The sequence below is a fragment of the Anolis carolinensis genome, chromosome 4 (genome assembly GCF_035594765.1).
Source record: "Anolis carolinensis isolate JA03-04 chromosome 4, rAnoCar3.1.pri, whole genome shotgun sequence".
Taxonomy (NCBI): Eukaryota; Metazoa; Chordata; class Lepidosauria; order Squamata; family Dactyloidae; genus Anolis; species Anolis carolinensis.
In genome coordinates, this window is record NC_085844.1 from 199,496,596 (window position 1) to 199,771,108 (window position 274,513).

The following is a 274,513-nucleotide window of genomic DNA, read 5'->3' on the forward strand; positions in this document are numbered from 1 at the left end:
CTGAAGGTAATTGGATAGCACCTTTACCTTTCAAGCCGGAAAGACCATCTCTACCCAACAACAGAGATGTTGCCCTTCATCGTCTCCTGTCCTTAAGAAGAAGGATGCTAAAGGATCCGAAGGTAAAGACCCAGATCACCCAGTTTGTGGAAGACCTCTTCAGAAGCAACTACACTGAACCAGCCAGCATGTATGCGGAGGGAGAAGAGCAGTGGCATTACATATCCACTTCAGAAAATCCGGCAGATGTGACATCCCGAGGAACATCAGCCGCAAAGTTGTCCAAGTCATCCTGGATCACTGGACCCAAATGTCTTCAAAATCCTTCCTTTCCAGAAAGCATTTCCGTGCTCAAAGACACTGAGTTGCCAGAAATTCAGTCCTGCAAATCTACCATCGATGGCCAAGACTTATCAAGGCAAGGTTTAAATCCAGCCAAGTTTGAAAGATTTTCAAAATGGACTAGACTTCAGGCAGCCATTGCCAGGCTCATACATTACATCACTACAAAAAACAGTGGTGCAATTCAGCCCCAAGATCTTTCGAAAGCCTCAACAGTCATCCTGAGATCCACTCAAAGACAGTGTTTTTCAGAAGAAATAGCTTGTCTAGAAAGAAAAGCATCCTTGTCCAAAAATAGTTGTTTAAAGGACTTGAACCCCTTCCTGGACAATGAGGGTCTCCTTAGGGTTGGAGGTAGACTAAAAAGAGCAAAGATTAGATCCTGTGTTAAAAATCCTTTTATTTTGCCACACCATAGCCACATAGCTCTGCTGTTGACACAGCATTTTCACACAAAAGTCAAACACCAAGGAAGGTCAATTACTCAGTCTGCCCTAAGAAACTATGGGTTTTGGTTTGTTAATGCTCGTAAAGGTTGGGGATTTGGTGTTACTTAAACAAAAAGATGCTCCTAGACACCAATGGGCTAAGGGTATTGTGTCAAAATTATATCCTAGTCCTGACAATAGAGTGCGCAAGGCCCAGGTTAAGGTCGTCTCTAATGAAAAGGTTTCTTTGTTTGACAGGCCTATTAGCGACATGGTTATGTTATTTTCACAAGACATACAGTCTTAGAGTTATTAGAGTTAAAGGTATTTAACTCCATTTTGTTTAGATTTCCGAAAGTCCGGAAATCTAGGCCGGGAGTGTGACGGCGCGAGTGGCGCCATCTATATGTCAAACTATAAGTTTCAAGATTTGAATTGTTGTATCATGCCTGATTTTGCCCTTACCCTGTAAATGTAGTTGGATTGGTTATTTATATCTGTCAATCAATGTTGTTTGTACCTGTTACATTGCTCACTCAGCAAAACTGTTTGGCTCCACCTCTTCCTGAAGTAGGACAGTGTTTCCTCTTTTCATTCCATCAGCAAGTTCTCTTATCGGATGGACGTGAAAGAGAGGCATGGCTCAAAAAGCCCTTCAAAAGTTACCTCTCAGCACCAATTCTGAGGTTCTTACCCTTGGGACTCACACTTCATGTTCAGGGCCAACCTGAACAACGTTGAGGAGTCTCAAGCGCCTTCACATCAGTCCTTTGGCAACAGAGGAAGACTCTTGTCTTCAGATATAGGTCATTGGACTGAGGCTGAGTTTGCTCCGGCATTCACAGCCAGAGAAAGAGGGATCTGGACAAGCTTCATGGACTTAAACAATCAAAGACTGTAATGTATATTTTCTTTTACCCCCTTTGTGAAGAATAAACCCAGTTTTTGAGTTAACTACAGTGTTTTGGTCCTTGGGAGTTCCAGTTTCCCTAAAGGAGGGCAAGAAGCAATCCCCTGGGGAAAGATGTCACGTCCATGCCTCTTTCACTAAGAGTACAGCCCCAGGCGCGACGGCACAGTGGACATTGAATAATAGGCAAGATTCATTGTGCAGCTTATATGCTTGCTGTTCTGTCTGCTGTCTAGGTACCAAGTGTTGGTGGGACAAATCAATTGCCCCCCCCCAATTTTGTATGGCTTTTCTGTAATGTGAGCTTACATTCAAACAAGCAATACTTTCAAATACAGTACTACTTTCTGAGAGCTCTTCCAAGCAGAGAACTGTCCTTGGTAGGACTTATGGTTGACCTAACTCTCAAGGAGGTGATTTACATCACCGAGTAATCTGTACTCACATTTATTCTGACAGTGAAGGAACACACGGCATACAACCATTTTAATAGGCTGTGTTAAAGCTACTTTTAATATTAAAGCTTCTTTTATACTTTAACATAATTTTTAAAAATTCATATCTAGAAAAAAAAGGTATTTCTCTCCATATGTCCATCTGGCATGAGGAAGGGGGGGGGATAGCATGACAGACAGATTGGTGGGTAGCAAAAAATGTTCAGTGCTACTTGCTGGCGTATATGTGTATGTTTAACATCAACACAGCTGATCCCATTTGTTGTGTTATTATTGATGAAGAGTACTGAAGCTTCCACCCACTCCCCAGCTGAGCACATGGGATCAATTGTGAGGAGATAGAGCTGTTGAAAAGGAGGAAAATGTTTCTTTCTTCTTTCTTCTGCTTGGCGGGAAGGCAGCAGCATGGCCCCTAAGAAGAAAGAAACATTTCCTCCTTTTCAACAGCTCTATCTAAGCATCTCCTTGATAGGGCTCTGCTGGTCAAGTTGCTTGCTCTGAAATAATATGGGATACCTGATGGAGCCCCGGTGATAAACTAAGAACTAAGGCCCTTTTGGTGTGAAGAAAGAAACTGGGAGGTCCTTATCCAAAGGTCCTTATCCATTGGACGTATCAACTTAGACAAAATCCCTTCCTTTACTTATGCAGAGAAAAAGGCAATGTTAATGGCTGTCTCCTTTAGTCTCCCCTTTTCCAGATAAGAGAACTGAGGCTGACAAGCTTGATTTATCTGTGGCCACCCACACAGTGCAAGGAAATATGAACCCTGTCAAACACACTGTCTGCTTGACTTACACTTACGGACTGTCAGATTTACAGATATGAGATCAAAGAGGTCTTGTTGATGTTTTTCACTTTGAAGTTCCCTGTGGCTCACTCTGCTGAACAGTTTATAGAAAATATTTCACTGAAAGGATATAGTTGCAGAGTTTACAATAAATAAATAAATGAAATAATTCTGTAGAAGCATTTCAAGGATCACTTAGGCACTTAAGTCAAAGTGATTGGTCGTATTCAGTGAGGATATGTAGTGTTGGGATGGTCCTTCTGTGTGAATCTTCTATGCAGTTAGAATGTCCACATACTCTACTCATTTCCATTACTGTCAGTCCTTTTTTAATTACAATAGATAAAGAAGCAGTTCTCATAGCTGTCCTGTTACAACTAATGTAATGTGTAATGTAGCTATTCAAGACAAAGGAATATGACTGGACCTACAATTAGTGAGTTTGGTCTTTAGCACTACAGAGGACAAAAATAAGAATATTTAGCAGATGGTTCTTGGGTAGTCCTTTTTGGCATCAAGGCTGCCTTGAGGGATAACAAGATTTAATTTGTATTAGTGACTATAGGCAAGTCAACACTGGCCATTGAAGTCAGAGGTGGCCAGGTGCACCCAGCTGAACCTGTGGCAATGTCATGTTGGCATCCAGCTAGTCCAGTAGGCCATGCTGTCCCATCATCTCACCCTCCATGTCACCATCACCACTCTTGGCTGGCCACAGAGCTCCATTCACATGTTTTGCTGTATCCTGTCACATCTGTGGTATCATGATGCCTATATGATCAGCAAAAAGGAATATTGACCTTCTGTTTCTTACTGGTTACCTTATTCTAACATCACAGACATGATGGCAGTGGCCAAATGCTCAACTAGAGCTTTGTGAGTGATAGGGAGCAGTGATAGTGGGATAAGCCATCCTCTTTCTCTGCTGTAATTGGCACAGGGAAAGGGCTGATGGTGTGAAGTCTCAACAGTGGATTGGGCAGAATCAAACCAAATCCAGCTGTTCAGATTACCATGGAGTCCTGAGATACCTCTGAGATTCCAGCAAGCTCTGGATTATCTCCTGACTTTGCCAAAAGTAGAGAGAAGTCAGGAAGTAGAAAGTTGCATTTTTGGGGATAAAACAATTCCGTTGTATACCCTCATTTACACTGTCAAGCATGCTGAAATCCCATCACTTTGAAAGGAAAAAATATGGCTCTGCTCAAATTTCTTAACATATTTTATGGGCATATTTCATGAAGGTGGGGTTTGAATAGTGTCTAAAAATACAAGTGCTATTAAAATTCATTAATTTAATTATAGAAGAAGAATCAAAGCAAAGCAGTGTTTTCCTTAAAGAATTCTTCAAACACCACTTTGAAAAGGAAATACACACACACACACACACACATATACACACACCTAATTATGTTTTATTATTTTTTAAAAATCGCCATTAAATTCTGACATTTTGTCAAAAGTGTGAGTCAAAAGTGGAGACATAGTTTAACCCTCTAAGAAATCACTGCCTGACCAGACTCCATGGGGACCATTCTTTCTCTCCGGGCCCTCCCTCAACTTTATCAACAACGGTTGCACTCTTCTCATGCGTATCTTTATTTAATTTGTGAAACCTTTGCCTTCCTGATTTGGAGCCACAGAGGTGATTTTTCCTGACAAATATGATGGATAATTTAATGGGACCAAAAAGATAAAGAGCAACAGAAGTTACCAGTGTGGGAGAGTGCAGAAAAGTGGCTCCCCACCACCAGCACTCTTGTTTTTACAATGAATTATGTTATTTTCTTCATGACATATATTATTTGCTGGCCCTTCACATGGCTAATTGAGGGAAACCGTCTAATGCATTCCATGTCCCAGGAGCATTCTTGTGGCTTTGCAGTTTCTAATCCATGCTTTATTCTAGTCCTCTTTCATTATCTAATTTCCAGGCCAGAACTCTGGTGCCACCCATGATGTCTGCTGAACTCAGGACTACAAATGACTTTAGTCAAGCACACCAGGTATGACGCCCCTTGCATGGTCCATTTCCCCTGGGTAATCATTCAGTCTTGTCTGACTTTATTTTTCCCCTTCACTTCATAATTCAAAGTTCAGCAACTGGTTGTCAACAGTCAACTTTCCTACCTGCCAGTTTAGCATTTTGTGGTACTATGTAGGACTGACAGTAATTCAATAGTTGACATCAATTCTTCCTAAAGTATTACAGTACAATCAAAATTAGCTTTGTGACTAGCCTGTCTATCTGTTTGCATTTTCCCTGTTGATGCAAACTAGCCTTCCTCAACCTGGCACCTTCCAGATGTATTGATTTATATACCTTCCATCATCATCTACATTGGTGGTGAGAGTACTAGTGTAGCACATATAAAGAATGTAAAGTTAGGGAAGATTGCTGTTGGACATATCTAGGATGTCTTTTGAAACAGCAGAAACAGCAGCAAACCAGAGGCATAAGTTCTATTTAAGTTGCATTCAACAAGTAAACAAGCTCAAAGAAGCTCAAATTGGTGCAAAATGCAGCTGCCCGGCTCCTTGCGGGAGTCCCAATAAGATGCCACATAACACCAATCTTACGGCAGCTGCACTGGTTACCAATTGAGCACCGGATCACTTTCAAAGTGATGGTGCTTATCTTCAAGGCCTTACATGGTCTAGGGCCGATGTACCTGAGGGACCGCCTCACTCCCTACAAACCCCAGAGATCCCTCCGTTCTGAGGACCAAGACCTGTTGGAAGTCCCCAGTTTTAAGACCTTGCGTCTAACAACAAGCAGATGCAGAGCCTTTTCAGTACTGGCGCCATCTCTTTGGAACACCTTGCCACCTGAAGTTCGTGTCTTGCGGGACTTGTCGGCCTTCCGCAGGGCATGTAAGACACACCTGTTTCGGCAGGCCTTTGAGTTCTGTTGTTGATGTTTTAAAAGGTGCTTTTAGGATGTTTTTAAGATGTTTTTTAAAGATGTTTTAAAGATGTTTTTTAAAATTGTTGATTTTAGCCGGTTCTTGTAAGCCGCTCCGAGCCCTAGGGGAGTGGCGGCATATAAGTTTGAAAAATAAATAAATAAATAAAAGCTTTTCTTGTCTTGAAAATGCAGGATACCACAAACCTTCATTTATGTATCATGGTTTTACTGTGCAGCACTTAAAAGCTCTACTTTATCATTTCTGTCAAAGTCACTTTAAGGTGGTTAATCTAATTTACATCCCCAATTCAAATGTCAAAGGATACTATCAGGATTATTATTAATTATGACAATGAAAACCTCAAATGGTATTAGTAAAGTTGTAATCGTAGTCAAGGCCATTGGAGATTTTGGGGGGGGGGGCAACAAAATTATGCCATTAATAGAAAATATTAGGAATACTTCATTTCCTAGAATTGCTTTAGCCAGCACAACCATCACTCTTGTTGGTTGGTAGAATTCTGGACTTGCAATTCAAAAAACAAATTTTGCACATCTTGCTTATCCTTTAGTTTTTGAGAGAGCATATTTCCAAATTTTTCAAAACTCAGATTATTGAACTAGCTTTGGTTGTGTCTATGTGTGTGGGGGTGGGGGGCAATTATAGCCAGCATTCCTTCTGCTGGATTGTCCCCCAGATAACTTGTATAAACTTCTCCCTCACATACACACCCAAACAGAAAGACATACAATTGTTGAACATGACAGATTTATGGAGTAACGGAGATGATAACATATTTTGAAAACACTGAATAAGAGCACATTTTTTAAAAAATGCAGCTTAGTGGTGGTGTTAGGGTGGTCAGATACAAGGAAGACTTCTGAACCTTTTGTTTCATAGGATGAAATTTCAGCTTGTGAAATCCTCCTCCCTTCTATGTAATTGGAAAAGTGCTTTGCTCATATGTCATTCAATGAAACGAGCAATAGCCTGAACTAGATGCAAAGAGTTGTGTTACTAAGAATTGCTGTCACAATATAAGTCACTGTTGACTCTTTCTGTGGCATGTCTCTTGTTCTATACATTGATTAATGAACAGAAGATTTTTCTTGAGCTGGCTTAAATTGATTCCTGGAATGTTTCCTGAGAATAAATTGAAGATTTTTACAGTAGATACACTTGTTTCCCCATAACAAATGTATGTGTCCATGTATTTGACTTCAACCTTGCAGATAAAAAGCATTTTATCTCTTCTTGCTCTGCAAGAAATCAAAAGTGTAATTTAAGAAGCTTTCCTGGCTGGAGAATTGTAGGAAATGTAATTCATCATTTGTGGAGGCCATGGCATAGGGGAAGGCTGTTATAGAGCAGTAGCTCTTAAACTTTGCTTCTCTGGGTGTTTTGGATTTCCTAGAACCTCCAGGCATCTTTTGGCTGAGGTCCAAACTATCAAGGAACAAAGTTTGGGAGTTAGTGGCTTGGACAAAAACAACAACAGCAACAACAACAACAACAGCAGCAGCAGCAGCACTTTATTTCTAGACCACCCTCTCTCCCTGAAGGGACTCGGGGTGGTTTACAGACACAAAACAAAAAGGCAAACATTGAGTGCCTCAAATGAGTACAAACACATCAAGATAATGCAAGAATGCACACTAACAACAGTAAACTTACAACAACAAAAAGCATTGAGATGAAAATAATCAAAAGCAATTTAATAAGACACAGTAAACTAAAACATGAGTAAAACATTGCAACATATACCCTAAAAGCAATTAACTATCCCATAAATGTAGTAATCTTTATTGCAAAGGTTAGTAGGCTGCTTAAACCAATGCCAAAGGGCAGTCCTCTTTTTGAATGGCTCCTCAGTTCAAGTCCATTGAATAAGAATAGGATCTTTATTTACTCATCAGCCTTCAGCATCTGGATAGTGGGCTGAGTTGGCACACCTGCTAACTAATCTTGATTATTATTTGTGTACTGTCATATGTACATATTAATTAGTACATGCAGATATTAAATATGTGTCTATCTTTATTTTCACTTCCAGTGACGTGTTTCATTTTCTTTGCGCTGTGGGGACAAGACACAAATTGCTACCTTAACAGAGGCAACGAATTCAATTTCTCCCAGGAAAACTAAATAGTTCCAAACATACATACTGCCTGTATGTTTCCCAACATCTTGTCCCATTAACTATGACTTTTCTCTTCACAATCTTCATGCCACTAATATTTACAACAAAATAAAGCTGAGCAATAGTGATCTTTTATGACATTTTCCTATAATTACACATGAAAAAAAATCTCAGCATAGAATCCAAACACATAATTAAAATGACACCTAGCTTGCCACTAAATATGGCAGGATTTGTGGGCACTGAAAACTAAATATAATCCACATCAAGAAAAACTGAGTCTTACAACTTGCTACATCTTTACACCCCCTCTCCCTTATGTTTAGGAGATGAATCTGGAGAATGGGAGAGATTTTGATTCACCCCAACAAATCTCCAAAAAGGTGGGGGGGGGGGCATGGGGAGGAGATATGTACACAAATCTGTATTGTCTTTCAGAAGAGACAAATACTGAAGATAAGGAAATGTCTTTTTAAAAAGTGGACAAAAAAGGGAATGTTTCCCATAGCTCTTGCCCTGGTAGCATAGCACAAATAAAAGTGCATTTTTTCTTGCCTTGTTTAATACTTAGAAATTCACTGTAGTTTTTTACTTACTTATTTGAAAGTAAAGCTGTATGTCCATACCTAATTTCTAATCCCCACCCCCATGATTCCTCAGAATTTTGTAGACACACTACTTGATTTGTACTCTGTTGTGCAATCCAGAATAGCGTAGTATTTCCACATGCACTACACTGCTATTTATCACAACTCTCTTGAGTTGCTGGAACTCCCCTCTGGGGCTGGTTTTGCCTGGAGGAAAAGGAAGATTGCAGAAACATCTGCCTGCCAGATACAAGCAATTATATCATCTGCTAAGGTCAACCAGGATCCTCTGGTGGTCTTAGCAGCTGACATAATCATTTCATATCTGGCGACAGGGACATAGCCAGATTCTATTATGATTGCTCTCTCCCCCCCCCTTTCCTCCAGGCAAGAATGACTGTTGGTGAGGAGTTTCAACAGCTTTACACCCAGGGTGAGGGGATTTGGTCACTGTGGAAGAAGGAAGGGAATGTCAATCTCTACAGCAACCAAAAACTGACATATGAAATTGTACGGTTAATTTACACCTGTGTGTGCAATTAGCAAGATCTCCCTCACTCCCTCACTCTCACTCTCACATAAGGAAGGCCTGAAGAGGACAAGATAAGGCTGCATTCCAGAAAGATACAATCAATTGCACCAATCTACAAGTACCATGAATTCCATGCTTAGATCCCAGGAATTATACAACTACCACTGGATACTCTTCAGTGTTTGGAGAGGTCATCTGGAATTTTGCTGTCAGGTGTCACCAGTATATTGATGACACCCAGCTCTACTACTCCTTTTCATCTAATTCCAAGGAAACTATTCCTATGCTAAGCCAGTGCCTGGCATCTTAATGGGCTGAATGAGGACAAACAAATTGATGCCTAATTCAGACAAGACAGAAACATTCTTAGTCAGTAAAAAACAGCTGGGAATAGAGATTCACCTCGTGTTCGATAGGGTTAAATTCCCCCTGAAAACACTGCTTCACAACTTGGGGGTACTTCTGAATTTGACTCTGCATCTGAAGATTCAGAGCCAAATTTGGCTCTTGGTCAAATCTTCTATGGGTAGAAAATATCTTTGTCTTGGTTGCCTGGGAAGCTAATGTCAGGCTTCTGGTGTGTTTTTGCGTCAGCGAGCTTTGACTTGGTGACCTGATTGGACCTTCTCTCGGCTACTTCTCAATGCTGTAACATAGATAAACTGCAAATCTTCCTCTGGCTACCAAGAAGTGAACTGCAGGTTTATTATACACTTTGGAAGTAGATGTTAGCCATAAATCACCTGTGCACTCAGAATTATATGGTGAGTATCTCCCACACAAGCAGTACAATTTACACAGGAGCTCCTGCAGCACATTTGTATGGCCAGTAACATTTGCCACACTCAAGGTGTATATGTTTCATTAAATATGCCATTCTTTGAACATGTCTTTCTTCAAGGATGCAATGAGTAATTATAGCTATTTTCTTATCAGTGCAATAAAGTCTTTAAAACTGCAGTTTTTGAAGATTGTCCATAGTCTATTCTGCACAAAATTGTGTGTACGTTTAAATGAGTGAACAGTAGAGGATTGTATTTTCTGTGTAGGGAAGAGTGGTTTCTGCACAGAAAATACTGTTTCCTATGCAGAAAACACATAGCATCCTCCTAAATACATTAAAAAGCCAAACTAAGATAATCCTCATGCTGTAAACATTTAGTTTTGATTGTATTATTATCTCCAATTTTGAAGTTACGTTGCTGGTTCTCAAAAAATAATTGCTGATATGTTTATTTTGGTTGTGATTGTATACACATTTCTGTTTTTCGTGTTTGGGAACCATTCCAAAGGCATTTGCAGAATGTGGGCAGAAATGGATTCTTGCCGATGTCTATCGCTTTGCTACAAATCGTATGAACAAAGCTTCGTATCATACATTGATGCAAAATCACTCCCCAAAGCAGAAAACTACTCATCGACAATTTACAGGTGAAATTGTGTGGTGTGTTTTTCCTTTCAAAGAGTGGGAGACATAACTCAATTATTTTCAGAATGAATGGCACTTTAAAAACATGGATGTACAGGCAGTCCCCAAGACAGATTCTGTATGTTTGTTCTGAGATGATAAAACTTCAGTCGAGACACCTTTCCCCCATGATAATTCTTTCAGGAGTGAATTTCCCTTTCAAGGGATAGATTTCTCTCACTTCTTGTTGTCTTGTCCCAGTTCTTAACATCAAATATTTGTAACTCAGAGACTGCCTGTTTATGATTTTAACATTAAAAATACACTGAGTATAATGTATGTAAAATGCAACATTTCTGAAAAAGGGAGACAGCAAAAATGTGAACTTAATCCAGCACACCTGTTACTTCCATTTCCAAGAAGGAAGGAACTAGGGGAGAATGTCCTCCTGATGGTTTTTGGGTTGAGGGTATACTGTACTTCTTATTGTACCTTTCGTTTTCCACTAAGAGAGGAATCTCGCCTGCATTCTCCAAAGCTGGCGCCCCACCAGGAGACCTGGGCTCTCCTCTCTTGGCTGCCTGTTGTGCAGCATTGATGATGCTGGAGAGCACACATTGATGCGAGGAAAACAACGAGAATGGAGCTCATCGGCTTCTTGCCAGCAGACAGCCTCATTCTCATAAACAGAGTTTGGTACTAATGAGAAGAGTCATTGGCGCCGAGGGCATGTCCTCCTGGGGACAAGGTGCTTTCAGGACAAAAGGAAGTGTTTCATTAGGGGTAGATAAATGGCAGTGATAGAGAAGGGAAATATGAAGTCTGACATGAGAAGGAAGATAAAATGATGCTGATTTCGGGGGGCGAAGGGATGACAGGATTGTCATTAATAAGACACTTTTATGTCACATCAGCCTATCATATATGTTAATTATTTCTAAGGGTGCATTTACACTGTAGAATCAGTACCATTTGACTCCACTTTAACTGCAATTGCTCAATGCTATGGAATCATGGGAATTGTAGTTTTACAATCTTTAGCCTTGTCTGCCAAAGAATGCTGGTACCACACTAAACTACAACTCCCAGGATTCCACAGCATTGAGCAATGGCAGTCAAAGTGGTGTCAAACTGCATTCATTCTACATTGTAGACACCATCAAATATTGGCTAACTCTGGACTCCACAGAGGATGGTCCTCTTTTCTCCCCTGCCTGATCCCATTACAATAAACCGCAATTATGGTAGAGTTTTGATACCATCATTGCTAAACAGAATGCCAGATGGGCTCCTCTGCATGTAAGCAGGTGAGTAGTCACAGTTACACCTGTAAAAGGGTGCACCTGCACTATAGAATTAATGCAGTTTGATCCTATTTTAACTGTCATGTCTCAATACTATGGGATCATAGGAGTTCTAGTTTTACAAGGTTTTCAGTCTTCTCCTCCAAAGAATGCTGGTGCTTCACCAAACTACAAATACCAGGATTTCATATCAATCATTCATATCAAACTATTATTTCTACAGTGTAAAATGCACTCTCAGTAATACCATAGGCCAGCAAATACCGTAATGTGTTTTCAAAGAGGGCAGTATGGCTAATACAACCATTAAGTGACCTCTGTTCAGACTCACCTCAGCACCCCCAAGTGAGACTAAGGTTGGATCTACACTGCCATATATCCCAGGATCTGATCCCAAATTATCTGCTTTGATTATATGAGTCTACACTGCCAGATAATCTGGAATAAGAAGATAGTCTGGAATCAAATCTTGAGATATAGGACACTATAGATCCAGCCTTAGGGTCTGGGATATCGGGAGTGGGGACAGGAAAGCTTCCCCTGATGAACGAAGGGATCGGGTAGGCTTGTGATAGGAGATACGGTCACGAAGGTAAACGGTTTGGGACCCACCTACCTTCGTGACCGTATCTCCTATCACAAGCCTACCCGATCCCTTCGTTCATCAGGGGAAGCTTTCCTGTCCCAGACCCGCCTTGTGGGAACAAGGGAGAGGGCCTTTTCTGCTGTGGCCCCCCGATTGTGGAATTCTCTGCCCGCTGAGATTAGGCAAGCCCCCACACTAGCAGCCTTCAAGAAAGACTTGAAAACATGGCTCTTTCGCTCTGCTTTTGGAGAGTAACCATTTTATATTTCTTTTCCGTTGCTCCCTCTAATATCTATCCTCCAGAATACCCCCCTCCCTTATGACCCTGTTCGCTGTGGTTTTTATTTTTATGTCTTTCTCACCCCGAGTTTTAACTTAATGTTCATGTGGTCTGCCCTTGTTTTCATTGTCTCCTTGTTTTATTTTGTAATGGATATTATTTATTGCATTGCTTATTGTATTGTGATGTGCTGTTCTTTTATATGCTGTTTACATTGTATTGTTCTGGGCATGGCCCCATGTAAGCCGCCCCGAGTCCCCGTTGGGGAGATGATGGCGGGGTATAAATAAAGTTTTATAATAATAATAATAATAATAATTATTATTATTATTATTATTATTATTATTATTAGTAGTAGTAGTAGTAGTATTCTAAGCCAGCAAATAATGTTTCCAAAGCAGTATATTCCATATTTAGTACAAGCATCAAGTAGGGATCAAGAGGCCACTTTTCAAACATATCCCACCCCTATCCCTCATGTGAGGCTTAATATTATCATAGAACAGGGAATAATGGTTTCAGTTAAAGGACAGTTTGCTCAGTGGTTGGTGCAAGCAGCAAGCACAAAGAGCGGGATCAAGTGACCCCTCTTTCAACACAGGCAAACACCCCCACGTGGGATTTAGTAGTACCATGGGCCAGGAAATAATGGTTTTACATAGTATCCAGTTTCTCATCTGGTAAACCTGCAGGAGACCTTTGCATATTGTGGAGATAGGTCTGGTGTGCCATAATTGTTCTATCCATTCTTATATACCCTAAAAATCCTCAATGTTGATTCTTTTAAGGATTGTTATGTTGAATACTTTTAAGGTCAAAACTGATAAAGAGAGTATGGCCCTAGAATGCAAGAAGATACCCTAATCAATAAAGTTGCTTGCTGTCCACTGTAAGTCTCCCATAACCCATAACCCAACACAGGTAATGTTTCTGTGCTGGCTGGAAAATCCAAAGTCCAGAACAGATCAATGCTTCAAGTCTGTCTGTCATGCTTAATAGCAAACAACTTTCCCATAATGTTTTGGATTGTAATTTAGAGAAAACACAAACCTCATATGCAGCTTCCCTTAGAGCCTTTATAAGGAAAACACTTTCCCCCACAGCTAACATCCTGGTGCCAGCCATCATTATTCAATATTTGCCCATACATATTAACCAAAACCTAATATACATTTAAATTAGTCCAGTCACAAAATGCCATGGAAACAAGCCGGCTGTGCTTCCTGTCAGCAAGCGGTTGTCAACCTGGGATAATCAATCCCCAGAGCTTCCCAGGATGGGTTTGGAGAAGGCATCCGATTCGTTCCACATCTTGCTTAGTAAGTCAGAAGCATTAGAATCTAGCCCAAGCCATAATCCTCTGTCCCTTTGCAAACACCCCTATCATTTCCTTCTTGACACCTCACTGCCTAGTCCCTCTTTTAACCTGATATTTTGTTGACTTTTCTCTTTGATATTGTTTGCACCTAGCACAGCTTGAGAATGCATCACTTCTCTGGGGCCAAGCAAGAGGTGTTCGCTCAGAACATGCTACCAGATCCTACGGATGTTTCTGCAGAAGTGAAATCCAACCAAGCCCAATGACACTTGGCTCGTCCAAGTGAGCATATGCACTAATTTATCAAATGAATACCTAACTTTTCTGCCAAAGAATGGTAGAAAGGTGGGGTATTCATCCAATAAATTAATGTATATATTAATTTGGAAAAGGACTGGAGGCACCTAACAATAATGAAATCAGATAAAACAAATGTAATTGAAATATAAAACAACTTTTAATGGATTAAAAACATTTAGATTAACAACACTGTAAAGTCCTTCACGTGGTAACCCATCTAAAAATCCAAAGGCCTGCCAGAAAAAGATACATTAGTATTGGGGTGGGCAAAAAAGAACTGCCTGCAATCCCTGGGCTGTTTGGAAAGGAAGGAAGGGTAAAACCACCCCCAGAATTGCTTTAAAAATGAATGGGAAGGAGTGTTTTTTTCTAAATCCCAGCTGCTCATTGAGTACCATAAAGTATGAAATTGGTGATATTCTTTCATCTCTGAGCTCTCTATGATTGGAGGGGAAAAAACTACCAAAAAGCTTAAGGCAGACCAATTAAATGGTTTTATATTCTATTTATTTAGAATTGACTCAATTATTAATGGATGGTCCTGTTCTTTTCAAGGCCCATAACACAATGTTATGCTTGCAATGCCCCCAACAGAGTAATTTGTCACCTGTGGAAGCGTGTCTTGTAATCAATAAATGAGCAAGCCAAAGGTAAAGCAGTCTTCTTCCATTTTTATTAATCCCCACTCTAAACTTATTCCACCTTCCAATGCTACACATTCTTCCAGTGGAGGAGTGTCCCTAATATGTGGGTTGAATGGCTTCTCAGTGGAAGCAATAACCCATTTGTTTTCTGCCACAATTCCCTCTTTAAAGATGGGCTTCACCCTCCCCCGCACCTCCCCATTGAGTCCAGCTTGAAAGGAAGTGAGGCAACAAGCCGAGGTGGGCTGGAAAGGGCATTGATGTCCCAGAAGGGAAAGTCCTTCTGCTCCGTTACCTGGAGGTCTACTCAGCTGAAATCCCTCTACGTATCTTATACTAAAGGTAAAGGTAAAGGTTTTACCCTGACATTAAATCTAGTCATGTCCAACTCTGGGGGTTGGTGCTCATCTCCATTCCTAAGCCAAAGAGCCAGCATTGTCCGTAGACACCTCCTAAGTCATTTGGCCAGCATGACTGCATGGAGCGCTGTTACCTTCCCACAGAAGCAGTACCTATTGATCTATTTACATTTGCATGTTTTCAAACTGCTAGGTTGGCAGAAGCTGGGGCTAATAGCGAGAGCTCACTCCACTCCCCAGATTCGAACTACCGACATTTCGGTCAGCATGTTCAGCAGCTTAGCAGTTTAACCTGCTGCACCACCATGGGCTCCTATACTATGGAGACCTATTTACATTTTGAGAATCCAAGACAAAGCTTGGGAAGTCTCTTTCATATAGGACAAACATTTGGGGGGCAAATTCCAGGAATTGAATGGATAGAGCTACATCTAGAGGACCAAAAATATTAGGCATATTTTAGTTTAAAACTGTTAATGCAGTTTGACATCACTTTAACTATGATGGATCAATGCTATGGGATCATGAGAGTTGTAGTTGTAGTTTTATACGGTCTTCTGCCTTCTCTGACAAAGAGTGCTGGTTCCTCCCAAACTACAACCCCCATGATCCATGGCAGATAGAGTGGCATGACTGATTTTAGCAGCAGTTAACATTTCACGCCTTGCAAAATACTGGCACCCACTGGACAAATATTAAATTAAAAGGGTTTTTAAAAATTCTTTAGGAACCGAGTGTGTTTAAGTTGATGGAATGCTACCATCTAATGGCCGTAAATATAACTGCAGTTAAAATTACATGTCTGGGAAATACTGTCACCCAGTGGATAACTACATTTGGAATTACTGTATAAGGTGTTGGGGGTTTTTTTGGTTTTTTTTTAAATGACAGTGGACGTCTCCAGAGTCACAGAGAGTGCTCAAAGCCACCTTGACTCCTGTATCAGAAGAAAGGCAGGATAAATGTAAAGGAAAATAAATCACAATTGAATATATCAGATGAAAAGGTAACTTCAATATTAATGGCTAAAAAGAAGCATGAACTGAAACACAAAGGACTTGAAAAAATTTGACAAGCAAGAAGAAAATCAAGAACTAAATCAAGAACTGACATTGGAAATAAGAAGGAACCCTTTTAATCAGCTGGACCAATATTAGTAACCCAGAAACGCCTGCTTGGAAGGCGATTCTCTGACTTACCCAGGAGTGGCATTTACAGATTGGCAGAAGCAGAATGAAGCAGGCACCTCTTTCTCTGACTTCAGAAATTTTCCTTAGAGCATGTATAGTTTACCATCATATCATAGGCTATCACTCATGGCCAAGTATGATTATTTTCCAGGGGTATACAAGCTCTGGGAAAGGATGTGTAAACTAACTAATGAGATCCCAGGTGTTTGGCTGACAGGGTGAACCATCAAAAATAGAGGTTTCTCATCTGAACCCTCCTTCGATGCCAGGCTTTGAGTCACCAGTTAGTTTGGTAGTTGCATCACCTTCCCTCCTTTGCCCATCTCCGGGGTTAGTTGCTTTGTTGCATCTTGCATTTACCACTGCATCTTGCATTTTTCTCACAATTTAAATTCAGTTGGAGGGAGACAGGGACTGGGCATCCATTAGACCCAACTGGAGGTCCCCTTATGGCTCTGGCCCATACTCAGGTAGCAGGAGAACCACATAACGGAATACAAATAAATTATTATTATTATTATTATTATTATTATTATTATTATTATTATTATTATTATTATTATTATTATTATTCACATCTGAAATTCCACATATGTCATTCTGGAAGTATACCCAGCATGTGGACTAGGTGTTTTGTTTCATTGGTCAGCAGGCAGGTCAAATGATGCCTACATCCAAGTCTCTTCAACCATAAGCAATACAGTGTGGATTGTTTTATCCTAACAAATGTTTTTCTGTCTTTATTGCTAAGTAGAGATGCATTCTGAATGAGCTGAACACACAGAAACCTCCCTAAATTGTTCACATATCTTTTTTGTCATTGTATTGTGGAATAAGCCATTTTTGCAGGGTTTGTTGTTTCCTGAGATAGCCTTTAGGATGTGGCCTCAGTCCAAAGATTCGTTTTTGCACATATTCACAATAGATGTATGATACTATGAGGGAACCCAACCTTGAGAGGAAAGGACATAAATAAGGTGGATGAATGAACAAATGACCTCATTTGCTCTCTCCTAAAAGTAAATTAAAATGGGGCAACCAGAAAAGCACTGATTCTGGGTGAGAAGGGGAATGTGCTGTAATTTTTTTAAAAGTTTACATATCTTGTTTTAAGAATTTTTATTGAAAGATCAAAGGGGAACCTACTTTTACTTAACTTTAAATAAACAAAGAAAGAAAAATATTTTTTCTTACCAAGAAAAAGTGGATTCTATGTAATTCAAAAGATTAAATAAGTAACTGTTAGATATTAAAACATTGCTGAAGAATTCTTCATGAACGTAGTGTGTTTAAGTTCGTGAAATGCTACCATTTAGTGACCAATGTATAACATTAGTTGAAATTACATGACTGGGAAATGCTGCCATCCTGATGATATAAAAATTAAATTATGTTGTGTATATTTTTAAATGACAGCTAAAGTCTCCAGTCACAGATTATCCCAAAGCCATCTTGAGTCCTATCTCTGCAGAAAGACAGGATTCAGGTCACTAAACAGATACATCCATGACACTCTTTCTGTCTTCCTCTCCTGTTTGCTTCTTTCCAGTCCTTCACCTTTTGAAGAGTTTAATCAGTTATCCACTGGTTTTCCTTTCTTTTTAGCTACATTATCTTTTTGCCTTCTTCTTTAACGAAGTCCATGACATCATCCTAGGATTCTTTCAAACACAGTGCCACTGATTAGAAATAGTGAAAAGCCTTTCTTGGCTGGTTCCTAATGCTTTCAAGAATGAACATCTTAATGCTCCTGACTCACACACCCATCAAAACACATATCCAATTATCTTACCTCATTATCTACTCTGCTGATAACATTTGCTTTTAGCTACCCAGCACTGTTACATGCTCTGCTTTCTCACTTTCCCTAGGCAACCCATTTCCCTGTCCAAATACCTATCCATTTATTTTCTTGTAATATCCTACCTAAACCTCTTCCCACTAACATCCATCGTGCTTTTACTATTATGCTATAAAGTCAATAAACATACATATGTGGAAATGAAATAAAATAAAAACATGAGAAACAAGTTATTCGCCAGACCTGTAATGTCTTGTTTTAAAAAAGAAATGTCCATTTTGTATCATATACTTATACTTTCCCCTTCGATGGATTGTCACCTTGTCATGGTGAGGGGCTTGTGTGTTCCAATGAACTTGCAGGTCTAACCTCCGGAATCATGCACTCCCAGGGAGCGGAGCAGGGGAGGTTCCAGACTGAACACAATCCAAAGACTTCAACAGTGGATCAGGCGGAAGATAACACGGTGCATATTACAATAGCTGTGAAGGTGGAAAAAGGCTGCAACAGATTGAGAAGCCACTGTCATCATGTTAACCAAACCGTTGGTTGGGACCCTCACTCTGTGAAGACTATGTGCACCACCCTCCACACATTAAAAAAAAAACCTCATGCACAGGTGTCTTCTAAGAACTTGGAGGGCCATCATATTCAGACAATGAGGGATCGCCTAAATAAGTATAAACATTTGACTAGTCAGACTTCAATCACCATCTCATCTCAATGGAACTGTATTATTCTCAAATAGCCAGTTCCATATGAGATTGAGGGAATGTCTAAGACCTGATCCTGTTTTGAGCTTCCCTTGAACTAATTCCAGATAGATAAAGGTAAAGGTTTTCCCCTGATGTTAAGTCCAGTCATGTCTGACTCTGGGGGTTGGTGCTCATCTCCATTTCTAAGCCAAAGAGCTGGCGTTGTCCGTAGACACCTCCAAGGTAATGTGGCCGGCATGACTGCATGGAGCACCGTTACCTTCCCGCCGGAGTGGTACCTATTGATCTACTCACATTGGCATGTTTTCGAACTGCTAGGTTGGCAGGAGCTTGAGCTAACAGCGGGTGCTCACGCCGCTCCCAGGGATTGAACCTGGGACCTTTCGGTCTCCAGCTCAGTGCTTTAATGCACTTTGCCACCGGGGCTCCTGTAATTCCAGATAGGAACACATTAAAAACCTTGTGCAGCTAGTCAAGACATTCTAGTCAAGATTTGTCTCTCCTTTACCATATGAAAAATGACTGAATTTTCCACAGCTTTCCACAATGTACCTGAAGGCAGCAAGAAAGCTCCTGGGGTTCAAGAGAGTATACAGGGCACTCACGGTTCTGCCCTCCAACACATTCCTATCATTTAACACATCCTTCCCTGTAAGGTCTCAAAACCAGTTGCTTCATTCTGTTTAAAATCAGTGGTAGCTAATTCTTTCCATATCAATGGTACATTGATCCATGTTAAGTTTTAGTCCAAACGTTAAAGGAACAATTTGGGCAAGAGGTTGGATGTCTCCTTTAAAGTTCAGGTTGAAACCAGGAGAAGATTCACACCCCAATAAGGTATCCACCAGGTACTATTGCCTAATGGTAGGGCCAGTCCTGAAAACCCTACTTGCCTGAGAGAGAATAACTGCTCACAATTTCCATGCTGTTGTTTCCTATTGCTAATAGTCAACACGGATTTACCAAAAACAAGTCATGCCAGACTAATCTGATCTCTTTTTTCAATAGAGTTACGAGTTGGGTCGATACAGGAAATGCTGTGGATGTAGCCTACCTAGATTTCAGTAAGGCCTTTGACAAAGTCCCCCACGACCTTCTGGCAAACAAACTAGTAAAATGTGGGCTAGACAAAACTACCGTTAGATGGATCTGTAATTGGCTAAGCGAACGAACCCAAAGAGTGCTCACCAATGCGTCATCTTCATCATGGAAAGAAGTGACAAGTGGAGTGCCGCAGGGCTCCGTCCTGGGCCCAGTTCTGTTCAACATCTTTATTAACGACTTAGACGAAGGGTTAGAAGGCACAATCATCAAGTTTGCAGACGACACAAAACTGGGAGGGATAGCCAACACTCCAGAAGAAAGGAGCAGAATTCAAAACGATCTTGACAGACTAGAGAGATGGGCAAAACTAACAAAATGAAGTTCAACGGGGATAAATGCAAGATACTTCACTTCAGCAGAAAAAATGGAATGCAAAGATACAGAATGGGGGACGCCTGGCTTGACAGCAGTACGTGTGAAAAAGACCTTGGAGTCCTCGTGGACAACAAGTTAAACATGAGCCAACAATGTGATGCGGCAGCTAAAAAAGCCAACGGGATTCCGGCCTGCATAAATAGGGGTATAGCATCTAGATCCAGGGAAGTCATGCTACCCCTCTATTCTGCCTTGGTCAGACCACACCTGGAATGCTGCGTCCAATTTTGGGCACCGCAGTTGAAGGGAGATGTTGACAATCTGGAAAGCGTCCAGAGGAGGGCGACTAAAATAATTAAGGGTCTGGAGAACAAGCCCTATGAGGAGCGGCTTAAAGAGCTGGGCATGTTTAGCCTGCAAAAGAGAAGGCTGAGAGGAGACATGATAGCCATGTATAAATATGTGAGGGGAAGTCATAGGGAGGAGGGAGCAAGCTTGTTTTCTGCTGCCCTGCAGACTAGGACACGGAACAATGGCTTCAAACTACAGGAAAGGAGATTCCACCTGAACATCAGGAAGAACTTCCTCACTGTGAGGGCTGTTCGGCAGTGGAACTCTCTCCCCCGGGCTGTGGTGGAGGCTCCTTCTTCGGAGGCTTTTAAGCAGAGGCTGGATGGCCATATGTCGGGGGTGCTTTGAATGTGATTTCCTGCTTCTTAGCGGGGGGTTGGACTAGATGGCCCATGAGGTCTCTTCCAACTCTACTATTCTATGATTCTATGATTCTAAATTGTGTAAAGAAACCTGTGACATTTCCCTCTTGTAGCCACTCTGCTCTGAATATTTTGACCACACAGCCATTGCGGTGGGCTCATTGCATCTAATGATATTTATTTCACTAAAAAGAAGCTGCTCCACTGAGAAAGTACTCAAATATGTATAGGAAAACATAATATTTGCTTGTAGATTTTGTTACCCCTTCCAGCATTATTGCTATATTCAAAGCTACTCTTGATCTTGATTCTCTAGCCTGAATACATCCCATTTGTCTCCCTCCCTCTTGATATAGGTTTCAGCATGCTCTATCAACTTGCAGCAGGAAAGCCGAGGGATGTTTTGCCTATTGGGTAGTTATGTACGACAGAAACCGATTTTTTCAGAGGCACTCCCTGCCAACATGTGCGTCACTCAGTGATTCTGCCAGTCCTGTATGGGCAGAGGATTAGCACAGATGGCTCTATCTGCCTGCCAGGGGGAAAGCCAGCCTTTTATATACTGCCTGAGAAACTCTTGCTATGACAGCTCCTGCCATGTGAGAACCATGGAAGAAAAGTAACAGCATCTGAAAGAAGGCAAGAGGCTTAGGCCATTTACACTTGAGATCAGTGCTTGCTAAGCTGCCACACAGCTTTCTCCTCCCCTTCACGCTGTACAACTATAGGCTGTGATTATAATACGCTAAATCCCATTTTTCCTCCTCTAGGCAAAGTGACTTTATTAATGCGTGTATGACATGATAAGATTTGCAGTTGGTGCCTGAGAAAGCATGAAGGTTATCTCTCAGCCAATATTGCAGTCACAAGAATCATGTTACCTTTTCTGTCTGCTATGCTTCGACTCTGTGCTACCTAGATGTCCAATGCATGTTATTAAACCCTGACTACATTCTGAAGTAAACTAAAGATTTTCCATTATTCCAAGAGGATAGATTTATGACCCCTTAGTATCTGCAAGAGATATGTTCCCAGACCACAAATTAAAGTAAACCCTAATAAAATGAAGGCCTTTTGATTCGTAATACTATAAAGCTGCACTGGAAGACCTAAAAAATGCCTACAGATGGCATATTTTGTTGGATATGGATAAATGAAATTGTGACTACCAGTCTCACAGATACAATGGCTATACTATATGGGCTTAATTTTTCATGTGAAATCAGTAGGTATGCAGTTTTGGCATAAACCCCATGCAATTTAGTACATACTTTCTACTGTCTTTTCTGCTGTGGGCGAGAATAGGGCATGTCCACAAAACAACTGAGAAAACACATAGTACTAATGCCTTCCTTGTTCTGCAGCCAACTGGCAAAGCTGGGTAAGATGTCCTACTTTGGAACATAGTCTCACCTGCAAAGTTCTAGATCCATCCCCATCTCCCTCAGGAAAAGCAGTCCCTTTATTGGAAGGAGTAGATAAGTGATTCAGACCGTGAAGTAGCAGCTGGGCTCAACTTGTTGCAGGAAGAGGGGGAGAAATGAGGATGCATTCACAGATGGAGCTCACTCTCTTTTTCTTTCCCATGGGTGTCCAGAGCAGCTGTATTCTCATGATCTGAGTCTCTTCCCTCTTTTCTTTCTCACCAGTAAGAAACAGCAGCAACAGCTGCTCCCAGGACTTGATATTATTAGGAATTGATTTGGTTGGAGAACAGCTTCCATCACCCATTCAAAAGGGGACATATGCATACATAACCCTAGAATGACCACCTCACCCATATATTTCCCGGAAACTCCTGATTTCAGTTATTTGGGGGAATTCTTCCAGCTCCCAAATTACTCTTCTAGTGGCTGCGTCCCCCCCCCCCCTTGATATGCCATGAAAACTTCTCCTTCACCAGGAAGGCCATGATAGCTCCCAGACCCAGAGGCCACTGACATCATATGCTGGTACTCAGGGTCCTTGTGGGAGCGTCCATTTCTGGTGGGTCTGATGTGGGAGTGGGGGTGTCTGGCTGTCCCCCCATGGTGGGAGTGGGGATGTCCAGCTGTGTCATCCTCCAAGGCATGGAGAATGAGGAAGGTGTCCCCAGGAGGCCCCTCAAGGCAAGGCTCAGCAGCAGCTTGGCAGGGCCTAGTGCTGGGAGGAGTTGTATTCCACCGGAATCAGGAAGAGGATGAAGTAGGGCACCGTGCTGATCAGGAGTGTGGCCCTGACAGTGTAGGCCCACAGCCTCATCATGTCCAGCTTCTCTCTCCTGGGAGGGGCCCTCTCATGGTCAGGGAAGGCCTGGCTCTGGCTGGGAACACCAATGCGGTTCTTGTGTGAATAGTCATGAAGGTGGTCGTGGGATTTTTCCTGCCCATGGTAGTGGCTGTGCCCATGCCAGGGGCCCTCGCGCAAATGGCTGTGGCCATGAAGGAAATCCTTGTAGGCATCATGATGGTGGTGATGTCTCCAGGATTGTGCCAGAGGTGCTCATGCGTGTTGCCATGGCCAGCATGGCTGTGGCTGTGGTGCAAGTCCTCATGGTTGTTGCTGTGATGAAGGTTCTTGTGACTGTGACCATGATGTAGGTCCTCATGTGCATGGCTGTGGAAGCCTTCTGGCTGTGCAGATGATATCCCCAGCAGCAGAAACATAGAACAGGTCATCAGGAAAGTTACCACATTCCCCAGCTGCTGGCAAGCCGCCATCTTGACCATTGCTTCTTCTTTTGTGGTTCCAGTCCTCCTTGGCAGAGAGTTTTTTTGGGGGGGAGAAGAGTGGGGGCAGAGAGTCCTTCTGGGCCTCCTCTTTGCAGAACCCTAAGACTGCTCTCCCGGATCCATTAGCAGCATCTCTTATGTACACAATCACTCTCTCTGTGTGTATATATGTGTATGCACATTGTTAGGAAATGTTCGGGAGACTCTTTGTGGGGAGGCAATTCTTGTTACAGAGAGGTGAAGCCATGGATTACCTCTGCTTCTGTATACTTGGAAATTTCTTGACCTGCCTCACAGGAAACAAAAAGGCAATAATATGCTTTTTTCCATATCAGGCAATTGGCTGAGAAGCACAAGGAGGAGGAGGAAGAGGAAGAGAAGGCTAGTCAGAGGCAACAGCAATAGGTACTGAATGAGCAACTGGTACCTATAGCCTACCAGTACTGGTAGGAACTCTGTAGAGGAATAATTATAGCAATATGAGCCTCGTTGGAAAGTATATTTTTCTTTTGGCCTATCCTCAAAGAAACAAGCACTCAGGTTAATTTGAGAACATAACTTTTAATTGTGCTACTTGTTAACAATTCACAAAAACTGAAACTGATGCACCGTACTTAATTAGAATAACAGTGACAATTTCAACCTACAGGTTGAAGTAAGGAAGGACAGAGTGTGCTGCACATTTAGTCGTGTGAATGCACACACATGTTCATCCAAAACAATTAAAACAGAAGACAACACTGTACCTAAGCTTTGTTGTTTGATGAGCTCAGAGGAACTGTTATGAGCTGAATCCAGAATGTCTATGTCACAAACATTATGCTACATTTTGCTCAGTCCAGGTTTGGCAAATGTCCCCCAGAGTGCAAAGGAGTGGACTAAAATAATGAATATGACTAACACTGAAATTGTGTGTGTTGTGTGTATGTATGCTTGTTCACACTTGTCTATGTGTATGTGTGTGTATGTGCACACATTTCAGACTAAAATCTAAAACCCTTACTTTAAGGCGTTCCTCTTGACAAACACTGTTTTCTTTCTCTGCAGCTTTTAACCTTCCAGACAAGCAATATCCAACTCTAATTGCAGGAACTGTCAATCAAGACATCAGATTTGTTGCTCTCCCACCGACAGAGATGGTTCTCCATCCAACTAGCTGCATGATTAGGAAGCTTCTTGGAAATCCATTCCATATGCTTTGAATCTAACGTCACAGCAGGCAACGTCTGGGGTAATGCACTGCTGCAGAGCTTCTACAAAATGAAATTAAGAGTCCATCACTATCAGGACAGCGTTTTAAAGTGCACTGGAGGCACAAGCTCTAACTCTGTGTGATTCGCTTTCTTCTTTGTTTTCATGGTTAACTTGTGAAGAACCCAACAGAGGCCCTTATGCTTCACTCAACGGGTGTGTTTCAAACACAGTATTTCGGTGGAAGACAAAATGGCTTCACACTATTCATAGCTTGGGCTACTACTAATCCTTGGCTGAAATACCCTGACTTGTGTGGCAAACCTCTGCTGCTTTGTGAGAAAGTTGGCAGGTTCCTCAGCCATTTAGAGTTGGCAGGAGGGAGTGACTCTAGATTCATCAAGTGGTGCAGCTCAGTGATGCTGGCAGAGATGACACTCCCACAACTGTCTGAACTTCTGTTAGCTGACAGAGTCACAAAACTACAGCTACATAAGGCAAGAAGGGACCTTCTCCAAAATACAGAGTGAAGGGAGCTACAGGAAAGCTGCAGAGTGGGATGAATGAAGGTGTCAACTCTTCCTGTGTTAAGCAGGAGTGACCCAACACTCAGAACGGCAGAGTAATGACTTTTTCAGGTGGTTTGTGTAAGCCCCTTGTACAAGGAGCATCTGGAGATGGAGCAGCTAGGAGTCAGAGACACACAGAGCTTCCACTGCGTCACTCAGGCCCTGGTTCACTCCTCCTACAGCCAGAAGGCAGTTTTTGACCACAATGTTGGAACAGGCACATCGCGGGGTGAGCATAGGAGGTAGGCTTTCCCATTTGTTCTTCTCAGGATGAAAGGCCTCAGCTGATTCCAGAACAGTTGGTTGGTTTCCTGAAAGCAGGAGATGTAGATAGAGGGACAAGGAATAAAGCTATGTTCTCAAAGTGAAGGCATAGAACTTATTGCTAGTTAACACGGGAAAAAAAACCCCAAACCCCTTATGTTACATAATATCCACTAAATCAATGGCTCTGTCCTAATGGGGACTAACCACTAGATTTAGGTCAAAATGTCCAGACTACAGTAACCTGCTTCTAGTATAGTAAAGCATTTTGCCTTTTTTCTACCTAGAAAATAATTAGGACACTATTTCAGGGGTATGAAACCTATGCACTTTCTGATCTTGTTGGAATGCATCTCCCCTAATCTCTCACCCCTGGCTATTTTGGCTAGATCTTATGGGCAATGCAGTCTGATAACATCTGGGGAGCTATACATTGCCCAGCCTTTTTATGGACTCCAAGTTGGCACTTTGCTTTGCCTGACCAATTGTGCATAGAGTGGGGATCGAGGAAGAAAATAAGGTCACATGTGACAAAGCAACATCACAGTATAGTGAAGAGCGCAAAAGATAATACTGAGGAAACAAACATAAGAGAAGTTGCAGCACTTTGGTTTGTCCTGAGAAAGCCACTGAGAAAGGTGAGATACCAAGAAAGTTGAGATTCCACCCACTTCTCTCTTCCCCTATCTATTTCTGCTAGGGGGGTGCAATTTTTTCATTAGTAGTAATAATAATAATAATAATAATAATAATAATAATAATAATAATAATAAACTTTATTTATACCCCGCCACCATCTCCCCAATGGGGACTTGGGGCGGCTTACATGGGGCCATGCCCAGAACAATACAATATATCAAAATATAATAGAACAACAAATCATAGCACATTAAACAACACAATAAAAGAAAATATACACTACATTAAACAAGATCAAAAGAACAATAAAACCAAGGGCGGGCCACATGAACACTAGATTAAATCTCGAGGTGAGAAAGGAAGTAGGAGTAAATCGTAAGTCATATCAAATTTGTTAAATTTGTTCTTATAATATGCTATCTGAAAATCAAAACTTACCCAACAATTTTTATTTGATTTTTGTCAACCTCAGAAGCCTCCCAAAGTCAGTTTCATTTTCAGTGCAAGGAAGCAAAGCAAAGCCAAAAAGGCTGCCTTTCCTCTTTAAATTAATGGCCTCTCACCATTAGGAGAGAGAAGAAGTAGGGAAAAAGCAGAGTTTGCTGGGAAAGGGACTGAGAAAGCACAGAATTCTGGGAAATGTAGTTTGGGAATGCGAGGAGCCCTATGCCAGAGCATTCAAAAGGCTCTGCCCTAAATTACATTTCTCAGAATTTTGCTCAGCATCAGAAAGACTCAATCAGGATAGGGAGAGATTTGTCCCTCCGTGGCAGCAGCCAGCCAGAGTTCCAATAAATTGTGGAATTTGCAAAGAGGAGAACTGACTGATACAATTTGATGTAGTCCTTTTACCTCCACCTATACTCAGCCACTGCACTTTATTACTGGCCCATCTTATTAATGATCTTGAAATATATTGCACATGTATAATTTATTGCCTTGCCTCCAATTTTTGAACATGCCCACTGCACCCAGCTATTGGTTATCAGTTATTGGTTGTGGTTGTGTTTATGCTTATGATATTTTATATGTTTTATGTATTAATTCATCATAATTTAAATGTATTTTATATTATTGTATTTTATTGTTATATTCCTGGGCTTGGTCCCCATGTAGGCCGCCCAGAGTCCCTTCGGGGAAATGGGGTGGGATGTAAGAATAAAGTTGTTGTTGATGTTGTTGTTGTTGTTGTTGTTGTTGTTATACTTCTAGTAAGTAAATCTCTGTGCTGGGTTAGGAAGAAATCCCTAAATTTTATTAACCAAAAGTTCTATTGGTTAATATGAAAGACATTTAATGATACAGATGTTGTGGCTGGTTTTTTTAAAAATGTTTTTGTCCAAACTTTTAAAAATTTCCTAAAATCAGTAGATGTATGAATATTTCTGAAAGTTGGGGAGAATGATCCCCTATTACTTTGTGTCATTGTATAGAAAATTCAAGGAGATAGCACTTTTTTTGAAAAAAAAATGGTTTATAAAAACTTTGAAAATTCCCCATAAATTTGTGAATAAGTGAAACATTCTGTAAGTTGATGGGCTAACATTGATAAATATGTTCTACCACTGTAGAAAGTTCACCCCAATAGCTGTAGAAATGAGGGAGAAAGGAGCCCCTGGAGTTTCCCCACTTGAACAATTACTTTAACAAGAAAGTAACAAAATTTCGAGACTCTCATTATAGTAACTAAATTTTTGCTAATGACACTTTAGAAACACTTTAGAAATGAAATGCCTGCACCCCCTAATTTGGAATGAGTTTTGAAATCAGACAGTCCTACTTAATTGAGTGCAAACTATTTTTGCATTTCGAACTCAGTTTGAAGCAGATGAAGTAAACTGAGAGCAAAGGAGAAACGGAGAAAACAACTGGGACATTTTAAAAGCAGATGAAAAAGTGGGACGGCAGAGAAATAATTAGGACTATGCCCAATTGGAGGATATGGTATAGAAGGACACAGTTCATTCTCACCTAACCCTCCAGCTACAACAATTCTTCCTTTCAAGTAACCAGATACAAAATCAGCCCGCCGTTTCTTCAGAAATAATGAATGCTCAGTCTTCATCCAGCCTCCTGAAAATTAACCAGATTGCATGTTACATAAATGTGACTTCTCCTCACTCATTTGAGCAGGCTCTATCACCCTTATAGTGTATCAAAATAATAGTAAATGAAAGCTTCGGTATGTGTCTCATTGCAACAGTATAATGCTTTTTAGTACACATATTTTTGTCACACACATTTGATCAGTGGCAGGCCTCGTAATGACAATGAGTACATCTAGGCAAAGGCTAAGCTCCAGGACTTCAGGACGACCCACCACTGTTGATGCTGGGTTTGGTCAGCTCCTTGGTGCAGATAGGAGGACTATGTGGCTGAATTCAACCCACTGCTGTTCTCATTCTGCCAACATGTAATAGCATGTGAGTAATTAATATGGTGACAGGGTAGTCAGGCTACCTGGCATCAATTATTGAATGGCTTGGCCACACACTTTTAAACTAGTAAGCCCTTGAAAGGTTATATTTTGCTGGAAGAAGTATTTAAGGTCCCCACTGAGATGGACATCAGTGGAAAAGATCCCCAAGGCAACTTTAGATCTGAAGTCAGGTTCTGAATGATGGGTAGCCAGATCTAAAAAGTGTAATCTAACACTGGGTGTATATACAGTAGGCCTGCACAACGTGGCAATAGTAATGGTCCGAAATTAAATAGGCTAAACCTCTCTGGGTTGCAAATAGGTTTTTAGCACCTCACTCTGGGTTTACCTTTCCCTCAAAGCAAGCAGCAAAGTGGTTTTGCCTCCCCTCAGTGTGGTGGCAGGTTGCAGTTCTTTTCTGAGGGACAGAAGAAGTGCCCCAACTCTTGCCTCTGCTCCTCTTCCTTTTTCTTTGCCTCTGTTGTTTGCTTCTTCTTTACACTGTTTATCTCCCTTATTTGTGAGGAAGAAACTTGAATTCTCGATGAAGACACAACAACACCATCTTTATGGTGAAGCTACACTTCTCTCTTACAAGTGAGGGATATGAATGGTGGGGAATGGGTGTTTTTTTTCCACTGGAGGAGGAGAAGGAGATGACAGAGGCAACTCAGTGGCAAAGAAAAAGGAAGAGAGGCATTAGCCAAGTTTCTCCCTCATATGCAAACAGTGAAGAGTTGGAAGTTTTGCCGCTGAATGAGAAGAAGATAACAGAGGCAAAGAGAAAGGAAGAGCGGCAGAGGAAAGGAGGTCCTTCTTTATGGCCTCCCTCTAAAATAACCAATCTAATGGAGCCCAAGATTCCAACCTCCCTGAATAAAGGTCTGATACCCTTTAAAGCTTCACCCCCACTCCCCACTATTCCAGCTAGAATCCAACAACTCACTCAGGCCACTTTTCAACTGAGACAAGCACCTCCAGCATCTGACTGGATCTGTCAGTGGTACCCCCTTTCCACGTTAGTTTGCTAACATTGGTGCACAGGGAAAGGAAACGCGTAGATGTAAGACACTTGGAGGGTGGAATGGTGGGTTCTGGTGGCTATTCTGCTGTAACACTGCATATGACCTCCTTGACCTCCTTCTCTAAAGCTTAGGCTCAGAGCCTCTGTGGGCTGCACCAAAGCCTTGTGAGGGTTGCATTTGGCCCCCAGACCACATGTTGTGTAGACCTACAATGTAGAATGAATGTAGTTTGAAACTGTTTTAACTAACATGGCTCAATGCTCTGGAGCCATGGGAACTGCAGTCTCATAAGGTCTTTAGCCTACTCTTCCAAAAAGTGCTGGAGTCTCACCAAACTCACCAAACCCCAGGATTCCAAAGCATTGAACCATGGTACCTAGTTAAAGTGGCATCATACAGCTTCTGTCTCATCAGTACTGCTCCATACTACCTGCATCACTGTATTTGATGCTAATGAAAAGGTTTACTAGATTTATCTTCCAAACCATCAGCAGACTGGACTGCTACTCCCATCAATCCCCAATTGCTGGAGAAAATAGGATATGTGGGCTGAAATCTTTTGAAACATACTGGGTAGGAAAGAGCATCCTAGGAGAAGGTAAGAGATCTCCTTTCTAGCTTTCATTTCTTTTACACAGAAGACATGCCTTCCCTTACATGCTTTGTTTCTATGTAAAGGGAGGTCTTTCACTGGGTTAAATCTGACTCCTGCACTCATTATTTTCACAAAAGGTCTGTTCTGTTTCCCTGTTATAGTGGATCCTTATTTATATGTAGATGAGTTCATTACAAAGCCCTAGAGAAGTTGACAGTACAGTAAGAACAGAAGGTTTGCCTGGCACAGATACAGGGCCCATAGATTTTGCTACTATTCTTTTTGCTTCTGTAGTCCTTGAGATGACATCCACTGTCCTGAAATAAAGTAGAAACGCTTTATGATGGCATAAATTGACTGATGGATTTCATTAATATTTAGCAGTCAGTGTGTAGCCTGGTAAAATATATCCAACTCTGTAAAAACAGAAACTGCAATGGATAGGAATAAAATTTTCACATTTCCTTTCTTTTATTTGCATATATTTAAACTTCAAAGTTTTTTCTATACTGAATATGAAGAACTTTATAGATTTTGGTAGATAATTATAAAGAAATTGTTGTAGTAGAGCCTGTGAGTAATGTTACAAACAGTAGTATGGGTGCCAGAAGGGGAAAAGGGTTACTCGGGAGCAGGAATCTGATGATGAGCAGCAGGGAAAGAGGATCCGGGACATACTTACAGCACCTACAGATGAGGAATCATTTGAGGGATTCTCTGGGGACGATGGGTCAATGAGTGAAGGAGAAGAAGGAGACACCATGGACTGGACTAAGATAAGAGAAGTGCAAGCAATTTGTGAGGTGCCAACAACTAGTAATACCTTTATGGGGTTCTGTGGGGGTGAAGACTGGCAATCAGGGGATCCAACTGATTCTTGGGGGATCTAAGTCTTGACAGGAGATGGAGGAATTGGAGGGAAGGACAAGGGTATTCACGTGAAGAGCTGGGAGCAGCTGCGGGGGATAGTGATGGGGTGGTGGTCAGTTCATCTTCTGATGATGGTCTGTAGATAAAAGTGGGTTCAGGGGTGAGGGGTCTTTACAGAAGGCAAGGTGTTGATGTGCATTCGTGTGCTGGGTGCTGTGTATTGGTTAAGATTCTTGTAGACTTGCTGCTGCCTGTTTCATGTTCTGCGCTGGATTTGGATTTGCAGTTTGGACCTGGACCGGTTTGGCTAAAGATGCTGCTTCTGCGGACTCTGGAGCAACACTGTTTTGGATTTCTCCCGTTTTGACCTTGGACTTCGGCTGACGATGCTTCTCTTCCTGTGACTCCCTTTTGTTAACCATTTGTGTACTGTGCCTTTTTGTTTTGCCTCAGAGCGCTTTGTTTGACTTGTTGCTCTTTGCATCTAGTTAATCTGGATTATATTTCTGTTTACCTTTTGGACCAGGTCTGGTTTGGTTTTTTGAGTTTTGACCAGTGGAACTGCATTTTAGTTTCTCTGCATCCCTTTTCTTTTGTTTAAATAAACTCTGTTTTGAAGCCACTTTTATGTCTGGCCCTTTAAGGCATCTGTGATTCCAACAGGAATCATCATCATCATCATCATCATCATCATCATCATCATCTCTTCCCTATATAGCAGATAGTGGCAATAATGAATAGGTACAATTAAGCTCAGCATGAGGAGCACCATGTTGTACCAACATGACATTTAGGGATAGCACTAATATGGTTGAGTATACCAGGATTTAATCCTAAACATTTAAGTTCTAAGTACCCAAAGCCCTGAGCATTTTTTTCTCCCAATTTCATTTTTAAATAAGTCTATTTTGGAAATGAACAAATTGGCAAAGGTTTTGGAAATGTCTGGGAAAGGCCTTCACACAGGTGTGGCTATTTATTACCATTACATGTTGTCCCATGCTGTCTTTTTAAAGTATTATAATAGTACCAACATTTTGAGTTCAGTGAGTTTTTGTTATCCACTGAGATTGGTTCCAGGACCCCCTTTGGATACAAAAATCCACAAATACTCCATTTCCATTATATACATATGGAGTAATAAAATGGTGAAATAAAATGGTGTAATAAAATAGTGCTGCTTATATAGAATAGTAAAATTAAGGCTTGCCTTTGGAATTAAAAATATTTTCAAGTCATGGATGATTAAATTGGTGATTACAGAGCTCGTGGATACAGAAGGCTGATTGTATTGGACTAGGATTCTGACAGGTCAAGGTATGAATCCCTGCTCTGCCATGGAAACTGACTCGGTGATTTTGGGCAAGTCACATTCTCTCAATCTGAAAGGAAGGCAATGTGAAACACATGAACAAATTTTGCCAAGAAAATCTGTGACAGGTTTTCTTTAAGGTCACCATAAATCACAATCATTTGAAGATACAAAACAGTAGGAATAATTGTGGAAAACAGAGGGAGACCTCATAAGTACTCACCTTGCTCAATGTCGAACACATCCACATTCTTCATGAATTTAGGTTGTCGGTATAACCTGCCTTGCCGTAATCCCCCAACACTAAAGATCTTATTCTCTGCACAGACAAAGCTGGAGAAAGCCCTTTTGCTGGGAATGTTGGGAAATTTTGTCCAAGATCTTGTTTCAGTATCAAAGACTTCAAAGGCATTCACGGCATATTTGGATTGTCTTCCACCTAGGAGGATGGAAGAAATTCAGTTACTACCTTGCACAACCAGAAAAATGCTGCCACGTCCAACATCTTTGCTGGAATCCAGCAAGCATCAGATGCAAGGTGGTCCATCAGAAAATGTCCATGGGTCATTGCCTAATCTTTTTTAGGTTAAATTTAGATTAGAGTCCCTTCTTATCTATGAATTTACTTTCTACTCACCTCTAATATAAAAGCAATCAGATACTTCACTCTTGCTTGTGACAACAACTTTCCAAGTACAATGCAAAGTACATAGCAGAGTATCAATGCCTCTAAGAGATTTATGGAAACTAAATGGGCTGTTGATCGATCTATCAATAACTGCCAATACACAAAAAGCAGTCTTGTATGACAAGGCTCACAATTTTTCTCTCATTTGATTGGCAAAAGTTCTTAATGATAAAGGAACCGGATAATCCTCCGTGCAGAGTGTTTGTGGGTTAGAATGGAATGAAGTGAAGTGGGGACCACTTGCATACGGACAGCAAGGTGATGCGTGGTAGAAAGTGCCACTTTAGCATTGTGTCATCATCTTCCTTCCAGGGGCCTATATGCTCTGATGCAGCCACCGATGGAGTGGAGGTGGGGAAATGGGAATTATCAGTCAATGAATTTGAACTCAATTTTAGATCATGGTTGGTGAGCCTAACTGGAATGGCCCAGATGGTGGCTTCACTCATATCAACTGGAAGGAGATATATTGACACCTGCCTGCAAGTTCACCAGACAGTTGTTTTCTGTATCAGAAAGCATTGGCTCCCCCATGACTATGGAATGTCGTGTTGGAAGCTAAATAAGCAGTTAGAATTTAAAACAGTATTAAACACTATATTTTTCAACAGGCCTATTAAGTCAACTCTGAATCATGAGTTTTCAAATGTATTCTATTACCATTATATGTTGATTTTGTTCCCTGTGTTTGGTGTATGTTTTTATTATTATGTGTTTTTATCTATGTATTAGCTATGCCTGGCCATGCGTTGCTGTGGCGAAGTATGGTGGTATGGGAAATAAAGTATTGAGGAATTGGTGGTAGCTAAGGTAAAGGGTAAAGGTTTGCCCCTGACATTGAGTCCAGTCGTGTCTGTCTCTGAGGGTTGGTGCTCAACTCCATTTCTAAGCCGAAGAGGTGGCGTTGTCCGTAGACTCCTCCAAAGTCATGTGGGATGACTGCATGGAGCGCCGTTACCTTCCCGCCGGAGCAGTACTTATTCATCTCCCCTCATTTGCATGTTTTTGAACTTTAGGGTTGGCTGAGCCATCAGGGGATATTATTTCCTAAAGGTTGCAAATATACAATATTTTTGGGTTTTTTTGTCTGTGATAGCTGGCCCTGATTGTTTCCTTTGTGGAATTTCCAATTTCCCTGCTTTCAGAGTGTTGCTCTTTATTTACTGTCCTGGTTTTAGAGGTTATATTGTTCTGTATTATTCTATCATAGTAATTATTTCATATTAAAGTAGAATCTCACTTATCCAACATTCGCTTCATTCAATGTTCTGGATTATCCAACGCAGTCTGCCTTTTAGCAGTCAATGTTTTTGTAGTCAGTGTTTTAAATTCATTGTGATATTTTGGTGGTAAATTTGTAAATACAGTAATTACTACATAGCATTACTGCGCATGGAACTACTTTTTCTGTAAAATTTGTTGTATAACATGATGTTTTGGTGCTTAATTTGTATAATGATTACCTAATTTGATGTTTAACCGGCTTTTCCTGAATCCCTTCTTATTATGCAACATATTTACTTATCCAATGTTCTGCCAGCCTGTTTATGTTGGATAAGTGAGACTCTACTGTATATTGATAATTTTATATTCTCTGCTTAGAACTGGATTATATGAGTCCCCTTCTTCACAGCTGTATAAAATGCACACTGAAGTGGATTATATGGCAGTGTGGAGTCAAGATAATCCAGTGCAAAGCAGATAATATAAGATTATAAATGGGTTATATAGCTGTGTGGAAGGGCTTTGAGTCTACACTGCCATATAATCCAGTGCAAATTAGATAATCTGTGGAAGAGGCCTAAGTGAGGCCTAACTCTGCCTGTCCCCTGGGCTGAGTAGGTTGCTAGGAGACTAAGTGGGCAGAGCTTAGCCTTCTAACTGGCAGCAATTGGATAAAAACGATTATTCCTCTCCCTCTAATTAGGACTTTATTTTTCTTTTCTTTTTGTTGTATCAACCTAGAGGCGTGGATGATGGGTTGTGTTGTCAAATTTTGAGGTTGGGGGGCCTGTAGTTTTGTTGTTTTGTCAGTCACCGGGATTCCATCACTCTTTTATATATATAGATTTTATTGTATGTATTTTATGTTCATATATTTTGACTATGTTGTACTCCACCTCAAGCCATTAGGAGAAGCAGGAAACAAATTATCATCATCATCATCATCATTATGGCTGGAGTTTAATATTTTATGTGCTATGGAGATACTAAAAAACATTTACACCAAGTTCTATTTCTCTCTTCCTCTTTCTGTCTCTCTCTCATAACATGGAGGATTCTGTGGTAAAAATATTCTAATCTTGGACATTGTCCAATCTTTCACAGTGTTAACCATTGCCAATGATGAGGGCAAAGGTGGGACCTACTTACCATTACACAGAGTGAGACAGCTGAAGTGGAATGCCCTGATAAAGAAACAAATTAAACTGTTTTTTTTTAATTATTGGATGGGATTCAGAGTAAATTAACTGAACCTGGGTGCTGTTGATAACAGTGGGTCATGACTTTGTTCCCACTGAAATCAATAGGGTTTATGTGCAAACATTTATTTCTGGATCCAGCCCAAAGATGGGAAGAGGTGATTGTGGCATTTTAAGACACAAATGCCAAACTAAGGAGTGACCTAGAGTAGTGTCACCTGAAAGGAAATATGTATGTCTATGTGGTGGTGCAGAGGGGCAAACAGCTGAGCTGCAGAACGTGCTATCCGAAAGGTCAATGGTTCGATTCCGCGGAGCGGGGTTAGCTCCTGTTGTTATTCCCAGCTTCTGCCAACCTAGCAGTTCAAAAATATGCAAATGTGATATAATTAATAGGTACCACTCCGGGGGGAAGGTAATGGCACTCCATGCAGTCATGTTGGCCAAATGACCTACGAGATGCCTACAGACAATGCTGGCTGTTTGGCTTAGAAATGGAGTTGAACCCGACTAGACTTAATGTCAAGGAGAAACCTTTACCTTTACCTATGCTCTATCTCAGGTTGCAAAATACTTTGACCTAGGCCCCATTCACATTGGTATAAAATTTACATTTAACTGGATTATATGATAGTGTGGCCTCAGATAATCCAATTCAAAGCACATATTGTGGATTATCTGCCTTGATATTCTGGGTTATATGCCTGTGTGAAAGGGCCCCTAGTCTTGGAAACTTTTTCTTACAGACAGCAAGCGATTTGAGTACTGTCTGGTGGAGTAACATATCTGCTATGTACAAGATCATGTTTAATAGCACCTGATACCCCAAAATTCACCTGTAAAAGCCTTTTGTGGTTGCCTAAATGAATTCCTAGTTGTTCCCATGATTGCTTTTAAAATCATCAAGCAGTGGCATAAGGCTGAATAGAAATCTAACTGAATGGAGAGGTTTATACAGCCAGAAGGTAGAATTAAACTGAACAGCCTTCCAGAAACTATAAAGCATAAACAGCAGAGAAATCTTCTGGCACTTTAAAGACTAACTGATTTATTACATCATAAACATTTGTGTTTATGCGGCAATAGATCTGTTAGTCATAGGGGTTTCACAAGCTTCTTTTTGTTTCTGCTGTAATGCAACTACTCCTCTTCTGCAGTCATCTGGGATAAACTTTGTCAGGCTAAAAATAAAAGCCATTGGAACTGTGGCACCAAAGTGTTTGTTTTACCTCTTAACAGCTTCTAGAAAAGTGTGAGAATCACTCTCTGTTTCTCAAAATAAGTATACATCAGTGGGCAGTGCTATGTGCAGTAAGAAACATTTCATCTCAAAATAATAAGATTTCATTTCTTTTTTCATTTTAAAACTCTTTTTAAAATGACTGGTTATTCCTTTTTAAAAAGAAAAGAAAACGATAAATCTCAGTAAATCAGTCTTCCACAAACACTGGAGTTAGGGGCACAAGACCCCCATGAAAGTGGAAAAAATGTGAATGAAAAAAACACGATTATTATTTTTACCTGAGAAGACATCTCTCAAGGAATTTCTAGGTCCTTCCCACTGAAGTTGACCACAGAGCCATACTAAAGGGCCTAGAGATTTCTAGAGAGAACATTTAAATTAGATCTGCAAAAGTCAAACCTACAAATGTGAAGGGCTTGATTGTATTATGGATGCTACACAACTTCAAGGCAATCTATACTTATATTTAGAATTTTACACCTATCTTAATTTGCTTCAGGTATAATACTAGCAGACTTATGAAGCAAAACACAAGGAATTTGTACAGGAATCTGAAAACGTAAGGGATTATAATCTGTCAAAGGACATGGAACTGGAGGGGCTTAAAACTACAAAATAAAGTGTGGAGGGCCCCTTGTAGCAGCATTTTGGACTTGGTTTTGGACCTCTTTAAAGACAGAAGAGTTTGTAAGATCATCCATTTTTCTTGGGAGTTTTCTGCCATAGGAGTGGCTATTCATCTTGAATAACTAATGGACCTGCATGACTAGTGGTTTGAGTGTCAGACTAGGACTCCAGGAGTCCAAGATTTCAATCTCTTCGCCTCCAAGTGAGGAAATGACAAACCTTCACTGAACAAATCTTGGCCAAAAATGCAGTTATAGGATTAGGGAACCTCAGGGTCATTATAAATCAGAAATTACTTGAAGGTAAACATCATACATATATGTTTTTTTTCTGAAGGAAAGCTGATTATCAGGACCAGCTTCCGTCAATCTGGCATTACCAATCCTAGGCAATTCCTGACAGTGTGCTGTGTATTAGACAGGCAGTGCCATAGGCAAGGAAGTGAAGATTGCTGAACTTCCTTGAGAAGAACAGAAAGAGTTAAAAACAGATTAATGCCCACTAGTCAGTCACATGCATAACAGCAGATCACTCCAATGCCAAAAAGTATTTTAAATACATAAACAAAATAACATATCAGTATTTAGCCCTATTTTAACTTCTAAAATTATTTAACATTTTAGTCTGCTTGGATTTTTTTGCTTTAAATTGTTTTAACTTGTTAGTACTGGTTTTATCTGTATGTGTCCCCTGAGATCTTTTGATAGACAGCAGGATATTAGCCATTAAAAATAGGATAAATTTAACAATAGAAGAAAAAGGCCTTAGACTGATTCTTACCCAGCACATAGATCTTTGTGCCTCGCAGGAAGGATGTAGCAGCATATCTCGGTGTTGGCATGGTGGCCAATGATACCCAAATGTCCTTTAGCATGTCATAATGCTGCATATAATTGTGTGGGCGCAGATCTGCTCCCATTCCACCTGCTGCATAGATCCTGTAATCTGGAAAAGACAGGAAGAGAGAGGTAACCAAACTTCAAATACAAAATTAACTTCTGGTCTATCTCTGCTATATCTTAGTAGTCTAAGAAGAGGTCCCTTCAAATGTTACTCCAATGGGAAATTGGGTACTGAGGCCCTTTTATCTGAGGCCCCAGATAAAAAGTAAAATACAGGGTCAATATCAACTTGAAAATAAGAGAATCTGACTGCATCCTTCCTCAAAGCAGAGGTGGGAAATATATATGGTCTTCTGGCCATATATGACTATCCTAGGTGGCCTCCTACCTCCTCCCCATCCCTGGCAATTGATGGCAACAATGGAGCTGAAATGGGCAATTGTAGCCCCAGAAGCCTATGTAGGAACTGTCCATTTTAATGCTGTTACCTTCACCAGTTGTCTTGAAGTGGAACAGATAAGAGCTCAGAATCTCTCCAGATGTCCACCCTCATCCTATACATAACTGCATTTTTAATCATGAAAAGCAGAGTATATGTCCTTGCTAAAGACAAATACTGAACAATATACACATCTGCTTTAGATAATATGATGATGTACAGTGAAAAATGGGAATCTTGTGGCTATAAAAATACCCTTGGACTATAGCTCCCATCATTCCTCAATGTTAGCTATGTTGACTGACAATCACACCAATTGCAGTTCAACATCATTTCAACTGCAGGGACATTGTTAACACAACTTTGCATCCATTTTTTTCTGAAAGATGCTCACATTCATTTTGGCTATATTAATAGTATATGGAATTTATCTGTCGTGCAAGAATAATGGTTTCTTTGGGCATGGAGAATAGTCAAGAGAATAATAGGAGTGTACCATTCCAACACAGCCTTCAAAAGATCCATCGATTCTATTTGAAGTGGAAGAGGCTCAGGGTTTCAAAAGCAGCTCTACAAGAAAGAGCTGCAGTTAAGGAGGTGGAGTGCTTTACAAGAGATATACAGCTTTTTGGACAATGACCTTCACTTTCTCCGTTCTTGTGTCCTGCTCTAGCTAAGCCTTTCAATTTGTCTCATGCACTAGAAAGCACTGGTTCTTTTGTCCTTCAACAATGAGTAAAGCCATTCTGCAAACAAAACACAACAATCAAGCTGTCCTATATATTTGGCAGGAATACAGAACATGTCTGCCTTTTCTTGCTTTTAAAAAAAAAGTAAGCAGAGAGAGGTCAGTGAAACAGATGGTGCACAGCAATTATGAGACAGATTTCACAGCTAGTCCTAGACTAGACTGTTTAAAATTGCCTGACCTCACCTCTAGCAATTCAGAGATGGTCATTCCAACACCTCGGGCACAAGGGTCAAAGCCAGGCCATAATCACAGTGTAGGAGAAATTGGCTGATAGCTGTCTCTGAAGGAGCAATGTACTTGACCCCATCAATCAAATTGCTTAGAAAGAATACACAGGGGTTGTAAATACTTCACTAAAAGCCAATATCATGTTGTCACGGGCTTTTTTGTAAAATAATCTCTCTTGCCTTTCACTGTCACGGAGATCCCCATCGAAGCTTCCCTCAAGGAGTTGCGTTTCTTCCACTTGCCCTCATCTATGTTGTACATCTCCACAATCTTCAAGGGCATCTGGTTAGCGCCAACTCCTCCAATCACCATGATTCTCTTGCCCAATGTAGCTATAGCTACTCCAGCCCTGGCTGTGGGCATTGGGGGAAGAGAATTCCACTGGTTGGCTTCAGGAGAGTATACTTCAAAACAGTCCATGGGGGTGCCATTGTCATTACAGCCCCCAATGGCAAAAACTTGGCCCCCAGCTTCAACCAGGGAGCAATAGACTCTTGGGCTAGACAAGGGTGCAAGAGTTTTCCACTGAAAATCCTTGATGCTTGGCACTTCCATCTCAGGGACAAGATGACATCTGCAAGGCAGTCTATTTATACTGCAACAAAGCAAAACAAAAGACAGAACAAAGTCATTCCAAAAAAAGAAAAAGAAACTAGAAACAAAGAGTTTGAGTATTCAGAAAACCAAACAAGCAATGCATCTTTGTTCTCATGGCCTTCAACAAGAATATATTATTTAAGCCTTTCCCAACCCAATGCCTTCCAGATGTGTGAGGGTGTAATATCCATTATTCCTATTCAAGATAGCCAATGGCACACACAATCAGGATAATGGGAACGACAGTACTAAATTATGGAAGATGCTAGGTTAAGGACAGGCTGGTCTGTCTGTTCCACATATTCACAAAGCGGTGTTCATACCTTTCCTTGTATCCTCCATTTCTGCATCTCCTGGATCTTGTTCCTAAATAAACAAATCAGGTTAGTCACACTCTACTTTCTGACATTCATACATATCAGATCCTTCCCTGCTCAAAAGATTATCCTTCTGAAAACTTTATTTCCTTTACAAATCCCACAGTCTGTCTATACCATGCTGCACAAGCAATAGCTACATCCTCCCCATTCCCTATAGCCTGCCTCTGTCTTATGCAGCAGAGTCTGAGCTGTAAGTGCGCTAGAGAACAGCCCATTAGTTAGGACACAGTCAGAGTCACAAGCACCTATCACAAGCCAAGGGATTATTTTTGCTCTCTTGCTCTGAACAGATGACAAGTATGTAGATGAGAGGAGTAGATGCAGGAAACTAGAGCACCGCGTTGTCCAGAGGGAAGCAGCTGCTGCACTCTCCCCCTCATAAATATAAGCAGATCCAGACAGAAAAGCTCACAGAGTCATTACAGAACCAAGGTATTGTTTTTCTGCTTCTCTTTTTCAGTAACTTATTCCTAATGTATATGTTGTCATGCAAATGGGCCAAATGAAAGATTTTACACATAATACTGGACAACAGTGTTGTACACTGTAAACATGTTTTGTTATAGTGGAGGACTCTGGTTCATTCCCATGGCTGCCACAAGGATAGTTCCAGCCCCACAAGCTGTTTAATGTTGATATGCAATTGTTAGGTAAGGACACCAAAAGTATCCTGATGGCACTTTGTTCCTCCTTGTCATTGGAGCAGTGCAGGTGCTGGACTAGTGTTGGCATGTCATACAGAGTAGATAAAGGCCAGTTAACTTAGGCTGTATCCTGATAAGTCAGAAGATCTGTGGAGTGGCAATTCTCAGGTCTTCAAATTGGGCAAGCAATGTGATATAGATTGACAAGAACTGTCAAGAAGAGGATATGAAATATAGTGTCAGTGCAGAGTTCTATGGATTCCATGGTTTGCCAAAATGACCAATGAGTGGGCCCTACAGTGAATAAAGCCAGAACACTCCCCAGAAAACAAAATAGCCAAACTAAGCCTACCACACCTTGGCCATATCATGAGACAACCGATCCTATCACATGGCCACCAGAGTTGCTCTACTCTGTTGGGCGACATGGGGAACCCAGTGGCCCACATCTCACTTAACCTGGCTCCAGCTGAGAGTGAAGCGTGAAGCATGCATGGAGTGCATGGCTTCCCTCTATGTCCAATGGCAACACAGGAAGCCCGGTTGCCATGGTGGCGGCATGCGCCGGCTCTGCCCTCCTTCACCCACGGAGCCACGCCAGCATCATTTGATGGGAGCCAGCAGGCTCTGTAGGTGACCTGGGCTAAACCAATGCATGCTGCTGATTTTAGCCTCTTGTGAAAAGGTCCAACATGACTCATTAGAAAAGGCAATAATGCTTTGTAAAGAGGGAGGTGGTAGGAAAAAACGAAGATCATATTACAGGTGAATAGACTCAATCACTTAAGCCACAGCTCTGAGTGTGTAGAACGTAAGCAGAACTGCTGATGACAAGAGTGTCTTGGAAGTCTCTCAATCACAGGGTCAGTATAAGTCAAAGCAGACACAATGACAATTTAACAAAAACAATACATTTGGCTGCCCTTGAAGGTGGTGGCACAAATGTACTACACTCTCAATAGATTGCTGACAGGAATATCCCACAGAAACCATACGTCAACTGTAAAGGTTTTATGCTGTTTGCCAGTATGCTTCTGGTCTGAATTCAAGGTGTTGGTGATGACATTTAAGCCTAGGACATAAATATGTGAAAGAATGCCTCTCCCTATATACATTTGCCAATGAATTAAAATATGTTGGAGGAGCAATATATTGTGATCATGTGTAAGAAGTTGCCCAACCTAGTTATGAAAAGAGATCACTTTAAAGGGCCAAAGTGGCAGTGATTCTTACTTTGTTCCAGCTCCACATTTAAATGTGTTTATAAAAAAAGGCATAAGGATCTTGATCAAATAGTAAAATGGTTTTAAGACAGTTCTCACTGTTTGAATGATTGTTTTAATTTTGTTTTTTTATGCTACTTGGAGGTCTTATAAGGTAGAATAGAAATGTTAAACAAACAAATTAATATTGCATGATCATTTCCACCTCAAGTAGCATCTGCTTGCCAACACTAGATAATTTCTGATTCACATACCAAACACACAGCATTACCCACAAACAATTCAGCAGGAGAAGGAAATAATGCCCCTCTGTCACATTAAATCATGGAGGCAAGTAGGAAAGCAGGTCGTCTTGGAATAAATTCAGGTTTACTTAAATCTTACAATTTGATTTTGTAATAATTCAATAGTATCCTGGCCTGCCTTGAATACCATTCTGGGGAGAAAAGTAAGGTCATGATGGCACAAACAAACCAGTATAAGTTTTCCCTCTCAACTTTTAAACTTACAGGTGTTGGCAGAAGTAATGGCAGAAGATAACTCTGAAATAAAAGTGATCCTTGAATGATTTAAAACAAGGTGTTGTTGCAAGGTCACTTAAGAGAATGCAGCATAGTAACTATCTTTTGTTCACACTGAAAACTGTGGTTGAAAAGAGAGGTCAGAAACATAAAGAATGTTAACTAACAGCTGGATGGATATAAGAAATCTTCCTGTAGCCCAGGCTTCTTGTTGGTTAAGTCTGTTTAGCTTTTTTCTGTCATTTGTAGCCAAGTTAAAAAAAAATGCTCAGCTTTCACTTAGCAAATTCAATCATTCAGCTACTTATGCTAAGTGTATCAAAAGTATGGAGAATTGAGCTTGGAAATAAGTATGTATTAATAATTACAAATGTGTAATTCACTTTCCTAATAACAAAGATTAAGGGTGCATATATGCTGTAGAAAGAGCCGTGGTGGTGCAGCGGGTTAAACTACTGAGCTGCTGAACTTGCTGACCAAATGGTTGGCGGTTAGAATCCAGGGAGCGGGGTGAGTTCCTGCTGTCAGCCCCAGCTTCTGCCAACCTAGCAGTTCGAAAACATGCAAATGTGAGTAGATCAATACCTTTCCAACTCTCCATTGGAAAGGTAACAGCGCTCCATGCAGTCATGCTGGCCACATGACCTTGGAGACGTCTATGGACAACGCCAGCTCTCCAGCTTAGAAATAGAGTTGAGCACCAACCCCCAGAGTCGGACACAACTAGACTTAATGTCAGGGGAAAACCTTTACTTTTACCTTATATGCTGTAGAACAAATATAGCTTGACACTAGTTTAACTGCCATAAGTAAATTGGAGCTGTAGTTTTTAAAGGCCCTCAGTCTTCTCTGACAAAATGTATTGGTGCTTCACTAAACTGGCAGGATATTATTTATTTTATTTTATTTTGCAGATGTCTGTTTCTGCTTTGTTGCTGCTTGGGAGGGAGTCTGGTACATTTACAGATGTAAATCCTAAATTATTTTGTCCTCATGTGAAGATCAAAAAAAAATCTCAAGTGTATTCTCCTATATTTGAATGTTCAAAAGTGTTGCTGAAGAATTATTGTGCATAACAAAACACATTTTGTGCAAAAAAAAGGTCTGTTTTCTTCTGCACAAAATAGTCTTCTTACTCATGAAACACTGTTTTTTGCAATTTTCTCCAAAAGATTACTCCTCTGCAATACCTTGAGATAGCCAATATCAGGAAAAATTGTACAAAATTCTAGCGGGTCTTCTATTTTAAACCTTGGAATGAATCATAATGAATATTATTTCCATCCAGATTACATTAGCCTTTTTATTGCATGTTAAATTACTTATACAATAACTAACCATTTACTATCCTGCAGTAGCCACTCAGCCTGTCTAAATACCCCGAAGGCACCAGATTCCGTCTGATCTTGAAAACTAATCAATGTTAAATAAGATACAGTGTTCCCTCACTTATCGCTGGGGTTAGGTTCCAGGATCACCCACAATAAGTGAAAATCCATGAAGTAGGGACACTATATTTTAATGTTTATACATTATTTTAGTAGTTATACACTATTTTAAGTCTTTCTTAACCAATCGTGTGTTGATAAATCGCCTCCTTCTCCTCTTGTTGCCACTTGGGCTCTTTTTCTCTCCCTTTGGCTTCTCCTTCCTCCCTTCCTTAGACTGTAAATTGTATTTTTTATGATTTATAATAGTCTTTTAGAGTTTATTGAAAAACCGCAAAACAGCAAATCCGTGAAAAGTGAACCATGAAGTAGTGAGGGAACACTGTACTACAGAGGAAGGAATTGGTAAACCCCTTCTGAGTTTTTCTTGCCTAAGAAAAACCCAATGAAATGTATGGGGTTGCCCATAAACTGACAATTGAAGCTATTAATTGAAGAGGCATAGAGAGAGAGAAAGCAGCCACTTGGAAAGCTGATGATATGTTCATGTAAGTGTTTGGAAAGATGATGTTTATGTTCTACCAGAGTAATGGTGAGAAATTTGCCTCAGGTTTGGTGCACATGCTTGTTGGTTTGAGGATGATAGCAATTGCTGGTAGTTTACCTACAAGAGTTGCATGAATACTGTCATAGCACATAACAAAACATACATCTGGATTAAGCTAGTGTAATTTATGAGCATGCCAAAAAAATCTCATTTCCCACTGAGGTTGCATTTGATATGGTACATTTCTGGCCTTTGCCATGATGGTGTGTTTTTTATGGCTTGTCACTTGTCAGGGGCTGAAAACATACCCAGGGACTTAAGAGTTTGCACAGCCGAGAGCTGTGATCGTATTTATTTGTTTCTGGATAACAGCAGCTGATGGAGCACCACAATTCATCTCACTGAGATGAAAAGAAAGAAAACATCCCATTTGTTTTACGATGGCCATGTAGGGGGCATATTTTATCTGCTTTTAATAGAGAAGTGATAAATCACAGACATAATTTTATAATGCAGAGCTGCCTTGTTTACTCTAAGATGGTAGTTGTTGTTGTGTGAGGGGAGGTTGCACAATCTTCTTCACAGAAATGTTATTTTCTGCAAAGGACATGCATTTTCTGTAGAAAAATTAACATCTCTACACATAAAATATTGTTTTCTTCACTACACCCAACATTTAATTTTTTTGCAGAACACCTCCACAACTGCAAATAGTTGTATACATATTTTCATTGCAGAATTACAGCTCTGCTGAATCAGGCCAATAGCCCATCTAGTTCAGCCTCTTATCTTTAACAAGTAGAACAACTGCTCACTTTACAGAGATAGTTTAAAGATGGAGATTTTTGGCTTTTATCCTGAGCCACTTTGTAGTGTGGGTTATCAATACAGAACTGGTGTAGAGGAAGCTCCCTGTAAAAACAATTCCTTCGTGAAAATGGATCTGCATCTCTCCAAAATTTGAGTTCTGGCATCAGTAGTATTTCTCTCTTGCACAAATCAGCCAGCCAATGCAGTTTAATTTAGTTTGTGTGTCTGACATTTTCTGACCTCACATCAAATTGAACAGTTCCCCTGCCATGACAACCACTACAAAAAGAAAGCTGACTACCTTCATTTTTCACACTTGGAAAATACCATGTGGGATAATATAAATGTTTCAAGTGTAGGGCAAGATTAAAATAGGTCTTCAGATGATCAGGAATGTCTTCATAGCTTGAAAGTAATCAGAGAAAAGTCTAACATATTTGTCCCTTTTCTTTCTAGGACATCTTGATTTCCTCAGAGCTTCTGAGAGCTCTTGCCTGTGCACTATGTTTCCATGTTTCTCTTTTAATGACTGTGTTTCCTGTCTAAGATATGACAAGATTTCTGCTTATTTCTTCCCGGCACCAGCTGCCCCTGTACCATTTATTTACAAAGCTGAGACATTTTACTTTTTTGAAATATGATGCTCAGAATTTTCCCATTAGCACAGTAGAAGTCCAAAAAGTAACTTTTCAAAGCTCTGGTCAGGTGTGAAGAAGCCCTTGGCAGAGTTTCTTTTGGAGGGCCTCCAAATACACAATATTCAAATGAATATCTAAGAACTACTTTGATTCACTGTTTTAAATGTCCATCATGACCTGGGTGCAACATCAATCCAGGGCTTTGTGGAATAGTAAACAACTGCAGAAATAATGCTTGTAAATATATGAATCTCAGAAGTAAAAGGTGAGACTCCCTGATGAGGGGCAAACTGCACAGTTTGAGGCAATTTTCTTCACATTAATGTTATTTTCTGTATAGGGTATACATTTCCAGTTACAGAATCATAGAGATGGAAAACACCACCTGAGCCATCTAGTCCAACCCCCTGCCATGCAGGAAAAGCACAATCAAAGCACCCCTGACAGATGATCATCCAGCATCTGTTTAAAAACCTCCACAGAAGGAGCTTCCACCACACTGCAAGGCAGAGAGTTCCACTACTGAGCAGCTCTTACAGTCAGGAAGTTTTTCCTAATGTTCAGTCAAAATCTCCTTTCCTGTCATTTGCAACCTTTGCTCTGCATCCTAGTTTCCAGGGCAGCAGAAAACAAGCTTGCACCTCTTCCTTTAAAATATTTAAACATTGTGGTCATGTCTCCTCTCAACCTTCTCTTCTGCAGGCTAAACATACCCAGTTCTTTAAGCTGCTCCTCATAGTATACAGACCCTTGATCATTTTAGTCATCCCCCTCTGGACACGTTCCAGCTTGTCAATATCCCTCTTGAAATGTGGAATTGGACACAGTATTCTAGGTGAGGTCTTACCAAAGCAGAATATTGTTTTCTTTGCAACACCCAACATTTAGATTTTGTGCAAAATAATTTCAGAATTGTGAATAGCTGTGAAAATTGTACAATTTCCTTTGCAGACAATGACTGCAGAATTACAACCCTACTAAATCAGACCAAAGAGCCCATCTAATTCAGCTCCTTATATTTAACAGCAGAACTCAGAAAAATTATCTTGTGGACTACAATTTCAAGAATCCTCTAGCGAGGACTGCCAACAGACCCAACCACTCAGTGCAAGGAATGAAGAGGAACAGAGCTACAGACTGAGTCTCCCTTGCCAGAAATGCTTGGGACCAGCCACTTTTTGGGTTTTTTTTTAGAATACCTGTATTTGTACATACTTATCTGAATGAGGAATGGGAGCAAAGAGTGGTAGTCATATATTCAGCATTTGCCAAACCCCCTTTAGGGAACCCCATTCTACCAATGTAGAAACATAATAGGGGAAAGTGAAGAAGGAACAAAATCACTTACATATAGACCCTGGCAAAAAAAAAAATATGCCTCAGATACTTTTCTGGCTGTCAGCACATTTTCTGCCCTTTAGCAAAACCCTGGAAAAGAAGAGGAAAATCAGCCCACTGTGAGTCTTTGTCATTCCCTCTGGGCTAGATACAGATGGTGGCTGATAGGGTCACTATATGCTTCCCTTACAGCCCATCCCCAGGGTGCTCACCCTGCCACATACCACTGTGGGTTGGGTGGAAGTCGAGTGTGAAAGTGTGTGTGGCATCTGCTTTTTACAGGGGCCTTGTCTGGATCCTAGGGTTCTGGCAGTTACCAGAGGTGAGAGATTCTGTTGCTGGATCTGGCTATATCCATATCTGCTAGCCATCATTATTGTAAAACATATTTAGAATCAGAGGATGTATGCTTTTTGAATGCAGATTATTAGAAATAGACAGAAAAATCATATTGACTGCATGTTCTCCATCTGGACTCTTCATAGGCAACTTGTTGGCCACTATAGGAAAGAGGAGGGTAGTCTATTCTTTTGTTAATTGTCTATGGAGAAACAGAATGATACAATGACCAGGAGTGGCCCCCACTAAAGCTGTTCACAGAATTTATACGAGCAGCCCTGACATAGTTGTTATCCACTTGCAACCCTCTTGAATTTTCCAATTGCTTGTCCTTCTTCTTTTTTCCTTGTTACCATAGAGAACATGTTGAAGGAGGGAAATCCTTCTGACTCATAGTGGTGATAGGATATGCCAAAAGGAAACCTCAGCCATTTTTCTTCCTGAAGCAAAGGACAAGATGCTGCACCAAACTTGATGTACAAAAGCAAAGTGGAATGCATCTCACTACAGCCCTGGTGATGTGACAGTGACTTCCACACCCCTTCAGAGAAATGGGCAAGATTAGGAGGTTCGTGGCATGCTTTAGGAAAGATGCTGCTCTATATTCCAATAGAATATCATGGTCCCCAGAGTTCAGGGTAAAGTTCACCACCATTGTTGCCCCCAACATTTGCTTCCAGATGCAATAGCCTCATTGTGTTTATGACACCATCCTAAATACTTTTGGGAAAATAAAATATAATCAATTCTGCTAGTGGCTGTACAATTCTGTGTCCGTGTTTTCATTTTGTCTTCTTTGCAGTAATCATTTGATTTTGTGCTCTTCTTAGCCTTCATTGGATTGGAAGGAAATCTGAAGGAAAGTGTTGCACAAATCCAATTAGTACAAATTAACTACTTTAAAGGAGAAGTGTAGTTGATTTCCAACTGTTTACCCTTCTAGCACAAGTTGATATCTGACACTGGGCATCTGTAAAGAAGTAGAAATAATTGGAAATGGCAATGCTAGAGATTCAAAGCAAGGCTGAGAGTCTTCCAGATAATAAGAAAGTGAGTAGTGGTGGTTGTCATTCAATTGTTATGGTTTTTTTTTAAACTCTATGTGGGAAAAGCATCTAGACCTCTAAAATGAAGAATAGGTGGGCACTTCTTCACCCTGGATAACATGTCTTTTCTGAATGAATGCCTGGAGGAGGTAATAGGCTGAATGAGGAAAAACAAATTGAAACTGAATCCAGACAAACCAGAGGTGTTTGCCATCAAGGTCTTAATTTGGGGGTGGAGGTGTGTCAACCAGTTTTAGATGGTGTTACTCTCCCCCTGACTGTGCCTGATTGGGAGCTTGGGAGCGCTCCTGGATCCGTTCCTCCAAATGGCAGCCTAGGTAGATGTGATGGTCAGGAATGCTTATTATCAGCTTTGGCTGATACGCCAGCTGCGCCCCTTCCTGGATGTGGAAGGTAGAAAGCGGCCAGGCTTGCAAGCAGCAAGGCTATTCAGTGCTACTCAACCTGGCCAACCAAGATTTCCCCTAGGTGAAAAATCCCCAGGCTTTGAAGCCATGAGGCTACTCCGTCCCATTCAACCTGGCCTAGCATGGATGCCCTATGTAGAAAGCAGCCAGGCTTTGAATCAGCGAGGCTATTCAGTGCAATTCAACCTGGCCAAACAATGATTCCCCTACAAAGGAATTAGCCAGGCTTCAAAGCAGCTCTTTGATTGAGGGTGCTACTCCAGCTACTCCAGAAAACAGCCAGGCTTTGAGGCTGCAAGGCTATTCACTGCTATTCCACCTGGCCAACAAATGATTCCCATAAGCCACAGCAACGTGTGGCCGGGCAAAGCTAGTTGTTGTTCTTGTTGTTGTTGTTGTTATTATTATTATTATTATTATTATTATTATTATTATTATTATTATTATTATTATTATGTGTCCAATCACTTTAATTTTACACTGTAGATACACCCTGTGTCATATATAATGTGGAAGAGGAAAATCATCTGGATGCAGACAATCATTCTCTTTCCAAGCTGCCCTTCATTGCTTGTTGATATATAACTTTGGAATTAACTAAACTGTATTACTGCAATCAAGAATTAAACACACAGTTTGAATCTCATAATCTAAGCCCTGTAATTCCCCAACCTTTGAGAGTTTAACAAATACAATAATTAATATTGAAAAATCCAAAGAACTAGGCTTTGGGTAAAAAAAAAAAAAGAAACAGCTGGGAAGTTAAAAATGTTAGCTCTTTATCACTGTCTTATATTTAATTAATTAACAACTTAATCACTTAATTCTGGGATTAAGTTAATACTAAAATTCCTATTTAGATCAATTGCTTTAGTTAAAATATGAATTTAATTAAATTACCCATTTAAGTTAGAAAATTTGCAACAGTTCAAAATGGCATTGATCTTGATTTTTAGTTCCTATCTCTGCTATCAGATTAAAGGATAAAAAGACATCTGCCTGAGGCCTACAATACCCTTTTCTTGCCAGTCAGGAAAACAACTCCTACCTAAATAGATTTACAATCTGACATAGTTTGGAAACTTTGCACATTGTCACATATGTAGTACAGTAGAGTCTCACTTATCCAACACTCGCTTATCCAACGTTCTGGATTATCCAACGCATTTTTGTAGTCAATGTTTTCAATACATAGTGATATTTTGGTGCTAAATTCGTAAATACAGTAATTACTACATAGCATTACTGTGTATTGAACTACTTTTTCTGTCAAATTTGTTGTATAACATGATGTTTTGGTGCTTAATTTGTAAAATCATAACCTAATTTGATGTTTAATAGGCTTTTCCTTAATCTCTCCTTATTATCCAACATATTCGCTTATCCAATGTTCTGCCGGCCCGTTTACGTTGGATAAGCGAGACTCTACTGTAATTTATCAAGACTATAGTGATCCAAATACTGAGCTCAAGCGTTTGGCTGTCAAGCAAGCGCCAGGTCTAACGAAGGAGTCCTGCCATTATACTTTCCACATTTCTTCATATCTCTATATTCTTTTCTTTTGGATGGGATGTGATCTGATTAATTGTGAAATAACTTCTAGAATTGGCTTGATAATCTCTAAAAATACAGTTCTCACGAAAGAGGGAAGACACTTCACGATAACAACAAATCCGCCTTGAGTCCTTTTAGGTGAGAAAGGCGGGATAGAAATGATGTAAATAAATAAATAAATTCTTATATTTTCAATTTCTTCTCTGAATCTTGATGTCACAAACACAAAAAGGATCAGCCACATTACAATTCATTTTGGGGACTATTCAGACATGTTTGTGAAACATGTTCCAGAATGTCATATCTTGTTCTTTGACATTTAGAAGCCATTTGGTATGCAATGAACAGTATTGTATTCTTCCCTTTATAAATACAGCCTCACTTGTTTAGATGATGTACCTTAAGCGATAGTGTGCAGATTTTAAAAATAAGCTTATATCTCATTCTAGTGTCCAGAAATGTGAAACTTTACCACAGTCTGCCTGCCAGTTTCTAATGCATCAAGACCTCAAGTTTTGACACTACCAAAAAATAATAATAACTCCCCAAACGGACCCACAACCTTCTTTTCACAGTAACATTGATGATGAATCTTACCCCATAATTTAGGCTCAGAGAGAAGCTATTCTCAAGGCAAAGCATAAATGCACAAACAGATACACACTGCAAGAGAATGTAACTTAATGACCTCTAAAGAACATATTTTTATCGAGCTGCCAAAAAAAATATTAAAAAAAATTCAAGATGGCTTTATATGTTCAATTTGAAGAAGGAACTATATATTCCGGCAAAAACAATGTACAGCAAGTTTCACCCAAGAAAGTCCAAATTTCTCCATACAGCCAGTCTCCGTTTCTCTCTTCTTCCCTACACACCCACTCTCCAAGTCTGCTGGTATATTACTCACATACATCTGTGATGGCTGTTCTCTGGAGGATGCCGTCCTTTCTAAGTGGGAAGTAAGCCCCAAGGAAATGCAGACTGTACGCTGGTAAAGGAAATGAATCACACCACTGCGCAAATCCAACTCTCCTAATATTCACTTTTCGTTATATAGGAGCTCAGCTACTATCGGAGGCGGAGGAATCCCCATCTGCTGGGGTGACCTGTATTTTCTCAGTGCTTAGACTAGAGGCAGCTAGAGGAGGAGGAGTGAGTGTGTGTGTGTGCATACATGCACTGGATTACAAGAGCTAGAAAAAGCCTTTTATGGTTCCCATGCTTACACAGGAAGTTTTCCAATAGACTCTCACTTGGCAAATTGCAGAAAACTGGCAGGAGGGGGCTCAGTTGGGAATGCAAGGCAGAGATGGGTGAAAATATCCAAAACACTGATGATGTAACTAGGAAGGGTTTCAAAATTCACAGTACTTTACGCACAGTGTCTCCAGATGACACTTGCATTGATATCAGCTTCTATCAACCACTTTGGTTCAATGTCCTCACTGCGAAAGAACATGCAGATCTAGAACAAGTCTCTACAGCCACCTACGAACCCACCGCCAAGACCCTACACTTGGAAGGCAATCATACTCGACCACGAGGGATTGCCTATGATGATGATCAGGTAAACCCATTTCTAACATCCAGCTGTGTCCTATTTCTTCTCCTGCCCCACACATGCAGCAGTAGTTCTGGCAGCTCTGCATTCAGATAGCACCAAAACTACTCACTTAAGCATCACAAGTGCTTTTGTACCCAATGGAGCCTCCATCACAAAGAAGCGCCGTGAATTACTGTTTCTTAATAGCAACAGAGTTATGAAGATAAGGATAAATGACAACTGGAAAAAATTAAGTTTTTGCTTCCTATTAACAATAAATAATTATACAGCCAGCATTAGGAAGACACAGTTAGATTGCAACTTCTATCATTACTCTCTATTGGCTGTATTTATTTATTTATTTATTAAATTTATATCCCACCCTTCTCACACCGAAGGGGACTCAGAGCGGACTGACTACTATTAGGTAGGACTCACAGAAGTTACAGTCCAATGTAAGGAGATTTGCACATTTCCTACTCCTACCATATATAACCATACTTGCTTACTTCTTTGGCTTCAGCACATAGACTGAGAATGACTAAAAATGACTTAGCTATAGGTCACCGACATGTTCTTTTCACACTGCCTTTTTGAGGGTCCTGTGAAATGCTCAGTTCATCTTGGGGCTGCTAAACTATGCTGGGCCATAATACTATGTAGAAACAGAAGGCAGGATCCAGAAACACTGTACCAGGATGCCAGGCTTTCCCTGAGGTTACAGGTAGGCTTACACATATACATATTACACATTCTTGACATCTGCAAAGAAAAGATGCACTAGTCATTCCACAATTTAGGTAACACAGAAATATGTGTATGTTAACTTTTCAGCTATTTTTGATAGCCTTTTTTTTTTTTAAAAAAAAGAGAGGTTTGAACATGCTATCTTGATATGAAGTATGTGGATGGCTGTCAATCAAAGTAACCTCTTTCAATTCAAGACCCAAATTTCAGAAGTGAGTGGTGTTGAAGGATAAAAAAGTGAAGCTCAAAATGCCAGCTTGTTTTTGCTGAAAAGCCTGATGTAGCAGAATCATTTCAACTTCTTTATAATGGAAGAAAGATCACACAAATATTAGGAAACCACACAACAATGTTATTGCAACAAAGAAGCCATGTGAGTTGGACAGATCTTCATGCAAGTATCTGCTTTGGTTATAGATGAAGCAAGTAATTGGTCACAACAAAACAATATCAATATAATGGTTTAAAGACTGAAAGGGGAAAGTAGTCATTTTAAATTTTTATTTATTCCTTTTTCCTCTTCTGTTTAAGGAATAATCCTGTACCTCATTAGTCCAGACAGCCAACTGCATAAAACCCTATTTTCTATGCCACAAAATGTGTTCAGTTGCATATTTAAACAACATCTGGATGCTGGAAGTCGCAATCCAAAAAGTCTGTTTTCCAGTACTCTGGAATGTAACCTCCATTCCTGTTGGTGGAGTCGTCTCTTCCTGAAAATTATGCAGAAACCTTTCCCTACTACCACAGTGTGGTTGTAATAGCCTTCTCCCCAATACTAGATAGCAGAAATAACTAAATAATCATAGGAAATGTGGGTACTTTCATTATCCGGGCAGAGGCCACAACGAGGCGCTAGAGAGAGAAGGATATTCCATTTTACGGGCATGAAGGGTGGGTTGAAAGAGGAAAATTATTTCCCCCTGTTTACCTGTTATTCTTCCCATCCATGTCCCTGTTGTGAAAACAACCTTAATTTATAACATGGAAAGTGAGGAGGGGGAATAACCAGCAAAAACAGGGGAAATGGTTTTCCTCCTTCGACTCCCCACCCCCATCCCCGCTGTAAAATGGACTCTCCCTCTCTCTCTACCACCCCCTTGTGGCCTCCACCTGGATAATGGAACAATAACAAAAAGTGTTTAAAAATTATTCATCATACGTGATTGATAGCAAAGACTTAATGGCAGTTGCTCAAATTATTCATACAGTTTGCATTTAGAGTTAATGGGAAAATGTTGAATCATATTTTATAAAAATATTAGCTCACATTTCTCATTAAGGGAATTATATGCAGCCAACTTTATTAAAACCTGTCAGCGTTTGTAGGTGGTTCTGAATGAATGCAAATAGATTTCATGGCAAGCTGAAATCTGAAGTTTGAGAGCAGGAACCCAAGAAGGGATGCTGTTTTTAAGTTGTTCACTGATGAAGCTGCCTCCTGCTAATCTATTCACTTTTCTAGTAGGCAAGCTGGGCAATTTTCTGCATGGCATTTATGTAGAAGAATCCACACAACGAGGGTTTGAAGAGTGTGGCAGAGAAAGGGCCGTGATCCAGAAAGCCCCTGCTTCAAATGTCAGCTCTGCTATAAACTTATCAGTGTAGATGGGATGGTAAAGCCATCCAGGCTTTAGTCTGAACTTTAGAAAATCTAGAATAAATTCAAAATGGGTTTATTGTTCCATTGGCACAGAAGACATCAGCCAAACTCCAACCTAGATCATGGCACATTGACATCCACAAGTACCCCTGTCTCTCACTCAATATAATAATAATAATAAATTAAATCAACAACAACTTGCTGTATTTTTATGACACCCAGAGTTACTCCCAGAGGACTCTTTGCCTCTGCCTAATACTGCCCTTGAAACTGACTTACTACCTTACATTACTTTTAGTTATTCATTGTTTACTTATTAAATGAATAAATCTCACCTTCTGCCTACCAGGAGCTCTGGTGATACACAATTAAAATATCATAAAATAATAACATCATAAAAACAGGAAACACAGCAGCAAAAGCATAGACCAACTTTGGCAAAAACCATAGAAAATAAATGTCTCATCATTTCATTATCCTGCATCTTAGTCACGTCAAAATGAAAAGATAGGGAGCTCTTCCAATCTTACCTTGAATGAACTTAGGACCTGTTTCATGCCTTCTGTAGTACAGTGGTTATAGTGTGGGACTAAAGCTAAGGAGGGTGATCACTTCACAGATGACTTCACTAATTTTCTCTTAGCCTTGTTGTTGTTGTTGTTGTTGTTGTTGTTGTTAACTGCCATTAAATCAACTCTGATTTATGGCAAACCTATGAATGAGAATTCCCCAGAGCCTAAATGCCTTAAAGCACCAGATCCCATCTGATCTTGGAAGCTAAGCAAGGTCAATGCTGGCTAGTATTTGCAAAGACGCCCATCAATGAATACCAGGTGTTATAGGGCAGATTTGAGAGGGAACTGGCAAAACCACCCTGAAGTATTCCTTTTCTAAGAAAAGCCTATGAAATTCATGGTGTCACTATGAATCAACAGGTGACTTGAAGCCACATACACAGGGTCATGAATGAATCAATGAATGAGAAACCTTCAGGTCATCGTTGAAGACATAAAATGCCTTCCTTGACTGAGTCTACCAACTACAATGTTGTCTTTTCCTTTTCCTCAATTGCCGAAATGTTATCTTGTCTACACTGGCCCCAGAACCCAGACTCACCACAAACAGACTACTGGCTGTCTTTATAACACGCCGCAGCTTCCAGAAAGTATCCTGGTTTTGGTACGTGGCTTGGGGTTGGGAACTTTGTCCCACGTTGAGCAAAGTCAGGCAATGTTCTGGAGTGTGCTTGAAGCTCTGGCATATCCTGGGACTTCAAGGGAGTTTTGGCAACTGCATTTGGTCTGATTCGGCCCAATTCACTGTCCAGACATCAGGCTAACCAAACATTCCCTTGGCCTCATCTGAAGCCATTCGCCAACCAAAGAAATGTAGAAAAAATACATTTCTATTCTCAGGAGTGATAGTTTTGCCTTACAGCAAGGTACAGCATCCCGCTGCATCTTGTTTCCCACCCAGAAAACAAGGCATGCATTTCCAGGCTCTACAGATTTGTTATTGTTTTTTGTGTATGTTTGCATACAATATTGGTAAACATCTGGCCAGAAAGTGCAACAAAACTCTACTGATGCAGTCCTGTACCTCAACTTGGCCCTTGTGGGAAACTGCTTTAATGGCCAAGACTTTATCATATGGAATCCTGGAATGTTTAGTTTGGTGAGGTACTTAGAATTTTGTGCCAGAAAAGATCTAGAGCTATATTTCCAGGGAGTTTACTAGAGCTCTCAAGGAGAAGGTTCTATGTATCTCACCAATCCCAGGATTCTGTAGGATATTAAAGTGTTAGCAAACAAATATAAGACTGTAGCATGAAATAAATATTAGAAAAATTAATAGCTATTTAGGTTTTTAAAACTCTGATATAAGAGATGTGTGTTCTAGAGTAGAAATAAAAATGACAATTTTGAAAGAGATACCGGAGGATGCCTGCCATAGATGTGGGCGAAACATCAGGAGAGAATGCTTCTGGAACATACAGCCTGGAAAACTTACAACACCACACTGGAAAATAATGTTTTTCAATAACAACAAGGCAGAGTTTAGGTTTAGCACAGCAAATGCACAGTAATCACTTCAAAGTGTAATTTATGCTAGCTTCCAGTGCAGAGTGACAGCCATCATCTGTGGTCACGTGTGTATTCATTCTGTAATTTCTTTCTTCCCACTCTGACATCCAAAGATTATTTCCCAAGTGGTTTAGGAGTGTGAAAAGAGGGACAGCCAGAATTTTATTGAAATGATTTTTGAAATGATTTTCAAAAATTTACAAATGAATATAATTTTTCTGTACTTAGAATGGGAAACATTAGAGATTGTTTCTGCAAATGTCAGACAAACCAAAACTAAGCAGACTGATCCACCCAGATTCAACACTTTAAAATCTGAACTTTATTTTTTGTGTATTCAGCCATGTAATGCCCACAGAGTTAATGTCGTCTCTTCCCTTTTGGGAAAATACTTGGCAGGCAGGTATAACATGCCCCTCTCCATAGCCTCACTGTTTAATTTACCTGATGGAGATGGGAGAGATTTCATTTCAATTTGGTTTCTGACAAATTCAACCAAACATGCAAATTCCTTTTTATGTATCACTGAACAAACATATTCTTGAAACTTCTCCATCTGTGAAGTTAATGATGGATTTACTAAGAGGTCAGAGGCGATAAACAATTGCCACCATGCAGTTACAAAGCTGTTGGAGGCAACTTTCATCTTCTTTTTTTTTTAGAGCTAGTGAGTCTTACATGGAAGAGGCTATGTAGGTTTAATGCAGCTTTGTTTGTAAGACTGAAGCAAAGCATCAGAAATGTGGAAGCTAATAAACAAGATGATTGTAGTTGTTCCATACCAGAGCAACCTGCAGTCCCCTATCAGCTATTTTAATCTGCTAACTATCCAAGGGGAGGATTTAATTTGCATATAAATCGAATGTTTTCAAATGGAATGAATGTAATGTTAAAATGCTAATTAAAGCTTCATTTATACACTAAAAAGAAATGAAAACAAACCTTCTGGCTCTATTTGAGCATAATAGACGAAATAGCTCCTGTCTTTCACTCCTGTTCATTACGAACTGTTGCAAAGATTTGAAGAGATCTGAAATCATGTACAGAACTTTTGAGCGAGTTTGTTATTCTGTACTTTCAAGTCATTTCCAATTTATGGTGACCCTAAGGGGTTTTATTTGCAAGATCCTTTACTTCCTTGCAGATGGCCAATTCTCTCACCCCAGAAGCGACCCAGGTTGCTCCTGACACGAATTTTTTTTTGCAAGATTTGTTCACAGGAGGTTTGCCATTGTTTTCCTCTGAAGTCCCGCAAAAGGTTTCCACAGCTGACCATATAATCCACATTAAAGGTAAAAGTTTCCTCTGCCGTTAAGTCCAGTCATGTCTGACTCTGGGGGTTGGTGCTCATCTCCATTTCTAAGGCAAAGAGCCGCCGTTGTCCGTAGACACCTCCAAGGTCATGTGGCCGGCATGACTGCATGGAGCGCCACTACCTTCCCAACAGAGCGGTACCTATTGATCTATTCACATTGGCATGTTTTCGAACTGCTAGGTTGGCAGAAGCTGGAGCTAACAGCGGTCGCTCCCGGAGTTTGAACCTGGGACCTTTTGGTCTGCAAGTTCAGCAGCTCAGCACTTTAACACACTTTGCAACCGGGGCTCCTATAATCCACATTATCAAAGCAAATAATGCAGACTGCTTTCAATTGGATTATATGATTCTACACTGCCACATAATCCAGTTCAAAGCAGATAATCTGGATGTTATTTGGCAGTGTTATTTGGGATTGTAGTCAAACACCTGAACCACTACACTAACTCTCCATGAGTATGTAGATTATCAAATTCACACTGAAATTGATGAGAAACATCTTGTAGGCACAATATGTACACAATAGAGTAGTGTATCTCAAACCATCTGATGTAGGAAGCTAGCCATTTTCTTTTCCTATGTGCCAGGAACAGGTTCTGTATTTGTGCCCACTGTTTACAAATATTTCTTTTTTTTCCCCTTGGGAACTCACCAGAGAAGAGCAGCCAATGGCTCACAGATAGATTATGGTCCATAGTCCACCACTTTGAGTAGAATTGCACTACAGCTCTCAGAACAGCTAACAAAACGTTAAATTAGAGTACTTATATTGAGAGTTTACTAGTTACATTTACATGCTTTTCTTCCAATAAGGTTAAGGTGGCACACAGGCCTCTCCTCCCCCCCCCCTCTCTCTTCACAAAAATCTTTTGAAATAGATCAGTCTGAGAGAGAATGACTGGCTCAGGGCCCTTCCAGGCAAGACCTATATACCAGGATCTGATCCCAGGTATTCTGTTTATCTGCGAACCCATATAATCCAGTTTAAAGCAGAAAATCTGGGATCAGATCCTCAGATATAGGGCCTATTTGGAAGAGCTCTTAGATCACCCAGCTCCACTGAAGACTTGAACCATCAGTTCTCAAGTTCTTATCCAACACTCTAACCACCATATTATGCTAACTTCAATTGAAACATGTGTAAATAGTGTTGAAGATTAATATCCTAATTTTCTATGTGAAAATCTTTTATTTATGCAAAATCTAAGTTGTTTTTCTATTTGAAATTCAAGACAGATTTGGTTCCAGTAAACAGGCCAAGTTAAAGGTAGTCTTTTTTGGATCATCCCATCCTTTAGAATCAATATTAATATTCCACCGGCCTGCTGCTTAAAATGAAAACATACCAAAAGTTAAGATTAAAACAAAGCCTAACTATAGAAGGATATAAGAATTAGATCAATAATAGTATAGCACTAAAACAGAAAACCAGTGATATAAAACAAGCAGTTCTGAAATGTCTGCAGGAATAGAAAAATCTTGACCGTAAAAGGGAGCCAGTTTTGGAAGGGAGTTCCAGAGTGTAGGACCAGCCACAGAGAAGGTCCTCTCCCATGTTTCCACAACATGCCTTCTCCACCCTTTTGAGATTTAAAACCCACTTTTAAGCCAAGCTTGAACAATAGTACTTTTAATTCTTTTTTAAAACTGTCTCTCCCATGTTCTCCTACGGAAAATAGTGGACATATCACAGTTGCAACCCATTCAGGCTTGGATAAATCTCAGAATTTCAAGCACCAGTGCACTTTACATTATCTGGACAACAACAATGAAAAAAAAATGTTGTAGAAAGGATTCAGGCCCAAGTTATTCAATTTTACAAATGTGGAGAGATTAATATGTTTTGTTATCGGTAAAATCTCCTCTCATATGAATAGATACAGACCTGTATTTTGTTGGTCATAAAAAGAATAGACTCATGCAGTCAATTGTTGGATTGTAGATTAATACAAAGATACACTCCAGCTGTGTAGTGGGTCAAGAAATTAAGAATAAGATTCAGACCACAGTATATGGTTGTTTCACCAAATTCCCATCACAGTACACAAACAAAATAGTTTTGAGTTCATCTTTATCCAGGATTTTTAAAGGACAGGGAGCAATTGAAGAACTGGGACTGTTACATCAGACTTAAACTTTTCTTCTGACAGATTTGTCAGGAAAACAAAAAACTAGTTTTTGGAACTTGGAAAGCAAAAGACAAAGCAGCACAACTTTTCCTTTCTGAATATAAGAAAAAAGCTCAATCACGAGAAAAATACCTAGAAATGTCATGTTACTTTGTTTACTTATTTATTATAATCTGCTTTTTTCTCTCAATATGGGAGTCTAGGCAAAACATAATACAAAGATAGCACCATTTGCACTAACATTAAATGCATGAGTCTACACCTGGTGCCACACTCTACCAGAGTTCAAGGTATATTTTCTGCAATCCTATTATCCTTTGTACTCAGTGTGTTAACGTAGTCTAACAACTTCATGCGTACGAAGATCTCCTTCATTGCATTGCATCTCAGAGATTCATAACCATGCAGTGGAGTGCTTTCTTAATCTGCTTCATGGGTTTGATGGTGTTGGTCACTGCCACAACAAATAGACTAGCTCCAGCAATTGCTGTCCCTGGGCAAAACATCCCACAATTTACAATCTGCAGACTTCACAGTGGGCAGTAGCTTTAGCTACATGTGCTGCTGAGAATGGAGAAAACTAACAGCAGCAGATAATAAAGAGATTCTCAATTAATGCCTCTCTATGACACACTCAAAACCCGACATCACTCTTGTACATTATTGGTAAAGCTAGAGATCCCCTCCACTACACCTTCTTAGAGCAAAAACACCTAGTTCTGCAGCATCTTCAACTGTAGGCCACACCACACATGTCTGGAAAACTTGCAGAAGCCCATGTTTGTAGGATCTAGTCAGGGCAAATGTTAAAAACCCTTCAAGTTCATGACTTCACAACAAACTAGCTCACCTTCCTTAAAACATATACCTATGTGTTACAGCCATGCCTGTCAAGGGCAACAGATGCTGAAAATATTCATAAATGAGCTTACCTTGTCAGGGAGAAGACACCGCCTCTGAATATCAGCTGTACAATAAAAAAGAAGGGGCATAACAATCCTGGGAAGAATCTAGTAAAGAAGGACTACGGCAAATAATAACCTGATTTGATGTGGAAAATACATTCAACTCAGGCACAATACAAAATCCAAGGTATTCAGAGCAGGACTCATGCTTTCCCTGTTGCCTGGCTTGTAGCTGACAAGAATGGATGCTTAAAAGCCATGCTTATATAATAGCAAGCTCCTGATAACAATAAGGTAGAAAGGCAGAAGTTGGCTTTCTCTAGCTGGTCCTTTTCATAAGGGAATAAACACACACAGAGAGAGACAGAAACAGAGAGAGGAGAAGAGAAGTGTAGAGAGAGAAAAGAGTCTCTAGAGCTTTTTCTTGCTTGCTGAGGTCTGAAGAAAGGGAATATCGTGTTGTGTAGAAAGAGGCTGCTAACAGTTAATGCCATGGAAACAACCCCATCCAAGAGATTGAAGGAGTCAGGCTGTTGAAGGAAAGGAAAAGAGGGGAGGGAAATGCACTTTGCATATCAGGGAGAGCTTGTGTAGTGGCTTGTTAAGCTGAAATATGATCAGAAGAGCCACGTATAGCTGAGAGGGCAGACTCCCAGCTGCTGCTTGGGTCTCACACAGATGGGTTTTGCTTTGTCGTGACATTGAGGCAGGGCTAAATTTGTTGCAAGATGCACAAGAGCAGCTCCTCCAGCCTTCTTGGTGACTAGCTCTTGTAAAACAGGCTGTGGGGAAGCTGTGAATTTATGAACATACAGTTAAATTATAGATGAATTAACATCTGTGGGTTAGAGGCCAACCACAGACGGTAAGGATTTTTTTTTTCCAAATCAGCATCGGTTTCCATGGGAACAAGGGCAGAAATGTTCTTTGGACTTGTAAATTAAACATAGGTAGAACACTCTTATGTTGTACACGATTTCCTCACTGAGCATGCCGCTTTTAATGGTCCAACTGGTTTCCAACTTAACAGTATTTAAAGAATAAAATGTATTTCTCCTCCAATTCTCGCTACCCAGTGGACAGAACATACTGTACGTGCATAAACCTTCTGTATCTACCAAAACGGGGTATTCTGACATAATTTCTGAGGCTCTTGTGAAGATAATATCTGCAACATGATAAGAGCACTCAAAATGCACCATGTGAATGTTATGTATTTATTCATTAATAACATGGCGCAAAAGTACTCAAGTTGCATAATTAATGCCAGTCAAAAAGGTGTTGAATCCCTGGCAGCAGACATTTAAAAATATATACAGTTCTTCTAAAAGTATTTCACTGTACACATTAGTGGTTTCACTGGAGTGAGGGATATTTACAGGACCAAGGCAGAAAATCTTTAACCATAAAGTTAAGGAGTGTCTGTATATGAGTGTGGAGAGAAATAAAGAGAGAGAGATAAAGAAAGATAGACAGGCAGACAGACAAGCAGACAGATAAGGTAGGGCAAGGCACCTGGCTCAAGAGGCTTACAAGACACAGTAGAGTCTCGCTTATCCAACCTTCACTTATCCAACGTTCTGTATTATCCAACACAGTTTGCCATTTAGTAGTCAATGTTTTTGTAGTCAGATTTTCAATAAATTGCGAAGTTTTGGTGCTAAATTTGTAAATACAGTAATTATTACATAACGTTATCATATATTGAACTGCTTTTTCTGTTGTAAAACATGATATTTTGGTGCTTAATTTGTAAAATCATAATGTAATTTGACATTTAATAGGCTTTTCCTTAATCCCTCCTTATTATCCGACATTTTCCCTTATCCAATATGCTGCCGGCCCGTTTATGTTGGATAAGTGAGACTCTACTGTACTCCCAAAGTGTAGCAAATGTCACAACTGGAAACAAGTGGCAAGAGGAACAATCTGTGTGTAGGTCTCCTCAAGTTCACAACTTGTGTAGAATTTGATTATTTTGGAAAGGGAAACTGAGTCCACCAGGCTCTCAATGAAAGGCAATGAAATGGCCATGGAAATGTTATTGTATCACAGGCAGAGGAAGGGATAGGAGCAGATGATGTTCTCTAACCTCTGGTGGGGAACCCATTGTGTCACTTCGGGCAATTCAAGTGTTGACAATCCAGGTTTTATATAGATCATGATATTTCTTCACAACCAGAGAAGTCATAGTTTAGGATCTGTTTTCTGGAATCAGAAGTATGTAAACTGCTCCAAGCCAATTTTTTCACAAACAGCAATTTATCATGATTCATGATAGAGGAACCATACTGAGATTGATTTTCTTTTATTTGTTTTCAAAATATATTTCCAGTTTTTCCAAAGAATTCCTTCAAGTCCATGTACTATGGAGCACCATGGCCCACAGCACAAGAAGCACTGAAGGATCCAGTAGAACTAACATACTTTCCAGAAGTATGTATTGTATATAAAGGCACTTGAGTTCCCACACAGATTTTGGGATCCAGCAGATGTAAGGGTTAGCTGTATTTTCAATGTCTCACTCTTCAGTGCTAAAATGTGGGGGATGAAGGAAAATGTTGTTTTGGGAAGAAGAATTATTCTTCAGCATGGCAATATTTTCCATCCAGATGGAAAATCACTATAGTCTGCACTTTCTTTTAAAACTGAATCTAAGGCTGTGTTGTGCAGAATTAATTAGGCAAGTGGTACTATGTTCAAAATGAATCCCTACAACACAAAGGCTGCAGACACAAAGAAACAATAGCTATTTTTTTTTGAATATATGGTGTGTTCAGATGTACAACAAGCCCCCTACGGGATAGAGCGCTGAACTAGAAACGTTAGGAAAAACTGGTGCATGTTGATAGATTCCCATGACTCAGAACACAATGTTACTCAAATAAATAAACAACAAATAAAAGTAGCTTCCATTGTTCAAAGAATAACTTGTCAAACTTAGTAAATAACAAAAAAAGAGAGACACAAATATAGTTGCAAATGTTTGGACCAAAAGTTCCCCTTTCCAAAATAATCAAATTCTACACAAAGTGAGAACTAGAGGAACTACCTATGTATAAACAAGGATTAAACTAAGAACATGGAATGAGCCAGATGCAACTGTTTGTTTAATGTTAACAACAGAGCTTACTTCTGAGTTGGTCAATGTATGTACAATTGCATTGGTAATGTAAGTAAAGTGCTGCCCCATAGAGAAAGCACTTTTGCCCCTTCCATACACACACTTTATTTGCATCACAAAAATAATTTCAGCCCCCACCCAAATACTCACAAATGCTCTCATACTCACATATGGGTAAACAAACATCCCCACATTTTCTTAAGTGGCTGGAAGAAAAACTTTGAATTGTTCCTAGTCCCCTGCTACTCTTTCTCACTTTCTCACAACAGAAAAAAGAGCGCTTGTCCATTTGTATCCACTTCTGATTGGTTGACAGGTGATTTCCATCTTCCCCAATCAACCTCCCATTCACTTTTTCTATTGATTGATGGGCTACCACAGGCAAAACATCCATGTTGTTGATTTAATGCTAGGGATTGGGACTGCTCATGATAAAGTTACAAATCCACTTTGTATACTAGAGCCTTTTTATGTTCCCAAGGGCATTTTCATGATTTTTGGGACAGGTCCACTCATAAACAATTAGAGGAAAATGTTCAGAATCACTTCTTAAAACTTCCAAAGAATGTGATGCCCTTCTGCCCCCCTTTCCAAGCCTGTTTCAAGCCAAGATGGGTATATATATATTAAATGTATGGAATGGTATAATTGGTATAAATTATCCTTTGCTTTATGTGTTTTTTTTGGGGGGGGGGGGGGGATTTGGATAGTGAGAGTACAGAGGATCAGAATGTAAATGAATCCCCAAATATTTCACATATGGCTGATGCAGTCTCACAACCTTTGGAAATTTCTCACTCCTGCCCTATATTCTATTCAGCTTATGCACAACTCCAGCACTGACTAATTTAGGAATCCAAATATATGTTTAAAACTGTGCCTGTATGGATGACCAATGGGCTTTGTTTGTTTTTTGGTTACTACAAAACAAAAGTCTAATGAGTAATGACTTAAATAAAAAGGAAGCAATGTTTTGTTCATGATCCTTTTCAAGGCAGACCATGAACAATTTGTGCAGTATAATCTTATCTACATCTATTCCAAAGGAAACTCCACTGAGTCCAGTGAGGTTTATTCTCCATAAATGGATATAGGATTGCCTGCTGATCTGTCTAGGCAGTGCTATGATTTCAAATTCAAAATAAGCAAGGATTTGAATTCTTTAGATATACAGCAGCAATGAATATTTCTGCAGTAATCCATCAGTCCTAATTGCTTGTGAAATGCTGGTTTTATCCCTTGCCTTGAAGAAGGGCCTTATTAATGCTTCCCTAATACTCTGGCAGTTACTGCCACTACTAGTCAGGTCAATATTTGAAGATTTGTATTGAGCTGAGAGATTCTAGCTGGTATGGAGCCTAAGGAAAGAAGTTCACCAGCTGGGCCTGATCAGTCCACAAAACCCAGGGAGGCATCATTTCAAAGCAGACAGCTGCTATGAAAAGGAGTCCAAACCTAAAAGATAAAAATAAAATGCATGTGCAACTTCACAGTTTAAAAATTTAGACAAAAAAGGTTTAAGCTGCTTTCAAACTACTTGGCACTAATGGGATAAAAAAGGAGCAAATGGCTTTCTAAAGAGCCTTTGTTAGCATTTTGATCCTACAAAGAGAGCCAAAATATCTTCCTGGTTTGCATATCTTTTTTCTGATAATTGGGAGAAGAAATAAAGCAGGCAGTTAGCCAAGATAATTCATTAGATGTTCAGAAGACCAAGAATTCACTCCTGCTCTATAGAAAAGGAGTGGCATTCATACTGTCCTCCAGGTATTTTTGGACTGGAACTTTCAGCATTCATTAGAACTAGTGGGACCTGTAGTTCGGGAAGACTGAAAAGTCTGATTCCCACTCCTATCCTGTACTTAAGTTCTCATGAACTTTTTCATATTAAGAGAATGTGTGCCACATATAGAAAAGGTTCTTTGTTTCTAATGCAGAGCCATTTGTGAACTGACCTTGCTTGAAAATAAATGCAAATAAAATATTTTTGCTGGAATTATTAAGTTCCAAATCTGTGACACAATATGGGTTACACAAGCAAGGCAAAACTGCTTTCTCATAATAACAGAATAAGCTGTGTGGTATCAGTTCAAAATTCACCTCAGTCATGAGCACATTTCATTTTATCTGTATTTCAAATCAGCCATAGCTTCCTTCTGAATGATCTTGGGCAAGTCACATTCCCTCTGCTTCAGAGGACAAAAAGGGCAAACCCTCTGACCAAATCAAAGGCAACTCCATAACTGGTCCACTATGTTAGAAATAATATGAAGGGTCACAAAACAAAAAAGCCACCTCAATCATGATTCGGTGCAAAGGCGTATCAAAATATAGCACACGACATAAGTGGACACACACAACCACTCTCCTACAATCAACCACTGGCACTATAAGAATATAGTTCGAACTTGAAGTAACATCCATTGTATGGATGACTTTAATGTATACAAAACTTGATTGACTACCTGATATGCTCCATAAGTACTTTGACTGGGAACATTAGGCTTACATATTTGTGTTTAGGGAGTCATCAAATGCCAAATCTGTAAACTGGAGTAAAATTAAGATTTCCATAGTTCCCTATGCAGTTCATATTAACCATTAACAAAACTAAACACAGTAAAGAAATATGCATACAAACATTGCTTCAATGTTTTCAAGAATATTTATTTTGTTTTATTTATATGCCACCTTTCTGTTGGATCGGGACCCAAGGCATCTCACAATAAGAACTAAATCTGACAATAAAAATTTAAAACAATTTATCATTATTACAAAAAAACATATAAAATTATTTTAAATGCATTTAAAGGTTTAAAACCGAAACATCTCTTTCAATAAGAAACCTATCTGTGAGAAACTATACATTAAAAGCCTGCTTAAACCAAAATATCTTTGCCTGCTGGTGAAAGGAGAACAGGAAGTTAGCAAGCTTATCCTCCATTGGAAAGAAATTCCAGTAGGTGGGAGACACCAATGGGTCTCCTGTCCTCACTAAGTAAGCCTTTCCCTTGGAGTTGAAACCTCTTGTCAAGGTTCGTATAAGAAGATATGATCTTTCAGAAAGCCTGAACCTACATTGCATAGGGCATAATAGTGACCAACACTTTGAATTACACCCAGAAACAAACCAATGAAGCTGTTTTACCAAGGGTGTTTGTTACATGCTGTAGGTTATGAACAGTTTCCAAGTGCATCTCCATATACAGTGCATTATAGTATTCCAAATAGAAAATAAAGGCAAAATATGATTGCAAAATATGTTGATTTGGAAAGGTCAGCATAACGCATAGAACTGAAAGTGTGTAAAAATATGTGTGGAATTCATTTTAAGTCAACAATTTTTTTTTTAAAAAATCAGAAATTGATGGTGAAACTGCACAGAATGAATGTTGGGGAAATGAGATAGTGAGTGAAATCAGACTTAATAAAGGCATCATTTTCTAAGAAGAATAATGAAAAAAAACTACTTTAGAATGTGTCTCTGGACAATTATTTTTTTTCTCCATCTTTAAATTCTGGCCCAACTCTTAGCACTTTGATCAAACAGAATACAATTTGTTAACATAAGATGAACAACTACTGCATATGCTTCCATGTGCTGTTGAGATTTCACTCTGATTTTACCTCCTTGGTCTAGCACAGACAAAAAAATGTTGAGTCATGACCAAACAAGCAAGTGCTCCACGCAGCCTGCCAAGAAATATGTGAGTAATTTCAGAATGACTCAAATGAGAAAATGAACTCGCTTTTTCTATGTGTTCCCAAGACTTCCAAAGTTTTCTAGAAGTGCATCAGCTGACCAGATGAAGGAACAAAACCAGAATGTATGGCATAAACATTGCAGTAAATAAAACAAAGATTACTAACAGTTAAGAAGAGGTGAAGAGGTAAACAGTTAAGAACAACATGGAAAAGTGAAAAACAATTATCAAGCTGCAAAAGGTAAGTCAATGTGATGATAGGGAGGGTGTATGGATACATCCTAAGGCCACAATGGGGCTTCTGATGGTCCAAATTAAATGTCCAAACAGGGGTTTCACTGTTCTAGATTCTTAGAAATCTATTCATGTACCAACAAAAAAGGGACAAACTTTGAATTTCAGTGTTCAAGTTTTCTTACTCTGGGCTTTTTGTACATTATTACAGGATTATTGTGCAGTATTATTTTTGAAGATATATTGGGGATATCGCACCATCTTTCATTCTCCTTTCTAAACCATATGCCAGGAAGTAATCACAGGAAACATTCACTGTAAAAGGTGAGTGACAGCTAGATTGTTGCTTGTGCCCCCTCACTGCCACAGAGCAAAATCACAAGCTGTACAGTTTAGCAGAATGGGAGTAAGGGTGTGCAATAAAGGTCTATATTGGAGGTTGTGAAATCTGAAGTCACAGGTAAACTAAAACACAAAATTTGTCACAGCGCAACTTTTAGGTTTACACCATTTGAAAGCTACTCATGCTTTAAACAAAAAACAATTAACAGCCACACCACTTCAACACAGTATTACATTCTGTTGCCAATTAGAAAGAACAAGTTGAGTTGGACTTTTTGTTAGTTTTTTCATGTTTTAAAAATGCCAGCACATGTGAAGAACTTGGCTCCAACACTTTAAAGATAGTAAAATAAGGCATGAAAAGGTATTGATGTTTATTTCTTTGTCTAGTAACCAGTCTATAGTTTTTGAACTACATATTCCAGGAAATTCCCCACAGGATGATCAATGGGAGTATTAAAGATTGCAAGTTCTCAAAAGCAAAATACTACACTGTCCATCAAAAGAAAACAGGTACATGGAAATGGACAAGCTGTAGCTATGCCTGTATGATCAGCCATCAAGGGCTCTGTCGTTTTACATTTGATTACCTAGCAGGTGCTTCTCCTTAGACTAGGATAGGCAGCCCAGCTCCACAGCTGATGTCTGTAATAGAACAAAGGCTTCTGGATGAATTAAAGCACCGGGCTATGATGGTGAGAGTGATGGGATCAACTTCCCATGCTATACTTTGGGAATGGATGGATTTTGGTGGGATCTACTTGGCTCTGAGAAGCTACCCTGCAACTTGTATTCTGTATGGGTATATAACAGCTGAATTACCCCACAATCATTTTTGCAATCTTTTCCTTCTAGGTTTATGCTTCTTACTAGTCAGTTCATTAGGATTTGACAAATTGTCTTCTAGCCATAGGGCCCACTTGCATAATATAAACAATGGTGGGAGGACTGGCTGCTAACAGAAAACTTCACCTTCTGAAATTAAGAAAGGAAGAAATTGGTTTTCATTAAACCAATTAAGAAAATCTCTACTCATGAGCTAAATCATGAACCACTGTCAAAAAACGTAGATGCTGCCAGATATTTTAAGATACAGACGCTGGGAGGCATTTTAAATTCTAAACAAAGAAAACACATACATGGTATATCCACTCTTGCTTTTTAATAAGCTACCCAAATTGCTTATTCCTAAGCAGCTGAACAGAACCACCACCTTTAGTCTTTTGATGTCATCTCTAAATGATGAGATGCTCTCATTTTCCCATGCTAAACCTTGGGAATGGATTCCCTACATTAGTTTCCATAGTGACATACACAAAAAGAAGGAAAACGAAGATAGCAAACACAGCAATCTTTACACGGGTTGGTATAAGTTCTTCTACTGGCTTCTCACACATCTGAGATTTTGCTACAGAAAGTTGCTTCACTGAAGGGGTCTTTGCTTGTACTGCCCTCTTTCTAGTACTAGAAGAATAAGAAACAACATGAGGATCTTTGTAAACATGCAGATTGAAACATTATCTGGTATTTCACAAACGTAGGCATGCAATCTCGACCCAGAGCAGCATTCTCATGAAGTGAGAATGTAGCACAGTGTCAAGCTGCTACAACCTAAAAAGATTATTTGTAAAAACAAAAAATGCTACTATCTCAATTCAAGACTAGCTGCAAGGTTAATTCCTGCATATGATCATATATTCTAGTAATTTTAGTTGAAACACTGATGCCAAAAAAACTAGGTTGAAATATCCACAGGTAAGTATTGTACCTTAACTTTATTTTAAATAGGAGCCATCCCCTTCTCTGAGTATAATGGGAAAAAGTGACAGCTTGGCTCATCCTGAGAGAACCTAAAAGAAGCACTGGCCCCCTCTACTCCCTCCACAGAAATGCCACTTCTGGTCTTTTTAAAAGGGATAGGGATAGCTGGCCCCTTGTAATAGCATAATTTTGCTGTCAGCCTGGGTCATATCAAAATCCGTAATTTTGGCCCCAAACCTTCCCTTGACTTATACTTGACGTTGACATACACACAAGTATATGCAATAAATTAATTTTAACAAGACACAAGGCCGTATAAGTATCTGGTATGTAAGCTATAATTTAGCGCAGTGGTTCTCAACCTTTGGTCCTCCAGGTGTTTTGGATGTCAACTCCCAGAAGTCTGAGCTAGCTTACCAGCTGTTAGGAATTATAGGAACACCTGGAGGACCAAAGTTTAAAAACCACTGGTTTAGAGGAATGAACTGGCAAAACCACCTGCCATTATGCTTTGCTTAAGAAAACTGTAGAAAATTCAAGGGGCCATCATAAATTGACAGGTGACTTGAAGGTACATGCACACACATAACACTGTGGTGCCCAAAATTGGACACAGTATTCCAGGTGTGGTCTGACCAAGGCAGAATAGAGGGGGAGCATAACTTCCCTGGATCTAGACGCTATTCCCCTATTGATGCAGGCCAGAATCCCATTGGCTTTTTTAGCAGCCGCATCACATTGTTGGCTCATGTTTAACTTGTTGTCCACAAGGACTCCAAGGTCTTTTTCGCACACACTGCCGCCTGGCTTGACAGCAGTGTGTGCGAAAAAGACCTTGGAGTCCTTGTGGACAACAAGTTAAACATGAGCCAACAATGTGATGCGGCTGCTAAAAAAGCCAATGGGATTCTGGCCTGCATCAATAGGGGAATAGCGTCTAGATCCAGGGAAGTTATGCTCCCCCTCTATTCTGCCTTGGTCAGACCACACCTGGAATACTGTGTCCAATTTTGGGCACCACAGTTGAAGGGAGATGTTGACAAGCTGGAAAGCATCCAGAGGAGGGCGACTAAAATGATTAAGGGTCTGGAGAACAAGCCCTATGAGGAGCGGCTTAAAGAGCTGGGCATGTTTAGCCTGCAGAAGAGAAGGCTGAGAGGAGACATGATAGCCATGTACAAATACGTGAAGGGAAGTCAAAGGGAGGAGGGAGCAAGCTTGTTTTCTGCTGCCCTGCAGACTAGGACACGGAACAATGGCTTCAAACTACAGGAAAGGAGATTCCACTTGAACATCAGGAAGAACTTCTTCACTGTGAGAGCTATTCGACAGTGGAACTCTCTCCCCGGGGCCGTGGTGGAGGCTCCTTCTTTGGAGGCTTTTAAGCAGAGGCTGGATGGCCATCTGTCGGGGGTACTTTGAATGCGATTTCCTGCTTCTTAGCAGGGGGTTGGACTGGATGGCCCATGTGGTCTCTTCCAACTCTACTATTCTATGATTCTATGATTCTATGAACACATAGATGGAATTTTAACACAATTTAATATCTGTATAAAATAAAATAAGTCATAGGGCTGTTGTTAGTTTTCCGGGCTATATGGCCATATTCCAGAAGCATTCTCTCCTGACGTTTCACTCACATTTATTGCAGGCATCCTCAGAGGTCTGTTGGAAACTAGGCAAGTGGGGTTTATATATCTGTGGAATGTCCAGGGTAGGAGAAAGAACTTTTTTCTGTTTGAGGCAAGTGTGAATGTTGCAATTGGCCACCTTGATTAGCATTGAATAGCTTCGCAGTTCTTTCTCCCACCCTGGACATTCCAGAGATATATAAACCACACTTGCCTTTATCACTGACAAAGTGGAGCTAGGAATTCCAAGATTCTGGACGCCAGTGGGGGAAAATGTATATACTGTTAGCAGCTTTTTAAAAATCTATTCTTTCCCTGAAAGCTTTCAAGGCAGGCCTTCTATAAATAGCTTTCTTCAGTCAACTGCTCAACCACTGCTACAAGTTAAACTCCATCCCAACCCCAAACATCCATGAGCTACATCCTTGGAATGTTAGTCCATTGGTACTATCTTCCTCTCTCAAAAGACAAGTTGATTAGGAGAGGCACTTCAGCCTAAATTAATCAATCCTCAACCTAGCATATTATTAACTTACTTCAGATCTACTTCATAATCAAATTATACCTTACACACACAAGCACAGAACAGTCTATAAGCACCCAACATAATTTTTAACATTTCATAGCATTTTTTGCATACAGTTTCTCATCAAATAAATATAAACAGTAGTCACATATGCTTTTGATTTACTCCAATTTGTATCAATCCTACTTAGCGTTGTTTTATCTATGACTATCACTGCTACCTAGTCTGATTTCTCTTCTGACTGGGAATATTCAGAAAGTTAATACCTTAAACAAGAGTTATTTCACAACACATTATAAGCCGTAAAGCAGCTTCTAGCACATTTCCAAGAGCAAGGGAAAGCCTACTGATTTATAGAGCATGCTTGTCAGACATTTTTAGGAAATCCTTAAGAGATTACCTTAGTCCTACACGGTTAGCATCAGGATAGCCATAATCTATGTGTGGAGGATGATTTATCTGCAAAAGGAAAGAAAGTTTATAAATAGGTGAACTTGCAAAAGCATCCTACCTATATATTATGTTTTTCATGCAAAGCAAAACAAGCACTTCTGAAATAGGGATATTAATGTGTTGTTTTATATAGTACACTTTAATGGCATCCTGCTTTTTTTCTTTTATCCCTGAAGATAGCTAAAGATGCTTTAAGAATGTCCTGCTTTTGTTCTTTTATCAGGTTAATTGCCATAATCTGCCATAGGCCTCTCTTACTCCTAATGGTTTCTAACATCAAAACATGACAAATAGTTTATCATAACACAACTGCAAATGTGTTAGTTCATCTTGAAGTGTCTGAACATGACTTGTTCCAAGATCTCTACAACTGTAGAATGGTACAGCCCTCAAAGGAGTCCTTTCAGAAGAAGAGGGTATTATTTGATGACTACAGCAGATGTAACTTCCAACAGGGGAAGCACCTTGTATTGTTTCAACTACTGGCATCTTACCCCCACTGCTTGCTACTCTCAATGGCATCTTTATCTGATCTGAAGCAGTTCACCAAAACTCACAGCTATAATATGACCTACATATGAGATAAACAGATCACATAAAGGAATAGCTTTCTAAGGTCATAAACATAACTATTCCAGATTTCTGAACTTCTTTGGAACCAAATAAGACAGAATTCATGCTTTTAAAGCTGCTCTATAAAGTTGCTAAACTAAAAATCAATATTATACAATACTTTTATTTTCTTGCTTTAATGGGCCATAATTTATAACCTCCTGTACATTACAACTAATGGTGCACAACTGCTTAAATCAGAAAAGCTGTTTTGATTTTACAGTTCTCAATATCTTGACCATTTGGTTCCGCTCCTAGAGGATTACTATATTCTTTGAAAGAGTAGGTCTGAGACAGATCACTAAACCAAGATAAAACTCCATAACTGAGTTTTAAATCTTAAGGCATACATACCTTAATTTATTGTCAGTAAACCATTAAAACAGCACATCACATATATTATAAACAGCAAATCAGGGCATTCAAATTAAAAAAATAAATACATTCAAAGCTCTGGAGCAGGATAGCTACAAAAGACTCAGATGAGCGCTCAAGGAAACCTTACATTATGGGATATAGTAGAGCTTCCTTAGCCTGTGTGTGTGTGTGTGTGTGTGTGTGTGTGTGAAAGTACATGTGCTATAGTTTTGATTTTGTAATTATCACAGGGGACAGCAATTCTGATTCACTAAAATTATATCTGCTTGTTAATAGGTTAGAGGGAAAGACATTAAATTTTGCCTTGGAAAAAGCTTTTCTGTATTTTGGGACAGCTAACCAACCCCCCCTCCTGATCCACTCTGGTGTTGCCAACTGTTTATGAACTTTGAATGTTCCATGGGTTCTCTTTGGCCCAGGGATTGACCCCCTCCCCAAAAATACCTTCTCCGGCATGCCTGCACAGGTACGCACCTTGATATGACATGATGGCTAAACTACCACTGCCACCAAGTCTGAGGACTTCCACACCTCTCACCACTAAGAGGGAGGGCTTCCCCTTGTCTCAACCTCTTCTACTAATGTAAAGATCTCATGCAGCTGTGGTCACCAAATGTAGGTACATCTTAGATGACAAGTTGTTAAAACGAATGTAGACAGGGTGTTAGAAAGCCCCTGTATGCCTCAAAAACCATGACTCCAAGCAGTCAGAGACAAATAGAATATTAAACAAAGTGAAAGAAGGGCGGAAATGGCATCAAATCGTGCCTCCAATGAAGACAAAGGTTTTTGAACACTAGTACTTTGTAGCTGGTATAAAAACAAGTCCGGATGTCCACTGTGAAAGCCAATAGAAGTACACTTAGACACAAAGCCAGCTGGCTGGACTTCATCCTATTTCAGAGGAACAGCTTTCCATTTCCTCCCCCACAGGAGACATCCTGTCAGGAGTATAGGCAAAATCATTCCAGTTTTCAACAGAAATATACTAACTTTCAGTTGCGCAAGAACAATACTATGGGAACAATAATACTCGTAATTCATTCATGCTGGAGGAACATCAGAGGAAGTAACAGAGGGAAGTTTGGATAAAAGACAGCTTGAGATGGAGAGGGTCAAGGATTTTATTCAACAGCACCTAGTTGCTTTGATGAAAGACCTTGGACAACCAGCTCCAACATTAAAACTTGCAGATCAACCCACACAGTATCTCTGAAAGAATAGCTATTAAAATTGTGAAGAAAATCTTTAGATTTGACAGAAGCATTAACAGGGTGATGGTGCTACTGAAGACAGAATTGTCTTCAAAAGTCAACATCTCAGGATTCCATCCATAGAATAAAATATTCAGTTGCATCACCATTCTTCCTGGCAATCTGAACAGCAGATTAACATAATCCAAAGAGGTGCTTTCAAATCTCTATAAAACACCTTATAAAACCACTGAAATATCTGATTATGTTCTTTGCCTGAATGAAATGAACAAAACTTCTGGGCTGCAGGATGTGAATCCTTCATATGCTCAGTTGCAAATGTGGGCACTTCTCCTGCAACTCCTACCTATTCCAATAACTTTTTAGTTCTTTTCAACTTAACAGATGAAGAAAGCAATCCTAACAAAAGCAAAGAAGCAGAGAACAGCTGCAAAATGAGTAATTCAGCAATAGAGAGTTGGGTGCAAATCCTCTCCAGTTATCAGATCAAGTTCTCAAAGATTTTCTCCACTTTCCTCCCATACCAAAGATCAGTTTGTACCTGAAGCTATCCAACAGATTATAGGGCATGACCTCATCTCAGAAGCCTGAAATCTTAATGGCTTGGGTCAACAAGCCCAAAAGCATCACTCCCCAGTGGAATATCCAGAAGGTGGACCATGATGCACCCCCCCCCCCCCCCATCAAAGGCTGCCATCCTCCTCTTCCTCAAGGGCAGCAAAAATACAGCAGAGTCATTTCACAGCAAACCATGTACTTCTTTCAGTCTATTAGCAGAGTCCAACTGCCAGCATTTGATCTTATCTACACATTGTATGTTAAACACAGACTTTCATTCAAAATACCTAGAGGCTTTGATTTTCACCATTGCAATATATACCAGACTGTGCTTCTTCAGATGTTTTGAACTTCAGTTCCCACATTTCCTAACAGCTGGTAAGCTGGCTTGGATTTCTGGGAGCTGAAGTCCAAAACACCTGGAGGAGCACAGTTTGAAAAACACTGATATATACAAATGTACAAACAGGACATGCAGATTCACCCTTCCTTGTACTTACAAACAATCAGAGTAATCAAACAGTCACATACAATTATTATTATTATTTATTTATTTATTTATTTATTTATTTATTTATTTATACTCTGCTCCATCTCCCGAAGAACTCAGGGTGGCTTACACTGGGACAAGCCCAAAACAGTATTACATCAATAAAAACAGTAACACAATAAAATCACCATATAATACTGTAACACATTCACAGTCATTATCCAGGTGCTATCAATATGCCACATGTTCATCAAACAGTATTTTCTTTTATTAGAAATGCGTTCTCATTTCCATCTAACAGAATATGATTTTGGAGAGGAAACAGTACAGATCCCTAGAAAACTACTTCTTTAGGGCTATAGCTCCTAGAAGTCTCCAGGTTCCAGGAGATTTAGAATTTGTAATCCAAAAAGGTAAATTTCCCAGACACACCAACATTGAGAGAGGTGAAAAGTCCATCTACAAATGCAGAAGGAATAATGCTTGATTTTGTGTTTTTAAAAATAAAATGCTTTTTATGTTGAGATTCCATGCACCTTCAAGTGAAATGACAAACACCAAAAAGAAAAGGGGCATGTGCTGTTGAAGGCTTTCATGGCCAGGATCACAGGGTTGTTGTGTGTTTTCCGGGCAGTATGGCCATGTTCCAGAAGTATTCTCTTCTGATGTTTCAGCCACATCTATGGCAGGCATCCTCAGAGATTGTGAGGTATATGGAGAAAATAAGCAAGGAAGATTTATATATCTGTGGAAGATCCTAGGTGGGGAAAAGAACTCTTGCCTGTTGGAGACCAGTGTGAATGTTGTAATTAATCAGCTCAATTGGCATTAAATGGCCTTCCCAGCTTCACCTCCTGGCCTGGGGGAATCCTTTGTTCAGAGTCATTAGCTGCCCCTGATTGAGTAATGTCTGGAATTCTTCTGTTTTTAGAGTGTTGCTCCTTATATACGGTTCTGATTTTTGAGTTTTTTAATACTGGTAGCCAGATTTTGTTCATTTTCATGGTTTCCTCCTTTCTGTTGAAATTGTCCACATGCTTGTGGATTTCAATGGCTTCTCTGTGTAGTCTAACATGATAGTTGTTAGAATGGTCAAGCATTTCTGTGTTCTCAAATAATATACTGTGTCCAGGTTGGTTCATCAAGTGCTCTGCTATGGCTGATTTCTCTGGTTGAGTTAGTCTGCAGTGCCTTTCATGTTCTTTGACTCATGTTTGGGCGCTGTGTTTTGTGGTCCCTATGTAGACGTGTCCACAGCTGCATGGTATACAGCTTGATTTGAAACTGATTAAATTGAGTAGCCTAGCTCTTTAAATTTCTGGCTCCTATTGATTTCTCATGTCATCATCATCATCATCATCATCATCATTTAATTACTTATTAATCGCCCTCCATCCACGATGCTCTAGGCGATTTACAAGATAAAAAAGGATAAAAATACATACATACAAATATTGATTAAAAATATTAAAATAGATTAAAAGCTCTAGTAAAGAGCCAGGTCTTGAGTGCGAGGGTAAAAGGCCCCAACTCACGCATGGCTCTCATATAGGGCGGCAAGGCATTCCATAAGGCAGGGGCAGAAACAGAAAAAGCTCGGCGCCTGGTCCTCTCCAAGTGCACTTCTCTAGGACCTCATGCTAAATGTTCTCTTAAGACATGATAGAAGTAATCACTCTGGTTGAAACTATTCTTTTAAAATAGTGGGATTCAATTATGAATAAAGAATTCAGAAAGTGGTGGAAGCTAGTGATCTACAGAGCATTTGAGGGTCAGTAGTGGAATCAAAGTGACTAATTCTCTTCCACTTTATATTAATAAAACACAAAAAAACTGATAGAGAAGCGGCTGACAAAGGATTCAGGCCAAGGACCCAATTTTGGGTTTTGATGAAAAGCCAAGCTGTTTGCACTAGGACACATGATTTGTTTTTGTGGCAGTCTATACTATCTACACTATCTATAGAATTGTCATTCGACCCACATTCAAAATTATATGACTCTCTTCCTATCAGCTTTCTCATTGGGCAGCTCTCACATCCATTCAAAAAATGAAAACTACTATGGTATGTGTTGTCTATGGTATGAATTTTTTTTCATGACAGGAGCGACTTGAGAAACCACAAGTCGCTTCTGGAGAGCCAACATGGTGTAGTGGTTTGATTATCAAACTACAACTTAAAGAGTCCAGGATTCAAATTCTTGCTCAACCTTAGAAACCCACTGGATGGCTTTAGACAAGTCACATTCTTTCAGTCACAGGGAAAGGCATAGGCAATCTCTCTCTGAATAAATCATAACAAAATCCCATGATAGAATCATATTAGGGTCATCATAAGTCAGAAATGACTTGAAGGCATGCAACCACAATGGCATGGATGATCCTGATTTGGTAATCAATTATGTATCTTCACATTTGATAAACTTGTTCCTTTACAACTGCCCTTCTATGTCTTAGTCTTCTTGAGATTTCTCCATTTTGATTACTGACTTACCCAAGGTTAAATATTTTTTTTAACAATTTCAATGTCATCGCCCACTCAAAATTATACAAATCTTCAGCAGTAGGTTTTTTTGGTTTCTTAATATCAAATTGTAACTCACTTTTTTCACACATATTCTAAGTCTATGCTATTTGCTAATAGTATCATAGCATCATCTACATACTTAAGTTACTGATGTTTCTTCCTCCTATTCTCACACCTTCATCTTATGTCTAACCCTGCTTTCAACAAGTTATAGTCTGCATGTAAATTAAACAAGGATAGTGATAAAATGCAGCCTTGTCCAACTTCTTTGTCAATCGAAAACCGTTCTCTTTCTCTATATTCTGTTCTGACAGTAGCATTATGTCCAGAACAGGACAAACAAATGCCTAGCCATCACGACACTTTTATCCAACCTATCTTGATAAAGGAAGGTACTTAACACAATAATTCTAAGTTACAATACTAGTATAGTATTCTACAAAATAACAGTTTTTAATGTCTTCTTGCCTGCATCCTAGCAGATAAAAAAGAAGGAATTCCAATTTTAAATGCAAAATAAATGTATAAATGTATAATTTTTCCAAGAACAGGACAAATTATAAAGAGCAGATATAAAATGTGCAATAATTTTGGTAAAGAAAACAAATATAATAAATTTCAGCTGTTAGGCAACTGACAAGAGACATATAAAATCTGATACGATAGCTACCAGCGATAGCTCTTTAGGAGAATACCTATGAAATGACTACATAGCACACTGTTGCAAGAGTACCTTTTGTTTGTAGCTCGTTTCAGGACTGCTACAACGTTTTCTTCTTGTGGTTGGTCCTTGTGACCGATTCAGTGCTACCTTGCTCTCTGGCAATATTTCCTGTAGCTATTAATAGACAATATTATTATGTAAAGTTATCTTGCAGTACCTTAGAGACAGAGAACAAAGTCAGTAGTATAAGCTTGGGTACACTATGTCTTCTTCCTTAGATGCAATATTATATTAATTCCTCGTGCATGCACTATTATATTAATGAAATAACAGGCAGAATGACAAAACAGCTACAAAACAACATTTAACTGCTGTTTCTGAATATCTGCTACACAATCTTTGCAGTGTATTAAAATATATCTGCTTGCAGGCAACAGTTATACCAGTTTTTTTGCATTATGAGCTACAAAAAGATATGCCTGATCTACTAATGTGAGTGGCTGTGGCAAACAGATCTGACCTTAACTGTCTAATTATATGCTTGCAAGCAATTCATTTTCAAGCAACCTGCCACTGGTTATAGCACAAAGAATTTGCACAATGTGTTTCTCTGCCATCATCTTTCACTGATGGTCCCCAATTAAGCTCTACTATAGGTATGTGTGCATCCATGTGTATAGCAGAAAAGCTCATAAAAAGGGAAGACTTCACTCCTTTTCTTCTATTTAATGGAAATGGAAAAACAGGCATGGTCCAGGACAGAATTCTGGATAAGTATGCCAACTTCACTTACAGATGCTTGGCAGGAGAGAGGGGAAGCTCTCCAGGTTTTGTCCACTTTAATGTTCCATACAGATGGTGGCTAGTGGATTAGGGAGCAGAGCTGTAGAGATCCATCATGAGTCCACCTTCTTCATCAGGTCTGTTGGGTGTGAGTGTATGTATTTGAAGGTGTGTGGCCAGGACAGAAGAGAGATTATGTTGGTTTATCACCCATTAAACTGCTCATCAGTCTCTTATCATGAGCTGACTGAGTCTTGCCATTGGTATCACAGTGTTGGAGATCTTCAACACCCACATGAAGACTGCTCTGTCATGAGCAGTTGAGGACTTCAGCCAAATATGTTTGACTGGGCTGGAATTTTTTACAGGAACAGATTGTATACTACACAGAGCCATAAATTTCACTGAATAATCTTGGGCCACTCCTTGGCTCTTATTCTTTCCAAATAGATGTAAATAAATTAGAAAGCTCCATGTACCATATTTACTTGAGTCTAATGCACACCTTTTTTGGCTAAATTACATTGCCAAAATTGAGGTGTGCATTAGATTTGATAGCAGATTAGAACTGCACAAGTAAAATCTACTGTGCCATTGGGTCTGGTGTCAGGCAGCAGCATAGCCAACAAGCAAGGGGAAGCCGCAGCCCTCTGTCAGGTCAAGGCTGGTAAACAACAACAACAAAAAGGAAAGGCAGGGCTCCAGCTTTGACCCCTCTTCTCCCTTCATCCTCAGCGGAAATGGTGCTTTAGCCTCTCCTTCCCTCAGTGCCAACTCCCATGGAGACAAGGAGGCTCCATCTGAAGAGAAGCGAGAGTGCCATGGAGGATGTCTGCCCAGTGAAAAGAGAGCCATGCACTCAACATGTGACAAGCTCCATCAGCACTAGGCCACCTTGGACTCAAGGAATGAGGAGAGGAAGAGCTGCTTCATGGCATCCCTCCATCAGGCTAAGGCTGGTGAACTTGTCTCCATGTGCACCACTGCTGAGGGAAGGAGAGAGGAGGCTGAGGCGCCATTTCCGGGCGGGAAGAAGGAAAAAAGGGGCCAAAGCCAGAGCTCCCCCACTGGAATCCATTTTTCCTTCTTTTTTTTGTAATGCACTTTCCAAACTGAGGTACATATTACATTTGATGGTGCAATACACTCAAGTAAATAAAGTGTATCACCTTGAACACACTGGAGGAAAGGTAAACTATACATGTAACTAATAACTTTTAAATAAATTTGGATACCCCAAACAATTCAAGATTTATAGATACATTAGTCTAACTGAATCAGAGTAACTACTTACTTCTGCCACTATTTTGGCCAAACTGTGTTCAATATCAGATGATAAGAGTTTCTTCTGGCGTTCTTCAGTATCTACAGTTGGTTTCTATGACAGAAGAGAAACAGTTAAAACATGACTGAAAGTTGAAAGATAGATGTAAAATGTGCTGCACTGAGATGACACGAGTTCTTATTCATGACTCATGTCCTTCAAGCGGTCATTAGTGCAGTCACATGGATGGGCTCCATATCAGCACCAATCCTTAATCAGAGCTCTTGCGATGCCTACAAACTGGTGTTTACCCATCTCTTGAAGATAAAAACATATGCATATGCTTCAAAGGGTAGTGAGAGACCTGCTGAAACCAAGAAGTAAACATTCCCATGCTGCTGCTATGATAAATAAGGAAAATTAAACAAAGATGGCACAGTGTTCTAATACAAAATGCATAAAAGGAAGATTTTTTTCCCTTAGAGAGAAGCTATAGGAACTGGTTTACAAGGTATTCATTCTTGACAGTTCTGAACCATTTATTGACAGATAAAGAATCAATGTGTACTTACCCAGAGTTCACAAAAAAGATCTTCCCAACACTGAAATTAAATAACACTCACAAGTAATTTGAAAGAGAAAATATATATTCCATCTGCAATGTATTGGCATGGGCCATATCAGTATCTCATGAACTCCCAAGTGACTTCAAGAGCAAAAAAATTGAAAGAATCATAGAATCACAGAGTTGGAAAAGACCTCAGGGGCCATCCAGTCCAACCCCCTGCCAAGAAGCAAGAAAATCACACTCAAAGCACCCCTGACAGATGGCCATCCAGCCTCTGCTTAAAAGCCTCCAAAGAAAGAGCCTCAACCACACTCCGGGGCAGAGAGTTCTAGTGCTGAACAGTTCTCACAGTGAGGAAGTTCTTTCTAATGTTCAGGTGGAATCTCCTTTCCTGTAGTTTGAAACCATTGTTTCACATCCTAGTCTCCAGGACGACAGAAATCAAGCTTGCTCCCTCCTCCCTATGACTTCCTCTCACATATTTATACATGGCTATCATGTATCCTCTCAGCCTTCTCTTCTGCAGGCTAAACATGCCCAGCTCCTTAAGCCGCTCCTCATAGGGCTTGTTCTCTAGACCTTTAATCATTTTAGTCTCCCTCCTCTGGGCACTTTCCAGGTTGTCAACATCTCCCTTCAATTGCGGTGCCCAGAATTGGACAAAGTATTCCAGGTGTGGCCTGACCAAGGCAGAATAGAGGGGTGGCATGACCTTCCTGGATCTAGACACTATACTCCTATTGATGCAGGCCAAACTCCCATTGGCTTTTTTTTGCTGCCGCATCACATTGTAGGCCCATGTTTAACTTGTTGTCCACAAGGACTCCAATATCTTTTTCACATGTACTGCTGTAGAACCAGGCATCCCCCATTCTGTATTGTTGCATTCCATTTTTTCTGCCTAAGTGGGGTATCTTACATTTGTCCCTGTTGAACTTCATTTTGTTAGTTTTGGCCCATCTCTCTAATCTGTCAAGATCGTTTTGAATTCTGCTCCTGTCTTCTGGAGTGTTGTCTGGTAGTGACGTGAGGCTGACCGGACGGTAATTGTTTGGTTCGTCCTTTTTTCCCTTTTTGAAGATAGGGTCCACATTTGCCCTCCTCCAATCTGCTGGGACTTCTCCCGTTCTCCAAGAACTCTCAAATATAATTGCCAGTGGTTCCGAAATAACTTCCGCTAGTTCCTTCGATACTCTTGAGTATAGTTGATCTGGCCCTGGAGACTTGAATTCGTTTAGAGCGGCCAGGTATTTGTTTAGACCGCATTGCAGTGTGTTTCAGGTGAGGTTAGATCCCTAACTGAAGCTGGCCTCAGAAGAAGCAGAGGAATGAAGAGTAGTTGGACACTGGAAAAGTTGCTGAAGAAATTGTGGGATCTAATATCCCAATTAAGAGACTTGTCGAGTACAGCTGGCCCTCCATATTCATGGGTTCTGTATCCAGAGTTTTGATTTTTTTTTTAATCCCCAAAGCAAACTTTGATTTTGCCATTTTATATAAGGGACACCATTTTACTATGCCACTGTATATAATGGGATGTGAACATTCATGGATTTTGACATTCATAGGTATTCCTGTATATTGAGGCCCTACTTAAGGATGATTCAAAAATATCACTATTATTGATACAAAATGGCTAGACCTGATCAATACTTAGATGTAAGGGTGGTCTCTCTGTGTAAATGTGACAGGTGACAAAAAGTTCAAGTTTATAATGGACCCCTTACTCAGAATATCATTTACTAGACCAGTGGTTCTCAACCTGTGGGCCCCCAGGTGTTTGCCTACAACTCCCAGAAATCCCAGTTTACCAGCTATTAGGATTTCTGGGAGTTGAAGGCCAAAACATCTGGGGATCCACAGGTTGAGAACCACTATACTAGACTAAGTATCAAAGCAGAAAATTGAATATTGAAGATTAATAAAATACCTCTACATGTATATGATGTTACTTGATTCCTTTTTTAAATTGTATAACACTTACATGATCCCAGCTATAATTCCCATTGACATGCAGTTTCCATCCATAAAATAAAGTTTGCTCATCCTTAAAAACCTGAGTAGGCTATTTTGCATCAGATTTCCTAGGGCTCTAATGCATTAACAGAAGCCATGGAATAAATACATTCTAATTATGTGATTGGTGTAATTGCCTCACTAGTCAAGAGACTGACACAAAGTACATCAGTTTATATTATTTTATAATTTCCTGCATTTAATTGCAGCCATAAAATATTCATACTTTGGGTTACTTACATTACCAAGCCCAGGGGCACATTCAGCTGTCACTCTGAGGTTGTTTGTTTGGAGGACTACTTCTGTGGTTTTCCCTGTGTTAAAATGGGAAAAAAAGAAATTGAGTAATTTCCACTGAATAATCTGAAATATGGGTATCCATTACCAATTAGGAACTACATGTTTCAGGAATCACATTTCCCAACATGTATCCTTGAGTGTATGTGTGAATAATACCCACAAGTGCAGTCTGAAAGCACATATAGCAGAGACTAAATCCTGATAATCAACTGCTCAAGAAGGAGAAGCAGGATGAGGATCACGATGAAGATGTGCATTCTGTCATGAGGCGGTACTGCATTCTGAGACCTCCATGGAAGCATTTAAAAAACAAAATAAAACCTAACTTTAAGTAGAAAGACATGTGTACCCTCAACAGCTACAATAGGGAAAAACGCACTCTGCTGCTATAGATCTAAGAAAAATATTTTAAAGGATTCTGATGTTACAATTTGAGATGTTTAAGCCTTTCTTCTATTATCACAATTGCCGAAAATATGTTTGTTCCCCCCCCCCAAATATTTACATATGTAGAGTCTGTCATCATAGCATCCATGAGAAAATTCTGATCCTTCTAGATCGTGGATAATTAAAATTATCTGTCTGGAAATCTCAAGTTTTAATTAATGTTTGCTCAGGCATTTGCCCAATGTAATCAATACCAATTGCAATACTAATTGTATTGAAGTTTGACCTCCTGGTGTGAACTTTCTGATATAAATGTGAGCTGTGGAAACAAAGGTATGCATTATGCAGGCACACTAAGGAAGTAAAAGAACATCTACAAATTGAGCAGGTACACACATCTCTGGACCCATGTATCAATATAAAATGCTTACACACGCAGTTCCCAAGTTACAAAGAAGATATGTTCTGCAGGTTTGTTCCTACCGTTTCCCCCCGAAAATAGGACAGGGTCTTATATTAATTTTTGCTCCCAAAGATGCGCTAGGTCTTATTTTCAGGGGATGTCTTATTTTTCCATGAAGAAGAATTCACATTTATTGTTGAACAAAAAAATGAACATTTATTATATACTGTACAGTAATTGTCATCACAAACCAGCAGAACTAGACAAACTGTGAATCCTATCAAGAATTTCTAGTTACTACCACTATTTCCATGTACAACAATCTATGGTACGTACAGTTACCGATCCTGCATGTTCTGGTGTTCTGTTCGATGGGCATGCTTCCAAACAAAAACTTTGCTAGGTCTTACTTTCAGGGGAGGTCTTATATTTAGCAATTCAGCAAAACCTCTACTAGGTCTTATTTTCTGGGGATGTCTTATTTTAGGGGAAACAGGGTAAGTTGAATTGTATATAAGTCAGAACTGATACATTTTAAAAGTGAAACTATAGCCATATATAGAGAGGGGGGGAGGGAGAGAGAGAGAGAGAGAAAGTGAAAGAGAGAAAGAGAAAGTCAGACTTTGTCCATCAATACCCCAGGCAGCTTTGTCGCAAAGAGCTGGTGGACCAGTAATGGAGATTACATGATGTTGTGCGATAGGGAAAGGTGGCAGACCTGTTACTGTGAAGGTCTGCCAACTCAGTGCAGTGAAGTCCCTAGTTTACTTTTTTCTCTCCAATATTTCCTATTTGTGTTATGCTTTTTACATTTAAAGCATGAGGGCGGGAATGGTTTTATTATTGGTCTTTAGAAACAGCTCCAGCTACCCTGCAGACCTGGCCCAGAAATCACATGTCTCAATCTACAGCAAGACACTGTTTGTCCCCTGCACCTGATGTTCAAAGCAATATAGGATCACACTGGGAAATTTCAGCTTCAGATGTCAGAGATATAAGCAAGCAGAAAAATTAAAAAGGACATAGTTTTTGGATTTACATGCATTGGCAGTAACAGTGGCTCTCGGTTCCTTTGCTAAAATGAAGAAAATACTTGTAAACATTTGATGAATACACAACTGCTGGTTCAGAATTTATCAGTACATTTTCAAGCTGCCCATTTTTCTGTTCTCAACCGTTGTAAGAATTGCCCCAGTCAACCTTCTATTCTGGTAAAGAAACCTGAAGGCTTCGCTTTCTCATCAGTAAGTTCAAAGGCAGTTTGAAAGCAGAAAATAGGTTTGCCTGATATCACTGAACAAAATTTGCAAGATTCTAGTTCAGATAAGAGAACAGACAATTATAGTATCTTCTCATTTTTAGTTCACTCATTTAACTATTGAGAAATCTGCTACACTAAAGACTGGATGAAATGCAGACATATTTTTAAACATTTTAGTAATCTTCAATGGGAAATAGAGTAACAAAAATTAGAATAATTCATAAACTTATTCTGGTTGTTCAATCACAGGCTCCCGCTATTGGATGTGGTGGTTGGGGTGGATGCTGTGTGAGGAGCTAGTAAACAGTTCCTTGTGAAACATCCAAGACATATATGCACATAAAGACAAATTGCATTTGCTTATGTAAGCAATAAGACCTATGTTAATAAAAATATCAGTCATCATATAATCCTCATGAAACTGAGTACCTAGAAGGGGGGGGTCTTGCATTCATATACTTTAAAATATGGGACATAACTGCTTTGTGAACACATTTTGCTATTCTAGAAACCAATTATTAAAACTCAAGGCCAGCAAAATAATATGTACTATTCTGCAAACAGACAAATGGATAAACCAAGACAACTTGCGTTCACCAATAAGGAATGTCTGGTTTGGTCATAGGAAAGGGTCTTAGTGAGACCACTGGTCAATCTAGCATCCATCTTTGACTGGAGGAGGAACTGAAGAGTGTCACTCCTAGCCCTACCTGGGCACACCTGGCCTTTGGTCCTCACTGAGGGTTTCCCATCCAAGTACTGAAGAGACTCAACCATATTCAGCTTCTAAACTCAAATAAAAGCACATGTACCCAGGATTGTGTAGTTCTTATATAAGGAATCCCTCTGAAATTAATTAAGTAGCTTTACCACTTTTGAATAAAAAGCTTTGCTATTTAAAAATAGCATTTGTATTAGAACAAGAAACCCTGTGTACAGTCACTATTCTTTTGCACAAATTCCTTACAGTATCAACGCTAAAGAAGCAAGGAATTTTTTAAACTAAATGACATTTTGGGATCACAGCTGCAGATGGCAAACAACAGTACAGAAAAAAGGAAGGTGGGTATGGTTTCCACTTGCAAATTCCTAATTATATGACAGAGTTTGGCAACTGAAGGTCGTATTAGCTCTCCAGGAAAACCCTGAAGGCCACACCCGCTACTACACACAGACACACATAGAAATCACCCCAACTGCCACCCAGAACCCTTCAGGAAGCATGTTTTTTTTGGGGTCTATATTGGACCTAGATAGCTTTCTGGATATAGGCCAAAAACATTTTTGAATTTTTTTTTTTGAAAATTCCAAAACCATACATCATTTTCCTTTTTTTCTGAAATAAGTGTTGGGAGTTTATGGAAAAGATGCACATGTACACATATATTAAGGTGCACATTTGAAGATGTCCGAAGGGGTCAAAAAGCTGGTCTGTGGTGACCCTGCCCAAAGTAAGGCTGATCAACATTGTGCAGTCTCACATTAGGTTGTTTTGTTGTTGTGAGAGGAATACTGCAATTTAGAAACACAGGATGCCACATGATGGTCAAAACTAATGTAATGTAGTCACACACTCCACTGTTGTGTCTGGATGTTTGAAAAGGTAGTGGGGTCTTGGCTAGGATATAAAAGATCTCATTTTCAGTCGCCTTCGAGTAGACATAGACAAATTTCTCTGAAATCCAGGAAAGCTACTGCAATTGTTGTAGAAATACAGGCTAGACAGAACCATGGTCTAAATCAACATAAGGTAAGCTTACAGAAAAAAGGACTGTTTTCATAGGGACTGCAGCATCCCGCATCTCTGCTATAATAATTAGAAATAAAGTTTCCTTGTATGTAATCCAGTTCAGTATTTTGACCCCAGTGAGGAGAGCTCCAGACATAGTAGAAATGCTGTCCATATGCCCAAATATAATTGTTGGGCATTCTAGAGTAAAAACAAATGTATTCTTAACCCCTGGGGAGTTCTAAGGGCCAGAAAAACACTCCTGTAGGGAACATGATGCCTATGGCCTAAACTTTGCCCTCTCCTGCTCTAATGCAATGAAATCCAAACAGACTACATTGAAATCTCTTTTCATTTTGCATGACTTTATTTTTGTTCCAGGTGGATTTGTTGAACAACTGAATTGCGTATTTTTACTGGTATAACCACTGAGGGAAATATAAAGTCATTATTGGTAATGTCAGTAATAATAATTGACAAGTAGTCATTCTTGATCTCTTATCTGCAATGTGGAGCCCTCGATGGTGCAGCGAGTTAAACCACTGAGCTGCTGAACTTGCTGACCGAAAGGTTGGCAATTCAAATGCGGGGAGCGGGGGGAGCTCCCGCTGTTAGCCCCAACTTCTGCCAACTTAGCAGTTCAAAAACATGCAAATGTGAGTAGATCAATAGGTACTGCTCTGGCGGGAAAGCAGCGGTGCTCTATGTAGTCATGCCAGCCACAGGACCTTGGAGGTATTTACGGACAACGCCGCTCTTCGGCTTAGAAATAGAGATGAGCACCAACCCCCAGAGTTGGACACAACTAGACTTCATGTCAAGAGAAAACCTTTACCTTTACCTTATCTGCAATGTACTACTCATTCGCAGAAATTCTTAAACCATTATTTGGTGAATCCATACCATGTTCTCCATTTTTCTTTTCAGAATCATCAAGCCTGTTATTTTCCCCAGCTGCTATGTTTGGGTATTGTTTCATCAATTGTAGCAGCTTGTTCTCATAGGTAGTCCTTGTGGAAGCTAAAAGAAGCAGGCCAGAAAACAAAAGCTTTAGTACAGGCTTGTTATACTGTACCCAATGAACTAAGATTTCAGGAGACTGTATGTGCTCAGAATGGTTGACAGCACTGGGGAATCTTACATACCACTAAGCCCCATTCTGTTCTCAAAGCATCAAATCCAGACACACAGTAATTCCAGCTAGACTAAAATTCTACTGCAGCAGCTTCAATAATTTATGTCTGTTTGGATCTTATAGTGTTACTTGGTGCATGAACACTGATATAATTTTTCCCATTCAATCTTTTCTTTTTCAGGCTATGCATACTTATTGCTTGAACTCACCTTTTCTTTCCTACCACTGACTCTCTTCGTTGTCTTCTAAGCCGGTTCCAATTTATCTACATGGATGGGATGGGGGTGGGGACACATGTTTTTCTGTAGACGCTGATGACCTAGACGTAAATCCCTAGCCAACCTTGCAAATGTTGAAGATGACAGGAGTTGCATTCCAACATCATTTGAATGACCATATAGTCTCCGGCCCTGCCCTGTATCATTCTTATTCTGTAGTGTCCAATATTGGACACAACACTCCAAAAATGTATCGGGTGTATTTCTGAAAACTTTAAAACTATGGTTCTGTCAATGCAGGCTAAATATTCATTGGTCTTATTGCAGCAACTTTACACAAATAAGTCAAGTTTAGCCATTCACTAGTTTTGCATATCCTTCAGTGCAGAATTTTGCATTTATCACTGAGCAATTTCAGTTTGTTAGTCTTGGATATCTATCTGCTAATTTCTTCTATAAATGTTTGTACTAATGGTAAAAAAGGAGATGTGGCCTCATAATAAGTTTCCAAATTTCTTCTCCAGACTACTGTATCAATAAAACTTGCAACTATTTGCCAGTGGCTAACCAGTGACAGCTAGGGTTTGTGACTGGCATCAGACAGTATTGTTCACTGTAATTTATACATTGAACGGGGGAAAGCAGAGTTACCCTAGCTACTACATTATTAGAGGAAAGCTGAGCTCTCTCCCCTTCAGCTAGTGATGGATTGAATGGTGGCAGTGGTAGCAAATATGGCTATAGAAATGATGGTGGGAAAGGAGTGTTAGAGGGAAAATAACGAGACTACAGTGCTAAGTAGTAGGATGTAGAAGAGGATGAAAGAAGGTGCTAGGGAAATATTTGCAACTGCTAATTTATAGACAAAAGAGAACAAGGCTTCAGCACTCTGAATGGTTTCTTTTCCTACCCCAAAGGACCATCAAAAATCAAGTAAATCTATTACCAAATGTGTACATTTGCAAATATAAAATGTACAGAATGTAATCTTTCTTGATGGCTACTGTGGGTTACTCAAATGATATCATGGTTTTTAGCATAGAAATTGTACAAGCTTGTTTACATTACCTAAACAAGATGTGTATTTTGGAACATATTCAAAATACCTGCAGGATAATACAAATTAGGAGTCTGAATAAATAAAAGCATATGTTCTACAGCAAGAGCTGAACATCCGGTCCTGCGGTACAGAGGCATCTCAAATCATTTATACCTACCTGGTTAAAAATAGCGTGACCCAGACTGGGATTGTTTTAAGAAGTAATTAATCACTTCTTTTTACCAGCAAGATTTAATTTCAGTCCCTACCTACATATTGGGTTCTGCTGACCTTTATCCCTTTCAACCAGTTTAAATCATCATTAAAGTGATGCATACGTAGTATCGGTCCAGCATTGATTCCATGTACAGAGAGCTGTTCCCGTAATTCGGTGTCATTCAGAGAGCGAACTTCAATCTCATCTTTGGAAGCTTGTTCTACAGAGTCTTTTTCTTTGCTTTCTATGCGCACATCTACGGTAACCGTCTCCATCTCCTAATGATACAACCTATAAAACAGGATACAAGATCAGTTAAGAATGTTGTTTTAATGAAGTTTTCCATCAACCCCTGTTATATCTGAGTGGTAAACATGATTTAACTAAATTATTGCATCTGGATTCCTACTAATCTTGGAAAGATTTGTACATGTATTTTCAGAACTATCAATTGAACAGTACCATGATTTGTAATATCAAAGCATTAGTAAAATCATTATTATTTTATAAAGTGACATATTCTTTCTGAAACAGAAGCAAAATGGTTCTATCTGTCAAATCAAATAATATAGTTTAAGAGAAAAACAATTATTTTTAGCTTGACAATGAAGACAGCTGACTGGAGGAAAATCAACTCATCTGGGATATGGTGCTGGACAACAGTGCTGCAAATATCATGGATGCCTTCAAAAGGCAAGTTAATAAATCTAATAGTAAATAAGACTCAACTCTGAAAGCCAAAATGATTAAACTGAAGCTCTTGTACTTTGACATATCAGGAAATGACATGACTCACTGAAAAAGCCAATGAAACTGATTGAAGTTGAAGGTAGAAGGAAAAGAGGAAGACTACATTACAGGTGAATTGACTAACTGAATAAAGGCACCCACAGCCCTGAGTTTGAAAGACTTGAAAAGGTCTGTTTATAGTAGGATCTCTTGGAGGTCATTCGTCCATAGGGTTGCCATAAATCAAAGGGGATTAGATGGCACATAACAACAAAGCTGTGTTAGTCTACTGCAGTGAATAAGTAAGCACCTTGCGGTAATTTTAAAATGATAAAATTTGAGCATTCACTTTTAAAGGTAATTTTTTAGAAATATGACTAATGGATATAGATTTATATGTTTTGGAGTAGACCCAAACTTCAAACTTAATGGGGTACAAATCTGACTTTAAGTGACCCTCAATCTCATGTGTCATCAGTATTATTAAATAGGAAAAAACAAATACAATGAAGACCCCAGCTAGGCAGCGTTTGTTACTGTTCTTCCCATTTCCCTTTTTTAAAATATCCAAATATTATTTTGTCAGCATTTACAGCTATATTTTTAAGAATTCTGCTCTTACCTAAAAGATTAATTTTGTTAAACTAATAATTCACTGATCACTTGAGTTGAAATAGCTAAAATGGCTGTGTCTGGTCTTTCACCTCTCTGCTGTTTCAGAGGGTTGCTGATTGGACTCTTTTCTCTTTCCCTCTTCCCTTCAGATGAGCAATTTTATTATTATTATTATTATTATTATTATTATTATTATTATTATTATTATTTTTGCAAAGGCTCTCTAAAGCAGTGGCCTGTTACTATGCTATTGTTGAGCTTGGAAATATCAACTTTCCCCTTCCTTCCACCCCTCAATTTAATCTGAGATTGATGGTGGCACTGACAAACAGAAGAACATAAGACCAGAAAAAGAGGAGGAGGCGTCACTAAAAGGTCTCTTCTATTGGAATTCAGAAGAAGAAATATAGCTTGTAAAATGCTTTTGATGTCTTCACACATAGTCTTAAACATGGAGGAGTTGGTAGTGCACTCATCTTGAAGAGGGAAGTAGGCAAACCCTGTCAGCAATAGTTGACATTTGATCTTTTCAGGCATAGGAATGTTATCACTGGAACTTACATTTAATACTAAGGCTGCAAAGAAGGTTAAAAAACATTTCAGAATTTATGCTAATGCAATAAGACTTGAGTGTTGTTTTTTAAATTTTAAATATTCAGATTTTCTGAGATATTAGAAAAAAGGATTATAGTGTACAAGAGGAGAGGTAATCTATTACTGTCCACAAAGACTTATTTCTCCTACACCCAACCTTCTACTTTCATCTGTGCCTTGTTAAACATAGTACTTGGGCAGGGAAGTAAGAGAAGCGACATTAAATAGTATGGGTAACACTGGTACAAACTTCTAGTGCAGTTAACCTCTTGTTAGCACCTAGAATAGTTGACTATCCGGCTTCAAGTCAATTCCAATGTAGGATTTTCTTGGCAAGGTTTAGTCAGATGAAGTTTGCCATTGCCTTCTTTTTAATAATAATAATAATAATAATAATAATAATAATAATAAACTTTATCTGTATCCTGCCCCTCTGCTCAAGGGGACTCGGAGCAGCTTACAGCAATGTAAAAATATATACAAGGTAAAGGAAAATAATGATAAGCTACAAAAGTGTGTTTAACCCAGTGGCGCAGTGGGTTAAACCGCTGAGCTGCTGAACTTGCTGACCAAAAGGTTGGTGGTTCTAATCCAGGGAGTGGCGTGAGCTCCCGCTGTTAGCCCCAGCTTCTGCCAAACTAGCAGTTTGAAAACATGCAAATGTGAATAGATCAATAGGTACTGCTCTGGCGGGAAGGTAACAGCGCTCCATGCAGTCATGCCAGCCACATGACCTTGGAGGTGTCTACGTACAACGCTGGCTCTTCGACTTAGAAATGGAGATGAGCACCAGCCCTCAAAGTTGGACACAACTAGACTTAATGTTAGTGGAAAACTCTTACCTATAAAAGTGTGATTTGCCCAGGTCATCTCTATGGCTGAGCTGTAGAACTTACTGTTAAATTCGAAACTCAAATCACCATGCTGGCTTATCCAGTTCATATGTTTTTTATTTCAATGTTATACACAAAATAAAACTATCAGCTATCCCAAATAGAAACTAATGCCTATTAAATATTAAATAATCATAAAGTAACAGGTAAGGTCCATACCAGGCCCGTAGCCAGGATTTTGTTTCAGGAGGGGCTGGGATTTTGGTTCGGGGGGGGGGGGGCTGAGTCTGAGCAGGAGAAGGTCTACCCTAGCAAACTTTTAGTATGGTTATCCCAAAACCCCCATGCATATGGGATATATTGAGCATGGTGATCAGATCATGATATGAATAAACATAATAGTTTACATAATAAATGTAAGGCTTTCTCACAGGCCATTCCCCCCCCCCCCCCCCGGCTACATGCCTGGTCCATACAGAGAAATGCAAACAGGTTGGATTAGAATTTAAGACACTACAAAATACATGGTATTGTATTTTCAGAATTTCAGATTATACAGTTCTTTAAACTGAAAATCAGTCAACTCTTAGCACTAAAGAGGGAAGAATGTCTCACAGTGGGCAGGAGGAATAGGGTTAGATAGTTTGAGTGACTTGAAGCATCCTCCCTCTATGTCTACCTACCTTGACCAATTTGCGATGTAAATGTCACTATCTCCTCCTCTTCTAGGAGTCCCCTCTCGACCTTCCAAGAGAGAGATAGCTTAGATCAGCACCCTGAGCAACTTTCCTGTCTTAGAATGGAGTTCCAACAATTAGGCTCAGTTTCTTTCTCCTAGCATTTGCTCCTTAAATCAAGATTTCTAACTGCTGAATACACTCCTAACACTTTAAACCACCTAGAGGTCACCAATTGGCAAGGATGCTTCTCCAAGAAGAGGGAACCTTCATCAATGTAGTGTCATATCCACTTCCAAAGTTCCCTTTCTTGGCCTCCAAATGCACCACACGTACAAACCAACAGTAGTGTTTGAGTCCCCCAAGTAGAGGGGCCTCCAGAGAAAAGTCTGGTCCAATTCCTTGCCGATTCCTTGAAATGGCATTGGATCAGACAGACGTATATAACACACACACACACACACACACACACACACACACACACAGAAAATGCGAGAAAGAGAAACCACCTCTCGTCCCTTTCTGTCCTTGTTATTGTCATGATTGAAACCAGCTGGGGCCAGAACATAGAGTTGTCAATGGAAAGAAATCCTGTATTTTATTTTATTTTTTATCGTGTCAGAAGCGACTTGAGAACATACCGCAAGTCGCTTCTGGTGTGAGAGAATTAGCAGTCTACAGAGATGTTGCCTGGATGTGTTAGTTGGGAGGCTTCTTTCATGTCCCCGCAAATTACAGCTGACAGATGGGAGCTCACCCCGTCTTGCAGATTTGAATCGGCAACCTTCAGGTCAGCAACTCAACATTTAGCTCAGCAGTTCAGCCAGCACAAGGGTTTGACCCATTGCGCCACTGTGGCTCCCTGTCTTTTTAATAGCGGTATAGAAAAGGGAATTCCAGCAGGTGTGCTTATCACATAACCAAATTACAAGCAATTCCTGTTAAAATTTCTACTGCTACACTATTATTAAAGGTAAAACAACTGTTATCAAACAATTCCCTAATCTCTTAAAAATTCATTTTAAAATTACTATTTATTTACACTATCTTTATCCCACCTTTCTCCCAATATGGGATTACCAGTTGCTAGCAATAAATATAAAACAATCCAAACTAAAATGCAAATGCACTAAAATATATAACAACTTAAAAAACCAAAACTAAACAGTAAAGGTATTGACTGCATACTTGGGTTGTTCAAGCCATTGAATATTAAAAGGCATTAAAAACTACACAGCCACCCCAAAATCCCAATCACACTATCCTCCATCAGTCCATATCTGTGTGATGGAATGCATCTATATAGAATTAATGCAATTTGACATCGCTTTAACTGCTATGACTCAATGCTATGGAATCCTGGGAGTTGTAGTTTGGTGAGGCAGAGAAAGCCAAAGACCTTGTAAAAGTACAACTCCCAGCATTTATTTATTTATTTATAGTATTTATATTCCGCATGTTCTCACCCGAAGGGGACTCAGGGCGGATCACATTACACATATAGGCAAACATTCAATGCCTTTTAACATAGAACAAAGACAAGACAAACATAGGCTCCGAGCGGGCCTCGAACTCATAACCTCCTGGTCAGAGTGATTCATTGCAGCTGATTGCAGCTGGCTTGCTCTCCCGCCTGCGCCACAGCTCGGGCCTTCCAGGCATTCCATAGCACTGAGCGACAGCAGTGAAAGTGGTGCCAAACTGCCTTAATTCTACAGCATCCTTGGTCTCTCTAGGGAGCGAGTCTGGGAGCAGTCACTCTTATAACACACATTAAAACCTATTTTGCTTACATGTAATACCCCTAAAGGCACTGGGTCCCATCTGATCTTGGAAGATAAGCAGAGTAAGCCCCCATTAGCACTTGGATGGGAGACAACCAACAAATATCAGGTGCTGTGGGCTGTATTTTAGAGTAAGGATCTGGTCAAACCACTTGCTTAAGGCCCCTTCTACACAGAAGAATCAAATCCCACATTTTCTGCTTTGAACTGGAATATATGGCAGTGTGGACTCAGATAACCCAATTCAAAGCAGATGTTGTGGGATTTTCTGCCTTGATATTCTGAGTTATATGACTGTGTGGAAGGGCCCTAAGAAAGCCATATTTTCAGGTACAGTAGAGTCTCACTTATCCAACACTCGCTTATCCAACGTTCTGGATTATCCAACGCATTTTTGTAGTCAATGTTTTCAATACATCGTGATATTTCGGTGCTAAATTCATAAATACAGCAATTACTACATAGCATTACTGCATATTAAACTACTTTTTCTGTCAAATTTGTTGTATAACATGATGTTTTGGTGCTTAATTTGTAAAATCATTACCTAATTTGATGTGTAATAGGCTTTTACTTAATCCCTCCTTATTATCCAACATATTCGCTTATCCAACATTCTGCCGGCCCGTTTATGTTGGATAAGTGAGACTCTACTGTAATTTGAAGACAGGAGGCCCTTCCACACAGCCATATAACTCAGAATATAATGTTTTGAATTGGAGTATATGCCTGTGTTGACTCGGATAACTCAGCCCTTTCCCACACAGATGAATTAAATCCCACATCATCTGCTTTGAACTGGAATATATGGCAGTGTGGACTCAGATATTCCAGTTCAAAGCAGATATTGTGGGATTTTCTGCCTTGATATTCTGGGTTATATGGCTGGGTGGAAGGGCCCTCACGCCCAAACAATTTAAGATAACCACCACAAAGCCTCAGAGTCCTTCCACACAGCCCTATAACCGAGACAATCAAGGCAGATAATCCACACTATCTGCTTTGAACTGCGTTATCTTGAGTCCACACTGCCATATACTCCTGTTCAATGTGGATTTTGTACAGCTGTATGGAAAGGACCTAAACTCCCAGTATTTTTTTCTAAATGCAAAGGATGTTTATGGTGACATTTGTTCTCTCTATCAGATCACCTCCCCAAATTACATTGTTCTTAATTAAAATGACTAGACCTGTCCCAATCATCTCTTTCTCGCCATTCTTTAAAGGGTTCTGGGGTGCCCAAGGAAATCCTCCTTTGATGGAAATAGGTTTTATAACCCTCCTCTGGGTGTCCCGCCTGGTCTTCCTTTCCAGGGACTCTGCACTTCGTGAGGTTAGAGGTTCAACCAGGTTACGCCCCATGCCTTTGTTACGTGTCATGAGTTGTGTTTTGACGCTCACGTGGGAAAACCCTTCATTCGCCCGGGCTTTCCATCCTTATCCCTTCTTATTGCCTGTGTTGTCTTTTGGCTGCCGGCTTTTAAAGTGAAGCCTCGGGCAAATAAAGACACCGAAACCTCCCATTTTCCTTGATTTACGGTGTAAAATAAATCCCCTCCCACGAGGGGCATTCTGTGACCCCGACGTGATTCGAACACGCAGCCTTCTGATCTGGAGTCAGACGCGCTACCGTTGCGCCACGAGGTCTCCGGCAAGCTGCTTGGAAGCGAAGCTTCAAGAGTCTCCGGAATGCCTTTTTACGCATGCGCACTAGATCTTCTTTTGTACTATACATAGACTCACCGTTTGGGGGCACGTTATTTCCTCAGCATTCTTATATTTGGCTACTCTTTGCTAAAGGTGAAAATAAACGACATAACTTCAGTGCTTCAACCTCGTTTTTCTCCGCAACCCTACATGAGGGAAAAGGCCCACATGAGGGGAAAAAACACTTGCGGGACCTCCCAGGTTGCTTTGAATGCTTCGTTTTGACGGACAGCTGCTTCATGCCCAGGCAGCCAATTACAAATGAGACCACGCCTCCTCGGGGAGGGGCCTACAGGGAGTGCGAAGCGTGCCAAGTTAAAAGGACCGTTAAGGCGGAATGTACCACCTGCACCTCCCGAAGAGGCGACGTCATCATTATTATTGTCATGCCTCGTCCTATTGAATCATGGGAGTTGTAGTTTCGCAAGGCCTTTGCCTTCTCTGCCAAACAGTGCTGGAACCTCACTGAACTATAGCTCCCATGATCCCATAACATGGCCCAAGTTTGCCCATGCCTGTTATAGATAGATAGATAAATAGACAGGGAAACATTCTGTACTTTCTGTAGACTCTTTAAGGCTACTTCCAAAATACAAGCAGAGATGACTTTTTCTTTCACTTGGCTCCAGTTTTCTAATGATTCTCATCTTGGCAGCTGAACCTCTAGATCCTCTTAGCGCTGATGCTGCTAAAAACATCTGCTTAGACTGAGGATGAGGAGCAGGAAGCTGTAGGTGTATAAAGACTTTGGAAAAAGATGCTGGAATGTCTGTAGTGATATGAGAACAAGCTTGCACCCTGAGCCTGCACATAATTAAAATGCTATTGATTTCAGTGCAATTAGTAATACAACCTTGTACCAACCTGAAGCTCAATTTATTATGACACTAGCTGTGCCCGGCCACGCGTTGCTGTGGCAATGGTGGGATGGGAAATAAAATATTGAGGAATTGGTGGTAGTTGAGGTAAAGGGTAAAGGTTTTCTCCTGACATTAAGTCCAGTCATGTCTGACTCAGGGGGTTGGTGGTCACCTCCATTTCTAAGCCAAAGAGCCGGCGTTGTCCGTAGACTCCTCCAAGGTCATGTGGGTCAAAGCAGATAATATAAGATTATAAATGGGTTATATAGATGTGGAAGGGCCTTGAGTCTACACTGCCATATAATCCAGGGCAAATTAGATAATCTGTGGAAGAGGCCTAAATGAGGCCTAAGTCTGCCTGTCCCCTAACTGAACCCTGGCTGTCCCTTGGCTGAGTTGGTTGCTAGGAGACCAAGTGGGCAGAGATTAGCCCTCTAAACTGGCAGCCATTGGATAAAAACAATTATTGTTCTCCCTCTAATTAGGACTTTATTTTTCTTTTCTTTTTTGTTGTATCAACCTAGAGACGTGGATGATGGGTTGTGTTGTCAAATTTCGAGGTTAGGGGGCCTGTAGTTTTGTTGTTTTGTGGGTTGCCGTGATGCCATCACTCTTTTATATATATAGATGAGATGACATAGGCTAGAGTTTAATTTATTCAGGTACACTGTACTCTTTTGTAAACATATACAGACCCACCCTGTCTGAAATCTTGTACATATGCGTAAACAGCCCAAAGTTAGGAACATCTTAGCCCATCATAATCAATATACATTTTACCATACTTAGCATAGCACAACGGCTTTACAGACACCATGAAACAAGGTGCATGTGCAGTAGAGTTTCACTTATCCAAAATAAACAGACCGGCAGAACGATGGATAAGAGAAAATGTTGGATAATGAGGGATTAAGGCAAAGCCTATTAAACGTCAAATTACGTTATGATTTTACAAATTAAGCACCAAAACATCACGTTTTACAACAAATTGACAGAAAAGGCAGTTCAGTACATGGTAACGTTATGTAGTAGTTACAGTATTTATGAATTTAGTACCAAAACATCAAAATGTATTGAAAACATTGACTAGAAAAACATTGGCTACTAACAAATTGACTACAAATAAAGACAGAATTGCATAAAATGAACTTTCAGTAACAAAATTGTCGGAAATTAAATGGGTAAAATGTTCAGTCCTTGCTGCCTAGAGAAACAACTGTGGATCCGGGCGGGAGGCAGACTGCGTTGGATAATCCAGAATGTTGGATAAGCAAATGTTGGATAAGTAAGACTCTACTGTATAAGTGGAATGAATGGAGTTTGACACTAGTTTAGCTGCCATGGCTCAATGGAATTGTGGGAATTGTAGTTTTACAAGGTATTTATTTATTTATTTTATATACCGCTCTTCTCCCCCGGGGACCCAGAGCAGTCTTACACAATGGCAGAATAATACAAAATGTAGTAAAATCAAACAATCATAAAACAAAATTAAAAGCCAGTATCCTAATCCAATTAAAACAATAAAAACCGTGTGACCATTACAACAGGGGCAGTAGAACTGAGCCAAAAGTCAGAGCCAGTCCATGTTCAACTTCATATTAATCCAAAGAATCCATTAGGTCATATCAGCCCATATCCTAGGATGGCTCAAAGGTTGAGGACCACTGGTCTACAGAGACATTGCCCAAGGGACGTCCAGATGTGTTACCATCCTGCTGGGAAGCTTCTCACATGCCCCTGCAAGCTAGAGTTGACAGATGGGAGCTCACCCCATCTCGCGGATTTGAACTGGCAACCTTCAAGTCAGAAAACCAGCCTTCAGGTTAGCAGACCAGACGGCACAAGGGAATAATCCATTGCACTATCGCGGCTCCTGTCAAGGCAGTTAAAGTGGAGTCAAACTGCATTCATTTGACAGTGTAGATGCACCCAATGTAAGACACAATGTATAAGTTTGCATTAGACAATGGTTTATAAAGGCAAGGCATACTTTCTTGGGTGCCTGTGTATATAGTATATTCCACAGACACCATTTGTTAAAAAAAATGGGTTCGTTTTGTGTGGGTGCAGGATGAACTACTCTTCAGACACAGTTTCCAAAGGACTTGTGTTTAAAGTATTGCAGTTAAAATGCTTCCTAATTAATGGGGTAGATTTTTAAGTCAATTAAAACGGATTGAAATTAATTGTTTGATCTTTCTTATAGAGAATTCCCTTTAATGTTGTGGTGTGACATTTCCTTTTACTGTTCGCCTAAGGCAGTACTCGAAGCAGTATGGTTCTGAATATTCTTTACAAGCAAATGTAAGTGGAAGGGCATGGTTGCGTTTATGTCCAGCCGATGGGCTTCTCATAGGCAGCTTGGGGATTTGCTCTGATACAACAAGGTTCTTGTGTATCCTATATATTCATGTATAAGTCTAGAAATTTTAGACAAGAATCCAAAAAACCTGGGTTGACTTATCCATAGCTCAAGGTGAGTATAGTAACTTAACTCTTATATACTGGAAGTTCCTGAGTTACAAGCATCCGATTTACAAAGAACTCATAGTTAAGAGCGGGTGTGTGTGTGTGTGTGTGAAACAATGGGAAGTGAAAAAAAAAAATCTGCCTCTAAGAAGGAAAATTCACTCCTGGAAGAGTTTTCATAGAAAAGGTGAAGCTTTATCACCAGTTCTTGTTTCCACAACCAGCCATTTTTTTCAAAACCCAATTCTCACAGGGACAGAAAGTGAGGTGAAATCTTCTGAACAGGGACACTGACAGCAATGCAAACACCACAGGGTTGTTAACCCTTCCCCATGGTATCCAAAGCCATCGCTTGGTCTGTCTGTCTGTCTGTCTGTCTGGTGGAATGACCCTCAATATATCCCCCTTTGTGGAATGATCCTCAATATATCCATGAGTCATATCAAAATCTTCAATTTTGGCACCCAAACCTACTCTTGACTTACACATTAGTATATACTGTACTTCTTGTATGCTTCTTGTAATATTTTGGAGGGCATATTCTGCCATGAAAAAGCGGGATATAAAATGATCTAAACCAATTAATCTACCTAATTAATGAAAAGTGCTAACCTTGATATTAAGGATCATTAATTATGTGCCTAAAATGAATTACTCTGCAGTCATTCTTTCTGACGTTTCCAGCTGAAGTTTCAGTAAATGGGTTTTTTTTTATTTCTCTCCTACACTTCTGTTATTTCCAGTGAAATCTAAACTTAAATCCCAATTTGCATTCTGGTTCATCTTCTATAGCAGTGATTCTCAGTCTGTGGGTCCCCAGATGTTTTGGCCTTTAACTCCCAGAAATCCCAACAGCTGGTAAACTGGCTGGGATTTCTGGGAGTTGTAGGTCAAAACACCTAGGGACCCACAGGCTGAGAAGTATTGATCTATAGTATGGAGTAAGGAATGCTATGGAGAACTGGAGTTAGGGAACAAATGAGGCTAGCCCTATACAGTTTTGCCAGCTGTTCTGTGAAAAGACATAAGAGAAAGCCCTGCAGATGGCACTAGCTGATCTTTTTTCTTCATTTGCTCCATCCTCCCGCTCATATAGCTCCAGGCAGTGCAGAATGCAAAAAGAAAAAGCATGTAATAATATATTTCGCATATTTGAACAAAACTGTCAAAATAGTTATTTTTAAATTGAGGACATCATCATGTTGCTGGCTGACTGCTTTAACATTAAAACACTTGAAACTCTTGACCAAAGAGTCATTGGTGTTCTAGAAAGAAGAAACGTATGAAAACACCTTTATATGTAAAGTGAGAAGTTAGATTAGACAACAGAAACACAGCCTTACAAATGTTGTCATAGAAATGTCATTGAAGTCATGAATTCCACATATTTTATTTGAGGGTGATCTCAGCCATCATCTATGAAGCTTTAGTTCCAATAATGTGGTATGTTAAGTTACATTTCTTAGCTATATTTCTAACCCACCATTCCCCAAGGAGATTCTTCACTCTATTTTACTCCTTACAATAAGCCTGTAAAGTTGGTTAGGCTGAGAAATCATGACACTTCTAAGGTTACCCACTTAATATCATGGAGATTTCAACCCCATTCCTTTGAGTCCTACTCTTTATAGACAGTACTGGTTTTCTCAGCTGTCCTTCTGACACAAAATAGGCAGTCATTAATATATGTTAGCAAAATTACGCTCCCAGGTGTGGTGTAGTGGTTTGAGTGATGAGCTAGGACTCTGGGAGAGCAGAGTTCAAATTCCTGATCAGCCATGAAAATTCAGTAGGTGGTCTTGGGACTATTATATTCTTGTGATCCGCAATGGGTTTCGCTCGCTTGCCAACCTGACCAGGCAGAACAACGTTCTTTTCCAGTTTTCCACCGAGGAAGGAAATGTCAAACCTCCATTGAACCAACTTTAGCAAGAAAAAATCCACATGTGTTTTATTTTAAGAGTTGCCATAAGGTGGAAATGATTTGAAGACACTTTTAAGGTAGGGAAAGGCTGCATATTGCAAAGAATCCTGAGGAAGCACAATATGTTTCTGTGTGGTCTTGCTGCACATAGTGACAATTTGGAAACTCCCCACCTCCTCATCTCGGCTGGATTACTCACAATTAGGTCTGTAGGGAAAAAAAAACCCTCTTTTATGCAGCAGCATCCCATCTACAACATTTCATTTTTTTCTGAAAGAAGTGTTCGGGAATCATCTGTTTACTCAAGATACATGCATGCACACAGATGTCAAGGTGCACATTTGGACACATCTGAAGGGGTGACAAAACTGGTCTCTGGTGACCCCTGCCCAAAATAAGGCTGATCCACATTGTGTAGCCTCACATTAGTTTGTTTTGTTGTTGTGAGAGGAATACAGCAATTTAGAAATACAGGATGCTGAACGATGGTCAAAACTAATATTAATGTAATTACACACCTCACAACTGTGTCTGTATCTCTGAAAAGACAGAAGGGTCTCAGCTGGAGTGTAAAAGATCTCATTTTCAAGTGCCTTTGGGGAGACTTAGGCTCCTTTAACAGAGTTGAATAAAATCCCACATTATCTGCTTTGAACTGGAATATGTGGCAGTGTGGACTCAGATAACCCAGTTCAAAGCAGATATTGTAGGATCTTCTGCCTTCATATTCTGGGTTATATGTCTGTGTGGAAGGGCGCTGGGTTATATGGCTGTGTCAAAGGGCCCATAGACATATTTCTCGGAAATCAAGGAAAGCTATTGCAATCTTTGTTGAAATAATGACTTGATAGACCCATGCCCTAAGTCAGTATAAGGTAATTTACAGAAAAAAGGGCTGTTTTCATAGAAACTACAGCGCCCCCTCCCAATCCCTGCTATTATCATTAGAAATGTTTGAATGTCATCTAGTTTAGTATTCTTCCATATTAGCAAGTGAGCTGCTTTAATTGGGTTTTAATTTTTTAAAGTTTTTTTAACTCATTGGACTGTCTTTCAGAGGTCTTGGTGGGTCAACTGCAATGAATCAATGCCATATATAAAAAATCAATATCATCTAAGTCAGTGGTTCTCAACCTAGGGTCCCCAGATGTTTTGGCCTTCAACTCCCAGGAATCCTAACAGCTGGTAAACTGGCTGGGATTTCTGGGAGTTGTAGGCCAAAAACATCAGGGGACCCCAGGTTGAGAACCACTGAGTAACAGCAGTCCTTCAGAATTTTGGACAAGAGTCTTTCTCACCCCTTCTTGGAGATGCAAAGTGTGTGAATGTCAATATATTTAGATGGCTCATTGTATACATCTACTGGGAAAGAAATATACAATTTCTTTCCGTTTATACCATTTTACACCAGTATGCACAGCCAGCTCACCATTAAACGGTATATTCGAGGATACTTCTAATGTACAGTAATCTATACTTTACATGATTTGTTCCCATGGAGAGCACTGATTTACCTACTACAGTCGTCCAAATATCATGAACAATTTTTGTTGTCAGGGTTGTGTAAATTGTGTAAATGAAGCTCCATTACACAGTGAAGCTGTGAAAGTGAGCTGCGCTGACTAGAAATAGAAATTTTACAGAATTAAAAAAAATCTCTATATTGTTTACATTGGATAAAATAACAAAAAGGAGATTGGACTACTGAGTTTCACTGCCATGACCTTATTCATTTTTCTCTCTCAACCATCCTTTTCACATTCTATTTTTGAGCATTAACAACAAATGTTATCTTTATGCTTCTTTTAATTGTTTAAATATGTGGTTGTTCAAGTTAGGGGTGTAGCAGAAATTTTAACTCACCGATTCCAATAAGTAAAGCAGCATGGTGGCAGATGCAAATTTTAGACGATGAAGAGATGGAATAATAAACTCTGTTTATTAATGCAATTAACATTTCTGCTCTCCTTAGCATGCTTTCACAGTTACAGCAAAAAAGTGCTTACTGCAAGTGCATAGATCTGAACAAACAAACATAAGAAACCGAAGTCAAGCAATTTAGCTGGTTCCAAACTTGGCATCAGGCAGAACAGGGAATTAATCAGCCAGGAGACCAATCAATAGGCAAGTATTTCAGTGAAAGATATAGACATGATAGGCATCTATAATTTATAATACAACCTTGTAAACCACCTTGTTACAGCAAAAGTCTTTTGGAGTCCATGTACTTACAACCAAAAGATATCTGTTAAATGCTGAAAGGAAGTCAGCAATGCCATAGGAGTTTTCCTGATTTGATTGTAAGATGCTGTGCTCCACTGGCATTGAAAAACACTGGAATATACCCAGCAGACTTCCTTATCAGTAATAAAGTCAATGGAGCTCTACTTTACCCCAACAAAGGTTTTCAAGCTGTATAGATCTATTGATTCAGTTTCACAAGGTGATCTTCATATTATCCAGCATGACACAGATGAATCTCCCTTTGTATCCATGTCCGTAATAATACCACATATAATTCAAGAAGATTAAGCTTGTTTAGCACCATTTTTTCCACAAATGTTTTGCATCCATCACAAGACTCCTATGATTATATGAGCATATAAAGTTTGGGAGCTTTTGTGATAACTGTTCATATATATACTATTCAATGCAGTACCAGTTTGTTGAAAAGGACACTGAGTTATTTAAAGCATTCAGATAATCAGGAGGCTCATATAAATGAAGTTACAGTTGGATACAATAAATATATAAATATCACAAATAGGTTTACAGTTGGATACAAAAGTTCTAGAGCCACAGTGGGTGGTACATAGTGAAATCAGCTAAAGATTTTAGGTACCAAAAAGAATCTGTTTATAGGATTTGAATATATAAGGTATCTGTTACATATACTTCAGTATCTTCAGCCCTACCCAAAAAAAAAAAAAAAACTTGGTGAAGAGTTGGCTACCAGATAGAGGAGACAGATTTATCAAAATCCTCACAATGCAGGATAGTGAACTGATGATTCCTGAAAAATAATACTGGCTTGAACAACCCAGCGGGGTGGGGATCCCAAATTACAATTGTTATTCTCCTTGTAAAGTGCACTTGATTATTGACCATATAAATTTGATTCTTTATCTTACTATATAAAAAGCCTTCCTTAGCAAAGGCTGGCAGCATTTCATAAAACAATAACCTTATTATTGGGTAGCTTTCTTTAATTTTACACTTGTGTTTTCAATAGCAAGAATTTGTTTAAAAACACAGTGGAGTATCCTTTTTTTTAAGGTATCAGTTGTCTTAGGAAACAAGATAGCTCATATATTAAAGAAAGATTGCCATCCTCACCTGGCTCTGAAGATATATTTTTTAAAAAATAATCAGTACTACAAAAGGGCCTGTTCTAAAAATTCTCACAAATATTTCTCTCTCTTAAAGGGTATTTCATGGCGTTCAAATAATCTATCTCACAGATTCAACTGCATGTGTACAAATAATCCCTTTTCTCTTTTCTTTGATATACAATATTATACAATCAATTTGCATGGCTTATAAAGAGCATCCAGTTCACATGAAGCTGGGTTGACCTGTCTATCCAGTATAGAAAGTCATTTATTGATATCATGCAAAATAGATAGAAATAGCTGGTTTCTATGGCTACTGAGGCTGGAAGACTCCGGGGGAAGATTTCTATTTATGCTTCTATATAATAGAATCTGGAGAGCAAAAAGGGATAAAGAAATAAGCACAGACTGCATCAGATGTATTTTGCCCTGTTGTTTGCCAGCTTTTAGATGAAAGGATGACTCCTGTTTCTTATTTACAGACATTGGAGACCCAGATTAAACCAACCATGTATGGCACTGGGAAGCAAGTGCTTTCTGCATGATAAGAACATTAATATTACAAGCTAAAAATAGGCATAACATCTATTTTCATTTGCCATTATGTCCAGGGGGTTTCCCATTAACTCAAGCCTGAAGCTTAAGATATATTTCAGAAATGCAGTTTGAGCAAAGAAAACATGCTATATGGAAGATTCACATTCTCCAAAATGGGTTCAAGATTTTTCTCAGCAGTCAGATCTGCACATATCTTCTGCATCATAGGGAGTAGCTATGTAAGTAAAATCAGCTTCTCTGCTCCCAGCTGCCAAGATGTGTCCTCATATGACCTGGCTGCTCATTCCTCATTAATTATGATTGCATTGGCTCTAAAAGTTGTCAAAATGTCATAGCGGAAAATAATGAACAGTCAGCTACCACTGATCCAAACAGGTAATGTTTTAATATCATGCTTGATCCCCATTGGTTATCACAGTGGAAGAAACTGGCTATCCTTTATACTGAGTTTTTGAGGGGCATACAATTGTTCCAGACAATTTATTTTGCAGAATATCAAAGTCTGTGCCAATTTACTTTTCGCCTGTTGCCCAAACTATCTCTCTTTTTTACTTTCCTTTTCAACAACAATGCTTTTGTGTTTTTTCAGCTTCTAAATGCCACATATCTTACCATTTTTGATAACTGGAACGCAGGTTTATATCTGGAAAACTTTCAGAGATTCTATTGCCCCCCCCCCCCCCCAAGAATGAGATATTCTTGCTGGATGGCTCCACCCCCAATCTAATAAGTGAATACAGATGTCTCTGGTCCTGAGTTGTGTGAATCACTAAAAACATATATTATGACAATGTATTTTGTCTTTTAATATAAGAGCTTTGAATATTAATAAAGGACCATTGGAGCTACAATAGCAATGAGTATGGACCATTATACTTAGGTTCTGATGATAGCACAGTGCTTAGAAAGAGGCTTAATTCCACCCCACCTTTTTAGCAATATATATAATTGATATAAGGCCTCTAGCGCAGGCATGGGCAAACTTTGGCCCTCCAGGTGTTAGGAGGCTGTTAGGAATTGTGGGCTGTTAGAAATTGTCCAAAACACCTGAAGGGCCGAAGTGTGCCCATGCCTGCTTTAGCCCTACACCCGCCCTTTCCTGTTCGTTGATTCAAAACATGGTTACTTCTTTGTAGCCATGCATAAAATCACATGGTCTCCAAAATGTCATAAATGAAAACTCAAACAGATGGCAAAAGTTAGTAAAATGAACATACAAAGCAGAAGAGTCTGCATGAGTTTTCTTTTGCCTACGTTTACTGGGAAGGGCAAAATGTTACCGTTCTCCCTCCCCCCCTTGTTGAGTTAAATGTGTAGAAAATATGTTTGCTCTTTCTGTTTACACCAATTGATGTAAGCTGAACACAAACAGGAAAGATGGAAGGAAGGAAGAGAAACTGGGATGTTTTAAAAACAACTTAAAAATGGGCTGGCGGGGATTAACTGGAAGTAGAGTCAAACTGTAAACCTCATTGGGTATAAGATAAAGGTTTTCCCCTAACATTTAGTCATGTCAGAATCTGGGGGTTGGTGCTCATCTCCATTTCTAAGCGGAAGAGCCGGCGTTGTCCATAGACACTTCCAAGGTATTGCATGGAGCGCCGTTACCTTCCTGCCAGAGCAGTACCTATTGATCTACTCACATTTGCAAGTTTTTGAACTAAGTTGACAGAAGCTGGGGCTAACAGGAAGAGCTCAACCTGCTCCCTATATTCAAACAGCCAACTTTTCAGTCAGCAAGTTCAGCAGCTCAGCGGTTTAACCCACTGCAACACCAGGGGCTATAGGGTATAGTCGGGCATAAATAGCTAACTGGAAAAAAAATACACCAAAGCTTGTGCTTACTGGCAACACCTAGCTTTTTAATAGCACCCTAAATATGTAAAATATAAAATTATTTGCAAAGCTGCCAGTGCTATGGAAGAGTTTTGTTATAACTTTACAGCAAGGTTTCAGCTTTCATGTGGCTAGCTAGAGCCCAGGTATCTCAAAGCCTTTTGGTTTGATTGAAACCCGTGTCTAGGTAGCATATACTGTATTTCTGAAAACATACAGTGTGAGGTTATAACCTGATGTGCTAGACTCCAGCATAATTAGCTCAGTGCAAACAAATGACTATACCCCCATGTGTGTACATGTCTATAGATATTAAACAGAATCTAGCTGAATCACTAATATTCTATATACACCACCGTGGTAGCCTTTAGTGACCCAGAGATGCAACTGTGCAAAATGAATGCAGGTACATTCAATAAACAGCATGTAACTGTTGTTCTCATAAATCAGAGATATAAAATCAATACAGCACACAATGCTGCATATCTAAATGAGCACAGAATTGTGATTTGTAACTGCCTAGAAGCAAAATGACTATTTTTTACAGTGGCAATTCCGGCAACATTTGACTCATGCAATATTTTCTATGGATAAAAAAATAACTAAAGCATGACTGTAGTAGATGCTTATTATTGGAGTGTGCAACTTGAGCAGCTTGAATTTGGGGGGAAGTCTTTAGTCAAACACCTAAAATTAGGATAGTCTCATAATTATAGTAATCACCCAAGCATTGCCCTTTGTCAGTCAAAGCATATGTCAAATGGCTAGAGGCAACCAAGGTGGAAAATAAGCAAGTAGGGCTTTTTTATTTCTTCCTCTCAGTGTGCATATATTTTTTTCTGAAATCCAGAAAAATATTTTGATGATGGTCTAGCTTATTCTTTTCAAAAATCCATATGTACTGACCCCGTAGAATAAAGTGCTTTATGATATCATCCTTATTGCAAAAAGTATACCTGTCACTATAATATTTTTAAAGAATTATTTCTATATAGGATAATACTGGAATGCAGCTATTGTATAATCCATATAATACTCATACAATTATTTTTAAATGTTGAAACCAGTGTCATCAGAATTGCTGGATTTACACTATACCCTATTTCACAGTTTTAGAATTTCTTCATTAATAGTGCAAATGAATATATTAAGCTATGTTGCTTCACACAAGTTGGTCTACTATTTTTTTTTTTTACAGTTTCATCTTGCACAGGAAGACATTACACAAGGAGCTGGTGTGATTTTCCTTGCGTTGCTTCTCATTCTTTGTCCATGTCCTTTACCATTCCAGCTTGCAATATAAATATGAGGGTTTTTTTTATTATCGTTAACTAGAACAGTGGCGATTTTCTTGGAAAATTGAATCTGTAAAAAGATAAAAACAGAACAGAACTTCAGAGAAAGTTTTATTACACATTTTAAAAACTTTTACTCTACTATTTTCATGCAAATTAAACAGCTGGAGACATTGAAAGAGTATTTGCATTTGTTCAAATAATGTACTGCTATCTTGAAAGCTATCCTGATACAAGGTTTCAGTGTTAAAGCTCTTCAACTGCTTGTGACTGACTCTTCCTACACACTTACACATTTCACTGATGCTCTTGCCTTTCACAGAATCTCCCTAGATTGAAAACCTTGAGTTATTGCTGTGATTTGTATTGATAGGACTATGAAACTGTACCCTTGCAAGACACACCTCTATCAATATAATACATAGAATATGATTAATATTTGAAAAAGTAGCAACACTTTTGAGGAACACTTCTAAAATGTATGGCGATTTCAGGTTTGTATCAAAACCTGCGGATGTAATTGTAGAAACATGATTGAGGAAAAGGTAAATGTCACCACTTCATTAGGAGCTCCTAGCACTGTGGTTCTCAACCTGTGAGTCCCCAGATGTTTTGGCCTTCAACTCCCAGAAATCCTAACAGCTGGTAAATTGACTGGGCTTTCAGGGAATTGTAGCCCAAAACACCTGGGGACCCACAGGTTGAAAATCACTGTCCTAGCAGATCCTTCAAGTACATATACATGGAATACTGTGACAGTGGGTATAAAGGATTCTTATATCATGTTTGGAAGCTCCCAGAACCCTTTGGGGGTGAAGATCTCCCACAAGAAATGCTCAAAAATGTCCATTATGGGATATGGGTTGCATTTCCACTATATTTTGCACACACACACACACACACACACAACCAATGCAGGACCAAGAGAAGCCTTTTTTGTAACCCGGAACAAAGTGAAAATGCCCCATACCTCTAGAAGTTTTGGGAATTCCTTGTTTGTTTCTGGACAAAACAGGTATGCATCCCCACCACCCACCACATCTTCCACAGTTGCCCAGCTCTGATCTAAGGTGAAGGGAAATCAGGTGATGGGTGCCCATTAGTTAGCATTCCTCAGTTTGTACAAGGCAGCATTTACAGCACTAACCTAAAAAGATTGGTGAAAATGGCTAATAACAGTATATTTATTTGTCTGCCAGTTATATAGGAATGTAGAGACTTCCACACATTTCAGTAGTTAAAATATGGTAAATGAAATCCTTGAGTGCTTTCTTGTGGAGCCTTACAATAGTCAATCAATTTAGTTATAAGTACATTGCTTGGCTCTCCTCTGAATCAAAATGAGGATGAACAACTAATAAAGCACACCACATAACAAAAGTTAAAAGAGTATATTAAAATCTATCAAAAATACTTTAAAAGCCACAACTTAAAAATAATCTGGATAGGCCTGATAGAAGAGACTGGTCTTTACTGCTGATTTAAACTTAGACAACAATTCAAACTGACAAATTTCTTCCAGAGTCATTCCAGAGTCTGGAGGTGGCCAAAGAAAATGTCCTCAGGGCAGCAGACCTCTTCACACTTACCTCCTTGTTACTTTGTTTTGCTGGCAATTACCGCCAAAACAGCAGGTGCACAAGACCCATCCACCCTCCCTCCTTCCCCCATTTTGGCTGATTGAAGTAGATGTCTCCTAGAGAACCTGGGTATACAGGGTGAATTATATGAAAGGGGGAAATCCTGTAGGTAACTTGGGCCATGTAGGGCTTTAAAGTAACAACCAACACTTTGTACTTTGCCTGAAAACTAACAGGCAGTCAACGCTGGTGTAATATGGTCACTCCTAAGAAGCACCAGTAACCAAACTGGCTGCCGTGTTTTGAACTAACTGAAGTTTCTGAACTTGGTATAGAGGTAGCCCAATGTACAGTTCATTGCAGAAGTTCAGCCTTGAGATTATCAGTGTTTGCAGGTAACATTATTTCCATAAGCCTGGCCAGGGACTCTTATATGCAGAAGGAGGGATAGTGCACTAATAATCCCCAATCTATCCCACGTTTTAGGCTCAGGCATACACACTCAATGGCGTTCAGCTCCCTAATACATGATCTGATCAGGTTAAGATGGTCTTTATTGATCACTTTCTCTCACCTGCTTATTAATACATTACTTGGGGGTAGAGAGCCGGGGCCCATGTTGGGCCACTACCATCTTCCAGCCAAGTTACTGTACAACATATCAGCTCAGCCTCCTCATACATAAAAACAGTATACTCTGCAGTTCGCACAATGTTAGAAGGATGTTCCACTTTTTTGAGTGAGGCTTAGCTGAAGTGAAAAACAGATAGTGTCCTGGTATCAAATGGGGCATGTCGGAGGGCATAGCCATTGTTTGATAAGTTACATTCTTTTCATAGCTTAGCTTTTGAACTAGACAGAATCTTGTATTAGTGTTTCCTTTCAGCTCCATGGCAATAGGATGAAAGAAAAGTCTTACCCTGTGAAGATTTCAGGGTGATACAGTGAGGTTAATGGCTGAATGCCAATTGAATCCCATTGTAGCTTCAGCCCATTATTTTCCTGCTCTTCAGAGTTACAGTTTTGAAGCAACTCAGTCATCTCCTACAGCAACATCATTTCTTTGTCTAGTGCTGACAAAGATGAATTAAAATCTCTTAAAATCTCCCCTTTCTTTTAAAAGAACCCAGCCCTCCCCTCAGATGACATCATATGTAGCCTATACTTGGATATCTTTGCTGGACAGATATTTCATGTAGCCTTGTGGAAACAAGAAAATGAAGTACGGGCAATCCCTGAGTTACAAACATCTGACTAACAAATGACTCATAGTTACAAATGGGGGTGAGACAAGAGAAAGTGAGACAAATCTACCCCTCAGAAGGTTAATTCACTCCTGAAAGAATTAACATAGGGAAAAGCTTTAGCACCAGTCCTTGTTTCCATAACAAGCCAATTTCTTCAAAATCCAGTCATCACAGGGACAGAGGTTAAGGTTTTTCCTTGACATTAAGTCTATTCATTTCCAACTCTGGGGGTTGGTGTTCATCTCAATTTCTAAGCTAAAGGTCCAGCATTGTCCGTAGACACTTCCAGGGTCATGACTGCATGGAGGACTCTTACCTTACCACCAGAGCAGTACCCATTGATCTACTCACATTTGCATGTTTTCACACTGTTAGGTTGAAAATCCACTCCCCGGATTTGAACCACTGATCTTTCGGTCAGCAGCTCAGCAGTTTAACCCGCTGCGCCACAGGGACAGAAAGCAAGGTGAAATCTTCTGAACAGGGGCACAGACAGTGAAACAAACACCACAGGGATGTTTAATCCTTCTCTATGCTACCCAAAGCATGTGTGTGTGTGTGTGTGTGTGTGTGTGTGTGTATTCCAACTTACATATAAATTCAACTACATAACCTGTGCTGTTCTTAACTTGGGGACTGCCTGCTTGTACTATACAATCCATGGCAAGAAGTCAAACCCATAAATGCTCCTGAAAATAGACCACTATGTATACTATATGTTGGTTTCCAGTATGTATACTATGTTATAAAGCTTTACTATTCTAGTATCAATTGGGTCTACTAGCAGAGATAAAAAACTAGAAAGGAGAGTTCATCAGTATACTTTTGCTGCAAAGCAATATCAAAATTACCAGATATCAGTACCAAGTATCACATTCTACGCTTGTAGTGTCTTGGTTTAGCTGGACATTGTTGTATGCTGCTATTTCTACCACTAGGCTGAGTAGGCACATATCTCACACAGCCGGTTTGATGGGAAAATGTTTAAAGGGGGAGGCACTGGACTGGCGTTTGAGAAGCTGAGGACTCAAGAATCTCTTTGCCTTTATAAAAAATGAAAGGAAAATTCAAGTTGCTGAGGAAGAGCTGATAATTATCAGGAGTATAGCATGTAGAGAGAGGTAAACAACTTTTTAAAAGATAGGCTTTTTTTTTTTTACAAAGTACGTTTTTAAGAAGTCTAAATTTGTACCTCAGCAAACAGAATCTTCTGAGTCATTAATATCTACAGTCTCTAAGGCTCAGTGTGATTAAAATTAGGAAGCTCCAGAATTGCCATTTTGCCCAGGTAGCTTCTAGATCTTCAGTAACATTGTTTTTTGCACAGAAAATAATGTTTTGAGGATCTCTAAAGTCTCTGGAGGGGAAGAAACAAAGAAATAAATGCAATAACAAGATTAACGTCTTCCGTATTCTCCTCTTCCCATTGCCAATGCTGATGAGAGAGGCTATCATTCACATAGCGGGTTCATCTCTTCCTGCCAGAGCACCTTCCTGTTCTAATCCATCAAGCTCCATGGGAGAGCTGAAAGGGTGAGGATAGCATCACAGTCAGGAACATACAGCTAGAATCTCTCCATACACACACACACACCAGACTCCATAGGACGGTGATAAACGCCAATATGCAAGCACAAAGTAAGAAAAAATAGGGTAACCAGGAATAGAGTTTTATAGACAATGACTATGGGCTGCAATTCAGTCTAAGTCCTCAAACTAAATGCCTTGGATCTATAATTTTTAATTTAAGAGGATGTGTTTTAGATCAGATTCCTGTTTGTAGAGCTCCAGATTCTCAAAATAAAAAGAACTCCCTCAAATCTGCTCTCTCTCACATTAAGATATGCATTATTCTTTCAACCCTGCCTTCTCTACATGTCTGAGATATTTTTAAGTAGATAGTCCTCACATCAATCCCACACCTTCTCATGAGAAGAGACACCTGTGGATTAGATAGAGGATGATCAGGACACCGAGAAGGGGGGGGGGGGAGTTGGCCATGAAAGGTAGCCTAAAGAAACAATAATATCATACCAAGTTACTGTAGCAACAATCTTCTTCCACTTCAGCACTGTTGAAAATAATGTGTGTTCTCTTCTTAGACGGCTGTCTCTTGTTGACCATCTGCTTCTTCCTTTTTCCTCTTCATCTTGCAGAAGCCATGGAGCCCACAAAAGCAAGCAAAAGTGAACTGGGGCATCCCCTAGGACAGGCAAGGACATCCAAAAGAAATCTACACAGAATAATATAATAAAAGACAGAACATTGTTTTTTGCTCCACCTTCAAAACAAAGCGTACCATGTAGGTATTTCAGAGAATGTTCCAAAAATGTGCATCCCTTACGTAGCACCTGTAAAATTGGTGAGACACTGCTCAGGAATAAGAGTGCATGCTTTGCACTTAGAAGGTCTAAGATACACTGGATTAGATACATATCAGACTAGGACACGGAACAATGGCTTCAAACTACAGGAAAGGAGATTCCACCTGAACATCAGGAAGAACTTCCTCACTGTGAGGGCTGTTCGACAGTGGAACTCTCTCCCCTGGGTCGTGGTGGAGGCTCCTTCTTTGGAGGCTTTTAAGCAGAGGCTGGATGGCCATCTGTCGGGGGTGCTTTGAATGCGATTTCCTGCTTCTTAGCAGGGGGTTGGACTGGATGGCCCATGTGGTCTCTTCCAACTCTACTATTCTATGATTCTATGATTCTATGACATTCTGCTCAAGACATTTTACTATTTAGGGCAAAACACAACAAAACCAACCAAACAAAACCTGGATCAAAACCCAGATGAGCTGCTAATTTAATCTTTTAACATGACCAATTAGGCAGCATCTTCCACTGCACCTGAAGGCAAGACACTAGCTACAGGAATGCAACACAGATCTTGTTGTTGTCTCTCAATACCTCCATCATGGAAGAGTCATCTCTATCTAAAAGTAGGACCAGCCCTGCTACCAGAGATGCTGAGGGAACCACGGCTACTACTATACCAGGTATACCAGATTGTCTTACCTGACAAAGAGCAGTTGTTGACTGTCTACACTCCAGAAAACATATCTTTGGGGATACTAATGTTTTTGTAAATAATTTTATATGAGGAGAACTTATTTCTCAAGTGTTTCAAAGTCAGGAATATATATTTTTGACAAAATAAAGTTTGAGTTCTTATATCTTAACTACTAGAAATTAAGCACTGGCTGACTTGCTTTCAACTCTGTCATTAAACCTTGCTGTATTCAGTTATGGTCCAATGCCTTGCACGTTCTCTTTCTGGTACAGTTGCAGCTGCAAGGCAACTCACTTATTTCTAGCTCCCTCTCTCCAGTAGTAATGTATGGGTGTTTTTATTGTTACAGTAAAGTCTCACTTATCCAACATTCACTTATCCAATGTTCTAGATTAACCAACGTAGTCTGCCTCCTGTCCGTATCCACTGCTTTTTCTCTAGGCAGCAAGGACTGAACTTTTTATGGATTTAATTTCCCACAATGTTGTTACTGTAAGTTTATTTTATGCAATTCTATCTTTATTTGTAGTCAATTTGTTAGTAGTTAAAGTTTTTGTAGTCAATGTTTTCAATACATTGCGATGTTTTGGTGCTAAATTCATAAATACAGTAATTATTACATAATGTTACTGTGTATTGAACTGCTTTTTCTGTTGTGTTGTAAAACATGATGTTTTGGTGCTTAATTTATAAAATCATAATGTAATTTGATGTTTAATAGGCTTTATCTTAATCCCTCCTTATTATCCAACATTATCGCTTATCCAATGTTCTGCCGGCCCATTTATGTTGGATAAGTGAGACTCTACTGTATTTCATACATTGGCCTGGCAAGCTGTTGTGGCAGAGGGTAAGACTCTTAACCTTAAGGGTGTAGATTTGACTCCCACATTCTTGAAGAATTAATTTCAGCGGGAAGGAGTGACATATTTTTAAAATTTTCATAAATATAGCTATGTAATATGTCTCATTATACATTTTGAAAATTGTTTGCACAAATGGCAGCGTAGCATATTAGATTCTTCCTTGAACTTTCCTCTGTTGTTCCAGTGATGCATGATTCCCAAAGCAACAGAGAAATGAACAGGAGCAGAAAAGCCTGTAGCTATTCATTGGACTTGGAGGAAGAGAGTCCAACCTCTGTATTTATGACTTAGGAACAAGACAGATTGTCACCTCCCGACTCCTTATCTAGTGACAGCAAGTAACCAAACACATTAGAGAGAAAAGATATGTGACGCAGTGATATCAAAGACATTGCTGCTCATTTAGTGAAAATGGAAAGAGATGGTGTTATCTCATACTTAGAGTCAATTTAAAACACTCTATCTTGTTTTGAGGGGCTAACCTTAGTATGAAGCAATGTTAAAACAACAGTTTCAAAGGTGACATTATGAAGAAATACTGACCACCATAGGTAGTCCTTGCTGGGGCTAGAGCTGCCAGCTGAAATAAAGGAACAGGGCTGTTGTTGCTTTAGTGGTTATATAAAGAAGAGACAATTTCAGGAGTTGAAGTCTATGTGATAAGAAACACCTTCTGAAATTCCCACTTCTACACACAAATTAAAGGGATAGCAGCCCTGTCCCTTATTGTGGTGCTTGACCATGGATTGGGATAACTGTCTATGTTTTAAGTTATTTTAACTTTTGTAAGATGTGTTATTATATTGTGATTTTATTGTGCTACTGTTTTTATTGATGTAATACTGTTTTGGGCTGGTCACAGTGTAGGCCGCCCCGAGTCCTTTGGGAGATGGAGCAGGGTATAAATAAAGTTTTATTACTGTTGTTGTTGTTGTTGTTGTTGTTGTTATTTTACCTACCAATCCTAGCTGGGACAGTGCCTGCTTTTCTATAGGACATACCTTCTGATATTCCCATTCCCAGTATCCTCATTCTTCAGACCTCGCGTGGCATGTGGGAACTATTGCTTCACTTAGCTACTGAGGGAGTGGGACAATGTCAGAAGAAGCCCCAACTGTTCCCCCTGACTTCCCTGTCCCCCTCACATTCCCATCTTCCAAAGCTTGTGCCCTGGTGGCAATGCTGCTTTGGACTGGCTGTCTCACATAGTCTTCCTCTCAGTATGTCACAGTAAGCATATTAAGTAAATCTCCTGACCTAAGGGAAGTGGGGAGGCAATTCATAGAATCACAACATTTGTTCTGGTAAGCACCAGACATGCACCAGTGGTTCTCAACCTGTAGGCCAAAAACATCTGGGGACCCCAACTCCTAGAAACCCCAGTGAGTTTACCAGCTGTTAGGATTTCTTGGAGTTGAAGGCCAAAAACATCTGCACTGAGTTAGAGCAATATTTGACTGACAGTGATGTCAAATAAGAAGTAGATTCCCAGGCTGTTGGCCCCCTTGTCTGGGAAAGATGAAGACTGGTTCAATTAAGACTCAGCCTCCTTTCATAGAATTCACAAGTAGAAACACCAGATTGCTTTGGGTCTCTCTAAGACTAGCTTTAGCTCAGAAAGGCAAATGAAGAGATTGTTCATTTCATAGCTAAAACATTTTAAATTACATTCAAAAGTACATTCAAACACATATGCCTAAGTCCTCACAAACGACAAGAAAGTTTCAAGATGGGAAATTGCTCAGCAGAGCACTCATCATATTGATGAAGAGAGAGAAGAGTCTTTTATGTACAGTAGAATCTCACTTATCCAACATAAACGGGCCAGCAGAACATTGGATAAGTGAATATGATGATAATAAGGAGAGATTAAGGAGAAGCCTATTAAACATCAAATTAGGTTATGATTTTACAAATTAAGAACCAAAACATTATGTTATACAACAAATTTGGCAGAAAAAGTAGTTCAATACGCAGTAATGCTACGTAGTAATTACTGTATTTACAAATTTAGCACCAAAATATCACGATGTATTGAAAACATTGACTACAAAAATGCATTGGATGATCCAGAACGTTGGATAAACGAATGTTGGATAAGTGAGACTCTACTGTACTTGAAAACACCCTTGGAAGGTTTTTTTTTGTTATATGTTGCCATTGCTTAGATCAGTGGTTCTCAACCTGTGGGTCCCCAGCTCCCAGAAATCCTAACAGCTGATAATCTGGCAGGGATTTCTGGGAGTTGTAGGCCAAAACACCTGGAGACACACAGGTTGAGAACCACTGGCTGCGATAAATCCCCACAATGGATGACTGAGCAAATGGGGAAAGATTTAGACAACATATATATAGAGTGGAGGTATGCAGGACACCCTTATTGTCTGAAGCAGTGGTTCTCAACCTGTGGGTCCCCAGATGTTTTGGCCTTTAAGTCCCAGAAATCCCAACAGCTGGTAAACTGGCTGACAATTTTGGGAGTTGCACGTTGGGACCTCCAGGTTGAGAAGCACTTGTCTAAAGCCCTCTTGCTCTGATTGCAAATGGATGAGGGGGTCAATGAGGATGGTTGGCTGGGAAACATTTCCCAACAGGTGTTATTGTGTTATGGTGGAAGACAGAAGTACGGATGTTGAGTCAGATCCCCCTGCTCTCAGGTATGCTATCCTCTTACCAGTATTGAAGTAGGATTCAGTGGCCAGCCCAGTCAGTTTCTTCACATGGAAAATGTGTGTCAGCAAAGTGACTTGGGATGGCCCTTGAACCAAGAACCAACTTACCATGTCAAAAGAGCATGGAAAATGTATGGATTTGGATTATAGCTTCCCAAATTCTCCAGTCAACATGCTGCTAATCAATCTGAATAGGGCATTTCAGGAGTTATAGTCTAAATAAGTAAGATTTCTAAGCTCTGATGACACCAAAGGATACCATTTTCATGAATATGTGTGTGTGTGTGTGTTCATGTAATAATGTGTGTGTGTAATGACCAATCACTTTCAGATGGAAAAAAGAATATCCAGGGTCAGTACTGGTTGTTGTGGTCATAGAGATTTTATTGAATGCCTAAAGATTCTTTGCCTTGAACAAAGGTTGTGAAGCAAAACCAAACACTGTGAGTCCAAATGACTCGTCTGTGAACTCCCCTCCCACCACAACTCCTGCTGAAATGAAGCATTCCAATCTATGGATTACTTCAGCCAGATGAAAAAGAAGAGACGAGAGCCAAAATCCCGTTTGAGATGGTTGCTTTTCAATAGCTTGGCTAGCACTCGGGGCATGATTAAACCCTCCAAGGTTACAGGGAATATTTGACTGACCTTCCAACTTCAAACACAGCCGCTCAGCATTCATTAAAGAGCCCTTCAGCACCTCAGAACAGTCAGTTCCACACAGCAATGAAAACTGCATCCCTCCCAGCCAGTAACCTGGGAACCGGAGGAGGCTAGCTTTGTCCTCTCTGCTTCAGCCTGACCTTGTCTTTCGCAATGACAGACCCTGACTTTAGAACAAAGCAGCTCCAACACAGATAAACCACAGAAATGCACAGCCTGTTTAATTCAGTTCTACAGCTGCACTTTCCCCCTGCCAGCCGTCCACCACTTTTTCTTGACAGATTCCTGTATACCTGTCTGCCAGAACCCTTCGTTTGAATAAGAGCCCTGATGCCTCCTGTGAGGCTCACAAAACAATGACTAGAGAGACGCCTTAATGAGCATTCCTGTCTGCAAGGTTTTTGAGCAGATTGCCATCTTTCACTCATCTCTAGGCTACTTTTATTCTAGGCATCCAAGGGACTTTTCTGCGGTAATGGCCAAGAGAGAGCAAAGTGCAATCAAATGAAGCTGTCAGATGGCTAACTATGTAGCCACAAAGTGAGCTCATTCCTCACCCTCTACCTGCATTTTTGCTGTCAATTGTTTTTCTGGGTAAACAACATCACCAGAAAGTGTTAGAATAATACCTTAATCAGCATCAAGCGGCACTGTAGGAAGACAAGAACAATAGAAATGAAGTCCTTCCATATACAATGTTTCCTCGGATTTTCAGCAGCAATGCTTTTGCTTTTTTTTCTTCAGGCTCTCAGTTTTTAATCGAGTAGGTGATTTTATGGTTTTAGAAAAACCAAAACACTTTAAAAAGAACAAAGCAGAGGAAGAAAAATAAATGTATGACAACAAGAAATAACAAAATAGCACAAATAACACCAATGTCTTCATTTTTCTAGATTTATGCTTATGTTTGAATGATTGTTTAAGTGCTTAATAATTTATGAAATTATCTTTGTCCACATATGCATAAACCAACATATATTAACTATGTTAAATACTTTTTATTATAATACGTATGTTCCCATATCTGGAAAAATATCAAAATTACATTTTATACAAGCTGTACAAAATTTATAATAAATATATGAAAATACCTGGATTGCATTCAATGTGTGCATGCCTATTAGTCGCCAGTCAACTTATGGAAACCCTATGAATTTCATAGGATTTTCTTACACAAGAAATATTAAGAGCAAGTTTTGATAGTTCCTTCCTCTGACATATAGCACTCAGACTGAAACCTAAATGATACTGTAGTATCAGACCAAATATTTTTGGGGGGGGGGGGGGGAGGACTAGCTCTGATTTGCTTTGACCTATTTAATAATATGATGACTTCTCAGTGGTAGTGTATACATAACAAGATATGTGCTAAGTATATGACATATATATAAAAATATATGGATTTATACTCAGTGGGATAGAGGATACTACTCATTAGAGATGGGTAATATATGTGTGTGGTGCAAGGAAACTGCTACCACAGGGTTCAATTGTTAGCATGTTTGAAGTATAATTTTTGGAGGATTTTGTTTCAAAAATAAATGCAGCTTTCCAACTAAGTCACCTGAACACATACTCTGCTTCACTTCTGTTTTCTATATTTCTCCATCTGTAAAATGACTTTTATAGGAAGATGGTAGAACAAATACCTATGAAATCTTTTTGCTATAAAAGAGTGAAAAACCTCCAGAGGCTTTTGGCAGCCTTTCTGACTCTCAAAGTCCGCCAAGTCACAACAGCATCGTCCAAAAAACGAATGGAAGAAAATAACTTAGAGTACATCAAAAAGCCATCCCTGGCTTCCAGGTGTGCCAGATACCATTGAAATATCACCACCTCCCAACAGCCTTCCCAACAATGAAAACTGGCTGTCAGTAGCCAAAAACAGAAACTGGAAATATCCTCTGATTTTGTTGATATTGCCTTGTTTTTCTGAGAGGCCCCATGGCCTAACTTTGCCTCTATGCCCTCAACAACTGCCCGCAATTGACATCTTGTGACTATTTCAGAAAGAAGTAACAAAGTAACAAACATTTTGCATCCAGAATCAGCCAGGTTCAGTCTCCATTACATTCAGGTCGGATTGGGGACGTTTCCTGTGAAAAAATTAGAATGCTATTGCCACTCAACATAGACAATAGTAAGTTAGAATCTAGCAGATGGATCTATTCCATTAATTTGTATGCTAATTTATTTCCAATATGGAACCAATAGTTCGACTTAGTGTAAGGCAGCATCCTATGTTCAAAAGCACCTGGATACTATAATTCAGTCATCTTATGCAAGAAAAGTGAAGGGAAGAGGATTATATTGGTCAAAGTCTTTCTGAGAAAGTTCAGAAAATCTGCAATATTTTCATGCTGATGAAATTTCTTGTTTGATACTTGATTTGTAAATATGGAAACGAGCAATGATGCAATGTATGTAGCGCACATATCAGTACGGTTCATTTGTGCTTATTCTTCCTCATGCTTTTTAAAATTTAGTGCCCATATGCAGTATCTGCTACCTGGACCTTGGAGATAATCTTCAAAAGCCCTTCTGTTGGTGCCCTTTGCAAGTGAAGTGCAAAAGGCAAAAAGGACCTTTTCTCTGATGGCAGCCTACTTATGATTTCTTTCTCTCCAGACAGCCTTAGTACTTGAGAAGTGGGTGGGATTAAATTAAATGTTTCTATATTAATTTCTATTTATAGTTGTGAAACATGGACAATGAAGAATGCTGACAAGAAGAAAATTAATTTGAAATGTGGTGATGGAAGGGAATTCTATGGATACCGGGACTGCTAAAAAGAATAAATAATGAGCAAAACAAGCCAGAACTCTCCCTAGAAGCCAAGATGACTAAATTGAGACTGTTGTGTTTTGGACATAGCATGTGGTGGCATGCCGCACTGGAAAAGACAATACAATACGTGATTCACTTTAATTGGGGTTAGGGACACAGGATCCCACCTCCCAAATAAAAAACTGCAAATTTAAAAACCACTTTCCCCCATGAGAGAACATTCTCTAACAATCTCTAGGTCCTCCAGCATGACTCTGTGGTCAGTATCTGGCAGACACTAATCATAGCATCACCTAGGAGAACCTAGAGAGAACATATTGAACATATCAGTGAATAATCAAACCAAAAAGGGAAAGCAATTGGAAAAAGGAAAGACCATACTACAAGTGGATTGATCAATCAAAGAATGACAATGTTGAGTTTGCAAGACCAGAGCAAAGCAGTTGATGACCAATGTTCTTGGAAGTTTCTCGTGATAGGGTTTTGGTGGCAAATAGCAACAATATTAATGAATTCCATTAGCTGGTGCTTGCATTGGTGTGGTTCATGATACTGTTTGTACAGTATATTGCCCTGAGAAATCTTGCATTGGATAGCACATAAATAAATGCCTATAAACCAGAAAACTACTCTAAGTGACAATCACTTTGGTTCATTTGTGCACGAGTGTGTGTGTACACATGTTCATCATGTGTATTCAAGTCTCCCATTGATATGTGGGAATCCCATGAATTTCATGGGGTTTTCTATGGCAAGGAACCCTCAGAAGTAATTTCCTATTGCATTTCTTTGAAATATAGCTTAAACCACTTGGAATTTCTGACTGAAGCCTCATACAAGTGCCAACAAAGCATGACCCGGCTTAGCTTCCAAAATCAACAGGATCTGGCTCTTTCAGCATATTGAGGGTTTCCTATCTATCTATCTATCTATCTATCTATCTATCTATCTATCTGACTATCATAAATACACCTGCTGTTTCTTGAAATGAATGTATTTAAGACAGAGTACACTAAAGTTAAACCAATCATATAGCAGGGAAAAGGCAATTAAAACAAACAACAGGTAACAGAATGTTAAAGAATTCATATGAGGGGAAGCCACATTAGTTCAACGTGTGCAGAAATTTTTTAGGCAGTGAAGGGGCCAAGTTAAACTTCTTTAAGCAAGCTATTCCACAATAAAATGGCATGCTTGTTGTATTGCAGATGGTAAGAGAACATAATAATAATAATAAAACTTTATTTATATACCACCCTATCTCCCAGATGGGACTCAGGGCGGTTTACAGTGATAAAAGCAACACAAACATTACATAACAACATAATACACATTATTAAACAAAGTAAAATAATACAATTATAACAATAAATCACACTTACATGACCAGATCAAGGGGACGGGAACCATAAAACCAATATATTAAAATGTATCATTTTAGGCTAGGGAAATCTTTTGCAATATATTCAGGCTCAGAAATCGGCGGAGAAGTGACCTTGTTCTTGGATAGGTTCATGCAAAAAGAGGCAATTTGAGAGGTGCCCTGACTCCAAGCCATATAGAGCTTTCAAGTTCAAAGCTAGCAGTTTGCACTGAACTTGAAAAAAAATGGTTTCCAATGTATTTGTATTTGTTTTAAATTGCAAGCCATCTTGACTCCCAATTTGGAGAGAAAGGGGAGGTGGGAATTAATAATAATAATAATAATAATAATAATAATAATAATAATAATAAAAACTCAGCCGCTATCAGGACCTCAAGATTGAACTTCAAAGACTCTGGCAGAAACCAGTACAGGTGGTCCCGGTGGTGATCGGCACATTGGGTGCCATGGCAAAAGATCTCAGCCGGCATTTGGAAACAATAGACATTGACAAAATCACAATCTGCCAACTGCAAAAGGCCACCCTACGCATCATCCGAAAATACATCACACAGTCTTAGACACTTTGGAAGTGTTCGACTTGTGATTTTGTGATACGAAATCCAGCATATCTATCTTGTTTGCTGTGTCATAATAAAATAATAATAATAACAACAAATTACTGTTGCAAAAGAAGCTGTGGTAGGGATGATAAGCAGCTTATATCATCATTGTATGGGGAAGGGGTTAAGGAGTATCCCATAGTATCTGAGGCACATTTTCTTTCCAAGAGACCTGGGTGGTCTGAGTGACAAGACTCCAGTTCCATTAGGGAGCTATTGATATATTTAGGCAAGCTTGTAGCATGGAGCCTTTTAAAACTGACCCTCCACTTTCCATTCAGGGGCCAGACAATGACGAACGAGTCAGGAAGAATAGAGGCGGCACAGCTGAGTCAAATGCTCCTGTTCTTCTGGAAAATGGAGAAAAAGGATCTTTTAAGGAGTGAGGAATAATTAAAAAATAAATGAACTAGCGCTAGCCAAGTGACAGAGGCCCTACTTGATTTGCAAAATCTAAGCATGTTTCATGGCCCAGCTTTGCCCTTTCTATTAAGGGATGAGGATCCTTTGAATAGAACCCTCCACAGCCCAGAAAATGTGGTGAACATTAAAAATGTAAAGCCAGAGAATTCTCTTTAGTCATTTGCTTAACCTCAGGCTGTGTTTGTCACTGTCAGAGTGATGAATTGGGAGCTGTCTGAAATCAGCATGCTCACTTTAATAATGTCACTTTCCCCAAGCCTTAATAAATGTCTTTCTGAACCAGCTGGACAGAACCAATTCCTTAGACCAACAATTACCGATTTCAGTGGGTTTTTGCTCTGCTTAATAGGGTCCTGTTGCTGAAATTGGAAATCTTTATCCCTTTTGCACATTCTCTCAGCAACGAGGAGAGATGTGATCCAGTTGTAAAAGCCTTCAACCAAAAACTGGGGCAAAAGACAACAGTTTCTCATGAGCAAAGCAAGAGGGTTGGCTGGTTTTTAAATTCTGTTGATTACTTTATCAAACCTAATAGCAGGTCCACTCATATCAATAGGTTTTAATTTTGATTAACAAATTCTGGTGATTTCAATGGCCTAATCTTAAATTACACATGACTAGCTTGGGTAACATTTTAGAGGTCTACTCTAATAAAACACTAAATCTAAATCCAGATCAGTACAATCTGATGAGTAGATTCTTCTGCTCTGTGGCTTCTTGGGACATGTCTATGTAGAAAAAGTGGAATTACAAACATTTAAATGAGCTTTTTCTGACAACAAGCATTGGTAATGACAATGTGGATAGGATAGGATGTGAGCTATTGTAGTAAAGTGGTATGGGTATTGGATTAAGACTCTGGAGACCAGAATTCAGATCTCTGCTCAGCCATGCAAACTCACTGAGCACGTTGCCTACTCTCAGCCTCAAAGAAAGGCAAAGGCAAACCTCCTCTCCACAAATCCTGCTAGGAAAACCACGTGTTAGGGTCACCATAGGGTTGTCATGATTTGGAAACCTGAAGTCACAGAACAAGAATTATGTCATATTCACAGCTTGCTTTTAGAAACTGTATTGATTATGATGGATATTAATTTTAAAATACCATATGGTGTAAAAACTCTGGCCACTTCTAGAATCATGACAGGTGATTCATGACAGCCTCAAAATACAACACTTACTTCCTTAGTTAGCTATTCATAATAAAGAGCTCATCAATTTAACATAATTAAACGTAAAGGCAGCTGTAACTTGTCATATATAGATGAGAAAAGCTGCATCTATAGAAAAGTCCTCTTCTATCTCTGCCTATGCAAGATGAAAGACTCCCACTCTTCTTTACATCTGGTCTCCTTTAATAGCTCATCACAGTTAGGGTGCTTTGATTTTGTTCAGTAACTGTGGAGCAGAAGCTAAAGAAGAGGTAGGCAACATGTGAACCTCCAGATATAAACACACAATTCCTTTCTATTGGCAACATTTCTAAAGTTGTTGGGAATAGCACTGCAACATCTGGAGGACTATGTACTCCTCTGCCCTGGAAAAAATGATCCAACATTCAAGCCAATCTGGGGGTGACCATTGCACTTTTCAACTTGACTTTGGTTCAGATCTACGCTCAGTGACAAATCAATCTAACTTTACTCACAGAGTTGTTTGTAAGGATAAAATGGGACAATCCTCACTATTCTGAGGTCCTCAAATGAAGGAATGCTCATCTTAGAAGTATTTTTTCCTTAAGCTTTCCTTGCTCCCTATTCCTCCCATTTTTACTTCATTGTTAATGCATTAATTCTTTATCAACAGCCAGCTAAAATACACATGCACACAGAAAAAACCAAACAGCTGCTTTAAAAAAATCTTAGAAGAGTTAAACTGAATTTGTAAAAAGGAAGCACTGTTACTTTAAAAAGAGATAATGATGCATATACAGCTGGTGTTTCAGGCTGCAGTGTTTGCAGAGAATTACTAATTAAAACATTGCTTCTGTAAAGTGTGCTGATCCCATTGATTCTACCCCCCCTCCCCCCCCCCCCCCGCAGCCCTCATATCCACACAGTTAATTTGCTGCAAGGAAAGCAACGTTGCAAGGGTCCTCATTATAAAAATTTCACTGGCTGTAGCTAATGGTTGTAATTAATAGGTGCAATAAATTTCAAATGGCCAGCCAGGGTGTTCATTAGTTTCAGCCTGAGTCAGCACCAGGGGGGGGGGGGTAGGCTGTTACTTAATAACCCATTTTCTAACCCAAAGAGAGACCTGAGTTTTTCTATTGTTCGACACAACCAGAGCAATCTTTGCAAAGAAGGAAAGGAAGGGGGTGAGTACCGTATATACTCGACTATAAGTCAAGAAATTTTGGTCTAAATCTTTAGTCTAAAATCTGGGTCAGTGTATTCATGTGTCAATGTTGGAAACAGATGGTGCAATTGGTGGCTCAATAAGCTCTGTGTATCCCAACATTTGGGGACTTGGGCTAGAGGAGAAGGTCCAGTTGGCCGCCTTCCTCTCCCTCCACTTCTCTATCTTAGTCCTGGACAAAGTGAATCCACCAAGTCCTCCATCCCATGGTCTAGGAAGGAGTAATAGAATAGGACCACCAAAGAGGGGACTCCTATCTCATTTCTCATCACTGCATTTCTTCTTACTGCATCACTGCTTCTTAGCAGGGGGTTGGACTAGATGGCCCATGTGGTCTCTTCCAACTCTACTATTCTATGATTCTATTTATGCTGGGTCTGTAATAAAAGCAGGTTGCTGTCCTTGTTCTTCTCCCGGTGCCTTTTTTCAGTCTACATTCTCTTTCTTTTTTGCATTTTCTTTCCCTAACAATATTTGTACAGATGTAAACATTTTAAGATCAGCAATACAATTTACACCTCGCCCCATTGCAACCCCTCAAAGAGAAGTCCTTCTCTTTAACTCTTCCTAAGCATTACTAAAAGAAAAGGAAGAGATTTGTTACACATCCCTAAAATGTACCTTCAACTTACCCGTGGGTGAAAATTCTATAGTTCTGGGCCCCAGCCTGCTGTTGACTAATCCATGAAATTGACTTATAGTCAAGTGTATACATTAATAATTTGTAGTGTATACTTCGCTTTGGACCTCCTGGTTTCCCAATTGTACAAGGAAGACACGGCATTCATCCAAACGAAGTAGACTACACAATGGAAACAATTTGAAATTGTTAGGCTGCCTTGGGACTTATGGATGAACAATTGGAAAAGAACAATGGAAAACTACTTTAATACATGACTGTAACATCAAGATTATTGTATATAAAAAGATGGAAGAATTCAACATCACCTATTGGAGAGGAATGGTTGCTGCAACTGACTGAATTAACAAGAATGGAAAAATTATCTTGTTTAATGAAAAATCATTGGTGCTATTTCTAAGTGATTTTACAAAAAGAAAATGGTTTGTAACTTTTGGTTTTGATAATTAATAGAATTTGTTTATTGAAAGAAGTGGCTTCCATAGTATTAGAATGAGCGGTATGATTATATTAGACATACTTGAAAAATCGAAAACTGGAAGCCACTTTTCTTTATATTACATTTTGTACTCTGGGCGTTTTTCTTTTTGCTTTCTTTTTCTTTTCTTGTTCTGAATGTTTGTACAGTAGGTTTTTTTTTTTACTGTATTTGGAAAAATCTTCAATAAAAGATACAGGAAAAAGAAATTGCTACATTGCCTAAAAACATCTCAAGAGTAACCATATCATTAATTAAAAATTGGAAACAGAACAGTTGCACGTTATTATCCTCAAAAAAAAAACCAAAGTTTTACAGATCTGAAGCACTAAATAAGAGGAAGTTAATTAATTTGCTTGTGTTTACTTGCCTTTCCAAATAAAAGAAAACTACATTAGTGTCTGGTATTCCCCATAGTAACCTATGGATGCGAGAGCTGGACCATAAGGAAGGCTGAGCGAAGGAAGATAGATTGTTTTGAACTTTGGTGCTGGAGGAAAATCCTGAGAGTGCCTTGGACCACAAGAAGATCCAACCAGTCCATCCTCCAGGAAATAATGCCCGGCTGCTCACTGGAGGGAAGGATATTAGAGGCAACGATGAAGTAATTTGGCCACATCATGAGAAGACAGGAAAGCTTGGAAAAGATCATGATGCTGGGGAAAATGGAAGGAAAAAGGAAGAGAGGCTGACCAAAGGCAAGATAGATGGATGGTATCCTTGAAGTGACTGGCATGAACTTGAAGGAACTGGGGGCGGCGATGGCCGACAGGGAGCTCTGGCGTGGGCTGGTCCATGAGGTCACGAAGAGTCAGAAATGACTATGTGATTGAGCAGCAGCAGCAGCATTACTGTCAACTTTATACTCCTTAGTGTTACTATTAGACATCAAGGGAAAACAGGACTATTCTACTAGTACAAATAAAAAAGATAGAGGACCAGCAAAATAATATCTGCAGTGTGTAAATGTGCTTCTTTATATAGTTCTAGTGTCAGTTGGCTATTCCAGAATATTCTGTTCCAGATGTTGGTAACCATCTCTGGGGCTGCACATAATCCATTTTCACATCCCTCAAAAAGTCACACTCAGCCCCTTTCCCAAACCCTGGAGAGGTTGGAAAGGGACATGGGTGGGAGTCTGCTTAGGTGATTAAACCGATTGAGAATGGAGTTAATTTTAAATGGCCAATCCCAGCCCTTGAAACCTTTTCAGGTTGAATTGGGCATTTCAAAATTGACTTTTTTTTTCAGAAGGGGAGGATTAGACTAGAGTTTTGTTTAGGGTCTGAAGGTTTTGGGAAATTCAAACAGGGCACTTGTTGAGCACCAAAGGCTTTTAACCCTGAAGAGTGCCATCTCTGCTCTGCTTTCTCTATCTCGATATCTCTCATATGCTCCCACCCCATTAGTTACTCCTCTTTGTGCTTCCAAGAAGGTTCTCAAACTCTGTCTTAGAAATATCTTGCCTCAAAATATATATTTGAACCCTTAATCGTGCTGACTCCGGTGTGCTACAGCACTTCTTGAATGTTTAGAGTAGCTCATATAATTATCTCATAATCCTTGAATGTGCTCTAGAAGTAGAGCTATTATTATCCCAGTATTGCAGACTGGATGTTCGGAAAGAGACTACAGACTACATACTAAAATAATAGCAGAGGTTTTCCACCTCTGAAACTTTAAATCTCTCCCAGTGCGAGAGACAATTCAGCATCGGCTCCACCCATTTATTCCATAGCCTTGTCACTCCCAAACACACACCTCTGCATTCTTTAATGGCCAGAAAGAAGTAGGATGGTCAAAAAAGGATGGACGTGATGGCAGGACCACAAAAGGAGCAAGCAGGACTCAACTACTGCCATCTTCCACAAAGCAGTGGTACAGTACGCTTATTCAGCCAACTCCAAAGCTCAAAATACATCATGCAAGCTTTCAAAGCTTCACCAACTTCTTCATTCAGCAAAGATGTTAAAAATCATATAGGAGCAGAAAAAATGTTATAGCCATAGGCTTGCATTTCATCTCAGTGACTCTGATATCAGTTCAGATATAATCTAGTTATCAGTGCAGGTATTGGCTATGTGAGAACTAGGGACAAAGGAAAATAAAAGACAGGGAGTAAAATTTCAACTCCATTAGCAACAGAGAAGTAACTTCCCTTGAGATCCAGAGACTTTTATGTTGTTAATGGAGTTGGAAATTAGTTCAGGTATAAGCTACCAAGTGGAAATTGTGCTTAACCTTCTGGCTGTTTTTAGCATTCATTTATTTATAAGATTTATGTACTGCCATTCATGGCCTAAAGGCCACATATACCCCTGATCTTGGAAGCAAACCAAAGTTAGCCATGGTGAGTTCTTAGATAGGAGACCACCAGCAAATACTAGGAGCTAAATACTAAATTGGCTATATTTCAGAGGAAGGAAGTGGCAAAACCACATCTGAATATCCCTTGCCTTAAAAAATCCTATGAAATTTATGGGGCTGCCATAAGTGAACAGATAACTTAAAGTAATGTGCACACACATTGATATATGAGTGCTTTCTACTAATGAAATACAAAAGAAGGGTTACTGATGAACGTTAAGGAAACAAAAATAATGACCACAGATGATTTACATAACTTTTAAGTGAGTAATTAAAACACTGAAATGCTTAAAGATTTTCTATACCTTGACTCGGTCATTAATTAAAATTGTGACTATAATCAAGTAATCAGAAGAAGACAAGCTTTGGGAAGGGCGTCTATGAAGAAACTAGATGAGACCCTCAAGCATAAAGATATAGAATCAAATGCCAAAGTCAGAATCATCCATATCACTCATGTAGTTCTGATTTCTATGTATTATTGTGAAAGCTGAAAGGAAGAAAATAATCCAATTTGAAATGGAAAGCAAGTTCCATGAACTGCTGAAAAGGCAAATGAATGGATCCTAGGGCATATTGAGCATAAACTTGCAAGATGACAAAATTGAGGCTGTCATACTTTGGACATATAATGAGACACCAGGACTGGAAAATACACTTAAGACCTGGTAAAGTGAAAGGTTGTAGAAGAAGAGGACGACAAGGTCATATTTGTAAGGTTTGAATGGAACAACAGACTAGAGCTTTGGGGTTCTTTACAGGGTCACTATAAGTCACTATTATAGGAAATAATAATAAATTATGTTTTATAATCCAATAGTCAAGTCAGTATTCTGTCTTTGTAAGCATATCTGATTCACTAAGAGCAATTAGGAGTCTGCAGCCAATTACTAAAAATGTTCCTTAGTCTACAACCACAGGACTGATTAAGACTGTAAGACTCATTACATTTACAACTGAAAGTGTTGCACTGCACACAATGGGATTTACCAAGTAAACATACATAAGATTGTGCTATGACAATCTGATTTTTCCCAGATAGCAAAGAAAGAAAGAAAACTAAGAAGACTAAACCAGTGGGATTGGGATAGAGGAGGTTTCTTCTTCTTTGGCTCCTTCTACACTGTCATATAAAATCCAGATTATCCTCTTTGAACTGGATTATATAATCTAGTTCAAAGCAGATAATCTGTATTATCAGTCTTGAAAATCTGGATTATATGGCAGTGTAGAAGAGGTCTAAGAGTTTATGGGGTGATCTGGCCAAAATTAAGTAGATTCAAGTGTAGGGTTTATGAAGTTTTGTAAGCCTGCCTTCTCACACTTTGCACCCATAATTTAAACTATGGATGAGTCACTCTATAACCCATTCATTCCAGCCTTTAACAAAACTACACGAACTTAGAAGTTTTCTATATTTCCTTCATTGTAGCCAAATGTAAGTTTGCAGAAAGACAGAGCATTCCTTTTGACATCTGCTTTGCTAAAGAAAAATCAATAGCACAAAGAATGGTGAAACACATCACAAGGGACAAGGCTCTAACCTACATTCCAAAAACTTGCTGATAAACTTGTTCAGAGCCCTCTGCTTAACACTCAAATATTTATTGCAGGGAAAGAATCTTGGTATTAGTTCCTGCATCTGTTGATATAAGAATATAGAAATTATCCTTACAAACAATGCTCCGGTCTCCTGTGTCCGGAACATAAATAAAGGATATTGGATGCTCAATATTTAATTAAACAAAGAGACAAATTATCCTTGTCTATTAGATTAGCTCGAGAAGAATTACAATTACACAGAATTGGAACATGCCACACAGACGTCTATTGCACATGACCTAGAGAAATGGAGCTGCCTAAGGTGGCATAACATCAAGTATGTAATGTTACCCCTTTGCTCCATTATTGCCTCATACTTGGCATGTTTTCTAAAATTAATTTCTAGTTTGAATAATAGAAGGACTGCCAGATCATCCTTTGTTCCTTATCTCTTTCACCAGGCGCATATATTCCCCATTTAGAACTAGATGCAATGCTATGAAATTCAGGGAGTTGTAGTTTTAGAAGACTTTTAGCATTCTCTGGCAGGAAGAACTATTGCCTCACCAAACTACAAATCCCAAGATTACACAGCAGTGCACCATGGCAATTAAAGTGGTATCAAACTGCATTAATTCTACAGTTTAGAGCAGTGGTTCTCAACCTGTGGGTCCCCAGATTTTTTGGCCTTCAACTCCCAGAAATCCTAACAGCTGGTAAACTAGCTGGGATTTCTGGGAGTTGTACGCCAAAACACCTGGGGACCCACAGGTTGAAAACCACTGGTTTAGAGCCAACCAGGGGCAGCTATCTGACAATGTTTGTATTTCCAAAGAGATCTTCAATTACGTCTCTTTACCAACTAGGATTGCCTTTTCCTGACCTGCTTCTAAACAGTTGATGATACAGTAGAGTCTCACTTATCCAACACAAACAGGCTGGCAGAATGTTGGATAAGCAAAAATGTTGGATAATGAGGGATTAAGGAAAAGCCTATTTAACATGGAATTACCTTATGATTTTACAAATTAAGCACCAAAACATCATGTTTTACAAGTCTGCAACTTGTTTGGAAGAGTGGCTGCACTTGTGTTGTTGTTGGGTACGTTGCCCCGCTGTATGTTGCTGCCTAGAGAAACACTACAGCTGTGGATCTGGGCGGGAAGCAGACTGCACTGGATATGCAGAACGTTGGATGAGCGAGACTCTACTGTACCGATTTCCATGCCATGAAAAAGGCTTACCTGCTCTTCAGTTGCACATCAGAGCCGTGTTAACGGTACAAGAGCAGGCAAGGCAGAAGTACCGTAGCTTTCCCCCCTTGATCAGTTGGTAGCATAGGTTATTTCTCTGATGGGTTACTGCCTTTTGTAGAATATTCACCTATGCACACCTGCACTTATTTATCCATACAGCTAGTTCTCTAAGGTGTTATTAAAAAGACAGAGAGTAGCAAATTCAAGTAAACCCTTATATAGGAAGGGTGAGCACTTCAGAAGAGCTGCTTCCCAATCCCTTTTCGTTTTGTTGATCGTTTAAAAGCCTGGCCTTCAAAAGCGCCTGGGCCCCCATTGCAGCTGCCCTGATCATTAAGGGCACAATTGGGGAGAAAAGAGCGAAAACAGAGCTGCACATTCCATAGGGGTTTTGTTCCAATTCAAGCTCAACTAAAGGCAAACGGGATTTTGCTCATTACTTTCCCAGCACAAGAAAACATTTTGGTTTGCAACAAAGAAGCTGGTTAAATGGGTTCTTTATCCCCTGCCATCCGTATTCCTATTATTGCTAGTTAATTAGGCCTTGGCCATCCTCGCCCCAATCATTCACTACTACAGGCAGGACAATCAGAAAAGCAGGTGTGTGGTATGACCTTTGCTGTTGGCACTGGAGCACACAAAGGCAGTGCCATAGTAGCTGAGAGACGTACTTTTGAGGGCAGCTGTGTTAGCAAGAAGTCTCAGATATCATACGCATAAAAATACTGTGTTTCTTAATGAAATACTCATCCTGGTGTAGCAGTTGGAGCATTGAATTATGATGCTGGAGAGCACGGTTCAAATCCCTCCTCAGGCATGCAATCCTACTGGGTGACCTTCGGCAAGTCACACTCTCTCAGCTTCAGAGAAAGGCAAAGGCCTTCACAACAACAGTGAAAGCGGTTGGAAGAGCGCTTTCACCCACAGAATCATTTTTAAATATTCTGTCTGGACACGCAAATATGTGCCTACTCAATCATGTATTTGTAGGACTGACATCTAGTCACAAAAAGTATAAGGCATTTCCTTTGGGGACAGACAAACATGTCCATTTCTGGTTTGCTGTTTCTCTTTTTTTCAGTTCATTGTTTTTCTACATCATTTTGCATTTTTCAATTGAGCATGGGAATTCATATTCATTTCTGTGTACATTCTTCCCAAAATAGCCATGTTTTGTATGTATGGAAACATAATATATACATTTTGGCAAGCATTTCCCTCTTAACTGAAAGTTTTTAAATGCTGCTTTCACTAACACGTGCAGTTTAATGGGTGTTTTGCCTAGACAACCATTTTGATTGACAAATTTTTAAAAATGTAAATATAAGTGTATAAGTATATTTCAGTCTGTCTATTGCATTGGGAATGCACTTTAGCTAGGTTTACCGGAAAATGTGAACAGAATTATATTTCTACCTATCCCTAAGCTCCTAACTCCAGCAACATATGCTTCATTTAGGGGAAATTTTACATTCTCATAGATCATATTAGAGTTGCCAGGTGATCTGAAGAAATCCAAACTGGTTTGCTTCTGTCTTTTTAACAGAAGCTTGGATTGCAAAGTCAGCAAGTGAAACTCTTTAACAGCACCAGCAGTGGAGCACTATCCGTTGCTCCTAGTTATGCTTTCTGCAAACCATGATGAACATTGTTCTCTGCTAGTTTCTGTACCTCAAGTTGCTGTCAAGGACAAAGCTAAAGAAGGCAGCTGAAAAATTGAGTCTCGGAGATGTGTCAGAATTTTGCAAGAATTTTTGCTTGTGTTAAGGTCTGTAAAAACATGTGTGGACTGGCTATCTGTAATAGTTGCTGTCAAAATTCTGGTGATTATTTTCTGGATGAAAATACTAAAGATTATAGTTTTACAATTTAAAGTTCTAAAACTATTAGATTCAATTGCACTTTATGGGCAGTATCCAACATTTAAGTGGTGACATTCCATGAGTGCATTCTCTAGAGCAGTGATTCCCAAACATTGCTTCTTTTGGATTTCATTTCCCAGAATTCTTGACAGTTGGACAAGACTCTAGAGATTCTGGGAGTTGAAGTCCAAAGCAGCTGGAAGATCAAAGTTTGGAAATTAATTGCTCTTTGAGGAACAATTAGAACAAGGAACGACTGGTATTATGACAAGGGTATAAAGCCCTAGAAATCCAAGAGACACACATCCCTAATTTCCACTCCTAAACACATACTGCTGGTTTTTGACTGAACTCAAAATAACTAGATATTAAAAGTAATGGCTTGTTTAGCTGACCATCATGTTCCTGAAGGCTTTTGAAAGCACAGAATCATTTTTTTAAAGTTGTCTCTGGAAGGTGCATAAAGGTTCCTACAGCTTGAATGTGGATTATAGCCTGCTTGAAACAGTTCCTCCAGCAATGAGTGCAATGGGTGATGCAACTATTCTGAAACTGCTTTTGGAGGAGAAAATAAACCCTAGCACAATGGCTTCTGGAATGGCTTGTGTACCTGGCTGTGGTAGGGTTTCTGCAAAAGCAACCAGTTTTCAGAGTGACTTCTGAAACAAGCCCATCTGCAAAAGGTCTTGTGCAAAGGGATGGTGCAAGTGGCACTAGAGAACAGCATCTTAACAAATTGTGCAAGGACAGCAATAGTTTCCCATAAGCAGAATGATACTTGTGTATGCAACCCTCCAAGACACTGAAAAGATTTTTAGGACTGTGCTGCTGAAGGATTATCAGTCCTTTGCAGGCTTAGGAGGTCACCTGAATACAAAGAATGAGTGCTTTTTGTGCTGTTAGCACACAGCATACACTTTTTATTTTTAAAAAGAGAACCATCTTTATTTGCAGACGTGCCAGTGAGAGCAAATTCATTTTGTTTTCCCGAGTGCCCTTCTGAAAGTTATTGCAATTGTGCATCTGACTGAAAATCCCAATTTCTCCGTCTTTTTCCGCCTTTGCCCTGCCCTTGGCTGGACACCTGCACAACCTGACTGTGAGAAAGTGCCTCTAATTACCTGTCACTGTTCTCAGCATGCCCAGTTAACGATGGCTCTGTCTACCTTTCATGGAAATGGTTTTGCATTCTGCACAGAGCATTCCTTACAATGGGCTGAGGGTGATGGAATCTTTGGCCCTTACGTTTGAATAGCAGCTCTCTTTTCTTTCTCCTTTTTCAGAAACATCTTACAAAACCTGAGCTGTAACCTGATCAGTGAAGCCATCTTCTTTTCAGCTGTGAATGGAGAGAAGAAGAGGCTCAGGAGAAGGAGAGATCAATCCCTCCACCTCTGTATGTCCTTTATCTAACAAGCCCTTGACACATTCATCCAATTCAACCTTGCGACACCCTGGTTTATCTCATTGGTCACTGGATACAAAATAAAGATGGGTGATATCTTTTGATGAGAGGAGGGATAGAGTTAAGGAATCTGTATTTCATGCCACTTTGCTGAGGTGGCCAAAGAAGAGGATTATTCCTCTGTGTAGCCCATGGCTTTTAGCCCTACATGAGTTATGAAAAGCAATCACATAGGAATAAAAAGCCATAGACCACAGCAGAGGGCTTAAAGAAGATAAGCCGAAGTCTTTAGAAAATACAAAAGAGCAGGATAAAAATAAGAACCTCCAAGCTGGGGCCACCTGGACTGAGTCTCCAAAGTTTCACATCACAGAGGTAGTCCTGGAAATTTTTACCTTGGCTAGTCATCTCCTGGGTAATTGATCCATTTCGATTGTTTCCAGTCTATTGAGGCTCATTCTTAATGAAATTTACTTTAGCTGTTTGCTCTCACCCCTGGAGTTTTGTTTTCAGAAGAGGTCTTTAAATAGGATGTGCATCCTTTGCAGGCCTGATGGCTCAAGCAAATTCTTCCCCCTTTTAGGCACACTGATCCAGGATCACTCAGGCATGGACAAACTTCAGCCCTCCAGGTGTTTTGGACTTCACAATTTCTAACAGCTGATACATTATTGGGAATTGTGTGAGTTGAAGTCCAAAACACCTGGAGAGCCCAAGTTTGCCCCTGCCTGATCTATCTCCTCCTGGCTCCTAGGAATCTAGATTCAGGTCTCTGGAATAGGGAACAGAATAAAGGGTTGGTCGCCCCTTACCCCAGATTGCTGGTAACGGAGGAGGGTGGCAAAAAGCTTTCACTTTCCCTACATCCCAGCAATGTTGAATGAATGGAGTCATAGGGATGGTTGGGTAGAGGTAGGTAGAATCCTCCTTCTCCAATGCCAGAGATACTGGCCATGATCACTAGAATGGAGATATAGTGAAAGCCTCCCACTGCACCTCTACATTGTTCATCTAAATGTTTGGATGCTAGGAAAGAGGGGGCACATAGGAAATGCTTTCCCCAAGACCTCTCTTTCCAGCAATCTCAGTTTTGCTAGGAACATGAGAAGAGTCATCCTCATCAACCTTCTTTCCCAGCACAATCAGACTATTGAAATAGCTAATTGGAAGACTGACAGAGATGATTCTCCTTACATGATACACAGCAATGTCACTCAGTAGCAGTGGCAACAAAACTGGTAGGAACTGGGACCAGCAACACCAATGATAACCCATCCTGGCTGCCTCTGAGAACTGCAAGTTGTCTACCCCATCAATGAAATACTGGGCATATATAGTTGATGTGCAAAACACCTGGAGGGTCAAAGTTTGCCCATGCCTAATTTAGATCCAAGAATCACACAATCAGTACACAATACAGCCCCCTTCTACACTGTCATATAAAATCCAGACTATCTGCTTTGAACTGGATTATGGCAGCATAGACTCATATAATCCAGTTCAATTAGATAATGTTTATTATCTGCTTTGATAATGTGGATTATATGGTAATGTAGAAGGGATCACAAAAGATGCCAGTGCTGAAAAGATTTTGCAAAAGGCTTAGCAGAAAAAACTGACCATTAGACACCAGGGAACTTAGTGTACTTTTGAGAACTTTAGAAAATAAAGATGAATGGCATGTCCTGCTGTATTGGAAGAACAAGCAATAAAACATACTTGCCCAAGATCATGCTGTACAAGTATCAGGGGCTGAATCTTTCGATCTTGGAAAATGCAAAGCTGATCATGTTTTTAATGCTAGCATAGAAACATCCTTATTTCCTAGATCAGATTATTTCATGAAGAAAACTATTATACTTACCCCAACTGTTTGTTTTTTTAAACTCCAAAACAAAATATGCTCCTGGAATTTATAAGTTTATCTTTACAAATATAAAAATCTATAACTTACTTGAAGATGTCCACTTCACAACCCATTAATCAGAGAGTGAATCTGTTTTATAACTATATTACAAAATGGACATAAATTACCAGGTACTTGAAAAAGCGCAGTACTAATGTATTATATGAAAAACTGCCAACTGCCCTCACCCAAAACCATCCACAACTGGCTCAATTTTGGCAGCACTGCAGTATGTCATGCACGGAAGCTGATGTATGTCTGAGCTAATGAAGATTCACTGTGACCTAGTTGTTCTGCATCTGCATTATTTCTCCTTCAATATATGATGAGATGGACTGTTTCATACATACACACACTATGTTTATAAACTCAAGTTTCCTTTGTATCATGCTCTGCATTTATAGGCCCACAAGAAAAGTGAGTTTCCATTAATTTCCTAAAAGATAGTGGGAGGAAATCTTACAAGGATCTGAAAGAGAATTACCTTACCCTTTCAATAGTGAATTAATTTCCAGATCTTTCCCAGAGGCATGCTTTTTTAAACATTTCTTTAAAAATGTGGCATTGTGGTCCATGTATGTTTTTTTAAACACACACAAATTGGAGTGGACCAAGTCCATGACTGGCAAATATGCCACAATGTGTTTTGCTCTTCTATTCTCCTTCCATGAATGTAATGAAAGTCAATAGGTGGGAGGAGGGTTGGGAAAGGGAAACACTTTTAAATCAACTGTACATTTCTAGTCAATGCAGGTTTTCGTTCCATTTTCAGACACAAGAAATGTGAGACCTGATTAAAGCATCTCTCATGGAAATAGCCTGAGATGAATGAATGGTGGCATGTGGGGCTCTGAAAGGTGTACAAAACAAAACTTTTTTGTAGCTCCCAGACAAAAAGGATAAAGAGAGTTGTACTGAGTGTACAATTTCCGCCTCCTGCGTTTCAGGTGGATGGTCTCTCTCCTCAGCTGCCTTTTCAAAGAAATTCCTCTTGGTGCTTAGGCAAGGGAAACGATAAAAAAGAGCTCTTGGAATAAGGAAAATGCTTTAATTAGTGAAGAACAAAATCTCCCCAGTGCTCCTTCCTACGGATGGGAACAGTTCCTGCTATTTAATGAATGTGTCTGCACCTTGTGCTCAAGATGGAATTTGTGGGCAAAATCTGCAGAGTGCCTATGTGGACACCAATGCTTTTATATCAGTTTGCCCAGCTGGAGAACTGGCCCTTTGCCTTTACTCTTCTCTCTGTGCAAATACTGGTCTGACTCATGTTTGCTCAACAACTGTGCATATTTATTAACATACTAACACCAGAGGATGATATTGGATGCATCCCCTCTTCCAGCATGTTTTTGCATTGCCTTCTGATGATTTTGTTTCAAAGTAACCCAAAGAGCTTGGGGTTTTTTCTTTCTTTCATCCAGGCAGTGAACTTTGCATACTTAGACATGGGCAATTTTATTTTTCTAAGAATGTGTTAAAAGACAAATTCCCCTATTCTGTTACTAAAACAAAAGGATTTGTAGAGGAAAGCATCTTACTCAAGATAGACCCATGACTCCACATGATCAAATGTGCTACATACGAGTAATCAATATGCACAAGATAGGGATATGTTTGATATGCTCTGGGGGAAGTGATACAATAAGCAATCTGCAAAAACTAACCAGATTTCATCTGAATTACACTGACCATCTGTAACATCCACATATATATGATAGTTAGCATGCTACAGTAGATAAAATGTTTGATTTAGCATTGGAAAGACACAGCTTCACAACTTTATTTGGCCAGTATGCTTAACCATCGCTCAGTCTGACCTACTTTATAGGGTTGTTGTGAGAGTGGCATGGACGGAACACAGGGGCACTGTATGTAATGCCTTGGGCTCTTGGGTACAATGGAGGGATACTGAAACAAACAAACAAATAGCCCATTGCTTTTAAAGCCATGCCCAGACCTTCCCACTATTAAATATTTGAATAGTAAAATGCTTAATCTTTCATAAATCAGTACAGCATAGCACAATATAATACATCATTTTTAAAAACTTTAATTTGTTTATTAGCATTAAGAGAGCATTAATTGGAGTGGTTTGCTTGTTCCCCCAGTTGGAAACATTGCCATGGATGTTCCATGAACTTTACCATGTGCGCTCATACAGTCATGCATTCCTTGTAGTCCTCACACTGGAAGCCAGCCTGGAGAAAACAGTAATCAATTGTGCATGCTCTGTGTTTCAAATGATATATCCAGCCGTAGTTCCAACAGCTGCCAAGTGGACATCTGTTCTATATACCCACCTTTTCTTTTGACTACAACAGACCTTGAGCATACACTCTGTATTCTCAACAACAGCAAATCTAAGTCACTGCTTCTGCATGGAAAAGAAGCTTATGAGGAATACTCTGTGTCTATATACTCTATTAGGTGGACTCGCCTAATGATTTACCAAAAGGATATACATCACCCCTCCTTGGAGATGCATTTTTGCATATGTAATATTAAATATACAGATATAAACTTGGAAATAATTAGTACTGTCAATCCAAGAGTCATACAATATGTCTTATCATAAAGGGGAAAGATGTACCTGGAAGACATATGCCTGTTTGCTCTATTTGCTAGGTATTGCTTTAAGGTCCCTACTCTCCCTTCTTTATCTTTGAATTAGATTGGCAATGGACACTCCTGCAACTAGTGGTTTCCTCCAACAAAAGAAGTGTTTTCTGTATAGCAGGCATATGAACGTTTGAAATACTTAATTTTGGCCATCAAAATGGTTAGAGGAAATGAACAATGGTTTGCATGGTCATTTGCATAATTTACTATTTTCTAGTGGAATCATATCTCTGAGATGTTTTTTGAATGACGTCTATAGATATTGCCCACTTCTACCAGCTATCAGTGTCATTTGGTGGTTTAGATTAAATTATCATGTGCATGTTCCCCACCTCCCTTAAAAAAAAAAAGGTCAGGTGTATTGCTTCATTTGGTTGAGAGTGTGAAAAGCCAACCAGTCATATAATATTTGGAGGGCATTTCTACAAACAATGCTGAGCAGAAGATCCCAGATCTCTGTCCCACAGACCTACTCTGTGGGCACCATAATGATCAACCAAGCAACTGAAAGGGAGCAAAAGTCGTCTGAGCAGATACCAACTCCATTTCAGTTTGAACTAATCCCACTTGTGTCCCACTTGTGTCTTTTTCAATGATTATCTCAGATAAAAAAGTTGTTCATCCAAAAGAGGGTATATGACAGGATTTCATATTTGATGCTCCTCACAATCACAAAACACATCATCTACATACAACTATGCCACAACCCACCCACCAAACCAGAGACAGGTGAATATCTTGGAAAAGATAGAATTTTTTGGACTACCAGATTCCTGTCAGTGAGGCATTTCCCCAGGTCACCCCACCTCTCCAACCACAGCTACCCAACATTTTCCCTCCAAATAATGCCTATTAAGGCTTCTTTGCTTAACATTTTAATAGTAGATTTTTACAAAAGAGGTCATTTTAATAACTGATACTTTGAAAGTTTTGCTTTCTCCACATTTGTAAATAAAAAAATCACAGGCTAAAAACACAACATGAAATGTTTTCTTTCAAGTTGTTAATTCATAAGTGATCCATCATGGACTAACTATGCAACCCTGTAGATGCTTATTCTCAAACAAGAGCAGACAATAGTCCTATGTCTATTTCCTTGTGAATAAGGATGAATGAAAAGAGCGAGACTTACTTTTGAGCATACCATTATGCTGTAAAAAGTCTTCTTACAATTCCTTGTGAAAACACCCCAAATCATCAGCTTTCATTCCAATTTACTTAAAAACAAAAGTAAAACAACCCCCCCCCCTTACATTTGGGTGGAAAGGGTGGCACATTTAGGTCGTTGCAGCAGTACCGGAATAAGAAATCAGAATAATTGCACATATACTCCCATTACCACATACCTACACTCCTTTCCCTGCCTTTCTGCCACTACTGACCCATTTTTAGCCATACTGCGTTTACATGCTCCCAGTCCTCCCATCTCCAAAAGACTGGAGTGAAGGCTCTGGCTATCAAACTGCAAATGATCTCACCTTCAGCAGACAACCTCCCCACTGGCAGCAGAGACAGTGCCAAGTCAGGCAGCTTTTTGGATGTAGGAACAGCAACAGTAGCGGCAAGAGCTATACAAGCTGGTGGTTGGAAGTCGGCAGGCTGGCTTTGTCCTGTTTTCCTAAACCCTTTCATAAAAGAGCACGTTTCAGGAAGAATTCTCTCGCTTGGCTGGTGAAGAGCACCGTAGGAATCCAGCAGGTGGCTGGCTGGCTCTGAGCAGGACACTGAAGATGTTGATGCCGGTGCACTTCCCTCTCTGCCACTCCTTGCTTGGAACCGGCCTCCGAGCAGAGTCCAACTAAACTTGACTCGCTTTGAAGCCCCTGACCTCCCCTCCCTTTTCTCGCCATTCCCTCTCTTGGGAGCCTTCAAGCAGGAGCAAAGTAGCTACTGCTGTGTTTCATACTTGAACTGATTCCGCATCAAGGCCCTTTAGATGCGGTGGACGAGCTGGGCAGTTGGGGGGGGGGGGGGCAGTGTTGAGGTAGGAGGAAATCAGGTATTTCTCCATTCCAGACTCTGGAGGGCCTTAATAACAAAGCCTCTATTTAACCAGATCCTGTGAAGCAGAAACCTCTTGTATCTACTTCAGTGCCTTTGATCTCACTCCCCCAGTGGGATGTGTATTAGTCATGTCCCTCCTGCTAAGCTCTTGCAGCCAAAGACCCGGGGAGAGGGAAAGCCCCCCTTTCCTGGCTTCCTTCCCTGCTCCTTCCTGCCCCCCCCCCCCTCCTGGTTTGGAAAACCTCTTCCTTAGGCAAAGGGATGGTAGAAAGGGCTCACCCATCCTTGTCTGGTCTCACAGCTGCTTCTCTTGCCATCTGATCCTCTGCTCTTTCCAGTCCACTCCCCCTTGTCCCCCCAAACACCATTGCCTTCCCAGCCTCAAAGTTTTCAAGGATAAGATGCAGACTCTTATCCCGGCCTTTTATCACTTACCCAGCCATTGAAGTGACAGCATCAATATTCCACTACGCCTTAGAGCCTTTCTTTTATTAGAACCTCCCCCCCCCCCCCAAACCCGGCCCCACTTGCTGTGACTAAGCACCTTGCAAAATCCATTCAGTCCTGGCTTAGCATCCTGAGAACATTAAAGTTGGTGGATGCTTTTCTTTTCTTTCTCTTTCCCCCCGCCCCCACCAAAAAGACCTTACTGGCAGCTGGACAAGGGATAAACAAAGGAAATATTTGACTGGATGCCTAGATCTTCTGGTACTGAATGTGCTTTTTTAACTCCTGTCTTGTGCCACTCCTTTGCCATGACTCCTTTATCTGCAGGCGGAAGGGCGGGTGGACAGACGCTCCGGAGATGAGGTCCTTGGGATCCAATTTGCCACCTGCAGAACTGGCTTCTAAAGCTATCAGGATTTCTTCCCGTTGATAATACACACCCGCCTTTGCCGCTTTGATCCACAGACCCCTTCAAACTTGCTTTCTTTCTCTTTGCCATTGACAGAGCATACACAAGCCCCACATAATTTAAGGGACACTTGACAATAAATCGTGGGTACAGATCTTTGCTATGAAACCAATTTGATTCCCTTGGGATCCTCCAGACAGAGTAAATATATCAGGACATTGTGGCATTGTTGCTTTAGTTCTTGTTTTTCTCCGGGACCTAAACTAAGGGCCCTTCTAGACAGGCCCTATATCTCAGGATCTGATCCCAAGTTTTCTGTGTATCCCAGATTATCTGAAAGCACGGACTCATATAATCCAGTTTAAAGCAGAAAACCTGGGATCAGATCCTGGGATATAGGACCTGTCTGGAAGGGCCCTACGTTTCTGTTACCTGGGACTATTTCTGATAATTCACAGCACCAGCTGCAACCGTTTATTTTACCTCCTATTTGTTAATTGTATATCAGAACAAAAAAACCCCTTTTTCTTCACTGCCCCCCCCTCTTTTAAATTATGGTATTATAGTGCCTCAGTGTATCAGTGAAATTATGCTTTTTCACTAGACTACAATAATTCTATCAAAGAGACAGAGAGAAGAAAATTTGCCTTTCAAATGACAGGACCATCTCACCAAACTATGACCCAGCTGGGTTTTTTTTTAAAAACAACAACAACAACAACAACAACAATAAACAAACAAGACCTCTTGCATAGATCCAAGAAATTCATACACCCCCCCCCCCCCCGCCCCAGATGAATGCACTGAATGGACATGGAGCAACCCAGCAAAGCCCAAAGATATCATAAGAATCATGCTTCTTTAGACTAGTTTGGAGGGGCTCACTGTATCTCAGCCTAGCCAGCAATGGGTTGGGAGTATTGCAAGGCTAAAAAAAGAGATCATAAAAGACAATATAAAATCTTTGGAAGAGGGTTTTGACAGGAATATAACTCAAAGTATAACTGGTATTAAAATATAATAAGTTGAAATAAACAGAAATTCCAAACAGTACACGTTCACATATGATTATCACCCTTTTTAGGACAAGAGGAAAGTGCTGGTGCCATCTCCCTCCTGTGATGCTATTAGACAATCATCTATCCCAAAGACTGGCCAGTTAAAGCTGAGAAATGCATAGCCTCAAAATAAACTGAAGATCACAGGTTCCTCACACCTGATTCTGAATTTATATCAACATTTAAGTAGGACTTTGTGTACAGATTAAAAAACAGGATGTAGATAGGTAAAGCATCTCTTAATACTCTAAAATCTGAAATGTTTTGCTGTCAGGCACCTGCTTCTGCCGTCAAGGTAGCGGATGTGGCATCCCAGACCACTCATTTACAGGGCAGAAGGAGGTGGTTGATTAGCTCCCCGAAAAAGGGAAAGAGGCTGGAGAGAGATGCAAGGATTTGTGAAATGGTGTGGATTTGCACCCCAAACAGTATACTTCGATTACTGCTATTTCACAGATCCTCCGCCCCTCTCCAGCCTTGCATCTCATACACAACAGAAGTAACAAATGAGCAAGGCACAAAAATATTTAAAACTATTGTGCATAAAATTATCTTCGAGCTACTGATATATGTCATATATGAAATATAAATGAAATTAATGTTTAGACTTGGATCCCATCTCCAAATTATCTTATTATGTACAGATATGCAAAAATATGTATTTCAAAATTCAAAACATTTCTGCTCCCAAGCTTTTCAGATAAGGAATACTCAACCTACATTTGGAATATGGAAACTGTGCTTCCTGAAAACTTCAGCTTGTTGAGTAAAGTTACTGTATCATCTTTTCGTGACTGTGATGTCATGTTCAGGATTATGGAAAATAATGTTTGCTGAATACTCAGTCTTATTTGTTCTTCTGAGAGTCTATGCCCACCCAGAGGGAAATTTTGCCTTTGCTCTCACCCATTGGGTTTCCATGGCCTAGAAGTGATCCAAAACCAGGTCTCTGGAGATGTAACTCAATGCTCAAATCACTGCACCATGTTGGCTCTCTCATTGGGTGCATTCCCTCTCAATGGGACTTACCCCAATATATCACGCTGTCAGTCACTTCAGAAGAGGTTTTACAAAACAATATGAGTAGTATGAAAGTGTCCCAAACATAGTTTCACTTGAACAAAACAATTTCCTATGATATAATCAGCACAAAAAAATGGCCTGCAAATTTCCAGTTTGATAGAAAGGGGTAAAAATGTATGCACAGGATCTCAAAGGAACATGCCTTATTCCAGCTTTCAACAACTAATGATCTCCATATGTACTGGGCAACAAATCCCTTGGACACGTTGGCTGAAAATGATAGGATTTATAGAACAGTTCAGATGGAGGGCAGTTGTTTGGGAAAGCCTGTCCAATTCCCGGGGCTGTGGCGCAGACGGGAGAGCAAACCAGCTGCAATTAACTGCAATAAATCACTCTGACCAGGAGGTCATGAGTTCGAGGCCCGCTCGGAGCTATGTTGTTTGTCTTTGTCCTATGTTAAAAGGCATTGAATGTTTGCCTATATGTGTAATGTGATCCGCCCTGAGTCCCCTTCGGGGTGAGAAGAGCGGAATATAAATGCTGTAAATAAATAAATAAATAAATAATTCTGTATCTGATCTCTCCACTCAAGAGATGTCTGCTTTCTGAAGAGACTGAATTAGAAAAGCCAATGAATGATGTCTCTCTGAAAATACAAAAAACTCAGCTGTAAGATAAGGGTGCTTCCATGTGAGACTTACTGTGTAATTACCCCGCCTCGTTCACTGAATGCTACAAGGATCTAAATAATGGTATTGTTCACATATTTCTCTTCATTTTCCCACCATTTCTTCCAGATTTTCTTCTCATCCATTTACACACACACAAGCCATTACAGAGGGATCAGTGTTTTAGATTGGTATCTTTAGAACTCCTGGTTTTGGGGGAAAGGCAGATTACACAAAAATTGAAAAAAAATCTGTTCCTGGTTTGAAAGTGTTATTTCCTGTTTAATTATGTGATACCTACTTGAAAGTAGTTCTTATACTCCAGAAACTTTGTTTTTGTGACTGCCACATACTATGTTGAATTAGTTGAGACTATCAGATATTTGTTGAAAAACTGTCGCCATATGTGCTGCAGAATGTCCCGTGAAAACAATATTTTTGCAGTTTAATAAACATTCCCCTTGTTTTTATGATAGAACCAATTAGAAAATGATAATTATAACCCAGGGACAAAATAGTGTTTCATAGTGTTATAAATAAGGATAACAACAGCAATAACAACAAGATTCTCCATCTGGAGCCCCATCCGTCTGTAGTACTGTTAGAACCCAGAGGTTTCTTGAAGCTCAAAGAGCTACATGTAAGGAAAAAAACCTTACAGCAATTGTCCTAGCAAAACTGATACCTATAGTGGGCTCTTAGTATTCACTGAAGTTTAATTCTACTGAATACTAAAGTCCCGTTATAGACAATGGCTTAATATAGGATGTCCCTAACATAAAGTGACAACAGTTGCTCAACTGAATTTTATGATGTACCCCAAAGTGCTGAAATATTGCCCAATAGTTGAATAACTGCCCACCTACCAAGGCCAAAATAAGAGACGCGGCATGTAGAAAAATTACAGACACATTAATGCAATTTCTGAAAAAAGTGCAAACATTTGAGACACTACAACGGTATAAAATAGTTGCACATCAGGATACCTGTCACAGGCCAATCCATTGATGGCTACACTAAAAAGTGAGAATATAATTGGATACATCAGAGAAGCTGCCTCACACCCATCAACTATCTCAGCTTGGTATAGAAAATTGCAATTATTTCTTGATCATTCTACGTTTTCATTTGCACATTAATTGTTTCCTCCTCTCACTTTTTCCTTTCTCCTATAACTGTGCTTACTGCAACTGTGGCTAACTGAGTTCAAAGTGCTAAAGTAGTTTGCATTCAATTATTTATTTATTTATTTATTTACAGTATTTATATTCCGCTCTTCTCACCCCGAAGGGGACTCAGGGCAGATCACATTATACACACATAGGGCAAACATTCAATGCCCATAAACACATCAAACAGAGACCGAGACAGACAGACGCAGAGGCAAGTTAACCTTCTCCTGAGGGGATGTTCGATTCTGGCCACAGGGGGGAGCAGCTGCTTCATCATCCACTCTGACGGCACTTCCTCATTCCAGGTCATTCCCCACTTTTTTTTATAAGTGGTACCTTATTTCCTACTTGATAGATGCAACTATCTTTCGGGTTGCTAGGTCAGCAACGAGCAGGGGCTATTTTTTATTTTTAATTGACGAGTGCTCACCCCGCCATGGGCTGGCCTCGAACTCATGACCTCATGGTCAGAGTGATTTATTGCAGCTGCTTAACAGCCTGCGCCACAGCCCGGCCCCGAGTATGGGGGTGAAGAGAGAAGGAGAAAGAACCTTACAATTTCCACTAGGCTTAGGCAAAACCAAAATGCTACAGCTTCTCCAAGCTTGTGTGTTCTTCCTCATTAATATTTGTTGCCATCTTGACTGTACGCTGCTATTGCTTAGCCACACGTATCCAAGTTGTCCTTTGTGAAAAGTTGGACAGTATGCTTCCTCCTGCCCATCACTTTGCTCCCACAGCCCTCTTTCACATGTCCATCTCAGAAATCACAGAACTTGCCTGCAAGCCCCAAGATCTGGGGCACTGGAAGAAAAAGAGGTCCTATGTTCATAAGTAACTGCGAAGGAACCCTCTTCATCTACTTTTATCTCTGATTTCCCCAGGTAGGATTTCTGTCCTTGAGAAAAGGAGAGGGTAGAAGCAACTACAATTTCTGAAGTGTTCGTGCTGAATGAACAAAAACACTTATTGAGGCTTGTCCGAGCATTTGATCTGAACACTGGGGTGGGCGGATTAGATTCTATTTCTGTATAAGCCAGAGAGGTCTTCCATGTTATACTATATTTAATTGTTTGTTTTTATGTGCCTTTAAGTCATTTCTGCCTTATGGCCGCCCAAAGGCAAGCTGAAAGGGTGTGATTTGTCCAAAATCACCCAGTGGATTTCCATGGCCAAGGAGCAATTTGAACTCTGGTCTCCCAGTATCCTAATTCAACACTCATATTGCTATATTATGCTTGATCTAACATTTAATTATATTGGAAATATTTCTGTACAACCACTCTGAAATCACCAAGGAAGTACACACAAATTGTAAGGATAAAAATCAAAATATCTGTAGCAGCTGTCATGAGGGGCATTACTGGTTGTGCAGAGAGCACAGTCCAAACAAGAGAATAGGGAATAACACCTATGTTTAAAGAAAAAAAAACATTTTTACAGCATTCTCTAAAAATGTGAATTGATTCTGTTTCTTTTTCCTAAGATAAATTCATGACAGTAGAAATAAGGGGAGCAGAAAAATGTCAACGTATTTACCCAATTAACAGTCCAAAGCACTGAGATCCTGGTGGATAGGCGTAGGATATTCTAATGAAGCAATATGAACCTTTGGGAGGAACTGTATAAAACTGTATAAGATAAAGTTTTTATAACCTATTATTCACTATTTTGGATGCTTCAATCCTGGGATGAGAAATCAAATCGTATAGTTAATGTAGCTCAAATACATCCACCTTTTCTGAGAATTTTGACCATGATTTCTTTGTGACAAAAAGGGCACCCTATTGCAATCTTGGTTACTTTTTGTTTTAAAAAAGGCACTTGTGAAATTAAAGTACATACTCTTTTAAAACTGGCTAATTTCTGATCCTTCGTGACACTTTGCAATTATATCTGAAATATATCCTTGGGTTCCTCCAGGGTTCAAGATATACATTCTTAAATGATATGTAAAACCATAAACTGACTTTCTGATGGGAGTGCTCTGGCCATTTTAGGCTTTAAAGAGGCCTTTAATCTTCAAGGCACATAATGAATGCTGTGAGCTTCCAGCCGTTCTTTTTAGTGACAGCTGTGGCTGTGGATTTTCTTTGGTAAACCTCAGGCCCTTGGAAATACCATCTTGGACATCCCAAATATTAGTAGGCACCAGTTAATTTAGTCCCCAGCTGCCGCTTGCTTGACATTAATAGCTGTCGGCCAGTCTCTCAGGTGCTTTCATTCCCCAGTCATCCCTGGTCTCCAAGGAGAGGAGAGATTGTAGGGAAGCTTTTCTGGTGGGACAGAACACCTATTCTTCTCCTCGTTCTGTCCCCACTGAGAGCTCATTGTTTACCATGACTACACACATTCTTGAGTCTCTGATGAGACCCTTGTTACCGCTTCTATTAAGAGGGAGGGAAAACAGGACATGCCAATGAAGGAGAGGAACTCCTGGAAACACAAGTAGTGCAGCGAAAGTCCACACTATGCTGCCCTCCTGAGTTCTTGCTCAGGCAGTAGAGAGAAAAACATGGCAATGAGGCAATCGGTATTGAACAGGAAAGGAGTTAGTAAGGTAATGCTTGGAGGTAGTGAGTTAAGCAAATGCACTCTTAAACAGCCCACACTAAAATAAAAAAGGAGGAGTGAGAGGGGGAGAGAGCAAGCTTTTTGCTTACACTCCATATCAGTATCTCCAGAGTCGGTATTTCTTATCATACAGTGATGATTCATTTATGTATCCGTCTTAGTTCAGCAGCAAAGTTAGCTATCTATTCCTGCTGCCTCATCACACTTGTGCTACCAAAACTAGTAACTCTGAAACTTTTCTAGGTTCACAATAATCCTTAAAGGCTTTTAAAGTGCCTACAAGAGTTTCTGCACACTAGCAATCTGTATACTAGTTATCTTTATATAAAATATAATGTGCCTATCTTATCTCATCCCTATGTCATTTGGGGTTCTGTTGGACCTCTCACACAGTGGCAGTACTAGGATTGGTGTCACCCAGCGTGGTAACACATGGTGTCACCCTCATGACATCCTCCTGCACCAGGCCATAATTTATTTATTTCCAGAATTTATACCCCGCCCTTCTCACCCGGGGGGACTCAGGGCGGCTTACACAGTTGGCAACATTTAATGCCAAGAACATAATAATAAAACAAAAAACAGTACATATAATCAATTAAAACTATAAAAATACATCATTAAAATACATTATAAAAATTAAAACATAAGTAAAACATAATGCCAGAAAATTTGACAAAAGCAGTGGCAAATTGGGTAATAATGTAATAACGAAAGCTCTAATGGAGTGCATGCACATGAAAAAGTTCAAAAAGTAAATCAGCATAGGGTTTTAGCCTTGTAGGCATACTGATACAGTATGTGCAAGTGGAGCTTAACAAAATGATTCTGTAGGTATTTTTATTTTTAAAAATACATTTCTGCTGAAACACTGCACAAAACATTGTATAGAAAATTATTTTTCTGTCAAATCTGATGGTGTCATCTGGTGTGGTTCTCACCCCCCTCCCCAGTAACGCTACCACTTTCACAAATTTGGCTTCTTCCCCTTCCCCTTCCCCTTCCCCTTCCCCTTCCCCTTCCCCTTCCCCTTCCCCTTCCCCTTCCTCTTCTTCTTCTTCTTCTTCTTCTTCTTCTTGTTATGTACCTTCAAATAATTTCTAACTCATGGTTAAGGTGAACATAACACAGAGGCTTCTTGGAAGATTTGTCCAGAGACCTTTGCCTTCCTCTGAGGCTGAGCCAGTGTGACTTTCCCAAGGTCACCCAGTGGGTTTCCAGGGCTAAGCAAGGATTCAGACCACAGTCTTCAGAACACCAGTCCAATAACCAAACCACTATGTTACACTGGATCTCATGGGCCTATCCTCCCTCATCTTTACATCTGCAATTTTTCCTAACTGCCTATTTAGTGTTCACCTACATCCTAATCTCACCCTCACACACAAATGTAATCCTCATGAGGTTACATCCCAGAACATATTAATGTTCCCCACAATTTCACTTTTTCTTGGGTGCTGAGAGACAAAATGCAAAAAAAAATGATATGGGAAAGAACCTTCTGAATGTTTGCATGGTGCATTACTCTCACTGGTAAACTGCTCCAGACAATGTTTTTGCCAGCTAAAATTAGAGAACAGGGATCCCAGTCTGGTGGGGATATTTGATTCCTGGCACCTTAGAAATGAAATGATACAGGAAAAAATATATTCAGGATGAAGGGATAGAGAGAGAAAATATCTATGCAGCAAAAAAAGTCAGTTTATTTTAAATGCTCATCAGGCTTACACTTAGGGGTGACTAGTGAAACTGCATAAAGTATAAGGTGTGGAGGGGAATTTAGCAAGTTATCCTGAACAAGACCTATGAGACTTCTTTCTGACCATGTTTTGTTCTGAACATTGTGGCACAGGAAGTAAATGTAGAAAATGGTTAGGGAAATGCCTATTAACACCATTAGTTTCAGTAAACCAGATGCACATTAAACTTAGGCTGTTGCCTTGGACAAATTCCCCAACATTTCAAAGATGAGACCTGGGACATGTGTGGCTAAACAGCAGCAGAATATAGCCAAGATGGCAAAAGACATTGATGTAGAAGAACACATAATCTAGGAGAAACTCTTTCAATGTTCCTTTTGCCTGATCCTACTGGGAAGAACAAGATTCCACCCACTACTTTCTCCTCCTCCCTGCTGAGCTCATTGAATGCAAGCTGCTTAGGCACTTTGAACTGAGTTTCCAGCAATTGTTTTAAGCTGAGGGTAGAAGTGGAGGACATGAGATTGGGACAGTTGGAGGGTACGCCTTGTGCCAAGTTGGAACACCAATGAAAACATGTCAGAATTTGTTTACTCATTGGCAGCAACCGGTCTGAGTTTCAGATTTGGGCATCTCTGTGTTCCACCTGAAGACCAAACACAGGACCTTCAGAATACAAGGCATGCAGTCTATCACTGTGAACCTGTTTTCACATGTAATAATTAAGCTATCATAGGACTATAGAATTATTCGCATAGAATAATTAAGCCATCATAGAACATAGAATTATTCATATAGAATAATTAAGCCATACACAGAACCTAGCATTTAGACAATAGCAATGCTCTTGTCTACCTTGATGAAAGAAAAACTTTATCTACTGAACCACTATGCAATTCTGAATCAACAGAGTACAGCAGTATAATGGACAGATTTTGCCATCGTAAGTCTGAATTGAATTTTGCTGTGAATTGTTACAGGCAGAAAACCTGCCTGGATTGTTTTTTTCTATTTTTGGAGGAGGAATGCCAGCTTTTTAACTGACAAAGCTCAAATATTCAGTGACAAGTGATGAAGCTTGAAAACTCCATGTGTCACATTCATAGCAGAGAGACAAGATGTGAACAGGTAGAGTTTTATACATTGAGAACTGATATCATTAACTACAGGCATTACTTTCGAACCAACTAAATTGTGGGAGACATGTAAGTGATAGAGTGATAGAACCAGTGAAAAACACACAGAAGCTGAAAAAAATCAGAGCCCTTTCACACTACATATAGCACTATGGTTCTACTTTGATTGCCTTGTCTATATCTTACGGAACCCTGGAATATTTAATGTGATGAGACACAGCACTCTCTGAGAAAGAATTTGAAATGCCCTTCAAACTGCAAATACCTTGATTTCATATGATGAAATCATGGTAGTTAGTGGAATCATAGTGAATCATAGTGCTATAATTGTGTAGTGTGAAAAGGCTCCAAGTATCACCCTGGACAATCACAATGTCTTTGTAATATTCTAGTTTTTATTTATTTTTTAACATATATACTGAGTAGACACTAGAGGAACACAGGAAGTGTTATGCCCAAAACAGCTGTTATCTTTTTTTCCACCACAATTGTTTACAATTAAGACAAGAAGAGGGCTGTTGCACTTTCACCTTCTGTAGAAGACTGAATTCCAGCAAGTGTAACTCTTTTTATACAGCTATTAAAGTTACGAATAAAAGGAGCCCCGGTGGCGAAGTGCGTTAATGCACTGAGCTGGAGACCGAAAGGTCCCAGGTTCAAGCCCTGGGAGCGGCGGGAGTGGCCGCTGTTAGCTCCAGCTCCTGCCAACCTAGCAGTTCGAAAACATGCAAATGTGAATAGATCAATAGGTACCGCTTTGGTGGGAAGGTAACGGCACTCCATGCAGTCATGCCGGCCACATGACCTTGGAGGTGTCTACGGACAACACTGGCTCTTCAGCTTAGAAATGGAGATGAGCACCAACCCCCAGAGTCAGACATGACTGGACTTAACATCAGGGGAAAACCTTTAACCTTTACTAAAGTTACAATAACTTTGTTCTATTTTTCGCATGGCTGAATGCCCCAGAAAGCGCAGCCACTGTCCTGGTGGGAACACTGAACTGCCTTAAGGTGTACACACTAGAAAAGATGATAATAACTCAAAACATGGAGGGCTGAAGGTTAAGAGGAAGACTGCATGACAGATGGATAGACTCAATCAAGGAAGCCACAGTCTTGAGCCTGCAAGACATGAGCACAGCTATTGAGGATAAGGTGACTTAGAGATTTCTCATCCATAGGGTCACCATAAGCTGAAGTCGATCTAAAGACAACTAACAACAACCAACATACATTATGGTATATAAAACTCAGTCTTACAACATTATGCTGCTACTCCCTACCCCACAGTATCTGTTTAATGGTGGGATACTAATGGCAGGGTAATAATAATAATAATAATAATAATAATAATAATAATAATAATAACAAACACAACAAAACACTGCATGGAAAGTTCCTTGACAAAATTGAAGGAAAAGCTGATAAAGAGAAGACCTGGCTCTGACTCACAAATGGGACCCTGAAGAAGGAGACAGAAGGCCTGATCCTTGCAGCCCAGGAGCAAGCCATCAGAACAAATGCAATCAAGGCCAAGATCGAAAAATCAGCTGATGACCCAAAGTGCAGACTGTGCAAGGAAACCGATGAAACCATTGATCATATCCTCAGCTGCTGTAAGAAAATTGCACAGACAGACTACAAACAGAGGCACAACTATGTGGCCCAAATGATTCATTGGAACCTATGCCTCAAGTATCACCTCCCTGCAGTTAAGAACTGGTGGGATCACAAACCTGCAAAGGTTGTGGAAAATGAACACGCAAAGATACTGTGGGACTTCCGAATCCAGACTGACAAAGTTCTGGAACACAACACACCAGACATCACAGTTGTGGAAAAGAACAAAGTTTGGATCATTGATGTTGCCATCCCAGGTGACAGTCGCATTGAAGAAAAACAACAGGAAAAACTCAGCCGCTATCAGGACCTCAAGATTGAACTTCAAAGACTCTGGCAGAAACCAGTGCAGGTGGTCCCAGTGGTGATGGGCACACTGGGTGCCGTGCCAAAAGATCTCAGCCGGCATTTGGAAACAATAGACATTGACAAAATTACGATCTGCCAACTGCAAAAGGCCACCTTACTGGGATCTGCACGCATCATCCGAAAATACATCACACAGTCCTAGACACTTGGGAAGTGTTCGACTTGTGATTTTGTGAAACGAAATCCAGCATATCTATCTTGTTTGCTGTGTCATACAACGTCGTTGTGTCAATAATAATAATAATAATAATAATCGCACAGACAGACTACAAACAGAGGCACAACTATGTGGCCCAAATGATTCATTGGAACTTATGCCTCAAGTACCACCTCCCAGCAGCAAAGAACTGGTGGGATCACAAACCTGCAAAAGTATTGGAAAATGAGCACGCAAAGATACTGTGGGACTTCCGAATCCAGATTGACAAAGTTCTGGAACACAACATCATCATCTTCATCATCTTTATTTTTATATCCCGCCCCATCTCCCCGAAGGGACTCGGGGCGGCTCACAACAGGGACAAGCCCGAAACAACAACACAACATATTTGACAAAAACTTAAAACATTCCAACAATACACAAAATAAAATAATGGACAATACATTAAAATCCAAGCAGATAAAATCAGAGTAATTAAAAGCAAACCAGCAGGGACAGGTTTCATAAAGTGCTGTGTCATGGAAATAAGTAACAGTGATAAAGTGCCATACGCTTTTAAAACAGAAAGAAGTATTCTAATGGGCCTATTGGGCCTATTCATTCAGCTCTATTTGGCCTATTCATTCAAACGCACTCTGGAACAAGCATGTTTTCAATTCCCGGCAGAAAATGGGCAGGGAAGGAGCTAACCTGATCTCCTTAGGGAGAGAGTTCCAGAGCCGGGGGGCCACTGCCGAGAAGGCCCTCTCTACTGGCTCATCTTCCTCCAGGAGGAAAGACCAGCAACTCTGCACTGTTCATTCTCCTTTTATGAGGGAGGAACTTAGGCTTGCCATGAAAACTCAGCAACAAGGAGGGAAATAAACCCAACACACCAGACATCACAGTTGTGGAAAAGAAAAAGGTTTGGATCATTGATGTTGCCATCCCAGGTGACAGTCGCATAGATGAAAAACAACAGGAAAAACTCAGCCGCTATCAGGACCTCAAGATTGAACTTCAAAGGCTCTGGCAGAAACCAGTGCAGGTGGTCCCGGTGGTGATGGGCACACTGGGTGCCGTGCCAAAAGATCTCAGCCGGCATTTGGAAACAATAGACATTGACAAAATCACCGCTTGCCAACTGCAAAAGGCCACCCTACTGGGATCTGCACACATCATCAGAAAATACATCAAACAGTCCTAGACACTTGGGAAGTGTTCGACTTGTGGTTTTGCGAAACGAAATCCAGCATATCTATCTTGTTTGCTGTGCCATACAACGTCGTTGTGTTGATAATAATAATAATAATAATAATAATAATAATAATATCTCAGCCGGCATTTGGAAACAATAGACATTGACAAAATTACGATCTGCTAACTGCAAAAGGCCATCCTACTGGGATCTGCGTGCATCATCCAAAAATACATCACACAGTCCTAGACACTTGGGAAGTGTTCGACTTATGATTTTGTGATATGAAATCCAGCATATCTATCTTGTTTGCTGTGTCATACAATGTTGTTGTGTCAATATATAGTAATAATAGTAATAATAATAATAAATCTTTATTTATATCCCTCTTTTCTCCCTTATGGGACCCAAAGCGGTTTACAGTTCCCTGTCAACCATCAATACCTGACTGCTCAATTTTTTTACTGACACGCTAACCCTAATTGTCATTGTTATTGTTGTTGCTCTTATTTGCCAATTTCATTGTTGAAATAAAGATGTAGTTCTCCTTGGGACAGAAGCCAATATTTTCTTCTTCTTATGAAACTCAGTAGACTGTCACATGTATTAATAATGCTGTATAAATATTGAATAAACAAATACATTTTGCATGAGAGCAGCAAGACATGTAAAATAAGTAGTGGAATTCAATGAAATTTTGACACCTTGGAAGTTAGTTCCCTTGTGACATTAAAAGTAAGAACAAAGGTAAAGAAAAAGGTTAATTGTTCTGTTCATTATGATATTCCCATTATGGCTGTCAAAGTAAAAGGTAGAATGTGCTCCTGTGCAGATGTCCTTTCTCCAATTTTCAGTCTGGCAATTTGACATTTACATCAACAAAACAACCATTATTATTATTATTATTATTATTATTATTATTATTATTATTATTATTATTATTATTATTTTGCGTTATTGTACCCATGTTATTAAAAGGTTTACCTAGTGCCTACTAGAAAATCAGGTTTTCCAATTTTTTCTAAAATAATTCTACATAGGAATTATAAATATGAAAATGATTGCACTAGAACCAATTTCAGCAATGTTCAAAATTAAATCCCTATCATCACCATATGATTGCTTAGACATTCTCCCTTTGAAATTCCCTTGTCCAAGAACATTTGCCTTAAGGATGTTAGAAGAATCTATCTAGGGTTTTTTTTAATTCTCAAAAGCCTCATAGATATGAAAAGATGCAGAAGAGATCTATAAGCAAGATGCTGGCCCATGTTTTGCCAAACTTCTCTAGAAATTTATTTGCACATCAAATCCTTGTGTAAATGACATGACATCTACCCAATGACTTTTGAATTGTAAATAATGATGATGATGATGATGATGATGATGATGATGATGATGATGATGATAATAATAAATGGTATTCCATGGTCAACAGCAAGTAACAAATTTAATAAAAATCCAAACAATTTCACCAAGCACACACCTTCTGGTGTAAATTATACATTTCACCCAATTTCTCTATTACAGCAGTACTAGAACTGGGCTACTATGTGTTAATTTGTTCTCATTTTAGTCAGATGTGTTTAAAAGAAATGTTGCTAAATTTGAAGTGCCTGCCCAAGGTGTTACTACTACAGTCTTTTGCCAAGTGGTTTCTAATTCCACATGTTCATACTCTTTATTTGATAGCAAATTCACAGAAAACGGCACCAAGCTTGATTATAAATTCCCCCAAGATTTAGCCATATGAAAAGGCAAGCATAGAAAAACATCCCTTTTTGGTTACCTGCATGAACCACAGAACACATCTCTGAGAATACAGACATTTCTGGCATATTCTCTTTTTGTCCCTGACGTTTGTCCAACGTAGTGGACCTGGCTGTACATTGAAATATTAATTCCATTTTCATTGTCCAAAGAACTCAGGGCTGCATTACGGCCCATACCTGTATTCTCTTTTATCCTCAAAAGAGATATATAGATTGGGCTTTTGATATAGATTGGACTAACACTATACAGTTGGCACACCATTTCCACAGAGTTGGCACACCATTTCCACCTATGGAGCCATTCATGGCTCAAAAATATTTAATAAAAAATTCCAATTTTGCTATTTTATATAAGGGGCATCATTTTATTATGCCATTATATATAATGGAACTTGAGCATCCATGGATTAAGGTGTCCATGAGGAGTCCTGGAATCATACCCTTGCAGATACCATGGATTCACTATATGAAATTGTTTTCATTGACACTAAACTCACTAAACTACACACATGTATAGGATTGGCCTGCAAGATTACCCAATTGGCTTCACAGCTAAGTAGAGACAGGAAGCTGGATTTCATTACCATAACCACTATACCACATCTTCAGTGCTTCAGCCCAATGTGCAATATCATTTGTGAGCTCTCTGCACAGCTGTCCAGCCTTTGCTCATGCATTTCATTGTCTTATGGCCTCACCATGTATAGTTGTCTGTGTTTTTACCCATCTACCTTGTCTACATAGCTACCATAATTATTTGTCATTAACCATGTTAGATTGGGCTAATGAGAATTATAAGAAAAACCCAAACTATCTAAAACATCTGGAAGATGCCCTTCTGCCGAACGCTACAGACAGTGTCACAAAATCCTCTGATTCTGTTGAAAGAGCTAATCTTCTGGGAATTATAATTCATGTAATTGTCTCCTCAAAAGAGGTATCAATACCCTGATGATGACAACGACAATGATGATGGTTTTACCTTAGTCACACCATCTCTGGTTTTCAAGATATAAAAGCACCCTGACCTGTTTCCTGCCAATTCAAAGCAGCCGTGGCGACAACAGAAGGAGCAGCAGACCCGGGATGCTCTTGTGTCTTTTAGCACTGCTTTGTCTCTTAGACATTTCATCTCCTGCAGCACTGACTGTAATTAAATCTAGTCTGTGAGTTAGGAAATGCAATACCAGATGATACAACCAGTGGGGAATTCACCTAGATCTGCGGGAACAGCACAAAAGAGCCCTAATGAGTAATGGACTCAGATACCGAGAATGACAACAATGAGCTACTGAAGATTTTAAGCTCCTTAAAAGTGGGAAGGAGAGGGGAGTCAGAGGAGGCTGCCTCACACAAATCTTTGTGCGAAGGAAAGCATCCCCTTTGGATTAGCGCCCCAAGCAATCAACTGGTGGGCTGGCTGGAAGAGCAGACCACCAACACAATGGAGCCAAGCGACCGGCACTGAATGAAAGGGCTGCCTCCCCAGCAGACACCGACACTGGCTCTGACGTTGACATTGTCAGGGTGGCTTGGGAGCAGGATGTTACTCAAAAATTAGAAGTGGAAGGAGGTGGTAGTCACCCACAGGGCTCTGTGGCACCAGAAAAGCCATTTATCGGATTTTATTCTATCCTTTCTCCTCGGCCCTCAGGGCAGCACACAGGCATGAAATTCCCACCGTCTCTCCATCCCCTCCCGGACTCCAAATTATCTTCAGGAAAGCCCCATGAAATAGATTATACTTAGAGAGAGAACAGCCTAAAGCTGCTATTGACTTTGAGGCCATATGGACTTGGACATTCACCAGCCCAATTGTAAGTGAATTCTCCAGCCACTATCATACCTAGTCTATTTATAAAAGTGTCCTCTAGGACATGTGGAAACATGTTTTGGAGTCTTCCTTGGCCTTTCTAGGATTCTTTTGAGTTTTTTTTGTGGGGGAAATGTTTTCCAAGATTTAGCAAAATGCCATTCTGATCCTACAGAATTCTTGCAGGGCTTCAAACATTTGTCATTTGGGGCTATTCAGAGAAATTTGTTTTGTTTTTTAAAGCTACTTACTCCAGGTGGAGCCTGTGATAGCGCAGCGGGTTAAACCACTGAGCTGCTGAACTTGCTGACCAAAAGGTTGGTGGTTCAAATCTGGGCAGTGGGGTGAATTTCCAATGTTAGCCCCAGCTTCTGCCAACCTAGCAGTTTGAAAACATGCAAATGTGAGTAGATCAATAGGTACCGCTTCTGCGGGAAGGTAACGGCGCTCCATTCAGTCATGCCAGTCAGATGACCTTGGAGGCGTCTATAGACAATGCTGACTCTTTGGCTTAGAAATGGAGATGAGCACCACCCCCCAGAGTTGGACATGACTAGACTAAATGTCAAGGGGAAACCTTTACCTTTTAATCCAGGTAGGCTTTGCAGCCCTGGGACCACATAAAGTCTGCAGGTGGCATTTGTCCTTGCCTGATATAGAACTTGGGTAATTATTTTTTCAAGAATATATTCTTATAGTTCTAATGTCCTGAAGAAGAGTTTCCATTATAATCCTTAAAAAGCAACTCTGCTGTCAAGTGTTCAAAAGTAATTAAATGCATTACTTAAAAAAATAAAAAAATAAACCTGGAAATCTGTGTAAAAGATTGTCCCAGTCTGAGATCTGAGGCCTTATGCATGAGATCTTTGAACCACACATGAGACCCTTGGCATCTAAGTATGCACAAAGTACTGCTCAAACTAAACTATTTCACAATACATCCAAGTATTGCATAAACGGCACAAAGCATGTTGTTCGAAATAAAACATGAAGTCTAATAAATGATATGCAGAAATAAAGTTGTTGGAAAGCAGGGCTGAACTCCAGGCCAGGGTCTGAGATCTGAGAACAGCAACAAACAAGCTACAAGCCACTAACCCATAGTACAAATTGGAAATCACAGTCTCTTTGCCTCACATCCATAATAGAATTTGCAACATCATTTCTTTTACTATTGTACAAACCAGTTCATCTTCCTCTTTTCAGTAAGGTCGCCCCTATGTAACTACATACAGTAACTAAAATGTATTGCATTACAAAGTTAGGAACGATGTCCCTCATTGTTTTATAAATGTGATGTGGCAGATATATTCATTATAAAAAAATCGTCATCTAAGTTTAAGGAGACTGTCTAGATTTTCCACTATCAATCACATATAATTACTTTCTGCTGATTACTTAGGAACAATCCAAAGCATTTCGCTACCTGGAGCAAAGAACAATTGAATCTCTACTATACCTGGAGGTATAGTCTACCTTAGGAGGCATAGGGCAAGCTATTTGGCACGTAGCTCTTTCTTTTGACAATTCGTAGCACATACAGCCTGAGCCAACTGGCTTCTTTTGTCTGAGAGAATAGGGCCAGTTCTGGTTTGCTACATCTCTGGAAGGGAAGAATAGCAGAGTGCTACTAAACACGTTTATTGTCAAAGTGATAAAAATGGTAAATGATTATTTTCACCTCCTAATTTTCACATAGGAAACAATTTACCTCAAATGTCTCCCCAGTGAAAATCCCTACAATTATTATTACATCACGTAAATTTCATTACTAAATTAATATCTTCTCTACTACAGCAACTGTTGTGTAAAGGCTGTTTCAGTACTTGTATCACAGAGGGGGCAGACTGTCCTCAGGGTGCACCTCCACTGTAGAATTTATGCAGTTTGACACCACATTAACTGCAATGGCTCAATGCTATGAAATCATGGGAGTTCTAGTTTTACAAGGTCTTTAGCCTTCTCTGCTGGTGCCTCAGCAAACTACAAACCCCAAATTGAATTAATTTTATAATGTAGATGAACCATCAATTCCACATGCTTAGGACACTACAGAGGGAACATGCTTGGCTAGGATGCCAAGAGTGAGATTTATGGAGGTATTCCCTCCTCTCCTTATTGCATAATTGAAGCACTCATTATATAATGTCATTCACAGAGGCCATAAAATAATACAGTCATAACTCTATTAAAACAGCCTCTGAGAATGAAGCTTCACTTCACTTCATTTTCCATGCTTGGCCATCCCCTCTTTTCTCCTTGTCCTCTGGCTAGCCTAAAAGTTTTTAGCAACATTAGCATTAGGAACGAAGGCTAGAGAAACACAAAAGCATGTCTGCAATAAAACAATGCAATAATGCTAAAAGCAGTGGCTCTCGACCTGTGGGTCCCCAGGTCTTTGGGCCTACAACGCCCACAAATCCCAGCCAGTTTACCAGCTGTTAAGATTTCTGGGAGTTGAAGGCCAAACATCTGGGGACCCACAAGTTGAGAACCACTGTCTTAAAGGAAGAAAGAACAGGTTTGTAATCTTGCTGATCCACCTGTGGCCATGTGTGCTTCATTGCAATATATGAGAGAAACAGCAGCTGTTTTGGAATCCCTTACAAGAATAATAAAACTGAGAGAGAAGGACAGCATCCGGGTCTGAACCAGTAAGGAGGGGCTGAGTCCTTAGGAAACATAGCTCTAAAACTGGAGTTTATACATTGAGCTGCATCTCAGTTAATAAAGTACCGTAGGTATATTCTTGGGTATTACTTCTTTAACAGAGGTTTTGGTGCCAGAGGCAAAAATAGCATGGAGAGAATAGGGATTGGTTCCTACATCATAGAAAAGTAAGAGCAACTTGAACATGCTTCAGTGGATTTTTAATTTGGAATTTAAGATATGCACATGTGAAATGAAAGGAGGTCAGGTAAGCAAAAACATTTGGAATCTTCTATGAACTACTTCAAGGGGCGTATTTTATTTTCACCAACCTCCACTCTTCTAATAATTTCAATTTTAATGGCCAAATGTATAGATCTGTCCCTTTTTAACAGGCTGGGGTTCTTCATACACCCTAGGGTCAGGGGTGGGCAACATGTAACCCATGGGCCCTCCCCATGTCCTTTTTCAATCATTTTGTATTTCTCCCCATCCCCAATGCCTCCCTGGGCTTTTGGAAAGATGGCTACAAATGACTGAAAAAATGTATTGAGTAAGCTTCCCACAACCCAGCACATTCCAGATGCTTTGACTACAACTCCCATCACCTACACTGTTGCCAATGCATGAGGAGGTTGATGGTTTTTGTAATCCAAAATATGTCATGAAGCTGCAGCGGATCCTCTGGCACAGCAAGCTAAAATTATTAAACATTTGGAGAAAGTTGCGTTTTGGGACCAAATCTCCCAGAATTCCTTAAACAGCATGTACAAGGTAAAGGTAAATATAGAATTATAGGGGGTGGAGCTCCTAAAATACAAACCCAGGTTCTCTTATCATCTGCATGCCCTTCAAGGAGAAGTACAGTTAGCAGCAGGGGTTTGGTTTGATGATCCCTGGAATCTGTAGACATTTGTCCCATTATATACAATGGTGTAGTTAAATTCTGCTCTTAGATATTATGGCAAAATCAAGCTTTGCTTTTTGTATTTGGTTGAATTCATGGATACAGAATCCATGGATATGACAGTACTTCCAATGAATTTACTGCTTTCTTATAAAAACAGATAGAAAGGCTGCTTTGCCAACACCATATGTATTGTATTTCTTAATATACTGAGCTCAGAAAGTTTGGGGATTTTCCTCTGCAGTTCTCAGACTTTCAGCTAACTTAGAACAATAAGGAAAATAAATACCCTGATGTAAATCTCAAAGGATGGTTCTAATTTGTTTATTGTATATTGTCCTGAATCCTGTTTTTAGCCCTAAGAACAACAGATCAATTAAATCAATGGAATTTACCAGTGTGTCAACTCACTATTCAACAAATGATTGGCTGGCTATCTGTTGGGTATGCTTTAAAAGTGTGTTCCTCTATGGCAGGGGGGTGGCCCTTGTGGTCTCTTCCAGCTATGTTATTCTATGATTCTGTATTTGATTTGGGACTTACAGAGCTGCTGTCTGAAAGGCAGACTGCGGTTGGAGCTGGGATTCCAGATTAGATTGGCTAGAGACCTTCTCAGAAGTCAGGCCAACTTGAACTGCTTTTGAGTGTTTTCCTAAACCACACTGAACAAAAAGAAAAGGGTTTAGCTTCCCAGTACTAAAGCAAAAACTGGTTCACTTCCCACAAAATTGATTCAGTCTAGCATGACAATTCATTTTGCGAACAGCTGGCTTTCTGGTGAACTGTGGCCCTAAATGCACTGTGCACACATACACTTAGCCCATTAGAAAGTTTTCAATAAGGAGAAAAAATTATGACAAAGGGAAGAGATGGAAGCAGGCAGGATCTTCTAAATTCTGTCTTCTGGGAATTTCCCTGAAGATTCCACCCGCCTGCTGATATTTCACCAGCACTGGCTCGAGAAGAATTAGCCAAGGCAGCTGCTGGAATGATGGGTTAAAATGATACTAGATAGGTTTCATTTTGCTCCATTTCACTTGATTTGAGCTTTTGCTGGACTCTCCCCCTTCCTCCTCTGTTCTCAGTGCTGCTGTTTAACATGGCAATTCTCCCAGGGAAGGGAAAGCCTCTGTGCTTTTTCCTCTGTGTGCACACAGATGCCAGACAAGTGGAAAAGCTTTGTCTATCCAGTCAGTCCCATAGCTAAAGTTGTCCAGGCAGGCGGGAACTGATAATATTACAGGAAGGGGTATGTACAGCTGCACACAATCTATGCAAGCTTACTGAGAAGTCCTTCTAAGATTTAAGTATGAAGTTTACTCCCAAGTAACTCTGTATTGAGTTATAGCACAGTAACAGTAGACTCTTATAACAGTCTAGCCAGATGTTCTGATGAATTTAGCTAGGCTTATTTCCAAGTAAAAGTGCAGAGGACTTAAAGTCTAATCAGATAATAGGATGTGTTCCTTTAATAATGTTCATAGACAGCTTTGCTACCCTATATAAATCTTCAAAGCAGGTTTTTAAAAAGGTTTAACAGGTTAAACAATTTTAACTTACAATGTTGCATTAATGCAGTCGAACACCACTTGAACTACCATGGCTCAATGCTATGGAATCACAGGAGTTCTAGTTTTATGAGGGTCTTTAGCCTTTTGTGCCCAAGAGTGCTGGTGTCTCACCAAACTATACCTCCCAGGGGTTCATTGCATTGAACAATGGCAGTTAGGGTGGTATCAAACTGCATTAATTCTACAGTGGAAATGCACCCTAAGTCAACTTACTCAGATGCATGGTGTGCAGAAGAAAGCCACCATTAAAATAACCTTCCTCAACCTAGTGCTCTACAGATGTATTGAACTAGAAGTCCCATCATCCTCAAGCAGAATACCCATGTTGGAGGGCACAAGGTGGGTTCTTGCTAGGCTTTAGCAAGATAACACAGCACAAGAGCAGTAGCAGATCACTGCTTTCATTGCCAGAGTCTCGAGCCCAACAAATTGAATGCCTTTGCTGTACAGGATTTACTCATTTACACTGAGGAAGTGGAACACTGCAAAGGTCATATTCCAGTATATTTTTTCATTATATGTGTATAGCTAGAGTGTGCCTACCTCATGCCTCTTCTGGACCCATCATCCTGTTTTGTATCTTGTGTAGGATATTGATGCAGGAAATCTGGGGACAAACTGCCTGAAAGGAGGAATTATTCTCTACTTAAAGAATCATTCCAGAGATGATTTTCAGTACACTGGCATCAGTCTACACACACAAGGATATGAAAGTGTATGTTACTGCCTGAGGAAACAAGTTTAAGCTTACTGATGTTTCTGAAGACCTTTGAAGTTGATGAGCCGACAGGAAGCACAAGGTACCATTGCTATAGAAACTGATCTTAAAAGATGTAGACTCTCTGATATTCACAATTATTGTCCTCTAGCTCCTTGCTTCCCAAAACCGAGTCAAAACTAATTTAAAGAATGTATAAACTGCACCTCCCTTTTTGCCTCTGTAGAAGACCAATTAATACAATAAAGATGATGAACTGAGAACATGTAGTGAGTGTAGACATAAGAGGACAAGGGACGCCAAAAATGCACAAGAAAAAGTACAGCTACACAGGCAGGCAGAAAAGCTTCTGCAGCTTTTTATCCTGAAGTTACAACAGTTTATTTGAATTTATTAAAGGTTATTTTAGAACATGAAGTACATGACAACCTTGAGTAGCCTAACACTTCAAGGAAATATTGTAATCCATGCTGAGACTATCAGCTTTTTGACTTTTTATTTTTTTGCAGCCTTGTTTGTGATAAGAGACTTAAGTTTCACATGAATTCAAACCTAGAATTCCATAATCTCTCAAATATCTGGTATCATTGTGTGTTGAAACTTGTAAAACACCAAGCTTGGGTTTTATTTTGGATTACAATTCAGCTACAGGACCCTGAGATGTGTAGTCCATAAAGTAAGTCGTCCAAACTGGGTAACAGCAGTGGGGATTTAACCCAGCAACAGATGAAGCCCAGACTCTGACTAAGACCCTGTGAAAGTGGAAAACCATAAATAAAAAACACTTTGAACACAAGAAAACAGTTTTTTAGGGATCTTGAGACCCTCCAGTGCAACCTAGTGGTCATGTTCTGTCACATGTTAAAAATAGTGTTAGAGGACGGACAAGTGCCTAGAGAAGTATTCTATCTAGGTTCTCTAGTGCAACTCTGGTTAATTCCTGGCAGAGGTTGGTTGATCATGGAACCACACTGGAGAATTTAGAGATTCCTAGAAATAACATATTAGTCAAATCGGTGAAGAATCAAATTCACAAAAAGGTAAAAAGAATGATATACAGTGACCTTTGTTGTCCTCTGGGGCTTGGTCCCAGGACACGGACACACCCACACCCCACCGATAACACCACCTGTGGATGCTCAGGTCTCGCTATATACAATGGAATAGTAAAATGGCATCACTTATATAAAATAGCAAATTCAAGGTTTACTTTTGGGATTTTTGTTTAGTATTTTCAAGCCATTAATGGTTGCATCCCCAGATTCAGAATCTATGGATACAAAGTACTAGCTATGTATTCAGAGCAACTCTTCAAGAACAAATCAACTAATTCAAAAGGAAGGCAAACACTGTTTCCATCATTTTTCTCACGTTCATTTTCTTTTTAAAGCAAGTATAGGAAACCTGCTTACAGAAGTCTCCAAAGGCAAGGCATAATTTGAACAAGTTTCAGGTGTAGCATTGCCAGGTGACATGCACTACGTTAATTGGTTATGCAGAGAATTTCACCAGCTGCAGCTTGTGCAATTAACTCACATCTACTGGAATTTTCTCTTCTAAAAATTGTTAGAGGTACTGGAACCTCAAAAAGTAATGGCAATATTATTGGTATTTCATCCAGGCTGCACAACCACAACCAGATCTTAGGCAAGTTACTTTCTTTTACCACCAATCCCAGAATTCCCCCAGACAGGAAAATCTGAAGAGACATTAAAATGAATAATCATGATGTATAGTCTGCTTTGCATGCAGCAACAACAGGGAAGAATATCTCCCCATAAACGAAAATGTTTCCTTGTATCAGTTTCGATACTAGCTTTCTGAATTGGGATTTGTAATAACAGCAGCTGCCAATTAAGTTTAGAGATGAGGAGCAATGATGGATGAATAAAGATATGCTTACTTTTTGATGATTGACTGCACAAAACCATCAAGGAAGGCCAGATTTATTCAGGAAGTAATGTTAGGATATATATGAACCTACATTTCATTTCTATCAATTCTATCAGCCATTAGTTTCTCACTAAAATATCCAGGAATTGTAGTCTAGTGAGAATAAGAATATCTGCCAAAGATTCCTAGCTAGCCCAACCCCAACATCATTTTTAAGTCTTCTTAGCAAGGAAAAAACACCATGAACTGTGTTTAATACTTTTAAATGCTTTTAAAGACTTCCCATCTTTCTCACACCTAAAGCTTTTTCCCACAATTGAAAGAGTGCGGCTCAATTATATGTTGCTACACGTAGCCTGATAGCCATCTCCCTTTCATTGCCTATAAATGTACTGCAACTGTACATGTGTCTTTGTTATCAACAGAGCTTGGAATGTTACCTTTTTTGTGGATGACAGCTCCCAGAATCCACCCGCCAGCACCAGCTTTCACAGAAAGGCAAAGGATTGCTTGCAAAGTGTCCGTACTGTTCAAATGAATGTTATTACAAAGTAGAGTTTCAAGTGGAAGGAGCTGTGGAAGGAATGGGGAGGAGAGTGCTTATGCATTTGGTGCATTTACGCCTCATCAAAACAAGCGAGGAAACACAGATGTGCACAAAATGGTCATGTCGTCATTTATAGTTCGAGGTCAGGGGTGATAATTGCATAGCTCTCCAAATGCTATTGGACTTCAACTCTCATTAGCCCTCATCTCTGGCAATGCTGATTACGGCTCATAGCAGATGCAGTTCAATGTAATCACCATTCACCTCATCTCAACAATGGGTACATATGACATATTGCACATGATAATGACATTAACTCTGGCTGTTCAATTTGCAGGAAATAGTTTCCACACATAATCATAAATTTCATGGTTAGTCCCAAGTACAGTAGCTCCATTGGATCAACTGGTTTTACCCATGTGTGACTTCCTTTTCAACAATTGATTTAATAGGTCTTCTTTAGCTGGACCTGACCAACAGGATCCTGACCATAAAAATGGAATGCAAATAATGTTAGAACAAGATAATATCTCCACAACAATGGACAAAGAGAATATCCCTGCAAAGGAATCTTTCTCTGCCATATGTGACACATCTATGATAAATATGCATTCATTTTACTTAAGACTCTGGGAAGACCAATTTATGTTCTAGAACATGTCACCATTTGGGAATTCAGCAAAAGATGCATGACCTCTACTTATGAAATGAAGTGATGAGGTATAGATTGTACTTCAACAGTTGTCTATATATATCACACACTATTGAACACATACCTATATTATTAATGCTAGTGATTCTTTCTACAATGAGCTATAAACCATTAGTAAATGAGTACTACTTCACAGACTAATGTGATATTTTAATTACATTTGTAAATGTTGTTGAACCATAGGAAGAATACTGTCTTCCCCTCAGATTTGAGAAGGTGTTCCTATAATAAAGTCATATCAGAAGAACAGTGTGATGTATAAATTTATATCTTCAGCTACATTAACTTCTATGGAACAACTACATTTCTCTTCACCTCAGCTTAAAACTCTCTGGACTTTACTTATTAGACAGTCCAATGTTTTTACGTGTATTATCTCAATAGGATGTGATGCACTCCTATCATTTTGCACTATGGTTCACAAACATCTTTTTAAAAGAACCTAAGATCTATAATAAAAGCAGGCATGGATTTATAGAAATAATACCGAGGATTTTTTGTTCCAGATTGTACTGCATGTGGTTGGTCATTCAGGAGAAAGTTACATTTTTAGGTTAGAACCTCCAGAATCCTGGAATGCTTGCTAGGGAATTTTGAGAACCATGGCATCCAAAAAGTCATATCCCCAAGCAATGTGTTGTGCAGTCTTTCTTTGCTGATAATAACACTCTTTCTTGGTGCTGCTTTGTCCTACTCTGCAAAGCTAGAGCTAGTGTACTGGCTTTAACAGCAGAACATGCGAAAGTTTCCTTTTTGAACTATAGCTCTCAGAATCCCCTGGCCAACTTATAGTGACCATAATGGCTAAAGAATTCTTGGAATTATAATGCAAGAAGTAACTTTCTAGTTTTGTTCAGTATTTCTTCTACGTGATCCAAATTTGGAATGAAGTATAACATCACAAATGGTTATTTCAATTCTGTAGCACTAGTTCATCTGTGGCATCAGAGAAGCTCCTTGTTTTGCAAATCTGAACAGTGTTCCTTGTTATGTTTAGGTTCATAGTGCTGATCTATGCTTCTATCTATCTCCTATTATAACCTTGGTTTCTGAAAAGCACAGATTATTAAGTTTATGCCTGTTAACACAAGAGAGAAACTGAGTATTTCACATCAGACTCCCACAGCCCAACAATGTACTGTATAGGTAACAAATGCTCTTTGTACCGCTGGCAGAGCAATACATTATTCTCCATTCAGGAGGTGTGCCAGAGCTGTCTGCAATCTGTAGCAACCAGCAGTTTCTCCATATTGGAAAAATATTAAGACAGAAACAAAGGGAGCGCAGACACCTTCCCAGCAGAACTGTGTCTGCTTCGAAATTCCCATGTCTCCTCGCTAGCTCACTTTCAGTAGCCAAATTCCATTAGCCAATAGGGTGGAGGAACAAATCAGTTTTTTCCACTTTTATTGAGCAAGATGACCCCAAATGCCCCATCTGTCTTATGCTTGGGGAGAACTTTCAGGTGATCTGAAGGTATGAAGCAGAAGAGAAGGCAAAGATAAATGCTGCTTCAACAAACCTCCCCATCGCAAAATGATACAATCTGGTTTTTTTATTAATACTTGTAAACTTTCATTTTGTCCCTCACCCTCATAACTACACTGTTAAGGCAGACTCAGATTCTGAGTGCCCCCCTTCTTCTTTCAACCTCTCCCTCCTTTTACTCTTATGCTCTTTATCTCCCTCTCTGCCTTTTCTTTTGTGTCCTCCTCAGCTAAAGCATCCAGTAGAGAAAAATGATTATTCATCTCCTGAGCTTTTATGTTGAGTGTCTTTGTTTACCGCTGGAATTTAAATCAATGGGAACTTTGCAGTCTCTTCTTTGCATCAGATTTTTGTCTCTGGAATCAGCTATGGGAACACACTGGAGTACATGTTTATGCATACACTTAAAGTGATGGCATTGACTCAAATCAAGACTTTCTAATCTGAAAAAGTGATTAGTAATCCATATGTATGCCTGTTGATTGGGTTTGGTAAAGACAAAACTTGTGAAACTTTCTTTCTAAATCTTAGATTCTTGTACTAGTATCATGCCCCCAGTAAGTGTTCTATTGCAACCACTATAATGTTCATTTTCTAAATAGAAAAAACAACAACATCCACCATGTTATTGTCCAATGTCCAGGTCATAATCTTAAATAAATACATAATCACAATCAGACCACCTTTCTCTGAAATCAAAGAGAGCAACTGGCTGCAACAATTAAGGAACTTTTAAATCTGATCACAAAACACAAAACACAAAGATTCCTACTCATAAATACAAATAGCAATGGGCAACAATAGCCAAGGACCTGAACCTGATTAGACTGATCCCATCAATACCCCAGTCTAAGTGAATGGCATTAATTCCAGTATGATTTCCAAGAAATGTTCTTGGTGCATATATACACACACATATATGATTATAAGTGCATATGTATCATTCCCTCATATACAAAAGCTGAATGTTCACTATGCATACATCCAGGTGTGATAAATATTCCACTTATAATAAAGCACATGTATAGAATCAAAGACATTTCAAAATTGAAAGATGACTAAAACTAGGAATTTAAATTCATTTCATCACTTCACACATACACTCATACACATTAGCTATCTGGAATGGACATGTACCCTATATAACTGGACAATAGTAAACACTTATCATTTGACATATACCTCTCCCTGCATACATTTATCTTCTTTCTATTTATCTACCACCCTCACATCTCATTTATGAATAAATACCCCCATGTGTTCACATGTGGCTGCCTTATATTTAAGTCAAATCTAAATTAAACCCCTGAAGCTACAATTAAACATAGTGTAGCATATATGCCTTTGTGCTGCAGACTTTATACACAGAGAATATTTAGAACAGTATTGATGCAGTTATATGGACTTTTCATAGACATATAATAAATCTCTGCTTATTAATCAAAGATTCACATATTTACATTACTATATGTCACAACTATAATGAAACACAGTATTCAGACATACGAAGGGGGTGTAAACGGTAAACTATGATTCTCAGACATAAGGATGCTTGCATTGTTACTTGAAACAGGAATAAAGAGCTGCAGACACAGACACACAGAGAACATGCATTGTAACATTATATAGTAGCACAATGCACCCACATATGCATGCATTCACAAAATGTCACTCATGCTTTCTTTCCCCAGACAAGACTTTGTAATAAAGAAAGAAAAGAACACTGCCTTACTTTTTCCCCACCTTCTTTATATGATTTCTTCTCTGGTGCCTTAATTTCAAGACTTCAGTGGGACTGGGATTCTTGGGCAGAGATTATACAAAAGCAACTAAACAAGCCACTAAGCACAAGAGCAGAGATTCACTCAGGAAATTGCTTGCTAGCAAAGAAAGAAAAGAGACAAAAGCCCTAGTAGCAATAAGAGCAGCGCTGAATAGGTATCTTCTTAACTGTAAGGGAATTGTGGTGTGTGCATGTGTGTTAGCAAGAAACGGGGAGGGAAATGGTTGGATGAGGGTATAAGAAGAGGCCTCCCTCCTGCATAGGCAATGGAAGGGAGCTTTGCAACCTGAAAGTGAGGTTATTGAATAAATTATTCCCATCCCGTGCTCCCTCCCCATTGGGCCACAGCGCAGGCAAGACTTCTGCATCAATGGTGTTATGATGAGATCTTTGCATTCACCACACAGTCCCACACTGTTACCTTCTGTTAAGACGGGCTCATGGATTTGGGCAACATTGCCCAGCGAGAGAGCACAATTAAGAACCTAATTAATTCCAAACTGAAAAAGTGCCAAATTAATTTACAGTTTTTCTTCTGCAGGCACACACACCGTGTTATTTTGGTGCCTGCTACCCTGTGACCAGATTTTTAAAAAGAGAAAAATGGGGGTGGTTTAAAAAAACAACATAAAAAAACAACACTGTGGCTTTTTTTAAAATGCAACTTTCAAGTTTTCTGCTTTAAGCACAAGGAATAACAAGTAGTATTTCTGCCTCCAAGAGAGAGCCACCTTCCTTTTGAACATAGATATCCTTTGCTCTCCATCAGCACTTCCTTTGTATCTTTTTTCCTCTGTCATTTTCTCTGTGTGGGCTTTCTCTGAGATAACAATTTACACTCCTAGGCTAGCTTTAAAAAAAAATCCCAAGAGTCCCCAGATATGTGAAAATCATCAATTGAAGGCTAGTTACACATTTGTCAGGGAGGGAATCAAATCAGGCAGCTAATTTGGGGTATCATTAAAAATGAAGTTAGTTACTTGCTTGTATTTTTCAGAAATTGATTATTTTTAGACTCTGCAGGCTAAGGTCTGGAGCCAACATCTAAATACAAAAAAATTAAAGCTCTGCTGTTTTTGCAGCCAGGTTTTGAAAGAAGTCTAATTAAATCTGTCCCATCATTCCAAATGGATAGACTCAGGGCAGGCCCGTAGCCAAGATTTTGGTTCGGGAGGGGCTGGGATTTTGGTTTGGGGGGGAGGGGGGCAGAGTCTGAGTGAGAGAGGATTTGCCCTAGCAAACCTTTTGTATTGTTACCCCAATACCCCCATTCATATGGGATATATTGAGCATGGTGATCAGATCATGATATGAATAAACATAACAGTTTAAATAATAAATATAAGGCCTTCTCGCGGACCACCCTGGGAATTTCAGGGGGGGGGGAGCTGAAGCCCCTTAAGCCCCTCCCCCCCCCCCCCCCCCCGGCTACATGCCTGACTCAGGGTACATCCACACTATGGAATTAATAAAGTTTTACATCACTATAACTGCCATGCCTCTATGTTGTTCAAACTCGAGAGCTGCAGTTTTACAAGGTCTTTGGCCTTCTCTGTCAAAGAATGCTGGTGCTTCACCAAATTGCAACTCTCAGGATTCCATAGTACTGAACCATGACAGTGAAACTGCTATCGAACTGCATTCATTCTACAGTATAGATGGCACCCTCAAGCAACAACGCCATGTGCCCCAGTCTGGTGACTTGGAAGAGGTCTCTCAATCATAGGGTCTCCGTGACTCAAAATCAACTTGATGGCACTTAATAATAACAATTTTTTTTTGAATTTTGAACACTAGCTCTTTAACAGAAAATCCTAAGCATATCACCAAAGTATAAATCCCAGCATTCCACATAATGTAGCTATGAAGAAGTCCTCCTAGAACTGCATGAAGATAAACTCTTAGTGTTTGGGGACAACTTTAGGACAGCTCATAGTAACAGTAAGCTAGATTCGGTCTAATGGATTCTCCATTACAAACATTACACCCATCATGTAATATTTCTGTATATTGGTGGTAGTGTTATTCCACATTGATTGAGATGTATCATGCTATCTTTAGACCAAAACAGGACCTTGTTATCTCTTGTGCAGCTTTCAGATTTACCAATGTCATTTTTCACATTTTCCCCAGATAGGTATCTTTCTTTGTGTTAATTGTTAATTGGCACAATAGTTTTCATTTCCATACTTCCCACATTTGTCACAACCCTGCACAGCATCTCTTAGTATAAACAGCCACTCATTATGCTAATCATCAATAAGTCCGTAGTCAAAGCCAGAGTAGATCCAAACACCAAACCATGCAGGGATAATCCAATAGGCATAGTCAATATTCCAGTCCAAAAGTTCTCACCAACACAACCAAACTATACGTAATCCAAGGTCAAGGTCTAAGATACACAGTCTTCCAACAGAGCTCCAAGCTATAGCAGGTTCCAAACATTGCCCCCAGCAAAGACCAAATCTAAATTGCCACTCTTTATGCTCCATAGCACAAGTGCTCTCACCTGTTGGCCCTTCTCTATGCCATGCGGGCGGATCTACGCAGCTGAATAGCATGAGTCCTCAGTTGCAGATTTTCTGGGATACTTAACTCTGCCTCATTGCTCTCCTGATCCTGAATTAACTGAGGACTCACACTTGACTGAGGTACTTGGTCCTGCACTGCAGGGGTAGCTTCCTCAGAGTCAGGCTGCAGCTGTTGTTGTTCCCTGCTTTCCACTGACTCAGATGCTGGGCCTCACAGCCCTTCATCTTCGTCTGTATTGCAGACTCTGACAACAATAAATCTAGCAAACTTTTGTTTTCTCCCTGAATTAAATTGTCACTAAAATACCTGCAAATTTGTCTGTGTAATTCTTGTAATCAGGTGAATTAGAGAACAATTTGGTAAGTTTAGTCAAACCCTTTAGCCAATCAAATTGACCCATGAAAGCATTTCCTGTGCATCATAGAGAACAAAACCTCTCAGAGCCCTACAATAAAACCTAGAAGCAGTTTATCATTTAGATGTATAGTTCACTTGTTGCAGCTCTTACTCTATTATGTAGGATTTCTACTGATGGCTTGTCATACAAAGAAAATGTTTTAAAATGCTATGGCATTTCTAGAATGGCATGCTTGGTTTCTGATGTGATAAAGAACAAGATTTGGTACGAATACTTCAAAAACAAAATAAAGTAGCTCATATTTATGTTCAACACTTAGCTCATATCTCTTGTTTGCAGTATGAAATCATGCTCCTCATAAACAAGGTACAGACTGCCTTGATGATCTTTTTATGATGGATTTCCATTAATAATGTATACCATTTTACCATGGTACTAATGATAATGTTACTTTGACCATTTCTGCTGTTTTCCCTCTCAACTCTCATTGCAGACACACAGTTACAGCATATTTCTACTTCCAAACTCATCCATCTCCCCCATCAAAATCCTTTATAGCACTATACAAAATATATTGCAGTTGCATATGGACACATGCTTATTTAGATGCTATTGTATATATTTCTTACTATGGAAGCAGAAAGAGAAAAAGTGTACTCAGGAATCCAGTGATGTGGCAGTGCTGGAGGGACAATGTTATGACCCCACAACATAGATGCCAAGAAAACATATTTTGAAGATACATCATATGGCTTTTAATCAATTGGCTTGCTGTTTCCCTCTCCTTTCATTCATGAAAAGGTATCACACTTGTATATATTTTTTGATGCATGAAGGTATAAAAACATGAATAAGGAAATGTTTGGTGAAAACAGAAAGTGAACAAGGGATATTTGCAATGTCCTTCAGCTATCAAATTCTCCATCAAGCTGAAATAACCTGAGGCCTATTTCTGGTGGTTATCTTCAGAATACAGAATGGCCATCTGTCTTACTCTATAGAGGATTTCTGTTATTTGAAGAGTGTCCTTTGTTTTGAGTATTATCCATTCTAAAGACTATGGATTGTATTTGACCGCACACCTGTGCCTTTATGAAATAGTTATTCTTTTTGGTAAGGCATAACTAGCAATCCTACTGGCCAACAACCAATAGTTTTTACTTCTAAAATTGTTGAGATTTCAAGCTGACAAGGAAGACAAACTCTGTAGGTGGCTTCCACAGCTTTCATCAATATTCATCAGCCTCTTCAATATATGAAACCAACTTTCTGGAAATATTCAATCTCCCAAAGAAACAGTGATATGAAGCAGTGAAAATTGGATAAAATGAACACTAGGCTCAACTTACCATTCCTTCATTGAGCTCACCTGGTGATTTTTGGCTAGCCACTATCTTTGATTGAAATTTCCTCATGGCATTGTTGTGAGATAAAATCAGTCATGCTAATATTAAGGAAAAGGATTTCATTTTTTACACTTATACCTTTTCCTGATGCTCTTTACTGTGTTTTAATTGTAAAATAGTGCAAAACATTATTTGAGAAACTAAATGTAATATTCATTAAATCATTACACTGGCCAACACACATTTTGGTGTCTCAGTTGTTAATCATGCTTCTGGGTATTTTTGACCTGCTGATTCCAAAAATGGTACCAGTTTTTGCCCATAAGCTCTAGTTTTTGAGATACAGAACATACACCATCTACCAGTCACCATCTGCTCACCCATCAAAAACAATGATAATCATATCTAACAAACTAGAGCTTATGCTGTTGATCCAACACAATTTTCTGAATCAGTGTCCCAAATAACCTCAGTAAAAGGCTTAAAAATCAAGACAAGAAACAATTAAGGGAGGGGTACTGGGTTATACTATCCATTTATTTCATTATGCATGTGTGACAATGTTCATAGTTCCCATATGAAGTGGCTCATACTTCTCTGTTGGCTACTCTTTTTTCTCTTAATATAACTTCTTGATTAAAAAAAGCCTTGTTTTCTGCCATATGTATCACAAAATAGCAGTACATTTTTGGCTAATTCTTTGGGTTGTCGAATGAACCATCTACTGTTGTTGCTATGTCACTTTATACTTTTTGCACTATCATAAGTTTTCTTGGCAAGATTTGTTCAAAAAGGCCTTCCTCTGAGTGACTTACCCAGGGCCACTTGATGGCTGAGGGGAGACTCAAACTCTGGTCTCCAAGAATACTCGCCTAGCACTCAAACCATTGCACCATGCTAGCTCTCTCATTTCTGATTATAATTCCAGGCTACCTATTAGTTTCATCTTGACCCCCTACCTTCACGCTACAACTATTTACAACTACTTAAAGTACTGTAACCTCATTCAGGTGCCTTTGGTTTCAGAAGTTGTGAGAATTCTGAATATTTATCATTCAAATGTATTGTGTTTTCACATTTTAACATTTGGAGAATACTAGATTGGAGGAGACTGCAACAGACTATTCTAGGTAATAGGAAATAAATAGCCCCCATAACTAGATGAAATGCTCAAAACCCTTTCCTTGTACCAGGAATGGGCAAGTTGTAGCTCCCCAGATGTTGTTAGGTTGTAGCTCTGTCAGCTCTACCCAGGGTAAATGATGAGGCATGGTGAAAATGTAAATTCAGCATAATCTGGAAAGCTGCATGTTATCTACCCCTGCATTATATTGATGTTAGCTGACCTGGATATTATTTAACATCCTCTTACTCCTACTGGCCCAGAATGCATGATGTAGTTTGCATTTGCAATATTGGAAATGGTGATCTAAATGGTTGATCTTTTCATTTTCTTTCAAAAACTTCTCATCACCTAGATTCAAGCCAAACATTTTATCTTTACACTATGACACATATGAGCGGAAGTTGTGCTACCACAAAATATCTAATCAACACTGCATGTTGCCGAAGTAATCAACAGTAGATGCTGAATTAACTATTCTGGAATAGCAGATTAGGGCTTCTGAAATACTATAAGAACTAATGAGCGACAACGTTATTACACCTCTGTGAACTTCAAATACAGCATTTACAAACATAATGGGATCTTCAAAAGCATCATTCATGAGCACATGAGAGGTAAATCTGAATTCAAAGTTCTTAATAGAAAGCCATGAAAATTCAGTGAAGCAATCACATTGATTGAAAGTTGTCTATGAATATTTAGTTGCTCTGAATTTGAATAAGAAGCTGAAAGGTTACTTTGAACGGCCTGCCTAGAGCTCACATCTAATAGCCTTCTTCTGACAGACAAAAACCTTCCTGTTTTGGGGGCACTGTAGTCATTATTTATTATCCTATTGTTGTGTCCACAGTAACAGTCATATATTTTTATCTGCTTCTTTTCCATTCTTTTGTGATAAGTTCTTTACTGTATTTTATAACCAAAATATAGCATGATCCCCATATCTATGGGACTGGTAACCACGGTTTCACTTAGGCACATCAGACAAAGTATGTTGCCTCTGGGAATCTTCTTTCAGGCAATTCTATGGTATGCTCCATCAGATGTTACCATAGAGTTTTCCTGGAGCATCTAAGAATTTTCTAGGTGCTTCAGGGCAAAGCTATGATAACTTCCATCTGAATATGTCCATTTCAGCCAAGTTCTCTATTATCCATTGTTTCCTGTCTCCACAGTAAATTCAGGAACACATCTCCCATGGATAGGGGTGCTGTGCTCTATGAATTTTGTTGTTATGTAACCACTTTGAGCATCTAATATAGAAAGGTGTTTTTGATTTTGTGTTTTTGATTTTTATGTATTTTGAGTCAGTATTATGTCTGAACGGTATCGAATTGTTGCTGAGTGTTAGCTGCCCTGAGTCCCTCAATGAGGGAGAGAGGGCGGGATATAAAACAAAGTAAATAAAATAAATAAATGTGGGATATACTTTATCTATTTGATAATAAAAGAGAGCATTAAAAGAGAATATGTATACTTGGACCTGACTTCACCAAGCTCTAACACCATGAAACCTAGATATCTGAAAGCTGGCATAATTAAGGGATTCTTGGGGTAGGCATATCAGGGTTATTTTGTTTTCAAAATGAAATACTGTCTGCCCTAAACATTTGCTGGTTTAACTTTTGTGGATTTGATTATTAGTGGATTTCATTAAAAGGTTCTATTTAGGAATCTCTAGGTCCTCCTCTGCTACTCTATGGGTAATTTCCGCAGGTTAACGGTAGAAGACTTACAGATCCCTAGAGAGAACATCTCTCTAGGAATTTCTAGGACTTTTAGTGCAATTCTGTTGTAAGCTTCTTGCAGAAGATGACCACAGAATCATGCTGCAAAACTTAGAAATTTCAAGAGAGATATTATCCCAGGTAAAAAAGAGGGTTTTTTATTTGCAGTTTTTCAACTTTCTCAGACACCTCAACCTCAATGAATGTGGATGGCTGACAGTACTTTTTATTGCCTGTAGCATGAAGTACAATATTTAACTATTATATGAGAGAACTTACTTCAAAAGAAGGGCAAAGTTTGAGGCAGCTTGGGAGAGACTTTTCTTCCCAGGGCCTCTAGAAAGCAGTAAAATCATAGAAACATAGGACTTCATCACACACAAGAAAATCAGAATTCGCCACATTTAAGAAACGGCAACCTACTGTGCCCTTCAAATGACACAAGCTTCAACTGTGGGGATGAAGTATTTTGCCATTTCTAAAACATTGGGGTTTTTTTTTTTCAACTATTCCTGAGTCGGCTGGCAATCAATTTATTTTTCAATTCCCCGCATAGAGATGGACAAGTTGGCCAATTTCCCTGTGTGATGTTAATCCCTGTTGCTCACTTTTGTTGCCTGCTTGTAAATAAAATGATGATGCTGTGTGTCGGAGAAGCTGAAATGCCCATTTCCCCAGATCACCAATGCAGATGCTTGGGGAAACATCAGGGATAATTTAAAACCACTTCCTATGATACAGGGTGATTTTTTAAAAAGATAAATACAATCCTGGAGGGACAATGGAAGGAAATTTCAGTGCAAAGGTGTTTCTGTTTCAGTGGGAGGGACTTGAAGGCAGTGCTGGATGCCTGTTCTAAAAAGTATGCTGGTATCCTTGAAATGGGAGGAGTTATCGCCTGCCCATGTGATGGGAATTAAGTGGATGGTTGAATTAGAAGCTGGAGGATGCGATTAGCTGGAGGAGGCAATGGGAGTGAGTAAATTCTTCTTCTTTAAAGATAGAACTCCATAAAATTTGGCCCTTTTCTCCACTTTCCATTGATTTCTCCATCTCAATATGATGAAGTCCATAATGTTGTAAGAGACCACATGGACATCCTTCCAGGCAGGAAAAGTTTCCTCCACAGATTCTTCCAACAGTATAAAGGTAGAGGGAGATGCTGCCTAGTAGTTTCTTGGGGCAATGAGGAGAGTGGACATAGGGGCAAGGCTGACATAGCATCAGAGTAGAAAGCAATGGCAGTAAGAAAGAAAATTGTGAATGGGATGGAAAAGAGGAAGAGTGGGGAGGGGAGAAGAACTGCATATATTCCTATATAAGTTGACCTCATGTATAAGTGGACAGCAGATTTGGGGAGCAAAATTATGGATTTTTATATGACCCATGGATGTCTAGAGACATTCTGAAGAGAGTGAAAACACCAATGGTGCTTCCGTAGAACAGCCACCCTTGGTCAACATTGCCATTTTACCACTCAGACATTCATAAAGGCAAGAAATGGCACTACGGCAGAAAGAGAAGTGCTTCGCTCAGGTTATTCCAGGTTGGACTACACTCTTGCCTTTTGCCACCATACTCAGAGAAGGGGGTGGTTCCTTTTTTGTATAAAAATTAAGCTATAGTACCCACACCAACCAGAGAGAAGTTGATCCAGAATTTTAGGGTTGATTTTTTGACTAAAATTTCTAGACCTATATATGTGTATATAGGTTAAGTATGGAGCCAAACACTTTCTGGCCCATGTGAAGCTTCCATACCAGAAACCAGGTGTGATAAACATCTACACACTTGGAGGTTTCTTTTAGCAAGCAAAAGGTGGTAAAAGTTAAAACAGTAAAGAAATGTTCAGAACCTTTCCCCACACATTTGCTGTGAGGTTGTGGGACTATCTTTCAATGACCCAATTTTTTTTTTAGTTCATCATTTATTGAAAGTGGCTACATTTCCTGCCCCTTGGCTCACAGAAACATTCTTGCCAAGGAACAGAATGAAACAATGCAATGTGCAGCTAGCTACAGTGGGGAGGAAGAAAGGGAAAGAAGTCCACTGGTTTGGGGGAAAATTAGCCGCCACAACAGTTAAGGAGATCCGAAAGGCTGGTGTGTGGAATAGTCCAAGAGGTGTGTGAACAAAGAGCCTAGGAAATGTAATATGAAAAAGAGATGGTGTGGGAGAGCAAAGGTGAGAAAAGCAATGAAGTGTTTCTTCTGGATCTGACTGATGCTCCCTTCCCTCTCCCCAACCCTCTCCCCAAGCTGAGCGGTGAGGAAGCCAGAATCATCTGTCTTCATTACATCATCCAAATAGGCTCTGTCAGTTTACACTGTAAAAGTAATCAATATCCCCTTGCGGCCTGCAAGCTTCCTGTCACAATTTTGCAAGGTCCCCCCTCCCTGCCGTATTGCCCATGGGGATGGACCTCAGTTCCAAGACATATTCACATCCATTCTGGATGTGTGTGTTTCTGTGCACATGCCCTGGCCTCCCAATGGTGCTGTATTTATTTGTGAGCCTGGAAAGGGGAAGATTTTTGTAAGCTAGTTCTCAGAATACCCCAGCCAGTGGCCTATTTGGTTGTGGGATTCTGAGTTGTAGTCCAAAAAGTAACTTTTCCCAACTCTGAATAAGAACCAGGACCTCTTTTCCTTCAGCTACTAAGAAATTCTTTTTAAGGAGTATGCTAATTTATTGTTCCTGGATTATACAAGTAACGTATTTTATATGCATAGTCTAAACATTATGTTGGTCAAACTTTGGGGTTTAGTGCCATAAACATATTGAGACTTTCCTACCCATACCTCTTAGTTTCATTATTCACAACCTCCAGGTTGGATTTTTAAATAATGGAAGGAAGCCAGAAGCTTATTGCCGCAATGAGCAACTTGTTCTGCACAGAGAACCGTATCAGAAATCTGTCATGAGCTGGAGGGATGCTGAGAGGGTGCATAATTTACTTTCATGTAATTTTAATTTTATATAATTATAATTTGCATAATGAACACTATTTGCATATTGCCTGACTGAACACGGTCAATGCCAAACCACTGGCATTGTTCCTCTTCCATCTGATTCCTCTTCTGAAATTGTTGCCCTCAAACAGGGCTAGTTGCATCATAAGCCAAAAGAAGCTATTTGCCATATTATGTGCAGAAGTTGTCTGAAGTGATGGCAGGAGCGGCCCTAGGTTTTTTCAGTATGTAAGCAAACCTGGGGCCGCACACCCACCCCCCGAAATTATGCCCCCCAACTTACCGGCAGTGGTGGCGGTGGTGGCGGTGGCGGCGGCGGCGACCATTGGGTCACTCGCAGTGGGACAAGGAAGTACTTGGTATTCTCGTGAGATTTCGCGAGATTTCACGAGATCTTGCAAAATCTTGCGAGAATACCAAGTACTTCCTTGTTCTGCGGCAAACGATCCGATGGTTGCCGCCACCGCCGCTTCGAGTGCGCCCAGCAAGGGCTGCACCCAAAGCGGTGGCTTCATGGGACTCCATTAAGAACCAGCCCTGAGTGATGGACAAAACAACCATAACATTTGGGCAAATGACCAGCCTTACTCTTCCAGGCATTCCACATATTATATAGCAAAACGCTGCTTATATATACATGTGACAAGGTATAAACTGCCCATTTTTTGCTAATTTTGATATTGTCTATAAAATGTTTTGTTCACTTCAGGAAAATCTCTCAATAATTTTTTACAACAATATTAATAAAACAATAAATATACAATAAAATATGAAGTTCCAATTAACACAAATTTACGTATTTCAGCAAAACATATTAGCTTATCACCAAGGCTAACCAATTCCTTGCTGAGAGGCAAACAACAACAGGAAACTTCATATGGTAGATGCATTGTAATCATCATCATGCTACACCCTTAGGAGTACAATAGGCCTTCCATTTACTTGTGGACAAGAATTGCAAAACTTCCACAAAAGTAGGCAAATGTGACTTAAAAAAACCCACAAAAAACAAAACAAAAAAACCCCCCACTGTTTTGGCCATATGTTCACCCTGGAGGACCAAGACATTCCTAGAGAAAACATATTAATAAAAGGAGACAGTGGCTCAAAACAGAGTTGGTGACTCAAGCAGAGGTTAGGCCACACAGCTATTCTTTTAAAAAATGCATTGCTTCAGCATCCTTTCAATGTATTTATAAGTGCAGCAGTTGAGTGGACGACAATGAAAAGTGGTGGGATGAGTAGCATTGCATAAAAAGTATCTGGGGCATTAAAAGTTAATTATTTTAAAATTGGCACCATTCTGGAAGACATCCTCCTAGGGGAAGAGAAAAATTATCTTGCCATTTTCATATAATTCAGCAATTTGTTTTGATGATTCTCAAATGTCTCAAAAGATACAATTTTCATCAACAATGCAACTCTCCAGCTGTTTCCAGTAGGCACTGCTACATGGTTAAAAATTTCTTGTGATGCAAATTTCAGCTCTACCTTTCAACAGTCCCCACTGCCTGGGTGATAGAGAGTACTGTGTACTGGAAATAGTTCTTTTTCCACTCCTTTTAGCTGCCCAAGTGTGTGTGTAAAAGAGTTACAGGAAATGCTCTTTGTCTCCCCTTCCACCTGCCACCGTTGAATCCTCACATACTGAGACAGAAAGTTAATAAACCACAACTGTAAAGGTCAAGATTCAATCATTGGGGGCTTCTGGGAATGAAGCAAAGAACCAGAAGACACTGAATTCCCCTACAGGCACAGATAATGTCTGGAAAAGGACAGGGTAATATGCTGGGTGCTGTTCAGAACAATGGCTAGAAGAGCTGCAACCTGATGTGGGGAAAGTGATTCACTTTTTTACTGAACTCTGAGCAATTCTTTTTTTCTTTTTTTTTTGTCTTGGCAGAATGCTTCCTGTGGGTCACCAACTGAGAACAAAAGGGGATGGAATTTGTTAGACCTAGATGATAGGGAGCTTTTTTAAACCATTAGTTTATTGCACAATAAAGATGTTTTCTCACTCATACTGCCTAGTTCTTTTTTCAAGTGCACACTTCTGTCACAGGGAGAATAAAGAATAACACATTTATCACAACATACCTTTTTGTGGATTAGAACAGAGATGAGCAACTTCTTGGTACCTTGCACTGAGTATAGCCAACCGAAAACAATGTGATGCAAAACAGGCCATTACTTTTGCATAGTTAGGATGTCATATTAATAAATACACAGTCAATTCCCACTCAGCCATAGAACTCACTTAATGATTTTGATCATTCACCATTTCTCAGCATAACTTACCTCCAAGCATGTGTGATATCTTCATTGTGCATTTCATACAGCAGACGTTAGTCCAGCCCTGACCATTCTAATGCTCAAAAAGAATTGTGGTGCCAAAATTTGGGGCTGCCCCCCCCCCAAAAAAAATAGAGGAAAAAAGGCATTGCTGATATCTCATTAGCTACATACGCCAATGTTAACTTGGCATGTATCTCCATCTCCATCACTCCCTCCCCTTGTGCAATGACCCAAATCCCTCCCCACTTGAAATGGTACACTATTTGAATATGGCGCTTCATTAGCTGGTGGAAAGCAGAGAGGGACTGGTGGAGTATCCAGCTATGTGTCTGGAGCTAATATGATAAATTCTAGGACCTCACAGGGATCTCCAGAGGTCCTGGAAGATGACAGTATTGGTCTTCATACAGCTACAGGTACACAGATGGACACTTCACCACTACCACTACCCACCCACTCCAGCTTTCCACCAGCCAGTAAATCACTGTGGTGGGGAACAAGCAAAAAGTATGGTTTTGCAGGATTGAGAGAGGACATGGGTAAAGTTCTGCCTGGGCAAACCTTAGTGCCCATATCCTGTTGTAGTTTCCCACCCATCTTTTTCTTGCATCCCTTCAATAAAGGAAGGAGAGCCCACATTCTACCAATTTGTTAAGATACTATGTTGTGGGAAGATGCTCTGGTACCCTCTCATACCATAAAGGTGACAATCCATCAGACTGTCATCTTGTCGTTATGAGGGGGCTTGCGTATTCCTATGAACCTGTGGGCACAACCACTGGAGTCATGCACTCCCAGGAGGGGCCGCAAGGTAGAATCCAGACCAAGAACAATCCAAAGACCCTAAGACTTCAACGACGGAGCAGGTGGAGGATAACATGTTACAATGGTTGTGAAGGCAGAAGAAGACTGCAACAGACTGAGATGCCACCGTTTCTTAGGCCCATCTACACTGCCATATAAAATCCACATTATCTGCTTTGAAATGAATTATATGAGTCTACACTGCCATATTATTCATTTCAAAGCAGATAACCTGGATTTTATATGGCTGTGTAGATGGGCCTTAGAAAAAATGTGGGAATAATTACACCAACAAGGGCAATAATAACATCTGCACAAGAGTCACCGGCACCTATATATTTTAATTTTTTAAACAACAAAACATTTCTGGTGCCAGTAGAAGCTTTTCAAAGTAGGGAAAATATCTTATATTGAACACCTTCTCCACAAAGAATCAAAGGTAATAGAGGTTCAGATCTTTGGGCAAGAAGTGGTAGCGCCTTGATGGAGAGGATAGAGCCTTGGGAAAAGGCTCACAGATTACTGAACCTACACACGGTGTAGGGACCCTCCATTACGTAATCAAAGAGAGACATTAACCAGATGGAGGGAGGTACAGTACTAGGTTTCCCATATCAATTTAGATATCACCTGTCAAACTTCAGGTACCGGATCTCTATATCAACTAAATGTAACACTGGATGGAAACCTTTAAAACTGTTTTTTAAAAATCAGACAATTTGATTTGAAGGCTCTTTACCTGATTCCTCCTCCCCCCCCCCATCACCTGTCAAAGCAGTTTAACAGGGCCATAAACTTGATGGAAAGCGACAGGAGTAGCTCAAGTCCGGTGTGCTGGATATCAGTGTGACTGGGTGGGGCATATTCTGACCTCGACATCTGGGAAGATTAGATCACTCTGGTATAGAACTATCTCTTCTGGCCTTGAGACCTGTATCTCCTGAGCAGGATATTCTGAATCACAATCCTCTTGTTGATTTGACACCTGGTAATTTGCCCCATCTGGAGATTATCTGCCTGGTACAAGGTAGATATTTTGATAGTGAGATCATCTCTTCCAGACCACATGACTGTCTTCCTCTCCCAGGCTAAAAACTCAACCTAAGGCAAAACTCAAATAAGTCCTCTTAATTCTAGCCCTACTGTTGAAAATATACTAGCAACCACCCTAGATTGCCAGCTACTCCTGCAAAATGTTTATGCAGAAGTGGTTTGCCCTTATCTTCCTCTGAGACTGAGCGAGTGTGACTGACCCCTGGTCACCCCGTGGCTTTCATAGCCGAGTGGGGATCCAAACACTGGTCTCCAGAGTTGTACTTCGACACTCAAACAACTACACCATACTGGCCCACAGTGGCCTCTAGGGACCTCATTACAAGGATGAGGTTCAGTGCTGTGATTCACCAGCCTCTCTGGCGAATCATGGTGGCAGTGGGGCAATCCCATTGTCCTGGCCACCAGTTGGCGATCCCCCATCTCACGTGGGGAAGTGTTGCCACTCTCCCAAAGCCCCGTTGTTTCTAATGGAATTTGGGGCAGCCTCCGTGTTGGTGGTGGCAGGGTCTCACCATGCTGCCGTCCCAGTTTGCCCAAGGAGCCTCACCATATGTCATTTGATGGGCAGCGAGGGACTCCATGGGCGGACCAGGGCAGAAACATCCTAGGGCTTAAAGTACCAAATGGCTCACCCTTGTTTTTGCTGCTATGCCACAAGCTGTGTCCCTCTGTAGGTATTCTACAGGTAAACCTGTAGGCAAACCACTTATGCTGTTATGCCTAAGCAGTAGAAAGGTAGCCAAAATTGCCCTGATCTATGCCTACTATACCTTTTGAAGGAGTTCATAGGATCTCCTATTTTCCTGCTTCCTTCCCCTTTTGATTTCATGATTGTTAGCATCACCACCACAGAGAGTCCTCTTCCATTTTCGGGAACTTTTTAAACTCAGGAATGTGAGCAGCATTGCCATAGGCTTCTCCTGTTTTCGCAATAATTTTCCTGGGAGGCGTGGTGCCGCAATGGGTTAAGCCCTTATGCCAGCTGAACTGCTAACCTGAAGGTTGGTGGTTCAAATCTGCGAGACTAGGTGAGCTCCCTTCTGTCAGCCTTAGCTTCTCATGCGGGGACATGAGAGAAGCTTCTCAGCAAGATGGTAACACATCCGGATGTCCCCTGGGAAATGTCTTAGTAGACAGCCAATTATAGCACACCAGAAACGACTTGCAGTATGTTTGCTTCTGACACAATTTTAAAAAATAAATTTTCCTGCCTCCAGAACCCTAATAGCAGCAGCAATGTCTTAAATAGCCCTTTCTTCCATTGTAGGTAAATTGTACCCAGAGGAGGTCTGTCTCTTCTTTATACCTTTCTTTAACCTCAATTATCATGGATCAGTATCTCAAAGAGCTGTTTTTCATTCTGCCACCATCATTAACTCTCAGAAATCAACAGATGTGCTTCACCCTTCTACTGTTTTCTCACCATTTTCCTGCTTTGAGACTCTTAGCAGTGCTTCATGGTGCATCTAAAACTGTGGGAGAGAAGAAGCAGGATATAAATAATAATAACAATAACAGCAGAATTAATACAGTTTGGCATCTCTTTAATTACCATGGCTTTGTTATATAGAATCATGGGAGCAGCAGTTTTTAGGCAGAAGACACTAAAGACCTTGTTAAATTACAACTGCCATAATTCCATAGCATAGAGCCATGGCAATGAGAGTGGTGCCAAACTGCACTAATTCTACAGTGTAGGTGCACCTTCAGGAAGCCCTTTCTAGTCTTCTTGTCCTTATAAAAAGGTATTTCCCAATTATGGCAAGCCTTCTTTTGGACTTTGATGTAACCTCCCCTTCCAGGCACTCACCCTGAATGAAAATGTAAAACGCTGGTTTTATTGCATCTATTGTGAATTTTTGAGGAGTTATGGGAGACACCAAGACTTACTTTTGGGGACCCTTTGCTTTAGGGTTTAAATTTGAAATTGGCCACTGTAACATGGATGACAACAACAACAACAACAACAAAACCAGTCTGCCATAGTTTTAGGTATGCCGTGATTTGTTCAGTTATAGCTCCCCATTCCCCCCTTTTGGCTTATCAGGCCTCCATTCCTGAGCTTGGAGTTTTGACTAGGTAATGCAGTAAACCAAAAAACAATCTATAAAATTTCGAAGTGCCTATCATGATGTTCCAATGAGTTATAGCTGCCACAGAAAGACATTCAGATATTCTTCTTTATTAAAGCAATGAAATTGCCTCAGTGTGTCAGTTTGACTCAGTACAAAAAGCTCTCTGGAACATGTTAATGAATGTTAAAGTAATGCATGCATTCAAGGCACCAGCCACCCCCAATCTGACATCCTCCAGGTATATTGAAGTACAACCCCATCACCCCCCACTCGGAACAGCTGGAAATGATGTGGGATGCAGTCTAGAGGAGACTGAATCATAGGAGCTAAACAGAATTTCCAAAAAAGCAGACAATTCATGCCGAACAGAGACCACCACCCCTTTTTCCACAAAAAGATGATTTATAATAAGGTTCACATATAAATATGTGAAGCCAAGGTAGACCAGTAAAATAGGTTGGGATCCAGGTAGCATGAGACAAAGTGACCTTTTGACTTGGCCAAAGCTCTAATGACCCAGCTATTGTCTGAGCTGGCAGAAGAAAATCACCTCTTGTCAAGGGGAAAGATCAAGAAGGAATGGTTAAAGCATCCTGGCTAACAACCATGAAGAATGATAAAATTATAGAATCTTAGAGTTGGATGAGACCACAAACACCATCCAGTCCAATTCCCTGCCATGCAGGAACACACAAAAGATGGTCGCTCAGTCTCTGTTAAAAACCTCAAGTGAAGGCGATTCCAGGACTTTCCAGACAGGCCCTATATCCCAGGATCTGACCCCAGGTTTTCTGTTTATCCCAAATTATCTGGCAGTGCGGACTCATATAATCCCGTTTAAAGCAGAAAACCTGGGATCAGATTCTAGGATATAGGGCCTGTCTGGAAGGGCCCTCCACCATGCTCCAAAGCGGCATATTCCACTGTCAAACAGTTCTTACTCTCAGGCCGTCTTTCTTAAGGTTTAGGTGAAATCTTTTTTACTGCAATTTGAATCCATTGCTCTATTTTTTATTTTCAGAAGCAGCAGAAAACAAGCTTGCCCCTTTGTCAATATGACATCCTTTCAAATATTTAAACATGCCTATTGTGTCCCCTCTCAGCCTTGATTTCTCCCACCTAAACATACCCAGCTTCCTAAGCCACTCTTCATTGGCTTGGCTTCCAAACCTTTGCTCATTTTGGTCATCCTTCTCTGGACACTCTACAGCTTGTCAATATCCTTCTTGAATTGTGATGCCCAGAACGGGACACAATATTCCAGGTGAGGTCTGACCAAAGCGGAATAGAGTGGGACCATTACTGCCCTCAATTTAGACACTATACACCTAAGGTGAAACCTAGAATTGCACTGGCTTCTTTGGCTGCTAAATCACACTGTCGACTAGATCTCTTTCAAACCAAATGTCACCCATCCAGGAGGTAACTGGAGAACTACACATATTTAAATATATGAAGACTGTTCAAATGTGTACTTCATAGTGCCTTTCATGTGTGTGGCATAATTTTCCCAAGTACATTCACATAGGATAGATTGTTGGTAAAAAAAGGTAAAGGTTTCCCCTGACCAGTCCAGTCATGTCTGACTCTGGGGGTTGGTGCTCATCTCCATTTCTAAGCCAAAGAGCCAGCGCCGTCCGTAGACACCTTCAAGGTCATGTGGCTGGCATGACTGCATGGAGCGCCGTTACCTTTCCGCTGGAGCTGTACCTATTGATCTACTCACACTGGCATGTTTTCGAACTGCTAGGTTGGCAGGAGCTGGAACTAAAAGCGGCCGCTCACGCCGCTCCCGGGGTTTGAATCTGGGACCTTTCGGTTTCCAGCTCAGTGTTTTAACGCAATTCGCCACCGGGGCTCCAGGATAGATTGTAGGCAGTCTTTATTATTTCTGACAGGTCTCAACAGAAACAGCGATCTTAATATTTTGTAGTGCTTGATCATTTTAGTACAATTATGATTGATGATTCCAGAGAAAGCTCAATTATACAGGAGTCTTGGTAGTCAAATTTTGCCAGATCATTTCAAGGTGGACTCAGCTCCGTTGCCAAGTTTTAGGTGGGGGAAAAACTCACCTTCCTCTCACATTAGGGGGGTCCCTGAACTTAGAATTGGGTTTAGACCTCTGCTCTATCATAAAACTCACAGAATAGCTTTGGGCGAATCTCAGTGTAATATTATTATGAGGATGAGATGGCCAAGAAGCACATCCTTATACTTCGCTTTCAAATAATTGAAAGGGGGAATTGACAATACTCTGTAGAATGTTAACAAGCCTAACTTTAGAATGTCCAATAGAGCCATTTTATTTGGAATATTCGTTGTCCCAACTAAGAGGAAACCAATTGCTTATGTGCCATCTAAAGACTGGGCTTGGCAGTCTGTCAAATGTAGCTGAACTGCAGCAGATATTGACTCTAGCCAGCATGGCCAATGGGTAGAATTGATGGACGCTGTAATCCAAAAACATTCAAACACACACATACAGTGCTCAGCCTGTTTTGTACACTGCTTAACAGCATTGTGAAACAGGTGAACAAAAGTCTGGCTAAAGAAAATATCCCCATCAATCTCCAAAAATGCTTAAACACTAATTTTGAATGGTGATCACAAAATAAGTCAGTAGCAGCAGTAAGAAACTCAGACAATTTATCTTCCCCTTCATTTTCTTATTCTGAACCTCCTTTACTATACCCTGGCATGAAACCCCCAAATCGTTTGTATTTGCTTAGGCAAACTACTATATCTGATCTTCTTGTTCCACCATACAGGAGCCTTTGGTGGCCTAGGGGATAAAAGCCTTGTGACTTGAAGGTTGGGTTGCTGACCTGAAAGCTTCCAGGTTCGAATCCCACCCGGGGAGAGCGCGGATGAGTTCCCTCTATCAGCTCCAGCTCCATGCGGGGACATGAGAGAAGCCTCCCACAAGGATGGTAAAACATCAAAACATCCAGGCATCCCCTGGGCAACGTCCTTGCAGATGGCCAATTCTCTCACTCCAGAAGCAACTCCGGTTGCTCCTGACATGAATTTTTTTAAAAAAAAAATCCACCATGCTATTAGAAGGCCTTTCCACCCTATAGCATCCCTTCTCCTCTTAGCAGATGCTTTATTGTGAGCGTGATCAATATTGATTTGACATACTGGACATCCGCACTAGTCCCTGATGCAGAGATTCATTTGTCATGTAGATCTGGCATTTCTTAAGGGCAGATTTATTTGGGGGAATTCTCACATCCAATTTCCTCTGGCAATAGCTCTATTAGGCCAAGGGTGACAGAGACGGAGCCCCCACCCCCACCCCCCACCCCGCCCCATCCTGCTGCCACTGATGGAATTTGATTCCATGGCACCAGATTCACAGGGCCCCAAACACATTCCCTCCCTTGATTAATGTGAGTAATTTCTGCTTGAAAGAAGGCTGAAATGAACAGCCGAAAAAAAGCGAACAGTGAGGGCTCCCTCCTCCTTTCTTTGCCCATCGCTCTCCACTGATTGCATTTCTTCTTCCCTGGAACAGGTTCAGAGATAAACAAAAACTCTGGATGGGTTTCAAAAAACAGCAGAAGGTGTGGGAGGCTGGAAGCACCTAATGTGGAGACACAGTTGAGATTTTTTGCAAAAGCAGTTGGGCAACAAATTTTCCATTTTGAATGGGACTAATAAGCACTTAATGACTGCAAACTGCCTGCTCATCCATCCATCGTGCCTACTGCCTCATACCAGAGCTTCAGGTGTCTCAAAAATGATGGTTTTCTCAGCCCCAGTGATATTTCAAAACATTCACTACCTTGTGTTCTTCTTCCTTCTTGACAGACTCACCACCATATATCACCTTCTACCCTGAGCAAAGGGCACACCATTAGAGAGACACATATCAGGACTATGTTGCGGTTTGGAGGCTGTAACCAGGATCCAATAATTACTGGGGAAAAGAAGCCATTCTCACTGTTTTCTCAGGCATGAGGATCTTATGAGAGGATCCTCTCCTCAGTAACAGCTTGGCATCAAAAGCAGGAATACAAGATAGTAGCTGTGTGAACAGGAATTCTTCCTTCATTACGACTGGGGATGCAGTATGCCAATGTTTCTAAGTTAGTGCCCTCCAGATGTTTTCAGGTACAGATCCTAGCAATTCATATTACCAGCAACTGGGCAACAAATTTTCCATTTGAATGGGACTAATAAGCACTTAATGACTGCAGACTGCCTGCTCATCCATCCATTGTGCCTACTGCCTCACACTAGAGCTTCAGGTGTCTCAGAAATGATGGTTCAGCTTTGGGCTGATTAAGAGTATAGGCCAAAACACCTGCAGGGTGGCTGTCATTGGAAGCAGACTCAGAGAGTTTACTAGACCTGTATGTTCAGTCGATTATATCCCTCAGAAAATTAAAAAGAAAGAAGGCTAGGGTGGAAATAAAGAACTAGCATGGTATAGTGGTTTGAGATCCAAATTATGATTCTGGAGTTCAAATCCCCATTCAGCCATAGAAAACTACTGGTTGACTTCGAGCAAGCCATATTATCTCAGCTTCAGAAAAAAGCAAACCCTCTCAGAACAAAGCTTGACAAGGAAACCCTGTGATAAATTTGCCTTAGTGTTGCCCATCAACTGGAAATAATTTGAAGACAGACAGCAACAAGGTGGAAATAGAAGAAGACACTGGATGATTTACGTAAATGTCAGTTTGGTGTTAGTTGGGAGTGAGGTGGGAATTGGACTGCCTGGAGGAAGAAGGGAAACAAAAGAACTGGAGGTCGATACAAACAATAAAATTAACATAAACAGCAGACTAACAAAGTTACTTAGTTAAAAACAGAAGGTTTAAATCAGTGGTTCCCAAACTTATTTGGCCTACCACCCCCTTTCCAGAAAAAATATTACTCAGAGCCCTGGAAATTATTTTTTAAAATTTTTAATAGCAATTAAACAGAAAGATATACAGTAGAGTCTCACTTATCCAAGCCTCACTTATCCAAGCCTCTGGATTATCCAAGCCATTTTTGTAGTCAATGTTTTCAATATATTGTGATATTTTGGTGCTAAATTCGTAAATACAGTAATTACAACATAACATAACTGCCTATTGAACTACTTTTTCTGTCAAATTTGTTGTATAACATGATGTTTTGATGCTTAATTTGTAAAATCATAACCTAATTAGATGTTTAATAGGCTTTTCCTTAATCCCTCCTTATTATCCAAGTTATTCACTTATCCAAGCTTCTGCCGGCCCGTTTAGCTTGGATAAGTGAGACTCTATGTACCTGTAGCCATCACCGCTCCCCTGGATTGCTGCAGCGCCCACCAGGGGGCGGTAGCACCCACTTTGGGAATCACTGGTTTAAATAAATACCCAGTCACTTTGTCATAGAATCATAGAATTTTACTTCTAGTCCAGGAAATAATGCCCGGCTGCTCACTGGAGGGAAGGATATTAGAGGCAAAGATGAAGTATTTTGGCCACATCATGAGAAGACAGGAAAGCTTGGAAAAGATCACGATGCTGGGGAAAATTGAAGGAAAAAGGATGAGGGGCCGGCCAAGGGCAAGATGGATGGATGGTATCCTTGAAGTGACTGGCCTGACCCTGAAGGAACTGGGGGCAGTGACGGCCGACAGGGAACTCTGGCGTGGACTGATCCATGAAGTCACGAAGAGTCGTAAACGACTGAGCGAATAAACAACAAAGCTGTCCATTCAGAGAACAGTGAAAGTCTTCACTGAACACCATAAGGAAATGTGTCTATACCCCTTGTGTCTTTCCACAAGGAATACAGAACCATTATAGGACTATGAATCTACTTTAATTGCACGGGCAACAACCTGTGGAATCCTCAGCTTTGTAGTTTGGTGACAAACTAGAACCTTCTGGCTAAGAATTCCAAGCAGCTCTTCCTAAACTGAAAATCTTGGGATTTCATGAGCTATAATCATGGCAGTTAAAATGGAATGATTGTTTTACAGGGTAAATATTAGGGCTTCATATCTGAAACCACTGTACATATCCTTCAACATTTCACAGATGAAAACCAGGACACACATGGCTAAGCAACATCAGAGCATGGTCAAGATAATAAATGTTATTAATGTGGAAGGACACACAAGTCAGGAGAGTTTGCAGCAGTTTGCTTTCTGCCCGAAGGCAAAAAGACAAGGTTCCTCCCCTCCTTTCCTCTCTGCAATAAGCTGAATGGAGTCTGCTTTTGTATTTTTAATTCTGTTTTCAGCTACTGATAAAAAGTGATGATAAAGGGAGACATGGGAAGAAGGGAAGGAAACTGGGAGATTTTAAAAGCAGTTACAAGGTTGGATAGAGGATTAATCGGGATTGTTCCTTCCAGTCAGGATAATTAGATGGTAGAAATTCAGATCCAGTAAATGCAAGGAATGGTTTAGGAAAAATCAGGTGGCAGGAGCCCAGGGGAGGAACATGGATGGAGCTTATTGTGGTTGTGTCCTCTTGGGAAAAGCTGTGGGCTGGAATATAGTTTTGTACATGGTCCAAAAGTATTTCCCAGAAACCATCTGCTACCATGAGGAGATGGATGGGGTACAATATCGTTAATGTAAAACCATTGTACAAATGGTTGTACAATAATGACACAGAAGTTCACACTAAAATGCTAAGGGGATGAATACCACCCCTCGCTCCCCATCCACCATATCCCAAAGCTAGAGAAAGATCTTGCATGCATACGTTCCCATGTTTAGTCCCTAGTACCATCCATTGAAAGATGATATGAAAGACTTTGGTCTGACACTCTGGAGAGCCACTGCCTGGTCAAAGCAGATGTGACAGAGCAGGGTGAACAAACAGACTGACATAAGACAGTTTCTTATGTCATTCAGATACAATCTGTATGATTTTGTAATAGATAGAGCAGACAAATGTAGCCTGAGACCATACATATGAAAGTAAGAAATATAGGCCAGTCTATCCATTGCATGGTATTCAAGATCAGAAAATCAAACACAGATTTCACTAAATCTATTGCTCTCCACATGGTTTTTCTCTCATGCATTTATACTGCAACAATGCAGCATAGGAAACAGTAAAGTAATTATTCTACTCTCTCCCAGTCCATGTGTGGACATCATGAACTGGTTTATATAAAAGCACCCTAACATCAAATGTATCATTGTAGGCTTTTGAATATCACAGTAAAAGAATTCTAAATATTAGAGGTAATAAGCAGGAATGTTTTTTCAGTATTTTTAACACTCCTGGTTTGGCACAGACATGTTTTACTTAAAAGAGCATTCGTAGTCAATCTGAAAAGCTACAGTAAAACAGTGGTATAAGCAGATTCCTAGATATGCTCATAAGTCTGAAGCTTGGACTTGATCCTAGAAGACCATACAGGTTTGCTTCAGTGGAAACAATTGGTCCTCCTTAGATCATTGTTAGTATCAATGTTAATTTTCAGAGGTATGTGTATAGATGTAGTAGCTGTTGATTGAGCCAGTAGTCAGTAGTCACCTGCTGATTAAGCCAAGTTGGAGCTGGGTTTCAGAAAACTTGCAATTTAGCCAAACCTCCCCCTTTCCTCCCCTGCTCTCTTGTTGTGTGTGCAGTGATAAGACTCCAAGATATTCTGAAATTTAGCCAACACACCAAAATGTAATCAAGACAAATGCAGCAATTGACTTCAGACCATTTTCCACTTTTGGAGTGCCACATATTTCTCATTCTTGGCTGGTTTCCTGTACATTAAATATTTAAAAAGGAGGTAGAAATTCAACAGCTCAAACATATATTTTAGTTTTGTGAATACACGCTCTTGCTAATGTTTTTTTACCATGCCTAAGACAAAGCAGAGAATACAGACAGCTCTGCACATTCACTGGGGGCAAACGTCTCCCATGAAGTGAAAATCCACGAATAAAAAATTGCTATCTCTCCTGGACATTGACCGTAGAATTACATTGCCATGTGATTCTATGGTTAAGTTCTGCAAATTAGCAGCAGTCAAACCCACAAATGTGAAGGTTGGACTGTACTATCTATGGACATATCTGATCTCATGTTTTGGAAGGGGAGGCCATGGACTCTTCCAGACAAACCCAGGAGCTGATCCCAGGTTTCTGCTTTAAACTGGATTATATGAGTCCACACTGCCAGATAATCTGGGATAAACGGAAACCCTGGGGTCAGATCCTGTGATATAGGGCCTGTCTGGAAGGGCTGAAATCACAAATAGGTAAATAGCTGTTCAGGAAAATTTCCAAAGAAACTGCTGTGTTAGTCTTTCACAGCATAAAAAAGGAAATTGGGATAGTGGGACGAAGGAATCAAGAAGGGCAAACTGGCTTTTTTCAGCTTGAGCTTTCATGGATATAAATCCATTGCTGCAGCTGTACCATTGGAGTGCAATATTACATTACATGTATTTAAGTTCTATTACATAGTTGTGGGAGTAGGATCAAAATGTATGAGGATACAGAAAAATGCAAATTTTGCACATTTTTATTTCTCAGGAAATATTAAGTGAGCTGGCAATTTCTCAAGAAGACACAGTACAAGCAGAAGATAACAGGAACACAATAAATCAAGGGGTTGTGTCTTTTTAAACTACAGAAGAGCACTTTGGGATTATTCTCCATCATTTTTTAAAAAGTTTCAGATCCCTATTTTGTGTTGCCTTTGCAAGAATCTTTCAGATTGGCTGACCTAAGGACAGAAGAAAAGCGACCAGTTTACTGAGTTACTATAAGAAATGCTTCAGTGTTTCACTTGTAAGAAACCTAGGGGCACGTGGCTACTAGATAAGGATCTGTTCTTCATTTTTTCTAATGTGTATATATGGAAAAAACATAGAACCCCACTACTTTGTGTGATATATGTGGCCAAAAGCCAGCACTTTGCCCAACAGACTGGTTAGAATTAATTATGTTTGAAGGAAGTTATTGACAAACTGGAATGTATTCAGAAGATAAGGATGATGAGGGCCTGGAAAACAGTCCTAAACATGCTTGAAGGAACTAGACATGATACTCAGGGAAAGGGGGATTATTTAAGAAGCTATGTGACATCCCTCTTCAAATATTTAAAAGCTTGTGCCATAAATGATGGAGCACTTTTTTTGCAGCAACAAAAAGCTGTTGGCAAAATCTGAGGAAAAACCTCCCAAAAATACAAGCTGCTCAACAGTGGAAGAGACTGGATTGCTGTGAGATTTCTAGGTTGTATGGCCATGTTCCAGAAGCATTCTCTCCTGAAGTTTCTCCCTCATCAATGGCAGGCATCCTCAGAGGTTGTGAGGTCTGTTGGAAAGTAGGCAAGTGGGGTTTATATATCTGTGTAATGTCCAGGGCGGGAGAAAGAACCTTTGTCTGTTTGAGGCAAGCGTGAATTTTGCAATTGGCCACCTTGATTAGCATTTAATGGCTTTTCAGCTTCAAAGCTTGGCTGCTTCCTTTCTGGGGGAATCCTTTGTTGGGAGGTATTAGCTGGCCCTGGTTGTTTCATGCCTGGAATTCCCATTTTCTGATTGTTGTTCTTTATTTACTATCCTGATTTTAGAGTTTTTTAATACTGGTAGCCAGATTTTGTTCATTTTCATGGTTTCCTCCTTTCTATTGAAATTGTACACATGCTTGTTGATTTCAGTGGCTTCTCTGTGTAGTCTGACATGGTGATTGTTAAAGTGGTCCAGCATTTCTGCATTCTCAAATAATATGCTGTGTCCAGGTTGGTTCATGAAGTGCTCTGCTATGGCTGACTTCTCTAGTTGAATTAGTCTGCAGTGCCTTTCATGTTCATTGATTTGTGTTTGGGCAAGGCTGCGTTTGGTGGTTCCTATGTAAAACAGACTGTTTTAAAAGATAGTGGATTCTTCCTCATTAAAGGCTTTTAATGAGAGGGTGGATGGCCATCAATTAGGAATGCTGTAGTAGTGGTTCCTTATCTCTAAATTGGCCAGACAGAACAGCCATGTAGCATGCTTTTCTGCAAGTGGGAATCTTACTATTAGGAGGAATGGATTTGGATATATGGTCTAATCTGATATTGGCCTATGAATTCTGGGAGTTATTATCTAAGCTCTGCATACCCCCTAAGATTAGTAATGAGACCTAATGTCTTCAGTAATTGGAAATGTAGTAGGGAGACAACATTAGCTATCCTATTATTTTTAATAAATGCTATCAAAAGCTGACAGCAGCTCCTTTCTACTTTTTGTCCAGACACAGCTGACAAAGAATACTTGGCAATGTTAAGCACAAGGAGGAATTAAACTGTCTGCTCATTCGTTCTTCTGCCATCCTATCAGGGGCACTGAACAGTTACGTACATCCACTGGCTGTCAGAGGCTGACCTTCCCCATCATCCACTCCCAAAGGACCTCTCCTTCCTTGTTTATTTGTAAAATTAAAGAAGAGGAAGAAGAAGAAAGGAAAGGCACGGTTGTGTGACAAAATGTCAGCAAGTGATTCAGAGAGCAAAGGCAAGAGGAAGGCAGGGAGAGGGAGCTGGCCCACACAGGAGACTTGCTTCTGATTTCCAAATGTCAGCATGTCCTTTAATTAAATGCTGATTAACCAGGGACGGTCTCCCTCATGCCGCAATGGTCATGTGACACGATACTGGAAGCTGGGACATTCTGTGCTGCCTTTCTGATGCCTGCCAGGAAGAAAGTCCCTTTTGCTCAGGGGCAGATAGGTACGAAAAAACAAAGGAATACAATCTCTATGGCTCAGGACCTAGCAGTCTGACATTAGCAGAATCTAAGGAAGCAAGTGGCTTTTCTTCATACTGTCTCTCTGTGAGCGCACACAGGTTTAGATATATGAGCATCACCAAAAAGGAAGAACGGTATAGCTAAAAATAAGTGGGCAAATTTGCATGAAACTGAGCATCCACTAATTCAAATGCATGGATGCAAATTTAGGAAGAATTAGATTCTCTTAAATCAGGAGTGGGTAATTATGTTAGGTCTGCCCATAGACCCTCTGGGTTTCACATGGGTTATAAATGTGTCCCACCCCAAATTTGGAAAAATATAAACCAAAAAGGACATAGGGCCACTCCTGAAAAATGAATACTTCTTTGATATTAAACACAGCAGCAGGACCTGGAAATCTACCAAAAAGCCACTTGTTTTGGAACTTTCTGCAAGGAAAAGGAGATGCAGAACTGCTCACTTTGCCCATTTCATCTTAAATAGAAATACTGAATGCAGGATGGGGCATTTCACAGCTCCTATTTTCTATTCATTTGGATCCCTGTCATTAAATTAGACGTGGACAGGGAGGTTTCTGAATTCAGTCTGCTCCATGCAATGCAAGACACATGGCCTTACTAGACAGCAAAGAAGGTGTGGCAGTACATCTCATTTAATAAATTTAGTGCATGACTAAAACAAGGGGAACACACTGTTTATTTTATTTACAACTAGCCTGGGGACCCGGCGATGCCCGGGCCATTTGAGAATGGTATTATTTGTGTTTTAATGTTTATTCTGTTCAGAGTGGGTGAACTACAATTCCCAGAATTGTGTGGTGCAGTACTCTGTGGATGGGGGTGAAATACTGCAATTTCCAGATTCCCTATCTATCAGTAGTCACAGCAGGCAATATTCAGTCTGTGTGCCAAGTTCAGTCTGTGTGGCAAGTCTAGATTCGTCATTGGCTGGGTTCAGTGGTCTTTGGATGGAGGTGAACTACAACTCCCAAAATCAAGGCCCCTTCCCACAAGTACCTGCAGTATGTTCAGTAGGTCATGAGGCTTCTCTGTGTGAAGTGTGCTCCTAGTACATTGTCGGTGGGAGTCAGTGTTTATCTGGTTGCAAGTGAACTATAACTCAATTTTCCCCAAACTTGTCCAATATGTTGTATTGGTTATGTGCTCTGTGTGCTAAGTGTGATGCTCATTCATTGCAGGTGAACTATAAATCCTAGTACCTACTGCTCCTGAACTTCCAGTCCAATTCTCCTCCAAACCCACCAGTAGTCAAATCTGGGCATATCGGATCTGCATGGTAAGTTTGGCCCAGACCCATCCTTGTTTGGGTTCATAGCGTTCTGGGTGTAGGTGAACTACAACTCCTATATATTCCCCAGTAGGAGTGACAGTGCTCTGACTTGATGCAGGGTGAACTACAACTTCCACCATGTGGAGTCAATCCCTAAACTCCTCCAGTAAGTTTAGTTGCAACTCAGCTGTGCTCTGTTTGTTATGCAGAGAAATTGGAAAGGAAAGGGCAGTGGGCGGGGCCATGCAAATGCCACAGCAATGGAGAACCCTGGGATGCCTGCCTGTGGTGGAAGAAAAAGCAAAATCTAGGAGGAAATTGTCCCCAAATGAAAGCATTCCTTGAGTGGTGGGCTGTAGTGTTTGGGAAGGACATTGGCAGGGTTTGGGCTGCATTTTCATGGTTCTCGCTGTAACAACAATGTCAGTGGAAAAGAGTGACTTGCTAGATTTTTAACCCTGGGAAGTATAGCCTGTTTGTGGAGGCTGGAGGTTGTCTGTATGAGCAAACATCCGTGCCACATACACACATATGTGTTTTTGCTTTTATTATGGATTTAGATTTAGATTTAGATAAGAAAATAGAAGAGTCCTGGGGAATCAAGTGAAAGGTACATCTGTACTGACATCTGGTTCTCCACTTCCAGGCAGATGCCTCATGGAAGCCCAGAAGCAATATACGTAAGAATCCAAAATAATGTCTTGTGTTGTTGTTCCTTAGCTACTGCCATTTGAAGACTACCTGCTTCTGCTTCCAAAAAGGTTTAGAGCCAATATCTAGCAACTCATCTATCTTCTATTGGTATATAAAGCACTCCTTCATCCCATCTAAGCCCCTAGTCACAGAAAAACAATTGTTTTCACCCCATCTAAAGGCTCATTTATGCTAAAAAATTACAGTACAATCCCTATACCCACGGAGCTGGTACCCATGGTTTCACCTACCTTCAGCTGATAAAATATGTGCTCTCCAGGATCTTATTTCGTCCTCCAGGTGATTCTATTGTGTGCTTCTGCAAGAAGGTACCATGAAGTTACACTGGAGGACCTTAGTAAATTCTTAGAGAAGATACCTCTTGCAAGCCTAAAAGCAATATAAAATCTCTCTAGCTTTGCTATTATCCACAGTTTCCTGTTTCCATAGTAATTTCAGGAAGATATCTCCTGTGGATACAGATATCGTAGCATATAGCATTTTGATGCCATTTTAGCTGGCATGATTTCATCCCATGGAGTCCTGGGATTGGTAGTTTCATGACATATGTAGATTTTCAATCAGAATAATTTGATGGACTCCAAATCCCAGGCAGTTATCTCTAAGTGCTATAGCAAGGGGGCTAAAATAAAGACCAAAAATAGCTTATGGTGAAAAGATCTATAGATTAACTATGTGTTGCTCTTTCTTTGGTTCTGACTTTTCTGCCAATCTATTTCATATAATGGTCCTGACTTCTAGGATTTTGTGTCCCTGCACTGCAGTTCATTATGGATAGTTTTGTAGGAATCATTAGGTTTTTATCTTAACATCAAAGAGAAACAAACATTTTTGCCTTTCCCCACAGCAAAATGCTCTAATGCCCTCGTCATTTGAGCTGTTCTTTTATGTAGCTTTTCTGTTTGGCTTTATATCTGACCTTTCTTCCCAAAATGGGGACACAAGCTGACTCATCACAAGAAAAATACAATCTAATGCTGGTGGGTCAAATGTCAGTGGGTAATGTATCCCCTCTGGGTTTCAGTCCAAATTTTAAATGAGCCATGAAGGGAACTGAATTTATTTGGGGGAGAGGGTTGTCTAACTTTGATGACTTGGATAGTTCTGTTAATGTTCAGCCTAAAACCTGGAAAAGATATGCTGTCCCTTTGACACTGGAGTCACCAGCAATTTCTTACCAGAATGTAATTAAATTCAAAATCAAAACATAATCAGATTAAAAATGTAGTTTCAAAACTATTTAAACAGTGTAAAGTACATCAAAATAAGGAAAGGCTAGACATGACCTTAGTAACAAGTTAGTTTCTTAAATGTTAATGAGAAGAATGGGGAGAAGGAATGATCAACCTTGATAAGAAGCAGTGGAATCCGTCAGCCAGCATATTATGGGGGCTTTTTTGAGCTGGGATAACCAGTTTTCCATATTTCAAGTGTAGCTTCACCATTCACATTTATAAAAGCATCACAACACCAGCAGTTTTGGGGTCCTGCTGTAGGAGTGACTTTTTGAACTATCTGTTCTGCTTCCAATATGCCCTTGGCAACCTCCTCTGTTAATATTAGGCACCCCTAGCGTCCCTTGCCCATGAGCTCAGGTCCTCCTGCTTGGCAGCTGATCCCAGGGAGCTTCACCTGCCTCCTCTTCTGCCAGGTCCAGGTGATAGAAATGATCCCCAAGTGCAAAGCCTATTTCTAAAGATATCAAAAGGGATGCTGATCTGCATTGCATTTGCATTTTTATAATTTATATGCAAAGACAAACATTTAGAAATCAATACCAGAATGTAAATACAAACCCAATACATCTCAGCATAATGGAGAAAAACTGTGACCAATTGGGTCTACTCTGTCACTTGCTCAAGTACTGCTAACTGTTGATGGATAGGGTTGTTGTTTGTTTTCCAGGCTGTATGGCCAAGTTCCAAAAGTATTCTCTCCTGACCCCATCTATGGCAGGCATCCTCAGAGGTGTGAGGTATATTGGAAAAACTAAGCAAGGAAGGTTTATATATCTGTAGAAGGTCCAGGGGGAGAAATAACTCTTGTCTGTTGGAGGCCAATGTGAATGTTGCAATTAATCAACTTGATTAGCATTAATGGCCTTGCCAGCTTCATATCCTGGTTTCTTCCTGCCTGGGGGAATATTTTGTTTGGAGGTGTTAGCTGCCCCTGATTGATTCATGTGGACAAGCATGTGGTCAATTTCAACAGAAAGGAGGAAACCATGAAAATGAACAATATCTGGCTACCAGTATTTTTTAAAAAAACCCTCTAAAATCAGAACAGTAAATAAAGAACAACCTCTGAAAACAGAGGAATTCCAGACATGAACCAATCAGAGGCAGCTAACACCTCCAAACGAAAGATTCCCCCAGGCAGGAAGAAGCCAGGATATGAAGCTGGCAAGGCCATTAATGCTAATCAAAGTGATTAATTACAACATTCACACTGAGTTCTTTCACACACATCCCCGGACCTTCCACAGATATATAAACCGTCCTTGCTTAGTTTATCCAATATACCTCACAACCTCTGAGGATGCCTGCCATAGATGTGGGTGAAACATCAGGAGAGAATACTTCTGGAACATGGCCATACAGCCCGGAAAACACACAACAACCCTGTGATTCCGGCCATGAAAGCCTTTGACAACACATGTTGATGGATACTCTTGAGGCCTCTTCCCTCTCTCCTGATGGGGTTTTAATGTTTAAACCCAATTCAAGCGGGATACCCATCAAATAGGACAAATGTTCCCAATGTAACGATTCCCTATAATCTGCAAGACCATATTTCCTAGGGATAGTGGTAAATATAGTCCATTAATCCAACATCAGTTTAGAGAAAGCTGTTCTTTCTAGACTAGGGATACATCCCTAGTCTAGAAAGGACTAGGGATGTATTAATGCTGTTTGATACCATTTTAAATGACATGGCTCAATGGAATGATGGGAATTTTACAAAACCTTTATCATTCTGTAGCATTGAGCCATGGCAGTTCAAGTGATTTCAAACTGTATTAATTCTACAGTGTAGATGCCCCCTGGGTATTCTTATGGAGTTGTAGCTACTCCTACTTTTGCTTCTCCTCTTCCTTGTGTCCAGAAAGCAAGAACCAGTGATGGGGGGAGTTGGTCACCAGCCACAAACTGTTCCTATAAAAATAAAAACACCAAATGAAAGGACAGTGTGGATGATCCTCAGTGTGACCATGCCCCATCACACCTGTGAAAGGGTGAAAGATGTAGCTCCTTAAAGAATCTAACTTTGCAACTACATTTATGCAACAATCATTTGCACAAATGGTTGAGATGTTGTCCCCCTCACCACAGACTAACAAAACCCAGCATCCAATATTTTGTTGCTCAAGCAATTCTCACAGGCAGTTCAATATCAGGACTAGTTTAAGTGTAGTTACAACCAAGATAGAGCTCAAGTGCTATCCTGATTTCTTTCTTTGTCCTTTTAAGGAATGAATATGTCCAGAAATCATGAGGTGTCATTGAAAGTTCCCCCATTGTAAAATTCGAGAATTTTGTGTTGTTCTACAGATTGCAAGAGAAAGCAAGACTGAGATCTGATGGTGAAAAGAAGTTCAACAGGAGGAAGCAGAGAAGAAGGGAGGCCGGCTGAGGCAGTCCATTCATTTTGCAACAGAGGTGAGCTATTGTCAGGAATTAAAGGGCTGCATAAACCTTCTATGGGACCTTGCCATATCTGATTTCTTAAACTTAATTAAAATATTAGAGGAAAATGGTTGGTATTGAGGGAATTGTAAAGGTAAAGGTTTCTCCCTGACAATTAAGTCTAGTCGTGTCCGACTCTGGGGGTTGGTGCTTATCTCTATTTCTAAGCCAAAGACCCGGCATTATCCATAGACACCTCCAAGGTCATGACTGCATGGAATGCTGTTACCTTCCTGCCAGAGTGGCACCTATTGATCTACTCACATTTGCATGCTTTCGAACTTCTTGATTGGCAGAAGCAACAGCATGAGCTCACCCTGCTCCCCGGATTCTAACTGCCAACCTTTTGGTCAGCAAGTTCAGCAGCTCAGTGGTTTAATCCGCTGTGCCACCGGGGGCTCCTTGAGGGAATTGAGGACTTAAAAAATTCCAGGATTTGAAGGCTGGAACAATGATAGTGGAATCATAGTGCTATAGCTACAGCCTCTCATGGTGGCAGCAGAGCTTCTAGATGCACTCACACATGGAGAGAGGAAGATTCCCTTTTGAATTGCATTTGCCTGCTGCTGCTGCTGCTATTGTCTTCTTCTCCTCTACCTTCCAGGTAAGGTCAAGTACAGAGGGCTGTGTACATTCAAGTGTACATCCAGAGGTGGGAATTGCCAGCATTAGACAGTAGTCTCAGTGACAGCTGGTGGTTCCTCTGTCAGCTTAGTAGTGAATCCACTCCAAGTTTTAATGCAGATTTTAAAGGAGCTCTCCAAGGTTCCTCAAAAATAGTTTCCAACCTTGGATAGTTCTTTTAAAATTATCTAAAACATGACATGGATTCACTGTTCCAAAAATATAGGAATTACTAGTTACCATCAGTTCTATTTAATTTTTTTAAAAAGAGCTTGCCTCTCTGGGAAGCCACATGATAACAAGAACATGCAGAATGTAGGGGTGAGGGTGGGGTGGAAGAGGAATCTCTTTCTGGGCCCTCAGTTGCTAAACTAGCCCTTGTTTTAGCCTGATGTACCTATGAAATCCCTCTTGTCATATTTTGCTTCCCAGTCTGATTCACTTGTCTGTGGTATGGGAGTATTTTAATGTCCTATCCTTGATTACTGTGCAGAACTTGAGGCATGTTTGGTTTTGACTGCACACCAATTCCATCCCACTCCATACTTTTCACATCTGATTCAAATGCAGATAGCATCTAGCCGTTTCACTGTCCAATATATTATATATTTTGGATGTACTTTCAAATATGTATATGACTGAATGCACTCCCATTCAGGTGGTCCAGTCTGTTCAATGCTTAGATAGAAGATATCCTGCTAAGGAAAGGGGTGTGGAATTGAGTGGTAAAGCTGGTGGATTCATTGCTGGTGGAACAGAGAATCTACTCTTGACTTCACTGCTACACCTCCCACAGTTGCTTCTAGTTGAATGGAAGCATGCTTCTAGTAGCTAAAGCTCTGAAATCATGACTGGATCCACAGATTTATCACATCCACAGTACTAGATCCACCAGTCAGCCTTCTAGATTGCAGTGTTTCCATATTTATGGCTAAATCTGATTGTAACTTCCAAATAGAGCAAACACACTGAACCAATGGAACTCATCTAAGCCCAGAATGAGCAAGTTCCTTTCGATTTGATACTATTGTTCTGGTTGAGACTAACTATTAGATTTAGCCCCTTATCACTGTTTTTTTCTCTTCCAACAAGCCTGTACAAGATAGCTTGTGATTAACAGAGAGAATATATCTGTGTGAGAGAAAGCCGGGACTGATTTTTTTGAGATTCTTTGCACTATTCTTTGCAACAATATCTGTCCAGTTATCACAACATTCCTTACCAACCACTACTACCATCCAAATGGAGTTAACAAACATAATGAATCCAGAACTGAATCTCAAGCTTTTTCTTTAAAAAGAAAGGCAGGCAGTCTTTTGGATCTTGACATGGAGCAGTGATGATTTTTTCAAAAATCATGTGATCACCACGTGATTTCAGGAAGGAATGACTTCAATGAGAATTGTTTTCATCTCACACTGAACCAGAATTTCTTCCCCTTTGTCTGCTTTCTCACTACTATTGTAAAGCAGCAGCATATGAACTCAGAAATGAGCATTCTTTCCAGCTCTTTAGAGTTATGCAAAGTCCCACATGCAGATATTAAACATCCACCATGCTAGCAATAAAACCCCCTTTACGCATACACCACTACAATCTTACTTTAGGAGGGTCTGAACTAGCTGGTTGTTAGCCACAAGCCTTTTACACTGGATTCATTTGAAAACTTCCCTGTATCTGAAAGTTATCTGTAATCCTCTTTCTGAAATTAAGACCTGCTTATCTAAGAAATCCCTTCTGACAGAACTTTATGGCTCTATACCTAACAATGTCATAATACCACTTCTTTGGTAGACTCTGATACTAAATATATCCAAAACTGTTTGTCTTGTTAGCTATGTGCAGAAGGATTATTTCACTGGGTAGACCTTCAGTACTGTTTGCCCACTTTCACCCAACAGGTACACTTCTTCAGTTTTCCTAAAACCTTCTGGTATCTGCCTCTGTGCTCAAGATTTCTGATGAGCATTATGAGCTATGGAGTAAAGGAGAACAGGGCAAATTATCTTATAAGGAGCCAATTTTTCTCCCACTGCTTGGAAAAATGAAAATTAGAGCTTAATAGGTGCAGCTGGGGCCTGTGGAAGGAAAGACATACCTTTCAGCAGTTCTCCCTGTCAGGATCAGGGCCCATGCCATCTAACTGTCAGCAGAGTCTTCCTCTCTACTTCCTCTGAGCATCCTCATGTTCTCTATGAGCAAGAGGGGGGTAGTTCAAAGCTGTAACTTAAGGCTCAGAGCAGGAGTGGAGGGGTGGACCAGCTGTGCAGCCATTGGCTCAGCTCTACAGCTGCTGTGCTAGTACATTAGGTTGCACATGTCATCCTTCGCCTCGGTTCCCCTGATGCCTGTGTCACTGTCCTCCTCTCAGTGGAGCTAGGAGGAGAATTTAAGAGGCTGACTTATTGCTTGGGAAAAAAATAAAGGACATAACAAGCAAGTGCAGATCAAGACTGCCCCCACGTGTTTCTCCAAAGAAAAATGAGACATCAAACTATTTGCTGTTCTTGGTGAATCTTGCCGGTTGTTTTCTTCTGTATGGGTCTTTTTCAGCATATGGCATTAGAGCCTTAATTTCCTGGTATTAATGCTTCCCGTGGCAAACAGTAGCTTTCATGCTGCTCTTTTATTAGACTTGGTGTTAACTCCCTGTTAAATTTACATCTGCCAAATGCCCATGTTTACTTCTCAGCTATCCATGACAGTAGGCTCTCCACTTTTGCAGGGAAAGAGAGTGCCGAATCCTTGTGAACGTGGAAAAAGGTGATTAAAAACATTTTAAAAAATGCTGAGAGCACTTCCCTAGGAATCTTTTCCACTGAATTCTCCAGTGGAAAAGAGTCACCCTAGAGGACCTAAAGATTCCTAAAAAGAACACAATAATAAAATCCACAAATATTTAAATCTGAAAAAGTACCAACAAATATAAAGCACTGGCTGTATTTGTCATCTTGTCTATTCTTGTTGCCACTGTTTCCAACCCAAGGGAAAATGCTGTGTTAGACCTTTGATCTTGAGTGTTCTCAGATCTTTTAGGTATTTTGGGTAAAGCCTTCAGGAGAGATCAATTTTTGAATTGTTCTTATTTTGGTGTCACTGAATGATAGGTGTTATTGATTGGAATTTTGAAGCATTAATGATTTGGATACTGTCAAATAAACTAGGAATCAGTTGATGGTTGTTCTTATATTGTCATGTTAACTAAAGCAGGCAGCTCAGTGTAAAGAATTCAACCTAAAGAAGATTTCAAGTGTCAGAATACATTTTGGAGGAAACATATAGAACTACTTGGACTCTAAGATCTTTAAAGGGGGTCTATCTCTCAGACCCATCACCTTCACCAGGTTTTATGGTGAGACTACAGGAGAGGGTTTTTTTGGTGGCTGCTCCTAGGTTTTGGAACTCTCTCCCTGTGAAGACTGAAATGCCTTTCTTCTTGCTGAATTATCATTAGCAAGTGTTCTGACATGCTTTGATTTGGATACAAGAAATTTTAATAGTGTGTCATTTTACTGAATTTTATCTTTCGTGATTTAATAGATTTGGTTTATGTGGTTTTAATTCTACCGTGTTTCCCCGAAAATAAGACCTAGTAGGTTTTGCTGAATTGCTAAGTAAGACCTAGCAAAGTTGTGATGAGCTCCCCCTAGTGGCTGGAAGCTGCAATACCGTCCCTGCTGTACAAGTGGTCCAGGAACTGCTGTGGGAGATTGTTACAGTTTCCAGACAGTGTGTAGGAGCCAGGTATTTCACAGCCCTTATTTTTTTTTTTGTGTGGTCCTGTGTGTGAATCTTGATAGGATTCACAGTTCATCTGGTTATGCTGGTTTGTGATGACAACTACTGTACAGTATATAATAAATGTTCATTGTTTTTTTCAACAATAAATGTGAATTCTTCTTCATTGAAAAATAAGACACCCCCTGAAAATAGGACCTAGAGCATCTTTGGGAGCAAAAATTAACATAAGACACTCTTATTTTCAGGGAAATGGGGTTTGTAGAGTTTAGCAATATTTTAACAATGTTTATACAGGAAAGTCCCACTTAGGGACTGGATGACTGTGAGAAAATGGAATCAGTTGAAAAGTGAAATCCAGTGTTTTTAGTTCTCAAATGCAAGATTAGACACGAGATGGAGCCATGTCAACTGAGAGACAACTGTGAGAAATTGCTATTTTACTATGCTTACATGTATAATTGTATTTCATTTTATGTGTTTTTATTTTCTAATGACTGTAATTACCTGAGCATGGCCCCATGTAAGCTGCCCCGAGTGCCCTGGGGGAGATGGAGGTGGGGTATACAAATAAAATTATTATTGTTATTATTATTATTATTATTATTATTATTATTATTATTATTATTATTATAACAGGGTGGCAAAAGCAGTAGTACTAGTTGAAAGAGCAGACCAGGGGCTGAAAGTGCAGAACATGGCTATAATTTAGATCTGTCAAAACACTGGAGTGTCTAAAAACAAGTCATCAAAAAGCAGGGGATGACTATATGTTTTTACTTTTGTCTTTGATTTTCTTTGTTTTAATTTTTGTAAACTTCCTTGAGTCTGAGTATTGAGGAAAAGATGAAATATCAGTTAATTAATGACTATAAAAACAACAATAGAACTATTTCCTAAATTGGTATGTGCTTAATGTATGTCTATATGCAAAACACAACAATTTCTTTGTTTATGTTAGTAATGTTTATGTCCAAACCCAAACTTCTGTGTTATTTATTTGGTTTAGATCCCACCTTTTCCCCAAAACTGGTGTTGAGTGATTTCAGGTATCGCAAGAACTGCAGGCTCAGGGGTCCGGCATGCCTCACTTTCCAGAAGGCCAAATTAGACACAGACAGGTAGAAGGCAGAGGTTATTCGCAATGACCAAAGAGGATGTCATGAAAAAGCGTTGAGATAAATCACTTTCTTTATTGTCAGAGCGCGCGGTTTGGATCAGCAGAAGCACATTGCCTGCAGAGAAGCCACATTGCATTTCACAGAAGCCATATTGCATATTGCAGGAAAGCTTTCACGACTGCCCGCATAGCGTCTGCGGCCAACAGGCCATCGGAATTGTTCTAAGTTGTTGGGGAGCTCCTGCGGCCTCCCGAGACCCAGGGGCTTCCCGATGACTTGGCAACTAGGTGCAGCGATTTCGCGCACCATTTTGTAGGCAAAGTTGCTCAGATACGCCGTGAGTTGGACTCCAGCTTAATTGTAGTTCCAGCGGAGGTAACCGAGGTACCTGTCTGTCCGATTTTGTGGGATTCTTTCCGGCTTGTTCTTCCTGATGACGTGGAGGGGATTCTTGGGTCTGTGAGGGCGACCACTTGCGCTCTGGATCCTTGTCCCTCTTGGCTGGTTAAGCTGGCCAAAGATGGGATGTTGGATTGTTTTGTGGCTATTATAAATGCCTCTTTTAAAAAAGACCTCTTTAGATCCATCTGTATGTAACAACTATAGACCAATTTCCAACCTCCCATTTTTGGGCAAGGTTCTGGAGTGGGTGGTTGCCACGCAGCTCCAGGAGTTCCTCGATGACACTGATTTTCTGGACTGCTCTCAGTCTGGCTTCAGGCCTGGGTACAGCACCGAGACGGCTTTGGTCGCCTTGGTGGATGACCTCCACAGGGAGCTGGACAGGGGGAGTGTGACCCTGCTGGTTCTCTTGGACATCTCAGCAGCTTTCAATACCATCGACCATGGTATCCTTCTGGGGAGGCTTTCCGGGATGGGGCTCGGTGGCATGGTTTTGCTGTGGCTCCAGTCCTTCCCGGAGGGCCGCTCCCAGATGTTGAAGCTGGGGGATACCTGCTCAGACCCCTGGCCTTTGACCTGTGGGGTCCCGCAAGGGTCTATCTTATCCCCCATGCTATTTAACATCTACATGAAACCGCTGGGAGAGGTCATCCGGAGTTTTGGAGGGCGTTGCCATCTCTACGCAGATGACACGCAAATCCACTACTCGTTTCCATCTGATTCCAAGGAAGCCCCTCGGATGCTGAACCAGTGCTTGGCCGCTGTGGCGGACTGGATGAGGACGAACAAGCCGAGGATCAATCCTGACAAGACAGAGGCCCTCCTGGTCAGTCGCTCGTCGGATCGGGGTATTGGGTGGCAACCTGTGCTGGACGGGGTTGCACTCCCCCTGAAATCTCAGGTCCGCAGTTTGGGAGTCCTCCTGGACTCAGCGCTGACGCTTGAGGCACAGGTGTCGGCGGTGGCCGGGTGGCCTTCACACAACTCAAACTTGTGCGCCAACTGCGACCATACCTCGTGAAGTCTGACTTGACCACGGTGGTGTATGCCTTAGTTACCTCTAGACTGGACTACTGTAATGCGCTCTACATGGGGCTTCCCTTGAAGACGGCCCGGAAACTACAATTGGTCCAGCGCTCGGCTGCCAGATTAATAACGGGGGCGAGTTACAGGGAGAGATCTACTCCCTTGTTCAAGGAGCTCCACTGGCTGCCTTTTATTTTCCGGTCCCAATTCAAGGTGTATACCATCACATATAAAGCCCTAAACGGTTTGGGACCCACCTACCTTCATGACCGTATATCTTATCATAAGCCTACCCGATCCCTTCGTTCATCAGGGGAAGCTCTCCTGTCCCCACTCCCGATATCCCAGACCCGCCTTGTGGGAACAAGGGAGATGGCCTTTTCTGCTGTGGCCCCCCGATTGTGGAACTCACTGCCCATTGAGATTAGGCAAGCCCCCACATTAGCAGCCTTCAAGAAAGACTTGAAAACACAGCTCTTCCGTTGTGCTTTTGGAGAGTAAACATTTTATATTTCTTTTCCGTTGCTCCCTCTAATATCTATCCTCCAGACTACCCCACTTCCTTATGACCCTGTTCGCTGTGGTTTTTTATTCTTATGTCTCTCTCACCCCGAGTTTTAACTTAATGTTCATGTGGTCCGCCCTTGTTTTTCATTGTTTCCTTGATTTATTTTGTAATGAATATTATTATTTATTGTATTGCTTATTGTGTTGTGATGTGTTGTTCTTTTATATGCTGTTTATATTGTATTGTTTTGGGCATGGCCCCATGTAAGCCGCCCCGAGTCCCCGTTGGGGAGATGGTGGCGGGGTATAAATAAAGTTATTATTATTATTATTATTATTATTATTATTATTATTATTCACTAAAGCCACATGGAATTTCCCAGAAGCTTCTTTTCCAGCAGGAACAGGAAACTTCAAAAGGGCCACTCTACCCATTCTGCTCATCTCTATTGTTTTAACTCTTGCATTACTGAAGCCATACTGTTTAAACTATTAGCCATTTTCGCACCAGATAACATTACATACTGACAGAGGATGTCAGCAGGGAAAGCATTCTGAAGTACTGACATATCACAATTGCAAGTAGAGAGCATTTTATTTCATTTGACAGTTATTCAAAAAACCTACGTCAGCCCCTGATTGGTCCAGAAACTATCTAGCTATGACCTGCATCCTGAGTAGCTTAGGATTCTGTCCAATGTCATCGTTGGTTGGCTCTTTATAGTGGCGGGAAATTTATTGAAATGATCATCAACTTCAAGCACCTGTTGTGTCCTTTAAACTAAGCCTATTGCTTCCACTGGAGTCAACCCATTAAGCTCATCGTGGACTCATTACCCAATGCCACACCACAATGCTTTCTGATTGCTCCCCTCTTGGAGGTGGATTGATAAATGGACTGACTCTTCAAATGCCCCCATGACAGTTTATTGGAGTCAGTCCATTTATCAACAGGTGCTTGAAGTTGATGATCATTTCAACAAGTGAGGCTGGCTTGAGGCATGGGAGATGAGCCATTCCCACCGATATTTCAGATAATATCAAGGAAACCAGGAAACAGACCTGATGCAAATTTTTAATGTGCTCCCCTTATGTCTACCAGTTCATTGTGAAGAGATTACTGAAATTAAAGGAAAGTGTCTGGGTGTGTTCAGATAGCATTTCAGAAACAATTTATACAAAAGGTTACTGTAAGACAAAAGCATGCTCGCCCATTATATGTCCTAACAGAGCTGCATTTCATATACAGTATTATATATATTATATATTTCATAATTTGGAGTAATATAACTGGGACTCATGGCAGTTCATAATTAAAATTGGCTAAAATGTTACAGAATAAAATGGCATGTAGGTAAATGTTCTAACATTATAAAATAATTAAACCAATTACAATATTATAACACAACTCAGAAGCAATTTTAAAGGACATCAATAAAGAATGTACAGCACCCATCAATTAAAATCAATTTCCTCAGCAACCATTAAGTTATCAAATATCCAACCAATTAAAAAGGTCTTATGAAATGTAATGGAGAGCTCTCCTTCAAGACCAATTAATATGCTAAACAGGTAAAAGCAATATTTATGTAAGTATAAAGTCAAATGATAAATCATTGTAGCTCCAGAAACTACAGTATAGGCATTTGGCTCTTTATGTGTTTTTAGTTATATCATTATTTTTCAATGATGGGAGAAATGCAGTATCATTATCTTCATCCCCATCATCACCCCACCTTTCCCTCAAATGGGACCCAAGGTAGCATGCACATGAATTAAAATAATTCTGATGTTGTTTCCGACTTACGACAACCGTACAGCAAATCTATCAAAGGGCTTTCCTGGCAAGATTAGTTTGGAAGGGATTTGACTTTGACTTCCTCTGAGGCTGGGAGAAAATTATTTGCCCAAGATAAAATACATGAATTTTATAATTGTAGTAAAAAAAATTAATGAATGCTGTTGGATTGAGGTTAAATGCCCCCAAGTGTAAAGAATACTGCTTTGGAAATAGCTGTATTCTATACAAAGCTAAAATCAAAACATTATGGTCCAACAGCAGTGGAATATTGTATTTCCATTTGTACATTTGTTGTTGTTACTTCCTGTCAAGTGAAATTCACTATGGTCTTTAATCAGACACTGAGTAGCAACTGTTTCCCAACAGCCAGCATGCTGTTTAGAGAGAAGATTAGCAAAAACTGAGATAAATGCCAAGGTTGGATGGATTTGTTAGAGAGTTCATCTCTTGTATTACCAGAATGCTGAGCCTTTCTGTGCCCATAATGGATAGGACTTTTCAAAATTCAACATTTCTTGCAGCAACTGCTGAGCCTTCCTATAATTTATTTATCAATCTGGTCATGAAATAGCTGCCAAGAAAGGTTGTTTATTTAGCATCCAATTTTCTGGCTTCAAAATGCTTCCTCCTCTGGGATTGGTTCCAAATGCAGGTCTTTGTTGCTAATAGTCACCCCATTCAATTACCTGACTACCTGCTAGGAATTTGATTTATGCAGAACCCCAGCATCCCAGCAGGCACTACAGACTGATCATAAGCAACTTTCAATATCCAAACTCAGAATGCTACTTTTTAAAGGGAATGCATTGCTAATTTACTCATTGTTACTTTGGGAAAGAGTAGTTCATAAATATTGTTAAAAGTTCATTAATGCAGGAGTAATTGGCTGCATTATATGTTAATCACAAGACCCCCTTTGTTACCTTTATATTTTCTTTTTAAAGCCTTTCAAAAATACATGAATAGCCAAAACTGCTACAAAATGAAACCCAAAAGTAAATATTTTGGAACAGTGAGTAAACACTACTCATTGTTCAAGGAATAAAAACACCACCATTGTAGCATTATGCTTCTCTTTAAAAGTAAAGGAAGACAAATAAAAAAATAAAGTGATGTATTACAGGTGACATTATTCCTTTGAGCATGAGTTACTGGTAACATTACTTTGAACATCTTACTTCCATAGTTTGTTTAATATACATTTAATCACTTCTTTTCAACTCAACTGGCCATATGAATAGACCTCTTCATTGCCATAAAAATGATTTAGCATACTTGCCATTTGCTGAAGATATAATACCGTGCCTGCTGTCTCTCAATATGTTTACTTCAGGGATGAGAAAATACAACCCTGATCCAACATTATTTTTGTCCTTTGACTCGTCCTGACTGCATTGGGGTTTATATAACTGCCAAACAGGGCTTAGCTTGCACTCTCTCTACATGTACTGTTTAACATAAAGAATACACAATTTTCAAGACCAGAAGTAGAAATCTGCATACCCTCCAACATTTCACAGGTGAAAATTGGGACATATGTGACTAAGATTATAAGGCCTCCTCTGATCCTGAGTTTAAACCAATTTGCATGCTGCACTCAGGACAAAGGAAAAATTGGAAAAGGAGAAAAACCCTGGGATATTTCAAAACCTTCTGAAAAAATGGAATGATAAAGAATTAATTAGGACTCTCCCTTCCAAATAAGGATAATCGGACGGCATGCATCACTATGATTCAGTACTGAGAAGGACAGCAGCTGAATGATAGAGAACATGGTTTACATGAAGAAGATTATAAGTCCCTGCCCTGGAAATAGGCATGTAGCCGGGGGGGGGGGGGGTTGAGAGGCTTCAGGGTGGTCCGCGAAAAAGCCTTACATTTATTATTTAAACTGTGATGTTTATTCATATCATGATCTGATCACCATGCTCAATATATCCCATAATCATGGGGGTATTGTGATAACAATACAAAAGGTTTGCTAGGGTAGACCCCCCCTCACCCAGACTCAGCCCCCCCCCCCCGAACCAAAAATCCCAGCCCCTCCCGAATCAAAATCCTGGCTACAGGCCTGGTTGGAAATGTTGGAAAGTACAGGTTGTATGTGGTGGACAGACTCTTTTGCTAAGAAAAACACTGCAGTTTGGAGGACATAATATAGGACTCAATGAAGTAATATGTCTGATGTGGAACATGGCTATTCCCTGTGTTTTGGAGATTTTTCTCACATGCTGACCCAGGAGGTGAAGCAATCGAGCTACCCCACCTCTTTCTCAAACATACACATACACAGCCATTTCATCTGATCCCTTCTGCCACCTTCAAGAGTAAACAAAACTTTCAGGTTTTGCTGCATGTTGCTATTTATTTATATCCCACCTCTTCTTAAAAACTGGTCATACAGGTTGGGGGTGATGCTTGATAAAGGAACGCATCACTGTCTAATCTTCTGATTCAGCAAGAAGTTTGAAGGTAGACAGGGAGGAAATATCTAGGTTATAAACTGCTAAGTCTAGACTAAGCATGACTCAACATGTCAGTCATAAGACAGTTGTGGAATCTCAAAAAGACAGGCACCAGTTCAGTTCTGTTTATGTGGGCAGGAAATGATTTTGACTGGGGCACCTTTATATTATGTAGGAAATTCCTTTTCTCCCCTATGTATTTGGGGTCATTGCCCCACTCCTTTTTCTGATTCATCAGAACCAGCATCAAAATGTTCATTGACACCTGTGCATCATCCTTTATCTTTTTGGAAGTGCACTTCTGTGTTCTGTCCCCATCTTCTTTACCCAAACTATCTGTCCTTGCTTCCTCTGTCATTCATATACAGTGATACCTTGGGTTAAGAGTTTAATTCGTTCTGTGACTGAGCTCTTAACTAAAATTTCTCTTATCTCAAAGTGTATTTTCCCATTGAAATGCTATTAATCCGTTCTGGCCCCATGACCCCCCCCCCCCATTTTTACATATTTTTAAATAAGAAAATGTACCTTATAAAAAAACAAATAATGTATTAATGCACATGCACATGGAAGAACAAAAAAAGAAAGATCAACTTTAAAATGGTAGAAGCCAAAGTTGTGGCACAATGGTAGAAACACAAAGTTTTAACAAAACAGAAAACACAACGTGAAGAGGCAAAAGCATTTTCTTCATACTGTACTCATTCCAGCCTCCCTCCCTCTCTTGCTCTCTCTCTTCATGAAACCAAACATACCAGGAATAAAAACCACACAAAATCAATTGGCCCAAAGTTCCTCAAAGCAGGCAAGAGGACAGCAATTTCCAAAAGCAGACAATAGCATGAGGCATGGAGGCACAGGGGCATGAGGCATGGAGGCTGCTCCCTTGAAGTCCTAAAGCTCTGTCCTCTAGTATTAGTGCTCCCTCTGGCGCTGGCGCTTAACTCAAAATACTGCTCTTATATTAAAGCAAAGCCTAGGCTGGGTGACAGCTCTTAACTCAAAACTCTTCATAAGTTGAGATGTTCTTAAGTCAAAACTCTACTTTATAACAGGGGTAGGGAAACAGTAGTTTTCATTTCTGGATTAAAACTTGGCATCTCTGATCTTTGGTTTCATAGGTTGTGGTAATTGGATTTCAACAAGATTTGTAAAATGCTGTTATTTTAATGGGCACTTTACTGAACTGGAGCTTGTATTGTGAAAGATTGGGGTGTGGACCAAACAAAGTTGTGATGAATTGATTGTTTTGCAAAATGTGGTAAACATCTTCCAAGGGTCTACAAAAATGCAGTTAGGTATGTGGGTGCATACATATGCTTCCAAGTCACCTGTGGACCTATGGTGATTTTCATTAATTTCATTGAGCTTTAAGGAGTACTTTGAGATGGTTCTGCCAGTTTCTGCCTGATATGTTTAAGCCATTGTTGGTACTGCATCAAATCCACAAAAATGCCACAAGATGGCAGCATTTCCAAACATTATTACAGTATGAATTGTATCAGCAGGTCTTCAATTGAAGCCCTTCAAGGTATTCCTTAATTCATTTGAATTTGATTGTATAAATTGGATTATCTAGTGGCTCAGCCCTGAATATACTCAACTGTTGGTGGAGAGGTATGTGCATTCGATTAACCTGCACTAAATATTGTGGGATTTCATAGGCATGGGGTTGTCTGTGACATAAAAGATGAGAATGCACTCAATATTTCATGTTTTCATTTTAATGAGAGACGGGGATGGTTGGTCACTGCTTTAGCTATTCAGTTTGTTAGATAAATCACTGCTTTAACAGCTTGGGAAAGAGAGCTTCTAGAAGTTGATGGCAAACCTCCTCTGAGCAAATCATTCATTTGTAAATTGCAGTCACAAAACAAGCCTTGCAAATTGTTAGAAGCTGCTGCTCTACTAGGTCAGCTGGCGATTTTCACACAGCCATTTCCTCTTTCCTGAAAATAAAAAAGGTAAAGGCTTTCCCTGACATTAAGTCTAGTCATGTCTGACTCTGGGGGTTGGTGCTCATCTCCATTTCTAAGCCGAAGAGCCAGTGTTGTCCGTAGAAACCTCCAAGGTCATGTGGCCGGCATGACTGCATGGAGTGCTGTTACCTTCCCGCCAGAGTGGTACCTATTGATCTACTCACATTGGCATGTTTTCGAACTGCTAGGTTGGAAGAAGCTGGAGTAACAGCGGGCGCTCACTTCGCTCCCGGGACTTGAACCTGGGAAGTTCACTAAAATTGAAGAATGTGTATCCACTTCTCCATCTGAAGATGCCTTACTAAAACTGCAGACTCTGGCCTGAGCCCTGAGATCTCCTGACCCTAGTGCTACTTGCCTCTGTAGGACTACTTCAGATATCCAAATGGTCTCGGGACCTGCTTCTCCAACAACTCATCTTCATCCTCATCTGCATCAGAGGATAACCTAAGAACAGGGGACAATGTGATCTTGTCCAGATAGGCCCTCTGCCTGACAGCTGATCTTGACAAAACCTATAGACTACCAGTGCTGGAAGATTTGAAGACCTTACTTCCATCTTGACTCCATGAATGCATAATGTTCTTCTCCCCATGGTAGAACAGAAGACATCATGCTGAGATACAAAACACATCCTGATTTTTGTCATGTTTATACAAAATCTAAATATAATCAGAAACCGATTATTGTTTCTCTGGGATATTAAGGATAAATAATCTGCAAGATTCTGAAAAGCAGAATGGTTTATTGCAGTGGTTCTCAAGCTGTGAGTCTCCAGGTGTTTTGGCCTACAACTCCCAGAACTTCCAGCCAGTTTACCAGCTGTTAGGATTTCTAGGAGTTGAAGGCCAAAACATCTGGGGACCCACAATTTGAGAACCACTGGTTAATTGGCTTCGGTTTTATAATTTTTTAGATAACATCATAAACACCAATTAAAATATTGCTGTTTCTTCCATTTTTTAGTTTAGAACATGGAAATAATAGGGACAGCAAATTTCCTTGATACACCTAATCAATAAGTATAGACTTCAAGATCAGTCCATTCAATTTTTTTTCATTATAGTCACCAGAACACAATCAAGTATCAACAGTACATGATGGATTGTATTCCATCTTTATTGTTCTCAACGCTTCGAGTAAGGGGAGAAAATGAAAGGTACAGTTATAATTTTTGCAATTTTAATCTGTTGTGGACTCTAGTCCACTTTATCAGATGTATTGAGTGAATTGAACTAGAATCTCTGAAAAGGTTTGCTAGCTATTTCTTTTCCCAGTTAGTCTTAAAATAGTCCTTTTTGTCTTTCCATGCTAAAAAGCCTACATTGCTATTTTTAATACCACCAACATGAATTATTACACATTGCAATTTGTGTTTTCATCATGTTTTAAATTGTTCTAGCCCCTTTCTGGATTTGGGAAATGACTCATGATATAATTAAGATAAATCTAGTTTGAGAAGGAAGTCCATTGTATCCCATTATTTCTTTAGTCTAGCTGACTATTTTGTGACAAGTTTTCACACCATTTAAAACCATTTCCTTAGTGGACAGTTTCATCCCTACTCTTTATTTCTCTCACCTAATTTTTGTTTCTGTTAAAAAATTAGAACAGAAAAATGTTATGAGTGAATGTAAATGTGATAATCCTTCAAGGACCTGCTTTTGTTTCATTTGTAAGAGGTGCATAAGAAGAGAATAATTTCAAGCTTTATTTATAGAGAAGCTGGGATGAAGTACCGAAGATGCTACTTAACTACTAGAACACTTAATCACATGGAATTATGTGGATAATGAAATAATAAGTGTGTGCAGCTGGAATAGAATGAATTATTGCTGATGACAGATTTACCTTGGGACTACATGGACTCCCAGGAGATATTGTCATTGCTTTCTAAAATAAGTAACATGCTAGAGCTCAAACCTGCCTGGAAGACATATTTTTGGTCTGTAACTCCACTTGCCTGTATGGAATGTAACAAGAAAGAAAAATATACGCAGCAAAGATTCAGAACGGGGGGCAGATTCTGGTGATAAACCTGATATTACTACCCTTCTCTTTCACAGAAGCATCCTGAAATTGATTTGTTCTACTCTTGCATGCAAGAATCAATCTTGCAGTCAATGTACTGTACCTCAGACTAAAGCAATATCTACTCAGATCCCGAAGATTAAGGAAATAGGAATGAATTAAATTACGTGAACAACAGTTAGAGATAGGTCTAGTTGTTGTTCTGTGCCTTCAGATTGTTTATAACTCACAAAGACTCTATCACAGGGTTTTCTTAGCAAGATTGGTTCAGAGGGGATTGCCTCTGCCTTCTTCTGAGGCTGAGAGTGTGAGACTTGCCTATGATCACCAAGTGAGTTTCCATGGCCAACCAGGAATTTAAACCCTGGTCTCCAGAGTCATAATCCAACACTCAAACTATTACACTACATGAGAGAAATAGTTACAGCTAGGAATGATTAAGGAAGGGAGGAAGGGAGGGAAAATTGATCTCATGGGAACTGAGAATGTAGAAACAATTCAAGGGAAAGTATTTATTAGTTTTAATGAAATGATTACATGGTGTTGTATATGAATCCACTCTAATGTTAGGTGTTATACAAAGAAACCGTCACTGTTTTGTCATTTTCCTCTGTGCCTGAATATATTTTATGTCTGACTTATTACCAGAATCAGATCATGCACTACTACATCCAGCAATAAACACTATAGTGGTCACCTTAGAGCACAAATACCAGGTCCAGGAAAGGATCTTACAGATAGAAGAATGAATACTAGGATTCCAAAGGTTGAAACTGTGGGACCAATCTACAGAAGGGGTCCAATACAGTAGGCCTTATTGTTAGGCAGGGCAATACAGTTGTCTCTTGAAGTAGGTGTCAGAAGAGCTACAGCTTGCCCAACACTGTTATCTAGCTTAGTGGCAGAAGGAAATGCTTTCCCATCACCACTGTTGATCAGAAACTCAATTTTCAGGCTGGTTGGCTTTCATATATGGAAGGGAAGGAACATGTGCTCTTCAGTTTGGGTTTCAAAATGTCTTGAGCTTCTACTGAATATATAGGCATGACAATTGATGCCTAGTGCAAGACAGAATCTGCTCTAAAGTGGCTTGAGATGGCAGGGGGAGAGAGGGAGATGTCATGGTTTGATTATAGCAAAGTAAGTGTTTCATTCACATCGGCTTCCAGCCCAAAACTTAAAGGAGCTGTCCTGGGTGCTGAAACCTGTCCTGAAAATAAGCTCAGCACATGGAATACATCCTTTAATATCTGGACTAAAACCTTTAGCAGATTCATTACCACAGGGATCAGCACTCACCACCATAGGCATGGTTACTTTCTCTGAATTTAACGGTTAAGATGTATGGCTCTGTGGTGACTGAGAGCTCACAAGCTACTTTTTTTCATGTTAGGAGCGACTTGAGAAACTGCAAGTCGCTTCTGGTGTGAGAGAATTGGCCATCTGCAAGGACGTTGCCCAGGGGATGCCCAGATGTTTTGATGTTTTACCATCCTTGTGGGAAGCTTCTCTCATGTCCCCACATGGAGAGCTGGAGTTGACAGAGGGAGCTCATTCACGCTCTATCCAGATTCAAACTGGCAACCTGCAGGTCAGCAACCCAACCTTCAAGTCAGCAGTCCTGCTAGCACAAGGTTTTACCCACTGCGCCACTGGCGGCTCCTTCACAAGTCACTAGTCTGCACTTAATGTTCCAGGAGCTATCCCAAGCATTGAATGCTATCCCAAAAACTAATTCAGCAGTCAGGATACCTCTGCTAACATTTAGATACAAAAGGAGAGGCAAGTAAGAAATTAACATTAGTATTAGAACCTAGAATAGTTTCACTACCCTATTCACATGTAAGCCACTAGATGCCACAGTATCTAACTGAAAATATATAACTTGAATTTAATAAAAGTATTTTATTCCAGTGTGACATCAGTATATGTGGAGAGGAAAAGTATGGATAACTAAAATACTGCTCAAACTACTTCCCAAAATGCCAAATTATAGACTTTATTGTGACTATCAGGAAGATGAGGCAGAACAGAATTTGCCCTGTACATTCAAATCATGCTTTAGTAATTCTCACAATGCTCCTTTGAATTGATTCTTGACAGCAAGAACAAAGGATGTTTTGTTTGTGTTATAGGAAGAACACTGGCATGCTGGGGATGATGGGGTTTAGTTCAGCCCCATTTGGAAGATACCCAAATGCAAAAAACTGAGCTGTGTCCTGTCTTTGTGCTTCCTACTCATTCAAAGCTCATTGTGTTCATGAGTGAGAGAGTTTGATTTAGCTAAGAAAACATGCCCATGAATGTCTGTAACCTGTTCACAAGGGATCCTCCAGAACTGAATGCAGCTGAAAATGGCAAAGGTGTCCTGCTTTATGAAAAAGGAGAAACTGCAGGCAGGAGAGAGATAAATTATCCCCAAAACAGCTACTACCTTTGCTACCTGTAGAACAGATTAGACATGGGGGGAACAGTGTGTCTAGAATACACAGCGCATTCATTACATCTCCATTCTGCACTGAATCCTCTGGGTTATCGTGTGGCTTTTGTTTTTATTTTGCTCCTAGACATCAACGTGTGGTTGCTTACGAAATGGAACACTGGACTTAAAAGAGGAAATCTGAGCCTGGATTTTGGGAACAGGTGACAGAAAAATGAGGAGGGTTCAGCACAGAGGCATTACCATGAATAAAGCAAAATGCCAAATTATAAACTTTACTGTGATTATCAGGAAGACAATTTAGTCCAAAACAAATACAGTGATATTTCCTTAATCATAAACATTAAGACTGAAACTTAAATGTAAGAGATGAACTGTATATAAAAGAAACCCCCACTTTGCCACACACCTCCAGTATAGTAAAAAACTTTGCTGTATATAATTATTGCCATCATCAAGACATACATCCTTCCTTTTCTGAAAAATAGGATTTAAAATTGATTCACTGGAAAATCAAAATATAAAAACAAATTCAAATATTGCAACACAATTCAATGTAAAATTATTTTTAAATTCCACCCGTCTAATTAAAGTTTCTTTCTCCCATAGCAACAAAACAGTGACCCAAAAAACTTGTTGTTGTAGTGTGTCTCAGTCTACAGCAACCTTCAGGGAAACCTATCATGGAGTTTCCTTGGCAAAATTTGTTCAGAGGAAGTGACTTGCCCAAGGTCACCCAGTGGGTTTTTAAATACGGTTGCCCAGAATCATAATCCAATGCTCAAACCACTATACCATGCTGGCTGTCTTATCAAAATACTTATTTGAATACTAAAAGGATTTGTCCACTGGTGGAAGGATAACAGATAATGAGCCAAGCTTGCTTCCTTTGCGAAGGAGGACCAGAACCCGAAAATGAGATACACCTCTAAGAAGGTGGGAACAAGATGACACGGTCCTTCCCTGAAAATGTCAAACACTCATATGACACAATATAGACCAGTGGTTCTCAACCTGGGGTCTCCAGATGTTTTTGGCCTACAGCTCCCAGAAATCCCAGCCAGTTTACCACCTGTTAGGATTTCTGGGAGTTGAAGGCCAAAAACATCCAGGGACCCCATATTGAGAACCACTGATATAGACAATCAGATATCTTGACTCCCAGCTGTACACGTCATCACATGCAATATGAATTGTGCCATAGAAAAAGACTAGTTGCTCATCAAACAAGTGTAACAAGAAGGTTGTGTGCCCCCTTTAACATGCCATCTGGCTAGTACATCTAGAAAGTATCAATTAGAAAAGTAATGGCTAATGTTACATCCACCAAGCCTGGGAGAACTCTGGCAACAATATAAAAAAAGATCCAAGCAACATTACCCACAAAGAGGTATGGGCCACAGAGCAATAGGTCTTTGATTATCCCAAATACCATAGTCTCTCTGGACAACAATGCCCATTATTAGAGCACAATAAGGAGAAACAGAGCGATTTCAAGTTTGCAATGGAGTCAGACAAAGCTGCATTTTATCACCCCATTTTTAACATATGTGCTTAATGTATCATACAGAAAGATGAATGAAGGAATGACTAATGAAAACTGGAAGAATGAACATTAAGAATTTAAGGTATGCAAATGACACCATACTACTGGGAATAAATATCTAGAAATACTATTGAAGAAAGCCAAGGAAGAAAACGTAAAAGCAGAGTTACAGATGAAACATTAAGAAAACAAAAATGACCACCAAAGATGGCTTATATAACATCAAAACAAATGATGGAGACACTGAAATACTTAGATTTTCTATACTTTATCTTGGCCAAAATTAAAAAGGGATATTGCAGTCAAGATACCAGAAGAAGACTAGGACCTGGAAGAGCAGCTATGATGAAATTAAGTAATATTCTTCACCATAAAGGTGTATTATTAAACACCAAAGTCAGGGTGGTCCATGTCATTGCATTTCTGATTTCTATGTATGGATGTAAAAGCAAGACAGTGAAGTAATCAGAGAGGAAGAGAATCAATTCATCTGAAATATGATCCTGGAGGAGAGTTATAAAAATGTTGTTTATTCCCAAGATACTCAACAAATCAAGCCAAAATGATAAAATTGAGGCTAGCGTAATTTGGACGTATCATGACAGGACTCATTCACAGAGATGATATGGCTCATCAAGGCTGAAAGTACAGTTGTGGGGGGAAAGTCTGCATTTAGGTGGATGGACTTAATAAAGGAAGCCACAGCACTGATTTTAAACAACTGTAACAAGGCTGTTAAAAGCAGGGTTGCCATATGTTAATGTTAACTTCACAGAAATGAACCAACAAAGCCATCAAAATTCATCAGACTAGGCCCCCACCCTTGCAGAGATGCATCATCCCAGTAAATTTAATCAACTAGCAGGCAATGATGACAAAACTATAGAAAATTCATCCAATCTAGACCCCACCTAAAACAGACAAGTCCAGACACCAGATTTTAAAAACCACATGGCTGATGGTAAAGTGTGCAGGTATTCAAGGGCTGAGCCTAATAGCAAGGAATTTAGCCAGCTGCAATCACTCTCATTGCTAATCAGTATTTACAACTCATGTTGACCTCAACTCACTGGGCTGTAGGATAAAAATAGCTGCTAAGATCTGGTTGAACTTTATATATTGCCAGTTGCACCACTGCCGGTAACTCCTGAGTGAATGAAGCATTTGATAAATAGTTACATAATTCAGATATTCTGATCTATGGAATTTATATTACTTCTGTAAAGATTTAATGACTACACAAGATTAGGGAACTAGGGAATTCAGATAATCAATTAAAATGTATTATCTTGGATGACGGTGTGATAAGCAAACTACAATTTGAACTGAAAATTAAAAATCTTTCATGATATTAAAAGCAGTATCTTGGGGTTCTCAAAATCTGATGCTATCCATAATTTCCAAGGGAAAGGGAAAGTTTGGCTGAAAATCAGTGAGATTGACTCTCAGCTCAATGGGCTGAAGATTGCAACTGAACAACTCACAGCCATGCAAACTATCAAGGGAATCCAGCTCTGTACATCTTGTATCAGATTTTATTCAAGAGGCAATTCAGTTGAATTCCTCCTTTCAGTTTGTACCCAAAAGCCAGTACTTTGTTTGCTTTTTAGGCAACTGAAACTCCTATGGTTTGTTCTGTTAATAGCATTAGCTTCAGTAAACCAAAGTAGATAATGTTCAGTTCCAATTAACATGAGTGTACCTTTTATATCTGCCACAATACTTGATGGACCTTGAACCTTTCCAGGGATGTAAGCACTCATTGACAGTCTGAATTGCCTAGTTCCCTTAATCCTGTGTGACCATTAAGTGGTGAACTGCATCCCAGGGTACTGAAATAACCACTTGCCATTTTTAAAGAAATCTTGGAGGACTGGAAAAGTCAAACATTTTCCCTCTCAAAAGTTTAAAAATAAATAGAAGAAGAGACCAACCATTCTTAGCTCAAGCATATGGGAACAGATTATATAAGTATGTTGGCAGCAATGCAGTGATCAGTAGGGGCCAGCATGGATGTGTCAAGAGCAAATACTGCCACATTTCTTTCTTTCTTTCTTTCTTTCTTTCTCTCTCTCTCTCTCTCTCTTCCTCCATGGTCACTAATTTAGTAGATTATAGAAATGCTGTGGCTGTTATTTATCTGGATTTCAGAAAAACATCTCATAAATTCAGGCCACATCGGGACTGTTGAATTCAGTTCTGGCACCTCATTTTAAGACGGATATAGACAAGTCAACAAGGATGATAAAAAGTATGGAGGACAAAACATATGAGGAAAGGTTTAAAATGCTGGGCATGTTCAGCTCAATGAAAAGACTGAAGGGTGTCACGATGGCACTCTTTAAATACCTCAATGAAGTCGTAAACCTGTTCTCTGCTGCCCCAGCGGGTAGGATCAGGTCTAATAGTATGAAGCTACAGAAAATTAGATTTCAACAGAATATAGTGAGGAATAATAGCCTAGCTTGCTGCCCACCTAAGCAACTTAAAAACAACTGTGTCTGTAAGTAGAGAATTCTAGGTACTGCTTAATACAGGGAGGCTAATTTAACTTAATTTATGACACCATAAAACTGCTGGTGGCCTGCGAAGAACATGAGGAAGTACTACCACCAAAAAGGACTTGGCGTCACAGTGGATGAGCATACCCTCATGAAGCCAGAAGCTGGAGAATGTTAAATAGCCTTTACTGTCTATCTGTATATGTGGTATGTCTGATAATGGCATTGAATGCTGTCCTGTTCTGTCCTGTCTGTCCAAATGGTATCAAATGTTTGCCGTGTACGTGTACTGTGATCTGCCCGGAGTCCCCTTGGGAAGATAGGGTGGAATATAAATAAAGTGTTATTATTATGTCTTGACAGTAATAGCATTTCAGCAAAAGATCTAATTGCCTAGAGAAGTAGAGGGAGTCTCCTTCTCTGAATGTCTTCAAAAAGAATCTAGAATGATACCCATTAGAGATGCTTTAACTGGAGATCCTACACTGAGTAGAGGATTGGACTTGATGGCCCATGGGGCCACTTACAACTCTATGACGCTAAATCCTGTGTATATTGTGGAGTCAGAGTTGAGGAAACAGGTGCCTCAATCACACTTGTTGACACCAGCTCTGGTCTTCACAGATTTGAAATCCTATTTTTATAAGGACCTATGCAAATACACCCCAGTGCACAAATGTTATGCATGATCTTTAATATCATATTGCACAAGGAATGGCTTATGCATTGAGAGTCTTTATGCATTGGGGTATATGTGAATTACCCAAAAACCTCAGACAATCTTTCTTTTTTATTATAAATTTTACTTACTTGTAAAAACAGGGCAGAATTTATAATAAACACAGTAAAGGAAAACAATAGTGGAAACAAATGGGGCAAATAAAGGGAACACACACACAAATCTAGCCATAATTTGTAAAACGCCAGTGGCTAAAACATCAATGTAATATTTAGAATATTTGTACTGATACATTCCTACAAAAACTTTACTGCTATCACTATTTTACTACTATCACCCATAGCAAAGGGAAAGTCCTGAGGGTTTGTATTCCAAAAACAAAAACAACTGATAGCAGCTTTGAAGTGCAGATACAAAGTCAATTGTTGCTTAGGGAAATGCTCAGGAAGCCTTTTGTTTTATAATCCCTTCCTGACTAATAGGCTGGGTGGAATAGGCCAGTCCAAAGTCCAATACATATCCCCTAGTTAAACAGATGTTCCTATATCGTTCATTGCCTTACTTTAATGGAACCAAGAGTTCCCAGCATAAGCCCCAGCAGCTCCTGACTGTCTCACAATACTTTAAAGAACTGGCATATTGCTTACTGATAAATTAACTTCTAAGATAAAATTAAACAAACTACATTTAATTTATTAAAAATAATTTAAAACACATAAATATCTTTAGAAGTTTGGCCAACATATTAAAAATAAATGGTTAATTTGAGAACATCTGAATTAAGCTCGTGGGGAAAAGAAGTCTCCACTGAAGCTTTATCACCAATCCTTGTTTCCAAGACAACCTAAAATTTTCAACATCCAATTGTCAAAGGGACAAAGTGTCAAGAGTCAGACGCCAGTTAACATACAAAACAGAGTTTATTCCGAAGATAAGCCAGAAAATAACATAAACACAGGAAATATCCTTGAAACACTTCACTTTTCAGTGTTTCGAGAGTAGATTGGACAATAATAACTCAAAAACGAGTCACGCTAATTTCCCATGCTGGCATTCAATAAAAAACTAAATAACGCTTCAATTCAGCTTTGGAAAACAAATAGAGTTAATTGCTGGAAAATAAACAAACTAGAAAAGCAATAAAGCTGCTTCCACGGTGCAGATAAGCCGAAAGCCTCAAAGGGATGATGAATAGCCGTCGTCAGAAGAATCCAAGGTCAGGTCAGGAGGCAGCAGAAATTCCGAAAGACAAACCAATAGTCAGAAGCCGGGAGTAGCCGTCAGTCAGAGGGAGTAGACAGAAGCCAGGTCAAATTCAATCCAAAGTCCGAAGAGGGTGCAGTCATCCAAAACAGGTCCACGATAAGACACAGCGAGAGCCAAGCTAGGTGATATCAGCAGATTCAAATCATAGTCCAAGTCCAGTCTTCATGGAAACACAGAGATCCCAATGGCGCCTCAGCAACACCTTGCCACACTCAAAGTGCAGTGGCCAAACATTCCCATTTTATTCCCCTTCCTCCTGGGTGACCAAACACTCACACCCAAACACCAGGTGTCCCAAATCTACTCAGAGTCTGAACTCCACACAGCTAGAGCTCATGGATCTGGAGTGCCTAGCAATTCGTCGGAGTCCCAATCATCCTGCCCACACTTAGCCCCATGAACACTTAAAGAACCATCCTCCCTTCTCCAAGCATCCCAATTGGGATCAGCTCCTGCAGAAACCCCAGGCTCAGAAGTATCCATAGGCCCCAAATCCCCAGACATCTCCGGTGGCTGTGCCCATTCAGTGCCCGCTTCCCCAGCCACCACCTGTTCCTCAGCATCCATCTCCCCATCTGAATCTTCCTCAGAAGATCCCCCATATAGCTCTCTAAGTCGCTTCCTGCGCAACTCCTCCAGTGAACCCTCATCACGAGGGTTTTTTCTTCCTCTTCGAATTCCATCACCATCAACCATAATCCCCGAAGGCGCAGTCACAACACAAAGTGCGGTAAAATCTTCTGAACGAGCACTGCAAAGATATTAACTCTTCCCTATGCAATCCAAAGCTAATACATATATATTTTTGGCTGGAGTTACACTTAAGAAATGTACCTTTTCCGACTTACATACAAATTCAACTTAATAATGAAACTACAGAACTCTTGTTTGTAACCTGGAGACTGCCTGTATATTCAGAAGAACAGCTAAAGTAAGAAAATGAATGATTTTTACATTTGCCAAATAGTCAGAAAATGAAAACTATTTGTGCCCAGATTTTTGCATAACTAGATGAAGCAATATGACTCCAAAAACATATTCATGGCTATCTGCCATGACCTCAAACAGAGAAATAAAAACATTTCTACTAGAAATACATAGATCTCTGATATCTGTCTTTTTGAACTATAATTTCCTAGATCCTCCCATCAGCTTGGGAGGTAGCTATTCTGACTGAGGAATTATAGGACCTGAGGGCCAAAAATGTAATTTTGCCTGGTGCTGGCAATGTATTACACATACCACAAAATAGCCTAGACACAGGAAATTAGCGCTTTCTCCACAGCATAGAGGTGATGCAACAGGAAATATTTCACCTGCTGAATTACTTCCTTTCCTGTATGTGTTAAAAGCACAAGGGGAAAGATGGAGTCAGTAACTGAAGTGACAGACAGATGACAACATTATGCCCAGTTATATTTCTTTATATTATCATAGATTGTGACATTGCATTCAAATATTGCCTCCACGAGTTTAAAAGAATTCGAGAGAAGTAGGGTGCACACTTTGATTTCTCCCACTCCATCAGATTTTTTTTGTTGTCTTGTACTTATCTGTGTGTAACTCACCTAAGGTTATTAACTGTTTTTCCATGTCTTAGCGGGGAATCAAACCCTGGTTTTCAGAGTCATAGTCCAATGCTCAAACCACTACACCACATTAAATCTCAATATAAATATTTTTTTAAAAAAAATAAAAAAAAATAAAAAACAGACAGGATTCTTTCTTAGCCTTGAATGTGGGTGTCAGACTGTCTGTAGAGAAAGCACATGTTCTGCAGGGAGTTTCTGTAGGCAAAGCACATGTTCTGCTGCTGAGGTAAGCAGGTGAGTAGCAGAGCTCCAGCAAATCCACTAAGCCAAACATCACAAAGAACATCCAGAGCAATGAGCGGAAGCAACGGCTCAGCTTTTTATAATGTCATGATGTGACTTACTATTCTGTGGCTTCATCTGTAGGCCTTTTCACATTAGTCTCTTGTTTCTCTAAAAAGGGGGAGGGTCTATACTATTACTATGGGACTAGGATTGCAATGCTACCTTTCACACTTAAGTTTGGGTCCCACACAAACAGTTATTGTTGCCACTTGAGTTTTCTCATGTGTTTCCCTATCTGTACTCCTTATTTGACTATTATCCAGAGAGTGTCATAAACTTTCCTCATCATGCACTTTAGCCCATGACATTCCTTCAGCATGCTCAAATCGTCTATTTTAATGTGGTATCACTATAGTGGCAGAATGCACAAGATGTTAAAAGAATTAGGCTTTGAGAACTACACTGGAATACAGTAGAGTCTCACTTATCCAATGTTCTGGATTATCCAACGCAACCTGCCTTTTAGCAGTCAATGTTTTTGTAGCCAATATTTTCAATACATTGCGATATTTTGGTGATAAATTTGTAAATACAGCAATTACTACATAAGATTACAGTGTATTAAACTGCTTTTTCTGTCAATTTGTTGTAAAACATGATGTTTTGGTGCTTAATTTGTAAAATCATAACATAATTTGATGTTTAATAGGCATTTCCTTAATCCCTCCTTATTATCCAACATTTTTGCTTATCCAACATTCTGCGGGCCCATTTATGTTGGATAAGTGAGACTCTACTTTAATTTTATTTTATGGTTATTAAGTAATCACTATAGCATTATAGTCTAGTCTGACATTAAGTCTAGTCGTGTCCGACTGTGGGGGTTGGTGTTCATCTCCATTTCTAAGCTGAAGAGCCAGCATTGTCCGTAGACACCTCCAAGGCCATGTGGCTGGCATGACTGCATTGAGTGCTGTTACCTTCCTGCTGGAGTGGTACCTATTGATTTACTCACATTGATCTACTCATATTTGCATGTTTTCAAACTGCTAGATTGGCAGAAGCTGGGGCTAACAGCAGGAGCTCACTCTGCTTCCCAGATTCAAACTACTGACATTTCGGTCAGCAAGTTCAGCAGCTCAGCAGTTTAACCTGCTGCACCAAACAGAAACAAAAAAAGCTAGAATAAGCTCTGAGAAACTAAAGACAAATTCAAACAAAACGAATAGTAATGGTGTATGACCAATAGGTAAAGAGCCAATGTGGTGTAGTAGTTAGAACAGAGCTTTCCAAACTGTGTGCTGTGACACATTAGTGTGTTGGTTGCTAGGTGTGCCATACAAATGTAATGAGAAACCCCTCAGTCTATATGAAATCAGGACAACTTTTTTCAAAATATAAAGGTTTTCATGAAGGAAAGTAAAAGTCTGGCTCTGGGATCAGGCTTTTGGAGAATAGCTTAGTGCAATAATGGATTCGGCATATGTGCAATGACCACAGAACGACCTCAGACTATGATTTTTGGATGGTGTGCTTTTATCTTGAATATAATGTTTTTAAATGTTAATATGTATTAATTTTAACTCAATCTATTTTAGGCTTAATTTGTATGTATTAATGGCATTGAATGGCTGCCACGTGTAAGCCACCTTGAGTTCCCTTCAGGGTAGAGAAAGGCAGGACATAAATAGGGTAAATAAATAATAAATAAATAAATAATATTTGTTATTACAATGTATGTATGTGTCCGTATCTCTTGTAAGAGGTTTGTTTAACCTCCTGTTTTATAGTAAAACTGAATTACTATGTTGCTAAATGATGCATATCTAAAAAGTGTGTCACCTGCATTAAATGTTTGGGAGGCTCTGGGTGTTGGACTAGCACACTAGACAAACCAGGTTCAAATGTGGTTTGATCATAAAATGCTTGATCATAAAATCCACTGGCAGTGCATTTGCACTGCAGACTTGATGTAGGTTGAAACCACTTTAACTGCCATAGCTTGCTGCTATGGAATTTTGAGAATTGTAGTTTGGTGCAGCACCTGTGCTCTTTGACAGAGAAAACGAAAGACCTTGTAAAACTATAGCTCCCACGATTCCATAGCATGGAAACAAAGAAGTCAAAGTAGTATTAAACTGCATTAAGTCTACAGTAGAGATACACCTGTCTGACCTCAGATATGCCACACCCTCTCAGTTTCAAAGGAAGACAGGGTAAAACCCTTTCTGAACAAATTCGGCCAAGAAATCTGCATTATAGGTTCATCTTAGGCTTACCATAAATAAGAAATTACTTTTGTGGCTTTGAAAGCTGGAGATGGAAGAAAGCTGACTAGGAAAAAAAATCAACAGGTTAGAAATGAGTTGCTGGATGAGAGTTTTACAGATACTATGGACAGATGAAAAATGAATAGGTTTTAGAGCAACCCAAATCTGAAATTTCCCTCGAGGTGAAAAACTAAACATGACTCTTGTACTCTGGACATGTTATGAAATGGCACAACTCATTGAAAAATAGGATAAGATGGAATTCAGTAGGAAAAGAAGGAAACCACCCCACAGTTGGTTTGATTCAATCAGTTCAGTAAAAACACCTGAGCAGGGCTGTTGATGCCCAAGACTCTCAGAGATCTCTCATTCACTGTAAGATAAAATCATCTTGACAAGTAACAAACCCACTATGTTCTAATGTAACATGGTTTCTACCCAGAGTACTTGCAAAGTAAGCAAAGGAATAGGAAAAGGAAATACCTCAAATTTCCAAAAATACAATAGGTCTGTTTGACAATCAGCAGTAGCAAAAGCAAATGAGAGACCATGGTACCAAGAATAATTTACCGTGCCTTACCTACAGCAATGTGCAATTTTGATATTTTTTCTCAACACGTCTCCAAAAATCTATCAGGATCCTTTGATTCTCACTTGCCTTGCATCTTTCTTGTTTGAATTATCCTCAACTACCAGTTAAAAGTGGCAATTTCTGTAGTACTGTATATATCATGAATTCATTGTGGCCAACCAGAAGTTCCCATGAAAAGTCACAGCAATTACATCTGAATTCATTAATGGTGTGTAAAATTATATTTATCAACTAGTTTCTGGAGTCTGACTCATTGTGCATCCAGGCTATTATAAACCATTTGTCCATCTAACAGTTTTCTGTCTCATGAATAAGCCTGTAATATGTCCAGTGCAAAGGAACATGACAAATATAAAATGAATCAATCTAACCCTTTGAACCCTAGTGGCTCTCTCTGTGTTTGTGTGCATTGTTTAAGCATGCAAGCATGCAGGAACACATGAGCGCATGAATGAGTATGTGCACTCATACACAGATCCATGCAAGTTCCCACCCCCACCCCCAAGCTAAGCAATTTGACTTCCTAACCATCTGGTTGCTAACAGACATCAGTGGACAGACAAGAAATTCAAAAGAAATCTGTGCATTCAAAATCAGTAGTTTATATCTAAACTAGCTGTGCCCAGCCACGCGTTGCTGTGGCAAAGTGGTGATGGTATTGGTTAAAAGTTGTTGTGGAATTTTTATTTGACGTTATTTGTATTTTTTAATTAATTTTATTGTAACTTATCTTTTTTATTTATTATATTTTATTATTTTGTTGTATTATTTTTAGTTATTTTGTTATAGTATTTTATTGTATTAATTTTTAGTGTTTTTAATTATTTTTATTGTATTATTTGTATTTATTTTATTTTTTATTCTTTTAACAACACTGGGCTGAGTGGGTTGCTAGGAGACCAAGTGGGCGGAGATTAGCCTTCTAAGTGGCAGCAATTGGATAAAAACAATTATTCCTCTCTCTCTAATTAGGACTTTATTTTTCTTCTCTTTTTGTTGTATCAACCTAGAGGCGTGGATGATGAGTTGTGTTGTCAAATTTCGAGGTTGGGGGGCCTGTAGTTTTGTTGTTTTGTGGGTCGCCGTGATGCCATCACTCATTTATATATATACATATTTCCTTTCCCCTCCTGCCCACATATTTTCTCTTCTAGCAATACCACCCTGTTCTTCCAAATTAACGATCAGAACAAAGAACCTTGATTATTTGATACAAAAGCAAAGTATTCCATATTTTGGGAGTAGAAGGAGACACATAAACATTTCTTGTACATCAAAATAATTATCTTTTCTCATTAAAATTATCCTCACACACATAATTAACATTTACCTTCCTCTGAGGCCTTATGTCATTCATCAGTTGACATAACCCGAACATTCCTAAACTTTCTATCTCCGTTTTTTATACTTTGACTATATTTATATTCTTAAATCTTCATATGCTGCCCTCATATCTGAAATTAATATGGGATGAATTATTAAAATTCCTGTGGCAGCTAGAATTTTTAAATACTGTACACCTTCACATATTGGCAGTGGATAAAGATGCTTGGTGTCAGTTCCATTTTTGCTGAAATGAACAAGGAAGACTGGGCTTCATCCAGACCTGAAGGCTGTCCCTGTGTCACGACCCAGGCTACAGAGCACCAATAACCATACGCAGAGGCCAGATTCTATCTAATATCTTTATTAAGGAAATATATAAGATTAATAAAAATAAATGTAAAAGTTAGTTCAGAAGCAGACCTTTCAGGAAAGGTCAAAATTAGTCCAAAAAAACAATGTCCAATATGAAATATTATGTTCCAAAGTTGTAATCCAATAACCGAAACACTCACTTTGCCAGGCAAAGTGAGGGGAGATGACAAGGTCCTTTAGTCCATAAACTTGAGCAAGGCTAGGAAATAACTTGATACTTGAAGCAAGGCTTAAAACGTGGAACAAGGTAACAAGGAACAAGAACAAGGTCCGTGGAATAACTTGGTAAAATCCGTGATATAAGGCAAGGTATAGTCCTGGAAAACAAGCAAGGTCCGTAGGTAAACAAAGGCTGGAAAGCAGGGCAAGGCTTGAGCAGGAACGAGGCTTGAAACGGAGCGCGCTGTCCAGACACAACTCGCTCCGGAGGCTGACGAATTGACTCCGCGAAGTTACTACGCGGGTAAAACACCTATATAGAGTCTAACTTTCTCGCCGAAGCAGTTCTCTGGGAACCAGAAACGAAAGCTAAACTCTGGGACCAGATGTTTGACTCCCTAAAGATTCTCACGGAAAGCAGTCTTAATTGGCTACATTCTTAGCTGCAATTCTAGCACTCCTGCGCGAAGCTGCTTCCAAACCCCTCTGTTGTTTACAAAACTCACGGCGCAAGAACACGGGAGATGTGGGCTCTGGGTTTGTTTGACATACTTCTGGGACACAACTTTCTTGCAGGTGCAAGGTTCCCAGATCTGCCTGGGAAAGATCTGGCTGAGAAGATTCCAGTTCTGACTGGGAAGGTAAAAAACCCAAGTTTTCTTCTTCATCAGGGATTACAATGTCCTGAGCAGGACTACAAGGCCCATGGGTCATCACACTATCCCCCTCCTCAAGGCCCCTCCCAAACTGGGGCCCTCTCCCCGAGGCGCGAGGTTGCGGCTTGGCGGGATAGGTCTGATGAAAGCGACGGGTTAGATCAGGAGCATGGACTGTGGAGGCGTCTTCCCAAGAGCGTTCCTCAGGGCCAAAACCCACCCAGTCAATGAGATATTGTAGGCGGCGGCGGTGAAAGCGAGAATCCAAAATGTCCTCAACCTCGAACTCCTCCTCCCCATTCATCAAAACAGGAGGGGGGGCCGGTTGGTCTGTATCAGGACGCACACCATCCGCCGGAAGGAGCAGGGAACGGTGAAACACTGGGTGGATGCGCATTGAACGCGGAAGTTGAAGTTTGAAAGTCACGGGGTTTAATTGCGCCACCACTGGATAGGGGCCAATGAAACGGGCATCTAACTTCCGGCAAGGGCGGTGGGAGGGCAGAAAGCGAGTGGACAGAAAAACCCGATCTCCTACCTTGATTTCGGGGCCCGGCTGGCGATGTTTGTCAGCGTGGCGTTTATAGTCCTCCTTGGCTTGGTCTAGTTGCTGGAGCAAAAGTTGTTGTACCGCTGTGAGTTCCTGCAGCCAATCCTCTGCTGCGGGAACTTCTGAAGTTTCAATGACAGGGGGAAAGAAACGTGGATGGAAGCCGTAGTTTGCAAAGAACGGCGTTTCTTTTGTAGAAGCTTGAACTCCATTGTTATAGGCAAACTCTGACAGTGGTAACAGAGAAGCCCAATTGTCCTGTTGGTAGTTTACATAACAGCGAAGATACTGCTCCAAAGTGGCATTGGTGCGCTCCGTTTGCCCATCTGTTTGGGGATGATGAGCTGAAGATAAGCGAGAGTCTATGCCCAATAGTTTTTGTAGTGCCTTCCAAAAACGAGAGGTGAATTGAGATCCACGGTCTGTGACTAAACTCTTGGGCAATCCATGTAGTCTGAAAACATGTTGAAGGAATAGATCTGCAGTCTCTTTGGCCGTGGGAAGACCTTCACAGGGAATGAAATGGGCTAACTTGGTGAAAAGGTCCACCACCACTAGGATCGTGGTGAATCCACAGGAAGGTGGTAGGTCAGTGATGAAATCCGCAGAAATTATTTCCCATGGCCGAAATGGGGTAGGAAGGGGATGCAGAAGCCCTGAGGGCTTCTCCCTTCTTATCTTGGAGCGCTGGCATACTGGGCAGGTGTTGACATATTTTTCCACATCTTTGCGGATCTTGGGCCACCAAAAATCCCTTAGGATCAGATGCATGGTTTTAAATAGTCCGAAATGCCCTGCTGGTTTGCAGTCATGACACAGACGAAGCGCTTTCTCCCTGCCCGGTCCGGGTGGGATATAAACATGATTTCTATAGCATAGCAGTCCATCTTTAAGCGAAAAGGGAAAATGCAGACCTTGGCGAAGTTGGTCCTGCGCCCAGGCATCTGCTTGCTGACTAGCCCTGATTTCTTGAGCACAGATGGGTCCTGGAGTAGAGGAAGTTGAACCAATGGGAGTGGATTTGGTGTTCCCCACTGTGAGCGTGGCAAAGTTCTCGGGTTGTAGTAATTGGGATTCAAAGGTCTCCTTGCGTCCTGCAGCGTATTCCGGTTTACGTGACAGGGCGTCTGCTTGCTTGGTTTGGGCTGGGGTCACATAATGAATCTGGAAGTTAAAACGTTCAAAGAACAAAGCCCAACGTTGCTGCCTCTGATTTAGTTTGCGGGCAGTTCTTAGATGTTCTAGATTTCTATGATCAGTGTGGACTTCAATGGGAAATTTGGCCCCTTCTAGCCAATGTCTCCAAGTTTCAAAGGCTGCCTTTATGGCCAGTAGTTCCTTTTCCCAAATGGTGTAATTTCTCTCTGGTGTGGTTAGTTGACGGGAGTAAAAGGCACAGGGATGAAGGTGGTCTCCCACCGGTTGTAAGAGTACAGCCCCAATTGCCACATCAGAGGCGTCCGCTTGCACAACAAAAGGGGTTCCAGGATCTGGGTGCTGTAGAATTGGCTGGGACGTGAATAATTTCTTTAGTTGCTGGAACCCTTTCTCTGCTTGATCAGTCCAGCGGAAGGGCTGTTTTCCACGGATGCAGCTAGTGATTGGGTCAGACCAGCGGGCAAAATCTGGAATGAACTTGCGGTAATAGTTCGCGAACCCCAAGAAACGCTGCACCTCTTTCTTGTTAGTTGGCGCCCGCCATTCCAATACTGCTGAAACCTTGGCTGGATCCATGGAGAGCCCTAGAGGCGAGATACGGTAACCAAGGAAATCTACCTCTTGTAGATCAAAAGCGCATTTTTCCAACTTGGCATAAAGTCCATGATCCCGCAATCGTTGTAACACCATTTTGACGTGGTTCTCATGTTCTGATTGTGATCTAGAAAACACCAAAAAATCGTCCAGGTAGATTATCAAGAACCTATCTAGATAGTCCTGAAAAATGTCATTGACAAAATGCTGGAACGTTGCGGGAGCTCCGCATAATCCAAAATTCATAACTCGGGACTCGAATAATCCGAATTTGGTCTGGAAGGCGGTCTTCCACTCGTCCCCTTCTCTGATGCGAACTAAGTTGTAAGCCCCCCGAAGATCCAGCTTGGTGTAAACCTTGGCTCCTCGAAGCCGATCCAGTAGATCCGAGATTAAGGGTAGGGGATAGCTGTTCCGCTTGGTGATATTGTTCAATGCTCTGTAGTCCACCACCAAGCGTAGTTCCCCTGACTTCTTCTTCACAAACATCACTGGGGAGGCGGCTGGGGATTGAGAGGGTCTAATGAATCCCTTACGAAGGTTTGTCTCTATGAATTCCCTGAGAGCTTCTTGCTCTGGTTCAGTCAGGGAGTATAGGTGCCCTCGCGGGATCGGGGCCCCCTCCACCAGGTCAATGGCACAGTCATAAGGTCTATGTGGGGGTAATTTCTCGGCTTCCTTTTCATTGAATACATCCCAATACTTGGAGTACTTCTTGGGCAGGGTGATGATGGGCTCGGTGTCTGTGGCATGGCAGACCTTGGCTACAAGGCAATGGTTTTGGCAGTACTGTGAAGCAAACTGCAGTTCTCTGTTGGACCAGGAGATGCTTGGGTCGTGGAGAGTCAGCCATGGAATTCCCAAAATCACAGGGAAATGGGGAACCTCGGTAACAAAGAAGGAAATCTCTTCCATATGTTCCCTTATCCACATCCTGGTGGGTTCCGACCACTGACTTACGGGGCCCGTCTTGAGGGGGCGGCCGTCTATGGCTTGCACCACACGGGCATTCTTGAAATCATGATATTGTAATCCCAGAGAGTCGGCATACTCTCTATCAATGAAATTGTTGGTGGCTCCGGAGTCTATCATGGCGTGGATCATGACGGGTCCCCTTTTTGCTGACCATAAGGTGACCACGAGAAGGAACAGGACCCCGGTTGGCGGCTCTTGAACGGGTTTTTTGACCGGGTTGGCGAGCCTCTCTACGCCCGGTCGTTGGCTTCCCCCGCCGGCTGTGTGCCAGCCGGCTCAGACGCCTTCGTCTCCGTGGAGGACGCCGCCGCAAGACGGGCGGCGGGCTTCCCTTTGGCTGGGCACTCTCTGGCGAAGTGGCCCCCGTTCCCGCAGTACCAACAGAGGTTTAAGCGTTGACGACGGGCCTTCTCGGCGGCATCTAATCTGGGACGCACGTTGCCCAACTGCATCGGCACCTCCTCGCTTCCTCTGGGGTATGGGGTTGGTGGTGGGGGTCTCCACACTGGACGTGGCTGAACGCTGGCGGGAGCGGGGGGTTTTGCCCCAGCTCTACCGCTCTGGCCTCGAACCCACTGTTTCCTGTTGGCAATCATGACTTCAGCCCGTAAACATTGATCAATGAGTGCTTCGAGGGTCTGGGGAGGATCCACCTTGGAGATTTCCTCCAGCATTTCGATGTTGAGACCCTCCCGGAATTGTCCTCTGAGGGCTACATCGTTCCAGCCGGTGTTGTGGGCCAGCACTCGGAACTCGGCTATGTACTGAGACATAGGTCTGTCTCCTTGGAAGAGGCGACGGAGTTTGTGACCGGCTGCCTCCAAATTGTCCTCGATTCCCCAAGTCTCTTTAAGGTGGTCCAAGAAGCGTTGCGCGGATCTTAGGTGTGGAGAGGCTTGGTCGAACAGTGCCGTCGCCCAGTTGGCCGCTGGCCCGTCTAGAAGACTGTAAACCCATGCCACCTTGATGTCTTCTTGGGGAAATTCGGCAGCACGGGCCTCTAGATAAGCTTGGCATTGGCGACGGAAAACATGAACCTTAGAAGCTTCTGCAGTAAACTTGGTTGGCAACGCCATGGCCGGTAGACGGATTCCGCGTTCCTTCAAACCTTTTATTTCTCCATCCTGGGCATTGAGCTTATCACGGATTCGATCCACCTCATCCTTGTCGATGGTGTAGGTAATCGGCTGGCCGCTCGGCCCAGGTACGGTTCCGGTAGACATTCTGGCCGAGGTTAATTGGTGCTTAGGGTGGCGGAGTCAAACTGTCACGACCCAGGCTACAGAGCACCAATAACCATACGCAGAGGCCAGATTCTATCTAATATCTTTATTAAGGAAATATATAAGATTAATAAAAATAAATGTAAAAGTTAGTTCAGAAGCAGACCTTTCAGGAAAGGTCAAAATTAGTCCAAAAAAAACAATGTCCAATATGAAATATTATGTTCCAAAGTTGTAATCCAATAACCGAAACACTCACTTTGCCAGGCAAAGTGAGGGGAGATGACAAGGTCCTTTAGTCCATAAACTTGAGCAAGGCTAGGAAATAACTTGATACTTGAAGCAAGGCTTAAAACGTGGAACAAGGTAACAAGGAACAAGAACAAGGTCCGTGGGATAACTTGGTAAAATCCGTGATATAAGGCAAGGTATAGTCCTGGAAAACAAGCAAGGTCCGTAGGTAAACAAAGGCTGGAAAGCAGGGCAAGGCTTGAGCAGGAACGAGGCTTGAAACGGAGCGCGCTGTCCAGACACAACTCGCTCCGGAGGCTGACGAATTGACTCCGCGAAGTTACTACGCGGGTAAAACACCTATATAGAGTCTAACTTTCTCGCCGAAGCAGTTCTCTGGGAACCAGAAACGAAAGCTAAACTCTGGGACCAGATGTTTGACTCCCTAAAGATTCTCACGGAAAGCAGTCTTAATTGGCTACATTCTTAGCTGCAATTCTAGCACTCCTGCGCGAAGCTGCTTCCAAACCCCTCTGTTGTTTACAAAACTCACGGCGCAAGAACACGGGAGATGTGGGCTCTGGGTTTGTTTGACATACTTCTGGGACACAACTTTCTTGCAGGTGCAAGGTTCCCAGATCTGCCTGGGAAAGATCTGGCTGAGAAGATTCCAGTTCTGACTGGGAAGGTAAAAAACCCAAGTTTTCTTCTTCATCAGGGATTACAATGTCCTGAGCAGGACTACAAGGCCCATGGGTCATCACACCCTGTCAGTATGCCCCCAAAGTCAAGCTCTAAGAGTCTCCTCTGACTCACCCTACCATTTTACACCAGCTTGACTGTTCCTAGGATCTTTCTGCTCTATATTGTCCAGGTGTTGTAACATTATAACTGATCAATTTTCCCACTGGCATCATGCTGCTGCTGCTCAGTCATTTCGTCGTCTCCGACTCTTCGTGATCTCCTGGACCAGTCCATGCCAGAGCTCCCTGTTGGCTGTCACCGCCCCCAGTTCCTTCAAGGTCAACCCAGTCACTTCAAGGATACCGTCCATCCATCTTGCCCTTGGTTGGCCTCTCTTCCTTTTTCCTTCCATTTTCCCCAGCACCGTGATCTTTTCCAAGCTTTCCTGTCTCCTCATGATGTGGCCAAAATACTTTGCCTCTAATATCCTTCCCTCCAGTGAGCAGCCGGTCATTATTTCCTGGAGGATGGACTGGTTGGATCTTCTTGCGGTCCAAGGCACTCTCAGGATTTTCCTCCAGCACCAGAGTTCAAAAGCGTCTATCTTCCTTCGCTCGGCCTTCCTTATGGTCCAGCTCTTGCATCCATAGATTACTATGGGGAATACCATTGCTTTGTCTATGCGGACCTTCATTGCCAGTGTGATGTCTCTGCTCTCCTTTGTCAAGGTTGGCCATTGCTCTCCTCCCAAGAAGTAAATGTCTTCTGATTTCCTGGCTACAGTCTGCATCTGCAGTGATCTTCGCGCCTAGAAATATAAAGTCTGTCACTGCCTCCATGTTTTCTCCTTCTATTTGCCAGTTATCAATAGGTGTAGTTGCCATGATCATGGTTTTCTTGACGTTTAACTGCAACCCAGCTTTTGCACTTTCTTCTTTCACCTTGGTGATAAGGCTCCTCAGCTCTTCCTCACTTTCGGCCATCAGAGTGGTATCATCTGCATACCTAATGTTGTTAATGTTTCTTCCAGCAATTTTAACTCCGGCCTTGGATTCCTCAAGCCCCACATGTCGCATGATGTGTACAAGTTGAATAGGGAGGGTGAAAGTATGCAGCCCTGCCGCACTCCTTTCCCAATCTTGAACCAGTCTGTTGTTCCGTGATCTGTTCTTACTGTGGCCTGGCATCATATTCACTATAAAAAACAGAGCATTAAGTGTTGTCGTAAAAAGCTTGAGCACTCATATTAAGATATATATACACACAGACATGCTGTTGTTCTTGTATGCCTTCAAATGCTTTCCAATTTATGGTTACCCTAAGAAGAACCTATTACGGGGTTTTCTGGGACTGAGAGCCCGTAACTTGTCCATAATCTACACTGCAATGAACTGGATTATATGGCAGTGTAGACACATATAATTCAGTTCAATGCAGTTCAATTAGGGGAGGGGCCTTTAAAATGCTCAGTCAGAGAGGACCTGAGTCTCAAAAAATTACAAGCCCCAGAATTCTGCGGAAGGCCACTACAAGATTTCAGATGGGATACTGTGATGACCCATGGGCCTTGTAGTCCTGCTCAGGACACTGTAATTCCTGATGAAGATGAAAACTTGGGTTTTTTACCTTCTCAGTCTGAACTGGATTCCTCTCAGCCAGATCTTTCCCAGGCCGATCTGGGAACCTTGCACCTGCAAGAAAGTTGTCTCCCAGAAGTATGTCAAACAACCCCAGAGCCTACTTCTCCCGTGTTCTTGCGCCGGGAGTTTTGTAAACAACAGAGAAGTTTGGATTCAACTTCGCGCAGGAGTGCAAGAATTGCAGCTAAGAATGTAGCCAATTAAGACTGTTTCTCGTGAGAATCTTTAAGGAGGTTAACATCTGGTCTCAGAGTTTGGCTTTCGTTTCTGATTCCCAGAGAACTGCATCGGTGGGAAAGTTAGACTCTATATAGGTGTTTTGCCCGCGTAGTAACTTCGCGGAGTCAATTCGTCAGCCTACGGAGCGAGTTGTGTCTGGACAGCGCGCTCCGATTCAAGCCTCGCTCCTGCTCAAGCCTAGCCCTGCTTTCCAGCCTTCGCCTTGCTTCCCAGCCTTTGTTTATCCACGGACTTTGCCTTGTTTCCCAGGACCAATCCTTGCCTTGTTCCACGGATTTTACCAAGTTATTCCACGGACCTTGTTCTTGTTCCTAGTTACCTTGTTCCACGTTTTAAGCCTTGTTTCAAGTATCAAGTTATTTCCTAGCCTTACTCAAGTTTATGGACTAAAGGACCTTGTCATCTCCCCTCACTTTGCCTGGCAAAGTGAGTGTTTCGGTTATTGGATTACAACTTTGGACCTTAATATTTCATATTGGACATTGCTTCTTTGGACTAATTTTGACCTTCCCTGAAAGGTCTACTTCTGGACTAATTTTTACATTTGCTTTTACTAACTTTATATAATTCCTTAATAAAGATATTAGATAGAATCTGGCCTCTGCGTATGGTTATTGGTGCTCTGTAGCCTGGGTCGTGACAGTTTGACTCCGCCACCCTAAGCACCAATTAACCAAGGCCAGTATGTCTACCGGAGTCGTACCTGGGCCGAGCGGCCAGCCGATTACCTACACCATCGACAAGGATGAGGTGGACCGAATCCGTGATAAGCTCAATGCCCAGGATGGAGAAATAAAAGGTTTGAAGGAACGCGGAATCCGTCTACCGGCCATGGCGTTGCCAACCAAGTTCACTGGAGAAGCTTCTAAGGTTCATGTTTTCCGTCGCCAATGCCAAGCTTATCTAGAGGCCCGTGCTGCCGAATTTCCCCAAGAAGACATCAAGGTGGCATGGGTTTACAGTCTTCTAGACGGGCCAGCGGCCAACTGGGCGACGGCACTGTTCGACCAAGCCTCTCCACACCTAAGATCCGCGCAACGCTTCTTGGACCACCTTAAAGAGACTTGGGGAATCGAGGACAATTTGGAGGCAGCCGGTCACAAACTCCGTCGCCTCTTCCAAGGAGACAGACCTATGTCTCAGTACATAGCCGAGTTCCGAGTGCTGGCCCACAACACCGGCTGGAACGATGTAGCCCTCAGAGGACAATTCCGGGAGGGTCTCAACATCGAAATGCTGGAGGAAATCTCCAAGGTGGATCCTCCCCAGACCCTCGAAGCACTCATTGATCAATGTTTACGGGCTGAAGTCATGATTGCCAACAGGAAACAGTGGGTTCGAGGCCAGAGCGGTAGAGCTGGGGCAAAACCCCCCGCTCCCGCCAGCGTTCAGCCACGTCCAGTGTGGAGACCCCCACCACCAACCCCATACCCCAGAGGAAGCGAGGAGGTGCCGATGCAGTTGGGCAACGTGCGTCCCAGATTAGATGCCGCCGAGAAGGCCCGTCGTCAACGCTTAAACCTCTGTTGGTACTGCGGGAACGGGGGCCACTTCGCCAGAGAGTGCCCAGCCAAAGGGAAGCCCGCCGCCCGTCTTGCGGCGGCGTCCTCCACGGAGACGAAGGCGTCTGAGCCGGCTGGCACACAGCCGGCGGGGGAAGCCAACGACCGGGCGTAGAGAGGCTCGCCAACCCGGTCAAAAAACCCGTTCAAGAGCCGCCAACCGGGGTCCTGTTCCTTCTCGTGGTCACCTTATGGTCAGCAAAAAGGGGACCCGTCATGATCCACGCCATGATAGACTCCGGAGCCACCAACAATTTCATTGATAGAGAGTATGCCGACTCTCTGGGATTACAATATCATGATTTCAAGAATGCCCGTGTGGTGCAAGCCATAGACGGCCGCCCCCTCAAGACGGGCCCCGTAAGTCAGTGGTCGGAACCCACCAGGATGTGGATAAGGGAACATATGGAAGAGATTTCCTTCTTTGTTACCGAGGTTCCCCATTTCCCTGTGATTTTGGGAATTCCATGGCTGACTCTCCACGACCCAAGCATCTCCTGGTCCAACAGAGAACTGCAGTTTGCTTCACAGTACTGCCAAAACCATTGCCTTGTAGCCAAGGTCTGCCATGCCACAGACACCGAGCCCATCATCACCCTGCCCAAGAAGTACTCCAAGTATTGGGATGTATTCAATGAAAAGGAAGCCGAGAAATTACCCCCACATAGACCTTATGACTGTGCCATTGACCTGGTGGAGGGGGCCCCGATCCCGCGAGGGCACCTATACTCCCTGACTGAACCAGAGCAAGAAGCTCTCAGGGAATTCATAGAGACAAACCTTCGTAAGGGATTCATTAGACCCTCTCAATCCCCAGCCGCCTCCCCAGTGATGTTTGTGAAGAAGAAGTCAGGGGAACTACGCTTGGTGGTGGACTACAGAGCATTGAACAATATCACCAAGCGGAACAGCTATCCCCTACCCTTAATCTCGGATCTACTGGATCGGCTTCGAGGAGCCAAGGTTTACACCAAGCTGGATCTTCGGGGGGCTTACAACTTAGTTCGCATCAGAGAAGGGGACGAGTGGAAGACCGCCTTCCAGACCAAATTCGGATTATTCGAGTCCCGAGTTATGAATTTTGGATTATGCGGAGCTCCCGCAACGTTCCAGCATTTTGTCAATGACATTTTTCAGGACTATCTAGATAGGTTCTTGATAATCTACCTGGACGATTTTTTGGTGTTTTCTAGATCACAATCAGAACATGAGAACCACGTCAAAATGGTGTTACAACGATTGCGGGATCATGGACTTTATGCCAAGTTGGAAAAATGCGCTTTTGATCTACAAGAGGTAGATTTCCTTGGTTACCGTATCTCGCCTCTAGGGCTCTCCATGGATCCAGCCAAGGTTTCAGCAGTATTGGAATGGCGGGCGCCAACTAACAAGAAAGAGGTGCAGCGTTTCTTGGGGTTCGCGAACTATTACCGCAAGTTCATTCCAGATTTTGCCCGCTGGTCCGACCCCATCACTAGCTGCATCCGTGGAAAGCAGCCTTTCCGCTGGACTGATCAAGCAGAGAAAGGGTTCCAGCAACTAAAGAAACTATTCACCTCCCAGCCAATTCTACAGCACCCAAATCCTGGAACCCCTTTTGTTGTGCAAGCGGACGCCTCTGATGTGGCAATTGGGGCCGTACTTTTACAACCGGAGGGAGATCACCTCCATCCCTGTGCCTTTTACTCTCGTCAACTAACCACACCAGAGAAAAATTACACCATTTGGGAAAAAGAACTACTGGCCATTAAGGCAGCCTTTGAAACTTGGAGACATTGGCTAGAAGGGGCCAAATTCCCCATTGAAGTCCACACTGATCATCGTAATCTAGAACATCTAAGAACTGCCCGCAAACTAAATCAGAGGCAGCAACGTTGGGCTTTATTCTTTGAACGTTTCAACTTCCAGATTCATTATGTGACCCCAGCCCAGACCAAGCAAGCAGACGCCCTGTCACGTAAACCGGAATACGCTGCAGGACGCAAGGAGACCTTTGAATCCCAACTATTACAACCCGAGAACTTTGCCACGCTCACGGTGGGGAACACCAAATCCATTCCCATTGGTTCAATTTCCTCTACTCCAGGACCCATCTGTGCTCAAGAAATCAGGGCTAGTCAGCAAGCAGATGCCTGGGCGCAGGACCAACTTCGCCAAGGTCTGCATTTTCCCTTTTCGCTTAAAGATGGGCTGCTTTGCTATAGAAATCACGTTTATATCCCACCCGGACCGGGCAGGGAAAAAGCGCTTCGTCTGTGTCATGACTGCAAACCAGCAGGACACTTCGGGCTATTTAAAACTATGCATTTGATCCTAAGGGATTTTTGGTGGCCCAAGATCCGCAAGGATGTGGAAAAATATGTCAACACCTGCCCAGTATGCCAGCGCTCCAAGATACGAAGGGAGAAGCCCTCAGGGCTTTTACACCCCCTTCCTACCCCATCTCGCCCATGGGAAATTATTTCCGCGGATTTCATCACTGACCTACCACCTTCCTGTGGATTCACCACGATCTTAGTGGTGGTGGACCTTTTCACCAAGTTAGCCCATTTCATTCCCTGCGAAGGCCTCCCCACGGCCAAAGAGACTGCGGATCTATTCCTTCAACATGTTTTCAGACTACATGGATTGCCCAAGAGTTTAGTCACAGACCGTGGATCTCAATTCACCTCTCGTTTTTGGAAGGCACTACAAAAACTATTGGGCATAGACTCTCGCTTATCTTCAGCTCATCATCCCCAAACAGATGGGCAAACGGAGCGCACCAATGCCACTTTGGAGCAATATCTTCGCTGTTATGTAAACTACCAACAGGACAATTGGGCTTCTCTGTTACCACTGTCTGAGTTTGATTACAACAATGGAGTTCAAGCTTCTACAAAAGAAACGCCGTTCTTTGCAAACTACGGCTTCCATCCACGTTTCTTCCCCCCTGTCATTGAAACTTCAGAAGTTCCCGCAGCAGAGGATTGGCTGCAGGAACTCACAGCGGTGCAACAACTTTTGCTCCAGCAACTGGACCAAGCCAAGGAGGACTATAAACGCCACGCTGACAAGCATCGCCAGCCGGGCCCCGAAATCAAGGTAGGAGATCGGGTTTTTCTGTCCACTCGCTTCCTGCCCTCCCACCGCCCTTGCCGGAAGTTAGATGCCCGTTTCATTGGCCCCTATCCAGTGGTGGCGCAATTAAACCCTGTGACTTTCAAACTCCAACTTCCGCGTTCATTGCGCATTCACCCAGTGTTTCACCGTTCCCTGCTCCTTCCGGCGGATGGTGTGCGTCCTGATACAGACCAACCGGCCCCCCCTCCTGTTTTGATGAATGGGGAGGAGGAGTTCGAGGTTGAGGACATTTTAGATTCTCGCTTTCACCGCCGCCGCCTACAATATCTCATTGACTGGGTGGGTTTTGGCCCTGAGGAACGCTCTTGGGAAGACGCCTCCACAGTCCATGCTCCTGATCTAACCCGTCGCTTTCATCAGACCTATCCCGCCAAGCCGCGACCTCGCGCCTCGGGGAGAGGGCCCCAGTTTGGGAGGGGCCTTGAGGAGGGGGATAGTGTGATGACCCATGGGCCTTGTAGTCCTGCTCAGGACACTGTAATTCCTGATGAAGATGAAAACTTGGGTTTTTTACCTTCTCAGTCTGAACTGGATTCCTCTCAGCCAGATCTTTCCCAGGCCGATCTGGGAACCTTGCACCTGCAAGAAAGTTGTCTCCCAGAAGTATGTCAAACAACCCCAGAGCCTACTTCTCCCGTGTTCTTGCGCCGGGAGTTTTGTAAACAACAGAGAAGTTTGGATTCAACTTCGCGCAGGAGTGCAAGAATTGCAGCTAAGAATGTAGCCAATTAAGACTGTTTCTCGTGAGAATCTTTAAGGAGGTTAACATCTGGTCTCAGAGTTTGGCTTTCGTTTCTGATTCCCAGAGAACTGCATCGGTGGGAAAGTTAGACTCTATATAGGTGTTTTGCCCGCGTAGTAACTTCGCGGAGTCAATTCGTCAGCCTACGGAGCGAGTTGTGTCTGGACAGCGCGCTCCGATTCAAGCCTCGCTCCTGCTCAAGCCTAGCCCTGCTTTCCAGCCTTCGCCTTGCTTCCCAGCCTTTGTTTATCCACGGACTTTGCCTTGTTTCCCAGGACCAATCCTTGCCTTGTTCCACGGATTTTACCAAGTTATTCCACGGACCTTGTTCTTGTTCCTAGTTACCTTGTTCCACGTTTTAAGCCTTGTTTCAAGTATCAAGTTATTTCCTAGCCTTACTCAAGTTTATGGACTAAAGGACCTTGTCATCTCCCCTCACTTTGCCTGGCAAAGTGAGTGTTTCGGTTATTGGATTACAACTTTGGACCTTAATATTTCATATTGGACATTGCTTCTTTGGACTAATTTTGACCTTCCCTGAAAGGTCTACTTCTGGACTAATTTTTACATTTGCTTTTACTAACTTTATATAATTCCTTAATAAAGATATTAGATAGAATCTGGCCTCTGCGTATGGTTATTGGTGCTCTGTAGCCTGGGTCGTGACAGATACATACTCTTAGCCTACTTTTAAACTCTAGCATGTAATAACACCAGCCTCTACATGGACCATATAATGCAATTCAAAGTACATTGTTTGGCAGTGTAGATTCAACCCTACTGGGTTTTTCTAGATGAACAGGGATTCAAACCCAGGTCACCTGAGTTGGAGACAATTAGAAAAGGAGGAAGATTCTATTACAGATTGATTCCATTGTGGAAGACATGGCTCTGAGGTTGCAAGGCCAAAACAGGGCTGTTTGATGACTTGCTCTAAGTAGCAGAATAGATGGCAAATGACATCAACAATATTTACAGTCAGCCTTACATATCTTACAAGGATTTTTGTGCAGGTAATATGGGAAGAAAATCCCTACTTAGCTATGCTGTAGTGAGCACAGCGCAATATAATAGAGGATAAAGCAAGCCTCTAAATATCCTTTTTAGAAAGACCTGTTTCACATGCTACAATTCGCACACATCCAGAGGCCCTCAGTTCAGCAGTCCTAATGAACCATTGCTATGTGATTAAAATGGCCTTTCACGCTAGCCTTCATTAACTAAGTCAAATAAAAATGGCTTTCTCTTCTTCCTGCTATAAATTGAGAACCACTCAGTGGCAACTAATGACTCTAATGTCCAGAGTTTAGTCTGAAATTTAAAAGCATTAACCAAGCTGTTGAGAAACTAGCTTTGGGACAAGATTCAGCAGCTGCACAGAGTTCTTTACAGTCTGAATTAAAATCCAGAGCAGACTCAATACCCCTCTTCTTGTTTCTACAGGCACCATTGAACTTGAAATTGCTTTTTGGTTGAATGGGATAAACTGGAGATAGGTAATTAATATACAAAGGCTGGATGGACAAAATGAACCACTTTTACAGTATTTTCCACAAGGCTTTTGTAACTTTTATAACTCTGCAGCCACTGGAAGTACAATGGGCTATCTTCCCTCAGCCTTATTGTCAAAGACAGAACGCCACAAGATAAAAGATAACAAAGTTTATTGGAGTTACAGAACCAAAAATGCCCATAAAAGACAAGGGCTAGGCAAACACTGGCCTTAAAAGTAAAAAGAGACAAGAAAAACGTTCAAAAGATAAACCGGATTAAACCGGAGTTTAATCCGGGTTAAATCAAAACAGCTTGCTTCAGCCTGGGAATAAACAAACAGAAGCTGGTGAACAAAAAGTTCAAAGGAATGCAACTAATTGGCAGCAGATGCTTCTCTGCTGCCAAGAGCTATGTTTGAGTAACTTAGAGGTTACTCCTCCACACAGCAGGCAAATTCCCGATACAAACACAGCAGACGAGGGCAGAAGCAGTCAGCAAAGTCCCAATCCGTTCCGAAGGTCGTAAAGCCGATGCAGACGTTTGTAGAGTTCACCAGTTCCAACGATAGACACAGGTAGGAGAATCCGAGGCTGTAGTCAGTCAGTCCAGAGTAAGCAGATGGCGTCCGTCAAGAAGACGACGGAAGGTCAAAGGTAGTCAGCAAACGAATCACACCCGTCTTCAGGAAAACTTCCCACACAGATCCCAAGCGTTCGTCCAGATTACCTTGCCCAACGCAATTTGCTATTGCTCCCAAACCCCATTTTATGCCAGTTACAAGTCCTCATCGCTATCAGCTGTTCTCCTTAGCCCGGGCGTTTCCTCATCACTTTCCTCATCAGAACTGGAACACCTTTGACTACGCCCCACAGCATCCCCAGCTGTGGATCCCGTCCCGTCCCTCCAGCTTGTCCACGAGTCTAATCCTGAAGGTCCCCAATCGCCTTCCATACTATCATTGCCAGTGGCACCCAAATCCTCCCTTACACGAGTCCATTCCATGTCATCCTCTTCCGAGCTAACCATCTCTTCCTCCATTCTCTCAGTAAACCCCTCAAAAGAATCCTCGTCAGATGGTTCTGCAAAGATATCTCGCAGCCGCTTCCTTTCTCGCTCCTCGAGAGTATCTGACTCTCGAGGAGTCTTACGCCCACGTCTCCCAGTAGTAGAGCCATGAGGCTCAACCATAACACTATCCCCTCTCACAAAGGCCTCCTCCTCCGAAGGCGGAGAGACGGCAGTGATGTCCTCAGCTACAGCACCACGACGACTGGAGGTATCTAACTTTAACAGAGAACGATGGAAAACTGGATGGATTTTAAAAGTAGAAGGTAAACGCAAACGAAATGCTACGGAAGAAATCTTTTTAACAATAGGAAAGGGTCCCAAATACCGTGGCGCAAACTTTCCCCCAGCCTGTTTAATGTACTTAGAAGATAACCACACTAAATCCCCTTCTTCCAACTCTTCCCCTGCCTGCCTATGACGGTCGGCCTGAGTCTTTTGCGTTGCCTTGGCTTCCAATAGTAAACGACGGGCAACATCATGCAACGCAGCCATTTCAGAGGAACGGTACACCAGGTCAGAGGAAACCACATTGGTTGACGGCGCCACACCTCCTCGCGGGTGAAAACCATAAGTCAGTTCAAATGGAGTATGCTGACTAGACGTGTGCACAGCGTTGTTGTAGGCGAACTCAGCCACCGGTAGCCATTTTACCCAAGCAGTGGGTTGATCTAAACAAAAACAACGTAAATATTGCTCCAACAACCCATTAACCCTTTCCGATTGACCATCCGTTTGTGGATGAAACGCTGAGGAGACGTTCAATTTAGTACCTAAACACTCATGGAAGTGTCTCCAAAAGCGTGACACAAATTGTGGAGCCCTATCAGAAATAATCACCTCAGGAGCTCCGTGCAAACGATAAATGTGTTTGGTAAACAATAAAGCCAATGTAGGGGCCGCCGGAATGGTCGAACAAGGAATAAAATGAGCCAGTTTAGAGAATAAATCCACCACCACCCAAATACATGTGTAACCCCCAGACTTAGGCAAATCAGAAATGAAATCCATGGAAATAATTTGCCATGGTCTCTCAGGAACAGGCAGAGACGACAACAACCCTCTAGGGCGCCCAACAGGCGTCTTACTTTGCTGGCAAACAGCGCAGCTATCACAAAAGCGAAGAATGTCTTGCCGCATCTTTGGCCACCAGTAGTTCCTGGTGATGAGCTGCACGGTCTTAAATCTGCCAAAATGCCCAGCCATGGGTTCGTCATGGTGGGCTCTAATAACCTCCAACCTGAGTGCCCCCACCGGTACATAGACCTGTCCCCTGCGTACCAATACTCCATTCTGATCTTGCAAGTGAGGCAGTATTGTACGATTCCCTGCTGACAACAGCATGAGTTGCTCTTGAGTCCAAACATCTTCTTTCTGAGCCTCTATGATTTGATCATGTAACCCGATCTCATTTTCCACAACACATAAAGAGGCAGTAGGCAAAATGGTCTGGCACACTACCTGCTCATTAGTCTTAAACTCAGGCTTGCGGGACAATGCATCGGCCCGCAAGTTTGCCTTCCCTTCCACGAATTGAACTTTGAAATTAAACCTGGAGAAAAACAAAGCCCATCGGATTTGACGTTGGTTTAACTTCTTGGCCGTTTGCAAATGTTCCAAATTCTTGTGATCAGACCTGACCACAATTTGGTGCCGCGCCCCCTCTAGCCAGTGCCGCCACACCTCAAACGCCACCTTGATCGCCAATAATTCTTTCTCCCATATGGTATAGTTTTGCTCAAATGGTGTTAGTTACCGAGAGTAAAATCCACAGGGACGCAAAGTCCCTGATGAATCTCTTTGAGACGATACAGCCCCCAACGCGTAGCTAGAAGCGTCTGCTTCTACTACGAACGGTTTGTCCACATCTGGATGTATTAGTATGTTGTCTGCCTGAAAGCTAGACTTTAATTGTAAAAACGCATCGTGAGCTTCCCGCCCCCACACAAATTGCTGTTTCTTACGCAGGAGCTGCGTTAAAAGTACCGTGAGTTTGGCAAAGTTTGGGATAAACTCCCGGTAGTAATTAGCGAATCCTAAGAACCTCTGAACATCTTTCTTAGTCTTGAGCTCTTGCCATGAGTTGACTGCGTCAACTTTATGTGGATCCATTTTGAGTTCCCTTCCTGAAACTACATGACCTAGGAACTCAACTTCAGGTACATGAAAAACGCATTTAGAAGCCTTAGCGAAAAGCCCATTAGCCCGCAGACGATGTAGTACCTGCTTAACATGCTGACGATGTTCTCTTTCATCCTTAGAAAAAATTAAGATATCATCCAAATAAATCACCACAAATTGGTCAATTAAGTCTCTAAATACATCGTTTATGAACCTCTGGAAGACCGCAGGCGCATTGCAAAGTCCGAAAGGCATTACACGGAACTCGTGGCATCCGAAACACGTGTTAAATGCCGTCTTCCATTCATCACCTTCCCGTATTCTAATCAAGTTATACGCCCCCCGCAGGTCAAGCTTGGTAAAGACCTTAGCCCCTTGCACCCTCGATAGTAATTCCGAGATTAAAGGTAGCGGGTACCTATCCCGAATGGTGTGTTTGTTAAGGACCCGGTAATCACAAACCAACCTGAGGTCCCCTGTCTTTTTGGCAACAAAGAACACAGGAGCAGCAGTTGGAGAGCTAGATGGGCGAATAAACCCCTTAGCTAAGTTCTCATCGAGGAACTCTCTTAAAGCTTGCCTTTCTGGTACTGTCAAGGCGTACAACCTTCCTGCTGGCAATTTTGCACCTTCCGCTAGTCTAATGGCGCAATCGTATGGTCTATGCGGCGGTAGCTTATCCGCTTCCTTCTTACAGAATACGTCTGAGAATTCCCCATACTCAGCAGGCACTCCCTCCATATCAGGCTGAGTAGGGTTTAGAGTAAAACATTCCTGCCTCCTAAAAGTTATCTTACGCGTCACCCAGTCCACTTGTGGATTTACTAAAGCTAGCCAATCCATTCCCAGGATCACATCGTATCTGGGTAAGCTCGTAATATCCCAAACAAACGTTCCCGTTACTCCCTGTACTTCCCACATTATTTCTGAGGTCTCATGGTTAACCACCCCAGTCTCCAATAGTCTCCCATCCGCTCCTTCCACCCATACGTCGCATGCTTTACGCACTACAGGAATGCAATGCTTCCTAGCAAATTCAATATCCACATATGAGACCGTAGCCCCCGAGTCCAGCAGTGCCAAAGTAGAAACAAGTTCTTTTCCCCCAACAGATAACGAAATGGGTACAAAGACATGTTTCTTCCCCTCAGTTGACTGCTTTAAAAGCCCTAATGCGTTGGACTCACGTCGCACTAGGGCTGGCCTTTTCCCGAAAGCTGGGAAGGTTTTACATTACAATTTCTGGCGAAATGCCCAGCATTTCCACAATACAAACACAACCCCAGTTGTCTCCTACGGTTCTTTTCTGCTATAGACAGTTTTTTAAACACCCCGAGTTCCATAGGCTCGTCCCCCTTTACCACAGGTGCCTTAGATTCAAACATAGGTGGCGCACACATTGCTCTAGATTGTTTACGGGACTCGAACCTGGCGTCCAAACGCAACACTTTAGATATTAAGGCATCCCAATTTTCTGCCGGCTCCAAGCGTGCCAATTCGTCCTGGAGGTAATCATTTAAACCAGCAGTAAACAAAAGCATAAATGCATTTTCCCCCCAGTCTAACTGATGACGGTACGAATTAAACTTATTTAAATAATCCAAAACAGTCCCCTTTCCCTGTTTCAACCGATACAGAGCCCAACTAGCATTCTCCGTACGGAGGGGATCCCCAAAAGTGTCAGTTAGTAGTTTTTTGAAATCACTCAAATTGTCCTTGACTGGGTCATTTCCCAAAATCAAATTAGTGGCCCATTGTCCTGCAGGACCAGTCAACAAACTCAAAATAAATGCCACCTTGCTAGTGTCTGTAGGAAAAGCTTGTGCACTAAGCTGGGAAAAATAAAGTTCAATTTGTGCCAAAAAGGTTGGCAGTTTGCTCCTAGACCCATCAAAGCGTTCGGGAGTCATAACATGTCCTTTAGCTGGCTGTGCTGCTTGCGCAGCGTAAAAAGCAGCCTGTAATTGATCAAAACGAGCCTTTAACTCCTCCATCGTCTTCTTGACATAATTAACTTCTACGGAAAAACTTTTTTTAGGGCATTGGGCAATCTGTCAAAGACAGAACGCCACAAGATAAAAGATAACAAAGTTTATTGGAGTTACAGAACCAAAAATGCCCGTAAAAGACAAGGGCTAGGCAAACACTGGCCTTAAAAGTAAAAAGAGACAAGAAAAACGTTCAAAAGATAAACCGGATTAAACCGGAGTTTAATCCGGGTTAAATCAAAACAGCTTGCTTCAGCCTGGGAATAAACAAACAGAAGCTGGTGAACAAAAAGTTCAAAGGAATGCAACTAATTGGCAGCAGATGCTTCTCTGCTGCCAAGAGCTATATTTGAGTAACTTAGAGGTTACTCCTCCACACAGCAGGCAAATTCCCGATACAAACACAGCAGACGAGGGCAGAAGCAGTCAGCGAAGTCCCAATCCGTTCCGAAGGTCGTAAAGCCGATGCAGACGTTTGTAGTTCACCAGTTCCAACGATAGACACAGGTAGGAGAATCCGAGGCTGTAGTCAGTCAGTCCAGAGTAAGCAGATGGCGTCCGTCAAGAAGACGACGGAAGGTCAAAGGTAGTCAGCAAACGAATCACACCCGTCTTCAGGAAAACTTCCCACACAGATCCCAAGCGTTCGTCCAGATTACCTTGCCCAACGCAATTTGCTATTGCTCCCAAACCCCATTTTATGTGTGATGAACCATGGGCCTTGTAGTCCTGCTCAGGACATTGTAATCCCTGATGAAGATGAAAACTTGGGTTTTTTACCTTCCCAGTCTGAACTGGATTCCTCTCAGCCAGATCCTTCCCAGGCAGATCTGGAAACCTTGCACCTGCAAGAAAGTTGTGCCCCAGAAGTATGTCAAACAACCCCAGAGCCTACTTCTCCCGTGTTCTTGCGCCGGGAGTTTTGTAAACAACAGAGAAGTTTGGATTCAGCTTCGCGCAGGAGTGCGAGGATAGCAGCTAAGAATGTTGCCAATTAACATTGGTTCTCGTGAGAATCTTTAAGGAGTTTAACATCTGGTCTCAGAGTTTAGCTTTCGTTTCTGATTCCCAGAGAACCGCTTTGGTGAGAAAGTTGGACTCTATATAGGTGTTTTGCCCGCGTAGCAACTTCGCGGAGTCAATTCGTCAGCCTACGGAGCGAGTTGTGTCTGGACAGCGCGCTCCGATTCAAGCCTCGCTTCAGCTCAAGCCTTGCCTTGCTATCCAGCCTTCGCCTTGCTTCCCAGCCTTGTTTACCTACGGACCTTGCCTTGTTTCCCAGGACTAATCCTTGCCTTGTTTCACGGATTTTACCAAGTTATTCCACGGACCTTGTTCTTGTTCTTAGTTACCTTGTTCCACGTTCAAGCCTTGTTTCAAGTATCAAGTTATTTCCTAGCCACGCTCAAGTTTTATGGACTAAGGACCTTGTCATCTCCCCTCACTTTGCTTGGCAAAGTGAGTGTTTCGGTTATTGGATTACAACTTTGGACCTTAATATTTCTTATTGGACATTGCTTTTTTGGTCTAATTCTGACCTTTCCTGAAGGGTCTAATTCTGGACTATTTTCTATACTTGTTTTTATTAACTGTATATATTCCTTCAATAAAGATATTAGTTAGATTCTGGCCTCTGTGTATGGTTATTGGTGCCTCTGCCGCCTGGGTCGTGACAGTTTGACTCCGCCACCCATAAGCACCAACTAACCGAGGCCAGGATGTCTACCGGAGCCGCGCCGGCTGGACAGCCGCTCAGCTACACCATCAGCAAGGACGAAGTGGACCGCATCCGTGACAGACTCAACGCGCAGGATGGAGAAATAAAAGGGTTGAGGGAGCGCGGAGTTCGCCTCCCGGCCATGGCGTTGCCTACCAAGTTTTCTGGAGAAGCTGCTAAGGTTCATGTTTTCCGCCGCCAATGTCAAGCTTATCTAGAGGCCCGTGATGCCGAGTTTCCCCAAGAAGACATCAAGGTGGCGTGGGTCTACAGTCTTCTAGACGGACCAGCGGTTAGCTGGGCGACGGCCCTGTTTGATCAAGCCTCCCCCCACCTAAGTTCAGCACAACGCTTCTTGGAGCACCTTAAGGAGACCTGGGGAATCGAGGACAATTTGGAGGCAGCCGGTCACAAACTCCGGCGCCTCCTTCAAGGAGACAGACCCATGTCTCAGTACATAGCCGAGTTCCGCGTGCTGGCCCACAACACCGGCTGGAACGATGTAGCCCTCAGAGGACAATTTCGGGAGGGTCTCAACATTGAAATGCTGGAAGAAATCTCCAAGGTGGATCCTCCCCAGACCCTCGAGGCACTCATTGATCAATGTTTACGGGCTGAAGTCATGATTGCCAACAGGAAACAATGGGTTCGAGGCCAGGGCGGTAGAGCCGGGGCAAAACCCCCCGCTCCCGCCAGTGTTCAGCCACGTCCGGTGTGGAGACCCCCGCCGCCAACCCCATACCCCAGAGGAGGCGAGGAGGTGCCGATGCAGTTGGGCAATGTGCGTCCCAGACTAGATGCCGCCGAGAAGGCCCGTCGTCAACGCTTGAACCTCTGCTGGTACTGCGGGAACGGGGGCCACTTCGCCAGAGAGTGCCCAGCCAAAGGGAAGCCTGCCGCCCGTCTTGCGGCGGCGTCCTCCACGGAGTCGAAGGCGTCTGAGCCGACTGGCACACAGCCGGCGGGGGAAGCCAACGACCGGGTGTAGAGAGGCTCGCCAACCCGGTCAAAAAATCCATCCAAGAGCCGCCAACCGGGGTCCTGTTCCTTCTCGTGGTCACATTATGGTCAGCAAAAAGGGGACCCGTCATGATCCACGCCATGATAGACTCTGGAGCTACCAACAATTTCATCGATAGAGAGTATGCCGACTCTCTGGGATTACAATATCATGATTTCAAGAATGCCCGTGTGGTGCAAGCCATAGACGGCCGTCCCCTCAAGACGGGCCCCGTAAGCCAGTGGTCGGAACCCACCAGGATGTGGATAAGGGAACATATGGAAGAGATTTCCTTCTTTGTTACCGAGGTTCCCCATTTCCCTGTGATTTTGGGAATTCCATGGCTGACACTCCACGACCCTAACATCTCCTGGTCCAACAGAGAACTGCAGTTTGCTTCACCGTACTGCCAAAACCATTGCCTCGTAGCCAAGGTATGCCATGCCACAGACTCCGAGCCCATCATCACCTTGCCAAAGAAGTACTCCGAGTATTGGGATGTATTCAATGAGAAAGAAGCCGAAAAATTACCCCCACATAGACCTTATGACTGTGCCATTGACTTGGTGGAGGGGGCCCCGATCCCGCGAGGGCATCTCTACTCCCTGACTGAACCAGAGCAAGAAGCTCTCAGGGAATTCTTAGAGACAAACCTTCGCAAGGGGTTCATCAGACCCTCTCAATCCCCAGCCGCCTCCCCAGTGATGTTTGTGAAGAAGAAGTCAGGGGAATTACGCTTGGTGGTGGACTACAGAGCATTGAACAATATCACCAAGCGGAACAGCTATCCCCTGCCCTTAATCTCGGATCTACTGGACCGACTTCGAGGAGCCAAGGTCTACACCAAGCTGGATCTTCGAGGGGCTTATAATCTAGTTCGCATCAGAGAAGGGGACGAGTGGAAGACCGCCTTCCAGACTAAATTCGGATTATTCGAGTCCCGAGTTATGAATTTCGGTTTATGCGGAGCTCCCGCAACGTTCCAGCATTTTGTCAACGATATTTTTCAGGACTATCTAGACAGATTCTTGATAATCTACCTGGACGATTTTTTGGTGTTTTCCAGATCACAATCAGAACATGAGAACCACGTCAAAATGGTGTTGCAACGACTGCGGGATCATGGACTTTATGCCAAGCTAGAAAAATGCGCTTTTGATCTACAAGAGGTAGATTTCCTTGGCTACCGCATCTCGCCTCTAGGGCTTTCCATGGATCCAGCCAAAGTTTCAGCAGTATTGGAATGGCGGGCGCCAACTAACAAGAAAGAGGTGCAGCGTTTCTTGGGGTTCGCGAACTACTACCGCAAGTTCATTCCAGATTTTGCCCGCTGGTCCGACCCCATCACTAGCTGCATCCGTGGAAAGCAGCCTTTCCGCTGGACTGATCAAGCAGAGAAAGGGTTCCAGCAACTGAAGAAACTATTCACCTCCCAGCCAATTCTACAGCACCCAAATCCTGGAACCCCTTTTGTGGTGCAAGCGGACGCCTCTGATGTGGCAATTGGGGCTGTACTCTTACAACCGGTGGGAGATCACCTCCACCCCTGTGCCTTTTATTCTCGTCAACTAACCACACCAGAGAGGAATTACACCATTTGGGAAAAAGAACTACTGGCCATAAAGGCAGCCTTTGAAACTTGGAGACATTGGCTAGAAGGGGCCAAATTCCCCATTGAAGTCCACACTGATCATCGTAATCTAGAACATCTAAGAACTGCCCGCAAACTAAATCAGAGGCAGCAACGTTGGGCTTTATTCTTTGAACGTTTCAACTTCCAGATCCATTATGTGACCCCAGCTCAAACCAAGCAAGCAGACGCCCTGTCACGTAAACCGGAATACGCTGCAGGACGCAAGGAGACCTTTGAATCCCAACTGCTACAACCTGAGAACTTTGCCACGCTCACAGTGGGGAACACCAAATCCAGTCCCATTGGTTCAACTTCCCCTACTCCAGGACCCATCTGTGCTCAAGAAATCAGGGCTAGTCAGCAAGCAGATGCCTGGGCGCAGGACCAACTTCGCCAAGGTCTGCATTTTCCCTTTTCGCTTAAAGATGGGCTGCTCTGCTATAGAAATCATGTTTATATCCCACCCGGACCGGGCAGGGAAAAAGCGCTTCGTCTGTGTCATGACTGCAAACCAGCAGGACACTTCGGACTATTTAAAACCATGCATTTGATCCTAAGAGATTTTTGGTGGCCCAAGATCCGCAAGGATGTGGAAAAATATGTCAACACCTGCCCAGTATGCCAGCGCTCCAAGATACGAAGGGAGAAGCCCTCAGGGCTTTTGCACCCCCTTCCTACCCCATCTCGCCCATGGGAAATAATTTCCGCGGATTTCATCACTGACCTACCACCTTCCTGTGGATTCACCACGATCTTAGTGGTGGTGGACCTATTCACCAAGTTAGCCCATTTCATTCCCTGCGAAGGCCTCCCCACGGCCAAAGAAACTGCGGATCTATTTCTTCAGCATGTTTTCAGACTACATGGATTGCCCAAGAGTTTAGTCACAGACCGTGGATCTCAATTCACCTCTCGTTTTTGGAAGGCACTACAAAAACTACTGGGCATAGACTCTCGCTTATCTTCAGCTCATCATCCCCAAACAGATGGGCAAACGGAGCGCACCAATGCCACTTTGGAGCAGTATCTTCGCTGTTATGTAAACTACCAACAGGACAATTGGGCTTCTCTGTTACCACTGTCTGAGTTTGCCTACAATAATGGAGTTCAAGCTTCTACAAAAGAAACGCCGTTCTTTGCAAACTACGGTTTCCATCCACGTTTCTTTCCCCCTGTCATTGAAACTTCAGAAGTTCCCGCAGCAGAGGATTGGCTGCAGGAACTCACAGCGGTGCAACAACTTTTGCTCCAGCAACTGGACCAAGCCAAGGAGGACTATAAACGCCACGCTGACAAACACCGCCAGCCGGGCCCTGAAATCAAGGTAGGAGATCGGGTTTTTCTGTCCACTCGCTTTCTGCCCTCCCACCGCCCATGCCGGAAGTTAGATGCCCGCTTCATTGGCCCCTATCCAGTGGTGGCGCAATTAAACCCCGTGACTTTCAAACTCCAACTTCCGCGTTCAATGCGCATTCACCCAGTGTTTCACCGTTCCCTGCTCCTTCCGGCGGATGGTGTGCGTCCTGATACAGACCAACCGGCCCCCCCTCCTGTTTTGATGAATGGGGAGGAGGAGTTCGAGGTTGAGGACATTTTGGATTCTCGCTTTCATCGCCGCCGCCTACAATATCTCATTGACTGGGTGGGTTTTGGGCCTGAGGAACGCTCTTGGGAAGACGCCTCCACAGTCCATGCTCCTGATCTAACCCGTCGCTTTCATCAGACCTATCCCGCCAAGCCGCGACCTCGCGCCTCGGGGAGAGGACCCCAGTTTGGGAGGGGCCCTGAGGAGGGGGATAGTGTGATGAACCATGGGCCTTGTAGTCCTGCTCAGGACATTGTAATCCCTGATGAAGATGAAAACTTGGGTTTTTTACCTTCCCAGTCTGAACTGGATTCCTCTCAGCCAGATCCTTCCCAGGCAGATCTGGAAACCTTGCACCTGCAAGAAAGTTGTGCCCCAGAAGTATGTCAAACAACCCCAGAGCCTACTTCTCCCGTGTTCTTGCGCCGGGAGTTTTGTAAACAACAGAGAAGTTTGGATTCAGCTTCGCGCAGGAGTGCGAGGATAGCAGCTAAGAATGTTGCCAATTAACATTGGTTCTCGTGAGAATCTTTAAGGAGTTTAACATCTGGTCTCAGAGTTTAGCTTTCGTTTCTGATTCCCAGAGAACCGCTTTGGTGAGAAAGTTGGACTCTATATAGGTGTTTTGCCCGCGTAGCAACTTCGCGGAGTCAATTCGTCAGCCTACGGAGCGAGTTGTGTCTGGACAGCGCGCTCCGATTCAAGCCTCGCTTCAGCTCAAGCCTTGCCTTGCTATCCAGCCTTCGCCTTGCTTCCCAGCCTTGTTTACCTACGGACCTTGCCTTGTTTCCCAGGACTAATCCTTGCCTTGTTTCACGGATTTTACCAAGTTATTCCACGGACCTTGTTCTTGTTCTTAGTTACCTTGTTCCACGTTCAAGCCTTGTTTCAAGTATCAAGTTATTTCCTAGCCACGCTCAAGTTTTATGGACTAAGGACCTTGTCATCTCCCCTCACTTTGCTTGGCAAAGTGAGTGTTTCGGTTATTGGATTACAACTTTGGACCTTAATATTTCTTATTGGACATTGCTTTTTTGGTCTAATTCTGACCTTTCCTGAAGGGTCTAATTCTGGACTATTTTCTATACTTGTTTTTATTAACTGTATATATTCCTTCAATAAAGATATTAGTTAGATTCTGGCCTCTGTGTATGGTTATTGGTGCCTCTGCCGCCTGGGTCGTGACATTATGCCAGTTACAAGTCCTCATCGCTATCAGCTGTTCTCCTTAGCCCGGGCGTTTCCTCATCACTTTCCTCATCAGAACTGGAACACCTTTGACTACGCCCCACAGCATCCCCAGCTGTGGATCCCGTCCCATCCCTCCAGCTTGTCCACGGGTCTAATCCTGAAGGTCCCCAATCGCCTTCCATACTATCATTGCCAGTGGCACCCAAATCCTCCCTTACACGAGTCCATTCCATGTCATCCTCTTCCGAGCTAACCATCTCTTCCTCCATTCTCTCAGTAAACCCCTCAAAAGAATCCTCGTCAGATGGTTCTGCAAAGATATCTCGCAGCCGCTTCCTTTCTCGCTCCTTGAGAGTATCTGACTCTCGAGGAGTCTTACGCCCACGTCTCCCAGTAGTAGAGCCATGAGGCTCAACCATAACACTTATTGAGTGATTTCAGCTAACTTGCTAAAAGCAGGTTTGTAGCCCGGCGCACTTCGCTACTTCAAAAGCCAGATCAAAATGCAAACTGGGTTTGAAGGAAAGAAACAGAAGTTTATTCTTTCTGACCCGAAAGGATGTCAGTACAGAATCTGCATGCAAGAAAAACTGACATTAGGCATACAAAAAAATACAGAGCATTTTATCCACTATGAGAGTCTCTTGAAATACCTGCAGCCTCTCCTGATTGATAGAAAAGCCAGCTTGGTTGGTTAACTTAAAGTCCAAGGCCAAGTTTAGGTGTGAATCCAGGAATGTATTGACATCAATAGGGGAATAGCGTCTAGATCCAGGGAAGTCATGCTCCCCCTCTACTCTGCCTTGGTCAGACCACACCTGGAATACTGTGTCCAATTTTGGGCACCACAGTTGAAGGGAGATGTTGACAAGCTGGAGAGCGTCCAGAGGAGGGCAACTAAAATGATCAAAGGTCTGGAGAACAAGCCCTATGAGGAGAGGCTTAAAGAACTGGGCATGTTTAGCCTGCAGAAGAGAAGGCTGAGAGGAGACATGATAGCCATGTACAAATATGTGAGGGGAAGCCATAGGGAGGAGGGAGCAAGCTTGTTTTCTGCTGCCCTGCAGACTAGGACACGGAACAATGGCTTCAAACTACAGGAAAGGAGATTCCACCTGAACATCAGGAAGAACTTCCTCACTGTGAGGGCTGTTCGGCAGTGGAACTCTCTCCCCCAGACTGTGGTGGAGGCTCCTTCTTTGGAGGCTTTTAAACAGAGGCTGGATGGCCATCTGTCGGGGGTGCTTTGAATGCGATTTCCTGCTTCTTGGCAGGGGGTTGGACTAGATGGCCCATGAGGTCTCTTCCAACTCTACTATTCTATGATTCCATGATTCTATGATTCAAATGTCCCATGATTAACTTAATGTTCAGTCCAGGTAAACACAAAGAGATAGTCCAGAAAACACAAAAGGGTAATTGGGATTACTTGATGACACAACGAGCTAGTCCAGGAGTCCTCAAATTTTTTAAGCAGAACGCTGGTCCACAATTTTTCAGACTGTTGAGGGGCCGAATTATCTTTTTTAAAAAACTGAACAAATTACTATGCACACTCTTCTTCTTCATTCACTCAGTTGTTTCCGACTCTTCGTGACCTCATGGACCAGTCCCTGTCAGTCCCTGTCTGTTGTCACTGCCCCCAGTTCCTTCAAGGTCAAGCCAGCCACTTCAAGGATACCATCCATCCATCTTGCCCTTGGTCGGCCTCTCTTCCTTTTTCCTTCCATTTTCCCCAGCATCATGATCTTTTCCAAGCTTTCCTGTCTTCTCATGATGTGGTCAAAATACCTCATCTTTGCCTCTAATATCCTTCCCCATGCAAAGGATCGTTACCCTGACGTGGTGCTAGGGCTTGTGCGCCTTGATAATGCCATGAGTTAAACCGTGAAGGGGCACCCAAGACGGGAAGGTCATAGCAGAGAGGTCAGACTAAATACGTGTGATGCCTCATGGGCCTTGTAGTCCCGTTCCTAGTGTCACTGTGGCAGATGAGGATGAAAACATGGGGTTTTCTCCAGATCAACAACAGCCGGACTCCTTCAAAATGCCTGATGTTGATGTTCTTGCCCAAAAGCCAATTAAAACCGACCTTGAACAGCTCTCACCTCCCTTCGCTAGGAGACATTCCTTTACTGCAGACAGGGGAGTTAAAGAGCGGGTTCGCAGGAGTTTACGGATTGCTGCCAAACAAGACACTGATTAGCCATGTTTCCCCTGGGAAAATCCAGAGAGTCTCACATCTGCAAAGTTAGGTTTCGTTCCCTGTTCTCTAGGGAAAGAGGACGCTGAACACCTGTTTGGCGGGAAAACAAGACCCCAATATAGGTGCCTGGCACGCTAGAATTGTTGCGGAGTCAACTGAGCAGCTCCAGAAGCAACTTCGTGTTTCCAGCCTTGTGTGGACTTCGCAAAGTCCGCAACCCCAGTTCCTTGCCTCACGGATCAAGTATTCAAGATTGGTCTAGCCTTGTTTTTAGCCACGGACCTTGTTATAAGAATCTCTGTTTCGCCTTGTTCCTAGTCACGGACCTTGTTTAATGATTCAAGTTTGTTTCCAGCCTTGTTCTCAAGCTACCTTGGACTTCAAAGACTCTAGGCACTTTCCCCACACTATTGCTTGGCAATATTGTGTGTTTCGGTTATTGGATTTAAAACTTTGAACTCTAATATCAATTAATGGACAATACATTTCTGGACTTTATTTGACCTCATTTGATAGGTCAGCTTCTGAACTATATTCTTCACTTGTTTTTATTACTTTTATATATTTACTTAATAAAGATATTAGATAGATATTGGCCTCTGTGTCTGGTTCTTGGTGCTCCGCTGCCTAGGGTCTGACAGTTTGACTCCGCCACAAAAGCACCAAGCAACCTAAGGCCAATATGTCTGTTACACCAGGAGCCGGAGCGGGCGCCCCTGCCCAGCCACCAGCCAGCTACACTATCTCCCAAGATGAATTTAACCGGATCCGGGACAAACTCCGAGAGCAAGAGGGAGAAATTCGGGGCTTGAAGGATCGCGGAGCCCGACTCCCTGCCCTAGCACTACCAACCAAGTTCTCCGGAGAAGCCTCCAAAGTTCATGTGTTCCGTCGTCAGTGCATGGCGTACCTAGAAGCCCGCCACACCGAGTTTCCCCAAGAAGATGTCAAGGTGGCGTGGATTTACAGCCTCCTAGATGGACCTGCGGCCACATGGGCGACGGCGCTGTACGATGCGGGTTCCATGTACTTAAACACTGCACAGTAATTCCTGGCCCATCTTCGGAATACCTAGGGAATCGAGGATGACCAAGAGGCAGCTGGCCACAAACTTCGACGCCTCTTCCAGGGGGACAGACCGCTGTCCCGGTACATAGCCGAGTTCCGGGTGTTGGCTCAAAACACCGGCTGGAATGATATAGCCCTCAGAGGACAGTTTCGTGAGGGTCTCAACCATGAGATGCAGGAAGAAATCTCCAAGGTGGAACCCCCAGAGACTCTTGAAAGACTCATCGCCCATTGTTTACGGGCTGAATTCCTGCTCGCTAACAAGAGACAGTGGCTCCGGGGCCAGAGTGGAAGACCCGGGGTGAAACCCCCCTCCTCTACCAGTGTCCAGCCTCGTCCAGTCTGGAGACCCCCACAGCCAGCCACTAACCCCATGGGAAGCGAGGAGGAGCCGATGCAATTGGGCAATGTGCGCCCCAGGCTGGATGTTGCAGAAAAGGCCCGCCGCCAACGTTTGAACCTGTGCTGGTACTGTGGGAATGGGGGCCACTTCGCCAGGGAGTGCCCCGCAAAGAAGAAGCCCCCCGCCCGTCTGGCGGCAGCGTCCTCCGTGGAAGCGGAGACTGCTGAGGCGGCTGGGACGAAGCCGGCAGGGGAAGCCAGCGACCGGGTGTAGAAGGGCTCGCCAACCCGGTCAAAAACTCCACTCAAGAGCCACTAACGGGGGTCCTATTTCTCTTGGTGGTCACGCTGTGGTCAGTAAAAAAGGGACCCGTCATGATCCATGCCATGATAGACTCTGGGGCAACAAACAACTTCATCGATAGAGACTATGCTAACTCCTTGGGACTACAATATCATGATTTCAAGAATGCCCGGGTGGTGCAAGCCATTGACGGCCGACCCCTGAAGACAGGTCCAGTAAGCCAATGGACCGAGCCCACCAGAATGTGGATAAGAGAGCACATGGAAGAAATCTCCTTCTTCGTTACTGAGGTTCCCTATTTCCCCGTGATCTTGGGAATCCCGTGGTTGACACTCCATGACCCAAACATCTCCTGGTCCAATAGAGAACTGCAGTTCGCTTCAAAATATTGCCAAAATCATTGTCTAGTAGCCAAGGTCTGACATGCCACGGACACAGAGCCCATCATCACTCTGCCCAAGAAGTATTCAGACTTTTGGGATGTTTTCAATGAAAAGGAAGCCGAGAAATTACCCCCACATAGACCCTATGATTGTGCCATTGATCTGGTGGAGGGGGCCCCAGTTCCACGAGGACACCTCTACTCCCTGACTGAACCAGAGCAGGAAGCTCTCAGGGAGTTTTTAGAGACAAACCTCCGCAAGGGGTTTATTAGACCCTCTCAATCCCCAGCCGCTTCCCCAGTGCTGTTTGTGAAAAAGAAGTCAGGGGACCTACGCTTGGTCGTGGACTATCGGGCTCTAAACAACATCATGAAGCGGAACCGTTACCCATTGCCACTGATTTCGGACCTGCTGGACCGACTCCGGGGGGCCATGGTTTATACCAAGCTAGACCTATGCGGGGCTTACAACCTGGTTCGCATAAGAGAAGGGGATGAATGGAAAACAGCTTTCCAGACCAAATTTGGACTGTACGAAACATTAGTCATGAATTTCGGATTATCAGGAGCTCCCGCAACATTCCAGCATTTTGTCAACGATATTTTCCAGGACTACCTAGATCGTTTCTTGATTATATATTTGGACGATTTTTTGGTGTTCTCAAAATCACAAACAGAGCACGATCAGTACGTCAGAATGGTGCTACAATGTTTGCGGGATCATGGACTATACGTCAAGTTAGAAAAATGCGCTTTCGATTTGCAAGAAGTAGACTTCCTGGGATACCGCGTCTCGCCTCTAGGGCTATCCATGGATCCGGCAAAAGTCTCGGCCGTGTTGGAATGGCGGGCGCCAACTAACAAAAAGGAAGTGCAGCGCTTCTTGGGGTTTGCGAACTACTACCGCAAATTCATCCCAGATTTCGCTTGCTGGTCTGATCCAATCACCAGCTGCATCCGAGGAAAACAGCCTTTCCGCTGGACAGAACAAGATGAGAAAGGCTTCCAGCAGCTAAAGCGATTGTTCACGACCCAGCCAATTCTACAACACCCTGATCCTAAAACCCCTTTTGTTGTTCAGGCGGATGCCTCTGATGTGGCAGTGGGGGCTGTGCTGATGCAACCAGTGGGAGAACATCTCCATCCATGTGCCTATTACTCACGCCAACTAACAGCCCCGGAGAGAAATTACACCATTTGGGAAAAGGAACTCTTATCCATAAAGACAGCCTTTGAAAATTGGAGACATTGGTTAGAGGGGGCCAAATTCCCCATCGAAGTTCATACCGACCATCAAAATTTAGAGCACCTAAGGACTGCACGAAAGCTAAACCAAAGGCAACAACGCTGGGCTTTGTTCTTTGAACGTTTTGACTTCCGGATCCACTACGTGACTCCTGCCCAGACCAAGCAAGCAGATGCCCTATCACGGAAACCAGAGTATGCAGCAGGGCGTAAAGATACCTCAGAAACCCGATTGCTGCAACCCGAGAACTTTGCCACGCTCACAGTGGGAAACACCAAATCCACTTCAATTGAGCCAGCTACACCTAACCCAAAATCCCCAACCACAGATTCTCTTCTCACTCAGGAGATTAGGGCCAGTCAACAGACAGACGCCTGGGCCCAAGAACAGATCCGTCAAGGACTACGATTCCCATTCTCACTTAAGAACGGACTATTATGCTACAGAAATCATGTTTATATCCCTCCAGGCCCCGGCAGAGAAAAGACTCTTTGTTTGTGCCATGACAGCAAGCCTGCCGGGCATTTTGGACTATTTAAAACCATGCATTTGATCTTGCGAGATTTCTGGTGGCCCAGGATTCGCAAGGACGTAGAAAACTATGTCAACACCTGCCCTGTATGCCAGCGTTCCAAGACACGAAGGGAGAAGCCGACAGGGCTATTGCATCCCCTTCCCACACCTTCTCGCCCATGGGAGATCATTTCCGCTGATTTTATCACAGACCTACCACCGTCCTTTGGATTTACAACGATCCTAGTGGTGGTGGACCTTTTCACCAAGATGGCACATTTCATTCCTTGCGAAGGACTCCCTACAGCCAAAGAGACCGCAGACCTATTCCTTCAGCATAGCCTGCATGGCCTGCCCAAGAGTTTGGTCACAGACCGAGGTTCTCAATTTACCTCCCGTTTTTGGAAGGCCCTTCAAAAACTATTGGGCATTGACTCTCGTTTGTCCTCAGCTCACCACCCCCAAACGGATGGGCAGACTGAGCGCACCAATGCCACTTTGGACAATATCTTCGCTGTTACGTGAATTACCAACAGGATAAATGGGCATCCCTATTACCTCTTTCAGAATTTGCATACAACAATGGTGTCCAGAATTCAACTAAAGAAGCCCCGTTTTTTGCAAACTACGGTTTTCATCCCCGTTTCTTTCCTCCCGTCGTGGAGACCACAGAAGTCCCTGCAGCAGAGAATTGGCTACAGGAACTCACAGCGGTGCAAGAACGCTCTTGGGAAGACGCTTCCACAGTCCATGCCCATGACTTAGTCCGGCGCTTCCACCGAACTTACCCTTCCAAGCCGCGGCCCCGTGGATCTCGGGGGGTGGGCCTGAATGGGGAGGGGCTTGAGAGGGGGGATAGTGTGATGCCTCATGGGCCTTGTAGTCCCGTTCCTAGTGTCACTGTGGCAGATGAGGATGAAAACATGGGGTTTTCTCCAGATCAACAACAGCCGGACTCCTTCAAAATGCCTGATGTTGATGTTCTTGCCCAAAAGCCAATTAAAACCGACCTTGAACAGCTCTCACCTCCCTTCGCTAGGAGACATTCCTTTACTGCAGACAGGGGAGTTAAAGAGCGGGTTCGCAGGAGTTTATGGATTGCTGCCAAACAAGACACTGATTAGCCATGTTTCCCCTGGGAAAATCCAGAGAGTCTCACATCTGCAAAGTTAGGTTTCGTTCCCTGTTCTCTAGGGAAAGAGGACGCTGAACACCTGTTTGGCGGGAAAACAAGACCCCAATATAGGTGCCTGGCACGCTAGAATTGTTGCGGAGTCAACTGAGCAGCTCCAGAAGCAACTTCGTGTTTCCAGCCTTGTGTGGACTTCGCAAAGTCCGCAACCCCAGTTCCTTGCCTCACGGATCAAGTATTCAAGATTGGTCTAGCCTTGTTTTTAGCCACGGACCTTGTTATAAGAATCTCTGTTTCGCCTTGTTCCTAGTCACGGACCTTGTTTAATGATTCAAGTTTGTTTCCAGCCTTGTTCTCAAGCTACCTTGGACTTCAAAGACTCTAGGCGCTTTCCCCACACTATTGCTTGGCAATAGTGTGTGTTTCGGTTATTGGATTTAAAACTTTGAACTCTAATATCAATTAATGGACAATACATTTCTGGACTTTATTTGACCTCATTTGATAGGTCAGCTTCTGAACTATATTCTTCACTTGTTTTTATTACTTTTATATATTTACTTAATAAAGATATTAGATAGATATTGGCCTCTGCGTCTGGTTCTTGGTGCTCCGCTGCCTAGGGTCTGACAATACGATCCCTGGGGAAGGTAATGGCAACCCACCCCAGTATTCTTGCCATGAAAACTAAATGGATCAGTACAACCTATGCACACTGCACATGTCTTATTTGCAGTGTAAAAAACACCCCCAACAATGAAAGAACAATACAATATTTAAAAACAAGAACAATTTTAACCAACATAAACCTATCAGAATTTCAATAGGAAGTGTGGGCCTGCTTCTGGCCAATGAGATAGTCAAGTTAATTAGGATTGTTGTTGTGTGCCTACAAGTCATTTCAGATTTTGGGCGAGACTAAGTCTAAAACTGAGGGTGGTGGCCAGGTAAATGACTTGGAGGGCTGCATCCAGCCCACAGGCCTTAGTTTGGGGATCCCTGAGGTAGTCTCTCCCACAGCAAGTCTGCTTCGATTCCATCAGTTGGAGCCAGGAAGTTTCCCAGCGCATGCAAGCAGATTTCTCTAGGGGAGAGGTCAATGGTTTACATAAGCACAGTAAATATACCATCAATGAGATTTGGGACCTCCAGACTTGCATACATTTGCTGGTTTAGCCCGCTTCCTGTCCCAAGGCATGAGATTAAGCAAGGCAATTTTATAGATTTGCTGTTCAGTTACAATTTAAGGATTTGATTTCATTTGAAATAACTATTACAATTTCATAAAAGTGAATTCCATATACAAGAGAAGATATAGCTGGCCGGATTTTTCCAGAGTTGAGGAGGAGCGGCATTTCAACATTAAGGTTAAAAAACAAAATAAATGCATGTTTAATTAATCTCTGTCTGTAATTATGAAGGGGGTCGTATTTTTCAATAAAAGCTTCACATACCTTTACTTTCCTGGGCAATAATGTAAATCCTGCTGGATTAGATGGTTATATGTCTAATCAAGCATCTAGTTCCTTACAGCAAACAAGTTCCCAGTCCAGTAATATTCAGAAGGGAACTGCCTCTGAACCTTGATTTTATGTAGTTATCATGGTTCATATTGTATATTAGTGACTAACAAAACAAAAATATTAAAAGGTTAGAACAAACTGTTCAGCTTCTGCCAAAACAGTGTGTGTAATATTCATGTTGTGTGTTATTCACTCTAATAAATATATGGTTGAAGTGATTAACTGCACCCTTCTAGAATCCAGACTGGCTGATCTTAAGTGCTGTTTTATGTTTGAAATATCACACATAAAAGCAGTGTTGAGCTATGGTGAACACTTACATTACAACCCATCCAAATTTAACAGAATGATGGAAGTGTTCAAGGTCTTTAGAACTCTTCCTCAGGCCAAGTGACACAAAAAATAAGGGGAGAAACAGCAAAGTTTGGAAATAAAGAAAAATATACCAAAGATTCGAGTAATGAATTCTGTGATATTAACTATCAGGGAGAGTATAATTCAAAGACAGCCATGTTAGTCTGGAGTATCAGAACGCAAAGGGATCTTGTAGCACCTTAGAGACTGAGAGGACAAACTTGGTGGCACAACTTTTGTAGGCTAAGGGTGCTTCTATGCTGTAGGTTTAACTTACTTTAACTGCATCACTTTAACTGCCATAGTTGAATGTTATAGAGTCATGGGAGAAGCAGTTTGGTGATATACCCTTTGGCAGAGAAAGCTAAAGACCTTGTACAACTCCCTGGATTCCACAGCATTGAACCATGGCAAATTGGCATCAAACTGCATTAACTCTACAATATAGATGCACCTACAGTTGTTTTCAAGGGTGCATCTACGGTGCAGAATTAATCAAATTTGACACCACTTTAATTACCATGGCTCAATGCTATGGGATCCTGGGATTTGTAGTTTGGTAAAGCACCGGAACTCATTGGCAGAGGAGGTTAAAGACTTTGTAAGACTACAAATCTCAGGACCCCACAGCAATGAGTTGGGACAGTTAAAAGTGGTGCCAGACTGCATTCATTCTACAGTGTAGAATGCACCCCTAAGTCGCTCTCAGCTAACACTAACCTACTTAAAACCAAGCTACAAACCCCAGGATCCCAAAGCATTGAGCTGGGGCAGTTAAAGTGGTGTCAAACTGCATTCATTCTACAATGTGTTGTTATTTGTTCAGTTTCTTCTAAATATTTATGACCTCATGAACAAGCCCACGCCAGAGTTCCCTGTCGGCCGTCGCCACCCCCAGCTCCTTCGAGGTCAAGCCAGTCACTTCAAGGATACCATCCATCCATCTTCCCCTTGGCCGCCCCTCTTCCTTTTTCCTTCCATTTCCCCCATTTACCTCAGCCTTCCTTATGGTTGAGGTTATTACGGGAAATACCATTGCTTTAACTAGAAATACAGAGTCTGTCACTGCCTTCATGTTTTCTCCCTCTGTTTGCCAATTACCAATCAGTCTGGTTGCCATCATCTTGTGTTTTTTTTTTTAACTGCAATCCACAAGGTTAGCACCCACCCTTTACATTTTCTGTAAAGAACTAAAAACATGGATGTTCTGCTGTGCATTTGACTAGACAATCCCCTAAATAACTTGGCTCTAATTAGGACTTGATTTGGTACCAGAACTAAAGGAATATGCACCTACTAGTTGGAACCCAGATTGATCTTCATGATGACCCCAAAACCTTAGCAAGATTGAATGATATGATGGAAAAGTTAGTATGTATGGAGCAGGGA

At 41.0% G+C, this 274,513-nt stretch overlaps 2 protein-coding genes, 3 long non-coding RNA genes and 2 other non-coding genes across 22 annotated transcripts; 2 read left to right on the forward strand and 5 right to left on the reverse strand.

The window, feature by feature from the left end:
- Window positions 1–24,383: 24,383 nt before the first annotated feature.
- Window positions 24,384–62,275, reverse strand: klhdc8a (kelch domain containing 8A). 4 transcript variants are annotated; one of them, XM_008109603.3, is made up of 7 exons: window positions 61,774–62,275; window positions 40,888–40,930; window positions 40,147–40,562; window positions 38,488–38,652; window positions 32,950–33,165; window positions 28,477–28,578; window positions 24,384–25,913 (listed from the first exon to the last, which is right to left on the reverse strand). In XM_008109603.3, the coding sequence occupies exons 3-7, from the start codon at window positions 40,520–40,522 to the stop codon at window positions 25,720–25,722; spliced, it is 1,053 nt and encodes a 350-aa protein (XP_008107810.1). In that variant the 5' UTR covers window positions 40,523–40,562; window positions 40,888–40,930; window positions 61,774–62,275; the 3' UTR covers window positions 24,384–25,719. The 4 variants fall into 4 exon arrangements, with proteins under 4 accessions (XP_008107810.1, XP_008107812.1, XP_008107811.1 ...); XM_008109605.3 differs by lacking the exon at window positions 61,774–62,275 and adding an exon at window positions 52,332–52,556; XM_008109604.3 differs by lacking the exon at window positions 61,774–62,275 and adding an exon at window positions 52,328–52,556.
- On the forward strand, window positions 41,179–49,143 carry LOC134298422 (uncharacterized). The gene is made up of 2 exons (XR_010005501.1): window positions 41,179–41,376; window positions 48,751–49,143. It is a non-coding gene; the product is annotated as an uncharacterized LOC134298422 (long non-coding RNA).
- An 8,020-nt stretch (window positions 62,276–70,295) lies between the features above and the next one.
- Window positions 70,296–98,449, reverse strand: LOC103279610 (uncharacterized). Of its 5 annotated transcripts, none has more exons than XM_062978572.1 (9): window positions 98,260–98,449; window positions 94,739–94,799; window positions 91,406–91,575; window positions 89,579–89,695; window positions 84,836–84,909; window positions 82,042–82,125; window positions 80,034–80,138; window positions 73,469–73,527; window positions 70,296–70,614 (listed from the first exon to the last, which is right to left on the reverse strand). In XM_062978572.1, the coding sequence occupies exons 3-9, from the start codon at window positions 91,557–91,559 to the stop codon at window positions 70,404–70,406; spliced, it is 804 nt and encodes a 267-aa protein (XP_062834642.1). In that variant the 5' UTR covers window positions 91,560–91,575; window positions 94,739–94,799; window positions 98,260–98,449; the 3' UTR covers window positions 70,296–70,403. The 5 variants fall into 5 exon arrangements, with proteins under 5 accessions (XP_062834642.1, XP_062834639.1, XP_062834640.1 ...); XM_062978569.1 differs by lacking the exon at window positions 98,260–98,449 and adding an exon at window positions 97,707–97,853; XM_062978570.1 differs by lacking the exon at window positions 98,260–98,449 and adding an exon at window positions 97,707–97,853 and having other exon boundaries at window positions 94,739–94,848.
- Window positions 98,092–98,163, reverse strand: trnaw-cca (transfer RNA tryptophan (anticodon CCA)). Its single transcript has one exon. It is a non-coding gene; the product is annotated as a tRNA-Trp (tRNA).
- Window positions 98,450–105,399: 6,950 nt separating the features above from the next.
- blacat1 (BLACAT1 overlapping LEMD1 locus) lies at window positions 105,400–209,102 on the reverse strand. Of its 9 annotated transcripts, XR_010005494.1 has the most exons (7): window positions 173,500–173,834; window positions 169,461–169,593; window positions 121,170–121,338; window positions 115,362–115,560; window positions 114,520–114,684; window positions 113,000–113,153; window positions 105,400–110,570 (listed from the first exon to the last, which is right to left on the reverse strand). It is a non-coding gene; the product is annotated as a BLACAT1 overlapping LEMD1 locus (long non-coding RNA). The 9 variants fall into 9 exon arrangements; XR_010005495.1 differs by lacking the exon at window positions 114,520–114,684 and having other exon boundaries at window positions 173,500–173,836; XR_010005491.1 differs by lacking the exons at window positions 113,000–113,153; window positions 114,520–114,684 and having other exon boundaries at window positions 173,500–173,814.
- mir135-3 (microRNA mir-135-3) lies at window positions 137,820–137,914 on the reverse strand. The gene has a single exon (NR_129853.1). It is a non-coding gene; the product is annotated as a microRNA mir-135-3 (primary transcript).
- On the forward strand, window positions 163,831–170,523 carry LOC103279612 (uncharacterized). Its single transcript, XR_506890.2, has 3 exons — window positions 163,831–164,199; window positions 166,999–167,209; window positions 169,446–170,523. It is a non-coding gene; the product is annotated as an uncharacterized LOC103279612 (long non-coding RNA).
- Window positions 209,103–274,513: the final 65,411 nt, after the last annotated feature.

What these genes read in the sequence shown, in the direction of transcription:
- klhdc8a (XM_008109603.3), bottom strand. Translation starts at nt 40,522, where the DNA reads ATGGAAGTGCCAAGCATCAAGGATTTTCAGTGGAAAACTCTTGCACCC. An exon ending in GATCTCCGTGACAGTGAAAG is followed by an intron (nt 38,653 to 40,146) that starts GCAAGAGAGATT and finishes TGTCTTTTCCAG; the next exon opens with ATTACAGGATCTATGCAGCA. An exon ending in TGTGTTCGACATTGAGCAAG is followed by an intron (nt 28,579 to 32,949) that starts GTGAGTACTTAT and finishes GTTAATTTTCAG; the next exon opens with GAGGCTGGATGAAGACTGAG.
- LOC103279610 (XM_062978573.1), bottom strand. Translation starts at nt 91,559, where the DNA reads ATGGAGACGGTTACCGTAGATGTGCGCATAGAAAGCAAAGAAAAAGAC. An exon ending in CAATGCTGGACCGATACTAC is followed by an intron (nt 89,696 to 91,405) that starts GTATGCATCACT and finishes TGCTTCTTTTAG; the next exon opens with CTTCCACAAGGACTACCTAT. An exon ending in AAACGAGCTACAAACAAAAG is followed by an intron (nt 73,528 to 80,033) that starts GTACTCTTGCAA and finishes TTCCTTTTGCAG; the next exon opens with ATAAATCATCCTCCACACAT.